This window comes from Equus caballus, chromosome 21, assembly GCF_041296265.1.
Source record: "Equus caballus isolate H_3958 breed thoroughbred chromosome 21, TB-T2T, whole genome shotgun sequence".
In the NCBI taxonomy this organism is placed as follows: domain Eukaryota; kingdom Metazoa; phylum Chordata; class Mammalia; order Perissodactyla; family Equidae; genus Equus; species Equus caballus.
Window position 1 is genome coordinate 35,581,766 of NC_091704.1, and position 288,358 is coordinate 35,870,123.

General features: G+C 37.2%; 1 protein-coding gene across 2 annotated transcripts; it reads right to left on the reverse strand.

The window, feature by feature from the left end:
* Positions 1-35,695: 35,695 nt before the first annotated feature.
* Positions 35,696-204,730, reverse strand: PARP8 (poly(ADP-ribose) polymerase family member 8). Of its 2 annotated transcripts, XM_005604281.4 has the most exons (27): positions 204,396-204,730; positions 204,207-204,308; positions 203,205-203,259; positions 120,204-120,241; positions 112,359-112,448; positions 111,711-111,781; positions 109,960-110,037; positions 108,588-108,682; positions 99,424-99,484; positions 98,898-98,988; positions 89,346-89,412; positions 83,368-83,493; positions 82,284-82,848; positions 80,644-80,694; positions 80,444-80,539; positions 71,683-71,775; positions 64,544-64,669; positions 63,252-63,317; positions 60,431-60,498; positions 58,626-58,674; positions 57,085-57,197; positions 56,777-56,849; positions 55,475-55,544; positions 52,718-52,791; positions 51,522-51,591; positions 50,578-50,662; positions 35,696-40,179 (listed from the first exon to the last, which is right to left on the reverse strand). In XM_005604281.4, the coding sequence occupies exons 1-27, from the start codon at positions 204,496-204,498 to the stop codon at positions 40,077-40,079; spliced, it is 2,679 nt and encodes an 892-aa protein (XP_005604338.1). In that variant the 5' UTR covers positions 204,499-204,730; the 3' UTR covers positions 35,696-40,076. The 2 variants fall into 2 exon arrangements, with proteins under 2 accessions (XP_005604338.1, XP_005604339.1); XM_005604282.4 differs by lacking the exon at positions 63,252-63,317 and having other exon boundaries at positions 204,396-204,712.
* Between the last annotated feature and the right edge of the window lie 83,628 nt (positions 204,731-288,358).

Sequence of the window (288,358 nt, forward strand, 5' to 3'; positions counted from 1 at the left end):
CATTGATGACTAGGTAGCTAGTAACTAAAGAGGTTTTTTTTGGAATTACTAACTATAGCTTTTAGTTGTCCACCCGCCCATTGTTAACTGTGCTGCTTAGGCAATATACTGTCCGACTCCCACTAGGTTCCTATAGAAAACATCTCCCTGGCACCTGGGTCACCATGGTAACAAATGTTTGAGCTATTTTTCAGGAGTTAGGACACCATTGTCCAGTTTAGGCCAATTGAGTTCACCAACCCATCAACTGGGCCTGCACACATGCTCAATAAGTTATCTTTTTGACATCAGGAGGCTAAAAACTCCACCCTCAGATCATGCTAATGCCACCATTTTGTGAACATGCATCCTATGAAGAGGCATGAAAGTTTGACTATGCTTGCACAGGTCATCAATTACCTCACCTCTCCTCACCTCCAATTATCTATCCCCGCACTTCAGACCACCTTGCCCCCCCACCCCATAAACATCCCTGAGTCTGCATTTTCAAAGAGGTGGATTTGAGATTCATTCTCCCGCCTCTTCACTTGGCTGCCTTATGATTAAAACCCTCTCTCTGCTGCAGTCTTGTCATTTCGGTAATTGGCTTTCTGAGTGACAGGCAAAAACAAACCTGGTTAGGTAGCAGCCTCATGGAAGTGCCTAAAGAAACAGGAGAAGAGGAAAAGAGTGCAAAGGACTTTCATGTACACAGTTGAGGACTGCTGAACTGGCACTGTTGAGTCTCAGTGATCTATATGACCCTGACATTAACCAGGCTTGTGAGGCCCCAGGTCTTTCAGATTACCTTCATCAAGCAGTGGGAGCTATAGAAAGTTTTTGAGTAGGGGAGTGGCAAGCTAAGAGAAGTCCTTTAGGAGTAATCATCTGGGCAGACCAGTGAGTGACAAATATGAACGAATGAGATCCGCCATCACAAACGACACTGTCATCACTATCCTCCAAAGAAGTTGAAGGTGCTTTTATATGTGGGTACAGTGCAGGGGATGTGGAGGTCATCTTCACAACTATCTGACGAAATGATTAGAATCAGTGTTATTCTTCCCTTTTGGCCAACGGGGAAAATGTAAAATTGACAGTGTAAGGAACTTGTCTAAAGTAATAATTCAAACTAGTGTTAGAGGAGGGAGTAAAACTCTCTTGAGTTCTTGATCTCTTTTCATTAAGTTATGATCATTGTTAGGTGTAGGCTGGGGCCTGTCAGTTTAGGGAGAGTCTCACAGGCTGCTGGTAGAGCCAGATGATCCTTGGTCACAGGGACCTTCCTTCCAGTCCTTCCTGTTGTGGAGCCCACAGTTGCCCTCTTCATTTGCAGAGACCTGAAACTTTAGTAAAGACCAGAGGTTGCACTAGCAACAAGGTCCATACACCTGTCACAATGTTAATTAAAATTAAAAATAAAAATCTTTTGTGGAGAATGGCCCCAGGGTCTCAAAGTTATAACTGAGAAAAAGATCTTATAAGCATGTAATTTCTCACACATAGCAGCCGCTTCATTTTATAGAAAAGAATGGTAAGGTCCAGAGAGGTTAAGTGACTTCTCTAAGAGTACACAGCTGCTCAGTGGTGGATCCAAGACTAAAATCTGTGTCTTGTGTTTTAAGTACAGGTTTCAATGATGGGCCTTTAAAAATTCTGCTTTTTCTATCTATCGGTTAGGAGGTTTGAAAGGCCAGAAAAGGAACTCAGAATTATTCTTTATTGATCCCTTAGATTTCATTCGGTCTAATAGCATTCTATGTGGCTGCAATATCTAATACAAACAAAAAATGGTACCATTTCCTGACAGATGTGCTCGAATCAGTCCTTTAGAGGAAGAGTTAGTTGAAAGAGAGTAAGAAGCAGACATAGATGGTTGGAAACAATCAACTTCCCCCTGACCTACTCTGACGTATGGGTACTCTTTGAAGTCCTTGAGGTCAAATCATGGTGTTTTATATTTTTCTATTACCTTAATGTTGAGTTTATAGGAAATACTCAATAAACACTAACTGATCGATTAAGGAGGTGAAAACTACCCTGAAGAACCCAGTGCAGGAGAGTTATACACAGGAGTCCAGCCTAGTCCAAAGGCCAGCTTTCCAAGGCTGTGAGCTGTAAGTTGACAACAGTAGCAGCAAACATGAGGTCAGTTAACCATTAGTCCCAGTGACTATGTGGTTTGGTGAGTAACCCTGTGTGTGGAGAATGAGGATATGTTGTGAGGATGCAAAACTTGGGAGCTTTCGAGAACTTCCAAATTTATTTTAAATCATTGTAACAGCCTGAGAAGAGGTGGGAGGGGTGGCCCTCTAATGATTACCATAAGATAGTGTCCTCAATATAAAGTCCCTCCTCAAGTTTGCCATGAGAGAAAGAATTCACTCAGGGGCTAGCTCACAGGCCAATTTAAACGGAACTGGACAAAGAAGAAGGGTCACTCAAGGACCACCAAGTCCTGATATCATACTTTCAGCTCCATGAGGACAATTGGACCTTAGACAAGATGGTGAAGAGAGGAGAGGTAGAGTGGTGGCATACCATTATTATTCTGCCTGCTTTTGCTCTGACTTCTGTGGTCAAAATCCAAGGTGAGTCAAAGTGCTCTAGACTTGGAGTCATAAAACCTGGGTTTGCTGCCACTGGCCAGCTGTGACTTTGGCAACAGACTTAACCTTCCTGCCTATCAGGTGCCTCATCTGTAAAATGGGCATAACAATGTCTACCTCAGATGTTAGTTGTAAGGATTAAATGAGATAATAGCTAAAGAATGCTTATATCTGAGACCAGCAGTACAGGAAAACTTCAACATTTACCATTACTAATCATCATTGCAATCCTTTGGGGATGGGATCAGTTTGGAGATCAACTGGCAAGTGGACATCTCAAATCCAGATCCACATCTCCCCTTCTCTTTCCTTTCTCTGTCTCTCTCCCTTCCTTCATCTACTACCTTTCTGTAGAATAAGTGGACATTGGGGCTCCAGCAAAGAGGGTATTTCAAAAATATTGAAGATCTCTTATCCTACAGTAAAGGTGCTGATTTCACAATTCGTTTTCTAGCTACATCCATGCATCCAGCATGATGCTTTAACACAAAACATTGTGTCTTGGAAAAGAAGTCCTCCAGTTTTTAGACACAATGGAGATAGTCCCAAACACACATTGCCTCAATCAAGATTTCCCCAAGGCTAATCCTAAACTATCCTACTCATTCCATGTAGGATAGCCTTTTACACCGTTTCGAATTCATTTTGTTTCTTCAGTGGAAATCTTTTGTTCTGCATCCTTATGTCTCTACTTTTTATCCCCTTTGACTCCTCCACCAAGCTAGGATTTATGATCAGCGTAACCTTGCATAGCCTAATCAAGATTTAGATGTATTTATCATCCTCTCTCTTCCACTTCTCCCATGGCCTTTCATTTCTCAGGTCTCTGTGGGGCACCTCCACCAATGGTAAGAGCTTCAGGAAGGTCTCCATTCAAGGGGCTCCTGGAATACTTCAGCAAGCACAAATCAGATTTTCAACAACAACTAAATTACGTCTTTCCAAAGTTCACTCACTGACATGTACCAGAGGCAAGTTTATAATAGCTTTTGGGTCCCATATCTCATAGAGGAAAGATTCATTTCAGCACACTACTTTTTTCTTATTTCATACTAAAAAATCTACTGTTTTGAAATCCTGTCTTAGGAAAATTGCCCATTTGCACTTCAGCTTATAAGAAACCTTGTAACAGATGTTGATTTATACGATACATACAGACAATAAATTCTAGGCATAGGGAAAAAACAAAATAAGTGAATTAACTATCACGAAAAGTTTTTTGTGAATGCTTTTGAAGAAGGGGGAGAACAAAGTAAGATATTCATAGCTTCACAGAAATACAAGGTTCAGACCCAGATGTTCAGATTCCTCAGTCTACAAACGAGCATATGAGGTCCTGAGAAGATAACTGATATGGCCAAATACTTCAAAAATCCAAGTGTCACTTTAAACACCAGGGTGTATTTACCTACAAATTCATTCTCCTGTTTGTTTACTGGGGGAACATAATAACTTGTTTCATAGTGCTGAAGAAGAGGAAATCTTTTCTTTATCTCAAAATTTGGACATCCATAGTAACCGCATATTCCACTTTTCTATTTGAGGCAGACCTTTCTCAGTCTGCTCAACCCAGAAGGTGCACACGGGGCTGTGTAGCTCCAGAACAACAGTGTTTTGCCAGGGGTGCTGGATTCTGGCTCTCAGTGTGGACTATGCAGGCCAAGTGGCCTCTCCAAGAGAAGAACAATTTGGAAAGAAATTCATCTCATTTATTGTAAAACATGAAAATGCAATTATGTAATTTGCAATTAAAATGAGGCTTTCGGTCTTTAAATTTAAATTGCTGAATCACTTCACTTGGTGCTCGCATATTGCCTTGTATATTTTGTATTTCCTGTGATTACGTCTCCTCTTCCCAGAGATGGCAAAGACCGTGCATTAAACTTTTCAAATCTTCCACAGCTATTTTTATGGTCCCTTATACACAGTAACATCTATTGCCTATTGACTCAAACTGGGCGCAAAGCACTTACGTTTTAATTGCATTTTTTAGATTAAATTGAATCTTCCAACTGAATACCGAAGGGCATAAACACAATGCTATTTACCATTCTTTATTTTGTGGCAAGTCTACTTTGAATTTTGAATGATCTTCATAAAAAGCTAAACCTTCAACTTTCTACTAAATCTGAAATATTTTAAGTAAAATAGAAGACAAAATTATGCCATGTCTAAAGTAAAAGTTACAGTGAGCAGTCTGAGGCTCTGTCTCCAGCTTCACCTGAGTTTATCCCTTCCTCTGAAACCATTTTCCCCCAATCAGAACAATCTTCTAAGAGGATAAGTGGAAGCTTCTGCCGAGAGATACTGGTCCAGAATTCTTCCGGTAAATGTTATTAAGGCAAATACTTGTTCACTACTTTGTCACTGAAACTCTCCTTATCTGCTCAGGGACATTCTCTTCTTGGGTCCTTAATCATTACAGAGCAACCTGGATTAGGCCACAAGTCTAAATCAAGAGTCAGAAGGAAGAACCAGTGTCTTCTCTACTACAACATCATTTCTAGAAAGTTGTTAAGGATGCATCTATCTACTCAACGTCTTCCTTTTTTTTCCTGAGCAGAGGAAAAAGCACCAGGGATGAGCCCGGTGGTCTTCTGCTGAATAGAGGTGGGAAAGATGAAAAAGCTACGGCTATCAGGACATATTTTGCACAGAAAGTACCCCGATAGTTGAGGTGGATGTCCGTCAAAGATAATTGCTCATTAGTTGGGTCATCCTTCAACTTAGGTTGTCAACAGAGACCTCTGAAATTTACTGCCTCTCTTCACCCATTGCTAATGCTTTACCAAGATAGCTATTTCTTGGTCCATTCCTTCTTTATAGAATACTTTTTAAAAATTCTACTTACAAAGAAATCTACCCTTCAAGGACCAGTAGGCTTTCCATCTTGTCCATGGCATTTTCATTAATAAAATAATGCAAAAGGATACAGAAACAACCTAAGTGCTTGTCAGTGGATGAATGGATAAAGAAAAAATGGTATTTCTATACAACAGAATATTATTCAGACATAAAAAAAGAAGGAAGTCCTCTATTTGTGACAACATAGATGAAGCTGGAGGGCATTATGCTAAGTGAAATAAGCTAGTCACAGAAAGACAAATTCTGCATGATCTCACTTATTTATGTGTGGACTCTAAAAAAGACAAACTTATAGAGGCGGAGAGTACAATGGTGGTTGCCAGGGGCTGGAGGTGGGGGAAACGGGAAGATGTTGGTCAAACAAACTTCCAGTCATAAGATGACTAAGCTCTAAGGATCTAATGAATAGCATGGTGACTGTTAATAATACTGTATTGTATAATTGAAATTGCTAAGAGAATAGATCTTAAGTGTTCTGATCACACACAAAAAAGCAGTTTGGGGATGGATATGTTAATTAGCTTGATTGTGGTAATCAGTTCACGATGTATATGTGTATCAAAACATCATGTGTACACCTTAAATGTATATATAATTTTTAGTTGTCAATTATACCTCAGTAAATCTGGAGAAAAAAAGAATTCAGAGAAATCATTCTTATCCCCACATTTCTATAGCACTTATCATCAGTCCTGTAAGTATGAATCTTATTACAAATGGCATCATAGTCGTGTGCAGTCAAGGCTCTGCACACGCACATCTAATCTTCTCAGCTAGAATGTAAACTCCCAGTGGGTACAGCCAATCACAGGTGGTTTTTTCCTTTTAGTGTTTACACTAGAGCTTTATCCCAAGTATTTGTGAAATAAATATTTACATACTTATAAAATATTAAAGTAGTGATGGCATACACACACACACTTTCCTAAGACTAAGAAAAATTAAAACTAATAAAACACCTTGAATACATGCAATGCAAATACATGCAATGCAAATACATGTTCTTTCATTATCCCTTTCTGACAGTGACAGTGTACCTTTGCACAAATTTCCCATTATTCTCAGACACCAAATTAAGTTTTTTCTGGGATTTTGGACCATAATGGCATTTTTAACAGTCGGAGATAGGATTAAGTTGGAGATGAGGTTTATTTTCAGAAAACTGCAATATCGGGGCTGGCCCCGTGGCCGAGTGGTTAAGTTCGCGCGCTCTGCTGCAGGCGCCCCAGTGTTTCGTTGGTTCGAATCCTGGGCGCAGACATGGCACTGCTCATCAAACCATGCTGAGGCAGCGTCCCACATGCCACAACTAGAAGGACCCACTACGAAGAATACACAACTATGTACCGGGGGTCTTTGGGAAGAAAAAGGAAAAAATGAAATCTTTAAAAAAAAAGAAAACTGCAATATCACTTTGCACAAGAAGACATCCCAAGAAATCTTGCTCTTACGTCATTCATATGAACATCATTGCTGAGACTTCTATAAATAGAAAAGCCAGGATAGAATTTTTAGCACAAAAAAAAAAAAAAATAATTGCCCAAGAAATCTCTTATGTATGGTAACTATTCAGATAATTTAAGAAATATTAGAATAGCCATGTTGTTTTTCTCTGAATACTGTCAAAATTCTTTTTCCTTAGCTTTAGTTTTCAGTAGCTTAAGTATGATGTCTCTTAGCATGGATTTTTGGGGGTTTACTCAGCTTGGGGTTCACTCAGCGTTTATGTGTATGTGCATAAAACATTATAAATGGTATTATTTGAAAAGTTGGGGAAATATTTACTTGATATTTTCGAAGAACTTGTTAGGACAGGAAAAAGAAAGAGTGATCCAGGGAAAACACTGTGAAATCTTTTCTTGTACTCATGAAGTTAGCAAATGTGAAGAGTTATTCAGGGGAAAAAAGGAACTCTACTTCCTCCTTTGTGTCCTCACATCTGCCTTCACTTTGGACACTGCAGACGATGCTAGGCCCAAGTTGACAAGGAGACCAGGCTAGAAGGAACAGTCAGCAGAGCAGGACAAATCAAGCAGACCACCCCCACATCCCAATCCACACATCTGGTAGAGTGGAGTGCATCCTCCCATTCATTCATTCATTCATTCATTTATTCCACAATTATTATTGAGTACCTATGGAACACCAGAGATACTGCTAGGTACTAGATATGCATGGATAACTACAAAGGTCCACCACTTATCCTAGTATAGCTTACTGTTTAGTGGGGCCAGTCAGGCAATAAAGAAATAAATAGGGAACTTTAAATAAAAACTGATCAGTTCAGGCCATGAGAGGGAGTCTACTTACAATTGTGGGAGGGGTTTAGCTTAAGGTAGTGCAGTCAGAGAACGTTTTGCTGAAGAGGTCACAGTTAAGTTGTGACCCGAGGATGAAAGGAGTTGGTCATGGTGGCAGTGATGGGTGGGAGCCCTCCAGGAAAAGGCAAGAAAGCCTTGAGTTGGAGAAGGGCTCAGAGTCTTTGCTAAAGAGGAAGAAACCAGTGTGCTGGAGCATGGAGTCTGAGGACACAATGTGGAGATGAGGTCAGGGAGGTAGAAGATAGACAAATGATGTAGGATTTGTTTTAAGTCATGGTAAGTAGCTTTGACTTTTTTTTAATAAAGTGGAAAGATGAAGTTACTGAAGGCTTTAAATAAGGGAATAACCTGATTCCATTTATATTTCCAAAAGATTATTGAGGCTGTTTTGCTGAGAGCAGAAAGAAGGCAAGGATAGACGTAGGAAGGCCCGTCGGAGGCTGTTGCAATCGCCAAGATCCAGGGGAGGAATGACAGTGGTTTGAGCAAGGAAGTGGCAGTGAGGCCAGAGAGAAATGGATGGACTTGAGATAGATGTTGAAGGTGGAAGCAACAAGACTCAGTGATAGACTCACTGCGGAGAGTGATAGAGAGGAAAGAATAAGACGATGCTCGGGTTTCTGATTTGATGGTGATACCGTCTTTACCAAGGTGGGGAAAACTAGGTAAGGAATGGGTGGGAGATTTTGAGGTGAGAGTAAGCATCACTACACTTTTTAAACTTAGATAGTCCTTTTTAAAAAACAGAATAAGCATAATACAGCCAATTTTGCAAAGTTTCTCAATTCATGGAGCCTTTGATGTAATTTCCTTATGACAACAACACGGCCAAAAGAATTACCTAGTGGTTTTTTAAGTAGTTTAGTCCAAACAAATTAATAAGTATTTATGCTCCAGAAATTTAGTAACCATTTAAATACACACACACACACACACACACAAACTGAAAGAAAAACTATATTTTACTTCATCCTTAAATAACCGCAATTATATTCTAATGAATTGGATGTATGTGCCTCTGGACACAGTACAGCTTCTCAAACCTTAGACTCAGATTGGACACTGCCATGTTTATTGCCTCTTTTGCATTGATTTCAGCATGATACTTGCTTTTTATTACAGCAACTTCAGAAAACTCAGCTTCTCCAATATATGACATCATTAAAAGGAATGCAGCACAATTTAATATTGCAACTGTGAATGTCCTTAAGCTAATAATTTGCCTGTGTCTGACAGATAGTAAGTATTGCTGCATTTTCCTTGAAAATTTAAAGTATCCTGTTGTGCCCTGTGAGTTCCCTGAGGTGCCCCGTGTTCCCTTGGCAAATACTGTGGGAAATGTGGCCTTCATGGGCTGCAAGAAATTTTACGTAAATCTTAACCATTGCTCTCAGAGCAAACATCGTGCAGAGCAGGCAATAGCACAGTCCAGATTTTTCTATAGATTATTATAAAATAGTCATGTAAGTAATGCATTGTTTAATCAGTATTCTTGGAGTTTTATGCAAATGAAATTTTCTCAAAACTAACTTTTCCCCATATGTATGCTGAAACTTTAAAACAAAAATATTCACCAATCTATTTGGAAGCTTTCTAAAATACTCCTCTAAAGTATTTCTGAAATACTTTTAAAAACTTCTCCAAAAAATTTTCTAAAATGCTCCTTTTCTTTCTTAGAGAGGCTACTGAATATAAATCAAACTAGTTTGAGTCATTATTATCAACATGGACATCCCTCACCATGCAGTAATTCTGTTTTGTGACCTCCCCACATTTGTCTGGTCTTTCACTTCTCTTCTCATTGTGTCTCCTTGGAACTATCCCTCCCCTTAAGTCAGAGGGAGAAGACTATCTAGGGTATACCTTCAGTTTTCAAGTAAGAGCCTTGTTCGTCAACATAATGGATTATGGCCTGAGAACGCACATAACGGGACTTAGCGAAGAATGGAATAATACATTAGGACCAATGAGGCCACATGCAATGGCTGAAACAATAAAGCTCTAGTTATAGAGCCGGGGACTTGCAATAGCTGTTTCAAGTTATCAGAGAAAAGTTGAGTTTTTCATGCTTTGGAGCTCTGTTCTGAAGATCTGAAATTGCCAGTTTGTGATCTACAGAAAACAAAGACTTTCCTTATATACATAGGGTGATGTTAAAATGGTGAGAGTGGGAGCCAGTAGTGAAAAATCCACTTGCACCCAGGCACTGCTCTTGCTCTATTTCATTATTCATTTGTTTATGCTTCTATATTTCATTTGAAGAAAGGGTTCAGAAGCCCCTGACCTCCAAAATGTGAATCCCTGCTGGAAAATGAGGATGGGGTGGAAATCATATCTTCAGTGATATTTAGTGGATTCAAGAGTCAAACTGATGACAAGAGGCCATGTTGTTTGGTTCTGTGCCTCCAAGAAGGTAAACATTCACAATGCATATCCATTCTTTGGGTGGCCTTCTTGCAAGCACTATGTAGCTGGTGCCTGTGGAAGAGATCATTATGGCACTGATCACTTCCACATTAACACGGCTTTATGACAGATCAGCATACATCACTACCTTTATTGGTTTCCTAACAGCAGTCATCTTACAGCAAGAACCTGAGCCATATTCTTGAACATAGCGTCACAACGAGTTGTCACTACTGTATTTTAAAATCCACCTATCATGTCTAATTTTATATGTCAACTTGCATAGGCTATAGTACACAGTTGTTTGGCCAAACACCAGTCTAATTGTTGCTGTGAAGGTATTTTTTTAGAGGCGATTAACGTTTAATTAAGTAGACTTTGAGAAAAGCAGATTATCCTCCATAATGTGGGTGGGCCTCATTCAATTAGTTGGAGGCCTTGAAAGAAAAGACTGAGGTCCCCAGAAGAGGAAGGAACTCTGCCTTACAATGCCTTGCATTCAAGGATGCAGCATTAATTCTTCTCTGGGTCTCCAGTCTGCTAATCGGCCCACAGATTTTAGATTTGCCATCCCTATAATCATGGAAGCCATTCCTTAAAATAAATAAAGATAGACAGATAGATGACAGATAGATAGATAGATAGATAGATGACACATTTCCCGTTGGTTCTATTTTTCTGGAGAGCTCTGACTAACACAGACTAATACACAACAAAACCTAGCTAATAGCTACTTCTAATCAGCCTTCTCCCTAGTTAAGCATAGATCTTCCTTTCCGAGTGCAGAGGCTATAAACTGGTGTGTTGGAAATAGCTAGAAGACCAATAAGTCTTTAACACCTGACCATTAGCACGCCTCCCTGCTGAGTTAACACCATTCCAAAATAGTATGGCATATTACTCAAAGTAAACCAGAACAAATCAGAACAGTACCACTGTACCCACAGTACCCTCTTGGATACATCAGGATAGTAATCTATCCTAGGACAAAGAGAAAAGCTCTTCCAGTTTCCAATGATAGTGTCACTCTTGTCACATCCCAGATATAATGAGAAGGCTAATGGGCATTTTAATGTTATGTGAGGAGAAAACCAGATCCTATAGAACAGATCTATTGTGGGTCCCTGAAGAGGGTTCGCCCAAAACACAGGTACTAGGGACTGAATTGTATCCCCCAAAATTCGTATGCTGAAGCCCTAACCCCCAGTACCTCAGAATGTGACGATATTTGGAGATAAGACCTTTAAAGAGGTGAATAAGTTAAAATGAGGCTGTTAGGGTGGGCCCTAATTTAATAGGATTCACATCCTTGTAAGGAGAGGACACACAGAAAACCATTAGGGGTGTACGCACCGAGGGAGAGACCAGGCAAGAACATGGTGAGAAGGAGGGCATCCGCAAGCCGAGGAGAGAGGCCTCAGGAGAAAGCAAACCTCCATCCCAGACTTCTCATCTCCAGAAGAGAAAAAAATAAATTTCTCTTGTTTAAGCCACCCAGTCTGTGGTATTTGGTTATGGCAGCCCTAGCAAACCAACACAACAGGAAATCAAAAGTTCTATTTAAAATTCTACTTCTACAGAGCAAGAAATTACTTCTCTTTTTTTTCCCCAGTATTATGATGTCCTTCTGATAGAGTCCTGACAATCTTTTCAGATTATGGAATATTTAGTCACACAAACTTATCTTTTCATTCTTTAGATTACATTACCTTTTCAGATGATGGAATATTTAGTCACACAAATTATCTTTTCATTCTTTAGATTACATTGCCTTAGAATAATAAGGAAAAAGAGCAATGTGGAAAGAAGCAAGTAAAGGCCTGTTCCAAAAAGTTTTGAGGTCATGCACAGAAATGTTGTAGGTGACTTATAGGAGTGGATTGACCAAAGGGAGGTGAGAATTATGTGGATGGGAAGGCAGGGCAAAAAGAGAAAATAAAATTAAGAGAAATCTGTAACAAGGAAGCAATAATTCATATCGATTCTAAATCTAGATGCCCGTAAGTATTTGAAAAACTTGTAGTTTTGTTTTGTGTCAGACCAGCAGTTGAGGCCATATTTCTTCCTCCCAAAATAGAACCATCGGTTTTGTTATAGATCTTCAAACTATTCAAGTAAATGTTTGGGTGAATTTCATTTAATCATTTAAGGGTTTATGCTGAAATTTACTTCAGGCAGATAAGTTAGAAGCACAAGGATATGTCAAATTCTCCAGCGACTTATAATGAATTCTTAGAGTGTGAAACTACTCCTCTCTGTTGTTGGTAGATAAGGACTTTTCAAAGTGGTCTGTGCATTTCAAAAATAAAGTGAATGGAAAATTTCTCTAAGTAGGACATACTCTTGATGACTAAGATTGTACATTATGGCTACTCCAAACTAAGTCAATAATGGATTGTTCCCAGATAAGAACACAAAAATCAGTTATGTGTAACTTAGAGCTGAAATAGCTGACATAAATTAACTGATTTAGCTCACTATAGAACTGGTCCAAAGAAACCAAAAATCTCCCAAATGACCCAAAAATAACTGACTATGATAGCATGACTTTCATCAAGTGATCACATTAAGGTCATTAATAATTGCAGGAAATGACTAACCATTCATAGTTTCTGTGGAATAGCAAATGGCATAGAATCTGAACTGCATAATTCAGTTTGTCGTTCAAGGTTTTTTCATGATCCAAGTGAAAAACTGAGCACTTATTACATGAGAGGAAAATCAAACTAGAGAATGCCATAAATTATATTACAGAGGGCTATATTGGAAAACACATCTTGAAAGTGACACAGCTGTGATTGATGAGAAAAAGCTCTTAAATTCATTGCAAACACTTTTTCATTAAAGATTTCTAAATCTTGTGATTTTGTTGTTAACAAAAGTGCTGCTGTTTTTAAAAAGGTCTCAGAGAAGAGGAGTTTAAACAGCAACTTCCCAAATTCCAGAGAAATGAACTTCAAACACTATTTTATCTGAAATTGAAACCAGCATAGAATGTCTCATGTTTTGCCTTCTTCCATGAGGAGCCAGAGACAGCAGGATCATGCATTTCTTTATGTTTTAAACCATAAACATTTGCAAATGCTAGAGCTTGTCAAAGTATAATTAAAACTATAAAAAGTGAAATGGCATAACATTCCTCTCATGAAAATGGCAATTATAGCTTACTTGAAACTATTTCATTTAGAATATATAAGATGCATGTTGACAAGAAAAGGGGAGACAGGATTCTTGAGGTGGAAGTTGGGCCAGAGACGAAAATAGAGATGTTCTCTCTGCCCAAGCAAATTGTTCCTCCAAGAAACATTTCATGTTGTGAACACGTATTCCTAGGCCACTTCCTAGTAGTAGTAATTAGTAACACAGAAGAAAGCCATTCTCCAGAACATAAGACAGAACTCAGGTAATGAGTCAAAATCCTGCATTACAGCTTTTATTATGCCTTTTGCTAGTGAACTCACGCAAGTTGTTCCACATCTCTATATCACAATATTTAAGTTGTCAATAGAGATTGTATCTTGTCTAAATATTTATTAAGTTGAGGAACAGAAAACTGAGAACATATAAGAAAGAGTTCTCAAAGTAAAAGAAAAAAATGCTACGTCATTGCAATATTTTATTGCTCTGATTCATCTATAAAAATTTCCTCCACTTCAATAGTTATTTAGATCTTGCAGTTTATTATTTTTTTCTCACCTCAACAGCACAGCAAATGTACCATAAACTCCAGTGGAATAAAGAAACTCAATCAAGTTCTATCAGATTAAGGTAAAATTGCTTCTCTGAAGTTAGTGGCCCCATTAAAGAGAGTGTAACCAAGTGTTGGAGTGAGATTCCAGTTGGAGGGTTGTGTTCATAAATCAAAGCAACACGGATCACCAGCAGGACACAGGAAAACTCTCTCCACAACCTCTTCACTTAGGATCTGTGCACAGCTTCATCTATTTGATATGATCTCCTCAACTCATAAAGTTTAGAACAAAAAAAATTTACAATATCTTAGTGGAGGTAGACACATTTTCTACTGGGGAGCCACTGTTCTTCTGTCAAGTTAGGGCTGGAGAGCCCTCAGAAATCATCTAGTCCAGTAGTTTCCAAACATCTTTAGTACAAAATCTCTTTTATCAAATGAAGAGTTATACCAAACTCTGATATAGAAGGTGGTCTGGAAGTGGCTCCGTCTCGTCTGAGACAAGGGAGGAGTCTACCGGCCCAGTCCCCTTACTCCCCACCTGAAACCATCGTCACATCTTCAGAACCATAAACCTCTCATGGAATGCATTTTGAAAATAACTGATCTCTTCTTTCATCTTACAGACAAGGGATATTAATTTGCTCTTTTGATGGAGGTACCAGAGACCACATCTGTTGATTAAATCTTGTACCCTTTTTATTAGACTATCCCTTTTTCTTAATTTTCTTCTGATTTCTTATTTCTGCAAAGTACAATTGAGTTTGTTACTTCTGTGGGTATGTGCTACGTATCTGGAGAGCCTGGGTGTAGGGGGAAGGATGGGGTTTGTGGACAAAATAGAAGAGAAGAATGTAATGTGTCCTTCATAAATAAGATTCAGCCACCCAAAAGTAATAGGAAGAGGAGATTAAATGAAGGTAGAAGAAACTCCGAACAACAGTTCTCGAACTTTTGATTTCACTTCAACACTTTCAAAGTTATTGAGGACTCCAAAAAACTTTAGTTCATATGGGTTTTATCTCTTGGTCTTTACTATAGTAATAAATAAAACTGAGAAATTTTAAAGTATTAATTCATTTATTCATTTTAAAATAATTTTAACAAACCATTATATATTAACATAACTACATCATTTTAAGAAAAATAACTATATCTTCCAAGTAAAAAGTAGTGAGAAGAAGGCATTGTTTTATATATTTGCAAATCTTTTTAATATTTGGCTGTATTGAAGACAGTTGGATTACATCTGCTTCTGCAGTTGAGCTGTTGTGACATCATATGTCATGCAACCTCTCAGTAGTGCCATAGTAGGCTCATAAGAGAACTATCTGAGAGCGCTGAAGGCAAATGACATCTTAGTATTATTATGAGAATAGTTTTGACCTCATGGAACCCCCAAAAGGGTCTCCAGGGCCACACTTTGAGAACTGTTGGCTTAGAAAGAGCAGATGTTGACAATACTGTTTTTCTGTGGATCTTTCACACAGTGAGATCTCTACTTGGAAACTGACAAGAAGCATGAATCAAAGCCTACAACAACAAAAACCAAAATGGTGTTTGAAACTCCATGTGGCCCAGTTGATTTGTACTGAGAAGAGAGGAAAATATGTTTGGTCTATTTACTCTCAGATTGTGTAAAGAGAGTGAAGAGTAGATATGAGAGATAAATATCATTTCTATTAAATAAACACAAACTAGGCAAAGAGATAGAGTTTATTCCACCGCTCTACCTGCAGAATACAAGAGAAGGTTGTATTCTTTCTATCACACGAAAGGAAAACCAGTGGCACAGCTTCCTGAGAGAGTTCATAGTCCTTGAACTTCCTGGTTCCCTATGTAGGGGAGGAAGACAATTCTTCTACCCTCTAGGTACCTCTGGCTTGTCCAAGAATTAAATTGACATGAGACAGAATAACAGGAGAAAATTAAACAATGTTTGATGACGTGTATACACGGGAGAAACCCAGGAAAACTAAGTAACTTGCCAGAATGGCCAAAACAGCCACTTGAAATACCATCTGCAGCTAAAGACAAAGGAGGATGTTGGGGGTAGTGGTCTGGGACTTCAAAGGGGAGGAAGGCAATTTACATAGAGATATAAATGCAATTGTTTGATAAACAAGTGTTTGCTGGGACATATATAGACAATGTGACTCGAGGGACAGAACTTCAACAAAAAAGGGCTTGCTGGCACCTTTCTGTCTATCACATCTATTTTACATTACACTATAGTTACCTTATGGTATTAGCTCCTTCCTAGAATTGGACTCCTATCTTAAATTCTTTTAGGCAATTAGGGAGAAGGTCAAAGTTTCTTTCAGAGTCTTTGTCCTCAAAAATAACCAAGGCAAAGAGACACATTTTGGAGTGGCCAATTCTGATCCCCGACACCTAGAACAGGCAAAGTTTCTATGATTCCAACATAGAAGTGCTGTGAGCAAATACAATATTGTAAGGTATCTGTTTTAGTTAGGGAGAAATTAAACTCTTTTACAGGCTTTTGTAACTTGTTATAACGTGTGGTCATTTTTATGTGCTCCACGCGAGGTATGTAAAATTCAATAGTCATCTTTAGAGTGACTTAAGAATTTGACCATAGGGACACTGGTGACTCTGACCACTAAACCTTCTACCATTCTCTTTCCTTTCAAAAATGGGTAGCATGCTGGCTGAGCCAATACACTCGCCACCATTCTCTTGATGTTTCCTTTGTATGTTCCTCACATCCAAACTCTCAAAGCTGTACAAAGACATTTACCCACATAACAACCAGGGGAGGTCTCTGCAGGGGCACAGGTTGTGAACAACTAGCCCAGGAAGGCTGGACCCATCGCTAGACAAACACACACACACACATCGGGCTTAACCTCAGGAATTTTTTATCTTTTGTGGAAAGGATGCTTTCCAAAGTCCCACTCGGCTCACGAGAACAACCATATGCATTTTTAAATCCGAATTGTAGCCATATTTTTTTCTGAGCTAATGGCTAAGAGAATGATAAATATAAGTTATGACACTGTATTAGAAATTCAACTCATGCAACCTTAGGTAAGAAAAAAATCAAGTTTATGGAACTATACATATTTTTCAACTTTTCCTTTTCAATGCACTGCAAATAATACATTTTCAATGTACTACAAATAATATCTTGTTAAGGTAAATAAAAAGAAAGGAAGAAACAAATAAAAGTAGGAGTGGGAGAAACTCCATAGATAAAAACTTCTTTAAATGCAAACATTTCTCTTGCTTCTACCCTCTCTCTTTATAAAACCCACTTCAGCCAATAAAAATGTGAATGCTTTTAAAGTTGAAAGAAGGTTATAAGAGAAGTGTCTCTATGATTACTTTTGAAGCTTCAGGCCTCCGATATTTATTTTTATGATTTGAATGTTACTGTGACAGATACAACATTAACATTTGCAGAATCTGACAGAGACCCCCACAGCAGAATAATGCGAGCACATGCAAATAGAATGTCCCCACAAGGGGAAAGTGGCAGGTGAATAGTGACATACACCAGAATACTGCTGGCATTTAAGGATTAGTGTAATATGGAAAAATAGTGAGGCAAGTAGGAAAAAAAATAGGTTAGGTAAATGTGTCCTAGAGAAATACTAGTCTGGAAAATTTACATTACCCTTTTCATTTTTCTAAACTAAAAATACATAGTGTGGTTTTACTGGAAAAATGTGTGTGCATATTTTTAATAGGAGGCACAGGTCTGCCAGGTAAATGATCCATCAGGGAACATAGAAGAAAGGAGTGGCTATTCAGTTAAAATGACCTCAGTGGAAGCTGACACAACACAGAGGTGAGAATTTGCTGTGTTCTGTCATTGGTACCCACTGATCACTACCAGAGGACCATCCCCCTCCCAGTTAGCGCCCGGAGCAATGGCACCTGAGTGGTCTTTTTTGAGGGGGTATTTAAGCAGCTAAGAAAATGTGAATTTAAATACATTAAACCTGACTGGAGCCCAAGGAGGCAGAAAGCTTGTGCCTTAATTCAAGTTCAATTGTTCCAGCCATATGACCTTGGGCAAGTCTGTGGTCCTCCTGGTCTTACCTGTGACCTGTGAGGACAATAATACACCCAGTAGCATCAAGATAAGGCACAGGATGGGAAGTTGTCTTTCTGAGCTGCCAATCTTCTGACTTCCCTTTCTTCTCTAAGGGCCATCTGGTAAGCTCTGGGCATTAATTCAGTGACATGTTTCTTTGTACTCCAATATTCACAAATTTTTATAGAACTGTATAAGAATGTTTAATCAAGACTTATAGCAAATAAAGGGATTTGCTTGATAAATATAAAACTAACATATAGCCCTCATATTTAGGATTCTCTCCAACATATACATACAAAGATTTTTCACAGGGCTACTAGAAAAGTTTGAGTTTAGATGTTTTTCAGAGAGAATTGATCGGCATTCTCAAGCCAAAGACATTGGGCAGCAGGACTGGGACCTATGATGGATCTCTTTACTTTCCATTCTGTTTTCTTTTCATAGATTGTTTGTCCTCTTCTGGCTCCAGAGGACTTTTCTCTTCTCTTTGCTAAATACCTTTAACCACACAGCCCTTGAAGGAATGTGTGTGTGCGAGTGCACATGTGTGTGTATGTGTATATTCGGGCCAGTACATGTATTCTTCTTTATTTTTCATGTATTACTTATGAAATTTCTATTTTTGGTCTTAGAGCTAATTATATAAGTTTCTGTGTCCAGCTTGCAAATAACTCTTAGGCCGTGTTAACTGTTTCTATTGTGAAGCATGAACTCATTTGTCCTTGAGTCACACACACACATTGCCTCCAGTCTGCCCCAAATCCACCCTCCAGAGAAAGGAATGCTTCTGGAGGTTTCTCCCAAGTCATTCCTGGCATGGCTGAAGGCTCTAGTTGGCCCTAAACAAATTCTGTCGCCTGGGCTTCCTGGCAAAGGGCCTCTGTGAAAAGCACACCCGAAGGAAACAAACCTGTTCTGCTGGTACTTTCTGGTTTCATTGGTTTTAAACATCCCTCTCACAGCTCAGAAAGAACAGCAAGAGGGCTACTTTGGGAAGAAGCAGACACTTTTTATCTTGCACTCTCCTCCATCTGGGCATTGCTTATAAAATAATGCTGAAATTTATAAAGTGCTATAACATTTGAGTTATTTTTATTCCACCGCTGTGTTCTGTAGCAATAAAAATACAGGCAGTGCTGAGGCAATGTGCAATAAAACAATATTTTATCACTGTAGAATTAGCCTATGCCAACCTTAATCCAAAGTCACTATGTCTGTTACTCCAGGAAATCGACAACAAAGTACACCAAGGTGCCTCTCGCTTTTATATAATTCCCTTTCCTTAATTAATAAAAACTGCAAAAACTTAATTTTAGGATATCTCACAAATATACAACATTACATAAAGTTCAGAAAAGAGAGAGGAAAAAAACCACCTAAAAGCTACTACTACCATAATTTGTGTTTATTCCCTAATATGGTGAGCATACTATTTCTCATTTTGCTTTTTTTTCACATAATGTACCCCAGAAATATCTTCCATGCTTCTATGAAGTCTTTATAATTGTCATGTTTAATAATAACACAATTTTTTTTCTCACTTCAGCAATGGGATTCACTGTTGTGACTCCATTTCTGAGTTACTTTAGTTCATACAGAAATATGAGCTCTTTCTCCCTAATCTGTTGCATTAAACAGAGAAGAATTATTGTTTTATTCAGTCTACAGCTTTGTGAAGCCTTAGAAGGACAGGCAAGGGGCCAGCCCCTTGACCAAGTGGTTAAGTTCGTGCACTCCACTTTGGCGGCCTGGGGTTTTGCTGGTTCGCATCCTGGCCATGGACATGGCACTGCTCATTCGGCCAGGATGAGGCGGCGTCCCACATGCCACAACTAGAAGGACCCACAACTAAAATATACAACTATGTACTGGAGGGACTTGGGGAGAAAAAGCAGAAAGAAAAAAAAAAGATTGGCAACAGTTGTTAGCTCAGGTGCCAATCTTTAAAAATAAAAGAAATAAAAGAGAGCTCTACAGAATTTATTTTGAGAGGTATGCCTGCTACCATAGAATCTTTTCCTGATGTCTCAAGACAGCAACACCACCCTGGCCTATTGGTACTCTGGGAGATGACTACAGAGTCCCCTGGCCTCCAAAAGAGTGGCAAGAAATGACATTGTTTCAGCCGTAGAGTTCCTAACAAAGACTGACATTTGTGAAGGAAATGTCATTTCTGAAGGAGACATAGTGCAGACTTGTTTGTCTTTCAGAAACTTACCTAAATTTGAATCAAGATGCTTGAAGTAAGTCACTTAATGAATACTTGAGCAGAGCTCATTTCTGTGGCTGAGCTTGGGATGGTATATGTTAGGAGATCTGGTAAGATGGCTCAACCAATATCTTCTGACAGTCCAGCTCAAGGCATCCTTCATCATCCACATAGGATTTCAGCATGGCCATTTTCCTGGGGGTGTCAGCTCAAGCAAGGTTTCTTTCTCTATCATCCTCAACAGGAATGGGGTGAATGCAGACAGCATTCAGAAGGACTAGTGCGGCTAGTCCATGTAGTAAATAAATGATAGAGTCAGTAGTTATTGCAGCAAGATTTTGTAGCTGAATTGAGGATATTTAGGAAGATTTTCAAGCCTTCACCACAGTCAAGAATACCTCCTGTAAAATCATAGTTCAAAGAATTTTTCCTCTAACACTATATAGAGAACGTAATTTCAGGTGGATAAAAGAGTGAAAAGTAAAAGAAAATGTTAAAGTCATTTTAAAAAACTAAAAGAAAATATGTACAAATGTTTATCTTATATTTGAAAAGAGAAGACTTTGTAAGCTTTACGTCAGGAAAAATTCATATGGAAAACTATCAATGGATTGGACTACATAAACATTAAAATTTCTGTATATCAACATTATAAACAAAATTAAACATCTATCAAAATGCTAGTAAAATATTTGCAACTAATATGACATTGTTAATAACAAACTATAAATAGGTAATGAAATAAAAATAACAGTGATAATTTAATAGTTGAATATATTAAGATCATAAACAGAAAATTTATGAAAGAATAACAACAAAAATCCCACAAGAAGTGGGAAACAACTGAACTTCTCCTTCCCAGAAGACGCAGTACATATATTTTCCCTGTTCTTCCACTAAAAACCCTGGATATTCTACATAAAACAAATATAAGAAGCCTATGAAAGAAGGAAGACTGACTAGAGCCCTGGGGACCCACGGGACGATATAGTAGTGAGTTCTCTGGGTTTTTGTCTTTTTTTCCTAATATATTCCGAACTTGGAGCTGAAGAAGCCAACAACTCAGAAATGTCAACAGACACGGACAAATGAAGCTCCAACAGAAGCCTGCTCTTTCTAGTTAAAGGACCAAGAAAGGGGAAGCCTAGCAAAAAACAAGTTTTAAATAATAATCATTCTATTCTATCCAAGCACCACAGAAAACAATAGCAACAACTGCCTCCACCCTTGCCCACAGCAGCAAAGGGCCCGTGGAGAGTCTAGACTTCCATTCCCATCTGGTAGTCACTTCCACTTGGAGGGATGATGTCAGAAGGTACCCAGTAGTCAGGACATTCATCGTTGCCCAGTGGTAATGAGGACAACCTCCTTCTGTGGTTTTAGTGAAGGTCACGTAAGGAGTAGTTACAAGGTACTCTACCTTTGCCAGCCTGGGGGACATCAGTGGAGGCCTAGTGGGGAGCCAAAGCTCCCACCTCCATCCAACAGTAAGTAGGGGTCCACATGTCAGGTGTCTATCGAGGATGAGTGGAGAACCTGGACTTCTACCTTTATCTGGAAGTAATCAGACGACAGTCCAACGTTTTCATCAGATTGTCAGGACCTAAAGATGTTGAAACCACAGCAATAGCCTCAATGATAAGATCAGTTATATCGACCCCTCATGTTGGCTTAACTTTTTCAGAAAGTTTCTTCCTCATTAGATGAGACTCGGTGGATAAGCTAGACTAAAGAGGTAATCATTTAAGAAACTAGAAATGTTATTATTAAAATTTCTTGTTAAGTATCCTGGTGAGGAAACAAATATAGTGGCACGGGTAGCTGGTGAAGAGCCATTGAAGAGACCCTAGTGACAGAGTGACTGAAAGGACTGAAGAACTTGCTAATGTTGACATAGAAATAATTTGTGTTGTAATGCAGTACCTGCCCCAAGGTGTGTGTGGAAAATCAGGAAATGGCTGAGTCCCATGTCTGAGTATTTGCATGTATGACACAGAGGTACCAAGTGTCAGGATCCAGGAGGCGGAAGTGACCTGTTCACATGAATAATCTACAGAAATCTTGAGTCAGGTTTTGGATTTTCATAAGGTGTTAACCAGGCATATAAGCCAACCTGATCAAGGAGTAAGGAGACATAAAATATCCATAAAAATCCTTTCAAAGCAAGTGGCATCACAGAATCTATGTGCTTCACAGACCCATGTCATCAGGATTTGCTTCTACTCTTTCACATGCAAAGGTAATAGCTCAGATGATGCTTTCAGCAATTGGAGCTATAAAGTATATATACCTTAGTATACTTAGCAAAGGTTCCAGATTAACACAGTTGTAAAAACACAGCTTCCTGATGCCCTGCACTATTCTTTTCCAGTTTCTACATAATTCTAGTCCGTACATGACAATTTTTGCAGAGTTTTAGGCAATTGACACATTGCAGCCATCTGGCAGCCGGTGAAGAAGCACACCTCTAACATTATAAGATGATGCATCAGTGGTTAAAAACAAAACAAAAGGTGGTTGATGTTTATTGTAATGGAGCCTCATAGACCCTGAGGTTCTTAACAAATCAGTATCCAAAAAGGCATGTTCAAACTGAAGCATTCACTACCACTGAAAATCATTTTTAACTAGACAAAATATTTCAGCAACTGTTCCTTTTTGTAACAAAAATAAACAACAAACAAAAAAGGTAGAAATTAAGAATCATAAAATGCCTGCTTCGTTTTTGGAATGAGCATGTCATGGGTATCAAAATTTTTGTGTGCTTATGTAATTTCCTTGCTTGCAATTCTTCAAAGATTCTGCAACCACGGGCCCTCTAGGACCAGCTCAACTGATCCTATCTTATTAACACAGTAATTAAGTGTTTTTTCAGGAACTGAGTAACGACCACTTGTCCAAGTCAGGCTAGATGAGACCACCAACATATCAAGTAGGCCTGCACAAATGGCTGATAAGTGACCATTTTGACATCAAGAGGGTTAAAACTGCACCCTCAGATCATGCTAACACCACCATTTTGTGAACATGCATACTATGAAGAGCCGTGAAGTCTGACTATGCTTTCACGGATCATCAGTTACCCCACTTCTCCTTACCTGCAGTCATCTACCTCCACACTTCAGACTGCCCTACCCCTCATCCCATAAATTGTGTCCCAAGTCCTGGATCAGGGGGACAGATCTCAGAGCATATGCCTCCTGTCTCCTCGCAGATTGATCTAGCAATAAAGCTGTTTTCTTCTCCCAAAAACTGATGCTGTAATAATTGGCTTTTTTACACACATCAGGTAGGAGAACCCCAGTTTTGCAGGATAAATCCAAACTCCTTAGTTTGGACATGATGCCCTTTGTAGTCTAGATCTGATTATCTTTTAGTTTTATTTTCATAATTCTCAGACAATAATCTTATATTCTACCCAAGAAGAAAAACTCAGTAGGTCCCTGAGCAGCCATACGTTTTACTTTCTTATCTCCTTATCTCTATTCATGCCATTTCTTATTCTCAGAAAGCACATTACCTACTGTTCACCTGAAAATTCCTCCTTCAAAACTCAATTTCCCTAAACTCTCAAAACACACCAGGAATTTTTTCTTTTGTGTTCCTGTAGTGTATATTCATTTTATCATTCCTATCATATATATTATAATCATCTGTATATTTGTTTCTCTTCTCCCACTAATTTGTTTGTTCATTTAACAAATATTGACCAATAAATATTCTTCAATATTTAATAAATATTGTTCAATAAATATTGTGAGGCTCTGTTCTGGGCATAGGGAATACAAGAGTTGTATTAGTCAAGGTCTAAAATAGAAAGCATTTTGAGTATTTACAACAGAGAGGATTCAGTGCGGGGTATTGGTTTCTCAGGTGATGGAGGAGATTAGAATCCAAACAGGGCATGGGGAAGCAGTCCAGAAGTTAATAATATCAGGAAGTCACCAGGATCCTGGGACTGGAGAGGCTATAAGATGAAGAGGTGCTACAAGCCCCAGGGGTTGAGGTCACCTTTCAGAAACTGGAAGCTGGCTCTGCAGGAGCTAGCTGGAGCCATGGAGGAGAAACAGCTTCTGCTGGACCTGTCTTCTCCCTTCTCCTGCTCTCCAGTCTCCTGTTAGTGCTACCCATTGTCCAAGTCCATCTGAAAACCAGCTAATGGTGGAGCATGAGAAATACAGTAGGTTCAGCTCCCCCTGCAACACAGAGCAGAGAAGTGGAAGAGTGCAGAATGGATGTGAGGGCAAAAATGTCCAGGATTGCTACGCTGGTCAACAAATTCTTTTCAAAATTTCCCTGCCTTCATGAATGTATAAGTATTTCATCGTACTTCATCTCTATATTCCTAACTCTTTGCATGATGATTGCATATGATAGGCGGCCAATATACATCTTGAATGTCTTAATTGATGAATTTTAAAAAATCATACAGAATAAATAATTTTTATGATCTCATGGTTCCCTCCACAACTCTGCCAAACTGCTTCATGAGAAAATACTTTGGATGGCAGCTTTATATCTTGGATACCAAATTAACAGCATAGCTTCCACTTCCTGCACAAGTATCTGTGAGTCCTACATACACGCTGTATTTTCTGTGGGGTTTTTGCTTCGAACCTCATAAATCTGATACCCTTCCAAGGCTTTGTAGTCCTGTGGATTATCAAGGTCACTGTATTCCATGTGATGTGAATTGTAACCACAATTTCTGGGTTTCATTCTGTTGTATTTTGCAGGATCTAGCCTGTCCTTCTTACAGATGCTGCCCTCGACATTCTGTGAGCGGAGCATTTACCTTCTGCAGCTTGGGCAGGCAGTAGGGCATTGGCATTGATCTTAAGCTCTCCTGGAGCAGACATTTCCAGGAGTCTGCTGAACTTGTTGGCAAAACTGTCTAAGGGTTGTGAGCAGCATTTATATTAGCAGCTGTTCTCCTCATTCCTATAAAGATGCTGCCACTGGCCAAGGTCTTTTTCTGGGCCATTACAAATGCCAAAATTAGTTCAAAAGGCATGGATAAAGACTCTTCACGAATATTGCATAGAAAGTGATTCAGTTCAGCAAATATTTTGGCATGTTGATTCTGTGCTTGGAATTGTGCTGATCAGAGGGTGAGGGAGACAAAAATCACAAAGCAGTTAAGAGTGTGAGCTTGAGTTCGATGGTCTTGGTCCCACCATTCACTGAATACGAGACCCTGGTCAAATCCCTGTGCCTTTCTGCCTCAGTGTCCTAATATGTAAAATGGGGATAATAATGCTATCAACCTCAAACGTTATTGAAAGTATTAAGTAAGTGAGAACAATGCCATGTACATAGTTTTAGTAATTATCATCATCATCACTCTTATTAATAAGACCTGCACAGACTGTACAATCCTGAAGGTCAAGGATTGAGGCGACTTCGTTTTTGTATCCACCCAGTGCCCAGCAGAGAGCCTGAAGCACAGTAGCTAGTTATTTTTTTATTTTTTGTTTTTGAGTTCTATTCTAATGTAGTGAAATGCCTCAAGTTGCTTACTATATCCCATTAGAAAATGCCCTAATTAACCCCGACTCATTCAATCGGCAAAAATCTGTACTATCTAGAGCATCTCAGCCTCTAGGGTGTCTTCTGGCTCTGTCACTCTCTGTCCACCCTCAGTTTCATTTCAGGATAACTGGAGTTCAAGAGGGAGAGTGGAGAAGCTAAGAGAAGCAAACCGAGATGAGACAGTAAAAGTAAATGGAGGGTGAGTCAAGGTAAGACAGAAATCCAGAAACCAAAAGGGAATAAAATTAATGGACACTATTCTCTTCTCATGCTTGCACGTTCTCAGCTTTCTCACTCTTGTGTGGGCCCTCATGTTGTTCCTCTTGCTTAGAAGGTCTGCCTCCTCCTCCCTCCAAGCACGCAAATCCTAACCATCCTTGGTGCTCCAAGGATCTGTTTCTTTGGGCCCCCAGGAGTATTTTCAACACAGGACATAATTCCCTGATAAGCTTGAGTAGGTATTGCTTAGAGGCCCAAATGTGATCTTGCTGATTTCACTCATTAATTCATTCTGCACTGTGTAACTAGCTCATTTACTAAGGTATATTAAGTATATTAAGTAGCCTCAGAAGACACAAGGAGACATCAATGTAAATGAACAGTCACATTAGTGTGATGACTTTAACAGAAGTATGGATGGGTGTTGTGGGAGCAGAGAAGTAGGAGCAAATAAACGATATTGTAGAGGATTTTTCTAGGCTACATATCCAGTCTTTCTCAAACTCTTTCTCATTCTCTTCTCTTAACATTCAATTAACTGATCAATTCAGTCTGTCTATTCAATAATTGTTTATTGAGTGCTTACTATATGCTGAACTTGGCAGAAATCTAAAGTATAAATGATATTTTCTTTGCTCCCAGGGCTTTACAAACTATTATAGAGAGACAAAACACCTCATGAGGCACCTCTAAACAATGCAGATGACAGTCTGGAAAGAGTTCATGGAGGAGGTGGAGTTTAGCTTGGGCCTGCAGTTACGATTTGGAGATTAGTACCTGGAAGACAGAAGAAAAGGACCTTCTAAGCAAGGGGAGAAACTGGGGGGCCTCAGAGAGTTCACAGACTCACGGTAGGTTGAAGGGACACGAGAAAAAAAGTATGGCTGAATTCAGCGTGTTGGGAGGTGGAGCTAAGTCTAGATTCATGGCAGAGGTCAAATTATACAAGGCCCAGAAATCTCAGGAAAAAACAGCCTAATTAATTAGAGTCTCCAGTGCATACTTTGTGCCCAGGACCCCCTTCTGCACTTTCTGGGACTACAAAAGTCTAATGAATGAATTACAGGTTTTCTTTGGCAAATTGAACACACTAGATGGTTCAGTTGTGAAGAGAAGTCGATATCTTACAGCCTGGACTTAATATTTAACTTCTAGTCTTTGCCACCTTTACTGAATGTCAGTCTCTGTCACTGCCCTTCAACCTTTTCACTTTGATCTCTCTGTTGTTGTGAAGTCTTTGATGGTTATGGGGAAAATCATGGTTACCTGGATTCCTAAATTGTGCTCATGTTGCTCGTCTTTTGTCCGCAAGTCTGAACATGATGACAGCCTGTCAACAATGTCACGACCCAATATGGGCCAACCTTTCACCTTCTCACCTTGCAGACTGACATTTTTGAAAATACGTCAACACATATGGCATAGAGGACAGTTGTGGAGATGGGGTGTGGGTAAATGTGGATTTGCAGTCAGTCTGAGGGAAATGCTGATTTATAGATAAATAAAATGAAAAACAGCAGACAAATAAACATATTTTTTGACCTGAATAGCTAGATGACTTGAAAGAAATAGAAGCAGAGCTATAGAGAAAAGCCAAGTAAGTCACTAAGCATTTAAACAAAAAGTAAATATTGTTTATAAAAAGTAGCAACAGAAATAAGTGTGGGACAGTCAGGGTTAATAGGAGGCCTCTAGCTAGGGGGCTGTGAAATAAATTTCCCTTGCTTCCCTTCTTGGTTTCAGAGGCTTCCCTGATTGTGCAAAAGGCTCCTGGCCTTCCCATCCTTCCTGTTGCTTTTGACCTGGGTTCCTTTCCTCTGTCATCTGTGTAAGGTATGAAAGGCAGCCTCCTAACTTTTCTTCTAGTGCCCACCTCCACACCGCACATCAATAAAGGACAACACATGGCTCATCTTTCCAGGGGTTCTGAGGGCTTTTCCAACTCTGTAAGAGGACTTGAGCTTACTGGGGACCCCTTCCCAGCCTCTTTGTTTTTTCACATATAGAAAAAAACTAGTCACATGGATACCCAAAGGAATACAGTAGTTTCATCTAATATGTCAAAGGAAATTTCTGTCTTCATGAGTCTCCTGGGAATTTCATTACTAAAGCTGAAACAAGGAAGTTGACACTGCTGACTGAGGATGAGGGGAGGAACCAGCAGAGACTGGAGGCTGCACAGCTCTGAGGGAAAGGAGAGAGTCTTAAGGGTTTACCTTCTCCTTTTCATTTCATTTCTGTAGTCAACAATCACACTAATCTTGACGAGGCCTGGCCATTCTTTGACATAAGAAACAGATTGTGAGGAAGGTATCATGGTAGCTGTAATTTCAAGACAAAATAATAAATATAAAGAACAACAAGGATCCCAAGTGAGGTTTGATTATTTTCTTGTTTTGCCAGAGGGGATTTCTAGTTGCTATTTGCACAAAAGTCACCATTTTGTTATAGAGAATTTGCAAAACAAGGTTTAGATAAATCATTTATCCTCAGTTTATAGTTTGGTACTATTGGGATGGAAGGGCAGAAATCACTTAAGGAAGTGCTTATAATAATGCACACAATACTACTGCTTTGCCTGCAAATTATTCAAATTATATTTTTATTGATTCAAAAATATTTGCTGCTAACTTACTCGGTGGTGGAGGATGCCAAAAAATAAATATACGCACAGTTTTTTATCTGGAGGAGCTTCCAGTCTAGTAGAAGAAATGAGGCAAGCCTGGTGCTGTTACCTACAGCAGAATGTGATGGAATCCACAAGAAATTGTCAAGTTAATGGCTATGAGACTGCACGAAGAAAGATTGTATCTGCCGACGGTCTTCAGAGAGGAGAATTTCCCTTGAGATTTTTAAGCAGAAAGGATTAATGCCAACTGCTCTGACAGTGGGAAGGAGTAGAATAATCTGACTCAAAGGGAAACAGAGTGAGGAGAGACATAGAATTAACAGAGTCCAAAGTTTGGTGGATTTAGGGATTAACAGGGATTCTGGTTTGAGTGAAAATAAAAGTTACGTGAAGACATTTTGTGATATTTACATAGAGATGGAAAACTGTGTAGCTTCTCTTTAGAGAGCTTGAATGCTATGCTAGCATGCAAGGTCCCTATGGTAATGAGAAACCACAGGATCTTCTGAGCAAGGAGTTCTTCAAGGCTCAACGAGAGGTTTCCTGCCGCGTCCCCACCTATCGCATCATCCTGGATTGTAACTGCCTCTATCTGTACTCTCTTAAAGATCGTGGACTCATTTTAAGGCAAGAACCACTTTTTGAAAGGGAAAGATGAGCATCTAGAGAACACCTGTCACAAAAACCAGTACATACCACGGGATAAAAAAAAAAAAAGATATTTTGAATAGATAAATGAAAATATTAAGAGCTGACAAATATTGTAGCAGTCCAGGGAGCAGAGATATTTTGGATGGAGTCTGGACAGTTGGTGGTGACTGAGTGGATGTAGTGGGCAAGAGAAATGGTTTTATCCTAGTGACTTCAGGAATGGAGGTGCCTTGAACAGAAATAAGATAGTCAGAAGCTCTGTTATTTGGATAAAAAATGGGCTGGAACACTTTTTAGAAGCATGCAAGCTGCATTTCTGACCCCTGGAAACAGATATCAATCAGACAACATTACAAAACAAAATTAGAATGTTTATGAAATTTAATGTTTGCTTACACATATTTTTAAAAACTTCTGTATATTAAAAAATGAATTATGCACTTAGCTGCTTTTTGAATGTCTATATGTAGCTTTAATATCCTGCCTTGCGTCCAATGGATGACCAGTCTCTTTCACTCTCAACAAATTAAGGAAACTCCTATTAAGAGGATGGAAAGAAAGTGGTGGATCTATTATTCATTAAATTGTTATACAATGTAGCTAAAATGGTAACTCTGCCCTGTTACCTCCCCCAAATCATCCTGGTTGGGCAGCAGAGTGGAGAAGGTACGAAAGAGGCGGACAGAGACTGTGGTCACCCTCAGTCCAAAGTGGTTGGACTCGCTCTTTGTCACTTTCTTCAATGATACTAATAGAAACTTAAAATGCTATTTAATTACAAGCTTTTTGTTTTTGTTTTTTTAATTTTAATTTTTTTTTTTTTTGAGGAAGATTAGTCCTGAGCTAACATCTGCTGCCAATTCTCCTCTTTTTGCTGAGGAAGACTGGCCCTGAGCTAACATCTGTGCCCATCTTCCTCTACTTTATATGTGGGACGCCTACCACAACATGGCTTGTCAAGTGGTGCCATGTCTGCAGCCGGGATCCGAACCGGCGAACCCCAGGCTGCCAAAGCAGAACGTGTGCACTTAACTGCTGCTCCACCGGGCTGGCCCTAATTAGAAGTTTTAAAAAAATTAAATGTTTGGGCCAGCCCAGTGGCATAGTGGTTAAGCTCATGTGCTCTGCCTCGGTGGCCCGGGGTTCACGGGTTCAGATTCTGGGTGCCGACCTACACACCACTCATCAAGCCATACTGTGGCAACGTCCCACACATAAAATAGAGGAAGGTTGGCACAGATGTTAGCTCAGCAACAATCTTCCTCAAGCAAAAAAAAAGAGGAAGATTGGCAACAGATGTTAGCTTGGGGCCAACCCCCTCACACACACACACACACACCCAAAATTAAATGTTTAACAGATTAAATTTGTGAAGTGTAATATTAGCGAAGAGAGATTATTGATGGTGTTGGGTAGAGCGTAATGTTCAGGAATGCCTTTTTTTTTTTATCAAACATTCCCAGAAGTAGTGGTAACTATAAGTCAATGCTCCAAGAGAACAACAAAGTATTGCAGGAATTTGGAGCAGGGAGACATTGTTTATGGCTGGGTGATCCAGAGCATTCATGTACTTGAGGGTATGTGAGCTTGGCCTTGAATTATGGATAGATTTGCAATGGGCAGAAACTTAAGGAAAAGATTCCAAGTAATAAATTGCAGAAAGCTCTATTGCTCCACGGCTGGTGCATATTAGAACTAGAAAATTGACTATGCTGTAAGCCTACAACTATTAAGAAATATGTATCCCAGAAGTTAACCAGAAACATAAAGAATAGAAAGGTTCCAAATTACACAGCTGCAAAAATTAAGTTAGATGTCACGAGTATTATGTGTAAAAAAATTCAGGTTTGTTACAATTTATACGATGTTAGAAGAATGCAATTCCTTTGGAAGAAATCTTATTTCCCCATTGACTTATAATTATAGATGTAGTTAATTCCATCACTGATTTATTTTTATTGGTAATGAATATTAGCACTTTAGCTTAAAGTATCTCTCTTCCTTGTATGTCAAGTAGTTAATGACCTATAAATGAACTCTTAAATATGCTAAGGAAGCTCATTATTTAAGGTAATTACTTAGCAAAGCAATGATCCTTTGGTTATGCAAATTACTGACATTAAATTATAAATTGGTAAGTATCCAGTTTTATGTTTCATTCTGGGCTTGCAAAATGACCTTCCACTCCAGGTATTGCTTGATTCAAAGTTGAGATAAACAACAGGAAGATGAAAATACGTACTTCAAGGGTGACAGAGATGGTCAATGTTACCAATATTCAGGGACCCCTACATGTCCTGCAGGTGATGGAGCTGTTGCTGGAGCCCAAGATGACGATGATGATGATAGCTTTGGCTTGTAATATTCCCCCTGCTCCACAGTTTAGATTCATGAATATATTATGTGTCAATTATAAATATATTCTAAAGATTTTTGGCTTTAATATCACTTTATTTGAAGATCATCTTCATCAGACATTTGTAATTTACTTTTTTGCATGCCTACTGTGTGCCCAACATTTACTAGGTCCTGGAAATAATCTATGCCTGATGGCATGGAGGGGGCCAATGGGGGAAAGAAGCAGGCAAATCAAGAAACCTTTTCCCTGTGGGCTAAGTAAGTAATTCCCAGGTGAGCAATGATCAGCTACTCTGAGATTTAGAACCATCTGGTCTAGACTGGGAGTGCAGACAAAAGTTTTAGAAGTGAAAACAGAATGAGGGCCAAGAGGAGTAAAAATTGGAGCTGGGGAGTGGGGCTGTCATAGGCAGAGAGAAAAGGCACATGAGAGGAAGTGAGCAGCGATGAGCTGTTCTCTGGACTGCAAATAATTCAGTGCGCTTCCAATGCTGAGTGTAAGGATCCCAGTGGCGGTGGTGAAAAATGAGAATGGAGAGGGCAAAAAGGGGAACAGAGGCTAGAAATTTTTATTTGACTGATTGATAAATTGGGAGACATTGAAGGATTTTAAGTAAGGGGTTTACAAAATCAGATTTGCATTTTAGAAAGATCACGTCAGCTTCAGCATTATGAAAGGGGGTCAAGCCAGTTGTGATATTAAGACCTGTAAAGCCTATTTAGCAGGGACCAAAGTGTAGGAGGGTGTTATGTGTGCTGAGCTAACCCTTTAGCTGCTGCATGTGGGCAAGTGAGACTAGAGGCAGCGTCTATTTACTTACAGAGGCGTTCAGTATCTTAACAATCACAAGGCTGTACTCCTACGTTCTAGCTGAAGATCTGTTCTGGGTAGAGGGTACCGACTCAATCAAGGAACACTATTGGAGGATATTGACATAATCCATATAAAAGTTAACAAAGGCAGTCACAGGAGATCGAGAAAATGGAGCATACTCAAGACAAAAAGAGCAATTAAAATGGCTTGATTAATGATTGGTGGGGATTGAGAGAAAGGCGGGGAATAGGGGATGACTTGTCTCCTGGCTTGAGTAAACAGACGGATGGTGTGGCCATGGAGACGAGTGCAAGAGGAGAGTAGAGCAGCGGGGGAGTGGGGACATTGGTGAAGTTTATTTGAGGTACTCTCGGAACAGTGAGGAAGAGCTCTTTGTTTGGCAGTATTTGGTCATATGAATATGAAGTTCAGGGGAGAGACAGGAACAAAAGATACAGATTTAGGAGTTGTCAGAGTACAGGTGGAAGTTGGAGCCATTCACGGTGGACAATGTCTTCCAGGGAGAGCATACGTAGGAAGATGCCACCATCCTGGGTGATGCGTTTTACGTGTTCCCCAAGCTACAGTGTATCGTACACACACACACACAATTTGACAGTTTGATGAATCTTGGAAATGATAAGTCACATAAAATAGGCATGACACTTAACTAAACTACTGTAACCATTCTCTTATAGATTTCAGTACTTAACAGGCCAGGTTTTACAGGTGGAGGGTGAGGTGCGTTTGTACATGTCCCCTTGTGGTCCAGAATATCCCTCCTCTACACTTTCCCCTCACATGGCAGAATATGTGCTTCTAGGCTTCTTGGTGTGGAGAAAGCACGGCCAGGCCACTGTCTTCAGTTAGTCCTCTCTTTCTTAGATACTAAAAGGAGTAGGAGAATCTTAATTGATCTCCAAAAGAAAGTCCAGGGGAAAATTATTCTCAATTTATATTGAGTTATCCCTAACATATAAATTGGGTCTCTTATTTCCTAATTTACTGCTTTTTTCCTAAATCCTCTTTGTCTCTTCTCGCCATTCCTTTTCTCAGTTCCTTCTCTCCAGGCCTTCATTCTTAGCAGACTTACTAAAACCAATTTCTAACGTTTCTTGCTTTCTGCCTCCCTTGGAAATCCTTCTGAATACAGTGGCCAGCATGCTTCCAAAATTCCACTTTCACGATGTCACTCACCCAAGGGCCGACAACGATTTTTCCATTGCCAATTACATCAAGTGCAGACCTCTTTCCTTCCAGGCCCTCTAGAACAAAATCACACCTAGCCCAGGCAATGGTATTTAATGATTCCCTGATAGAGCTCTTCAAGGCAATCAGACCTAACTCTTCACTGACTCTTCCCACTAGTCTGCTGTATTTCTTACATTTGCTATCAGTTCTGCCAAGCTAGGATTTCAGCAATAATAAACATGGTTTATTAGAAAGAGCACAGAGATGGGACTCAGAAACCCTGACCCTAGGTTTGGAGCCTAATGACCCCCTTTGACAACTTATTTAACTTCTCATCTATAGAGACAAGGATTTCTGCTAACATTTCATAGAGTTGTTTTGACGGGAAAAATGAGACAATCTGCCTGAAACTGCTTTCTAAATTATAAAGTGCTACATAAAGCAAATCCTATCTAGTCAAAAATTTCTCTTAGCTGAAGTTCAAGAATACATGATTTTTAAACTATGTATATAATTGACATTTTTGAAAATTTCAGTCTTCTTAGATACAAGTTATAAGTCACTACTATTTGAAGTAATTTATTAAAAAGAGGGACCCAGAAGTTGGGAACAGAAATAGAGGCCAAATAATTACTCAACAAATTCTCAGAGCTTCTCAGCATTGGCTTTCCAAAATAGCAGCCTGTGTAACTTTTAAAAAACATAGATGCTTTTATAAGATTACTCAGCAGTCACTAAAAAGGGAGGGTAGGAGGCTGGGAAAAGTAAATTAGATGTGGGTATGGGAACTACACTTTTACCAGCTATCTTCCTATGAGGAGGAATGCAGATAAGTGTCAGAGGGAATGACAGCTCCAGAAGTAAGACTGTGCCATGATGTCAAAAAGGTATCATCAAAAATTTAGTTGAGGAATCAAACAAAACATTTAAAAGATTAAGTGCTTTCTAACATGTGTGTTATCTGCAACAAAGCAAAAGCAGATATACAAGCAAATCATTGTAACTTTGCTGCAAAAAGATTATGAAAAGTGTCCAGTGAATAAATAAATGGAAATTAGTAATACACTATTTATTAGCACTAATTTAAAGATTCAAATGTCACTTGGATTGCAGTTTTTATTTCAACGAATGTAGAAGTCTTCAGGAATTTTTGTAGGTTCACTCAAGATCCTTCTATCTGTAAGCCTATTATCCTCCCTGTGCCAGTTTTCCGTCCATCTTTGCTTTAAAGACGTTGTCCTCACATCGGGGAAGGTCTATTGGATATTAAGCATCCTGCTTACGCCATGGATTCTCCACGGTATTTTCCTCATTGCCTGGATACAAATGTTCTGTTCCTTCCCTAAGCATGGCTTGCATTTTTGGTCTTTTCCGTTCAGCATTGTTGGCCTTGTGCTATTCATGAATTATTTCCAAACATGTTTGATTTCTTTTCCCAAATAGACTGAAGAACCCTTAAGGCCAATACAAAAATCTATTCCTTACATTGACTGTCAAGATGCATACTAGACTCTTAACAAGTATTTCTAGAGTAAGTGAAATCTAGTCTAATAAACAGAAGTTTGCTATCTAAGGTTTCTCAGTTGTAAATGTAACATGAGTAAAAAATTATTTTATTTATTATGAGAATATAAACTTAGCTTCTCATAAATATTTACTATTAATGTGTTTAGAGAACCATATTTACTTATGGACTAATGTCTTATTCAGTTCATTAACTCATTAGATGTATTTTATAAAAAGCGGTACTTTAAAAATCATTTTCCAAATACTAATCAAGTAAAACATGCTTAGAAAATTCAGGATAGCTCATTTGAAATGCTCCTTTGGATATTATGCCTAGGTGTTTATAAATAGAGCACACATATAAAATGTATAAAATCTTTTGTTTCAATCCTATATTTCTTGACAGAATTTAAAATCAAAATGGTGCTCTCGACCAATTAAAATCTATCACAACTATTTGGGGACTACCGGTAAGAAAAGAGTTTTTTTATTCCCTCTTATTTTAAAAGTATTTTATAAGTGAAAAGGGCAACATCATTTTTAGAGTTTGTTGAGAACTTCAAATACTTAGTCCCCAGAAGCAAGATTCATCATGAGGAGAACCTAAGGCCTAACCGAGTTTTCAAAATAGTGCCCACATATACCATACTTGTTGAACAAATTCAGATTTATTGAAAGTAAACATTTACATTGGCTACAATGTTAGAACTATTACAAAGCTGGATAAAAGAGGCTTAAGTAGCAATAGAAAGCAAGTGCAATAAAAAGTGAATAGAGAAAATATTTGGCCTTAGTGATCTCTTGGCAGTATTTACATAATGTACATATTGTTAGATATTTATAGTAACTCTAAGGCACCAAAGGCTAAATAGCAGGTTGCAATACTATTTTGTGCACAAAAGTCAAGAAATTTATTGTAAAGAAGGCTGTATAGTTAAAGAAACATAGGCATATCTTAATGTTTACATAAAGGAGTGGCTGCGTTTTTTAAAATCTCAAATGATACATTAAATATTGGGTGGGTTGAAGAAATTATTTTTAGAACATTAAATTATGTTGACTATGTAAATAAGCACTATTTTTTACTGACTAGCTGGTAAATGTGTAATGTAATCTATTCTTCAACACAGCTTTTTCACACTCATGGATATGTTTTGTCTAAAAACTACTTGAAATTCTTTTGACCTACAAAAACTTATCCTAATATATCATAGCGTATAGAAAATCCCCAAGAAAAATTTACTGAGTAATAATATACATCAAATTTATATAGAATCTGGCAAAAATTTAGCAGGCATTCAATACCAAAATACTCGAATATTCAGTCTGCCATTCTGGCATAGCAGTTGGGTATTTTAATCCTTTAACTGTTTAGAGTGGGCAACTGTTTGTGTCTTTAGGTGAAACGACATAAAATTGACCCATGTAGAAAACCAATCTTAAAAGGAACTAATTATTTTCAAATTTTGCAACTTGAAACCCTTTCACCTAACTCATTGGGTGTTAACTATGTCATTCAACACCAGTGATTGAACCATCTGTATTAACGCATTGTCAAGAGGTAACTGACAATATCTACATCCAGACTGTTGAATTATCTGATGACTTCTATGTGTGAGATTTTATTTGTTTCTTATACTGGAAACCCAATTTACCTTAACATACAGCCTATCATTTGTCTTGAGGTAGTGTTATAATGAAGAATTCAGCAGGACAATAGAAGAACATCATAATATTTTTAAAGTGTGCTTCAAGTGTCACCATGAAATCTATATATTTGGATGGTAGATGGTCCAAGGCTGAGTTGGCCCTTCATGACATGTTAAATTACTATCTGATGGAGTCATCGAGACTTTAACAAGGATGATGAGTTTTTCCTTAAAATTTTCTGAAACTCCACGCCCCAAGGCAAGTTATGGTATTATGGTACCAAGTACTGCTAAAACCCATTCAGTGATATTAAAGATTTATAGACTTGCACATTAAAGGTTTCTTTTCTTTTAGCAAAGGGGAGAATAATTGAGGGATTTCTTTTCTAAACTCTTAAATTTTTCAATGAGAAATATTCAGAGCACTAACAATGGTTTGGGTTGGTTTCTCATATCACATAATATTTGATAGCAAGTTTAAGGATGTGACACTCTTATATTTAAATTTTAAATTTAAAAACCACCTTCAAATCCAACACTTCACTGAGATCCGCTGAGCAACAAAAATAAAAATCACTTCCACATAACGCAATCTAAGACACCCAAAGTACCTTACCATAAAGTATGCTATAGCACTATGTTCTATGTATATTATTACTTTTTTCTCTGTTCAACCATTTTCTCCCCTTTTTTAATACAGTGGACAACAAAAGAGGACAAATTATTCATAGTGAAATTTTACAAAGACAGTAATGCAGGAAAAAGTAGGACTAACAAATTGGGTTTTTCTTCCTCTACTTCAAGAATGAAAATAAATGATTGCCTTTGCTCCATGGATTAATATTAAGTAGTAATGGCTACACAATTAATATAACTATTACAAAGCATCAGTGAACATACTTCAAACGATTATATAAATACATACAATATCACATGTTTGGAAGCATCAAATAAGTCAATAGATAATACCTTAATGGGGTGACTGAATCAAGGCATGATAATGATGTTTAAACTTCTAAATTTTAAGGACCTTCTTGGATTCTGGAAGCATGATATTCATTTAATAGTAGTGTCTATTGAAATTAGATTCTTTAGAAATAAAGATAAGCATCAGCATACTATCATTTTCCAATATCAAAAGCTCAATGAAAATATTTGCTTACAAAGGCTCTGACACAATTTTTTGAAACAAACTTAAAATGTCATTCTGTATTGCAATAGCATTCGAGTAGTTATCATTAGAAGACATCTTATTTTATCATAAAAGATGCCTACTGCTTGTAATATATAGTAGACATTAAAACTATCCACTACTTTCCTTGCTCTGCTAGATCAACTTCCTTGAGTCCTCCACGTTACCCTTCCAGTTCAGATTCTAATACTATACTCTTTACATCATTCAACTGTTAAGTCAAGTCGTAGTGGATTAGGTCAGTGGTTTTAAATTACGCTTGGAGGCACTACAGAGAGTCTTCAGAGGTGCCTCAGTGGTCCTAATAGCCAAACAGCTGGGGTTCCAAGCCCTCAATTTCCAAATCATGCTATTACATCTTCATATCTATGTCATATATAGAATGTTCCCCAAATTTAATTCTGTTGGTTAAACATGTTTTTAAAACACAGTCAAAGGAATCTGGGAGACTCGGCAGAAAGAAGAAAGTAGTCCTCTTGCCCACGTAAAGTCTTCAAATATCTGGTCACAGAACACTAAATAAGATACTACATCTTGGCCCTATCGTGTCAACATTATCCCTCAGTCTGCCTTTGAGTTCAGAGGCACAAGTCAAAACAGATCAATGTTTTAAGCGGATCCTATCACAATGATTAATATTCCAACCACTTCAAGTCTATTTTTGCAGAAATACGTGGCATATCAATTACTTACCACATAAGAAAACAAACTATTAGTAAATATTTCCCAAATAGCAACTCTTAACAATGTGTCTGACCTCTTTTTCTCACCTTTTATGCCAAAGGAAATAAACACAGAAGTTATAACATTATATTTGCAAATCACTATACACTTTTATATTTTTCTTTCCAAATAAATTAGAATCAGATATGAGCCTTGATTCAGGGTTTGAATAGAGTGGCAAACTCACTAATTAAACTGCTCTCATGAATGGCCTTCTTTCGAAGACATCACGTAGGAAAATAAACACTGTCAATTAAAACTTGTGATGAATAAGAACTTTAGGACCCAAAGAAACAGAAATGATTTTGATGAGCACATGACTTTTGGAAGGAGAATGCTGAGAGCTGGTGTTCTTGTTCTCTATAAACTTATTTGTGTTCTTTTAATATAAAAGAAACTTCAAAGTTTGTCTTCTTTCTCAATACGAAAAAAAATAAGCAGAGGTATTAGATGAAAAAATATAAAAATGCTGGTGTGGTATAAATAAATTTTAAAAATGTTCCATTGTAGGAAATAAAAAATATATACGGTTTGTTTAAATTCTGAGGCCTTTCTTTTCAACATATGATTACTTGAATATAGATTTAGTCCACCAGGGGTATCTATGTTCCCCAAATTTTATGACTTTTAGATAACATTATAAAAAGAGTTGAATTTTAACTGAAGGGAAAAATTCTTTAAACAAATAGGAAAACTGTCCACAAATATTTTCAGTGAGTGAATTATGGTAAATTTGGCTCATATCTTGGTTTATGTCCAGATTTACTGCTTACTGAATATTACTTTCTTTTCATTGAATAAGAATAGCATTGTGGAGCTGTGCCATCTCTGCTGTCAACATACGTATATGTGTATGTACACACATATATGCACCATCACATATTTTGATGCTTGAATCTTTAGATATGTGTATTACATACTTTTGGGCAAAGCACTGCATCTAAGACCTAACTGTTTTTGTATAAGGAAAAATAACAGAATAGGAAACATCCCTCCCCAAAATATTCAAATGTTCATACCACTAATTATATAGCACATCAGAAAGTGCAAACATTATACTTATTGCAAAGTATCTTACAGATTTAGATGCCATTATAAAATGTTCTCAATTCTATTTTGGTATCCTAAAATGTCGGTATATAATACCAAATTTCCAATTAAAGAGTTTAATATAAAAATATCAGCACAAAACTGTTTTTTCAATCTGTTTATTGTGTGAGCAACCCAAACTTCAGTTTAAGTGCTGTTGTAATTTTATTACTAGATTCCATAACCCTACAATTGATAAATTTTATACCATTTTAGGTATTTAATGAGATACTTAGAAATACTAAGAAAAAAATCAGTATTCAAAGGGTTAATTTTGTTTATAATAACAATAAATTATTTTATCATCTTCTTCAGTTCAAAATCCAGCTTTGAACGCGAGGAAGGCTTTCAAATCATGTTAATTAAACGGTGGTCCTTTAACCAGTAGCAGTTTGATTACCAATTACTCGAAGGATCTCTTTGTGAATGCCTCCTTCTTGTGTGTTAATATTTGCATCTCCCACTTGGCCATCTTCATAGCTACAACACAAAACACAGAAACATAAAACATTCAAAAATATGCAAAAACCACTTAAAACTGCTTAGAAATGCTATTTGATGCCTAAAATACAGCACAAGGGAATCAAGAGCAAAAAACAGTCATTTCTTAGTTGTATTTAATAATATGTTCACATCACTAAACATAGAATTGCTTGCATTACCAAACACATGATTATTTTATGTCATGCCCTAATTGGCCCCTTCCTTCCTTTTTAATTTTAACTTTTTCTAGCCCCACATAAAGCACTGGCTGAGTTGCAGGAAGCACCCCACTGTCTTCGGCCTTGCAAACATTTCCCACAGCAGTTGTTATATGAAGCCTACCCTGAAAGAACATACCAACTTCAACTTTATATTCCTTAGGTTCTATACTTCTTAACTCCACTCCTACTTCAATCTGATCAGTGACATTCTTCGAAATTACTTCACTTTCTGCCACTGCTCCTTTGCCATGCCTGCCTTCTCATTATTATTCTGTTGGAATCGGTGCTGCATTTTTTTTCTTATCGTTGGTTGCTCTATTTGGTCTGACTACAACATGTTCTTATTTACGCTGATACTTCACATAAGAATGCAAGTCGGCTAAGTTGAGCTAAGCAACAGAAGTGAAAATATAACATTAAAGAACAGCAATAACTAAGTCCTTTAGAAAGAAATAATTACATTTTGGATGATAATTCATTTCCTCAAATAAACTTCCTCGGGCAATAAGAATTTCCCAAGAATGAATTTTTAAACTTCCATGATAATATTCAAAGTAGAATAGGTGATGAATTAATTTTAATTCCCCAAAATGAATCAAGACAGAAGCTTTAGAGAAGTGGTAATTACTTCAAAATAGATAACCAGGGGTGTAAGCACAGTGTCTCAAAGATTAATGTGTGTCACTGTCTCTTCCTGGTCGTACTTAAATTCTCCTGAAATAGCACAGTAGAGGAAAATGAAACAGATGACATAGAGCAATGAGAATTTGGGTCCTTACATAATCGACTGCTCAAATACCTAGTGATAACTGCATCTGTATCAAGCTTAAACTCCTAAGAAATGACTCAAGGTTGCCTGTATACTTGGTTAATTCTTACCATACAAGTGTGTATACATAAATATACACACACACAAATGTGTATTGTGTATACATATATATATACACACAAATGTATTTGTATTTGTGTATGCACATATATATATATACACACACACACACAAATATACACACACATATGTATATATGACACCCAATGGTGAAACATTACTGTAAGAAAAAGAAGGGGCTATGTGGTACTTATACCAGTTATAAATATTTTCTTAAGAGATCAAACAGTAAGTGCTCTGTTAAGAACTAGAGAATGTATAAAGTGAAATGCTCTAGCACTGTCTAGATCTAATCAGGTGTTTCGTGACAAATTGTGTAAAGATATATTTTGTTGGGCAGGTAAAATATGTTAGCCTAGTTTTTGCATAAATCTTGGCTACCCATTGGACCAAAGGTAAACCCTAAGCTATCCATAATTCTGAGCCAAGGCTGGGAAGGCAACCCGGCTTGAAGGCTCAGCCCAAGGGAGATAAAAGTGTTTTACCAAGTCAATTGGGCTAGCTCCTCTAGGATTTAGATTACAAAAAACAAAAGAGACTAACAAAAAGAGAATGGAGCAGACACAAAGAAAACCATAGTGCTTGCAGAGAAGTGGGAAGAGTGGCAGGTCTTAGAACTGTTCTGGTTCTTTAGGGCTTCCCAATTTCAGACACCAGTCCATACGTATCTCTACTCTAAATTTCCTAATATGCATTTATGTTTGTTCTATTTCTATGGCAATTTTGCTATAGTCAACACACCTACTATGTCATCTATACTTTGGACATAACATTGAATAAGATATGCTCAGCTTAACTGATAGCCAGCCTACATACTATCAACTCTATTCTTTTCACTTTAAAAGAATATTAATCTTTAAGATTTCTCTATAATACTTTATAACTTTTCATTTTTTCCTCAACCCACTGCAGTCATTCTTCCAACCCTATACTCTACTGACAAGTACTGACAACAGTTGCCCATGGCCTCCTAGGTGATGAATTCAGGAGATTTTATCCACTATGTCTGCAGCATGTGATACAGCAGAAGCTACATTATCTCTTCACTCCCTAGTTAGTCCTTTGATTATGAATCCTCAGCCTCTTTCATTGCATCCTGGCCTCCCATTTCAATGCTGGTTTTATCCACAATTCACTCCTCACTGTTCTCTCTTCTTATGATTGCAAACTCTCAATTATTTCAATCTCCCCCACTGTTTTAACTATCACCCACACGCTGATTCTTAAACTCAACCTCCAATCCTTACATCTTTCCCTAACCATAATTTTCCCACAAAAACCACAAATATAATATATTCAAAACTGAGCTTAATTTTTTACCCTGACTGCTCCTTTTTACTCTATCAATATCTCATTTTGAATTACCATCATCTGCCCACTCTTCTAATAAGAAATTCAGTCATTCTTAACCCTTAGTGCTGAAATCAATAAATCATCAAGTTATCTTGCTTCTATTTTCCTAATTGTTTCCAGTTGCATCTTGTCTCCATCCAATGCCGTTACCTTCAGTTAGGCCTTCATGATCATTTATCTAAAGGAGTGATTTTCAAGTTGCAGGCTGTGTACAATTAGTGGGTTTTGAAATTAATTTAGGTTGTCCAGGTTAGCATTTTTCAATGAAATTAGAACAGAATAGGACACAGAATATTGACTGCACCACACAAAGTGAGCATTGTTTTTGGCCAAGTCACAATGTCAAACACATTTCCTTCTGCAGTGAGAAACACTGACCTAGATATTGTAACAACATTATAATTGATCTCTCTGTCTCCACACTTATCTCCATGATCCTTCCTACAAGAGTCATCTCTGCCCTGCTAGAGTGATACAAATGCCCTCTGCTTCACTTGCAGAACAAAATCCAATGTCACCGGCATGGCATGCCAGGGCCCTTCATAATTTAAATCTAAAGTTCCTGTCTAGTCATGTCCCACCACTCCCCGCCTCACTCCATTCCCAGGTCAACTGGAGGCCTGTGCTCTCCCCAAATATTACATGATCACTGACACTTAAAAAGTATTTGAAGTTAACGGAGAGGAGACTTACATTCTTTAAATAAACTACAGCAATTTAAGACAGAAAGAGCATGGGGGAGGAGAGAACAAGAGGGAAAGACTGAGATTGAAAGTATTAAGAAAAATGCATATTTTTCCCTTGTCTTTGAAACCCATAAGAAAACACAACAGCTGTAGGTTGAAGGATAAGATTGGCCAAAGGTATTCAGGTGTCTTAAACCATGAAGTATGTATTATAATAAAGGAAAAACAAACTATCATTTAATTTGGTCAAGTGGCAGGGCTTAGACACATGAATTACTAGTGGCATTAGGACACTTATTACGATATGGCATATAGAATATTTTGCAGCTATTTATTAGTATTGCAGACAAACATAGGTTGTTAATGTAACAGTGAAGTTCATTTACGTCCAGAAAGCAACAAAATTCAAACAAGAAATAGAGCAAGAATGATATCAACAGGGAAATGATACATTTGACTGGGGTTTTCTGCAGAAGGAAAAATGACACCATCTCAAAGGAGACAGAAATTACTTATGTTCCCAGGAGAATAAAAAGATTACTAAAATTTTAATAAAAAATAAACGAATTTGATTTAAAAGCTCTGAAAGAGGGGCCAGCCTGGTGGCGCAGTGGTTAAGTGTGCCTGTTCCACTTTGGCGGCCTGGGGTTCGCCAGTTCAGATCCCGGGTGCGGACATGACACCGCTTGGCAAGCCATGCTGTGGTAGCCGTCCCACATATAAAGTGGAGGAAGACGGGCATGAATGTTAGCTCAGCAAAAAGAGGAGAATTGGCAACAGACGTTAGCTCAGGGCTAATCTTTCTCAAAAAAAATTTAAAAAATAAAAAGCTCTGAAAGAGAAAATAAAGCAATAGATGAGATTTAGCTATCTGGAACTATCTTGGGTATGTTAAGTATTTTCATGGATAAAAACTTTTGAATGTACTGGCAACCTTTATTCTCAAACTGATATAGCAGCTTTGTGATAGTTTTAAGATTGGCATACATGTATTTCTTTTCTGTCTCTCCAAATCTAGAACCCAGAAATGAGGCACTGCTTTTCATTAGCAATAGAGAGGAGATATTCACTGTGAACTGAATGATATCCAGCACTTGTCCAAATTCCCTGTAAGAAATCTCATGCTGTAAGCGCAACGTCCACTTCATAGCCCTCGTATATCTCGTCATCAAGTTAGACTATTTGGTTTTTCGTCACTGCTTTCATTGAATATGTATTAAGTGTTTCTGCACAAGATGTGAAATTTCCAAAAATGCAGAGAATTTGCATTTTACTAGAGGAGAGTCATGCAAATAACTGTAGGACAACGCAGCCTGGGGTGGTGCAAAGAAAGGGCGAGGAAAACCCAGAGTAAACGCCAGACATCATGTCTGACTGGGACATCATGAAAGGTATCATGGAAAAGACCATGTAGTGAAGCCTTGAAAGATAGTCTAAAGGCTGAGCTGGTGAGAAGGCCAATCAGCTGAAATGAATGAGCAAAAGAGTGGGAGAAGCAACTCCAATTTGTTTTCAAGAAAAAGCTTGGATAATAATTTTATTCAATCAGTGGTTTGTACTGGTAATGGAAGTGAGGTAAAATGGGCTCTATGTTGCAGAATGCCATGCCTTTATTTGTTAATATCTATCAGCCTGTAGGAGCAAGGGATAATCAAAACTCTGCTTTAGGAAAGTTGACGGGGTGTAAGTAATATGATATTAAAATTTTATATGCATAGAAATATAGGCTATACATCAAAAGACTGACCGTAGTTAACTCTAAGTGGGGATATTATGGGTGATTTTCTCCTTTTTTGTTTACCTGTGATTTCAGTTTCTCTACACTGAACAGTTATCACTAGTGTAATAATGATACTGTTGAATAAATCTGGCATTGCACAAAATAGATTGGGAGCAATGAAGAAATTAGAAGCATAGAGAATAACTAGTAAGCATAGAAAATAACCAGTAATCTTTTGGTGTGCTCTGGGAGAGAGAATGATATAGGCATGGAAACAAAGGTATTGATAGGAGAAAACTGTGAAAAGATCTACTGGGGAGCTGACAATGACAATGAGTAAGGAAAAATAAATTGAAAACAACTACAGCTCAGGTTTCAAGTCTCTCCCATACGCAAAATCACTGCATAGACTGGGGAGGTTGACAAGTTGGTTAGAATTTAGCAATAATGGGCTCCACTTTGTACATATTGATTTTAAGGTATTAGCAGGCTTTTCAAGGGGATATACCCAGCATGCAGTTATAATGTGGGCAATTCATTCATTCCTACTCATCTGCCAAGCACTATGCGAGGCATGCAAAGACAAATGAGACGCATAGTCCCTGACCTCAAGAAGTATACAGAGTAATGCAGAAGACCATATATAAAAAAATATAATACAAAGATAAACACCTACCCAGGGAATTATAGAGTAACATGTAGAAGCAGCATGAAGGAGTCAAGGGAAGCTTCTGGGAGGAAGGAAAGCATGCACTAAGATTGAAAAGAGGAATGGGAATTACATGAGTAGGTATGAGGGTCTCCCCAGTTTACCGGAGAAAGGAAAGAGCAAAAGCATGAAGTGTGCAAGTGACAGCATACAGTTCAGACTGTGAAGCCCTACATCTTGAGGTGAGCAATGGTGGGCCAAGAGGCTGGGACTTGGGTCTCCTTGACCTTCCTCTGGTGGTACTCAAGGAAGAATAAAGGGCTGAGGAGCTAGCTGGTTCCCTCTGTAAAGGAGCCTGAACTTCATCTTATAAGTAGTAAGCAACAGCTGAAGAGCTTTAAGTAGGGGAGTGATGTGGCAGTTTAAACCCTGGGAAGACATCTGGGCTGGAGACAGAGAAATTGGATATACTAGACTGGGGATAAAGCAAAGTTCCCTGATCGTGTCAGCTTGATGTCACACAGCTTGATGTCACCCAGCTTCACTGAGCCATGACTGAATGTTTCGTCTTCTAACTTTATAAAGAAGTTTTCTCCTCACTACATTCCCAATTGAACATTGTTCAACTTTTGCAAAATCATGATGAAAGATACCTCTTATTTCACTTAATGGCCCCTCTACAGTTCTTCTTTCCTGAACTTTTCTTGTACCTGCCTCTATAGATATATTTTAAATTTTGACTTAAAAACCATATATAATCCAAAATATTTTCCTTTTTGCCTTTAGTGCGTTCATTAAAAATTTACCGATAAGCAACTGTGCATCAGGTACTGTGCAAGGTGATGCAAGAGAGGTAAAAACAAGAGTAGGAGGCTGCCCCTTAGGAGTTCACAGCCTTGTGGAAGAGTCAGATATGAGGAACAAACTGAATTTTAAATAGAAGTTCTGCAGTGAACTGTAGCAACACCAGGAAGAGAGATTAATTCTGATCAGGAGCTTCAGGGAAGAGGGGGTATTTGAGCAAGACCTTAAAAGATAAAATAGACTTTGGAAGGAATTCCTGAAATTTATTTAGCACTGAGCTCTGCTTGACTCAAGGACCTGAAAATAACCTGCTTCTTTTCTGCAGATGGTCTGTTTTATTTGGTCATTTCTGTTCTTAAATTTCTGAACTTCTTGAAATGTTCTGAGAAATAGAAGGCGGTATAGACCTTAAATTTATGTAATAGACAAAATATGGGAAGAATTCATCTGCAGATCAGCCCACTCTACACTAAAGCATTAAATATGGAAATCAAACAAGCAGGTTATGCAAACCTAATGCTTCTTAACCTTTCTTTGGTCCCAGACAGTAGAGGGAGAAGACATACTCCCATCTCTAAGAGTTTTCACTATGGCAGTGGTTGGGGGTGATGTACCATGGGGGAGCCCATGGCACCAGATACACACATTCTGTTAACTTGCCAAATCATCAATTACCTTATCTTGAATTTTATTATTTAATCCTATTTATGAAAAATACCAACAGTAAGTTTTCTTCTCTAGCTCTAAAATTTCCACTCACTGTGAAATAAACATTTTTGTTGTATATGACTAGAGCACAATATGTTTATTCGGTTTTCACAGGCCCTGTTTAAGCCCGGCTTCTAGCCCTTTTTAAAACAGCTGTCTTATTTCTACATATTGACGTTAATGTCTTTGCACAGACGTGTCTTAAGGTCATCAAGGAAATCAAGCTTTAGCAATAATTCCTAAACACTCAAAATTGGCTGGAATCTGTTTATAATATCTGAATTATTACATTTTGCCTAAAGCACTTATATTTGATTAAGTTTATTCATTCTTGAAATTTTACAACAAAATTTTTTCAAACATCTCATTCTCTTGTTTGTTAATTTGTTTGTTTGTTTTGGCAAGAAAGACTGTCACTGAGCAAACATCTGTGACAATCTTCCTCTATTTTGTATGTGGGACACCACCACAGCATGGCTTGAGGAGCAGTGTGTAGGTCTGCACCCAGGATCCAAATCCATGAATTGGAACATGAGAACTCAACCATTACGCCACTGGGCTGGCTCCTTCCTTTTTTTTTATAACAGAAATCTTCCTTTAAATTTTACCTTCAATTTTTTCTGAGACAGCAGTGTGTTACCTAAAATTTCCCCCCAATTTTTCTCTCATTCTGTGATGGTGTTTATTTGTTGGGAAAGAATGTGATAAGGATACTAAATGACTTTTATTATCTCCTTCACTCTGGAAATCAGATTAGCATAGAAGTTATTTTAATTTTTAACATTTTCACTTAGATAAAAAAGGAAGCCTCACTGATTTATATCCTAGTCATCAGGCCAAGCTTCTAACATAAGAGATCACATATTGTTAAAAAAAAAAATTAGAATAAAATAAGAATAGCAAATGAGTTTCCATCTGATTACGGTACATCTGGGATAACTAATTTCTTTCTTATCAATTTATTCTTTCCTAGATGTTATCACTCACTAGGGAGGCACAATACTAGTAGAAATCTTTGATTATATCTTTTATAAAGAAAGAAACTGATGGTTGTAATTAGAATGTATATTAATTAGTGAATGGATTCTCCTTTTGATGTGTTTTGAATCTTATCAATTTTCCTTAATTAGTCCTTTCTCTCTTGAGGGAGCAGAGAGAAAGGATGAAATCTCATTTGTGTTTATAGAGAGATGAAAATCATTATCTTAATAGAATTTTTTCCTTTGTATTATCTGGAAAGTCTGAGTGTACTGAAAGTACACTCTTTTCTTCAGATAGTCTTTCCTCCATTTTTTATTCTTAGAAAATGTAGAAGTCCTTCTCTCCAGTAAACACACATACACACCCAAACGTATATCCCTACAGATTTATCTCTCATGCAATTTATGTAAAATTTCAAGGAAATAATACTAGAAATGTTTACTGCCTACTTACGTATCTAAAGCTGTTCACTTTGCTCAATAAATTTGAATTTTAGAAAGATGCCAAAAAGAGGAGATTAACTGATTAATGTCAGGCTAAGGAAGGACTTTGGAGTTACTTTTCTGTCAAAATCTTAAGGTTACTCAATGGAATAACTTTGTGACTGGAGGTGTCTTTTGGAAGGTCGATCTTTGAACAGTGAATAATAGTCAAGATGGTCAAGAAAGCAGCAGGGAAAAAATATCTAATGAGTGCCTTTCCATGGAGATCTGCATTGTGTAAACTTAATCCAAATATTAACCTTCAAAAGTAGTGTGCAGCCAGCTTTCCTAGGGCCTCCAGAGTCACATGGCGCCCTTCTCTACCATGCATTCTGCCCCAGTAAGCTGACCTATATGGACTCCGTCAATATGCTTCCTTGTCTTCAAATTTCTTGTAGGGTTTGACCAATGGGGAGCCACAGAAGGACACTGGCAGAAGGGCAAGGTCAAGGTTTCCCTTGATTCCAGCCCCATAAGGGACCCTTGGGATGCCTAAGTCCCTCAACGGGAGACCATGACTCCATTCAAAGCCACTGAACTAGAAAGCTTTCTCCTACCATGTTCTGATCACTGCTTCTTGTTCTTGTCCGTTTGGACCTGGGGATGTATAACAGCTCTGGCGCCACTAGATCCACGTTACTACACTAGACCTAAGACCTGCGGTTCCCCTGTAACCACACCTTTGTAAGTAATCTACTTGTGGATGATAGAAATGATCATATTTATCAAAAGCCATCGGTTTCCTGTTGGGATTCTGACTGACACAGGTAGATATCTTATTTTATTGTATCTATAGATGATACAACATTCTACCTACTGATGAAGCTTATGGAGGTTATGCAACTTGGCTAACGTCACCTTACTAGTAACTGGTGAGCCTGGACACAAACTGTCTGATCAAAAGCGGGGCTCCTTCCACAATACTCACTGCTGCCTCGCCGTTAAGAAAGAAATCTATAGATACGTATATGTCTCAAATATGTAATTTATGTATTAATTTGTATCATAAACATAGAAGATACATAGATACATAATACATAAATCTGTATCATAAGAAAGTCACAGTTTTCATACCATCCAAAATAAAACCAGGTAGTTCACAAAATTTTCATTACAAATAACAATAAGCTAACAGATCAGATGCTGTGGGCATAGCGTGCTATGGATACAGTATATATCGAAGAGATCTTGATGTAGCTATTTTGACATGGCTTATAAAACAAGCCAGTGCATTTTTCCAGCTTCTTTTTAGAAAACTACATAAAAGTACAAAACAGATATACTCAACTGTTCCCCGAGGTCTTTTCTGTGACAGGACCATGGATGAAGAAGAAACAGGCATAGGAAAAAGGTTGGGAGTCAAGCAAGGGTGGGGAGAAAACCAGACAGACCTACTGCACTCATTCTTTAGAGATTAAAACAAATGCTTTTATATTTTAATGCAGCTCTTACGATACAGATGTGTCAAAGAATCCACATCAATATGCCCTGCATTGCCAGCCTATATTATATGGAACGTAAATCAACTTTTTATAGGGACAGGACCTTCTCATTATTGTTTTCTCCATTCCCACTTCTAGTTTTTTAAAAACCTATAAAGTGTATATATGTATAGGTGTGTACACATCTATCTTTATATATATATATACACAGATATACATATACACACAACAGATAGATGGTTAAAGAGATTTTTTTCTCCAGTTTTTCTAAGTTAACGGCATTTAAATGTCACTTTGCTTTTTATAGCTTATCGAAAATATAACAAAAACACTAAGTTGAGTAGAAATTGCCTGTCTGCTATATATTCGCCACTAAAGTAACCTAAATAACAATGTAGTGTCACTACTACCTCATTCATGGAGAAGATAGTAACAGACACATTTGAGCCTTCACACTTACACAAAAAAGAATCGTGTGCAGACATGATCAGTATTCGGGACAACCCAAATCTCTCCATGTTTGTGCAGGTCAGGTGAGGTGATCACTGCGGGTGGAAGATAACATTACAGAACTATTTTATTTTAAGCAACCATATCCCTTCTCTTAGAAATCTAAAAGCAAAAATACATGCACAAATTAATATATGGAAAATGTTTAACCTTATTAGCTATCAAGAAATGAAAATAAATACAATAAAATGCCATGTAACAATTTTATGTTTTGAACGTGATTAGTGTAACAACAGGAAGGAAATCACTTGTGTATTATCAAAAGCAAACAGGTCCTCACTTGGAAACTATGCAGAAAGCAACCTCGTGTCTTATTTAACCATCAAGTGTTGAAAACTTCAAAGATGGTTAACCATGGCTACTGAAACTCCCAACATAAGAAGAAAAAATGCATTTTTAGCTAAAATGAGATTTTAAAGCAAGAACAAAGAAAACTATATGATCTTGCAAATCGCCTATCAATTTTTCTGTCCTAAGTTTGGAATAAAAGAATGATTTCAGTGTAGGAGCAGAAAGACCTATTGGGTTATCTTCTCACTGCTTGGTTATCTTTCAGATTTTTCAAGGTATTATACATTCAAAAACCAACTCAAAGAGGAGGTGGTATATTAACAAGAGAGATAAGCAATACTTCATCAGAAAGACATAATTACAATTCTGAAAGATCTGCCAAGAATAAAATATTGCTCTATCTGAATTCTTGCCAATTCTCCTCTTTGATTTTAACCTCTATGATCTCTATCGCACCCGTTTTCCATTTGTGCCCTTAGAGATGGTCATAAAGAATAGTGCTTCCACTACTCCGTCATGAGCATTCTGTAAATACACTTGAATTCTTAAAGATAGGTAAGACAGAGAATTAATACTATGAGGTTTGTAAAACGTTCAACTTACCTTCACATAAGGCTATGCATTTTAAGTTACGGCTTTGCAGGAACTGAGATTGCTGTCCTTTTTTCTGTGACTAAGTTCCAAAAGAATTTAAAAATTAGAATAAAAATAGGGCAGTTGCTGAAAAAAAACTGATCATCATTAAAAATAACGGTTACTAAGATAGCTCCAGATTAAAAAAAAAAAAAAAAGCCTATCTAGACTAGTAGCAAATATCCTGGAATTTTCTCTCAATGTCAAGTTATATTTGTTGTATTGTCTAATTTCTGTATATAATCATTATTAAATCACTCTCAAGATAAGTGAACTGAAAAATGCTAAATTAACGTTCAACAGCCTCACAACATAGAATTAGAACCCAAATGTATTTTTACTGGAAGCCTGACATCTTTATTTCAAGGGAAACAAAATTAAAGTTGCATGATATTTTCGAACATTAAAACCAATTATTCCAGATCATCTAACTACCCAAAACCAACCCATTTTTATAGCATCATTAACTAAGCCACAGAGGTTTCAGAACCATCTCATGTAGAAAATCTGAGGTTCTGTTTTTGTTTTTAGATATTAAATTGGCTATCCTTTTTCTTTTTAATTTAAAGTCACAGTATTCATCAGATGGATTTTTAATTTGTCCAGAATATTTATTTTCTCTAAAACAACAAAGGATTTGTGCTTGCTCTTCTGTCTACCTGGAATGTTCTTTCTCCCAGAGAGCCATACGGCTCACTGCCTATAGGCCTTTATTCACATATAATCTTCTCAGAGAATCCTTTCCTGACTACCCCATTTCATTCTGGTTCCATCTTCCATCCCATAGCATTCAACATGCATTTCCCCTGATTTTTCTCCATTAATATTTACCACCACCTAGCATTCTTTCTATCTAAATATATATTTATATTCACTCAGTAGAATGTAGGCTCCAAGTGGATTTGTCTATTTTTGATCATCACTGCAGCCCAATGCCTAGGAGAGTCTCTAGCACTATAGTGGGAGCTCAATAAATACTTATTGAATATTTATTGAATAAAGGCATTCTGGTTATTGCATTTTAGGGTGAGTTTTATTACTTCATGAGTAATGACCACTTAAAATAATTTTGCAGACTTAAAAAGCCTGAGTATTTATTGAGGTCCTGCTGGCGAATGAAGCTAGAGTTCACTCATCATACATGGCCACTTGAGTCGGTACAACACCTGAGAGGCACTGCTGCTTTTACTGCTTGACGCTGGCTCATCCTTGGCTGACACCTTCTGCTTCTTGTTCATCCCTGAAAACATCAGCAAGATAACAATTTACGAACAAAGCTGTATGATGCAACTCAAAATAGAATCCATCTACACCGCAAAGTTCCACTTTAGGAAAGGTTTGATTGCATCAGGCCACAGATGGTCACAATGGGAGCAGCTGCTGTGCCCTCAGCACCTGGGGTGGAAAGTCAGTGGGTTTTGGAAGTCCTCATTGAATTAGAGAGTGGAAAATCTAGTTTGTTTTTCTTTGCATTGAAACAGGGATACGAAATTCTCTTGCATAAAACTGATATTATTAGAAAATGCTTAAAACTTGGTTTGAAAGGCTTTTAGAATCTAACTTTCATTCTTATCACCTGGTTAGCAAAGGGATGGGAAATACAAACAGTATCAGAAAAATCTATCTGCACTGCAACTTAACTTTGTGAATTGTTGATATATGCTCAGTTCTATGTAGAATTTACTATTTCTCCTAATAAACGAAAATTATATAAGTGCTTTTGTCTATCATACTCGCAAGTCTTAGTTTATACTCTGTTAATGCCATGATTTTTTACTGTGAAATAGTTTAGACAGAACAGAACTAAAACTAGTATCTGTTTCAGAATAGGTAGATTTGTAGCCATACTTTATTTGAAAATGCTCATCTACTGTCCTGAGGTTGAGAAGTATGTTGATTTTTTTGATTGCTCTTCCAAAAGAAGGCTTAAGGAGAAACGGCAAAGCCTGTGGACCAAATTGCAAATGGTGTGGCCAAGACCCTTTCTAAGTCAGACATCCACCCCAAGGGACAGAGGTGCGTGGGGTCAGGTTGAGGAGCAGGCCTAGGGTTTCAGACACACAGCTCTGAGGGAAAGACAAAGGCCATCATACACAAAGAGACTGTTCTGTTCTCTACTCTCTAGACTTGTAGTCCTCAAAACCAACTGTGAAGTTCCCTTATCATACTGCAGTGCTTCTCAAATTTATTTTCAGATCAAGGACACTTGAAGAATTTGATGAAAGCAATGGACCCTGGCCCCAGACAAATGAACATTCACATAGACAAATTTTACATCCTTCTGTATCTCCCACAATCCTTTCCATGAACCCATCTAAGGAGTCTATACACCAGTACAAAAAACAAAAAATGACAGAACTTGATGATGTTCCTTAGCCACACTAAAGATATACTTATTTCTTTAAACTGGTTTTATATTAGTTTTTTATTGTGTTCTGTTTTAATAAGATTTAGAGTCTGATTTATGCTGATTTTGTTTTCTCCACTGAACTATGTTACTCTATTTCCTACACTGTCTGATTCTTCCTGGTATTTATTTTCTTACTATTATTTTGGCATACTGTGTTTTCAAAGACCACTGCAACAATATTTCTCAACACATATGCTTTTTTACAATGTGACTTGGCCACCCTTTCAACAGGAGACGGAATCTAATTCCCTAACCCTTGAATATGGATGGGCTTGTGACTGGGTGGACCAATATTGGACGTGGGAAGTGACACCATGTGACCTCTGAGGTGGTCAGAAAAGAAACAGAGTCCACCTGGTGCTCTTAGGATGTGTGCTCTGGAAAGGGTTGGGTGGAACACTGAAAAACAACTTGCTGTGGTGAAAGAGCATGAACTTGGGCGAAGGAATTAGACAGGTAGGCCTGTTAACATTCACCTAGTTATTGGACCTCTCTGAGTATCCATTTCTATAATATGAGGATCTTGAAACTTACCACCCAGACATCATGTGAATGACATCTTCTGAAGTTATGTCATCATATAACCACATACACACATAGGAGTGCACACACATATGAGCACACAAGCAAAACCAACTACATATGCAGGAATATGAATATAAAAGCATTTAAAAGTCTGAAGGGAAATACACTAAACACTGAGATTGTGAAAAATAACAAAAAGTTCATTTGTTATTTTATACAATTCTGTATAGTTTCAATTTCTTTACAATAGGCATAATTACTTTATATTTAAACAGAATAAGTTATTGTTCTAAAGACTCACAGTGATCACTGTGGAATACTCCAAAAAATTTTAAAGTGTAAAGAAGAAATCATCCCAAATTTCACCACCTGAGGATTATCAATGCTAATAATTTGGTGATCATTCTTTCCATATTTTGAATTTACTAGGCTCCTCCTCAGCACATGGTTTCAATTTATTCCAGAATAATTTTTTTACACAATCTCACCAAAATATTAACAAGAAGTTGTCAATAAGTAAGATGGCTTTGAGGGTGCTTTTCTAATCCTAAATTTTCCATAGTGCTCAAAACTTCTTTATGGGATATAGAATAATCCAAATATTAGAAGTCGGCAGGATATAGAATTACACTCAATGATAGTGGATTAATATGTATGTATACTTTTCAGCGCTTTACTTAATGATTTGCATATACTATATTCTCTGTATTTACTTGTGGATGGAATAAATGCAGAAACTACTGAAAGAAAATTAAAATTCATTTTGAAATTGACAAAACACACATTCCATCTTATCCACTAGGACAAGTATCATAAATTCATCTTGACATGTGAGCTTAGTTTTCACTTCTGACATTTATCAAATGAATTTAATAAAAATATACCAAATAAGCTTCACTCACTTAATAGAATATTGTGCCTGGAATATACGACAATAAAAAATTAAAAACCTAATAAATTTGAGGTGAGAAGTCAAACACAAGCTTACCTGAGTAACCAAATGATATGCTTGACATTGGACTAAGATAGATTCCACTTCCATACATTGCACCGTGGAGCTAAAATGTGAAGAGGTGGGAGAGAAAGGGGTCAGTCAACGGTTTCAAATGTTAGCATTTTTACAAAAGAAGGCAATCAGTCTCATGTTGTTGCATTAACTCAGAAAATAATAAATCTCTTATTCAAAGATCTAATTTGAAAAGAGTACTTAGATCCTTGTCGTTAAAATTCAGAGTGCATTGATATGTGGAAAACGATAGCCAGAGAAAAAAATCCTTGATAAAGGTTTTCCACTCTACCAATGACAAAGAGAGTCACTTATTAGAAAACACGACAGTAGGCGTTTCCGTTAATGAATCTAAAATTCTGAAAACAAAACAGGCTGAAACATATGTGACAGAATTTTGATTAGGACTCACATCCTAGTCTATCAACAAAGTATCCTATTCAGATTGCCATTGTACAACACCCATTCTTATAGTCCTCTAAAATTTTCAAGTTACAGAGTTTCGTTAACTAAAACTCTTCGACTGGTCTAAGAAACTACTGTACTCAGAACAATTAAAATTCTCTCTTATTATCTCTATGTTCTAAGGCCCTTGTACTCTATGTAGTACGAACTGAATATTAATTCAATAAATGTGCATTTACTGACATTTATATTCAACTGAATCATCTGACCTGCCATCAGAGTGTGAGACCTAGCACAGGTGAGCATCTTATTTCCTGATCTCCTTACATCGTCAGATGAAAACCAGCTGTCGGAGAGTGAAGTGGGACGTTGGAGACGAGGGGCATAAAGGAAGGATGGGGACTATATCCAGGACGTCCTGCTAACTCCCAGTGCTGCCCTGGAGGCCGAGAAGCAGGTGGCAGATGGCCTTTTGGGGTCCATTCTCCACTTTGTTTATTCTTAGCTCTATCAGTTCTTCTCTTAAAGTATTCACACCGAGGCAGAGCTCGAGAAATGTGTGTTGAATTAGCAGTCAAAATGCTTGTATGGTTTTACTTTTTGCAATGATGATTTTTTTCTACTTAAGTTCAAAGTGATTTTATGATTTTTTTTTTACAGGGAACTCAATTTTCTTTTTCTTTTCATCCTTATACTGTGTATAGATCAATTCTGCTTTGGTTATTTCATGAAAATCATTTATGCCCATTAGAATTCCAGGTAATTATTTGAAGCTTACAGGCTTCCCCTTTTGCAAGTAAAAACATAACACCAGGATTGCTTACTGAACTCCAAGACTGAAGAAGAATGAAGGCTTGTCAAAGCATTCAGAGAATTTACCTGCAGTCTTGTATTAGAAGCAACAACCAGACCGTTCCTCAGGATGGAGTGCCAGTTTTCAATGTGTGAGCCACTAAAACACAGAGGTGGAGAAGGAAAAGGCAAAACCAAAAATCAGTGATCTTTCAATGTGGTCACAATATAATAAGTCATGGCGCCTTCTGAAAGTTCTGAGTTTCCAAGTCAAGTATTATGTAGTACACTCTTCAGTGTTAATAGCCAACTACTAAAAGAGAATGGTTTCCTCCCCACACATTATGGAAGACTGAGACGGAGACACACCCCCATCAACATTAAGCCATACTCACTGAAATGCAAAGGTGCTTCCAAAGAGTTTTTTAGCAGCTCTAAAATTGGATTCTTTGGCTGGTGGACTGCTGAGAAGAAGGAACTGATGTGGAGTATGCATAAACTTCAATTGCTGCCGTTTAAAACAACGACAAATGAAAACATGTCAAATTTAACATATAATCAGGCTGCTGACGATTTCAGATTTTACTGGATTAAGAATTATCTAGTTTCAAACCACAGTAATTTTAGGCTAATCACATTAACAGGACCATTCATTTAAAAAAAAAACCTGCATAAATGATAAATCATATGGAATTGCTGATACAAAGGGTAATTCTTTAGGCTGATGGAAAAGGAACAGGAGACAGACAATCCAAAGGCATTTATACTTAGCTTGGAATACACCATGTAATCAATCACATTCAAGCAGATCTGCTTCCTAATTACATTTCTTTTTAAGATTTTCATTATTGATTTCCCTAAGTATACACTAGCTATTCAACGGGGGAAATATTCTGAGAGTTTGCTAAGCAGAAAAGTTAATTCAAGATATTAAAATTGCAAAAATTATCATCATTATGCTTTATTTGCATATATTTATAAAATTAGAAATTGCCTACATTCAAATATAGTTTTACCCTTTGTTCATGGAAAGAAACAAAATCAGAACCTTTTGGATTAGTTGCTTGACAAACATTTTCTAAATGCTGCCGTTTCACCTAGGAATAACCTTATATAAAAATACAATACAGAGGAATCTCACAGTTTAGAGATTCCCAACAGACAGGAGAGCCGAGATTTTAGATCCTGCTCTTAGATGACGATCAGAACTGAGATCAGAGTCCATTAGCTTTTTTTTTATTTTGTAAGCGTATTAGGCTGATAAGGGAGATATCTGGAGGCAACATCTTCTTCGAAATAGAAAAGTGGAACTGTGCCAACATGAAACTGACAATGATAAAAAGCACATTACCTTCCTCTGGTCAATCTCTAGATAATATTCTTTTTTTTTTTTTCTTTTCTTAAAGACTGGCACCTGAGCTAACAACTGTTGCCAACCTTCTTTTCTTTTGTTGCTCTCTGCTTTTTTCTCCCCAAATCCCCCCCAGCACATAGTTGTGTTTTTTTAGCTGTGGGTCCTTCTAGTTGTGGCATGTGGGATGCCCCCTCAACCTGGCCTGACGAGCTGTGCCATGTCCACATCCAGGATCCAAACCAGCGAAACCCTGGGCCGCCAAAGCGGAGTGGGCAAACTTAACCACTCTGCCACGGGGCCGGCCTCTAGATAATATACTTTCTATCACTTGTAGAATAACTAAACGATTTCATATTGACTCTTATTTACTTAGAAGTTCAGGGTAGCAGCCTGAATTTGAATTTGATATCTTGGAACAGCTTGGAGCTGGTGCACATATGGCAATTTCAAATTGAAGAATTAGGCTTATGCTGAGTCTACTTCAGTTTCCTGCAGAGGCTGGCTAAAAACCACACGGGTCAGTTCTCCCAACCAATAAGAACTCCTCCCATTTCTGTTCGTATATGTGAAAAAACGACTTACCCTGTTAACTGGCAGTTTCACAATATGTGACCTATTACTTGAAATAACCCTGAAATTAATTAAAATAATCCATCAGTCACAAATATATGCCAAATATAAAGTTTCTTCCTTAGCTCGCAAGGGATTTAAATTTATTTTTGCAGTGACATGAACTAAACTGAATAATAATTTTACAAAATAATTACATTATATTATTTTGCTTTGCTTCCTCAAACAATTAAGAGCTTATGTAACAAAAAAGATAATCTGAAAAAAACAGAGAAATACTTCCTTAAAACCTAAGAAGATATAATGTTTAATAATCTCAATCTCAAATATCAGCAAAATGAACATCTCTGGATATACTTTCAAATAGGGATAATCTAAACACAAAGATCAGAAGTTGATTCATACCTCTGCTTCCTTTGCTCCTCCCTACAATGCTTATTTAGGAACGAGTTTTTATAAAGGTCCTTTTCTTTAAATATTTGAGGATCTCTTCGGGCTGATTTGTACAATAATTTATATATACAAACTGTTATTCAACACATTTAGACACCGAAGTTGAAAAAATTGAATTCAGGTATCTGAAAGAACTCATTATTTAATGCTTTTCCATATACAAAATAATAAGTTGGGAAAATTGTAAAACATTTTGTTAGACTTTCTTTTCCTTGAAAGAGTGACTAACAAGCTGAAAAAAATGATCCCAAATAATTAAAAGTTGACAGGTTAACTTCAGGGAAATAAGAAAGAGATTAGATACTTGAAATTTTTACCTTCATTTGGAATACGACAATGTGAGAATTTAAAAAGTTAAAATGAAAACTGTGTTATTTTATTTGACTAGTGAGAATTTTCATAATAGATCATAAAAGATACAAAGACCTGTAAACCTAATTTTTGTCATGGTCTCATTTGACTAAATTAAATGCGTACTGCAAAGTTTTGACTGAGTGAAAGTTGAGTACCAGAATGATGAGGTGGCCAGCTTCTTTCTCCTTCGCCCATCTTTATATACTTTTTAAAAACTTCCTTGTTGTGGTATGGAATAAGTACTCAATCAGATCCATCTCTTATAGTCTTTACATTTGTATTACTGCATGGTAATCGTGGTAAACATAGCCTTTGAGTTTTCAGTGATTTCAAAGAGAGAGGTACATAAAACCCTCAGAGGAAGGGTGAGTAGGTATGACTGTTTTCATTTTGCAAATGAGAAACCAGAGGGTAAATTACTTGAAGCACGTGTAGCAAGGGGCGCTCTCAGTCCACCTGTCCTGTTCCTGGTCTGGCCCTCCTTGCAGGACCCGTGCTGGACTAATGCTACGGCCCTCCCCAGGCTCAGTCGGAAACAGAGCATCATCTGCAGTCATCAAACAAAGAGTTCATCAAATTTATGCTGTCCTTGTTAGGGAAGGAAATTACACAAGACATACCTTTTAGAAAGATTTTCAGTACTAAGTACTGAAACAGTGAGTTTTATCACTCAGCCCTCAGTTAACGAGAAAAATAAATGAACCAAAACCGCTTCACCCTGGAATCCAGTTAATCACATTTTTTAAAACTATAGACAAACTGCCGTCAAATACATTGCCTACCCGTGTAGTGCACAGGACAGCATTTTCTTCCCCTTGTGATGTACAAGTTTTAATTAAAGTGAGAGTCATTTAAGGACTCTTGGATTATAAAATCACCAGGCCTCACAGGCTTGTAGAACTGTAGCATTGCAGGTCTTGGGAAATAGGCTTTTTTTTTTTTTTTTTCCCTTAAAGCAGGCAGTAGAAAATGATGCTGTTTTCATTAAGAGGAAAATTAAAATTTTATACCATTGCAGCAGGGGATGAGCAAGGGGGTCTTGTTTATCCATCTGCTTCTTGATTTCCAGATAGGGTGCCTGAAAAAAAGTCATTACAGTTCTTCATTTTTCTTAAAAATTCTTTTTTATTTCTTTTTTGCAAAAGGAAAATCAGATTGAACTGGTATGCCTAATCTAGTTAAACTTGAAAATCTGTGGCTGTGACATGGTGACAGCGACAATTACCCTAATTGCACCCCCCGAGCCCCCATGGTGTGAACTCTGAACTTCTGGCAACACAAAGGACTCGTCCACACATTTGCTACTAGGCTTGATCAAACTTCAGCCTGGCTCCCACGTAGGAGGCCACGTCCCTAAAGATGATCCCAGGCTCCCGGCTGAGTCTTTGTTCAAGAAAACCCAACGGTGCCAAACCACAAAAGGTATGTCATACCGATGCACACTGCTAACCTTTCAGTAACTCTCCACTTATCCCTCTTCTGTATTTTCCCTTTCCACACAGTCCCCTTTTTTTTACTTCTCCATGGCGGCTTTCTGTTCTCGCTTTAAGAACCTCAGTCACCTTTGTCCTACTTGGAGGTGAGCTCAGCTCACACTGCAGTCTCTCTCCCCTACTGCAGTCCTCAAATAAAATCTGTCTTGCCACCTTTAACAAGTGTCCCGTGCGTGTCTCTTTGACAATGACTGTTTTTCAACTAACATCAAAGCAAAACTTGTAAAGCGGTTACTCCTGCTCAGATCTGAGGATACTGACTTAGGTACAGATCTCTACAAGAGAAGCCTGAACAAAATTTACCTAAGAAGAGCTCTTTTTCTTAAAACATTTAATGGAATTTACCCAGTTAAGCTTTTCAGAGAACAAAGGGCAATCTTTCCGTGACAATTTAGGTCTATCTATAGGGGAGTACATTCTAGAATATAGGGCAGTATAGCGTTATATTTATTTGAAGAGGTTTAAAGAATGTGACACAGTAGAACTTGACAGCATCCGTATGAAATGTACGCTGACAGAGGGTGCAGCATTACCATTTACCATTTTGACAGTCAAGAAACTGAGGCATCAAGCAATTAAGCAACTTGTTCAAGGTCACAGGCCACATCATTGATGAGTGAATTATACAACATGGGCCTCTAACTTCTGAGGCTGACACTCAATCGCCTCCTATTAAAATAACTTACACATGACCCAGAATAAAGAAAGCAATTTTGGCAGAGAGCTGATCAGAGTTTTGCAGCTATTTTTAAATGCAAAATGATCTCCTTCTAGAGTATAGTATAAATACCCTATACCAAAGTCTTTGTTGACTAAAATGTTTACTTAATTTTGTGTAAAATATTGCAATAAGTTCTTTTTGTTCCCCCCAAGTGTAAACGCATTTTATTATTTTCTTTTCCTTATACAAATAATAAATATTTGTTTGAAAGGAATTTGGGTAAGACAGAAAGGTATGGGCATAGAAAAACAACTGGAAAGCATGATGGGTTTTAAGCAAATAATTTAACATGAATTAAAAGATTTCTCATTAACCAATGTCTGACACATACTATTTGTTGAATGAATGAATATTTGACCACATGAATAAATAATATCAAAAGACTCAAGAATCAGCACCAGCCCAGCGGCAGGGTGATTAAGTTCACACACTCCGCTTCAGCAGCCTGGGGTTTGCGGGTTCAGATCCTGGGCATGGATCTACATACTGCTCATCAAGCCATGCCGTGGCGGTGTCCCACATACAAAACAGAGGAAGATTGGCACAGATGTTAGCCCAGGAAGAATCTTCCTCAAGCAAAAAGAGGAAGACTGGCAACAGATGTTAGCGCAGGGCCAATCTTCCTCACCAAAAAAAAAAAAAAGACAACAATTAAATTTGGGAATGTTAAGAACATACTTTAGGAGCACATTTGCAAACAGTGTAGAGATGATGGGAGGGGAGGAGGGGGGACTGGTGCAGAAGCTCTGTGGGCCCCAAGACAGGAGGAATCCACTCTTCCTTCCCCAGAGAAAGGAAATGACCCAAGGTAATACTCATTATAAACCTGCAAGGGTCTCTAGGGCAGTACAAGCCTTGAAACCACCATATGCAAATGGAACCCATAATGCGTATTGCTGTCAATTAAAGATTATTAATTTCTACTAATAATGATGAGTTTTAAAGCTCTCTCCAAATCTTTGGCAGTGAAAAGGTCTCAATAATTCAACAGCAAGTGCTTTTCCAAGCGCTGGACCGCAGCCCAGTGATGCTACACTCCCATAATAAACCCTGATCCTTGCTCATCAAACTTTTCCATCAAAGCCTCCCTAAGGGGTAAAAACATAAACTCATACTCTCGGGAAGCTGGCGTCTACCAGAGTTGTTTTGAGATTCTGTGTTCTATCTAAAATATTCTCATGCAGTTTGCATTTGATAGAATATTTGTTTTTATTTTACCATTAACATGATGTTTTGAAATTTCTACCGTTAATTAAAATCGACTGTCTAAGAAGATGGTACAAGATTTAACCTTTGCCTTAAGATAGTCCAACATCCCTCCACGTACTCAAACTCTTGCTGAGTTTGAGAGCAGAGCATTAGGATTATAATTATGCAATTTCCCTCCAAAAGTCACAGTGGTAGCATGCCAATACACTGATGTAATTTAATTAAAACATTCTAGCAGAGCACAATTTTAATTTTTTATGATTTCAATTATACTCCCATATAATGGAAAAGTCTTCATTTCACTACATGGCCAGTACTCTTAGACATTTTTTACCTCTTGGACATTTTTAAAATATGATTTTACTCAAGCAAAATTGAACTGTACAAGACCACAGATGATATACTTACTTGTGTCATTTCTCTAATGGAAGTTATGCTATCCAGTGCTTTCATTACACGATCATAGTTCTTCTTCTGTTCGAATGGGGGAAAACATAGTGTTCACTATAAGCCTTTGCAAGTCCGCACATTACTAGAGAAACATATTGTTTCTGTATGTAAATTTTTCCATCAGGGTCAATTTGAAAGCAATGACTGTGTTGTGAATATAAAAGAGAAGATTTTAATAAGATGGCTTAAGGACATAGGAATTAGAACTGAGTCAGAAGGAAGAAAAAAAAGAAACCATTGCCAGTCCTAATATAATTACATAAAATCATGTTCACCTACAGAGGAAAAACTATAAATACAAAAAAGATATTGGGCTCCTGATTCTCACTTTCACCACTAAAAACGTAAGCCATGATGAATAAACTAGGTATAGAATCCTTGTAAAATACAAAAATCCAAAATCTTACAATTTTGTTTGGCTTTCATTTTCTTTTGATTAGAAGAGTATGACCAATAAAGGTGGAAATGACACCATACACTCAACTGATAATTCATTTTGAAGCATAATGTAAACATGTGCACTGTTGCTACTTATGAAGGAAGGAAAGTTTTTCCAAGGAAATGTTACATAGTCGTTGATTCTATAAAATGATTTCAAGATGAATAGTAATAGAGACTAAGGCAATTTTAGCTCTCAGGAAATTTGAAAACTTTGTTATTTCAGAAGGATTCTCCCTAATCTTCATCAATATTTATAAAATTTTTTTCTCAAGAAATGCTGATCAACAATATGAATTAAAGTATTACCAACCTTCAGATAACAAGGGAGGGTGAAGTAAAAATACAAAAGAAAAAGGGAAATTTGTCCTTTCACCCAGGATACTTAAGATTAAAATGACGTTACACAAGTTAGAATCTCAAAAAATATAAAATGAAATTAAAATAATCAGATAGACCACTATAAACTAATTTATTACAGCTATTTATCACCTTCCATACAGATGGGATGTGGACAGATCAGAATTTGAGGGGATTAAATGTGTCCAGTTTCAGGAAGTTCTGAAAATGACTTTAAAGCAGAAAGGATGTGGGAAGTGATAGGATACGTGGAAGACTGGAAGTGGAAGCAAATCAAGCTTGTGGAAAGAGAATCACATTTACTAATGGATACAGAGCCTATGACAGGGCATGGATATGCTGGAGGACACGGTGATTTAGACAGAAAGAGGAAAGCTAATGAGACTAAAATCTCAATTACTCTTAAAGGAAACTTATGACAGGTGTGCTCCCATCACGGGGTAACTACTCACCCTGGGGTTGAAGGCCAGCATCTGAGGATCGTTAGGATCTACCACAGAAGGATATGGCTCGAAAATGACGACTTTTCTAGGAGATTCCAACGCAGACCTACACATGGACACTAGGAGATCTACCACCTTGAAACACATACATAAGATAGTTACTATCTTTTAGGTTTTATCAAGTGCTTTGCCATTGTTTCTCCCTCTTATGGTAATTAAATTAGGAAAGATTCAGGATTGCTGTCAATCTTTCAAACCTGTAATTTGTGGCTTTAGACCAAATTGGACTAAACTTGACCAATAATTTAAAGTAACTAACTTAATGTGTTGCTTCCAATCACCCACGTCCTAACGTCTCTTTGCCATATTATGTGCTAACATTGTCCAGGCTCTATGGCAAGACAATGAACAAGAGAGACAGGTCCTTTCTCCAGTAGAATTTACATTCTAATGGAGAAGATGCATAACACAAAATCAGTTAGACAAATACATACTTAAATACATTTTCTGGTAGTGTTAAATGCTATAAAAATAAAGTAGGCATTAGAGACTAAGGCAGTAAGGGGTGCTGTTTTAGAGTGACTAGGAAAGGTGGCGACGTTTCAAGAGACACCTGAATGAAGTGAGGGAGGGTACATGTGACTATCTGGGAAGAAACCATTCCAGGTGAAGGAAACTGCAAATACAGGAAAGGAGTTTGACCTGCTCGAAGAACAGTATATTTGACATCATCCTACTTCTTCCTGCTCTCCTCTGCCAAAGGCCATTCATGCCCTTCGATTTGCTAAACGTGATTGTTTTATTCCTATGTTCTCGTAGGATTCCTTTGCACAATTTACTAAGAGGCAGGACTGTAGAGCAGTTCAGGGCACGGCTCTCCTCTCCAGTCTCCAAACAATATGCTTCTGGCAACTGAATTAAGAAAACTGATCTGTCTTAATGGAGAAAGTTCACCAGAACAGACATATCCACAGTGTGAAGACAAGGCACTTCATCAGGAAGCAGCCAACTTAATCTTTACAGGGAAACCTGTTTCTAGAAAGTATTTAAAGGGGCATTTAAAAAATGGACAATAAGAGTAGGACAATTTTTGATTCATATGGTTAACGAGAGGGGTATTGTGACCTAATCACAGTCGGGCTCGCTTTGTTGTATGTATACTCACAAAACACATCCACCCAATCACAGCATCCAGAATTTCCAGTGACCTAAAATAATTTGCAACACTCAAGCCATTGGGTATATGATCTATAAATAACACATCCCAAAGGACGCAGACTCACACACCCACAGGACTCACTCAGAAAACAGTAGAACGGAAACAGCTAATATGTTTCTACGAAAATATTCCATTTATGTGTGTGTGTGTGTGTGTACATATATGCAATAAACTGCATTCCAAGCAATAGACATAATAATAAAGACATAATAAAACCCTCCTTTTTGTTTTCCTCTCCCACACTCACACTCCTCCTACCCAGAGATACACCTTAATCAAGATATAAATTCTTTCCAGCATTATCTGGTCTCCTAATGAAAGTAAAACCCAAACTAGAATTCCTGAGAAAGAATAATTGGTTAAGATAAAATAGCCTTTTCTGAAACTTTAGGAGGGAGAATTGGTACAATCTTATAAAGATGTTTAAAAATTTTATGTCATAATAGGCAACTCAAGCTTTATAAAAGTACATGCCCTTCACATATATAGCAAGTGATCTTAGACAAGGGTGCTAAGACCATTCAATGGGGAAAGGACAGTCTTTTCTACAAATGATGGTGAGAAAACTGGATATCCACATGCAAAAGAATGTGGTTTGGACCCTTATCTTACACCATACATAAAAATCAGCTCAAACTGGACTAAAAATCTGAATACAAGACCTTAAACTATAAAATTCCTACAAGAAAACAGGGGGAAAGCTTCATGACACTGGATTTGGCAATGATTTCTTGGATCTGACACCAAAAGCACAGGCAACAAAAGCAAAAATAGACAAATGGGAATACATCAAACTTAAAAACTTCTGTGCATCAATGGACATAATCAACAGAGTGAAAAGGCAACCAATGGAATGGGAGAGAATACTTGCAAATCATTTATCTGAGAATTGGTTAATATCCAGACTATATAAAGAACTCCTACAACTCAACAACAAAAAAATCAAAAACTTGATTTAAAAATGGCCAAGGGAGCTAAATAGACCTTTTTTTTTTTTTAAAAAGAGGATATACACATGGCCAACAAGCATATGGAAAGAATCATCAGAGAAATGCAAATCAAAATCACAATGAGATACCACCTGACGGCCATTAGGATGGCTACTATCAAAAAAACCCCCAGAAAATAATAAGTGTTGGTAAGCAAACGGAGAAATTAGAACCCTGTGCACTGTTGATGGGCTTGGAAAATGGTGGAACTGCCATGGAGGTTCCTTAACAAGTTAATAATAGAAATTCCATGTGATCCTGCTGGAAGTGACAATCCCACTTCTGGGTATACATCCAAAACAATTGACAGAAGGGTCTCGAAGAGATATTTGCACCCATGTTCATAGCAGCGTTATTCACAATAGCAAAGAGGTGGATGCAATCAAAATGTCCACTGATGGATGAATGGATAAACAAAACATGGTATACACATGCAATGGAATACTATTCAGCCTAAAAAAGGAAAATTCTGTCACCTGTTACAACGTGGATGAACCTTGAGGACATCATGCAAACTGAAATAAGCCAGTCACAAAAAGACAAATACTGTATGACTGCACTTATGAAGTATATAATGTAGTCAAATTCACAGAAACAGAAAGTAGAATGGTGATTACCAGGGCTGGGGGGAGGAAAAAATGGGAGTTGTTCAATGGGTATAAAGTTGCAGTTCTGCAAGATGAAAAAGTTATGGAAATCTATTTTACAACATGAATATACTTAACATTATGGAATTATACACTTAAAAGTGATTAAGATTGTAAATTTTATGTTGTCTTTTAACCACAAGGATAAAAAAGGTACAAATGGAAACAATAATAACCTGAACAATGTTCCCTTTTCAATCAAATATTTATTAAATGCCTTGTGCCAGAAGCTTCAAAACAATCAAAAATATAATATATATATATGCATTGTTTTGCCAATAATTTCGCTAGTGGATTCAAGTAAATTATAACAAAATAATGAATGTAGGGGTAGAGAATGTAATTAGTAGAATTTTTCTGTTAATATATGTCCTAACCTAACTTCAAAGAAATAGTGTAACTGCCACAGCGAAATCACATGCTGTCCACCCCAGGCTCACACTCCTTGCTTCCAGGGTGTAGAGCTACTGACTGGAAGTGGCTTCTCTGCACAGGACATCTCCACCCCTTTTGTCTACATCAGGCCACATGACTAGTTTCAACCAATGGATCATGAGTAGAAAGGGACTAGCTAAGCTGATGAACCAACAGGTGCACCTTCTCCACTTTTCTCTCTCTCCCTCTACTATATGCCATATATTGAAGACAGAAGAGCCAATGGATGGAGTCCAGTTCCTTCAACCATCACACAGAAAGTTGCCCAACAAACATTCCAATTGGACAGTTGTATGAGTGAGAAATAAAAGTCTCTCATCTGAAGGCACTATAACTTTATAATTTATCTGTTACAGAAGTTAGCATTCAGAATTTTCCAACAATGAAAGGTTTATATAAGACTGCTGCGATTTGTATTCTATTTGCATGTGTTAATTTTTCGACGGAGTAAAACATCTATGATAAAAAATAAAAGGTAACACACAACTATGATTTCCTTTGCCCCAAATCATATATTTCTCCACTCCCAGCATTTAAAATGAAAGATTCTGAATAGGATCTTAGCACATATGGTCAGTGCCATAGCCAGCAAGTTATAGACATCTTTCTTCTTAGACTGAATAACATAATTGAAGAGGCAATTTGGAGGTTTACTAAGATACTTAAGATAGAAATGCAAAGAAATATTAAATTCAAGCAATGGGAATTAGGCCATCTGATGAGTGAAAATAAAAGGTCTGAGGGTTTATAGAATCAAGCGCCTCTAAAGGACATTACATACAATTCAACAGGTAGAGCAAGACCCTCCACCCTCCCCTGCAGGTGTGAATGGCCTTGGAGCTCTTGCAAATGAGAAAATTCAAGTTCAAGTGGGTAAGAAAGGCACATACAGGTGTGGCCTACAGATATACAATGTATTCTGGAAAAGAGGCAAACTTGAAATTGTAGACCAATGGCCTTCAAACATTTCAATAGTGACTCTTTTTTTAAAGAAAGAGAATCTTATATGACAACCCAAAACCTAAAGAAAGAAAATGGAGCTGTTCTGGTTGAAGCAGTATTCAGGGGCCTGGAATCCCAGCTGCCTGGACACTCATCCCAGCCCAGCCTCCTGCGGCATCCCTAAAGAACGTTCTTGTAACTTCCAGAGCTCCTCAGAGCACCAATTAAAATTCAGGAGTCAGTTGATGCAACAAGACTACCGAGATATAGTTTCTTTCTGTCCAGAAAAAGAATCAGTTTCCATGTAATCTTTAGAATTATAACTAGACTAATGGGGCATCTGCTTTAAAGTAGTGAAAAGAATATTCTGCTTTGGAGTAGAATGACTAAATTCTGATTTTTGGATACTGGACTTTAGAGCTGAATCACTAAATTGATCTGGTCGGGTACCTGTGCTTTGTACCTATCATTATGCAATCCAAAATTAATTCCTCTTTAAGAACTTTTTTTAAAGATGTATCTATAATAAGAGGGAAAAAGCACATACTATTCTATCAATCTAGCCTACATTTAGCATGATGTTAATCTGTCTTCTAATCAATTATTTCTTATTTCCAGGCTTTAATTCCTTCCCATTTCAAATTGTTTGAGGGACCATTTACATCCAGTAAAATGCACAAACGTTAACTGTACTACTTGAAGAATTTTTAATATATATATACACATACATACATATCCATATATATATAGATGTATGTATATTCACACACACATCTGTGTAAAGCTTAATTATTTTAACATAGCTATAAATAGAATATATTAAGGTATCTTTTTTTAAGCAATGCTAGTTCCAAGGGGTGAGAAAAACTTTCATATTAAAAAAAGAAAAAGAAAGAAAAGAAAAAGACCCACCCGGGTCAGACACGTTTGGGAAACTGCCTCAGTACAGGCCAGTCACTTGCTTAGTTTTAGGGATTCTCAGAGCCTGTAATATGCAAATATGAGCATGTTGGGTGTAGGGGGCAATATCAAGCCGTATTTCTGAAATTTATTTTAATTGTGGAATCATTTTTTCCACATCACATATGATCAATGTTCCACTGTTTGTATTATGTTTCATTTATAACTCACTATATCACAAATGTTGTCCTTCATATTTCATCAAGCAGATGCACCTGAGTCTAGCTAACAGCGACATCACTAGGTAAGGGCATGTAAATCCAGGGGCCCTGGGCTGTCTATAGGGCTGCTGCACCTCCATCCAGTGTCAAGTCTGTTATCTAGCAGGCATTGATACTTATTGAAAGAACGTCTGTTGCAAGTTGATCATTTTTCCCACCCATCTTTGCAAATTCTATAAATGAGAGATTGGTAATTCCTTTTACATTTGACTCCCTGTTGCTTTTTAGCGAAGCGGAACATTTTCTCATGTTTCTTTACTAACAATAGGTCTATATTTGTGAATCACGAATTCATTTCCTCTATTAATTTGTTATGGTCTTCGTGTTTTTCTTCTCAATTTTTACAAGCTTTTATATATAATTATGTCTGAGGCAAAACAAATTTTTTCATAGTTAGTTCTCTATGTTCACTTTTTTTCAAGTAAAAAACATGAAGTATATATGGACTCATGTCTGTTGATATTTTCCTTTATAATTTCTTAATTGCATAAATGCATAAACCTGAAGCACTTACTAGATTGTGCATGCTTAACTCTCCTCTAGTTTGTCTATCATATTTTTCACAAAACTAGTCTGTAGGCCATTGGGAATTTGTTTTTGCAAAGTGTCAAGTAAAGAGCTAAACTGATTTTCCCTCCACATCATTTGCTCCCACCTACTTACTAAATGATTTTTATTTTATGACCTGATCTGATATCTACTTTAATATATATTAAGTGTATTAACAACTTGATCTATTTTGGGGGTAATCAGCCATTCTACTCTTTGCCAACAGTATATTTTGTTAAAATATTATAGGATTACATGATATATTCTTTTATATGGTTGGTCTAGCCTCCATTAATTAATATTTGCTTTTTTTGTAAGTTTTCTCTGATTTTTTTTCTTACAGAATTAGTAATTTAGTCAGTTTCCATGAATGAAAAAAAAAACCCCTGAAATTTTAATGAAATTGCATGAAGTAAATTTTGGCATATCTATAACTTAACTTTTCCTTCCAGAAACACGGAATGCTTCTCTACTTCCAAGTTGTTCCTTTTTTTCTTTTTATATTTTTCTTCCTATGTCATAAACACTGCTACTATAAAACTGAATGTTCCCTTTTTCTTATATGTTCTGCCCAGTATCTTCTCACCTAAGTGTTAAAAATAAATTGGCTTCCATTTTATGGCACTATAACTTTACAAATAAATTTTACACAATGCATGTGCAAGGGTTTCAATATCTCAACTTCACCATCTAAGGAAGAACCACAATTATTTTTCAAACAATAGAAAGTTGGTTTAATTTCTCCCCTTGGCGATTGTAAAATGACAAAACACACATGAGATAAAGATAGCAAAATTTAGCTTCTACTTAAAAATATCAGGGGCTGGCCCCGTGGCCGAGTGGTTAAGTTCGCGCGCTCCGCTGCAGGCGGCCCAGTGTTTCGTTAGTTCGAATCCTGGGCGCGGACATGGCACTGCTCATCGGACCACGCTGAGGCAGCGTCCCACATGCCACAACTAGAAGAACCCACAACGAAGAATACACAACTATGTACCGGGGGGCTTTGGGGAGAAAAAGGAAAAAATAAAATCTTAAAAAAAAAAAAAATCAAATGTCAGCTTCCTTTTCAATCTAACAAAAAACTATCAAAAATTTGCCCAAAAGAATAGCAGAGTGAAGATAACTAGCAGATTAGATTAAATTTTTCAAACTAAAATAAGGAATAATTAGTATTATGTGTTACTACCTGAGCTCCAGTTGCTATTTCATCAGCAGCCTCATTCATTACTCCCAGGGTTTGAAAAGCAAATACACACAGCTCTCGTTCACACACAGTAGGCTACAAAAGAGAGGGGAATCAATTACAACATTTTTCCATCTCCCAATTCCTAAATCAAATTTATGACATTCCATTTAATAAGCAGAAAATGCAAAGTTTACAATGTTAAAAAGAAAGGAATCAATCACTTAATTAATAAAGATTAATTTCTCAACTCAGGTAACAGTGAATGATCATTTACTGATATAGAGTCACAAATATAAGAAATCCATTTCAGTGAGCTTTAGGCCCTTGCACTCGAAATGATTTAGCAATACATGAAAATATCCTTAAACTGGAAAATCCATCTCTCCTGATTAGTATACATTTGCAAATGAGACGTATTAAAAAAGAAGCCGATACCTAAGCTGGTGATATACTAAAAAATGAGATTAAGCCCACAAGTTGTTAAAACAAATATACAAAGGAGAATTCCACTTTTCCTAGTCATTTTCTTTGGAAGAAATAAGTATGTCTCTGCTTCCTTGCTACCCAGCTCTTAAAAGATTGGTTTTGTTGCAAAGACTTCTGACTTCAATAACCTCCTGAAGTCAACAGCACTGAAATATACACTCTGCAATTGCTTTGGAAGAGCTCTCATCTTTCAAATCTAATATAGTGTCATCTGTTTGATTTATCTTATCTCCTGAGTTACATTGCATTAGGTAGCTGATGAAGCCTAACACGATGCAATCCGTGGTGCCGCTGCCTAGCAGACAAAAGGCATTTGTTAGTGCCACTGCTCCTAGGCTCACTCAATCCAGAAGACAACTTGGTCTACTGCTTAACCAGCGGGGAAGTATGGCCTCATTCTGAACATCCTTTATGTTCGGAATGAGCCCACATGGTGGCTTTGTGGACACAAAGCATGACCAATCACAAAGATGTCTAGCTGACGTTCCCCAAAGAGAATGTAAGAAAAGAATGAACTGATATATTTCCATTGTCAGCCTTAAAAGTGCAGTTTGATTATATTTCAGAAACATCAAGAAAAACCACCTATGGGAGGAAATTAATTGGAGAAAGTTTTTCCTCCAGACTCAAGCTATACACACCGCTCTCTATATTTGGAAATATTAGGAGCAGACTGTTCAATTTCTACTACTTTTTGTTTTACTTGAGTGTTTAACCTTGTCTTAATCTTTTTCTATTTTTTTGTTTGTGTATCTATGTGCATACATTTCACTGAATTTTGTCCACTGATACTGAATTATTTCTTTTCTTCACTTTCCAGAGCATGGTATTGTCTGAAATCATAACAGTAACCATTTATTGCACCATTTATTGCAGATTTACTACAGTGTCAAACACAATATTGGTGCTTGGGTGCAGTGAAACTGTATACAAATAAGAATTCAACAAGATATACCTTGGCAATCACAAAGGGCCCTAGGAATTTACTGATGTCCCAGCTACCAAAAGTTCACTGAGGAAGTAAAGAGATGCAGAAGGTACTTTGTTTTTAATACTCTTGTCAAATAATCATATGTTTTTTTATGACTAAAACCCATCAATCCTAAAGCTGAATAATAGATAAGGCTCATATAGTGTATATGAGTAAGGACTGGTTTTTACTTTTTCATTTGGACCTTGGACAATCGATTACTCTTACTTTGTGATCATCTAAATATGTATGTATGTATGTATGTATGTGTCTATATGTGTTCACATACACATTCCAGGAAATACAATAGAAAGTACCTTTTTGGTACCAAATTGTTGCTTTAAACAATGGAAATTAAAATGAAATAAAATACCTCACTACACTAGATTAGAAGGATATTTTTTAAAATTTTAATATTGGAAAAACTTCAAAGACTTAAGGAAAAATATGATAGACACAGTTATTCTTACACATATCTCTATCAGCATACTTCGTCCCCAATTCTAGGCATTCCTGTGACACCCTGACTTTGTCTCAAATGATTTTGACCAATTTCACCCAGACCTCCTATTCTTTGCCTTGGGTAATAAATGAGCAACATTTCATGCTTTCTTCTGCATTTCTGTTTCATCCCCCTCCCAGAGCCGTTTATAATCAAACCTCTAAATCTCTAAATCACATGGACTTGCCAAGTGACCCATTATTTTAAATAATAAACCTACATTCTTAATGATAAAGCTATGGTTTGATTACTTCATGGACATTTCTTTTCTTTTTTGCATCTATTTGGTTGAAAGGTGACCTTTTCTTCCATACTCAGATGTGTAAGGCTGACTTCTAAGAATATCCTATTATGGCAACTGTTTGAAGAAGGAAATCAGATACCCTAGGAAACTTGCATTTGGGGGAAAAAAAGAAATTTTTCTATCATTCTGAAAAATCAGAAGTATAAGTACACATTACATTCTTATAAAAATAATGTTATCTTCCCTCGTTTTTAAAATAGTAACTATAGAGATAGTAATACTGTGATTAATTAATGTATCATACTAACACCATACTAAATAAATACTAGTTAATTTCTTAAATAACAATTCTATATCTATCGCTCATTTTACTAGAAAGTTCAAGAGAGTGTTTACGATGTAAATCAGTTTAGTTATGAGATAAATGTACGCAAACTGATACATTTAGCTTCATTTTATTTGAGAGAAGTTCAAAATGTGAACACAAGGTGGCGCATTAAAAGAAAGTTCTCAAATCATATTGAGTAATCAAGATTAGATGTCTTAGCGCTCACAGAGAGGACATCCATCCTATTCAAGGGAGAGAAACCAAATCATTCTTCCTTAATGAAGCATAAGTAGTTATATTATGGATTAGAATTCTCCCACCTTGAGTCAACTCCTGTCGCCAACAAATTATGTTATTAATATTCTATTTACACAGAAAGCTCTAGTGTCAATTAGAAATAGAACATAGTCAAGAGCTATTACTGGATAAGTATAATGATGTGTTTTACTACACATACTTTAACACAAAGCATGCATGCCTAAATATAATCAAATGTGTACATTATTTACTAATTCATTTTTGAGTTTGCAATAAATCTATTAGTTTCAATTTGTAAAATATTACTTATTCTTAATGTCATAATACTATATTGCCCTCAAACAATTAGTCCTATAATTTAAACTGTAAAATCATGTCAAGTCCCTCTTACCATTATATATACATAATTTTTTGCAATATAATATTCATTATGCACCATTTAAAAACATGGGTAACTTTATATGTCTCTAAGGTAACATGATTTCAGAAGTTTTTAAGCTAAAATGAATACATTTTTTTGTTTTTTGGTTTTTGTTTTTTTTTCAGAAAGATTAGCCCTGAGCTAACATCTCCCACCAATCCTCCTCTTTTTTGCTGAGGAAGACTGGCCCTGAGCTAACATCCATGCCCATCTTCTTCTACTTTATATGTGGGACGTCTGCCACAGCATGGCTTGACAAGTGGTGCCATGTCCGCACTCGGGATCCAAACTGGCGAACCCTGGGCCGCCAAAGCCGAACGTGCGAACTTAACCGCTGCACCACTGGGCCGGCCCCTAAAATGAACACATTTTCAATTTTATTTGAATCAAAGCAATTTAAATGTGAGCAGTAAAAATATGTTTCAAAAAACGGTTTTAAGCTCCAAAGAGTATTTCAGAAACTTACTGCATTTTAGAGACTTTGTGTTTTCAATGAATTTAAATTACTTCCTCCTGAAAATAGAAATGATACAACTCAGGAGAATCTAGCTCTGTATTTATATATAGCATGGTGTAGATGAATGGTGTTCAAACCTTTTTTGCCATAGCTTTTTTGTTCAAACAAAATATTTTATGTAAGCCCAATATAAAACAGATAAAAGTAGATATTGTTCCAGTTGGAGCACATGAGCAGAGTTCAGTTTTCCTATCTGTAAAACAAGGATAAAAATCACATCTAGCTCACCAGGTTGATAAGAGAATCAAGTGAGAAAGAAAACCAAGTGAGATAAGGTTTATCAACTCTCCTTGAGGTATAGAGAGCTGCTTAAATATTAACAATATTAGGTAACCTGGATAAGCTGTGTCTTCTACTTGTTTTAACCCAATGTATATGGAAAAATAAATGTTTCATAAAAATTTTCATTGAAGTGTATTATAAGTAGTATTTTTATTTTCATATCCATAGTTTATCAAAGCTCTTTAATTTATTGCTAAAATCGTTCTTGCAACAAAAGAAATGAGCGGAGTAAATACAAATTCATAATTTAAAAACTAGTGTTGAAAACATATGAGAATAATTAAGAAGATCTACGAGAAACACAAAACCTCCGAGCCTTTACTTCTCTGTATTTCTGATTTTATAGTCAATGGTCTGGGTGCTTTTCATGGTTTAGAAGAGAGACACATTCAGGGCCAGGAAAGAATTACCATCCATTTAGAAAGATGAGAATCTCAGAGATCACGACAGACCCACAATAAGATAGGGTGAGCCTCAGCACATAGGGATTCCTATTGTCTCTTACAACTAAAGCTGTTGTTTGAGCATTAAAACCAATTTCTACTCAATTTGGATGTCGAAAAACAAATCACATTTTTGAACTGAAAATTTTTTGGCATATATTTAGTTTAGCCTGTATTTCAGAACTTGAAATCTTAACTTCTGTGACTTCAGGGGCTGGAGAGGGGGAGAGAAAAGAACAGGATGTGCTCTTTCATCCGTTCTTCAGATATTAAAGTCAGAACTAAATACGAGAAGACCTACCTGTTTTGCTCTGAGAAGGTAAAATGGGACAGATCCAGGTTTCCCCACTTAAACTATGAGCAAATTATAACTGGGTATTGTTAATTTCACTCTGAAAATAACTTTTAGTTACAAACATTTGTCTAAGGTCCACAGCAAGGCTGAATACTCAAAACTATAGATTCTCAGGTTTCTCAGTTGGCTGTGCTTTAGTAGGACTGGGCATTGTTCTCAAGTGCCGATAGCAGAATCACACAGTAAGCAATCTGGGACACTTTCATATGGTAGAAGAGAATGAAATCGTAATCCTCGTAACAGATGTTGATGTGGGAAATGGGAAAGTCTATCAACCTGGGACACACAGAATGACTGCCAGTATCAATGACCAACTTCCAACTTTGTAGGAATAGTAATCCACCCAACCGTGTGGTTTTCTCCAACATTATCTATCAGCTCATATGCAGGGTTCAAAGAAGACATTTTCACTGATCCAAGATGAGGGGGTTTAAGGTGAATATAACAAAAAGACGAGGGCACTAGGAATTTAGAGGCTGATTAAAACAGTAGCAATTTTGGCAATAAATCCTTGTTTTGCAAAACCACTTGATGAAGACATCAACCTTTTAAAGCATCTCTAAAACAGTTTGCTTCACTAACACTCTAGTTGATTCCAAAATGTAGAGAAGCAATGATTTGGTTTTGGTTCGGCTTTTCTGTTGACAATCCAAACTGCACTGCCAGACTGAACAATCCTCCTGATGTTAACGTAAGTTTTATGCAGATTTAAAGCATTACATGTCAGGACTCACATCCGGTTGTGACATTTATAACCTCTGTAAACCAAAGAGAAAATTGGAGCATCATGGCATTTCTAAATAAAGTAAGCAGTTTAGTTCCCCATGTTGCAGAAAGGATAACATGCTTACCTAGACCTCTGAGTACACGTAGTGACTAAAATTCTAGAACTTTGGGGGAAGAGGGGTAAAAGGGGACTTATGTCATTTAAAAAACAATCAGCCTGGGGCCGACCCTATGGCCTAGTGGTTAAAGTTCCATGCACTCTGCTTCGGCGGCCTGGGTTCACAGGTTTGGACTCCAGATGCGGACCTACGTCACTTGTCAGCCATGATGTGGCAGTGACTCTCATACTAAATAGAGGAAGACTGGCACATATATTAGCTCAGGGCAAATCTCCCTCAGCAGAAAAACAAAAAAACAATCAGCCTAGAGAAAGAAACAGTTCAATTTTCCAAAGGGAAAGATCTAACAAATGTAATAAACATTAGGCATAGAATTCTATGGAAACCTGAGTTTTATCTAACCCATTTAATCACCAACTGGTTGTAACTTACCCTCTTTATATCTCCGGGATTTATTAGTTTGCAATGTGTCATGTGGGTTGAATAAATGGTCAATGAGTCGGTTTACTGATTTATACCCCATAAGAAATTACATCTGTAATATGTTTTTACATTACTATGAAAATAGCAGTAAAACATAATGCAGTGTAAATATAAGAGAGCTACAAAATATGAGTGTGCCCAACTGGGTGACATATATGTGTAACAGGATCAAGAGGCAGTTCTCTGTGTTTACCTCTCTTCCTTTGGACATGAGATGTGTCTTTGATTTTCATTTCCTAATCTGATTTCATATATCACTTATCTCACTATTTATGAAACCAAAGTAAGTTTTCTCATTTCCTTAGATTCCTGTCTGAATCACAGCAACATAAAAACTTCTGATAACTAGCTACATTTTTTTTTTTTTAGAAAAATGTTATTTTCTCTCATTTACAAAAGCACTTCCACTTTTAGGAAGAGACAGCAACCTTCATTTGTGCAGAAGGATACAGATAAAGTACAAGAAAATTTGGAGTGAAGCACAGAGAATACTAATAGCAAGTATGACATTTCTATCACTTACTACAGGAACCAACTGCCAGCAATTAAACCACAAAGGGTGAACTCTAAACAACCTGTGTAGTAAATTTCCAGATATAAAAGAAGTCAGTTCAAGTACGTGAGTCAAGACTACCATCAAGAATAAGAACCACGGCCCTGGTACCATTTTGCCCAGGTTCAAATCCTGTCTCTACCTCTAACTAGCAGTGGGACACTGAACAAATTACTGGTTTCCTCATTTGTAAAGCTGGGATGATAATAATAATATCCAACGCATAGGGGTATTATGAGGATTAAATTACGTAATCCATGGAAAGCACTTTGAACACATGATCCCATAAAAAGCACTCAAAAAGCACTTGCTATCAATAACATTACCATTATCTTCTGCAGTGGAAATGGCATTGCCATGGATCAAGCAATAAACCACGATCAACAGGTGGACACTGAAAAGTACAACTAGACCTCCTAAATGGGATAAACTGAGATGATGAAAGAATTCTCTCTTTTCTCATTATAACTACGCATTTCCATGTATCAAATGGAAAGATGTGCAAATGGCCAATAAGCACTTGAAAAGGTGTTCAAAATCATTAGTCATTAGGGAAGTGCAAGTCAAAACCACAAAGAGATACCACCTCACACACACTAGGATGGCTATAATTGGGGGAAAAAAATGAGAATAACAAGTGTTGGTGAAGATGTGGAGAAACTGGAACCATCAGACATTACTGGTGGGAACATAAAACAGTGCAGCCACTGTCAAAAATAGTTTAGTAGTTCCTCAAAAAGTTAAATTGAGTTAACATACGTATGTCCCAGCAGTTCCATTAACTGGTGAATGGATAAACAAATGTTGTATATCCATGTAATGTAATTATTATTTCACCATAAAAGAGAATAAAGTACTGATACATGCTACATAGATAGACCCTGAAATCCTCATACTAAGTGAAAGAAGCAAAAACTAAAGGCCACATAATCCACGATTCCACTTATATGAAATGTCCAGAATAGGCAAATTCATAGAGACAGAAAACAGATCAGTGGTTGCCAGGGGACAAGGGGAGAGGAAAATTGCGAGTGACTGCTAACAGTTGTTGGGTTTCTTTTTTGGGTAATGGAAACATTCTGAAATTACCAGTGGTAATGGTTGCACAACATTGTGAATATACTAAAAACCACTAAATTATACACTAATAGTGAATTGTATGTTATATGAATTTTATCTCAATAAAAAATTGCAGAGCAAACTTCTGAAATGGGATAATTGTACCCCAAATGCACATATACACATTGATTCTTATTTCCATACTTCCTCAATAATGCCCCGAATCTGTCAGTGAGTTGGCATTTTTTGAAATCTTTATTCTGATTCTCCGTATGCTACTGTATACCTCTTCTAACCAGAATAAGGACTACCTTCTCTTCTCTATATTAAGCATCTAAAATTGTGTGGTTTTGGAAAAACACTGTTTGTAAGTTTACATATATACATCTATGTTTATATCTATCTTTCTATCCATCTATATCGTTATCAATATTGATAAAGATATAAGTGGATAGGGAGAGATATAGATAGATGGATGGAAAGAGAGATGATAGATAGGCACACATAAGAAATACAAGAAGAAATATTTTCTGAGGCCGGTCCCGTGGCTGAGTGGTTAAGTTCTCACGCTCTGCCTTGGTGGCCCAGGGTGTCGCTGGTTTAGATCCTGGGCGCGGACATGGCACTGCTCATCAGGCCATGTTGAGGTGGCGTCCCATGTAGCACAAGCAGAGGCACTCACAACTAGAATATACAACTATGTACCAGGGGGCTTGGGGGAGAAAGAAGAAAACAAAACAAAACAAAACAAAAAGACTGACAACAGATGTTACTGCAGGTGCCAAGCTTTAAAAAAAAAAAAAAAAAAGAATTATTTTCCTAATACAAAACTGCTTGCTTTTCCTCAGACTCCTTCAGAAATAGTGATTCACTTGTCAAAATCATACCACTTCGTGTATTCCTTTGCTCACCAGAGAGTACTTACTGTAAATTCAGTTATTCGCTTATTTTTATATTCTAACACTTTTCACTTATAATGCTAAATCGCACTGACATTCCACCAAGGAGAACTCACCCTGAGCATGGGGCCGTTCTGAAACACATGCGGCTCATCACAGACCACACAGTATTCGTTCAACACAGGGATCCGCTGCTCAGCAAACTCAATTGTCTGAATAAAACAAGAAAGAGAAATAATTAAGTCAAGCTCATAAATGACGTGAAAACCCACTAAAGGCTAAAATATTCTCCGATGGATGGAGTCGTGGCTCGTACCTGCACCAGGAAGCCGCGGTCACGTATTGGGATGCATTTGGCACCATTTGGCTACAAAAAGCAAAGTGAAAGAACAAAATAATTTTTTAATTGGGAAAATATACAAATTATAGCCTTTTACTTTGTGCAACACTGAATACAGATGTGATTTTCCTAAGATCACCTGTAATATGAATTAAGACACTGACTATGACACGGAGATTTGAGAATTTCTTCATTATAATACACTGTCTGTCATTATTACTGCAAACTTTGTCTAAACTAAATAGATAGTATTCTTTGTTTCTGATCTTCTAGTAGAAATGACTGGCATCTTTATGTGATCACAAAAACTCGTTTCTTCTATTACTCATTGTCAAATGCTCCCACCTCCCCATTTAGAGGATTCCAACCTTATTTTACAATCAGATAGAATTACTCCTCCAAGGACATATTAGACAGCTATTGAAAGGGGTACAACACTAAACTATTGTACTATGTTTAACCTTACAGGAGGACATTAAGACATTTTCTTTTACAGAATATTTCAGATTATCTTTCTTAGGTGAAACTTTCTACTATGTGACTCTTTGACATTATTTTCTATATTTTCTATATATTTTCTATATGTCCTTAATGCTTAGTTTTGATAAGAAATGGGCTGTTAGGGATGTCCACCTAAAATCATCAACATACTCACATTTTCTTCATGCAAATATAATTTTACAGTAAAATTCACAATTTAATTATAGAAATAAATCTATACAAGAGAAACACAACTTTCTGAAAACAGTATCTTCGTATTTTTTCAATTTCATCTATTGCTAGGTGTACCCATATTGATAGTTAAGAGCTAAATACATCCCTCCCCCAACACACACACACACCCTCAATTACTAAAAGCAAACTTTTTATCAATTACTTTATGTAATTAACATACATAAGATAGGCCTGTTTCTTTATCTGAAACCGGCTATAAAGCTGATCACTCTAGAGATAAATTTTGTGAAAGACTATCTCCCAATAAATACCACCCAAAGGACTTAAGTTTTTACATAGTCACCTCCTGGCCCCATAGCCCCCAGAAAACAGCTTCAGAATAAAGTGACTTCCGTTCTATAAAGCAGACACTAAGAACAGCTTTAAGTGAAGCTCTGGGATACAGCTGTAAATGTTGCTTTTCGGTACAAGTAACAAAGTCCACGAGCAAAGTTTTCCTCTTACATATAACAGGAAGGATATTACTCTTAATTATTAGACAAATTTTGTCCTCCATTACTTATGTGAGATAACTACAGAATAGGTAAACTTACCTAATAAATCATTAAAATGCTATGCTTGCTTAAAAGGATAGGCTTTATGAATCCAACTGAGTTCCTTCCATTATTAGTAGCATTCATTACCATGACAGGAATTTGGACTAGACCCCAAATCAATAGCTACATTTATTTTTTCAGAATCAAAATGAACATTCTGGTACCAGCCGCAAATGTCTGGTATGCAAAATAATATCCAAAAAGAAAAAAATTAGTAAATTAAAAAAAAAACCTTGCTCCTTTCCTCTATCAGATCTTCCAAAAAAAAAAAAAAAAAAAAAAAACCCACCTCTGCTGCACCTTAGCCTAAACACTTAAGAACTCAAGATGAAAGTATATACGCACAGCAGGCTGGGAAGATGAAGATGAAGATGGTGTTAGGATTCCAATAAGCCCTGAGGTAAGAGAGAGCCTCCTGCCCTCTGCATTAGGTTCCTTGAAAGGCTCCGTTTTGGATGACTTGGGGGCACTGGAGTAAGACTTGCTGAGCAACTTGTGGTTTTTCAGTCCATACAATTCCTCCATTCTGAGATTACTGGAGTAAGACCTGCTTAACAGTTTGTGGGGCTTCAGGTTGGCGTTGTGCTCACAGCGCGGATCTCCAGAACAAGATCGAGTCAATAGTTTATGTGACTTGAGGCTGAGGCAGTCCTCTTGCTTGACAGTTGCCGAGCAGGGACGGGTCAAGAGTTTGTGTGACTTAATGGTCGTCACTGCCTGCTCAGCCCTGGGGTCGCTGGACAGGGAGCGACCAAAGGTCCTGTGTGACTTTGCGGTGCACACGTCATCGGTCTTGACCGTGCTGGAACAAGTCCTCCGCAGCAGCTTATGCGTTTTGGAGATTCCATCTTGCTCAGATTTCAGTTTGGATTTGCTTTTCCCACAACCAGGGGGAGGATAACTTGGCGACCTTCGAAATGGAACAACCATTAACACAGGGCAAATCATGAGTATAAGAGACCGTGCAGAACACTGGTCAGGTTCCGGTAACTCAACTCTGCTAGAATTACCACCTTATTCTAATGCAGCCTATCCAGCTAAAATCGAAATCAAAAGTGTGTACCTAATGGCCACAGGGGCTGAATTATCATTTTCCTGAAAAGCAAAAAAAGCTTATCAGATTTTTTCCCCTCCAACTTATCCCAGAGCCCTATATGGAACTCATTTTGCTAGGGAAAACTCGAAGTGATTTGAAAAGAAAGAAAGTAATTTTAGTAAATTTCACCCACGTTAAGGAAATAAAAACTCTAAACACAGAAATGAATATCTATGTTTTTGATGGACTGCATGTAACTTAGCCCGGTCTTTGAAGTCACAGAGAAAATAAACAGATGCCAAGGCTATAGACAGAATGCTCTGAACTAAATAACCGCGGAGCATCACACGCTCAGGATCCAGCAGGACAATGATGAAGTCGTCGGCGACCCACCTGCGCAACGTAGAAAATAGATGCAGGGGGGACTTCACCTTCTTCTCCGACAGCTTCTTACTGTGCAGGCAATTGGATTTTTCTTTGCTCTGTTTCCACTGCTGTGTAACAAATGTCTGCATGATTCTGTCAATCCAAAGGTAAGTCTGTTATCACAGTTGCAAAGTAATTTAACATAAGATTTCTGTATTTATTATGTAGAGAACGCAGTTATCAAAGGAAAACAAATGCAGAGTAATTAGTGAGATGGTAATTTAGAAATGTACCACATGTTTTCCTGTGTAGGAAAGCATCATTAAAAAACTTTTATGACTCTACTGTTATAATTAATAATTAATTACTGTGATATATTAAAAATACATTTGATAGGAAAATTGAAGGAAGAATAAGGGTATAAAGAGATCTGTAAAGATTATAGAGACAGCCTTTAGGATCAACAACTTTGGCTGAAGTGGCAAAAAAAATTCTGCCTTTATTTGTTGGTGCCAGAAACACAGTTTGAAGAGTTTTCTATTACTAATTATGACTTTATATATTAAGATACAAGCAAAGTCAATTTCTTTTTACTTGGTTTGCTTCTGTATTTTTCTTCATGAAAAGAAAAACAAAATAAAACTGTAAAATGACAAGGAAAAATAAGCCAGGCAAAAGTGATTCTAGGGAGAAATATCAAGTCAGCAAATTTTATCTTTAGCACAGCCCACTGATCTTTAAATATGACGGTTTTTTTAATTTGGATTTCTCTTAAAAATGTTTAGTTACTATCATAAGGCCAGAATTTGATAACTCGTGATCTCAGTATTTTCTAAGTCAGGATCACTGCATCATTGATTTGTGGCAAAGAATTCTGGAATGTCAATTGTGGACTCAGATACACCATTGCTTCCAATGCCTTCCCCGTATTTCATCTTTCAAGCAACAATGGAAGAGGGTTTCACAGGGCTGATTTGAAGTAGATGGGAAATTTTACCATTAAACATTGTGTGTGCAATAAATTAAATATTTGGACTTCCTTTCAAACGTCAATTCAGCATTGCCTGTTTTGCATGCTCTTCTCAGTTCTTTGTAACACAGACTGCTTTGGGGACAGGAAATTGGTACCAATATTTGTTTATCATTTACAATAGACCAGGGAATAAAAGAGGAACTTCATATACAGATTTTTTTTTTCTTTCATTCTTAGGACACCCCCAGAAGGTAGCTATTAGTCCACACATTTCACAAATAAGGTAAGGAAATGAAATCTGCCCAAGTTAGCCAAGATAATAAGTGGCAGAGCTATAATATCTATATTATCAAACACGGATTGACATGTGTTAACATATCTTATTCAAAAGGGACAAGTGCGACTCTTAGCACTAGGCCAACATTAATTTCTCAGTACCTTTCAGGTCGTCCCAAATTAACACAAATCGCCAGAAAAGTATATCACTCAGACTTACTACCCCAACCTCTGTCTGCTAGTTTAGATGAATTCAGAAGAAAGAGTCACATATAGCACTATTTTGGGTCTTTTTGGCTGTCTTAGAGGTAGTGAGGGAGAGGGGTAAAACTGCAATCAATGATGCCCGTTTCCAACTCACAGAAATTCATCTTAGAGCTCAAGACAAAGGAAAATTTTTATTATACACTCAATTTTTGAAGATTTCCTTCACCCAAGATTGCACCAAGATTTAAATGTAATAGTAATTTTAGCGTCGTCATTTTTCCCTATACCTAGCCTGAAATCCCCAGTAACACCACCGTCTGTACCAAAGAGATTCAGGTCCTTTTCTTCCTATGAAAAATTGCTATTTCTGTGTACCATTCCCTAAGAAACCCATCAAGTGCCTGCCTAATCTTGATAGGACAACTGAAACAAAAAAGTAACAAGTCAAAATGGTGAAAATTGTTCCCACTTTCATATTATATCAGCATTCTAAAATGGGACTTCAGTATCTAGAACAAGTAATTCTTAAACTTGGATACCCAGATCCCTAAATGCTGTTGGATTCAAAAGGGTAGGAGTTAACTGGTTCCTTTAAGAAATTTAATTTCTTGGGTTTAATTTCAATGGTAATCTGACATATACTTATGAGCACATTGGCGTAACAACCACGTCCTCACAACAGAGAGCCACCAAGAGAATTCAGTACTCATACTGCTGTTTGCATTTACTATTGTGCCGGCGCCAAGAACTACTACAACTGCTCTTGGCTGACGATAAAAGAAGAGGAAAAGACTTCAAGGTAAATTAGACATTCGCATCTAGTGAAGACCAGATGATGTCATCTAGTGAAGACCAGATGATGTCACAGTTACATGAACAAAGGTTCAAAGGTTGTTCAAAGAGAGAAAAGGGAGTACATGTGGGTAACATTACGATTTTCTTCAGGCTTATTTCAAAAGAACTACGACCTGGGGGAGCCAGTATTATATTCAAAATGGTGGTGAAACAGTGCCAATAAAATAATATCATCCTTCAATTTAAATTCATGTATTAACTTGGAATTTGAGTATTTTGCTTTGATTTGCACTTAAGTTGTAAATTGAACTTCGTTTCATAAACGCAAACTCTACATATGAAGAATTTAGATCTAATTTTGTCTATACGAATTTAAGGCAATACCGGAGATTTGCAATATTTTTTCCCCTTTTAAAAACAACTTAAGTTTGATCAACGCAGATTCAGCATAAAGTCATACACAGTTTCAGCTTATTTCCATGGTCTGTGATACGCTTAGCCCTTGAATGACAGATACTCGACATGAAGCTGATCACTACACTACATCTGTTTCAGGTCAGTATTTTTCTTTCTGGCTCTTTTAATGACTTCACATTTTCCCAATATTCATTCAGTGCCAAACATTTATTCCAAGTCTTATATAAGGCAAAGGGATATCTAGGACTATATGAGAGGCAGATTAGTGGATGTGTCCAAAGTATCGATCTGGAGTCAGACTCTGACTCTACCACTTGCTCACTGTGTGGCCTTAGGCCAGCTGCTTAATCGCTCTGAACCTCAGTTTCATCACTGAGGAAACGTGGATGTAACAGCACCTGCTTCATAGGGCTGTAAAGATCAAGGGAGTTAATAAATGTAAAGTGCTTAGACGACAGCTTGAGATATAATAAGCACCACATAAGCATAAGCATTTGCTGCTGCTGCTGCTAAGACTCTGTCTTGTTTCCAGAAACACATCAGATAAAGAATCACAGAAAAAGTTTAATGAGTGTTTCTTATTTGCTGAAACAAACCTGAGCAATAACAAAAGGCCTAGATTCTAAATCTGCCTTCCTGACTTGCTGTTTGTTTCTGGAAAATAATCTCTTCACATTTCAGTTTCCTCTTACGATTTATTGTGAGGATGAGATCAGATTTTTAAAATCATATAATTTTAGACCAGAAGGGACCTTAAGGATCACAGCCAAACTCAGTTATCTCTAATTAAGGAAACTTAAACATATGTCTATAATTAGACTAAAATTTATCAAGGATTATAAAAAAAATTTCAAGTCTATATCACCAAACTTTCCATATAACTAAAATTTATCCGTAGAGTAAATGACTTTTAAAAACTATTAATCATTTAGATTGAAATATTAATAAAATAACATTACTAATTCTACAAGGTGATTAAACAGTGAATGTAGTACACAGCTTTCCTTAATTTCTCAGGGTTGGAATTATACACATCATTCCTTTTTCTGAGCCCAAATGATGTACTCAGAAGCCATTAAGGGTAGGAAGCTATTTATTCCTAGACTTCTGTGCTTTTATAATTCTCGTCCTGCTTGGATCAACCTCACTTCACTTAAAAAAAACAAGTTCTTAAGTGGCTTACAAAAGTACATAAAGCAGAACTATAGACTGGGTGATTATGACGGGTCAATGCAGGTTCATTAGTTGTAACGAAGGTGCCCCTCTAGTGGGGGATGTTGATAATGGGGGAGGCTACACATGCGTGGGGGCAGGGCGGTATAGACGAAGTCTCCGTACCTTCCTCTCAATTTTACTGTAAACCGAAAACTGCTCTAAAAAAAATAAAGCCATTAAATGCAAAAATTTTAAAAAACAACAGAGAAAACTGGATGAGGGGAAAAATCACAGGAGAAAAAAAATAGACGTGGCCAAAAAAAGATACCCAACGTCGATGACATAACATAAAGGCAGGCTCCATGTGTAGCTCCAAGACCTGTAAGAAACTGGCTCAACACCAAAAACAAAATCCGACTGAAAACACAAAACCAACTGCACTGGAAAAGCACACTCAATCCTAGTACAGAAAACTGAGTAAATTTCTCTTATGCGTCCGTATAAAGAAAACACTGCATAAGATAAGGTGCTAAACATATGTTGTAAGTTGAATTTAGTTGTAGAGATACAGAATTCTAAATATTAAGGGTTTATTATCTAATTTTTATGCATACATATTTAAACCCAACACTGAGGATTTGCCAGAATTTTCTTTTCAAATGGGATCCACACATAACTCACATTTGAACAATGCTGCCTCATGTAAAGTCATAAAAACTTAAGACAGTTCTAGAGCTCTGTGGAATGTACAACCCTTGATACCACACAGGAAACTTCCTACTACATCTATAACCTCAGGCCAAATAACCACGATAAGTTCTCTATTTTGTAAATGAAATAAAAAGTTTCAAAGTATTTTCTCTTAGAGGATTGCTCAATAAAGGCTAATGTATGATGCCCAAAGAAATTTCATTAAAATAAGGGTGAACATGTGGACTGCATCCTTATGGAGGACTCAAACCATGTGTTTCAGTATATATTTATCTAATGATTTCTCTCGATAAATTTAAATTGAAGTAAAATCTGCATCTTCAGAAGAATAAACAATCCTTCATAAATTCTCCATAAATATAAATTCTTAAAGCTGATATTTTAATAAACATAGGGTTTATTACATTTATATTTTGACTCTGACTGAGGTGAAGTCAGTTCAACTGGGGTGATTTTATGTTTATAAAAGATAAATTGAATCGTGTTAGTCAAGGTCCAATCAGGAAATAAAGGGTTTATTTACAAAAGGAATGTTCCAAAGGTGTGGGTATGGGAACAAGGGGTAGTGCAGTAGCCCAGGGCCAATGGCTGCTAAACTGTTACCACCTCTAGGCCCCAAGGAACAAGCAGAGGGGAGCATTAACAGAACCCAGTAAGAGTGACAGTCACGCAAAGCCTGCAGTCTGGAGCTGAACAGAGAGCACCAGTTGAAGGACTTGTCAGCTCAAGATGACCTTACAGGGAAGAACCAAAAGCAACAAATACTCTCATCTCATACTGGTTCCTCCTCTGGTGGTCAATGTGAGAGGGAAGGTTGTGGATCTGGGGGCACAAATAGAAGGAAGCTGGCCCAGTCTGAAAGTGAGCTCTGCCAACGGAATCATGGCCGCAGCTCTCAGCATCAGATGCTAATTCCTCTCCTGAAGTGCTTGCTTGAAAAAGCTCTTATTGATAAACAAACACACGGACAAAGAGAACAGACTAGTGTTTTACCAGGGGAAAGCAGGGTAGGGGGTGGGCGCAAAGGGTGAAGTGGTGCCCCTGTAATATGACTGACAAATAATAATGTACAACCGAAATTTCACAAGGTTGTAAACTATCATAACCTCAATTTAAAAAAAAAAATCTCTTATTGGGGGCTGGCCCGGTGGCGCAGCAGTTAAGTGCACACATTCCGCTTCTTGGCGGCCCAGAGTTCCCCGGTTTGGATCCTGGGTGCGGATGTGGCACCGCTTGGCAAAAGACATCCTGTGGTAGGCATCCCACATATAAAGTAGAGGAAGATGGGCACGGATGTTAGCTCAGGGCCAGTCTTCCTCAGCAAAAAAGAGGAGGACTGGCAGTAGTTAGCTCAGGGCTAATCTTCCTCCAAAAAAAAAAAAAAAACCAACCTCTTATTGTGGAAAAAGAGCAAAATGAGAACTCAGTTCTCTTCAACAGAAGTTTCTTTTTTATCCTTCGGAAAGCTTACTTTTTCAGCTGATGTCCCAATCCAAAGCGCTCTTTTGTGGAAATCTGAAAGACATCAACAGTGGGCACTGCAAAGGAAAAAAAGAAATCAGTCAAAATGTTGAGGCGAAACTCAACCATCAGCCAGGAAAAACCTGCAAAGTAATGTATATAACTATATAACTATGTAACTCTCTGTATCATATTTATATAATATATATTACATAATATACACACACATTTAAAAATAGTGTACACATAGGGCTATACGCCACCATTTATGCTTTATATATATAGATTTTGGAGATCATTCTTGGTCATTATATATTATATACTAATGTATAATGTGTTAGTGCTGTTGAGTCGATTCTGATTCCTAGCGACCCTGTGGACAGCAGAGCGGAACCTTGCCCAGTCTTTTTGTGTCATCATCTCACTTTCTTCACTATATCCGACAATGCTCCACTGCTATTCACAGGGTCTTCATGGCCAATTTCTTTGGAAGTGAGTGGCCAGGTCCTGCTTCCTAGTCTGTCTTAGTCTGGAAGCTCTGCTGAAACCTGTCCACCATGGGTGACCCTGCCGGTATTTGAAATACTGGTGGTAGAACTTTCAGCATCACCGCCACACACAGCTGCCACAGTATGACAATTGACAGAAGAGTGGTATGGTTCCCTGACCTGGAAACTAACCTGAGCTGCAGCAGTGAAAGCACCGAATCTTAACCATTAGACCACCAAGGCTGGCTAATGTATAATATATGCAAGCGTAAAGGTATATATGTACAATGACAAAGAATGATCTCCAAAGAATATATACTGTGTAAATAGCAATGCATAAGGGAAATGCAAATCAAAACTACAATGAGATATCACCTCACTCTGGTCAGAATGGCTATAATTAACAAGACAGGAAATAACAAATGTTGGAGAGGATGTGGAGAGAAGGGAAGCCTCATATACTGCTGGTGGGAGTGTAAACTGATGCAGCCACTATGGAAAACAGTATGGAGTTTCCTCAGAAAACTAAGAATAGATCTACTATATGATCCAGCTATTTCACTGCTGGGTGGAACTTGAAAACACTAACCCAAAGAACTTGAAAACACTATTGCATAAAGATACATGCACCCCGATGTTCATTGAAGCCTTATGCACAATAGCCAAGACTTGGAAGCAACCTAGGTGCCCATCAAGGGACGAATGAATAAAGAAGATGTCATATGTATACACAACGAAATACTACTCAGCCATAAGAAACAATGAAATCTGGTCATTTGTGACAACGTGGATGGACCCTAAGGGTATTAAGTGAAATAAGTCAGAGGGAGAAAGTCCAATACCATATGCTCTCACTCATAAGTAGAAGATTAAAAACAATGACAAACAAACACATAGCAACGGAGAATGGATCAGTGGATACCATAGGGCAAGGGGGGAAGGAGGAGGGCGAAAGGGATGATTAGGCTCACACATGTAAGTGATGGATTGTAATTAGTTTCTAGGTGGTGAACATGATGTAATCTACACAGAATTTGAAATATATTACAAAATACATCTGAAAGCTATATAATGTTATAATCCAACGTTACTGCAATAAAAAATAAATAACTAAATAAATAAAAATAAATAAATAAATGGCAATGCATAGGACAGTTTGCACATTATTCTTTAGGTGAAAGAGAGACATGTTTGCACTTACATACATCTTTTTTTTTAGAACAATGCACGATGAGAGCAAGGCACAGGAGACTTACTTTTCACTGCACATCCTATCATATGCTCCATATTTTTACCATAAGCTAATAATTATGATGTTTAAGAAACTGATAATCTCTCAGAAAAGTCACTCACCATTCATTACTCACTAGTTTTAAAGAGTATGTGAGTGCCCACTGTGCCTTCACTATAGACAGAGTAGCAAAACACACAGATATCCCTGCCCCATGAAGGCTTCCGTCCAGTGCGGGGAGAGACAGACAAACAAAGATAAGAAAATAGACAGCATGTCACATGGTCATAGAGGCCCTGGAGAAAAGTAAAGAACGGAACGGTGTGGGGGCTGAAGGTTATGTGGGCATAGATTTCAACGTTAGGTAGCATGGTAGGAAGAAAAGTGTCTCAGCCAGGGGAACATCAGGGCACTGATCCTGAGGTAGAAAGTGCTGCAACATGCTAGGAACAGCAAGGAGACGCATGGAGCTGGAGAGAACAATGTACCGCGTTAAGAGACGAGATCAGAGAAGGCCCGTGGGTGTGGCAGTGTGGGATCTCTGTAACGAGTAGGGTCAAGAAGTAGGAAAATCAGGCAGGAATTTACTACAGTAATTGAGGCAAGAGTATAGCGGCTTGGATCACTGAAGGTGGTGAACATTCTGGATTCGTACTTTCTGGGAGAGCAGACAGTTTTCGCTGATGGACTGGATTTGAAGTATCAGACAAAGAGGGGAGCCAAAGATGAATCAAAGGATTCAGGCCCGAGCAACGAGAAGGTTAAAACTTACTGATTCCTGGTATGTGAAAGACGCAGGAGGAACAGGTTTGGAGCAGTGGCGAAGATGGGCAACTTGACTTTGGATACTTTAAATCTGAGATGCTTATTCGTCACTCAAGTGGGAAAGTTAAGTAGGCAACTAGATAGAGAAATCCAGCATTTCTGCATTCAGATGAGAAGAATGTGCTAAAAATATAAATTTGGAATAGCCAGAATATATGCATATTTAAAGGCATGAAGCTGGATGAGAAACCACTGAGTGCAGAGGAGGAGAGAGGTCTAAGGATTAAGCCTGAGCCCTCCAGCATCTAGAGGTTCAGCAAAAAAGGCTAAGGAAGAATGGCTAGGAGTAATGGAAGATTCCAGAATGCTGCTGATTTAGACAAACATTCACAAAAGTTTTTCAAGGAGGGTGTAACAACTGTTACTAAATGCTGCTAAGTCAATTCAGATGAGGACTCAAGATTAGTCAAGAGGTTATTAAGCAACATTGAAGTCACTGGTGACACTGAGAAGAGCAGTGTTCGTGAAACGATGTCCAAAATCTGTCTAGGGTGTATTCAAGAGATAAAAGACAAAGGAAAATGAAGTAAGAAACAATTCTAGTAGAAACAATTCTAATCAAAAAACTTAGTCACAGGAAGCAGAGTATTAAGAGTATTAGGGTACTAACTAAAGAGCAATTTGAGGTCAAGAGGGGTCTATTTTAAACATGATGGAAATATTTGTTTGCTGGTGGGAATCTTCTAGATGGTGGGAATCTTCTAGAAGACAGAGAGACATGAACAGTAGAAGAAGGAAAAGGAGAATTGCTGGAGTGGTGTCTTAATTAAGTGAAAGGGGATGGAAGCTAGTGTGCAAATGAAAGGATAACATTAAACAGGAGCACAGATAGCTCCACTCATTCAGTTGGGATAACAGATAATTACAGCAAAGACTGTCTGTTAAAAGGGCATTTTCAGACCACACATGCTGCACATTGTAAACCAAACTGGTATCCCCAACTGCCTCACTCCCTGTGTTGGCCATTACTCCAGGATAAAAACACTCCACCGATCAAAGAAAACTGGGGTTAATATCACCAATCAGTTCCTTTCCTAAAAAAATCCTAATCCTTACACAGAGAGTGAGGAATAGAGTGGCCATCACTCCAGTCCCACCTGTCCCAGACCAGGGCTATGGAAATTCAAAAGTGAATAAAAAATCCCAACTTCTTGAAAACTCAGTGGAATTATTTTTTAAAGACAAAGATGACAAAATTAGACCACACTGTGCTTTCTCTAAGAAGATTTGAGAAGAGACAATCTCTTTACAGGCAGACGGAAAAAGTGACTGGGAAGATGGAGGCAGAGAAACAAAAGGCATCTGGCTAAAAAAAAATGTAGAAAAATCCAAAAGGTACTAGAAGAACTGAAATCTCCACTAGAGGAAATGGCATAAGATACACAGAAAGAGAAAGAGAAGAGAAGAGAAGAGATATAATATACACTAATGTTTATCCAGAATATATAAATTATTCCTAGAAATTATTAACACAAAGACCAAAACTTAATCATATCATGAACAACTAGGAAATAAATGTCAATATTTTATCAAAATGATAAATTTTCTAGGAAAATATAAGTTACAAACATTGACTCAATTAGTAGTATAACATCTGAAGGACCAAAAATTTTGGATTATACTGAAAGAAATACGGTGATGCTACTTCCAAAAGTGTTGCATCATTCAAGTGATAAAACTCATACTATTATTAAAATTAATGAAATTAATTATTAGAATTAATTGTATTTAATGTATTCACATAAGACATTAAAAACCAGTGAAATTGGGTGTGGAGTGTAGAAGGACCCTGTACTACCTTTGCAATTTTTCTGTAAATCTAAAAATGCTTCAGATTCATTTTTTAACGTTTTAAAAATCAATAGCTTTCTGGCAACCAATAATAATCAGTTAGAAAATAAACTGAAGCATAAAAGTCCCATTAAGCAAACAAGTAATAAACAACTACTCAGGAATAAATTTAGCTAAAATTAGTGACCTAAGGCAAAAATGCAAAAACAAAAAACACAGAACTGCACTGAAAAATAAAAGTAAAAACTACAAACAAATGTTCCTTTATAGGAAAAGTAAATATTATAGAAATGCTTATTCTTCCTGTATTTACTTAAAAGTTTACCTCAAACAACCAAATTCCCCACAAGGTCCATTTCTGGAGGCAAGAGAATGAGACAGAACTGGACAGAATACACTCATAAAATATTTTCATGTTTTAGAAAAAGTGAAAGTTTTTCAATTTTTCCTCATTTCTCATACCATTTAGGTTGGAAAGGCAATAAGTGAGGGCTGCTCAAGATATGTGGAAATTCTTTTAACACCCTGATCATGTAAACATAGAGGTACCAATAACAAGATAATTTGCACAGAAAAATGTTTTTAGTAATGTTGTTTATCACTTTAAACTAAAAAAGGAGCCCTGTTCTTGAGATAAAAACCTAGACTTATATATCAGCAATTCTGAAAAAAATATATAGTATCATAAGAATTATGACAATGATGTCTTTTTTTTTTCCTTTTGGTGAGGAAGATCGGCCCTGAACCAACATCTGTCGCCAATCCTCCTCTTCTTGCTTGAGGAAGATGGTCCCTGAGCTAACAGCTGTGTCAATCCTCCTCTATTTTTTGTATGTGGGACACTGCCACAGCATGGCCCAACGAATGGTGTGTAGGTCCACATCCAGAATCCGAACTTGCGAACCCCGGGCTGCCAAAGCGAAGCATGCGAACCCAATCACTATGCCACCAGGCTGGCTCCATCGTGTCTTTTCATTTAAAGTATATTTCTCATGTATAAGGAAAATAATTCTTATCTTTAATTTCAAAGTGAACAAGGAGGTGTATTTCCTCAATTCTTATCATTCCTGTTCACTCACAGATATACTGTCAGATTAGCCCTAGCGAAATATTACAGTTTGAATAAGTATTATTCATACATTTCCAAAATCTAGGAATAAATGCTTTTCAAAAAGAACTGTTAACTAGGTCAGTCTAAACCTTGGATTAGTCATACATTTTTTGCAAGTTCATTTTACTATAAATGCTGATATCTTCAAAGACATATTGCAAAAGAGTCTTCGGGAAACATTTTCTCACCTTTTTGTTTGCAATGATCCAAATCATAAACTAGGATAAAACCTAATTACTTTTTCTGGAATAATAAATTATATGTTCCTTTTTAGTATCACTGTTTGTAGTTCTAATCATATATTTCACATTACTGCCCATTTTAAATTATATTTTTTCCCTCAAATTTTCTCTAAAAAAAGAATAACATTTTGGGAAGTTTATTAGGAAGATGGCAATGTGAGTAAATAGTCTCGAACAAGCCCCATCATAAACAGTGCATCACAAAAACAGGAGAGAACCAGCAAAAGGACCAGAAACTTGGAATAATGCCATCTGCATGTGCAAAACTTCCAGTGAATTTTGCTACAAATAGAACAGATGGAATCAATCTTAAGGGGCCCTAAGGGCTGGCTCAAAACTCCCCATTCTGTGAAAGAGGAGGAAGCTAAAGGCAGACCACCACTAACACATCTCCAATAAAGGGGCAGATGAACGATGATGCAGGGTGCCCCAGGGCAGTTTCCTAAATGGGTGGACTGGCAGGGCTTCCTCTCGAACAGATGCTGACCTCCTCCTTACCCCCACCCACCAACTTAGGTCAAGTTCTTAAGCAGACCCTGAGTGAAGATCTGGGGGCAAACAATTTACTATGGAAACGCTCCTCGGAGAAACAAATAAGGGACAGGAGGAGGGGAGGAAGGTGGGGTACAAATTCAGGTGGAGTCCCGGCTTCAGCTGGGTCCTGTGGGTAACACTGGAGTACAAATTACACCACAAAGTTTGTCCAGCCGGAGGCAAAGGAGCTGGGCCACCGTACTCCCACATCAGTCACATCAAAGGGGTAGGGTGGAGGTGAAGAACTCCTGAGAACCTACCTGCTCTTCCCAGGAAAGAGAAAGCTGTAATGTGCCAAATGTCTAAGCTCTAATGTCCCTGTGTGAGCCGTTAGCAGCAGAAGCTGGGGGAGGGGAGTCAGAGCCGGTGAGAGGGGTCCAAGGGGATGGGGGTGCAGCACCAACAGAGTTCACAGCCCCCTCCCCTCGGCTGTCAGATCTTAGAACTAATGTATCTAGAGTGGAGTAAATGTGGAATTCTCTTTCTTCCCTCCTAGCGGAAGAAATTATACACAAATCACACTAATTTCTGAAAGAAGTGCATTTCAACTCCTACTTAAATATAATACTGAAGAAAACAAAACTCCATATATAGAAATAAAATTACAAATCTTGGACAATTACTGATTGATGTGCTTAACAAAATTCAAAATGATACTGCAGAAATAAAATGAAAGCAATTGATGATAAGGAAGCAATGATATGGAATCCGTAAAGATTGTACTCAAGCTAAAAAAAGAGGGGAACATTAAATCAAAGACTGATCGTAAAACAAATTCACTTAATGGAGCAGAAAACAAATTGGAAAAAACTTATAAACTACTCAGAAGTGATGAATGAAAGTCTGAGAGAAATAATAAATAACATGGAGGATAAGGGTGTCTCCTCCAATCTACACATACTGGGGCAAGCAGATAAAGAAGGGACAATAAAAGAAACACATAAAACTTTCTGGAGGTGAATTAAGACTTCAGTATCCCAATCAAAAATAAACGTATAAAAGAGAATATCAAGGAGCAGTACACATAACCAAACACAAATCAAAACAGATCTCTTACAAATGAACACAATCAAAACACTTCAGACACAAACTAGCAGAAATTTCTAAAGCATTTTTGCATTTTTGGGGGGAACTACTATGACCCCACAAATTTATACTTGGTCAGGTTTGTCTTAATCACAAAACAAAAAGTCATTCTCAGATGTGAAAACATAAAGTACAACCCTCATATTTTCTTGGTTTACAAACGATTTAATATGTAAATCAACCAACAGAGATGAAAAAAATTAAATTAAAATTAAATTATGGAAGAGTTGTGATACTAAAGAAATAGTATTGAACTATAAAATCATCTAAACATGAATTAAAATACAACTGCTAGAATATTTATAAAACAATGCAAATATAACGAATCTTTAAAGAGATATCACGAAGGAAAATCTGTGCCTAAAGTTCAAGATTATATAAAAAAAACGAGTAACAGAGGCTAAAATTACATAAAAGCACACCCCATTCTCATCTCACACAGATGGAGTTGGGGTGAGTACCGATGAGCTGACCCAACCCCAATAATAAAAACAACAAAATGTCAGGCACAACGGCTTCTTTTTCCTTTAATATCATCAGAATGAAATCATGGGCACATTTCAAATCATCAAAGGAAGAATAAATTAGCTCTATAGCAGAGTATGTGGGGAAACAGCAAAACCACGTATACCTACGTACTGGAATATTGTGGAAATAATCCAAAACATGCTGTTTCAGAGTATTTAATGACTGGAGGACAGTCTCATGACAAAGCTAAGGTGCATATACTTAGAAAATTCAATGTCAACTTTACAAAAATAAACCATGTGTGCACAGAAAACAGAAACACCACCAAACTATTTACAGTTTTCTCAGTATAGAATTATTAGGAGCAATTATTTTTCTTCACTACATTTCTATATATTTGAAATAATCAAAATAAAAATATGTAATATCTACTTGTTTCTGCCTAGCATTAAATCACATCAGTTAGTACATGTTATTTATATTGAGTTGATTATTTACATAGAGTGCATTATACAAAAAATAGAAAAGTGACTTCATAGAAACATTTTCAAAATGAGAGAATTCCCTATACTTCATAAACTTGAAAGGACAGATATTTTTCTCACGTGAAAACTAACAGTAAGTGTAAGTTCCTTGATACACCTAACGAAAAACGTGCAGAGAGCACGATAACGTATGCATGGCAGATTAAAGATGGCCACTTCTCGAGGTGTCATCTATGTCCCCACCGCTTGATTGTGAGTGGGTTCTCCCACTACTTTGATCGACAGAATACAGTGGAAGATCCACTGAGCCTTCTCCCTGGTGGCATCTACAACCCGTCTCTTGGAACACTTGCTCTGTACCCCAGTCATCAGGCAACAAGAAGCCCAAACCACAGGAAGAAGCCATGTGTAAGGCAGGTACTCTACTCAAAAGCCCCAGCTGAGCTCCAAGATGACACCTGCATCAACTGCTGGCTATCTGAAAGTCCAGCATCTTGAGTATCCAACCTAGTGAAGCCTTTAAAGACATAAGCCCACCTACCCTCTGACTGCAGAGGCACAGGAGGCTCCAAGCAAGAGCTGCCCACCAAGCCCAAGGAATGGAGAGAGAGAAGTTGTTTGAAGCCACTTTGTTTTGGAGTGGTTTGCTATGGAGCAGTGGATAATTGGAACAGTATGAGTAGATACAGTTGTGTATGTGAGTGTGTCTGTGTGTGTGTGTGTATGCGTGTGTGTGTATGTGTGTGTTAGTAGGCAAGAGAAAATATTTTACTCCAGTAAATCTTGGCAAAATACACAATAGGGTCCTTTGTTGTAAACAGCTATCAGTTGTGATACAGCAAAATCATCTCTTAAGGTATTGGAAAACAAAGATATCATGATCTCCATTTTCAAAAACAGAAATACCTTACATTTAGTTAGGCTAAATTCATCAGTAATCAAAGAGAAGAGAAATAAACATTTAAGTTAAATCTCAGAATCAGAGACATAAATATTTAAACCTAAGGGGAATTCAAAATATACCTACTGAGCTTCTACTGTATGCAAAGTTCTATTTTAGGTTTCATTGTGTTTGTTTCACAGCAACTTGTCAACTTCTGGAATCTATACAACTAAACGCTATATGTTTCTATTTCCATAAATTATACTGATGATAAATCATCTTTGTTAGTATCTAAGTATATTTAAATATCATTAACAAAATAGCTGTAATTATGCTCATAAATAGAAAATGAACAGTCATTTTGCTTAATGCACAACTAATTAATATTCAAAACAATAAATACGGAAATAAAACTAACCTGGGCCATTTAAATACTGTGTAAGTGAACAGTGTAGTCGGACAATTATAGGCTCTGTTCGAATCACTTCCCAAGCCACAGCAATCTCCTCCTGTGCAAATACATTTAAAAGATGAATTAGTCATCTTTTAAAGTTCTTAACTTTTTCCAAAATAAAAAGAAAAATTTAACTTATTTTGAAGGAATGCATAAATCATTAAGGCCTACAAATTCTCTCAAAACCTACCAGTTTGTGAAAAGAAAGCCAAAGTACTCTTAATTTTTGCCTTCTACATATGAAAACTAAAGTGAAAACTTAAAGAAATAAAGTACTATAATAAGAGCCTGTAAGTTTCAAATATATTAAAAGAACCAACACAAAATATATATAAAATCTCTGCTTCTTCAACCAGTCATAGCATTTCTTCATAAATTGACAAAGTCAATGTGTTACTAGTAGCATTATAAGAGAAACAAAAATTAAATTTCTTCCAAGAATACAAATGTTTTTAAATGCACTAGTCATACTGCATAAAGTAGTACTTACATCAAGAAAGCTAACATCAATGTGCAGATCAATATCTACATCATCAATAGCTCCATATTCCCTGAAAGCAAAGATTAACATTAATTTTTTCATTTTCCTTAAAATATAGTGTGTGCTAGCTTATGTTAAATGAAAGATTCAATCACTAATTGTCATCCCTGATTTTCACAGACAGCTCAGAAATGACTGTGGACATGAATTAATGGACTCAATCTAGTTCGATTCTCGTCTTCTGTGACCTATTTATACCATATTGGCATCTTTCTATCGTTACGTACACGCATATGCATCCATAAACTCAAGAACTGTTTGGTTCATAGTTTCAAACATCCCTAGTTCTCTGAGGCAAATTAAACAATCTTCTCATTTCACTCCATTTTACGCTCTGTTTTCTTTGGGCTCTCTGAGGATGAAGAGCTGTTTCTAAGGGCAAGAAAGGGGTTTCTGACATTAGGAAAGGGTCGGGCGGGGGGGTGGATCATTTACTGCCACAATACTGCCAATAACATGTCCATGAATTTTCCTTCCATGTTAGACATCAGTGATTCTGAAACTGATCCAGGTGATTTGTCACTTAAATGTCACTGAGTTTTGACAGGCGGCTCTAAAAGTCTGATACGCCAAAACCAAAACAGTAACAACTGTACCTTCCATATGAAGACCAACTTTTCTCCAACCCAGGCAGTGCCACGAGCCAGCCTATTTTTTTTAAAGTTAACGAAAGATGATAAAAACAATAGTTTTTATAGCCTCCATAGACATACATCTCTATTTTTGATATTTCTCTAAAATTCTGAAGTTACAAATGCTATACATAGTGAGGGAGAAAGTATAGCGATAACAGAAATGATAAAAGTCAAGGGCCAATATTTATTGAGGATTTATGTGCCAGAAATTCTTCCAAGGATTTTCCATACGTATGATCGCAGTGCACTACAGGTACTACTACCATCTCCAACTTACACGTGCATTATCTGAGGTCCAGAGGAGTAAAGCCTCTCACCCATCAGGACCCTGTAGCAGGGCCGGAATTGGAACACAGCTATCCAATTTATTTATGCAAGTGCTTAATCAGTTCAATATTCCATAAACTACCACCTTGTGTTGGAAACCCAGTCAGACATTAATGGATGATCTCACTAGGTCCTCACCATAGCCTTATGACGACGATACTATAACTATCCACATTTGCAAACGAGGAAACCAAGGTTTAGGGAAGTGAAACAAGTTGCTAAAGGGCAGATAAGTCAGTGGGGAAGCCAGGCATTGAATCCACGTCCAACCTCAAATCTGTGCCAAGGACAGCATCTGGCACATAGTAAGTACTATATGGTACAAAACCGGGGCACTTTCATAGAATACAGAGAAGAAATTTTTAATGATTAAATGATTTTTGTAATTTGATGCATAAAGGAACCTAGGGGGTCTTTTTTGCTTTTTGATATCCATGACCAAAAAAAACCCAGCACATTTGAACATAAAAACTCAGCCTCTGTGCTTTCTCCATTCTCTCCTGAAAAATATATCAAAACACTGATTACATTTTCATTATTTATGCAATTGTACTTTTTAAACATTCATAGTGATATTTTTAAAGGTTATATAAAGAAGAAAAGGGATAAAAATTATTCACATAGGAATTAATTTTTTTAAATTGCATGCATCAAAACCTCTGTGTTATTCATAAAGGATAAGAACCCTTGTAACTTTATGCAAATTTAGACATGATATGCAAATTTAGATACAAAAATATGCCAATTTAGTTATGAAATTAGACAGACACTATGACAAGAATAAGGACCAAGCAAAGGAACCATTTACAGTTCCCAGAAATGAACCTCAGGGTTCAGTAAACTTTTCCTACAAAGGTCAAGATAGTAAATATTTTAGGCTTGTCAGGCTACATACAGTCTCTGTCACATATGCCTCTTTATTTCTGTTTCTTTTTACAACCCTTTACAAAGACAAACACTATTTGTTGCTCATGCGCTGTCCGAAAATAGGCCCAGGGCCCAGATGTCATAATGTGCTGACCCTGAACATGAGCAAATTATTCATAAATACAACAAGTCAAATATCTATAGTTAGGCATGTAAAAGAAAGAGCCACTAAATGCGATGATGAGGACAGATTACTAATGATGTTCAAGGGCAATTTCAGGGGGGTGAACTTGACTGCAACCATTCCCAAGAAAATTATAACAAATACATGTAAGCCTTTACCTAGAATAAATGTAAGAGCAGAAATTGAAAAAAACTGAATATTGAATGATAAGGATATACTAAAACTATAGTATGACGACATGATTTAAAAAAAATACCTTTTACTAAAGAAGCTGACATAAAAATATTTAATATCCTGAGGTAAATGTTCCAAATACACTATTTACTGAGAAAGTAGATAACCAAAAAGTACAGAAATTAAATGCTTTTTAAAAATAAAATAAAAATAGGAAAACCAAAAAAGTGAAGAGTACTTACATATTAACTATAGATCGTGAGTAAAATTTATTTTATTAAAAGTTATATATTTTTAAAAACATTTACTTTTTCTGATTACAAAGGCACTTATATAAAATGTGAGAAATAGAAAAGCGACAAAAAGCAACTTGTAATACCCGTACTCAGAGAGAATTCTTTTGGCTTATATGTCATTCCAGTCTCTTTCATAGATGTAAGGATAATACAGTATATAAAGATTTTTGTCCTGTTCTTTCATTTCTTCTATGATGAGCATTTTTTTATATTGTAAAATATTCTTCAAAATCATAAATTTAAATGGTTGTATTTGTATAAATACAATTGTAATAATAAAACATTAGGTTGCTTTTGATTTTTTTTTTTACACTATAAAAATTGACAAATAGCCCTCTAGATAAAAATCTGTCTTCTCATAGAATAATTTCTAGAATTACTGAGTGAAATAAATAATATAATTATATTTGGGAGTCTGGATATATATTGTTTGATTACTATTTTTAAAGGTTAAAACGGGCTGGCCCCATGCCCAAGTGGTTAAGTTCACATGCTCTGTTGGTGGCTCAGGGTTTGCAGGTTCAGATCCTGGGTTCGGACCTAGCACTGGGTATCAAGCCATGCTAAGGTGGTGTCCCACACAGAAGAACTCGAAGAACCTACAACTAGGATGTACAACTATGTACTGAGGCTTTGGGGAGGAAAAAAAGAAAAGAGGAAGACTGGCAACAAATGTTAGCTCCAGGTCAATCTTCCTCAAAAAAAAAAAAAAAAAAGAAGTGGTAGTAGTAGTACTTGGAATAAACACTTCCATTAAAAAAAAAAGGTTAAAACAACCTATAATCACACCAGTCAGGTTCACAGTGACCACTTCCCACATCCTCATCATCACCAGGCATTTGTTTTCTCCAATCTTTACCATTTTCATAAGGGAGAAGAAGTTTTGTTTGGATTTATGTACAATGGGAAGACTTTGGTATGTTTTGATGCCGAGAAAGAGAAATCAGTGACAACAAAAATCAGTAAGACTTTACCTACAGTTGCTTTCTTCATAAACAGATTGCCACACCATTTCAACAGACTTCATCATAAAGTTATGATCAGAATGTGCCATATATTCTTTTAAAACCTTTAATATGTGAATTTTAAAGTATTTTTGTATGATTTATTCAACACTTTTTTGACTAAAAGTTAGTATATTTCCAATATCTAACACTATCAATTTTTTTCAAAAAAAGAGGAAAGAACGGCTTACAAGTGCTCCTTCGCCACAGCAGAGCACAAATACTGAATTTTAAGAAGACAGAGGCATTAAAGGTTTGCAATTAACTGGATTCTGCAGGTGTAGATCTGTAAATAGTTACCCTTTTTGTTTTTATGTCACACTTCAAAGAATTCACAACAACCCTGTGTATATGCAAACCAATTTCCGTTGTGATGCCCTTTCTCTGTAATGCCAGTAATTTCACGTTTCCCGCTGCGAGATTACAAAGCGTGATTACAGTTGGTCCAGATGCAGCGACCCAGTCATCAGGGCCGCTTCTATCTCTGAATAACTTTCAGTAACCCCGGATCTCATGAATAGCAAACGCACAATCAAGTCGAAGGCCTGAAATATGAATGCAACTTGAATGGTGCAGCTAGATATCTGATTATGTCCTGAACGCTGGACCGGGTTTATAATAACTCAAAATAATTTCATGCACTGCCTATATTTATCCACTGTGAGAAGATCACAGCAAATTGAACTTGAATACTTTTTTAAGATAAGGGAAAAGACACAGAAATGATCCCGATGCAGGGGTTTTACTATGGAGCTGAGGGTTTGAAAGGAACTGCTCCACAAATTTCTTTCCAGACATCTAGTGACCCTTCCACATCCAGGCGAGCTACTCTTTGAATCGACATATCCTGAAATCCGGGCACTTGATTTTTGGATATTTACATGTGACCTAGTTCATTTCAGAACACACATATGAAATATTTTTTTCAATGAACATGCATTTTTGAGGGCATTATGTCTTACAATTGTGGTCATTCATTCTCCTTTTTTTAATGGAACTAATCAAGACATCTCATTAATAAGACACCACATACATACTCACAATATATTAAATGTTAGACCATATATGTTGGCCCTCCTTTCTCTATGAAACTACAGCTGATTTGTTATACTGTTGTGATGTTTTATAACACTATCTGATCAAATCAGCAGTGATGGTACTGGTTATAAAAATATATTTCATATATCCAGTCTTCCCTATTAACTGTCATCGAAATTGTAAGTATCCACACACATACATGAAACTCTACCACAGGGTCTTGAGAAACAAACCTCTATTGCTATTTAGTTATTTCCACCTGCAACAACTGGTCAGTTGTATTTCAAGAAGAAATGTATTTTGTAAAGAAACATACACCTTCGCATGACATCTGAAACTCGACAGCTTGCATGTCTATCTCTGCATGCCTACTCGATGCGTGTTTTGCTCAGCGTGGGAGAGAGATCTGTGAATGGGCCAAGAAATATGCAAACTCAGTCGGGAAGAAATCTTGACAGATTAAAGCATTTGCAAGACTGTATCCAAGGTGGCTATATATTTCTTTAAAGGACAACAGGGCTGAGAAGAATTTAAAAATTACATGCAGATAAGAAAGTAAGCCCATATACAATCATAGTACATAAGAGGTACAGTATAAACAGTTGCTACAACTCTTCCCTCAGCTTAAAAATCCCTGGTTTTGCTTGAAGAAAGTACAGGCTTTGGGTGTAGAGGTGACTGTCCAGGATCTGAGCATCGGAAGCTTACATCTAGATTATGCACCAGTGTTTTTGGAAAATATTCTCCCCTTTGTTTCTCTCTTCTATGTGCCTCCTGTCATCACTTTCCCCTGCTTTTCAGAGTCAGGCTGCTTCTTTCCTAGGTTCTAGAGGCAGAGGTGAGAGAATCAATATGCTGGAAAGCACATTCTAAACACCCAACCCAAGATCATCTTTTGATGACTGACATACTTCAGTGTAGGGTAAGTTATGTCATAGTAACAAACATCCTCAAAATGTCAGTGGTTTGACCCAAAAACGGATTTATCTCTGGCTCACATGACATGGTTACTACAGAATGAGGGGAGAGGGAGTGTTGCTCATTGTAGTCACTAAGGGGCCCAGAGTGATGGAGTCCAGGAGATACGGAAACTCACACATTAGCACCTATGCTCCCATTTCACAGGCCAAAACTAGTTGTGTGCCCATTCCTAACATTAAAAGAGGCAGAGGAATACAATCCTACCATATGCTAGAAGAGCACCAGAAGATTTGCAAGCAGTCCTACTGGCCACAAGAAAAGGAAATCCAGATATCCAAAGAAATTAAAGTGGTCCATTCCTGGTTTATGCGGCTTTTTCCTTTCCTTTCCTTTCCTTTCCTTTCTCTATTTTTCTTTTAGGAGATCCACACTTGGGTGGTAGGCCTGAATAGAGTAGCAGAGCCTCCTCAACCCTTAAAAAATCCTCAGCATATCCTGTCCTCCAAAATGTCAACTCCCAAAGGCCCTGTTTCCAACGTCCATCCACAAAAAGTGACAAATGCAGAACAGTCACAATCTTGCCATGTTCCAACCTACATTAAGCATTAGTCATAATAAAAAGGTTAGAGTATTACTCATCTGGCTTCAATTCTCAAAATGGAAGATGATATGATCATAAAGCAATGGATATTTGATATGGGATAGAAGTTTGAAGCATCACAAGCAAATTATCAGAATCATTTCATTCCTAACCAAATAAGAATTTTGCGACTTGTAATTCCCTACCTTTCTAAAAATATTAAGCTCAAATTGTGTTCAGATGGCACTGATCAATATTTTTTTTATAAATCCATGACTACAGGAGTAAAATTTATAATAAAAAACATAAAGTATCCTCATTTTGTTGCATGATTCAAGATGAGACATACTCAGACTGATGCAGGTTAATCACATTCCCCCAGAGACCTAACTCACTTCTCCTATGAGAGGCCGTGAATCAGAACTGTCATCAATGTTTACAAGTACGGTTCAACGCAGCCAGTACTGTGCTTTGGGGTGAAACAGCCACATAGAGTTAAAATTACCTCTTTAAGTCATAAATCTACCAGTCACCTTTTCTACATCCTCCTTCCACTTACTTTAGGAGGCTACTGCCTCAATCAAGGCAATCTCAGTTATTTCCATCTCTTACAGAGAACTTAGATGTGGTTATTAGCTGCCTTTCCCATTAGATGTCACATAAAAAAAATGACACCAAATAGCCTATTATGCATACTGAGGTACTTTTGCTCTTCAAACTCCATTAAGTTCTTATAAACTTCAATTAAGTAAAAGAACAGCTAATTAGAACAGTCTGTTTTCAATAGACTTAGAACTTTGCAAGGAACATGATTGCAAGATCTTATGCCTAACTACTCCTTTTCCCATGTGTCCAGGCCTCAGTATTTGAGACCAGACAGTAAATTCATTCTTATTTATTTTAAGTAAATCAAGCTAGTCCTGCCGTGATTCACCTTTATACCATGAGGCCTCCAGGAGGTTACTTATTCTGGAAACATCCTCTATAGCCAGAGAAAATCTAGAGCAGGCAAGAATGTGGCTTGCATTCATTAAGATTTAAATTGGATTGAAACTTATAAGTGAAATAGACAAGGGGGAAAAAACCAAAATCATCTATGATTTTAGATAGTTCATTTGAACGAAATTCCAAATATTTTTCTAATTTCAACAGTTGATAAATTATCAATTATTTTACTAATAATGGAAAATACTAATAGAGATGATCACAGGTGTTTAATAAATGCTTGCTGAAGAAACAAAACAAATTCATACATACGACAGTACAATTAGGGCCTACACAGCATGGAAATATGTGTTAAAATAAATCTTTAACAATAAAAGCAATCAGCATGTGCTAAGGTAATCCTTTAAATAAAAATACATATTTCAAATGAAAAGAAGGTGAATTCTATGCTGTATCGTAAGATTAAATATATCCCACAGACTTCTTTTTAGTGGAGGAGGGGGTTAAAATACCGTGATTAAAGTTTTAAGCTTTTAAGCAAAGTTTGACTAAAGTTTAAGAATTAGTCATAGTTTTAGACTTTATTGATAGTCTCTATTGCCTTCTTCATTTATTCATTCTATAACACTTACTGAATATCCATATTCCCTACCCTGGTGCCATAGCAGAGGTCAACTGTGAAATGACTGCAGCGAATTCACTAAAACTTTGAAAATTGCAAAGATTTACTTTTCCCCGTATAATCTCAATCACTCTCACTCAGCAGTAGCCTAATGTAACTCCCTGAGTGAGAGAGAGGGCGTCTGGGTACACAATTTCAGCTTCTTTAAGCTGTAGGTGGGTGTGAGTTTCTGCTTCTGCAGTTAAAACGAAACATTTGGCAATTATAAATTATAGTTGTGTTGTACTTCCCAACTAAAAGTATTTGTTTGCCCTCTCAAAATCTGAATACGTCCACTGAAAAGAATGTAACTGGATAATGTGAAAATCTTTCATGGATGTTGCCACTGAAAACAATCAAGAATCTACCAGCCTGTATTTCATATATGCCCTGTGCTATGCCAAGTACCAGAACACAAACATGATTAGAAACCAAACTAAAATAAACAACGAAAAAAAGCACGCTGCCCCAGCATGCACAGAACCCAGCCTAGCGGGGAGAAGTAAACCACTCATGACAAGACATGAGAAGTATAATAACTGAGGTGAGAGCCTAATGTGCTGGGAGTCCAGAGGGCAGAATAACTCATCTGCATGGAGATTCACAGAAGCCTCAAGAAAACCTGATCTTTGGACGGGGGCTTCAGTAAAGACAGCAATGAGGGAAACGTTCCTTGATAAGAGAGCTGCTTGTGCAAATGCCCAAAGTCAAGACGGAATATAGCCTGTCTGGAGAACGGGAACGATTCTGGTTGGGGTGGATAAGCCTGGAACTGAGGTCAGCCTGTGACGGGGTCCGGAACGCCATGGAGACTTGGAGACTCCCCTTGAGGCAAAGAGCAGGAATCTGAACTAATCAGATCTGATGTGTGGAAGGAAACTAGTAGGGTGGCAGAAAAAGGCTTTTCTTGAATTAAGGAGAGAAGAGAAAGGTAAATAAGGATGGTGGGGGTCTTCTGAAGGATTAAGAATAATAAAAAAATCATCTGGAAATTTATCACTGAATAATATATTAAGTAACTGTAAAATTAAATACATTATCATTCAAACACTGTGCAAATGTATGTCTTTTTTTTCTTTTCATTTTTTAAGGAGCCAGATGTGCTTTGGATACCAGCGGTTAGGCATTATTTACTTTTATTGTTCCCACGGATGTGTCCTTGATTTACAATCAGAGCACGGGCCCAGCCAGCCAAATCTACTATAGGATTGATTACGATGCTACTTAAGACTGACATTTTATCAAACTAACTCTCCAAAATAACTAATTTCTTTAAGGCAGTCAATGTAATCTTAAACCACACGTGCAAAAAAAACCCCTATATAGTCACAGATATGCCATTTTGTATAAAACAAACAGAATCTCTCTCGAACGCTTTCAAATACAACTAAGCCCACGAAAATTTCCACTTGACTCCCATATAAAATCCCAATGGCTTACCAAATAATTTTCATTTTTATTCACTGAAGGCATTTATTTACCTGAGAGAAACTGCATGTGGCCCGTAGATGTCCCTCACGGCCGATAAATCAGCTTCGAGCTGTGGGTGCTTATGCAGTTCCCCGTCGTAGTTTACCTGATGGAAAGGGATGCGTTAGAAACGACTCAGGGGTGAACACAAACCAAAAGAATCAAATACGGTATCTCGGACAGGTCACCCTGTATTCAGCCATGGACATTTTCTCGGTCGCCTTCATTAAAAAATACAAATAATTCAGCAGTATGTTCACTAAAGTTCTTAGGTTCACATACACCTAGCTTAACTCAATACATTCAAAAAGTAAAATCAGACTATTTCGATATGAAGAAAATGTAAATGTTAAAAGGAGCGAAATAAGTGTGTGGCAGATAATCTGAAAAAGGTCCAGACTGAAGACAAGCATTTACTCCCCTCTGTAAGAATTAGCTGTATAAACAAAAATCAAAGCGGGAAGAATTTATTTTGCATAATGCTGAAGTATTCTATTGGTTAAAGAATCATTAGGAAAAGTATCTCATTGAGAGAAAACCATTCCTGGAGAGAAGAAACTTAGTTTTATTTACATCTGTCTCTCTACTGCCTAGCATACGCTTGACTGACAAATTACTGATTTTTGATTCTGAATGAATAAATTGACTTGCATTCTTTTATATAATAACAACTTCGGCTTTAAAGCACCTCTTTAACACATTAGCTTCCCTATAATATCCCAGTTCCAAAGCATATTTGATCAAGAAGTTTAAGAAACAGAATAAGACACCTTATATAGTCATAGCCTAAAATCAATTGCTCCATTTAAAATTGTAATATTACCCTGGAAAAACAGAATGAATTCTTTTATACATATGCATATGTGGCTATGACATTTTCATGTATATAAATAATGATGTTTCTTCATAACAATTTTTCAGAAAACACTTTACATTAGTATCAGAGGAAAAGGAAGACAACGAATACAAACAATGACGATGCTCAATAATTAGGGCCCATCAATTTTTATAAAGGTTAATCACCTTCTATTTAAAACTAACAATCCATGCTTTTGTTGGAAGTGTCATCATTGCAAAACACAGCACGATGTGCTTAGGGAATGTAAAAGTCAAAAGCATAATAAAATGCTGTCTGCAAAACCTCTGTAACGAAGACAACTTCAATGTAAATGAATGATTACAGTCAAAGAATTGCAAAAGTAAACTTAATTTCTGAAAATATATAGAAAATGAGAAACATAAATATGACATGGATTTCCTAGTTAGTTCCAGAACGCTTAACACCACATAGGTGTCTCAGATCACCGGCATAGAGTTCCCCTAGGACAGGTGTGGCTATTGCTAACCTGCAGAGTGAATATTTGGGGGGTCTGGTGTGCTTACCTGTCCTCCATAATAAAATTCTTCAGAATCATTATCACCTTCAGAATCTTCTTCCACTGTACTATTTTGTCTTGACTCCTTAAAGTAGAGTAGGAAGACAATTTTAATGGTCAAACTAGTTTGCCTCCTTTTGAAAAGAAAGTAGCAAGTGGCCATATCAGGTAGGTTTGTGCATAACATGCGGATTTTATATAAAGACACTGAACAAGTCTTGGTGCAGTACAAGCCAAAAACAAAAGGTAGTAAGAGACAGTTTTGTGGGTGCATCAAGCTCCATGTAAATCTTTTCTAAAAGTTCCATTTCACTGATCTTGAGTTGTACAATTTAATATTTGATGTATATTCAAAACTATGTATAATCAATTAAACTTTGGTTTTGTTCTGACAAAACATCTTGAAAGCTCACACTGATTCAATATTTTATTAAAAAGTTCCTCAGCATTACTTATCCCAGAATGTTCTCACTTCCACTGCCAACTCTACAAAATGATACAAAAGAAAAAACACTTCGAAGCCAATAAGATAAAAATAAAATTATGAAAATAAATATGAATCACATCATGAAGAGAACTTTCAGGATACAGAAATTATTTGTTTTAGATTTAAGATCTCAAAAGGATATTTAATTATGTATGCTTGAACTTGGAGTTTGGGTTTCTAATTAACTGAACCATATCTGTTATGTGTCTCAAGTGCAAATAATGAAACTTCATCTAGAGTAACTAAAGGTAGTATTCCTACCCCTGGCCCTGTTCAATTAATCCAATGTTTGTAATCATCTCTAAATTTCTAGACCAAATTTCAAATTCTTATAAAAACCCAAAAAATCTACAAAAGGGAATTGGGGTTTTATAAAATGCTAACAGTTTTTGATTTTAGCAACAGTATTGCTAAATCAGTGATTCTCAGGGTAGATAAAGAAGACTAGAACGGGGCAACGTGAAAAGGAAGGGAGGCTTGTACTGAGCACAGTTTTTTTGGTTTTCTTTTTTGAAAGCCTCAGTCCATGTTGTATATCCCAGTTGTTAGTTTAGTTGTCTATGTGGGCCACGGCCACAGTTTGACAACTGACAGAGGGGTGGCATGGTTCCATGACAGGGAAACGAACCCAGGCTGTGGCGGTGAGAGCGCGAAATCAACCAATAGACCACCAAGGCCGGCTCCTGAGTGCATAGTTTTAAAAGCAAAGAATTGTTGTTCCCATTGCACTCATTTTGTTGTTTAATGTCCCAGTATTTATTTATAGACTCAAGCAAATTTTTTAAAGGTAAGGAAAGAAGATGAGCTTGTTTGGTGTTGGTGTTGGTGGTGTTGTTTTAACACTGGCCAAAAATAACAAGACTATACCCACGCTCTGTGCTACTTTAGCTAAGGAGATCATCTTTGACAAATGGAATTTTAAGGGTCTCATCAAAACTATGTATAGCCACATACAGTTATTATAACTATGTTACCCAAGTGCTCCTCAGTCAACTATATTATTTGATGAAAATATAAAAAATAAGTTAGGTTTTGTAGGCACTTTATTGAGATTTAAACCACGCGTTGTTCTTTCTATTATTTTAAAGGGAGCTTCTTTCTCAGAGTTAACTAGCCTTCCCTCACACGAAGTCTCTAAGCCATGAGCTTGAGCTCCATTCGCTCTATGCAATCTTAACCTAAATAACAATGATGATATTAACCATAAATACACAGTAGATTTAAAACATATGTATACTGTTTTGAAGAAAAAGAAACTTTAATTTACATACCTCCCCATTTTCCTTCTGTAATTTGGACTTTATGGATAAGCAACAGTTAATGTCATTTGTCTTTCTTAATTCTGAAAGAAAGTTATGATTAAAAAAATCACTTTAGTTTTCAGTATACTCTTTACCAAATATTCATAACTTTCAGTATAAGAACATCCCTTAGGTGATTCTCTCCTTTGCAAGAAAATTCGGGCATATTTTAAAATTATATTATGTTAGGGCGTTACATACGATACAAGCTATTCTGATTTTTAATTGTCCATAAAAATATGGTCAAACTAAAGTGCCACTCTATGGCTTGCTTCAGATCTCATTATATATTTCGTGGGACCTACATCGCCTTAAGTTTGCTTTCTAAATATTCAGTTTGTTTGGCAATGTCATTATGCATGGGAATATTTTCACAAGACCAAATATCAACATAAAACATTTAAACAAGACTTTTAAAAGTACCGTAAATTTATGCATTTTAAAAAAACTGTTGCAAAACAAACTAATGAACTTTAGATAGAAAATGTGTATGGAGAATCATATTTATAGATACTAAAGTTAAATATCTGTTATATGGGCTAAAAGAAACAAAAAATAAAGCTACCTACAATCAAGAAAATATTAACCTAGAATAAAAAAACAATGCATTCCTATTACCTGTTGCTATTCGATGAAAAATTACTGGAATTGGCTCTGTAGTAACTAATACATCTTCATCATTTTCTGAACTTGACACATATGTATTATCTGCAAAGGAATATGGACAACTAAAGGCATAGTAACTTGAAAAAATACATCCTTTATTAAAAAAAATAAAGTAATATCACATCACTTCCAACTCTCATGAAGCACACACTACTGTCTTGATTAATCTCAGGAAAAAAAGTAAATTGCAGATTTATGTGTGAATTCATTGTAAATGGCCCCTTTAAAGATGCTGGCACCTGCTAGAGAAATACCGACTTTGGATGGAGACTATCCAAATACATCTCTGATATCCCACGGGGCAATGGATCATTTGGATGCAACTGTTTGCTCCAGCTCACTGAACAGGGTCCTTCCCAATATCAATGTCAACTACAGGGAGCAGGCTTAGCGAGTGACAGAGAAGGCTTATCAACAACAGTTGATGAAACAATAAAGATTCAGTACCATGTCCTTAAGGAGTGTGAGCTAAAGCTTTTGTTGTAAATCATACCTCCCATATTACTCTGATATATATTTTTAAATCAATATGTCTCACAATTATTATTCTTTCATGAACGAATTTTATCTAAATAATATTAAACAAGTTGAATGCATAGAACATTAAATTAATCCATAGATTCTTTAAGTTTCTTATTCATTATTTGTTTCCTCTGGAAAAAAATAATATTTTTATAAATTTAGGATTTTTCCCTGATAAATACTGATCTCCAAGTATATGGTAATAGAATACAACACACAGCTGTTTATTCTACTTTGCTCATTGATAACTACAGGGCATCTGTGAGAGCACTATTAAACAAACATTTCACCAATTCATTAACAATGGTCCTAAAATATACTCGTCAATAATATATAAAATATAAATATAAAAGTGCACACTATTCTCTCCTATAAAATAATTGAAGCCTTTATCAATTTCTGCTAAGGGAAATGAGTGTTCAGATGATTGACTGAATATATGATAAAAGATCTTGAGCCAAGCTTTCATAATATTGTGTCAGTGCAGTGAGAACATGATTTTCAATTGATAGATAGCTAAGTCATTACTTTACTAACAAAGAAACATCCGTGCTGTTTTTAGACCGTGAGTAGTGAGTGAAGGATAGTGATATGTATTCACTGCATAGCCACAAAAGACTCTCAATAGACATAAGGCTTCAATATTATTCAGGAAGGTGAAAGAGATGGGAGTGGATTCGATTTGAAACAAAGCAGGTTTGCCTCATCACCTCGCTTTGTTTTAATTACTACTTTTTTCCGCATTTTGTTTTCAAGCAGCATCAAGGAAGGCATGAGAGTTTTGTGCACATCAAGTCAGACCACAGATTAAGAAAGAGATTTAATATAAATTTATTTTAATTATTGTCTCATCATATTAGTTGATATTTCGACTGCTTATCCAGCATCTCTCCTGTCAGTCCCCTCGTACGTCCAGGTAAGAATCAAAAACTCCTCTACTAAAGCCAGTTTTTACATTTCTTAAACCCTCATTCAGAGTCTCACTGATTCAAAGTTATTTGCTACTGGATCAACTTAATCAGATTTTCACCGTGCACAGTGGATTCCTTGAAGCAAACTTATGGAGGAAGAGAGAATTAAAAGGGAGCATTACAGTAACAGAAGTAATAGCTGACCACTGACTAGAAGGGGCGATCCAGAAAAATCCATAAAGCGGACACTGTATCATGCAATATCTCAGTGTTATGGAACGAGGAGATTTTACTAAAGCTTCAAGAGACAACTAAATTAGGACTTTCTGTTTAGGAAAACTGGGAAATGAATAACTCAATTTAAAGCATCACATGTTTTATGTAAAGTGTTAACACTGGAAGGCAGTGAGATTTGATTTAAGAGAATATAATTTGGTGGAATACATGTTGTATAAAACTAAAAGAAAGGATTATGCATTCAGACATATCATTTTCTAAGATATTTTCTACCAGTTTGCGTTTCGATTAGTACTTCAGCACCAGAACACTTTTAATTTCCGGTTTTGGCTTAATTTATCCAAACCTGTTTTCAGGTTTCATGACAACATCTATCAAATCACTATTACTACATAATAGGCCAGATCACAGAGGTATACCCAAGTCAAGAACAGAAATGTAGGAAAGCAGACAAAGAAAGTCAAATCTAGACCCTGCTACCAACCAGCTGTTGATCCCTTTTAACCTAAGCCACGGTCTGCTTAGTTACAAAAATGAAGAGGTTTGCTGACGATCTTTGACGATCATCCCAGCAGGATGACTGGATTCTATGTTTTCCTTTTTTTGTTGTTGTGTAAATAATTATGTCCAAATCTTCCTCAAAAAGATGTTGACATCTGTAATTATAACATCATCTTTGTTTAGACACGGGAAAATAGGACATAAAAAGCGTAAGGAATGAGTTTAAGGTAACAGACTGAGTCAGTGACAGAAAAGAATGTTTTCAAACTCCAATTCCTTCACTGAAATTCTCTCACTTGACTCTAGAGCTGCCAATTTTTTTCTTGAAACTACTGGGGACAGTTATTCTTTAACATTTATGTTTTGCAGAGGACCTACATACAGATCTTTGCTAAAGGATGTTAACAGTATGAATATTTTCTCTTCCCTTCCCTACCAGACTATGCAAGCATGACCAGAACTTCCGTGGACAATCAGGGAGAGATGAGTAGAGTGTTATGGGAAAGCATCTCTTAAACTATTGCTTTTATTCTATTTCAAATGTAAGATGATTGAAGCCAAGTCATTCCATTCCTCACTACTATGTAACTTAAGAGAAATAATTATAATTATAAATAATAATTATACTGGTTTTAAAATATAATCTGGATATCTTCCCTGATGTTATATATAACGTCCATGTCAATCCCCAAGCCTATCAATTATTATCCCTATTTTAAAGATGAGTAAGTAAACCAAGGCTCACAGAAATTTAGTAATTTGCCCAAATTATTTAAGTAATTAAAGTAATTACACACAGCTAGTAAGTGGTGAAACTGTCCGAATCCAAAAATCAATGTGTTCCTATGTTGTTTCTAATATCAAAAAATTGTCACTCAACAATTGCAATATCTTGTAAAACACATTAAAAGGGATGAGAGAATTCACACCCCCCAGGAGGTAAGCCTCCAAATTAAAGGTGGGAAGTGATGAGAAGGAACTCTGCTGTTCTGTTACAGCAGAGCCAATTATCTGCGACTTGTAACATACCTTTAAAAAACAAATAATTGTCTACAGTATATACTCCATAAAGGAGTACAAGTAAACCAGAAGGCTGCTCATTTCTTCACTTTATTTTGAAAAGCCAACATAGATTTAGTATTTCATTTATACGCATGTTATTTTGTATCCCTAAAACTCAATAAACAACCTCTAAATTTCCATTTTCACAAAAAAAAACCTATGAAATGAGTGCTAATACCTGGCACAGGTTACTTAAGAGATTAAGATTATAAAATGACAAATCTGTTCCTAAGGAAACAAACCAGGTGACATAATCCTGAATTTGGAGGATTACGCTGATACATTTCCACCCGGGCAAAGAAAATTCCTTATTTTCAAATTTATATCATGAGCTAATCATTGAACCATATAATCCAGGAAAAGCAGACAAGAAAAAAAAAAAGCCTGAGGGGGGGCTGGCCCCGTGGCCGAGTGGTTAAGTTCGCGCGCTCCGATGCAGGTGGCCCAGTGTTTCGTTGGTTCGAATCCTGGGCGCGGACATGGCACTGCTCATCAGACCACGCTGAGGCGGCATCCCACATGCCACAACTAGAAGGACCCACAACGAAGAATACACAACTATGTACCGGGGGGCTTTGGGGAGAAAAAGAAAAAAATAAAATCTTTAAAAAAAAAAAAAAAAAAAAAAAGCCTGAGGAACATTAGCAGAAGGAATTAATAAAAGTACTATCAAGATTACTGCATTTAGAAATTAAAAAGAACATAAAACAGACTTAGTGTCTGAAAGAATTTTTAAAATAGGCAATGAGGGGCCGGCCCGGTGGCGCAGCGGTTAAGTTCCCACGTTCCGCTTCTCAGTGGCCCGGGCTTTGCTGGTTCAGATCCCAGGTGCGGACATGGCACCGCTTGGCACACCATGCTGTGGTAGGCGTCCCACATATAAAGCAGAGGAAGATGGGCACGGATGTTAGCTCAGGGCCAGTCTTCCTCAGCAAAAAGAGGAGGACTGGCAGTAATTAGCTCAGGGCTAATCTTCCTAACAATAAAGAAAGAAAGAAAGAAAGAAAGAAAGAAAAATAAAATAGGCAATGATTTTGGAAGAAAAATCAAAGGGGGAAAAAGACAAGAACAAATATAAAACAATACAAAGGAGAAAAAAGAAATGACTACAGAGATGTAGAAGATTTTCAGATTTATAGCGAGTACTATAAAAAACTTTTTGCTAAAAAAATTGGGCATTTCATCAATAGAGTAGATTTTCAAGAAGAGTGCATGATACAAAATGACTAAGAAATAGAAAAACAGAACAGATCAATAATCATGGCAGAAAATACGACAGTTGCCCCAGAACCATCCCTAAAAAGATACTAGGCTCAGATAGATTTACTTGCAAGTTCTATCAAGTGCCAAAGAACAGTTTAATTCCTTTAGCAATTTCAAGTCTTGAATAACAGAGTATATGACAAAACCCATCATAATTCTTAAGAGATCAACATTAAGATATCTGCTAATGTGTCACCTTGTTGTTCAAAGGAGGAAGCATATATGATGTCCCAATAGATGTCAAATAGAATTTCATAGACTTAATACTCATGCTTTAAAAAACCCCAAAAAACCTGGTACGTGAGAAAAGGAATGATACTTCCTTTTCTGAAAGCAATCTGAAGCATGCTCACTAATTTTAAGAAAAGGGACAACACTGCTAACTTTCATATCTATCATTAAAAATTATTCTGGAAGTTCTAGCCAATGGGAAACAAGATCACAGGTATGAATACTGGAAAGGAATAGAAAATATATAATTTTTACATAAATTTGTCTATGTGAGAAGTCAAGGGTATTAACTGAACTTAATACAAACACATGTAGATTAAAATTTAATAACGGGGAAAACATTATCATAGTAATATTCACTTCAAAGAAGGCTCCATAAAAATACTACTACTACTTTTTCCCCAGAAGTGATAGGAATCAGAACTGAATTAGAGACTTGGTTTGACCACCAAATCACATGTCCTTGGGAAATATTATTTAACCTCTCTCAGGACATTTCTTCAAGTATAAAATGTCATGATAGCCCCTGTTCTGTCTATACACAGACTGCATTTAGAATCAATTCAGTTATTTATATGAAAATACTTGGCATACAGTGTACTGGTTGTATCAACCAATTCAAAATTCTACCTCAGAATGCACTAATCTCTCTCTCTCATCCTTGAATTTTATTTACACTCCCTTTCTTTTTAGAAACGAATTATGTTGGAAATTCACTACAAACTTACTCCAAGAAGGGAATTCAATTTTTAAAAGCACAAATGATAACCAATGCTTTATTTTTAAATTTCCATATTTGTACATTGTATTTGCAAGTGGGGCTCATATATGGCAAGAGAAGAACAGAGTAATACCTCTTGGCCACAAGAGGGAGCTGAACATTTGGTTCACTTGGTTTCTGAAGGCATCTTCGACCATATGCCTGTGCTACAGAATAATTCGCTTACTGTCTTCAAGTTGGGCTTTAATTGTGGCATTATTTCTATCACCTTGACTGAAAGTCCTGCACCTCTCATGGTTGACATCTCTAGGAGCTGCCTCAGATTAGAAGTACAATAATTATAGTATCTACAATAAATAGCGGTGCTTTTATTTTCCTAACACACAAAGCGAACATTCTGCATCTAAAACATACTATACCAAAATAAGGAAGAGATGATTGCAAAACCATCTACCAAAACTACTTTTCTTTATAAATATTTCTTGTCTTGGTTCTTCCAATAAAATCTGCCTAGAATCCTTTTTATACTACTATTAAAAATAAGCATATCTTGGGGCCAGCCTGGTGGCATAGTGGTTAAGTTCACGTGCTTCCACTTCAGCAGCCCAGGGTTCACAGGTCTGGATCTCCAGTGCAGACCTACACACTGCTCATCAAGCCATGCTGTGGCAGCTTCCCACATGCAAAGTGGAGACGGATTGGCAAAGATGTTGGCTCAGGGACAATCTTCCTCAAGCAAAAGGAGGAGGATTGGAACAGATATTAGCTCAGGGACATTTTTCCTCAAGCAAAAGGAAGAAGACTGGCAACAGATATTAGCTCAGGGCCAATCTTCCTTACCAAAAGAAATTTATCTTTTAATTATCTTTAATAATGAATAACTCTCCTTATTTAATTTTATAGTAGCTTCATAGAATACTATGCTTAAAATATATGGAGATCAGAGCAAAATAACTATAAGGGAGATTATGATTTACAAAATTATTTTAAAATGTACATTTGATCTTATAAAAAGACTAAATGCATAATGCAAACTACCACAGGAAATACTTAGCTTAAATGCTACATAAATAAGCTTTACAATATCCTCATACCAAATTATGAACTAACTATTTAAAAAACACTCAAAGTATATATAATCAAAGTTACTTATAGTAATCTAGTCATTTTACACAGAAAAATATCACCCCAAGCATGCAGAGCATGTGAATAAAATAGCTACATTTGAATAGGAATTGGAATTAGGATTTCAATTTCTGACCCTGATAGATCACAACAGTTAGTTTGATAACCATCTGATGTTATTAAGAATACTGGAGTAGAAAACATACATAGACGTGAAATACAGGCAGTTAAAATGTGCTATTCTTTGCCACAGAATACAATAAACAGTAGATTTTTGCATTATACTCTCTTTTCTCTGGGGTAAACTAATCAAGTCATATTTGATTTTCACTAAGTCTCCAGTGCTTATGCTCTTATTCAAGATAAAATTATAGATATCATTTGTAAGAAAAATGCCAAAAAGAAACATCTTGTTTATATCTTCAAATTATCATGACTCAAATGTTGGCATACACATCCGATGACGTTACAGTGAGTCTGGAGAGTAAGATGACGGCCTAGGAGAAAGGACTTGTGTAAGTTACAGAAAAATGGACCTGCAGCGATTTCACATTCTGTTTTCCACGGACAAGAGTGTGCGGCCCTGGTAACACGTTTCAGGACACGCACTAAGGACAGCTGCGTGTATGCAGGATGCCCAGTCCAGTCCAGTGGCACAGTCCACAGGCTCCAGACTACTGGGTTCAAGTCCCAGCTCTTCCTCTTATTAGCAGTGCCACCATTCATCTGTAAAATGGGGATATTATGGTAACAATCTCATAGGATTGTTGTGAGAGTTATTTAATTACATGTATACTGAGAGAAAGGAAGAAAGGCCTATTATTTTTAGCTATTACTATTATTTTTAGCTATTATTTTAGATGTTATTTTTACCTCTTACTGTGACATTATGAAAAGCCAAATGATATTCCAAAACCAACAACTAAACCATTTAGAGAATCTTTATTTTCATTGTAACGATGTAAACATACAGGTTGAAGCTGTCATGTTGGCTCATGTAAACGACTTTTCATTGCAAAACCATTTTGATTCTGGACTGCATCTCAGGGGAAGACATGTATCTCACAGGCAATCAACAGAATTCTTCTAGATCTTTAAGTCTTTCCCTGCCAACGCTTCGCCCCTAGATATATTTATATACATTTTACATCTCCAGAAGAAATAAATATTCATGGAATCATGAAGTCAAAATTTGTAATAAAAATCAAAAGAAGAAAAGCATACCTGGGTAATCTTCAGATACATGCACTGAATAGGATACACTGTTAAAAGAGGAAAAAAAGAGAAAAGAAAACCTCAAGTTATTGCTTGGGTAGATACCCTTTTACAAAATAAAAACCAACGCCATGTTACCCATTCATTTATAACAGATATAACTATAAACAGATAGCATCCAAAATGGATTAGAAAACCTCTTAATATTTGACATAGGAAACTTACAGATTTTTAAGATATATTTTCCATGAGTGTAAATCATTTTTGAAATATTTTTCTCCCAATAGTGATACTTTTTTTTAGTATAAAGAAGTCTTTTTATCTCAGCAATGTCTAATATTTACTAATTTATGATAATTTGTGTTTGCTCAGATATTATCAAATCATCTTTTCTCACCAAAAATAAAGTATTCCTCTTGTTTAGTATGGCAGTCAAGAATTTAAACATTTATTTTTAATATTGCTTGCCCACAATATGCTGTGATTTTGAAACACATCCTTTTCTTCAAAGAATTAACAAAATGATGACAGTGTAACTAATAGTTATTCACCAGCCAATCTTTTATCATCATCATATATAACAAATAAACTACCTCCTGTTTCAGAAGGATTGAGTTGTTTCAGAAATAATTTTTCAATTGCATTTTAAGAGTTTCACAACTCCTTTCTCAGTAACCTTACTCCCTCTACATACTTACGACATATGGGAATTTATCATACTTTTTTGTTCACTTTCTTATCTCCATCAACTACACTGCAAGTCTCTTGGGGTTAGGGTCCATGTCTACTGGTATTTTTAGCACAGTCACCTATTTTAGTGCATGACACACAGTACATATTCAATATTAACTTTTGAATGGATAAGTGGAGCTGGCACTTGTCACAGAAAAGTCAAAATTTAGTTTAAGTGTAGCCAAATTAACTCCCTGTTATGACCAAAAAATCCTTTGAAGGAACATACTAAATATAGTCTATGCAAAGTCTCATTCACAAAGTGAGTCCAATACAATCCAAATTACTTGACATATGAACAAATCGGAAAGTCTAATCTATATTCAAGAGAAAATTTGATCCAAGTGTTGGAATTAGCCCACAATGATGTTATAACAGTTACTGTAAGTATGCTTAAGGATGTAATGGAAAATCCAATGTGAAAAAGAGAGAAAAAAACAAAAACAAATTATCAGGTGTTGTGGGACACTAGCAAAAGAGCAAACATTTTATACAATTAGAGTTTTAGAAGGCGAAGAGAGAACAATGCAGAAAAAGACAAATATGAGAGGAAGATTTCCCAATTTGGGTAAAAGACATAGACGTGCAGACTGAAAAAGCTCAGAAAATTCACAAAGAAAACTACACCCAGGTACACATAGCCAAAGTGTTGAAAACCAAATATAATAAAAAATTTTAAAAGAAGTCAGAGAAAAAAATGGCACATTATGTACAGGGAAACGATAAGAATCAATGCTGAGTTTTCATAAGAAACTACGGAGGACAGAGGACAACAGAACAGTACAGAGCTGGGTGGGAAGGTGGCAGAGAGAACAACAGTGAACCCAGAATTCTATATCCAGGCCATATATGCATGAAAGATGAAAGCAAATAAAGAAACTTCCAGATGAGAGAAAACTGCGGAAATCTGTCCCTAACAGACCTGAAGTACATGAATTTCCAAAGTTCTCCAGGCTGAACTACATCAGAAAGTCAAATATCCAGAAGGAATGAAGAACACCAGAAATCATAAATATAAAAGACTATTTTTTCTCTTAATATCTTTAAAATACATGACTGTTTAAAGTAAAAAATTCTAACCCTTCATTGTGGGATTTATAACATATGTAAACGTAATACGTATGACAATTATAGCGCAATGTTAGGGAGAGGTTAAAAGATCATATATAGTTTCAAAGTCCTTACATCTTATGTGCAAGGTAGAATATTAACCCTAAATAATAACTATAAGAAAAGTTAAGGATATATATTGAATCTCTAGAGTAATCATGAAAAAAGCTAAAAAGCCACTAGATAAAGAGGAATTCTAAAATTATTTTGGAACATTTAATCCAAAAGAAGGAAGGAATACAGAAACAAAAAACAGAAGGGACAAAGAGAAAACAAATAGTAAATGGGGCTTGAATCAAAGTATATCAAGAATTACATTAAATGCTAATGGACTAAACACACTGAATAAAAGGCACAGATGGCCAGAATGAATAAAAAGCAAGATCCAATTCTATGTCATCTTTAAGAGATCCACATTAAATATACAGACACAGATAGACTGAAAGGTTGGAAAAGATACACCACACAAACAGTAAGCATAAGAAGACTGAAGTGTTTAAGTTAATAACAAAGACTTCAAAGATACGCAGAAATCATTTATAATGATAAAAGGGTCGATTCATCAGAATAAAGGCACAACAATCATAAATGTGTATGTACCTAATAACAGAGCTTCAAAATACATGAAGCAAAACCTGACAGAATTAGAAGGAGAAATAAGACAACTCTACAATCATAGTTTGAGTAATTAACAGAACAAACGAAAAAAACAAAAATCATTAAAGACATCAAAGATCTGAAGTTGATTTTCATAGAAAATTACAACTTCAGAATATCCTTTTCTTTTCGAGTACACCTGGTATATTCACCCAGAAAGATCTTATACTGGGCTATAAAACTATTATAGATCTGAATGGCTGGATGGTCAGGGTTCACCATAGTTCATACCCTGGGTTTCCTGGCTCATCTTGCCCTTAAGACACTTAGTCTTAGGTCTTCGAAAAGCCACTCCATTTAGAATTTGTGACTCTGGGCTCCTTGGCCACAAGGCAATGCAACCCTCCCAGGCAAGCCCAAGTCTCCAGAACTCCACCAGTCAAGTCCCTGGCAGGCTGCTTAGTCAATAAGACAGAGACAAGAAAGACAACACGCAGGTGGGTAGGAAATAAGGATGTTAAATACTGAAACCAAGTCTTGATACACTGTTCTTTGATAAAGCTTATTCAATTGTTCAATTAATTCAAGAAGCATTTTTGGGTAACCTGGTAAAAGCCAAACATTGTGTTAATGCCAAAGAAAATTTAGGGAGAAAAAAATCAGGAGATGACTTTGAACTATTAATTCAGAGGAAAACAAAGAATATGAAACTTAATGAATATGACAGACAAAGGAACTTCAACATTTTAAAACATAATCGTATTTTTTATGTTATTAATTTTTAAATAATTATAGATTTGTAGAAACTTGCAAAGATAGTACAGAGAGATCTCATGTATCTTTCACCCAGTTTCCTCTAATTGATTACATCTTATATACCTATATAGTACAATCTCAAAACCAGGAAATTGACATTAGTGTAAAGTTTGTGTATAGTTCTATGTCATTCTATCACAGTTGCATCAATCATGTACCCACTACCACAAATCAAGATACAGTACTATCTGAGCACTCAAAGATTTCCCTCATGCTATCCTGTTTAGACTCATACCTGTCTCCCCTCACCCCAACAACCCTAACCCCAGGCAGCCACTAATCAGTTCTCCATCTCTATAATTTTGCCATTTCAAGAATATTATATAAATGAAATCACAGAGTATGAAGCACAATAGAATTTTAGGCAGAATTAGTATTTTGAAAAAATTAGTATGACTGGCAATATTTAGGATCGACTGAAGAAGAGAGAGATCAAATGAAGAAGCTACTGTAGTAGTGAAATATGAGCAAATATCAGTGGGGAGGTACGTAATGGCAAAGAGAAGGCAGGAACAAATGGCAGATGTTGGACCCCAGCCAAGAGCCCGCTTTGAGAATCACAGTCTGAATGAAACGCCAAGAATTAGAAGATACAATAACCACGCCAGAGGTGCCTCAAACAAGCCAGGGGAAATATACACTATGACCCCACATGAGTTGATCTTCCCACAATTCACTCCTTTATACAGTGGAACTGTATTATGGAGAAATGAAATGAGTGATGATCAAGGCAACCCTTCATCTGGCAGTACTATGTGACAGAAGCCTGGGCCCTGGCCAGGGATTATACTCAGCACTATGCTGAATTAATTCCCAACAGTCAACCATCTCAACCAACAGCAGTTGGCTTCATTTTTCATCCAAATCAATGTCTAAATCCAAAATGAAGCCTTAATATATTCTCATATCTATCTCGAATGAGGGAGCCTGCTGTAGTCAGAATAAAACAAACAGGAGACAAATTCCAGCTCTGAGCCTTACGAGCTGGTTGGCATAAGAAAAGTTACTGCAACACACTAAGCTTCAATCTCTTTTCAGTAAAATGGGAGACTCCAGACCTACCTCACAAGCCTGCTGTGATGATTTAATGGCTTAACAGGTGTAAGGCCCCCAGGACAACGCCAGACACAGAGCAGCAGGTGCCAAGTTAATTTTAGTCAGCTTCCAGTACAAGCAATGAAAATTTACAGAAGTGAAATTTTACATGAATGAATGTTCTCTGGGGAACTCAATTTGCTAAAAATCACAATATATTACATTTATCAGAGACCAAAGCTAACACTGATGATTTTATTTGATGGTTGTATTATCCTCATGATATCAGGAGACAGTTCCATGTTCGCCATGATACGTGATCTTTCCAATACTAAATAGAAAGCGAAAGCCCTACAAAACGATTCATCAGCTCCATGTGCTATAGCATTTTCTTGGGAGTACACCAGAAGGAAAATCACCAAGGCTGTAAAATCTGAATCAGTTTCACTTTGTGGCTTACAGAGTTCTTAGGGAAACAATCTAGGAGAAGCAGACATGGATGATTAAGCTAAAGGATCTAATAGGTAGGGCCAAAAAAAGAGCAAAGAAACAAGGTTAAATAGATGAAAGAGTGAGGGTAGCATGTGCTGTACCTAACAAATAGCAGGCAAAAATATTATGAAGAAGTAAAAGCAAAAGAAGGTGAACATGAAAAGGAAGAATAACCTGGAGCAAGCTCTGAATTCCGATTCAAGCAAAAATGCCTTCAGAATTTTGCAATATGCTAAATTACAATTACATTGAAATCCTTTGCCAAAGAAATTCAGGTCAGTCCGTGTGTTTGATATATCATATGCACAGCCCAGACCTAGGTTCTTAACATTTCAAGTTTAAAACTAGAATCTATAAATTATTTCTATTACCACAATATTTTTATGGGTGTGTGAGGAAGATTGGTCCTGAGCTAACATCTGTTGCCAATCTTCCTCTTTTTGCTTGAGGAAGACTGTGGCTGAGCTAACGTCTGTATCAATCTTTCTCTATTTTAGGTGGGATGTTGCCACAGCGTGGCTTGATGGGCGGTGCTAGGTCTGTGCCAGGATCCGAACCTGGAAACCCCAGAGGCCGCCGAAGTACAGCACGTGAACTTAACCACTCAGTCACTGGGCCAGCCCCACCACAATATTTTTTTTAAACAAAACAGTTGCTTGGGTTAGCCCCAGCAGCCTAGTGGGTGGGTTTGCTGCAGCCCGGGTTCGGTTCCCGAGCGCAGACTTTCACTACTCGTCTGTCACTGGCCACGCTGTGGCAGCAGTTCACATGGAAAAAGAGGAAGATTGGCAGCAGATGTTAGCTCAGGGCAAATCTTCCTCAGCAAAAGATTAAAAATAAAAATTAATTAATTAATTAAATTAAATAGTTGCTTCCACCTATTATTCCTCTGAAAGCATCTGTCCCAACCACAGATGTCTCTCTATCACCTGGAGCCCCTGAAGGAGCTCCTGGGGGAGTCCCAGGATGTTCAATAGCAACCTAATCATGAATTGAGTTTATATATTTGTTCACTCCTATAATTAAAATCATTCATAAGGCCATTCTTGCATCTAAACTCACCACTCGCTATATTATCATCCTATTCCTTCTGAAATGTCTGCAAAGAACTAAGAATAGATCCAGTTTAGATGTAGTTCCCAAGATCACAGATCTAAGAAAATTCTTGAAAAACAGTAGGGAGCTAATGGAAGATGGCAGTTTTACCATAGGAGAGAAGGGAACTCAGACTTTTCACGGGTACTGAGTTCATTATCTGTATTTTTCAAGTGGGTCCCAAGCTGTAGTGACTTTCTGCCATCTCCAACTCAAAACCCCTGTATCCTGAGTTCATACTTTTTCAACTACACCCAGGGGTTTGACAGCAAACAAAAACCAATATTTTATCATGCTATACCCTTTACCCTTACTCTCTACAATCTAAAACAATTTCTCCAATGAACCAAATCCTAACACATCTTTTCTCTCCCAGATAGATCACTTTTAGAATTTACAGGAGAATAAGTAAAATGTAGAAATTAACAAAAATTGCAGCTAATGACAAGCAGTGCCCTACCCTAGCTGTCATGCTATGAGCACAGGCTTCAACTCCGTATGTCCACTTGCAAGACAACAGCTTAGACCTGAGGATATATGTACCCCACTCCCAGACCCACCGGGAGTTTAATAGAAGAATTCACTCCAGCACTGAGAATTCTGTCTTCCCCACTCTCCAGTGCTACAGGGTGAAAGACACACTGTCCAGCTACCCATCTCTACAACCAAGTTTTGCATCTCAAGCTAGAAGGTGACTTTTGGCATTCAAGAAGCTCACATTTGCTATTTTGATGCCATTTACTTCCCAAAACATTCACCATCATCTTCATTATCACTTTCATCTTCCAAAAGGTTGTTCTAAATATCCAGGTCAACCAGCTATAGCACCCTCATTCTTTACCCATTATTAGCAATCAATTGTTTTGTCATTCATCCAGGATTAGAGATTTCTAGGGCACTCTCTTTCTCTTTACTAAAGATGCTCACATCACCCACATCCACATGGACAACCTTAAGCTGCATATAGTTCCATGGCCTCCTCTTCCCTTAACTTTAGCTCACCAACCCAAGGTTACACCTTGGACCTTGAAGTGTAACTGCTCTCCTAAAATCTCAACCCAGTGTCCCACTTTCCAGCTAAAATTGTATCACTTTTCAGCCCTCACTCCTTTATTCCTACTCTCTGACAACCTCGAATCCCTGTGCTTTCACGCTTTGTGTTCTTTACCAGCCCCTCCTGGCTTCATCTCTTTCTTTATGTGACCATAGACACCTAACTGCTCTGTCCATGCCACCTTCAACTCCACCGTGCACTCCTCTCTTGCCCACGCAGACATCCTACCTGACCTACAATCACCAAACCCCAGAGTAAGTCACGTCTGGCATTCTCAACTCTTATACCTGGGCTCTGAATGCTGCTACAAAGGACAACACAACTAAGGGATCTGGTGCCACTACCAACAGATAGTGCTCAATATCTTTGCTCAGTAACCCCAGAACCCACCCCTCATATACTCCTTTGCTTTTTCTTCTCAGTTGTTTTTTCAAACCTGCACAATTTTCCAACAACCTGCCCTTTCAGTATCCACATTAAGATAAAATAGATTATCACATGATTCCTTCAAGGCATTCTCTCAACTCTTTCTCCCACCAACCACCTACAAGCTCATACTTCTCTCCTGGCACCCAGGAAGAAGGCAATGTCTGTCCTTTCATCTAAGACTAATCCATCTATACTTGATTTATAGATCTCATAAACCAACACTCTAGTTGGGACCTTGTTCTATTAACTTAACCTAACAATTCCACAATTTGAAGTTAATCAAAATTGGTAATTATGGAAGTGTGAAAAGATTTACCCACAAAGATATTAATGGTAGCATTATTTAAAATAGAAAAGTACCCAAAAAAGCAAGAGTGCCAATAATAGGATTATATAAACTACTATATACACACAATGTAATGCTAGTCAACTGTGAAAAAGTAATGGTGTAAAATAATACGAAATGAAAGACCCAAGTGTCTCTGATAGATTAAGGTACATACAAAAATTCAGACAATTTATTTTCACTAAAAAGTGTAAATATATATCTACTACAAATATACAGTGATACAAACACGGCTTGAAAAACAATGACAAATTTCGGGGCCGGCCCTGTGGCTGAATGGTTAGTTCTGCGTGCTCCTCTTTGGTGGCCCGGGTTTGTGGGTTTGGATCCCCGGGGCGGACTTAACTCCACTGATCAAGCCATGCTGTGCAGGCATCCCACATACAAAGAAGAGGAAGACTGGCACGGATGTTAGCTCAGGGAGAATCTTTCTCAAGCAATAAAAAAGAGGAAGATTGCCCAGTGGATGTTAGCTCAGGGCCAATCTTCCTCACCAAAAAGTACAAATAACTATAGTGATAAATTTTAACAGTTAGTATTTCTTGTTTATTGGATGAAAGGGAACTTTATTCCTTGTGTATCTGTATTGTTTGCATCTTTATAATATGTATGTATTGTGTTAAAAGAAAAAAAACAAAGCTAGTAATGTTTAAGCTCTCCCTTTATCCTGTAGCCTTTTCTAATTATCCTCTGCTTTACTTCTTAAAGTCCTGTTTACAAAGAGGAATCCAACCCATTCTCACCACCTACCCACTTGCACATGCTCATTACAATCTGGCTTCCACTCCCAGTACTCCACCAAAATTCTGCTTCTTCAGGTCACCATCGGCCTTTTTTTCCTAGTCCTCTTCTTACATGAATTCTCAGATGCATTTAAAAAAACGAAACCAGCACGAAACCCTCCTTCCTTGATTCCTGAACTCCACCACTCCCTGGGCCCCTCTTGCTTTTGAAGATGCTCTTGTTACTCTTTGACTTTTGATATCTCACATTTCATGTTGTTTTCCTGTTTCAATGCTTTCTAGCCAGGCTGAGTGCTCTATTTTTTCACATGCGTAATCTCAAGTACATTCATGAGAGTCCCCGACCAGCCGTAAGCAGAAGACTCAAGTATTCCATACCTCCAAATCAAGCTGCTGGTTTCTTTTTTTTCCACATTTTTAATAGGATATTCTGCAAGCAAATTAAACCCAAGACATACAAAACAGAACTCATAGCCTTCTTTACATTAATTTTCAACTCAGCAAATTAAATACCAAGAAATTCGGGGCAAATAATAGCAGCAGCTGCTGTTAGAAACGACAGATCCACCTACCACGTGACCACATCAGGGCACAAGCCCCTTGGGCACTTTCTGGAGCAGAGAAATTCTGATTTAGTAGATTTGAAATGGGATCTGGGAGTGTGCATTTCTAAAAAGTACCCCCAAGGGATTCTGATGAAGGTAAGCTCTGGACTTTGTCTCCAAAAAACATCGATACTGATTCTACGGAATAAAATTCTAACTGCTTAGCATATCTTCCAAGGCTCTTCCTGAGCTGACCCATAACTACCTGACCAGCCAATACCCACAGACCTTAACTTCTACCCATTTCAAGTTCGACCATTCCCAAAACAGGGCATTTTCTCCATACAAAGGAAAGTGGAGCCAACCAGCTTGGATTTGAAATCTGGTTCTGCCTCTATGAACTGTGTGATGGCTGGCAAGAGAACTAACCACTCTCTGCCTCAGTTTCCTTATCTGTAGTACCCATCTCAGGGTTGTTGCGAGGAGTAAACAAGTTAACACATGTAAAGCACTTAGAAGAAGAAAAAAAACCCACACCAAAGCATTCAATAAACACTGTGTACTTCATTAATAATATTATCATCATTATTATTACTCCTACGCATAGACTTACATTCCTGGAACACACTCCCCTCTTCCCTCAAGACTCCATCTCAGGGACAACTTCCTATGAAACTTCTCCAACAACCCAGGCAGACTTGGGTGTTCCTTCCCCTATGTCCCACTTCACCTTGACATGAACTGTCCTCAAGACTGAGGGTACAGACCAAACATTTCATCCTCAAATTCCCAGGGCTGTGACACAGTCACTTACCACTCAATAAATAATTTCTGAATAAATGGACAAATATATTTTTCCAAAATTGCTTGGACATATACCATGACAGTCTCAGACAGTAGGCATTCTACCTACTACTTGGGCAAGTATTTAAATATTTGATAAAAATGAGCAAATGCTGGTCCCCAAGAGTTCACCCTGTAGGTACACCCCACTGTGCAGGTGAGCGTTGGCCCTTTCAGCACCTTCTCTTCACTGGCTTTTTGTGATGTAGAGAAGAAGAATGGCTTCTGAACACCCAGGGCATATGTATTCTCTGTATTTTTCATTTTCAAATCTACATAAAGAGGGTGACACTTGCATTATTACCAGTCCTAATAGCATGAGCTGAAATTCAAGAACACAACAAAAGGGAAGATCTCTGAGATGCTCCAAAAAATGGAAGCACCAGTTATTTTCGATACACAAGAGTAGAAATGTTAGCATTTCAAACTGATTAATAGTTTACTAACTTGTCAGGAGACCACTATACATTAAAGTCTTTATGTAACCTACTCCTATCTTGAAAGTATAGGAGAAGGAATGTCAGTTCTCCTAGACAGAAGAGGGCAGTGGTATGGAACATATGTGAGCAGGAAATTGTTGCAACAGCATATATTCCATGCAAGGAATAAGCATGCTTTATTCAAGGCCTCTGGTGACAACTGCACACATATATCTGCCCACCCCTTCTCCCTACCACTCAACCTGAAGACAAGAGATCCAAGGTGTCATTCCAGATGAGAAGACACATCTTTCCCACCAATGAAATAAACTGTTGATATAGGACGACTTATATTACCCTTTACAAAGGTAAAAGGGTAAAGGTGCTTGCCCAAAAAAGCTTAACTTACTTTCTCAATAATACATACGTTCCTATTTTCAAAGTTCATTTTGATAATTTTTAAAGTTATACTTTCACCAAGTGAAGTAACAGGATCAAAAGTAATGTTCGTTTGTTTGATTTTTAGGAAAGTGGCCAAGTCAGCAACTTGTATGCTTAAATATTACCCTGTAGGTCAAATGCTTGAACTCTAAGTAAACCATCTTCTCCACAGGGATGAAGTTGAAAGACCTAAGTCCAAATCTGATTAGGAACCTGGATGCATGCTTTATTTATGGTGTTAATATACCATATGGTGTGAGCCAAATTTTTCTTTTATAGTCAAATGCAAGAGCCAACAGTATATTTAAATGAAGTTCTGCTTCTCTCTCACTCTTTAATCATAGTGAAAAATAAAAGGAGGTCACAAATGCAATTCCAACAAGACATGAATAGCGAGCAGATAGAGCACGCCAAGTCACCAACACTAAATTGATTATATATAAATATTATCTGAAATCTACATTAAATTAATTATATATTATTATATGTATTATATATATAATTTAGTATATAAATTAAGTATATATTATTTCTCCCCCAAAAGTTTAATGTCTGGACTTTTCTTCTCTGCACAGTTTGCAACTATAACTAATTCAATATTCTTTTGATAAATATTCACTAAAATGTAAATGCCTTTACCTTCACTGTTTTACAGATAAGTTCAAGTTATAAACGGTTATAAACACTTTAAAGCTGCTACAAATGATTTACACAGCACGCCAAGGCTGAAAAGTTGAATACGATGAAATAAATTCTATAACTGAAGAAAGGCTTTGTTAAGGCAAGAGAAAACATTTTAAGAAAAGACTATATATAAATATTCAGAGAGATAACTACAATGGATATTAAGATACTACCTCAGCAACTTCCTCAAATATTTAAAGTACATAAAATCAGCTCTTATCTTTCCAAGACAGTTTCTGGTGGAATATCAGGCACAATTCTTAACACCACCTGAAGACCCTGCAGGATCCAGCCCATGCACTTGTCTCATCCTCGTCTTGCGTCACTGTTTTCTCTATGCTCCAAGAGAAGGACTCCTTTGAGCTCTTAAGCACGCAATGCTCCCTCTGCCTGGTTCTCTCTCCCTTCCTCCTACTCCTTTTTGCCTTGTTAACTCACTCTCATCCTTCAGATCTCAACTCAAATGTCACCTCCCTTCCCAGGGAAAAAACTTTCTAACCACCCTTCCCAGACTTAGACAGGTCCTACGTTAGAGCAGTTACACAGTTTGTAATTACACGTTTATTTGCATGACATTAACACTTGTTTCCCCCACTAAATCCGTAAGATTAGAGGGCACCTCTGTTGTCTTCACCATAGTACCTCAGCACCCATCACATACCAAGCACACAGTAGGAACACTGTAATCATCTGTGGAATGAATGTTTATGAAAAACGTATAAATCCTTTGATCTTCCAACTCGGAACAACCTTTCTCACAAAATTACTTAGCAAATATGCTACAGTTTACAATCTGAAGAGCACAGGAGAAAGAACGTGAACTTTAGAATAGCTTTTACAAGCCATGTGAACCACAGAAAATTAAATTGGCTAACCTCCTCCTGCTCATTTGTCAAGTGAGATTACATCCACTTCCTAGTATTGTCAAGAGGATTACACGGAAGATGATATGTGGAGGAAAGCGCTTGTGTAATGAAAGAATCACTGAAAATGATTTCTCAACTCCCTCCCCTCCCCTAAAAATTCAAGAATGAGGAGAAGGAAAATAAATCTGTAATGGACAGAGAAAGCCACCTCACTATCGGTCCCACCCTTTCCCCTCCCTGTTGCATACGGAAGCCCTTGGGTTTGCAGGGGGAGACTCCTTTCTCCCAGGCTGAGAGACTGCTAAGCCCATCAGAATTGCTGGTCCTTTCCCTACAGGAGGAAAAAGAAGTCACCTAGCCTATCCAGGGGCACGCTGGCCTCAGTGATTGGTTCAGAGTGATCAGCTCCGAGTAAAGCTTGGAATTTTAATTAATGGTTTGGGGAAGACACACTCACTCCTCCCGGATGTGAAGGAGGAAGCACATAGCCCTAGTTTCTGCTGGGACCCTCAGCATGGTGAGCAGACAACAGAGAAAGAGGGAGCTCAGAAAATGTCAGAGACAGAGGCAGAGCCCTGGTCAAACTAAACCTAAATCTCACTATCAATGAACTTTTTATTACACAAATAACTTTGCTTATACTATTTTAGCCAGCATGAAATATTTGTTTTTCTTACAAGCAAAACAACACTAATTTATACAAAGACCTATTGAACTGCGTGAGATATTTTCATGTAAACATCTGCAAACTATTTAAATTAAAAATTAACAGAAATAGAGCCTTGATTTCATTTTATGATTTTTGCCTAATTATTTTAAAGTAGATAATAGACCAGTGATTTATTTAGGGTTTTAAGTAATATTCCTAAATTTTACAGAAGTTGTGGCCTAAAAACAATTGTAATAAATTACATAGCAAAAGTTGCAAGTTGACAGGTCTTATTATTTTTTCTGTTTGACAAAGATAAGGTCATTTTCTTTAGGGTATAACTTTTTTTCCTTGTGATTAAACGATTTTTCAATTCCTTCATAGGCATTTGATTTATCATTTTGTTTTAAACCTATACGTACACAAACTTCGATGTGGAAGGCCACATTCTATGCACTGCATTTCTTGTTTGTTTTTTCCTGGACTACAGCCTTTCGGGAGCTCAGCAATTGAACAGGAGAGTGGTAATACTTTTAGACCATAAAATAGTATTTCTAAATGCTTACCAAAATCAATTAGCCTTTCACTCTTCATTAAGCTTTTGAAAAATGACTTGTTCTCACAAGATGAATGTGGAATGTATAATTATTTGAAAACAAGGGTACTGTACTTAAATCTGACATATTTTGACCACAAAGTTAATTGATTACTAGATATTCAATTAGCAAATGCAACTCATGCTTAAGTCAGTGAATATGTAACTAAAAGATAGCTTTGATCTAACAAATATGTAACACAAAGAGAGCCATGGGAACGGTTTTACCAAAAGAAAGGTGGCAGTTAACAAAACAGTTAAAATTACGATATCAGTTTTGAATATATGTCTAGACTGAACACTAATATATAGATTTTTCCTGTGTAAGCAGAAGTCTTCATCAAAGCACACTGCTGACCCTAAACCCAATGAAACAAGAATTACGTAAGACTGAATTAACTGATGAGGAACATTTAATCATAGCTATTTGTTTACATGTTGCTGCTGTTTTAACATCCTATTTTCTCACGAAGATTTGAGGAAGATTTTCATCCTTTTTTCTCTTTTTGAGCTATATCTAACTTTCAGTTTTGTAGACACCGTTTTTATATAAAATAAAATGAAACATTTTAAGAGTATCTAATACTCACTGATCCCTCCCGAATTCAGAAATTCCTTATGAGTCTTCATTAGGAGCATAAAAATAGAGCATGTGTTTTATGACTGATGAAATCTGTTTTGAATATAACTTAGGCTTAAATTGTCAGCAGAAGTTTTTTGCAAATCTTTGTGGGACATAGCGGTTATAAAGTGGCAGCCGTAATGTGACGTTAATTTAACTCTTGGCAGAACTTTAGAACTTGCCTTACTTCTCATTTTGTAGATGCAAGTAAATTAGGGGTGGAAGATGGGGATGAACCTATGTCCCACTTTCCAGCTACTAGAACCATGAGACCCTTTTAAGATCATGCAGTTGATTCCCTAGTTTACTCAGAGTTCCATATATTCTGAAATTCTATTTATTATAAGTTCCATCCTTTCATAAGATCAATTATGGTGAGAAAAGTTCATCTGAATTTAAAAAGATGGCCTCGTTTTAGCCAAAGCAGCTCTGGAGTTGATAAACAAATGCCTCCTTATCTCAGAGTAATTTAGGTGCTAAACTGATTAAGTCAACGTGATAAATACAATACATTTTGCTAAAAATATTTTTGGGTTGTTGAAAAGTTAGAGATAAAAGGTTCCCAAATAGGGATTGGTTAAATAAATAATGGTATATCTATTACAAAGATGCGGCAAACACTATAAAGGATGTACAACCGTAAGCTAAGAATGCTATGACACCATTTTGTTAAAAATTTGGATTTCTGTATATTTACTAAAATACAGATTTATAGTTGTATAGGGCTTTTTTGGGGGGGAGAAGGGTAGGCTTTTGGGGAGCAAGGTTTCTTACTTAGATCATTGATTGTTGTCATTGCTGGTGATATTTGCCTTTCTTCCTAATTCTTCTGGAATAAGTTTTATAAATAGTAATCAAGCATATTTATAGGGGAAAGAAAACTACTTGAATTAATTCAAAAATTATATTCAACAATTCAAATAAGAGTATATGCACTAATAAAATAGGGCAGCTCCTCTGTGCCTCCTGGCTAGATCCTATACATCCTGGTAGAATTAGTTTACAGTTTTACTTTCTAACTCCTCACTCCCAGCTTCCACCTAACTTTGTCCAAGCTGACTGAGACGAGGTTAAATCCTCTTACTGAACACTTTCATAGGGCCTTGAACTTACTCCTCCCAAAACTTTGCATGGTTATAATTTGGGTGAATATCAGATCAATGCTTCTTTCCCCACTAGAGCAAATTTCTCTCTGCATCTGATTCACTGTTGTGTCCCAGAGGCTTAAAATACATGCTATCATATCCTAAGAGGTGCTCAAAATTTATGTGTAGCTCCCTTGCCATACACATGGAATGATCCTTAAAATGTGGTAGAATAAGAAGCATTTTATGTCTTAACAAAGATAAACACCATAAGTCCACTTAACTTATTTAAAGTCTGATTTTAGGAGATGAATAACTGTTGCCTTTCACTCATGGAAGAGATTTTTAACATAAGGGATATAATTTGGCCTATAACATGTCTGCATGAAACAAATTACTGTAATGGAACTTTACTGCACTGTAAAATGTCATCAAATGAGAATAAAGGAGTCTCATTGTCTGTGTTTACACATTTCGTGCAGAGGGTTCAAGTGCATTCATCTGGAATTCAACATGCCCCAAATCATGGAAATATTACACTTAATATTTGCAACATTGATTATAAAATCTGAACAAACAGCAAAGAGCACATGAAGGTCCTGAAATTTCAATATTTGCAGGCTATGCAAATACGTTTAAATAAATTACAGAAAATATTCTGTTCACATAGATCCCCAGGAGCCAAACAAGTGTACACTAGAAGGCTATTACAGCACTCCCACGTGAGAGAAGCAACCAGCAATCCGGCTCAGAAAAATGTTCTTCCAGTCACTACAAACCTTTTTGTTCATGATGAATTTCTATCATAGCAATACATTACAGTGATACTAATGATACTGAGCTTCTAGAATACTGGTTTGTCGAACACTTGGTTCTGCATATATAACCTTGTTATGGTTTGAATTTTTGGTGGGCATAAATACCTCACTGCCTCAGCTTCCCTTTCTAGACAATGCATGGTTAAAGAATAGATCTGTGTCTTGGCATCCTTGGTTTGGGCACTATGAATTCACTGAAGAAAATGGGAAAACCCCAGCCCCAGTGAAAAGCCACTTCTCTATTTCTAAAAATAGATAAACCTCTTAGCAGATAAGGTAAAGAAGAAATCTCTCAAGGTACAGAAGCACAGAAAAGCAGAGAGAGAGTATTAACTGTCTTTGTTCAGTCAAGCTGAGATAGAAAATGCATACTAGCCATCCTGGAGACATTTGCAATTTGGTTGAGAATTACACAGTTCTAAGGACGTGAAATAGGAAGGAGAATCAGTTTTGTATAACAGTAAATACATTACTGACAGATTGACTTGTTTAAATGATTACGTAATTTTCAGCAAACAATTCATCTACATGCTGCCTTCTGTAATCACTCGGACATACATGTATGATTATCACCAATTAATTTATCCAGTGACAGCTCTGAACAAATGAAGAACTGGATACTCCTTCACCATCACAAAGGTCATGTCTTCTCTTTTCCCCATTTCCTTTTCTTAAGAGGGCCAACGAGAAGGAAAATGATGAAATTTCCTTCATGTGATTTCCCAATCCCCATCTCTACCATCAAGAGATCCTTCACAAATTACTATGAATTTCACATATACCAAGTGAAAAGAAGATAAAAATCCATATGGGATCTGATATAAAACCTCCATTAAAAAAAAAGGAAGATAAATTCAATGTTAAAAGCCTTTGTATCACTCTTATCTATATTTTTATATTTAATATCATTATAGCATATGCTCCCTCAAGATTTTCTGAATGCTTCAGAAGTTATTTTTCAGAACAATGTCACTTAAGTTCATCTTCCTCATTAGTAAAGTTACCAGTTACTGAACAGAGTACGAGGAAAGTAAGGAAATGTTTCACATGGGACAAAGCCACTTAAGGAAGGCTTTTGGAGGTAAATGGATAATATTTGAGAAAACACTAGAAACTGATGAATACACAGATTTAAGGAAAAGATGAACAATTGTGCTAACCAGATACGTAGAGAACTGCAGGAAATCTGACTTGGTAGGAAAATAAGTAATCATATTGAAGACTAAAATGAAGCCTCACCTAATAGGAAGAGACTGAAAATGATGATAAAGACATTAGATTCTACCAGAGATATTCACAAAATGCCCCTTTTTAGGGAGAACAAACTGTGAGGCAGAGAGTCAATAATTGATGAGCCATTTTCTAAATTATTTAACAACTACTATTTCAACCTGAATATAATCCACTTGAAATCTAAACATAAATACTGCTATTACAGCTTAATAGAATCTTTCAAAAATTGACTTATAAACTAAGAATATTGGTTGAAGTCAAGAAATCAGGGAATCGTTTAAAAGCTTTTTATAAACTATTTCATCAAGAATTTTTAAACACGAAGATTTTTTTACGTAAAAGAAAATATTTTTCAAAAAGTATTGGTATTAGGAATTTGAATTTTTAGTTCTTTTTTAAAAGTCAAGTTGCCCACCAGAGAGTCCAATAGGCACCATCTGTTATGTCAGGAGCAAGTTTTTCATCCATTTTGAATCAGTCATGTATGACCATAGATAAGAAATAAAAAAGCACTGTTATGAGAAAATTATTCACAGTTTCATTCCTATAGTTACAAAAAAATAAATAAATCTGCTGAGTCAAAGCTATTGTATGTCATTTGCAATTGTCATAAAAAAAACAATTTTTACTACCTTGTTTTCAAAGCCAAATTACTCAACAAAATATTGAACGTTTCCAAAGCAGTCGGTTAATTAGCTTTTATGCAAATATCAGTCTGCATATCAACTATTTCTATTCAGAATTTCTTTTGACCATGTTTAGTAAATCTGTTCAAAACACTGTTTGTATTTATATCAAATGGAAAACTGGTTTTAAAAATTACAAGTACTCTGCACTAATTTCTATGGATAAGTACTATCATATGTTTTGTGTTTGTTATGATTCTCTCCCATATTGTATGCAGTTTATTTTTCCAGATTCTAATTCCAACCTTTCTTAGGGGCAAGCACTAAATTACTGTCTATTTATTGCACTGTATTTCCACTGCCAGCAATAATGAGTAAGAAACCAATATTCTTTTGCTCACATGCTAATCCTCTGCGAAAATTAATGATAATAAAGATCGTGATCTCTTACCTGAATCCCTAATGGCCAGATGCGTTTTGAAATTCAGAGTTTTTCATATTTTAGAAAGGTAAGAAAGGGCATATTTAACACTTTACCATTAAAAACAATAATCTATCAGGAGGGAGAGGTATGAATGTTCCTACTACAAATAATCTCATGTATGTTCCGATCGGTTTGCCACAAATATGAGCCAAATCTACAAAATAATTTTATTTCAATTTTCAGAGCTTTTTGGATTTAGAAAGTCTGGATAATGAATTGTATACAACCTACATATTTCAATTTTTAATATCTAAAAGAATGACTCATGAGGTCACATTCTGTAGTTAAGCAAATACACAACTGACGATAATAAGAAATTTATACATAAATACTTAAGCATTGAGTCCTACATCTTATGTTTTCCCAATGACTATATCCAAAAACACAAAAAATACCAGGAGAGGATAGTGAACATTTCTCATCGCAGTAAGATTAGGATGAACCCATCTCCACAATGGAAAGAGCGAAAAGCCTGTCTAATGATCCTTTATTCAAGGTTCAACAAGCACATCTTTCTTCCTTAGCATATAAATAAATTTAAGAACTCTACCAGGCTTCCCAGATTTACATAAGCCAGATCTATGCAAGCAAATGCACAACACTGTAAATTTCCTATTTTACATTTTCATTTGACTCAAGTCCAACAGACGAACATGCTCATTCTTTTAGACAGAAGAGCAAAAGAGAAATCAATTGAAAAAAGAAATTCAGAATTGTTTTGATTTCACTCTCTAAGGGCCAACCACAGGATAAAAGGCTTTGGAAATGGGAAAAAAGTGTACATAATGTGATCTTGATTTCACAGAGAGTTAGAGTGGAACGGAAGTCAGCAATCACCTAGTGCACACCTTCATTTTACAGATGAAGAAACATCAATTTACAGGGACCCGTTCAATTCCATGTGCAACCAGAAGCAGAGCAGGGTTTCCTGACATTTTCCTCTAAGCCATTTGGCTCTTGTGACTTTGCACACTGAGCTTTGCTATGGCAAGAAACTTCTGATTACTTTGTGACAAGATCTAATCTTTCTTCCTCAAAATACTTCTGAACATAAAACCAACAGACTAAAATCTACTGTCCAAAGTCAGCCAAACCCCACCAGAAACACTTTCCCTCACAGGTGACTTCCTCGTCTCCTAATTAATACACCTAGGATGATGCAGAAGAAGAAGTTTACTTCTTCATCTATTATATTTCACCTTTGATTATTATTAACAAAAGAAGCTATTCAAATTGCCAAAGTAGAAAGGTGTTTTCAAAGAAAATCACTTAAAATATCGCAAAAATATCTCAGTGATTTTGGGCACTGAATAAACATTCTATTAACTAAAGTACTGGTTAATAATCAGCACATAGACTCAATTCTGTCATATCAGCTTTTTTCAAGAAATAAAAATAGGCTTGACATTTATGAAATTACACAGACTAACAAAGAAAGAATTGATAAAACTAGGACCAAACCAAATCCGGTTAAAATTCTACAAGGTGTACTGATGACTCTAAGTTTTACGTTTTTTAAAAAATCTGTTTCAGTTTTAGCAGAGGAAACATACCCAGGTACTTGCCCGAATTAGTGGTAAACAAGCAAAAACACTTCTTAGTACCTTAATTAACACATTTCCATATGTGTTCGCTTTAAGAAGGCATTTAAAATGTTTATTTGATTATACTTGCATTCTCAAATGTGTCTAGCTCCCTTCTTCTTCTCCCATTCTACATACTAAAATAAATTCTGTTCAGGTAATGGACATTTAATAAAACAAAGAAAACATTTCAAGGCCAGACTTCATAGTACTAATATCTACCTTTCTCTCCCCTTTTAAAACCAATGAGTACTTTTATGCTTAAAGTCTGCAAGGTGACAAGAAGGATACTGAAGTTGTCATCAGTGTCAAGGAGTTCAAATTTATCGGTAAGCGAGTGAAGGAGAAACATTTGAGACAGCTAATCTGAAAGAGATGGATGGAAGATGCCTGCACAAGATATTCATACCTTACTGAAAAGAAGTAATTCGAAAAGAGTTAGCTTTCTGACCTGCAAAGAGAAATAAAATTTACTCCCATAACATTCATAGATTTATAGTCATAAAAATGGACCATCTATCTGGTCCCCTCATTTTATAGGTAATGAAATTAAGGCCCAGAGAGGTCGATCGATGTGCCCTTTGTTACACAGCACCTGGTCCAGAACTTAGGTCTCCTCAGGTCAAGATGCCTTTCATTAAATTTTACCAATTTCATGATAATTTAATTGAACTTGTACAGCATATTTATTAACATTTATATGTAGCAGAACACCAGCTTTTGCTCCAAGTCTGAAATCAATCAATTTAAACCAATCATGAAATGTATTTAGCAGCCAAATGTGAAGAAAAAGTTATTTTTCCTCTGTATAGTGTTTCCTCAGCAAAACAATTTTTGTGAAAGGAGACATATCAAACTCTCTTTGGCATCAATTTTGAAAATCCATATTAGTTATCAAAGCAGAGTTCCTAGAACAATGAGGTAACTCTGTTGAAAATTATTTTCGCTAAGTTCATGAGAAACAAGGAGAGCAAAAATTTGTCTAATTTTATTTTTTTAAATGGATGAGATTTTCACTTTAGAAGCGGAGTGGTTTTCAACAACTGCACATTCATATGTGTGCCATAAGACTGTACCATAAAATTGCCACATACCTAAGTACATTTATGAGAAAAAAATGTTTAAAATCTTCAGTCAGTTTGAATTAAAAAAAGCTATCAGTTACCTTTTCCTATACCAATGAAGCTCTTTGATTTGTCTCATCACATTGTTAAGTATTTTTCAAAGTTAACATATAGGTAACTCCAATATAAAAAGATACTCTAAAACGTTTTTTAGAGAAAAACTCTACAATATTCCATATAAAATTTCATTTTGAGTGATATCAAAATCATATACTTCAGAAATTATGCATCAGTTTAAACTTTGTTGGAAAAGCTATCAACTCAAAAATATTTAACTTCCTTGATATTAAAATATTAAAGTAGTTTTGCTTTCTCTTTTAGAAGCATATCTGTATCAGGCATTCTCAGGAAAGAAAAGGCAACTAATTCTGGAGGGGAGCAATGGAAAGTCTCCCATGGGTGCCAAAAGAAACAAAAACGGAAGAAAAAGAAAAAAACATGTCTCCATATAGTTCTTTAAGAATTGAGGAAACTGTGGGACCTTAATTTTGAAAGTGTGATTCCTACGAAAATAAAGGCCCGATATAAAAATAGATAGTTTGATAAATAGCAAAGGTGAAGCTGAGTGAACCAGCAGTTAAATTGCACTCAGAATATTAAAGAGGAAAAATGGGAGAATGATGCCAATTTTAAAAGACTGTATGAAAATATCAAAATGACAAAAGTTTCTCAGAACTCAAAATGCTAAGAAAAATAGAATCATTTTTACCACTTTTAATGAGCTGATTTGTGGATACTTCAAAATTCAGATCATTCTTTTATGTCAGTCTAATTGCAACATCACCCATATCCACTCTGACATCTAAAATTGCAAATATCGATGAAGCTTCTTCACTGGATGATGTCATTTAACAGAGGAAACAAGATAATGGCTTAGAAATATTCATTAGAATTGAAAGGAAAATATTTAAGCCTTAATTTACTTCCACCTAAAAAAATGACAGAGAACTAATGAATGCTGGCAATGTTCACGTCTGCCCGCCTCCGGTCCCAAGGCCTTCCGCCTCAAATATGCGCCCTCTTAACCTACTCCAACAATAACAAGCAGGACTCTGAGTAAGCAATTCAACGTGAGTATCCCGTTATGACTAAAAATATTACAAAACAAAAGAGAGCTTTTAAAAGCACACGAGAGGTTTTATAAATATGACAAATATTAAGCCCTTGAGAGAAATGACATTCACATTCAGAGTAACAGAAAGTAATAAGAAAAGTAACAAGAGACCGAATTCAATAATTCATTCTCATCAGTTATGAACAGTCAGAACTCTGCATTCATTCAACGAAGTACAGAGTAAAGGATTATTGAAGACCTATTCTGTGCCACCGTGGCTGGTGAATTAAAAGAGACAGGGCCCCTGAACTCAGGAAGGTTCGAATCTGGCCAATGTTGAAAATCGCTCTTCTTCTAAAGTGAAAATCTCATTCATTTAAAAAGATAAAATTAGACAAATTTTTGCTCTCAATGCTTTGGCAACTATGAACTAAGTGAAAACAGTTTTCAACAGAGTCGCCTCGTCGTTATAGGAACTCTGCTTTGACAACTGATATGGAATGCTCCGAGGGAAAACTACACCATAAACTGGAGCATAAAACAAGGGCACGTGACTTGCCAACAGTGCAGGAAAGGAACGTTCCCCAGAGAAAGCAATGATGGGGCAGAAATTTGTAGATGAGTCAAAGACAAGGATTGGAGGAGTTTAAATGCATCACCTTCATTCTTCAAAATTTTTCAGTTTTTAGCCTATAGCTTCCAAACTCAATATGGAACCCAGAGCTCCTCGTGGTCAGAGACTGCACTTTACTCCTCTGTGAGCCTGTAGTACCTGTAGCCCCTGGCACAGGGCAAGGTGCAAATCATATCAGCCTTAACACATTTTCCTGAAAAGAACTGAAAGCAAGCCTGCAAGTAAGGCAGATCACCTGAAGTGTCTTACGTTTTAAAAATATAGTCCACATCTACCAATGCCAAAAGTTTTATCAAAGCTGTAGACACAGCATCTACATGAAGAACAACAACACGAAAAGAGGGATACAGCATGAGTGGATCAGTGTACATCTTTTCCAGAGGAAGCCAAATCCAGAGGGAAGCAGGAGCAGTAGGCGTGGGGACTGGGCGAACTCCAACAGAAGGAAGTATTTGGCACGCGAGCGCCAGGGCTGACTCACAACGTGTCCAAATGTGCCTCCAGCTCTTTGTACAAGGAAGTAGCTCAAATGCTCATTAAAAGGAGTGGAGGTGGTCATAGAAATACTACAGCCCTGCCGATAGGGAGCTAAGGATAAAATGATTACCAAAACTATTCTCACTCAAACACACTACAAAGAAAGAGTCTGTGTTTTTCTCACAAACTTAAAAGGCCCTGAGGAATCTCACATGGTCTTGATTTATGACTATAAATGTCACCTTTACCATACAGTATGGCAATACCTTGTCCTTAAGCGGGAGGGTAGTTTCTAATGATACAGTCTTTCGGTTATTTCCACAAAAAGAAATTATATAGGAAACAGAGGGATGTATGATTCTAAGATGTGAATTCTCTCCCCAGTGCATCTTTACCTCTCCCCTCCAGATAAAAGGAGTCCTGCCTTTTGGGCAAGCAGAGGGGCCTGGCTCTGTCCTTTGGGAAAGGTCCAAGCTGGGGGGGACAGAGATGATCCAGGGGGACAAGCCCTGAGCAGTGCCTCCTGCACTTGCACACAACCAGCCTGCACAACCCTTGGTGGACCTGACCTTGGAGAATATTCAGGAGCCAGCAAGTCTACATCAGATGAGGATGCGAAACAGCTCCCTTGCGGGTTTTCCTGCACTGGGGAAAGGGAACTTTCTCAATCGTCGCTGTGTCCAAGCCAACTTTATTATTTGGAGCTTCATTCCCACAGGATTTGTTAATTGAGACATCGTTCGCAACATACAATACGCTTTACAGTGGTTTGTGATGCTCGTCAATGTAGTTCAATGAGAAAAAACAGCCTCCCTCTCAGATTTTGAAATCAAATTTGAGCTACTCATATCAGTAAAAATGTATTTATAAAACGGGTAAAGAAATAAAGCTTGGAAAGTAGCTAATGAAACAGCTTACACATACTTATTTTATTCATTATATATTCACTGAACACTTTTATGTACCAAGCACTTAATTAGGTCATTTAATAAAACACCTTAAATTCATTATTATCGTACAGTGAGGAAACAGAGACTCCAAGTTTAGAAACACTCCCCAAGTCACATCCTAACTAAGAAAAAAAGTGAAGCTTCAAAGCCAGATCTGTCTGGCACACAGCTAAGTAAGAGAATTTTTTAAAAAGTTCGGAGGAGACAACTCGAAGCAATATGGCATAGCTGTGGAATAACCACATATAAAGGAACCAAACTGTCAGCTTTCTAAAAAGAGGCACAGAAATACCATAGGAGTAGGTGGCATAGCCATAAACAGCTCAAGCTCTAAGAGATGCTTTTATAGCCAGGATTTGAAGGAAATCTTGCCTAGATGCACAGAATTAGAAAAACTATCTAAGCAGTTGCTTACAAACTGATGAGGCTAACATTAGCAGTGCCATTTTGAAATACAAACACTGACAGAAAAGAACATACTGATTATGTTTTAGAAAGACTGGCTTAGGACCTAACAGATCTTCTGCTGCTGCGGCTTAACTGTAAATATTTGTTTTAGCACCAGTATTATATACTGTATAAACAACGGAAAATGTCTGCCATGGAAAAACAACTAGTAAATTGATAAATTACCCTTTAATTTATGTTACTTACCCCACTAATTTTACTTTAATTGTCAGCCATTATTAGCAGTAAACTCACGAAATTATGGTTGAATTTCACAGACATGCCCCATTTGAACATGTATTCATGTTAAGGAGCAATAGTCATCCAATACTTTCCCAGATTAACAGCGATGATTCAAATATAAGATTTTTATTTGCACCTATGTATAAACATCTTTTTTTTTTTAAAAGATTTTATTTTTCCTTTTTCTCTCCAAAACCCCCCAGTACATAGTTGTATATTCTTCCTTGTGGGTCCTTCTAGTTGTGGCATGTGGGACGCTGCCTCAGCTTGGTTTGATGAACAGTACCATGTCCGCACCCAGGATTCAAACCAACGAAACACTGGGCCGCCTGCAGCGGAGCGCGCGAACTTAACCACTCGGCCATGGGGCCAGCCCCATGAACCTATGTATAAACATCTTATTAAAAGTGTAAATAATTGTCTTTTTTTTTTTTGCTTGACAAAGATTGTCCCTGAGCTAACATCTGTGCCAATCTTCCTCTTATTTGTGTGTGGGACACTGCCACAGCATGGCTTGATGAGTGCTGTGTAGGTCCACGCCCAGGATCCAAACCCATGAACCCCAGGCCGCCAAAGTGGACTGCACAAACTTAACCACTATGCCACCAGGCGGGCCACTTTAATTGCTTTTTTTTACTTTCGACATTAGCCAGCATTCACCTCTAGCTAATACACACAGACAGAAACATGCAAAATGGTTTTTGAAAAACAACTAAATTCATTTAACTGTTATTAAACTACTACTCCAACCAAAAAAGTTCAGACATTTTCACTACAATTGTAACAATAAAAATATAAAGGAATATCATATACAGCAAAAATTGTAATATGTATTGCCTTTACAAAAAAAATAATTTTAAACAACATAACTACATTATTTTCCATTAATAAAAGAATAAATTGCAGACAAGTAGAAGAGGGGAGAATTATCTAACATTTCCCCATGCATCATGAGCAGGCATTTGTGATGGACACAGTCGTGATTCTTACTCATCTACACAACAATTCGTCAATATCAATCCACGTAGCTACAAATTCACTTCTGAACCAATCAACTTCTGTTTTCAGTCAAGGATAACCAAACTGATTTCTTTTCTGTGCTGTGCTGGCACATACACCGTGTCACTTAAAAGGAAACAAAGCAACACGTTTGATTAGCTATAATTTACTTTAAATGCACCTACTGAAAAGCATGCAATTTGCATGCTTTATAAGGTAGGTAAAAGGAAAGAATCAATTTTCACACATACAATACAATTTCATCAAGCTATTTATTTGTTTGTTCATTCCAAAAGCAGAAAGGAAAGGCATGTAATCTGAATAGACAATCATATTTTAAAGAATTTTTGCAGTTGGTTCTGAAGATATTTATAGGCATGTCACTGCACAGATGGAGGTTGACCCAAAGAGAATAATTTCTCCCAGAGGATTTCATATCCTCTTCTTAAACTTTAAAAGGAAACTAAATTTCTCCTAAATAAGTTTTAAAAAAATATTTCAATGTCTCTAGGACTTAAAACTTTGTGAAGAAACTTTTTTAAAAGTCTCTGTCCCTTCTTCTTAAAAGAAGATTTTTTTTAAATCTAAGGAATAAAAATAAACCCGTTTGGGGAAATCTGAAAATGTTCCCCACTGATGTATTTTTTCTTATGTTTCCTTTATTCTTCTCACTCAGTTTTCTCTTTTGGTATTTACCTTCTTTAAGAACTTCTTCCCCCATCTAATTGTAGCACTACCAGGATAATGTACTTCCCACCACAGGGAAATCAGAAACTCAATGGATCACACTACCGTAGAGCTCTAAAGGGCTTCCTAATTCATCTTATAGGCATGAAGAAACAAGAAAACAAAGAAAGGTTAAGAGATTTATTTGATATTATATAGCAAGAAAGGGATAGAACTAGCACAAGAATATAGTATTCATGCAAAACCAAACTACCTAAACGAAATTAAACATAAATCAGCCAAGAACAACTAAGCACTTCTCTCAAAAAGAAAGGCCCCTGGACTTTGATATCCAAATACTTAATCATATCAGTGTTTTAATCATCATCATCATTGTCATCATCATCATCATCATCACCATCACCAAAGCCTTGAGAAGGCAACTGTTTGATCTCGGGACTGACAAAGAACAATCTATTCCTAGGAGAGAATATACTGAATTTAACACTTAGGCAAGAATGTAAGAAGGAGAAATGTAATATCTTTCCTTTGCTTCTTAAGACAGGAAAGAGAGGACTTCATTTCAGGACTCTGAAGTAAGTTTTTAAATCAAGTATCTGAGAACAAAATGATAACACTTAAAAAAAATTATCATCCATTAAAGGCATCTGGAAGGTGATTCCCAAGGCAAAGCAATTTTTAGCTTCTTACCAATATTTGCATGTAAAGTAAAAGCTATTACCATATATAAAAGGCAAAACTACACTTTAACATTCATCGAGTAAAAAGGCTGAGCAAGATTAATAACATCTCTAATCAGTAAATTATTTCAAATGGCATCTGATAGCTGTTGACTGTTGCCAAGCTGCACTACAGATCGTTTCCAGTAAGCTGGCTATCAAACAACACCTTAACAACGTTAATTATCTGTTGCAGAAATATTCATGCTTTAGAGTGAACTCAAAGGTGTTCTTGATGCTGGACTGCCCCAAATATTCCTAGTGACTACAGAACTCACATCACTTTGCAGGTTTAGGAAGATCTGGTGTAATATGAGATGAACAGAAACGCTTTAAGCACATAAAACATCCACGCCTGAAAATTTTGGCAAACCATCTCTGGCAGAGTCAGTGACCTCTGTTCTCTAAATCCCATCTCCTCCAGAGCACACAGCTGGATTCCATGGTCCCAACAGGGCTGAGAAGCATATACTTTTTGGTATTAATTCTTACATGAGATTTTAGTAGTTTAACACAATAGACGTTGACTTCTCATCTATATCTCCGCACGTCAGAAGAGGGGGAGATTCTGTTCCACACAGGCACTGAGGGCCCCAGGTTTACTGACTATTGTGTCCCACCATCTGCTATGGCCACATCCTCCTCTGCATTCAATCACACGCACAGGAAACAGAACATAAAAGTCATGGAGAAGAGTTTCATGGGCAAAGCCTGGAAAGGGCATACATCATTTCTATCCACACTCCATTTCCTGGAACTCAAGTGCCAGATCATACCTAATTGCCAAGGAGGGTGGAAAATGCAGTCCTGTTGTGTGCCCAGGAAGAAAGGATTTCAGGAACATGCAGAAGTCTGTGCTACAGCATATTTTAACATTATTAATACATTTGGCTTAATGAAAATTTAATTACTTTGAAACTCTTTCATTAACAACAGAACTTCAGTTTTCTAGTACCCTTTATTAGAAATTAATGGCAGAGGGGCCAGCCACATGGCCGAGTGGTTAAGTTTGCATGCTCTGCTTTGGTGGCCTAGGGTTCACTGGTTCGGATCCTGGGCACGGACCTACACACCACTTGTTAAGCCATGCTTGGCAGCGTTCCACATAGAAGAACTAGAATGACCTACAACTAGGATATACAACTATGGACGGGGGCTTTGGGAAGGAAAAAAAAAGGAAGATTGGCAACAGATGTTAGCTCAGGGCCAATCTTCCTCACCAAAAAGCATAAGGAAAAAAAAAAAAGAAATTAATGGCAGAGAAAAACAAATACAGGTAATTTTAAAGCAGATTTCCATAATCTCAAAAACTTTCACAAAAAACAACTGTTCAGTCCAGCTGTCCGTCATCCTTCAAATATTACACTGAAACATTCACTATGAAAACTGTAACATATTTTAATGGGACACAATGACAAAGGAAACAGCTTGGGCATGAAAAATAAAATCTGATCCAGCTACTTAGCCACGTTCCTTAATACTCTTACAAAGCTACAAAATTTTTAGAGCATGATATACAAAGAAAACGTAAAATACATAAAAAAGAAAAGAGCATATTACAAGAACTGTCTGGAAAAAAAGACAGAAAACTCAGGATACAGCCTTAGCAGTTTTTTTCAATCATTACCTGTTGCATACAAAGGCATGATTTCTTACCAACCAACAAGAACTTTTTTTTTCACTAAGGAGAAAACATTTCTATAAATTCATTCACTCTTTCTTGCTAAATGAGACACTGCTGTGTTCAAAAAGCATCTAAAAAGTTACAGGAGAAGGAGATAGCTGCAGCCACAGAATATTATAAATTTCATTCTCATATAAACCCAGGCTATTTTAACTATGCTCCACCCATCTGAACTAATCAACCACAGACAATGGAAGGCACAGAACAATACAACTGATTATTTAAGAAGTCAATTGACTTTTGGAATTCAGAGAAAATGGGAGGGTGGATTCAGTGAATTAAATATTCTCTCTCTCAGAATGTCAGTTCTGTATTCTGAGATAAATTACTCAATGCATGGACTACAACACAAGCCACAATTAGCTTAATGCTTTTTAAACAGTTGGCTAGTTTTCACATTCCAATAAATCATCTATCAAGGTATGACTGCATTAGAAAAGTAATACTGCCTCTGCAAAAAAAGAAAATCTTAGAGACTCCTATACCCATTGGTGTTTAAATGACATGTTTTCTGAAACAGAGGAGGCACCCACTGCCGCAGCCTGCTAACAAAAACTATGCTTAAGTGAGACAGACTTCTCCTAAGAGCACGGAGACCGCTGTGGGAAAGTTTCATACACAGGGCCATCAAAGGACTGGAAAGGTTTTATCCCAACTCAAACAGATTCCATACATAACCCCTTGCGCAAGGTAAAAGATCAATTCTTCTACCTCAGGTGAATTACTTTAATTAGATCATTAGTTTGCTCTTCTCTCCATAAATACGGAGGACACAGAAGAAGAGATATTAGAGCAAGAAAACAAGGCTGCCGCATATGGCTGTGCAAATGGTGCACTGCACAAGGGCTCCAGGCTGAGGGCTTCCAAGAGAGCTGTCATTTGCCTTCACTCTGCTCAGTAAGATTCGTACCTAGCACAGCTTGGCTAGGAGGAAGGGATGCTATTTTCTCATTCTCAAAGATCTATGTCAAATAGATATGGTGAGGGGAAAGAGGAAAGACGATCCCAAGAGCATGGTATATGTCAAGGAAATGCAGACCTCTGTAGTGTCAGGGGTTAGATGGTGTGGCAGATACTGCTCCTTGACTCCAATATTTATTTACTCTTTTCTCTATAGAAAACTCATGTTTAGCTTGGAACATGGCTGCCCCAAATCAAGATGACCCTTCCGAGCCTCCGCTGCAACAGGAATTATGATACGATCCCATGCTGGCCATTATGGTACAAACAAAAGTATCCTGCGGCAGCTTCTGGGATCCTCCTCTACGAGACAGCTGGTAAATGTCGCTTTGCCGCCTTCCCCCTCCATTCTTCCTTCTTGTTGTCGGGAACAGAGAGGGACACCACCCAGGTCCATAAAGAAGGGATGAGCTGAAAGAGCCTGGGTCCCTGAGCAGTGATCAGACTCGCTCTGAAAGAACTACATGAGAACGAAAAACCTTCTCGTTTAAGCCAGTGTTATCACTGGCTTTTTGTTAATTGCCGCCAAATTGCTATGTGAAGGCTCCAGAGCAGGAGGAGCTGGGAACACACAAGAGGGAATAAGACAAAACACACAACTTCCCCTGTTGTACGGCCTAGATCCCTGTTGAATGCAAACTGCTGCCTGAGTTAGACTCTGACAGAGAAATACGAAATATTTCCAACAATGTAAGCAATGCAAAATACACTTTTGGAGCAATAAAAGGAAGACTTCCTAAACATATTATCTGTGAAAGGTTCTCCATTAATGATCACATATTCCTGTTTTGGGGATTCATAACAAGGATAGAAATATGTCAAATATTTTCAAATAATTTTGCCTGAGGATTTTACGGTTTCTAACAGTTATACTTGACAAGACACTACAGGTTCTGTTAAGTCTCTTAAAAGTTCAATTACTGCATGAAACTCATCCAGAGTAGACTTGACTTTTCATGATGAAAATCATTTCTGAAGATGTACTGTATGCTTTCTTTCCAAGGGGTCATCTTTCTCTGGGGATGCTGTGAAAAGACTTCTTTTTATAATTTCCCTCTTTATCTTTTAAACTACTTAACTTCTGAGAAGGAAGTTTAATATTTCTTCTTCTTAAAACCTGCAACAAAGGAGCTAAATACCAACAATATTCTCTGTCTGAATTCCTGTTGGCAAACCTTCAGAGAGAAAAATATATATAAGCTTTCTCCACGGTTTTAAAAGCATTTCTGGCTTATCCAATAATATGTTTATAAATTTTTTCAAGAAGACATTATACAAGATTCCTTCTTTAAGAGAAAGAAGTTATTAAGGTCGATTTACCTGTGTATCACTTTCAAAATTTGGAATGCAAAGCTTCATTGCATTTTGTCAAAATTCCCCTCTATGGTCAAATTCTCAGATTTTAATACGAATTTCCATTGGTCCTAACTGTATAATTCCTTGATGATTAGACTCTCAATTTCTCAGCAACTTCAAACGTGAAATTAGCCTGTTTATCATCATCAAACTTTTCTTAGGTCTTGAACCATTTCCATCAGCATCCAAACATACTCTAGTATAATCCAATATAGTTTTTCCAAGCTACCATCCTATTTCTCTGTTCCACTTCTTAATGAATATTTCTTGAAAGAGATGCCCATACTCACTATTTTCATTTTCTTAGCTCTCATCTTCCCTTTAACCTAATCAAACTGGGCTTCTGTCTTGTTAACGTAATCAGCAACTTCCATGATCCCCAATCCAATAGTCACTTCTCTCTCCCTATCATAGCTGAATTCTCATTAGCACTGGATGGTTAACGTGTTCTTTTTCTTGCAACACTTTCTTTTCTTGGATTCCAAGACACCATCCTCTCAGTTTTTATGTCTATGTTCCCTCCTTAATTTCAACTGCTGAATCCATCTTCTTGCCTGGCCTCTAAATTACGGAATGTTCCAGGGCCCAGTCCTGCAACTCTTTCTCTTCTCTATCCGCATAGATGTTATACCATCTATTCCTGGGCTTTAAATGTCACCTCTAATTCAATGAACCCCAAAACCATCCTTCCTACTCTGACCTCACACTTAAACTCCAGGCTAGAACTCTAACTTCCTATTTGACTGACTGTTGATTCCCTACCCCACTCCCAAATCTGCTCTGCCCCAGACTTCTCTACCTTTACCATCTAAATATTTGCTCAGGCCCAAAACCATGGAATCATGATTCATTCCTTTTCTTTCGTTCCCACACTAACCCCCCACATCTGTCTACTGCAACCGAAGTCTCAGGACACCAGTTTCAGAAGCTGTCCACCGCTCTGTGTTTCCTCTTCTTTAACCCCAGGGCAAGCCACCATCACCCTTCCCCTGAATTTCTTAAATGCCTCCACCCAGTATCCCAACTTCTTCTTGGCTTCTCCAAATAATCCATCGTGTGCAAGCGAGAAGCAAGCGAGAGTGATCTATTTATAAATTATAACTTATTTACATATCATGTAACTTTCCTGCTTAAAATCCTCCAATCGCCTCCCTTGTAGTTAGAATAAACTTCAAATTTCTTAAAATCCCCTGAACGACCTTCCCCTTTCCTCTTTGCCTTGTTCACTGTTGTTAACACAGTACCAAGAACAGTGACTGATACGTAGTAGGTGTGCAACCACTATTTGTTGAACGAATTCATGAATGGAATAAATATAAAAAACATAGTAAACTTTACAGTATGTTTATCCAAACTCAGTTTACATTCCCTAGTAGCAAAAAAACTAAATATTTTACCAAAGTCCTTTAATCTGAGAATCTTAGTGTTATACAGGCTTTGCGCTCATTTAATCACAAACCTTTTGATGAGCAAGTATCAAAAAATATGACACTCACTGTATTGATACAACTGTTAAACCAGAACTACCCTACAACATATAATTATTGTCTCACTGTAAAGCCCTGTGCCACATCATCTAGTCATCCTCCTTTGTAGTTTAACAGAATTCTAATGTAAGGAATAACAGCTTGTTCCTTTCTTCACAGAAGGCTCCAAGTTAGCAATTCTCAGCCTCCAATGTGGAAACACAAGAGTCTAACATGATCATTTCGAAACACAGCAAAATTTTGGAAAGAATTACTCATTTTGATAAAGCATAATAAATATTCAACATTCTTGCTACAATGTCGGTTTTAGCCATTTGGATGTACTTTCACCAGTGAGAGTTGAAGAGGAATGGAATTACAGTTAGAAATCTAATAGTGTTCATCTTTAAAGAACAGGTAAAAAGAGCTTGAATTATTCTCGTATATAACATGAGAATGAGAAACAGCTCTGTACATATCTGTTCTGTAAAAACCTAATAGTTATAATTTCCAATTATATACAGGCATGGGAATTTGCTAATATAAGTTAAAAGGTAAACATACTGTGTATTATAATTTAAACATTAGCTTTTCTTCTAGTCTCTTAATTAACACTTACTTGTTCCCTTTGTTACTATTGCCTGTGATATGGTGGTCTGAATTAATTGTTTAAAAATAAACATTTTAAAATTCTGACTAATCATATTGTCTTTTCCTTGCTAAATGGCCCATTTGGGTCACCTTTATTTGCAGTATTTCATTTTTATAAAAGGCCTTTATGAATACTAGGACACTCTGACACACACATTCCCCGAAAGTATGCAGTGCAATTTCCCCTCCTCCCCCAATATGGGGAAGGCGTTCATGAAAGTATGAGTAACTTCCTAGAAAAGTCATAAAAATATAAGTGAATTCATAGAAATTTGCCACAAAATATGAAATGTATTCATTATGAACAGTTTGGCAGGGTGTGTCGGAGCATTTTGCCTCCTACCTACTGCTCTCCCATTAAGCTCGTATGGAAAGATCACTAAAGAGTGCAAACACCAGTGCTTTCAGAAAGACCATGTGAGATATTTTTTTATTATGGTAATTTTGGCTGAATTTATGCTATTGTTTGTGGTCTTTTGAGGGTAGTGAAGAGGAGGCAGTGCCATGGGTCAAAAATTAACATGCTGCTTGGGTTCAGCATGGCTGGCTGACCACTGATTTCTGTTTCATGATGAATGCTTACCAAAATGAGAGTAAAGGAAAGACAGAAAGAAGGGGAGAGCCATCAGCGGAAAGGAGCTTTCTAACACTTTTGGACAGAGAGAAGGAGCTAGAAAAGCGTTAAGTGATTTACCAGAATGGAAAAGCTAGTGATGGGCTACCTGCAAGAATGCATCTCAAGGAGAAGAGAAGCAATTTGCCACCTTAAGACACTGGAGCAGTTGAGGACTTTCAGGCATAGTGAGCTGGAGGGAGCCTAAAACCAGGAGCTGATTGCAAGCTGCGCACAGAATTGGAGGCCCAGGTCCCTCCTGGTGACCATTCACATCATGAGGCCTACCAGTCTACAAGCCCTGTTCACACACCCCAGAGCTTCCAATAACCTCGCCAGTAACTTAACTTCCCAGAGCTCATTTCCTCATTTGTAAAATGGGACTAATACCTATCTGTACTTGTTTTCTACCGCCACTGTAACAAATTACCACAAACTCAGTAGCTTAAACTTACATAAATTTATTACCTTATAGTTCTAGATGTCACAATTCCAAAATGGGTTTGACCAGGCCAGAATCAAGTTGTCAGCAGGTCCATATTCCCCTCAGACGCTCGAGGGGAAAATCCGTTTCCTACATTTCCACCTTCTAGGGGCTGCCTACACTCCTTGGCTCATGGTGCTTTCCTCCATCTTCACAGCCAGCAGCACAGCATCTTCAAATCTCTGACTCTGACCCTCTGCTGCCTTGATTATACCTCCTACTTTGTCTCTCCTGCCTCTTATAAGGATCCTTGTAATTACACCAGGCTCACTATGGTAATCCAGGATAATCTCCCCATCTCAAAATCTTAATTTGATCACATCGGCAAATTCCTGTGTGTCACGTAAGGAACACATTCACAGGTTCTGCGATTAGGATGTGGACATTGTAGTGGCCTTTATTCTGTATACCACATTACCTTGTCAAATTATTGAAAAGATAAGTGAAATTATCCAAATAATAACAGTGCAATAGCTAATGTTTACTGAGCACTCAATATATGCCAAGCACTCTTCTAAATCCCTTAGAGATTTAACTCATTGAAACCTCACCACAGCCCTATGACGCACAGACTACTCACCCCATTTTACAGACAAGGAAAATGCAGCACAATGACTATGCCAAAAGTCACACAGCAAGGATGTGACAGAAGGTGAATTAAAACTCCCATCCTCACTCTCTTAACTGCCCTGGGTAAACACTGAGTAAATTTTAGTGGTGGTGGTGATTATTACATCTCTACATTGAGTTTATTACATAAATCTCATGCCATGAACATAAAAACATGATAAAGATCAAGCCCAATGTCAGCATTAGAACTTGAAACAAAAACACTTTATGTGCCTCCTACTTTCCTATTTTCGATGTTGCTCACACCAAAGCACCTTTCTTCTTCTCCTCCTACCAGATCTGTATGTGTTTGGTTCCCACCCCAACTCCTCTCACGGCCTCCTGCACTTGTCTGTAGTGTCACTTATAACATTATTTTATATTATAATGGCTGCTTCTTTATCTGTCCCCTGACCTGTGAGTACCGTGGGGACAGGGACTTTTCTATACTCAGGGTGGCCGGTAGAGCCTGGTCTTCAGTGCTGACTGAATGAATGAGTGAAGAAATAATAAACCGTCAGAATTTAAAAACCTGGTAAGTTGTTTTGCCAAGAATCTTGAACAACTGCTACCATTTTGCACTTTTCTTAAAGTTAATTATCTCCCTATATTAACATAAAATCAATATGAAATTGAATAGATTCTGGAACATCCCTGTGTATTTGGTTCTGCAACCAACAATATAGTAATCAAAGCATGAAAAACATAACCGGTTTGTTGTTTCATAGGTGCTTTACAAAACAGTATATTTTCACTGCAGAGAAACATTAGATCTTTTCCAAAAGTTTTTTTTTTTTAAATAAAATGCCAGATATCTATTTCTAAATATATGGCTCTGGGATAAGCCTACAAAATGGTAATCCACAGCCAAAGGTCAGCACACACTGTCTGTTCTTGTTATTTTGGACATGAGATAATTTAGTTTCTGCCATTCCACTTTGTAATCTATTTCAAACCATCTTGAATAAAGTGAAGATTAATAAAACTTTAAATTGATAAAGAAGAAAATCATACTGTGCCATAAATATTTGTCAGAGATGGAAGAAACAATGACGTCCTTTGGGAAGTGGGTAAATCAATTTTGCAGAATAATCCTTTAGATTTTTGTTGCTCTGAAGGTTTACCATTATTGTAGCAATGCTAGACAAAACACCTGGCCTATCACTTACTCTACTCCTTTAACAGCAAAAATAGGATTAAAGGTATATTAACAATCACTATGGAAAATGGAAATAAAAGGTAAAGCAGCGATGTGTTTCACCAATAATGCTTTTGGCTGCAAATGTCAAAAGCCCAAACTGAGTTGACTTTTAAAATAAGACTTTGACTGTCTTATATAAGTGCAGAAATGTACGTTGGAGTATGTGGGCAGGGGGGGGGGGCGGTTTACTCCATGACTGTTTAATTGTTTAATTCAGTAGCTCAACAACGTCATCAAGGACTCAAGTGTTTCCTGTCTTTTCTTTCCGTCTCTCTTAGGATATCAGTTTCACTTTTGGGTTAACCTCCACTGTGGCCCACAAAATGGCTGCTGCAGTCCCAGCATCACATCCGGACTGAGAATGTCTAAAGCAGAAGAGGCTTCATGTGTGCTTCCTTCTTAAGAGCACGGGAGTCAGTTCCAGAAGCATCACAGCAGCAAACGCCTGCTATCTCAGAGGCCAGACGTGGGTCCCACAGCCAGCCCTGAACCCATCAGGGTGGGGAGCAAGAGGGACAAGGCACATGACTGGATTAAACTAATTCGCTTTTACCTGACCTGGAGAGCAGGTCACTCATTTTCACTAAGGGTGATTTTGTGAACAAAATAGGTTTTCTCTTTGCATGAAAAAACATAGGAATTAATGCCTGACAGACACTAATGTTTGAAACACAGGGAAAAAATGGTGTCAGAAGAGTTAGTTCTACAATAAGCCAAATTATCAAGTTCTGAAGAGGTAGGATGGGGGAGGAAAGGTTCCTAATTACATAGCTGTGTTTACCAGAGGAGGAATCATAATGTCACATTACACATGACCAGTAACAAGAAACCATTCACATTCTAAAAAGCAGTTAAACATACTAATATATGCGGAGGCTAGGAAATCATTCAAATATATATATTTGAGTGTATACCCACACACGTGTGTATGTGTATATGAATATATAATATAGAGACAGAAATACAGATACAGATAGATACGCCGAGGCTAGCTTAAATCATTCAAACGAGAACTTCTTAGATATAATAATTTTTAATCAAATATGTAGGTTGCAGACATGGAAACAAAATTATGTTCTTTTTCAAAAGTCAATAGCAGAGTTCCATTGTCAAATCTATTACACTTAAATACTGACACTTTGAAAAAGGAGAATGATGGGGCTGGCCCTGTGGTCGAGTGGTAAAGTTCGTGTGCTCCGCTTCGGTGGTCCAGGGTTTCACCAGTTAGGATCCTGAGCACGGACCCAGCACCGCTCATCAGCATGCCATCACCATGCTGTGGTGGCATCCCACATAGCAGAGCCAGAGGGACCTACAACTAGAATAAACAACTATGTACTGGAGGGCTTTGGGGAGAAGAAAAAAAAAGATTGGCAACAGACATCAGCTCAGGTGCCAGTCTTTAAAAAAAAAAAAAAAGAAAGAAAAAGGAGTATGAAATCCAAGAAAATCCATACCACAAAGGAGCACACACACAAAAAACAAGCTATTCCTTATCTTTCTCTACAAAGGTTCCTACCAGAATAAAAGAGTGGTGCAAAAACTAGAATCAGCAGGACTCAGTGAGATCCCATTGTTGAACCCATTCTAATCTCTGATTCTTCCAAATAGAAGGATTTCCTTTTTAAAAGGATATAAATAAGAAGCATGTGAGTACTTCTTTATTACTGTTGCTGATAAAGTTCTAAAGCAACAACAACCACTGCCTCATAAATTATCCCAAAATAGAGATAAAAATCAGTAGAAGATAGAATCTAAGCAAACATCCATGAAATTACAAGAAAATAATTCAATTTATACCTCAGGTTGAACCAGACATGCAAATAGATCTCCTTTTCATAACAGTAGCAGAAATGCACATATAAGTAACGAGCTGAGGGATGGTGTTCATTTTATCACCTTTAAATAATTGAGAAAGGACTATTTTAGGAGTAATGATGTAATGAAAGGAAAACGTAATAATTAACCCAAGAAAATTATTTACGTGTATTTTCCCTCACTGCCATTTTTTTCTGGCCAAAATCTGGACAAAGCTTCTCTCTATTGAAGAGTCATCAAATTCATTTTGCAAATATCCCTGAATATATATTCTCATTATCATTTATTCTCTCTCCCTCCCCACTCCTCCTGCACACACATTCATACACAGACACCTTCCTCAATCCATCCACCCACCTTTGACTCTAAATCTATCTCTCTCTCTCTCTCTCTTTTGGTCTCTTGGTATTTCTGTGTCTCTTATTTCTCCCTTTCTTTCTTCCACATTTTCCAACAGTAGTAGTGTTTAATGACACCAGCATCTTTGTAGGAGGAGCAAATTTCTGGATAAGTCCTGAGATGAAACAGTCCTCTAAACCTTGTAGCTACTGCACTGTCGAGTTTCATGGATTATTGCCTCCTACTATAATGCTTACTTACATGTGTTATCACTATTATTTTACACACTGCCTTCCTCTTAAACACAAACAGGCAGTGAAAGATCACTGGACTTTTGAGAAAAGCCTCCAACATGAACGTGGGAGACCAAAACAAACAAAAAAAGGGAACCTGGAGAAAACAGAACAAAGAAAGCAAAAGAATCATAAGTTGATAGAGACACAGAGAGCCAGAAGCGATTAAGTACATAGAACAAGAACAAAATGTTTTAAGAAAGTATTTCCAAAAGGAAAAAATAAGGAAAAAAAGAATAAAAGAATTAAGAAGGAGCCCTGGAAATAAAAAAAAATATTACACTGACTAAAAATTCAACAAAAGGGTTGGAAGATAAAATTGAGGAAATCTTGAAAAAGCAGACTAAAGAGACAGACATGAAATATACAAAAACAAAGATAAGAAACACAGAGGACCATTATAGGAAGTTCAAAAGCAGACCCCCAAAATATGTCCTGATGGAGGTAAAGAAATATTATCAGAAAGACAATACAAGAAAATTTCCTAGAAGGACAGGTGCCTCTACACTTAAAAGGCCTTGGAATGCCAAGTCAAATAGACTTTTTTTAAAATGTCTACTCCAAACCACATCACTGTGAAATTTCAGAACTTCAAGGATAAAGACGGCTCTGGAAAGCTTCCAGAGAGATACAAAGAAAGGTTACATATAAAGGAATTAGAATCAGAAAGGCACTGGATTACTCAACACTCAGCAGTGGCTATTAGAAGACTATTGAGCAATGTCTTCAAAATTATGAGGGACAGTGAGTTCCAACCCAGAATTCTGACCCTTCTCAATCTATCAATTAAAATGAGAGTCAAATCGAGATATTTTAGAAATGCTCAGACTCAAAAAATAACTTCCAACACAACTTATCTTTGGCCACTAAAAGGGTATATATGTTTCAACAAAACAAGGAAAGTATGGCATCCAGAAAACAGAGGCTACAACACAAGGCATATTAAGGGTTGCACATGTGCATCAGACCTACAGAGAATATGGGTCAGACTCAAGGAAAAAGGAGGCCTCAGGGAAGGTCTCCAAGATGGGTTAGGAGCAGTGAGAGCAGAATCTCTGATAACTTATTTGATGTGTTTGACCATTTGGGGAAACTATTGAAAGCCATGACAAATATTTTGAAATAATTTTTTAAAAAAGTAACTGACATGCAGTCAAATAAAAGCTAATGGGAAAAATTCATAGGCAATTTTTAACTCTAGGAAAATAAAAAGCTGTAGAAGGAAAAAATATATAGTTATAATATAATGGTATAGCCATTGTAAATGTAATGTTGATTATTGATGCAACCAAAAATTGTGAAATGGCTACACTGAGAGATTGTGGGGTAAGGAGGTATAAGACAGACAAATACTAATATAACAGGCACTCAATAGAAACTGTCTAAAATTGATAAGTCAATAAAGAGCAGTTTAAGCATATTATTTTAAAATACAGTAAATACAGTTGATATAAGCCCACACTGATTTTGTAATTATATATGTGTTTACTTCAATGAATATAGAATTTTAAAAAAAAGAACTCCTCATTGATAACAAGAGGAGATGAGTGCAAACAGAAGCAGGATAATACTGGCATTTGTTCAAATCCAAAAGAAACAGTCAATATAGTCAGCTTTCAAAAGACAATCTTGGCAAGTATTATGTTCTCTACACTTGGCTATTTTTCCCTAAAAAGCAGCAAATATGTCCCCTAATCAATGAATCAATCTCTCTCTCTCTCTCTGGAATTTTCCAATAATTAAGCCTTAAAATAATTCAAATATTATATTCAGACATTAGTTTTAATGACTAAATAATTTTTTTGGAGGAGGAGGACTGGCCCTGAGCTAACATCGGTGCCCATCTTCCTATGCTTTATATGTGGGACACCTGCCACGGCATGGCTTGACAAGCAGTGCAAAGGTCCGTGCCCGGGATCCAAACCAGCAAACCCCAGGTCACCAAAGCAGAGTGCGCAAACTCAACTGCTATGCCACCAGGCTGGTGCCCCAACGACTTAAATTTTAACCAAAGCTTCAGAATTTTCCATATTTTTTGAGAAAAAAACATTATGCATTCTAAGTAGCTGTCAAGCCTACTAAATTGAGTATTTAAAAAAAATCTAAATTTAAAACATCTGCAAACTACAAAAACACCCTAGGAGAATCATCAAATGAGCAACAATTGTAACTTCTATGCATCAAAGAAAGTTTCTTTCCTGCAGAATTTGGGCCATGGAGGTAAATACTGATGGATCATATATTTATGTTAATTGAATGATGAACTATGTACTCCGTCTAAAGAACTATGCTTACATTATATATAAACAACAATTTACACTGATGTATAGTTGACAAGCGACTGATTTATTAAATCAATAAATGCTTTTATAAATGTGTATAAAAAGATTTTTATATCAGTTTACAAAAAACATACTGATTTAGTGAATTACATAAATATATGCAAATTTAACACTGAGACAAGACTACCCAATAAAAAGCAGCTATATAGATTTTTGTGCAAATTATGAAACCCCTGAGCACTAATTTCGTAAGCAAGATATATGTGTTCCACTATACGAAAATTGCAGAAATCACTCTATGCTACTTGCATCACAATGAACTATTAAAATATGAATTAGGAAATTCCCAAATTAACCACGTTTTATTTAAGCAAAAGCACTCTGAAAGTATAAGGTATTTGACAAAATGAAAATTGTTGGTGCTGTTCTTTTTCTTATTATTAGCAATAATATTATTATTATTGCTTCCATTTATTGTGCGTTTAGTTTCAAGCTCTGAGTTAAATATTTGTATTTGTGTGTGTGTTTATTATATCAAGTTATCACTCCTATTTAGAAATTAGAGAGATTAAGCAACTACTCATGATCATGAAAAGCCTGGGATTCTCACTGAAACTTCTGGACGCAAAACTCTAATCTTAACCACTAAAATTATTGTTGAATAAGCTTGTTTCTGACGTGACCCATCACAAGTAGGTTACTGTCAAGAGGCTCCAGAGAGAGTCAAATGGGACTTGAAGATTGATACCAGACAAAAGTTACGCATCCCATAAACTAACTATTCAGAATATACAAAGAAGTTCTAAAAATAATTAAGAAAAATATTTAAAATATATGCAAAAGAATATGAAACTTCAGAAAACTAAAGTTCCAAACTTTCAATAAACTTAAAAAATGCTCCAACTCAGTAATAATCAGTAGATGCAAATTAAAATAACAATGGGATATGATTTAACACCGCAATATTGATAGAAATTTTTAAATGTAACATCAATTATTGGGGAGTAACAGTGGAAATGGTGACTTTCATACATTTCTGCCTGGAGTATAAACTGATACAATCAATTTAGAAGGCAATTTTTGAGCATGAGCCTATCTTACCCCAATTCCACTTTTAAAATATATCCAAGAGAGAATCAGTTCAAGTACATAGACATACAATGATGTTCACTAAAAACTGTGCCTATTCTAACTTGAAACAACTACATAATAGTGGAATATCATAATTCCACTACAGTGAAATTGATATAAGATACTCCAATGGTTTAAAAGTAGATATATACCATGCTTTATGGAAAAGATGTATTTCTGGTATGCCATACTCAAAATATGTGTTTAAACTGAATAATACAAGGTCTTCATTTTTCAATATAAAAAGATTCATTAATGATTTTCTTCAAATAGCACACTCATTCAGAACTTTGAAACATATCCAGCATTATTAAAGAACTCTTCTACCTATAAGTGGTGAAGACACTGCAACATGACTAACAATCCCAAATTTATCTGTTTTATTAAATAACGGGGGTCTTGAAGTAACAAGATTCTAAATCTAAACTAAAAATCAAGAAGTTAAAGACTAAAAATAGTTCCCTGGTCCAAATCACAAACAAGTATATCTTGAAGATTTAAAATTCAACAAATCTTAAAAATTTAAACATTCCAAAAAAATTTGTCTGACCTAAACTCCTGCCACCTCCCTCCCAATCCTTTTTTCAGAATATAACAAAATATTTAATTACTGATACGTGTAAACTCTTCAGTTCTCAGTGCCTTTGTAAATGCTCTTTACTTTTTCAAAATATTTTTATCTAATCCTCCTGATTGGGTCTATCCACTTCATCTTTCAGAATCTTTTTCCTCTGAAAACTTTCCCAAACTTCTGCCATTTTCCAATGCACACTCTTTATGCTACCTTCTCCATTCTCTATTCCACCTTCTCTTTATGCTACCTTCTCCATTGTTCAATTTCAGTAATTATTACTTTATGTTACAGCTATGTGCTTACAACTGTTTGTTTTCTTTAACCAGACTATTAATTTCTTAAAAGCAAAGATGCTGTTCTTATCTATCTTTGAATCATCCTTCTCTAGAGAGTTGTACTTAGTAGATACATATGTGTTGGCTGAATAAATGGATATGATGCTTAATGAATGTAAAAGGAAAAAAATGCATTGTGTTAGAAAATTTAAAATAGTTGCCTTACTAGATAATGTTGGAACCACAAATGCAAGTTCACCCAAACAGGTTTATAATCGAAATATAGGTTGAGTTGTTTTATTATTATTATTATTATTACCATTATATTACTATTATTATCATTATTAGTGTTATCATTATTACCTCTGGTTTGAATAATCACTCTATTTCAATTTGAAATTAATATAACACCTATATGAGCAAGCTGTTATGACTATCAGCAACCTAAAAGTTATATATAACAATAGCCTTGATTCATGAATGCTATGACTCTCATCTCTCCAAGACCAGCCATATCACTCAAGCTGATCAGCATCATCGAGAACTTCGAGCGTCAGTCACATTGTAGGAGGGTCGCTCTGGAGCCAGACTGACAGTTCAAATCTCCATCTGCCACTTACTACTTACATTACCTGAGAAAAGTCACTTTATCTATGTCCCAGTTTCCTAATCCATAAAATAGGGATAACAATGGTACTTAATTTAGCAGAATGCTCTGAGTATTAAATGAGTTAATATGTAAAAACTATTCAGAATGATGTCCAACATATAGTAAGTGCTCATCAAGTACTATGTATCATTATCACATTTATATTTTGTCTACGTAGAAAGTTTGCATTACTTATTTTACAAGTTACCAGTTATCCTTGTGCAATACACTAAAACATCTTTATAACGGGCAATGTTAATTGCCTATAGTGTCCCTTCTTCCTTCCTGAAAAGAAAATGTTTTTCAAATATTCACCCTCAAGTTTGGGATACTTTCCAATTATTCCAAGACTCACAGTAAAATGGCCCATCCCTGGTTCCAGATTGGCTCAATTAGAATGCAAGAAAGGATCTGAATTCCTAGCTTGGAGCCGGATTTCCCCTCACTCTTTTATTTTATTTTTTTGTGAGGACGATTGGCCCTGAGCTAACATCTGTTGCCAATCTTCCTCTTTTTGCTTGAGGAAGGTTGTTGCTGAGCTAACATCTGTGCCAATATTCCTCTGTTTTATGTGGGATGCCACCACAGCATGGCTTCACGAGCTGTGCTAGGTCCAAGCTGGGATCCGGGCCTGCAAACTCAGGGCCATCGAAGCAGAATGTGTGAACTTAACCACTAGGACACAGTGCCAGCCCCTCCCCTCACTCTTTCTCTTGAATCTGAATGAGGAAGCAGGCCAAGTGCCCATCGTTAATGGCAGCTATCTTGAAAACAGGAGGAAAACTAGCCTCAGAATGAAGCCTACATAACCAGTTCTTGACGACATCACTTTGTCCCTGTTTCCACCCGGACTGCAGCTTACTGTAGCTCTGGTCTGCCAGTCATTTGAGATAACAAATTTCCTTCATATTTAAGCCAGTTTGAGTCCAGGTGTTTTGTTATTTGCTGTCAAAATATCATAACCAAGGCAGAAGCAGTGCATATGTTGTTTCTTTGTAACATAGGTAACCTGGTTGAGACAAGGATATCATCCCTGAGGTGATCACAACAGACCGCCACCCCAGTAGAGACCATACTTTATTTAAGGTTAATTCCCTCCATGCTGTCCATGATATTGCAATTACAAAATACCAAAAAAAGGCTTGCTTAACCCCAAGAACTGAGCAATAGAGCACTGACATCTTACCACTGACACAGAAATTGTTGGTCCCCCCATCAGCCCTATCAAAAAGTACTTTGTAAATCCCAACATTATGCTGTTCAGGGCTGGCCAGAGTTGTATGTTATACCAATCCCAATGAATTTATAGTGCACATTCAATTTAGTTATTGCTGAAATACTTTACATGTCACGAAAACTGTCACCAAGTGTACTCTGACACCTTACAGAGGTTGTCACACTTTTAATGTTCTCAAAGAGGCCACTCGGATTCAAGGTAAAAATGCAGATTTCCAGGCATCCCACCCAGAAAAACTGATCTAGTTGTTGTGAAGTGCGACTTCGGAATCTGCATTTTGCATGCACTTCAATAATTCTAATGCAATCAAATGCTGAACCACATTTTAAGAACCACTGCCCGAGACCAAATTAAAAATATATATTAAGGAAATGCAGACAAATGGCACCAAACTAAACGGTACATGCAGCTAGCTGATGATGAAAATCCACTGCTAGCCCAGTAGCACCAATTCCTTTTAAACACGTATTTTTCGTTGCTCTGCTGCTATCTCTGTATCACTATCTTATTCATCACCTTTACATTGGTTACATCGGATCCACAGAAACTGCTATTACTTTTATTTTTTCAATTGGTTTGTACCTTGGTGCCTTGAGATAATATACCTAGATCATCATTTCTTATCCCATCAATTTTTGTCAGTAACCTGACTCCCCTCTACCCTTCATAGCTGAGCCAGATGTTACAGAAAATAGTCCCTAGACGTTTGACCAAAAGGCATCCCCGATGTTCTTTTCACCTTTACTTTCGAAATCATGCATTCTCCTGAGCCATGCTGTTCGAGACAGAACTGTCTTAATCAGCAAACTATTCCTGAAAGTAATAAAAGCCCTTGCTTTAAAAACTTCATTTTCAATAATTTATCTCATACAAGTAATTACGTTTCCAATTTTTATATCCTTTATTGCAGCCTTCAGATTTTAAAAAGAAAACGAGCCCGGTTAACTAAAAATAAGTCAGACATCTTTATCAAATTAGTATTTTTCTTTCCTCACTCGTGTGACACATTAGGAAATGGCAATTAAAGAAGAAGCAAGCTAATTAGCTGCTGTGGTTGCTCTCCCATAATCAAGTGAGGCACGTAAACTCACATGAAGAAAGCCCCCTGATTTACTCTGGTGTCTGGAAACTCATCAAAACATAACACGACTCCGAAGCAAAGCTCCACTGTAGTACTAGTCGTGTCAGCAGTCACAATTTTAAAGCAATACAGTTTTTAATTTTTAAAACAAAAACTTCCACCAAAACATCTTCCACTGTGTATATTAGTCTCAATTTACATTGAGAAGATAAACAGGATGGCAATAAAGGTACTGTTCTGGCAGCCTGTAGTCTGTCCATTTGTAAGTGTCATATCCATCCCATATGCAATATTAAAGCTTTCATTTGCTTTACAAGGAAGAAAATTATTAATCACGAAATAGCCTAAATTTAAAAATTACACTGCTTTAGAGTAATCTTGCAACTCTGCTTATAGAGCAATGAATCTAGGCTTCCAAAACCATTTTGAAGCATTCTTAATGCATTCCAGTTTTAAAGCAGCACTGTCCAAAAGAAATATATTGCAAGCTACATATACAATTTTATTTTGCCACATTAAAAAAGTACAAATAAATAGGTGAAATCAATTTCAATAATATATTTTATTTATCCCAGTAGATCAAAAATAGTATCACTCAATATGTGATCAATATGAAAATTATCAATGAGATATTTTCCATTCTTCTTATACTAAATCTTTGAAATGTGGTGTGGCAGTTTATCCTTACAGCACATCTCAATTCAGCTACATTTCAAGCGCTCAACAGCCACCTTTGGCTAGTGGCTACCATATTTATTTAAAGATTTAAAGGGAAAACTTAGAAATGGAATGTTGAAATTATTACTGCAACTCTTTAGACGTGAGAATTTAGGGAGTAAAGATTCAAATAAAGTAAATGGCCATGTGCTCACCCAGGTACTTACATCCTGGTCAGAGTAGTTTTTCAAAGACGGTAGAAAAATAAGCAACATTTTCTGATTATGAACTGAAAGCAGACAGTTAAATGGCCTTTTTGATGATCACTTGGTGATCAGGATCCATATATGCCCAGGAGAATTACTGGGATATGATACGGAAGAGCCAGACACAAGGAGTCAAGAAATAGCAGATCTCCCATCCACAACGATAAGGACTTTGCAGTACCTCAGGTCTCTAAGACTCAAGTAGGCCAGGCTCTCCAGCCTGAGGCAGATTTGGCACCTTCTCTGCAGAAAGGACACGTAAGACAACTTCTAACTACAGGAAGATTTACCGTGAGGTAAGAGGGCAAGTGAAACAAATGTTAAATACAGCTCAAAATAACAACAACAAAATTAACCAGTTCAATACGTAATCCAATAACTCTTAAATCTTGCTTTCTATAGTAGGTACTTTCTCCTATAATTCATGGCTAAATATGGAAAATTAATGTTCAAAGAATGAATGTTCAGATTGTTTTGAACTTGAGGGGGCCTAACAAAGACTTAAGTATCGAATACAGAACCTTTCATATAAGAGAAGCAGAAGTTGTGAGATAACTGGGGCATTAACCCTTGGACAGCAACAAATTTACTGCAAATCTGTTATTTGTTATTGCAAATGTACTGTAAATTTACTCTTAATCATGACTGGATTTTTGTTTTTCACCGATCCATATCCTTAGAACTATGGTAGGGCTGAAAAGCTTAAGTCTTTTTACCACGCCAACTTTTGGGTATATATTATCACAGCAAGAACTGTAATGTATCTGCTGACATCCACTCTCTCAACCAACAGGCTGAGTATCTAGAAGTGAACATACTAGCTGCTGGAGCGCATGCTTGCAAAGGCCACCCTTCTCATCTGAATATCAGTGGATATGTTATATTTTCTCCCCTCTACTTCACTACTCTCATTTTACTCAAAAACTAAACTAATTCCAATGGTTTGATCTAGATTTTTCTCAAATTTCAGCATTTTAATAGGTCTGAGTGAAATGTGGAGGAAAAAAGTAAGAATCATAATGAAATAACTAAATTATTTAAAAAACTAGGGAGCATGTGTGCAGGCAGAATCAAGACAATGCCACTGACAAGGTCATACTCTCTAAATAGACAAGAGCTGCTGAAAAACAGAGAATTCCAATGATGACGTCAATGGTAACAGGGCGTTTGACTTGAATGGTCATGGAAGAGACGCTATAAATATAAGGCTGGGGCAGTCAGCAGGCTTTGAACTTCAAGATAAAATCTGGGGAAGCTGAAGACAAGCACAATATTAACTGGGAAGAAATTTTCTGAGTTGAAATGCAAAACCAAAAAGCTTGTCCTTATTTTACTTTTCAACCAGTCTTTTGCCACTGGCAATTAAGCGAAGTCTAAGCCCTCTTTGTAATCTTGTCACAGTTACAGTTTTTCCTTCACAATGTCCACCAATATAAGAAAGTAGACTCTGATTTTATTTTACTCCCATCTTTTAATGGTTTTGAAGATGGAAGATTGATTATGAAATCTAAATCCATTTATTGGGTTGTTTTTGCAATAAGCAAATAGCTTGGTTTCAAAATTTTAAAGGGGGCAGAGGCCAGCCTGGTGGTGTAGTGGTTAAGTTCACCGGCTCTGCTTCAGAGGCCCAGGATTTGCCAGTTTGGATCCCAGGCGTGGACCTACATATCACTTATGAAGCCATGCTGTGGCGGCATCCCACATATAAAATAGAGGAAGATGGGCACAGATGTTAGCTCAGGGCTAATCTTAATCAAAAAAAAAAATTTTTAAGGGGCAAGAGGAGGGATTGTTGTTTAGATTTGTTTTCTCCACCAAGAAAAGTTGTGTGTTGTGAAAAAAGTCCTAAAGTGAGGAAGAAAGTGTGGCTTGCATGCCATGGTGGGTCCCACATGAGCACAACGGCTCTATGACCTGGGATAAGCCTTTCTCTCTCTGCATCTCAGGTTGCTCACCTAACACAGAAGACTGTGCCAGTTCAAATGCCCAATCGAGGATACCTCTGCCTTCTCTCTAGGAACAAAGACTTGAATAGAAAAGGCATCCAATGCCTTATTTCCTCAGCATTGCAAACTTTCAACTAGAAATGAAAAGTCGAAGAAGCACTTGGAACAATTAGTAATTTAGGGGTTATTTAACATGAAAAGCCAACAATATTAAAATATCTACTGAAAGCTTTTTTAAAGTTCATTCTTTTAAACTCATTTTCTCTTCACTAACTGCTATTAAATTTGAATTTCCTTATATTACACTAACTACACAAAAAGTTCCTACAATAAGACTTTGTCATGTTTATGTCATAATTTTTCCTATTATCTCATTTTCATTACGTTTCTGGTATAAATGAGGTGATAAGATAAAAGAAGAAAATATTCCTTGCAAAGGTTTAGTAGGTAAACCATACAGAATTTTTTAAAGTTAAAGCTCAAAAACTGAGGGGCTGGTACAGTGCCGCAGCAGTTAAGTTCGCACGTTCCACTTCTCGGTGGCTTGGAGTTGGCTGGTTCGTATCCCGGGTGCGGACATGGCACCACTTGCCACGCCATGCTGTGGTAGGCATCCCACATATAAAGCAGAGGAAGATGGGCACGGATGTTAGCTCAGTGCCAGGCTTCCTCAGCAAAAAAGAGGAGGACTGGCAGTAGTTAGCTCAGGGCTAATCTTCCTCAAAAAAAAAAAAGCTCAAAAACTGAAAATGTCAATTAAAAGTATTTTGAACAGTGTGTGTGTAACTGTCTGGAATATGTAAATGCCCAATAAATGTTAAACATTTTTATGTTGTAGCTGTTATCTTTCTTGATAATTTGCTGAATTATATTCACCTTTAAAAATCCAGTGCGCATCACTCAAAGAAATATGGTTTCTCCTTTCTGTGAACTACTACCGTACATGTAGTCAATATACCACTCACCTTACATCAATCAAATTTCTTCATTAAACTGAGTTGTATCAACTCTGCCCCATTACACTTTTCTTGAAAACAGGGCTCTTGCTAACAATTATTCTATCACATTTTCTACAACAGTACTGGAAATATTTCATTGAATAGCTTTTGTCTGATTGCATAATGAAATCAAGCACATTCATTGTGCTTGTCATTATATTCCCAGCAGCCGGCAAAGTGCCTACCACAGAGTAGATACTAATAAAAACTTATAGAATCAATAAATTAGAAATGCAGTCCATTATTCTTTTCTGGTAAGCTGCCTCAAATGACAAATTTTTTTTAACTAAAAAGTAAATTAAAAACAAACCTCAATCCCTACATTTCAAGAATATCTTGAAAATTCAAAGTCTTAAGGCAGAAAATAAACGAAAGAATTTTTTTAAATGAAGAAAAAAGTCTTAAGGCAAATATAAATTAAGTAGGCAAATATAAAAACATAAATTTATTAATGGCCTCCCATATTTGACATAAAATCTTCAAAAGAAAATTTCCTAAGGTCTCCAAATGAGTATCTTTTTAATGAGACAATATTGTATTAGTTGAAAAGGCCTATTGTTGAAATAGTAGCATCTGGAACACAGATAAAGGCCCTCGAAGGCCTGCAACACATAGATCCATGTTCTGCACACAAGCGGAGTCATTTGTTACCATTCCAGCATCTCACTGTGATGAGCATTGCATGAGGGGCTATGCAAACTAACCAAAAACGAAACAGATAAGACAGTTACTGTCTTAAGATACAGAAACCCTGTGATCCCAAATAAAACAGTTGACAGATGATTGGGCGCTTTCCAACTCCTTACTCTTCCCCTCCATCCAATTAAGACCAACATATAAACAATAACTCCTATCAATAATTGAGTAAACACTCATTATTTGCCACCATTAGGATAAGTTCCTACGATATATTTATTCCTCCCAACAACCTAGTAGGAAAGTTACTACTGTAATCATTTCATAGCCTAGTCATGAAACTAAAGAAGTGAAAGATTAAGTAACATGCTAAGGTCTGAAAGACAGACAAATATGAAGATAGATTGAAATTGTGAACCCAGGCATAAGTAATTCTAAAATCTTACTCTCTGACCACATCTTTGCTTCATTTTCCCAAACCTAATGAAGGGTACAAATGCAAAAGAGTTCCCTGGTGAGCTGCCCTAACATCACACTCGAGAGCATCTTCCCCATGAAGAGGAAGGGGAATTCCAGGCAACTGTCCCCAAGGCGGGTTTATCAAAGGACTAGGAAATAAATGGGAAGCTCACTGAGGTCAGGGGATTTGACGGCGTTGTCCTTCACAGCAAGAACAGAGCCTGAAATACAACAGGCACTCAATAAATATTCGTGGATTGATGAGTAAGCAGTGGCAGTGATGATACCATGGATCTTTCAAAGGACACATCAGACTTCCAAGTAGACCTCCATGAACTGCTTCTTAGAAATACTATTTCCCAGTGGTTATCATCCTGTTAATCTGCCTTTGTAACATTTTCTATCGTCTGTAATTATCTGGTCTATTTATACATATATTTGTCTGTCTGCCCACAAGGGCAGGGTCTCAGTCAGTCCTGTCACTACTACATCCACTGGGCCTGGTACAGAGGAAGCACTCATGGAACAGTTACACGGATGAAAGACACATATTTTCCTTATGGTTTCCTCTTCTGTGTAACTGATGTGTTCACCTAATCCTTGTTTTTGCACTTAGCATTATTTAGTGCTTCAATTATTTCCATAGGAGGATTAAAGACATCTGATACTATATTAATAAAAGAAACAATTCCTATTATTGCTGAATAGAGGGGGAAAAGAAACTGGGCAGAGGAAAAGAGTGTGCTGTAACAACGATATTTGAGATTCTATACATTTTTTTAACAGAGGTAAGGATGAGATGTGAAAAGCAAGGGCATCATCTATTAGATTCTCAGTTTGGAATGAATCTGGGTTTTCTGACTTAGAATGAATTTAAATACTTTTTAGAAAATGTGTTAGAAAATCGTATAACAAAATGAGAAGCCTTGAAAGTTGTCATTTTAAGATACTTTCACTTTGACAGGCAGGTGTGAATTTGAAAGGTAGTATTGTTCTAGAGGCCACCCATGAAGAAGCAATGTATTTATCTAGTTAAACGATTATTTTACTTTCATGCTTTATCAGTGACCACAGATAAAGTATTTATTGTCACACAAGACTAGGTCTAATTATGGCAACTGTATGATTAAGTGTGGTACAATATCTACCTTTTTAAAAAACTTTAATGTCCTTTCTTTGGGAAATTAAATAAGATTTAATTAGAAGTTAAGGGAAGATGCTCCTTTTATTTCTAAAAGGACCAAATTTAGGAACACTTACATAAATTGTAGAACTAAAGATGGACACATTTTCATCAGGTTTCAAATTACATATTCTGCAAATTAGTCCCCAAATGTAGGAAAACTGAATGCTTTTTTATTTAAGAGGTCAGTTGTCAAAACAAGAAAGAGTATGAGTTTGTGTTTACAAGTTAAAACAACCACAACTCTGAAATTATACCCATTATTTTCATGAGTCAGAGCTATAAGAACAAGGGCAAATTATCGAATTTTTTAAAAAGGAAAGTATGATATACAAGCTCCCAAGCTTCTAAATAAGAAAGGAGGAAGTTCTAAATGCTGTGTATAACTCTGTTACTAGACAAAAACAAAAAAAATTCTCAATATGCATCCTCCCTGTAGCCCCTTGAACAAGGCAAATCTTCCTAGGATTGGTTATTATCTATGCAGAAGAGTAATAAACAGTGTATTTTGGAGTCACTCATCAACACGCGCTTTATATGGTCTTTTCAAGCAAACTTGATTTCTTTAACCTTAAGAATTTTCCAGATTTCAAAAGAGCCAATCTTATTAATCAAAGTCACTTCAAAAATGATGACTCCAACTGTAAACGTAATTACATAATTAGAATGTCGTACGTATTATACGCCACTTATGGAAACTATGCCAAGGAAAGCGAATTAATATTTATAAAAAGGATTCAGATAAAAAGCACATTCTTTTTGTTAGAAGAATTAAAGGCATTATCCCCAGGTAACTAAATTCACTATGCTTTGAACTCTGTTTTAATGATTTCCCTCGATCCAAAGCCCACACAGTCAATCAACATCAAACCTTGCTAATTCTGCCACTAATTTCTCTGCAATTCAGCCACTTATCTGCATCCTTACAGCCACTATTATAAGAGCCTCCACTATCAAAGATAGTTATATAAAATACTTTCCACCTTATCATTCTACTAAGAAAAAAATGGGTGAGAAGGGGGACAACAACATAGGGTGTCAAACCTTCAATCTGTTAGGTTAACTGAACTCCAAAAGTTAAAATCTACAACTTGAATTCATGTCAGTCATTAAAAATAAATCACGTTTAAAATTAGAATTGGGAGTATTCAAACAATGTAACACTTAAATGTAAACTATAATGTAAAAAGTTCTCTACGGCATAATCTGGAGAATTTCAATTGTCTCACAGATAAAGAAATTCAGAAACTCTGATGCCATCAAAAAGCGTTTTAATGAGTTCACAGATGGATCTGGAGTACTACTTGGAGAATTAGCTAGAAACTACTTCAAGTATGAGAGAAGGACCACCAAGTATAATGATTATCCTGAGAGAAGGCTTTTGCCAGATTAAAAAAAGACATGGAAGTTCATGGAACAGTAGCCAAAATAGCATTACTACATTAATTTAATATTGTATTCATGGGGGAAAATATAATTTTGAGAAATGATGCCCTGACAGAAATATTCAGCTCTTAAATATGGGCAATAGTCAAGACACCACACACACAGTTAAAATAAGAGAAAACCAAACATATATTCCAATATTTACGAACTTAAATAGTTGCCTTAAAGCTTTGTCTAGTAAATTTAGGTAACACTATGTTTATTTCTTTGTAGTTGATCAAATTAGGTCTCCAATTTCACTGCATTACAGAAGAGCAAAACAAAACTTTATGTTTGGAAACCACAGGCTACTCAAGGAAAAAAGTTTTTTGTTGTTTTTTTATTTTGAGGAAGATTAGCCCTGAGCTAACTGCTGCCAATCCTCCTCTTTTTGCTGAGGAAGACTGGCCCTGAGCTCACATCCATGCCCATCTTCCTCTACTTTATATGTGGGACGCCTACCACAACATGGCTTGCCAAGCACTGCCATGTCCGCACCAGGGATCTGAACCGGAGAACCCTGGGCCATCAAAATGGAACATGCGAACTTAACCGCTGCGTCACCGGGCTGGCCCCAGGAAAGAAGTTTTTATGTGCAAACTTATTATCTTGTCTCCCAACTGTGAATGAAGTTATCTACAGAATAATCAATAGTTAGATGAAACTTGATTTTCTCTACAGAGAAGCTTTATCCTCTCACTCAAAGAATTTTGAAGAGGAAAATCATATAAAGCTAGGTGTTTTTTTCAACATAGTGGTAACAGATTAAAAATATGAGCTTTTTTTCACCCCTAAACCAGTGGAATTCTTTTTTCTGGAAGCTGATTCTGGCACATCTGACCCTTGGTAAAATAGACAGAGGACAAATGTTGATGATTTAAGACTTAAGTCCACTATTTTCTTGACCTTAAACCAGTAACAACATCTGTGAGCCGCCTTTTTCTCATCAGAATGCGTATACTGGACTTTCAGAAATGCATGTGTATTTAGTCTGGTTTAATTCACTAATTTTCAATGAGGACAGGTTCCATGAATCATGCCGTCTGTCCTTTTGTGTGTTAAGGGAACTTTCATTATTCAATGAGTGATGTTATGCTATCAAGAATATACCAGCCAGAGAAAGACAATGAGAGGATTTAGCTGCATCCAAAGACCTCTAATCTAGCAACCTGCTACTCCTCAGGATATGGTCCATGGTCCAGCAGCATCAGCTCACCTGGGAGCTTATCAAAAATATCACATCTTGGCCCATCTCAGACCTACTGAATCTGAACCTACATTTCGACAGATGCCCAGGTGATTCCTATGACATTCAAGTTTGAGATTTAATGCACAGCACACTTGTTTTTTCATCACATTGACAATACAGATGGCACTATAAATAATTTGGTTGATCTGCAAGAGTCTTTTTAGGACCCTGTTTGGGAAGAATCCTGAGCAGGTGATGACATCTTAACGAAGATGGGTAAGTAAACATGCTTCCTCTGATCTGACTACCTCTTTACACTAATGTGCTCTCAAGCTGACTGAGAAACTGAGGCAGCTATCGAAATGGGATTATATGGATTATGTATGTACAAATACTTCATAAATGGTGAAGTCTTAAATAACTATTGGTACTGTGATTTTTTTCTGAAGATTCCAATTCTGCCAAGATCCATGTTCTTTAGGTAATTAGCTAGGCAAGGAAGGAATCCAAAGGGTCAACAAACCCAGTGACCCTTTGCAGTTCCAGTGTTGTAGGCCCTTCTCAATCTTTCATCCAATGAAAGAATGAGTAAGTATGTGTTAAATGACTTACCAAGTCATTTATTCAACACCACCTGTGTCATGCCATGGTGTGGGTAACGAATCAATCAGCAGAGAGTAAGACAGAAAAGACTCTGCCCACATGGAACTGACATTATCACGGCTCTAGAACAGGTATCATATTCTTCCAAAAGGACACCCAAGATCCAGTGACACCACGGTGTCCTCATTTCCTCAAAAAAGAAATGTGGAAAAAGATCTTTTCACTATAGTTCCAAGGAGGCAAGGTTGGAATTTTTTTTCTTACTGTGAAACTAGGTAAAATCCTGCTCTAAGTCTTGAGGCGAGACGGGGAGAGGTGGCATGTTTTGCATAGATTTACTTGATACTTTTTTTTAACTTACTAGTTAGAAGCTAAAGATCATCTTGGCTAGCACATCTTACACGACACCTAGTCTTCTAACCTTTTTCCTTCCCTGAACCCTTTCAAGAAACCCCTGACCCCGTGGCCTCTTTTCACATTTTTTTATTTTCCTTTTATTTCCTCCAATGTCTTTTCCTTCCATTCAGAGAGGGGTAAAGCGACTATCTCATCAGGATAAGAGACGGAGTACTCTTTGATTGAGTCATGGTCTCTGGCCTCTTTCCTCCTCTCCAATGTGCTGTCAGGGGAAGAATCCATTAAGATTGTCCTGCATATAAAACACTCAGGTATAGTTTCTGGCTTTATATAAGGCAAAAGGTCACTTTACCACAGTGATAAGAAGTGAAAAAATTCTAAGCAATAAGAAGGGGATATGAAGAACCTGCTAGGAGGTAATTCATTTGAGAGGATTCCAATTATAATACTCAGAGATGTTCTCGAATTCTCAGAAAGTCCTAAAAACAATAGGGGAAGCTTCACATTAATATGAACACCTAGAGTGCAAGGGTCATGTTGAATTCATCCTCGTTTCCCTGGTGCCTATGTCTGCTGGAGTGGTCAATGAGTAAATCAATTAGTAAATATCTTATATATGTTGTTCTCAGAGGTTTTCTTATCTAATCCTCCAATTTAATCATGAAGCACCAAGTCACTCATTTATTTACTCATGTACTCAATTTAGAAATAGTTATTGAGCACCCATTGTGTACCAGGCATTGTGCTGGCCCTGGAGAAGAGTGAGCCACAGACATGACACCGAAAGCCCTTGTGGAGTTCATAGTCCAGAGAAAGAAATCAAACTTCGATCAAATAGTCATACATAAATGTGTAAAATTGCAGCTGCAATGCTATGAGAAATCTCCGACAGGAGGATTTAATGTGAGCGGGAGAGACAGAGAGAGAGAAGGCTTTCCTGTGTGACATTTAAGCAGTGACCTGAAGGATATAAAAGAGATAAAAAAAAAAGGAGATTGTGCCACCAGTCCAACACAGCGATTATTCTCAATAAAATTGGTTATAGTAAACAACAGTTTATAAGCCATATGTAATTTGTTTATAAGCCACATGATAAATTACATTAAGGATGACATATGAGAATATTATTTACTTAAAAGACTTAGCTTTGGGTATCCACCAACATCTGTTTATCACCACCAATACAGTTATCAAGAAAATGATACAAATAATCTTGTTTCTTTTATTTTTTCTGGAATCAATAAGCCTTTTGACCTTATTTACATCTTATTTAAGTACTAATTTTCTTCTTTCAAATACTGTTGGCCAGGATTTCAAATAAAAGAGACAGGATTTCCAGATTCTGGAAATAAGATTCTGGCATTCTGTTCAATAACTTTCCAAAAACCCTCGAGTTTGTGACTCAGAAAGATAGGACCAAGTTTTCAGACCCATTCTTTTTAGTATCCTAACTGAGTGACAGTTGTGGTGCGAGCATGGGTCTCACTGTCTAAGTGACAGTAAAAATACCCCCAAGGCCCAAGCAGTAATTCCAAGGGCACAGAGATAAGAAGGTTGAGTCCTCAGGGGCTGAGAGCCAGAAGTAACTTCGCAAAAGCACTTGAAATTCCAAAAGGTACAGAGGCAATTAAGAAAGGGGCAAAGAGATTAAGCCACAAGCAGATAAAGAAATACAAATGTAGAAATGGTGAGGCCGAGAAGTGACTCAAGGAAAAAATTTAAAAAAACAAAAAGAGGAGCGATGTTAGCAAAACCAAGGGGAAAAAGACTTTACAAAAGGAAGACACAAGTAGAAGTTGATCAGTTAGAGTAGTGAGGGCAGAGGGTGGACACCAATGGGTTAATGAGTTAATGGGAAATAAAGAGCCTGTAACATTACTACAGGGGGAGGGAAAATGGAAGTAGCTGATGGGTACAACAGGATTGCTACTTTTTTAGATAACATAGTCATCGCTGCCTTACAGTTTTCATCCTTTCAAATTGAAGATTATGGGCTGACCATTCAAGAAATTTAATGGATGTGTTCCACATACATTAAAATATGGCACAACTTGGATGACCAAATTTAATTTAAAATTTGGGACAATTTTTCAGTTACCCATGTTTAAACTAATCTTAAAATAAAACTCTCAGCTTTCATCCAGGTAAAGTTTAAAAGAATTCTGATTTAATTCTTTTTATTATTATTTCTGTACGGCACCCTGAACAGTCTAAAAAGTGACCATAGACTAATAAAAGACAGATTAACCCACAGAAGGAGCTATGGTATAGTTTGACTCTCCTCAATCTTTTGCTATATTATCTATTTGAAATTAATTCAAAGTAACATTTTTCTCATTTAACACAAAATCTTTCATCTCTCCATGTATAAGCATGAAATTATGTCCTCTAAGTACTGATGTACAGATTTAATTTATAAGATTTACATAATTCCTAACAATAGAGAGCATGTATTTCTTTCATCTAAATCATGTCTTGGTTCAAAAATAAACAGTATATTCAACTGAAACCTATCAAAATAATGCCATGGTGGAGAATGATTTTTAACTCACCCAGGTGAGAATTTTTGAAATTTATAATTCCCATACCAACTCTAAATCACGAAAACATTGCTCTGGAGCACTAAAGCTTAAATTTTACATATTCAAAAGTAAGTCAACTTGTAGTGCTTCTGGGAATAATAACTCAATATTTGCTAAGTTATTTTTAAGTCAAAATAATTTATTATTAGGAAAAAAGTTCGGAAATAATCCATTCCTGAACTATACAGTGAAGCAAGGATACAAAAATTAGAAAGAAAAAACTGAACACTAACCAAAGGAAATAACTGATCACATTCATCTTTTAAAAGAGCCATAAAAGAAAAGCTTATCAAAATATTTTGCTCTTGTATTGACAATAATAATTATTAATTAATTAGTGCACATTAATAGTGCAGATTACAGAACCTATTCATTTGCTTTCACAAAGTGTGACTAATAATACGTTCAATTAGCTAAACTGGTCAGATTCCAACAACCATTTACAACCTAGTTCATTACTTCAGGAGGTCTGAATGACTAAGCATGAACCTGGACTAGATTGTTACTTTTTTCATTTTCTAAGCACTGGGAGCACTGCGTCCCAGGACATGGTCACACCTAAAGCTCAGGCCCATCTGAGCACTGACAACTCAGTATGATTGTCAAGGCACTTGCCACACTTATTGGTCTCACTCCATTTCTATACTTGGGAGCTGACTACTCCAAAGAATCTACACAGCCAGGTACATGTGGCCCCAGTTTCTAGAAGAGAAATATCTCAAACTCTACCATCAGGCTCACAGTTAAAACCAAGGTTTTTGAAGCCACCCTAAGGAAATGCCTCAAGGACACCAAACTTATGTAAGCAGAGCTGAAACCCCTCCACAGGAAATGTGGTTCCAAGACCCTCTAAGGAGATTTTGATGGAAACTAGGAGAAGACTGGCCAACCTGATGGCCTAGTGGTTAAGTTCGGCTCACTCTGCTTTGGCAGCCTGGGTTCAGTTTCCACTCATGGACCTACACCACTTGTCTGTCAGTGGCTAGCCATACTGTGGTGGCGGCTCACATACAAAAAGAGAAAGATTGGCAGTGGATGTCAGCTCAGGGAGAATCTTCCCCAGCAAAAAAAAAAAAACCAGGAGAATAAACTAAACATGAAAACAAATTCAAACTCACTATCAATTAAATAAATACAAATTAAAAGTATAATGAGATTCAAATTTATGTGTGTAGAATTGGCAAAAATTAAAAGAATTCTAACATCTTACATCAGCTAAGTCATGAAAGTGCTGCTAAGAGTGTAAATTGGTGTCACTTTCATAAGGGCAATTTTGCAAAATGTGTCAAAGGATGCAGACTTTTCACTCTAGGAATATATTAGGAGTAAGTAGACAAGTGCAAGAAAATATAAGTACAAGGATCCTGTTCACCACAGCATACTGAAAGTGATGAAAATGTTCACAAATAGTGCTTCAAATATGAAGTATGGTGCATAAAGGGATTGTAGACAACTATTTATTGCTATTGTTATGTGAAAAAAGACTACTTGCAAAACAACATTCAGGAATTTAGGACAAATCTTCTTTATACATAATAAATAAAAATAGAGCGAGAAAAAGAAAGCAAGTGCATGCACATGTATGTGTGTGCTTGTGCGCACAGAAAAATGTTGAAAGGAGATACATCAAACTGTTAACACGGTATCTTGGGTGCTGAAATTACAAGCAATTTTACTCTCTTCTTCATTACCTTTCTGCATCATCAAGATTTTTAGAATAAGTATGCATAACTCTAAAATCATAGGCAATGGATATGTGGATATAACAAACCTAAAAAGCTTAGATTTCTATACTATTACCCTAGACTCTGAGCATGTTCTTCTCTAAATGTAGTTATGTTCTATCCTGAGATAGGTCCTGACCTTAGAAAATCAACACACTCAGCAACACATGCCAAGACTTCATTTCCTAATGGCTTCAGAACAGGGCTGAGATTCAAAATGCTGGCTAAATGTGATCCAGCCTACGCCTGGGGACACTTTCAAGTGTAGAGTTAAATGAATGAATAAAGGGTGAGAAAACATTGGGCCATGATAGCTAATCCTCATGCTTATTCAAGTTGTATTTGAGACAGGCCATTTAAAAATCAGTGGGGGAAATCTATGGTCGCTTGTAACAATTAAAAGCAAGGAGAAAAAGTCTTTAAAATACTCCTTTCATATATTATCAACTGATAATTTGATTTTACTTTGGTAATGGCAATTTAGTTTGGCCATCATCTTGAGAACTCCTGTTTAACTTATATGAAGAATTCCTAAGGGCAGTCCCCAACACCCTTCCAATTAAATTTTATGAGCTCCTCTTTTCCTGGGCCAATCATTGAGAGACACAAATAAGAACAATATAAAGTCTTGCTTCAAAGAATTTTAAGTCAAAAAGTAAGTACAGACAGGAAAACCAATAATTATAAATCATTGTTTTAAATGCTATAACAAATAAGCACAGAGGGCCGGGGAGGGCAGAGTAAGTGCCTCTAACACAGGGTCATGACTGACCAAGTGTGACTACTTAACCGAATCTTAAAAGACAGTAAGATGCAGTCAAGTGGATTAGAGAGGTAGAGGGTATTAATTTCTACCATCTCATGGAAGTAAGAAAAAGCAATCACGGGGACAAAGAGACTTTCCCATCAATAAGCCTGTCCAATTAGGACTCAACATCATTTACTCCTTCATTCCAAAGTTTTGGTTATCTACTTTAACCCAGGCACTGTGCTAAGTGAAAAAGAAACCGTTCTTGCTCTTAAGGACTGTAAAAGGCAGAGTCATAAATAGGGAAATTTAGTTATGTGATCACTATACACATGGCCAAGTATAAGAGGCTATGGTGGCACCCAGGAAAGACACATAGTCTAATCCTGAAGGTTTCCAGGAAAATATCTGAGAGGAAAGGACATCCAAACTGAAATCAAAACAGACAGGAGAAAACCACGAAAAACCAAAAATAAATAAAGCGATGGGGATTAGTGAGTTATGGCTAGGAAGATCAAGAGACATCTGATCACAAAGGAGCTTCTGAATGACATGAAGAGTTTAGATTCACTCCGTGCTCAGTGGAGAAACTAGAAAGGGCTTTAACAGGAGGAAGTAATATGATCACATTTATACTTAAGAAAAATTACTTTGCCATGAATGGAATAGAATGGAACGAAACAAGACTAGAAGAAGAGAGATTAATTTTAAAAGACTTTTAGAATAACCAAAGTAAGAAATGGTGGTGGTGCTTGGAACTAAGGTAGAGCTGGGATGGACAGCAGCCACTATTCAATATCAGCCGTTTGACTGATATTAAGGAGTTAAAAATCACTTAAAAACATGGGGATTAATTGTACGTAAGGAGTACGGGAGACAAAGGCATCTTGTATGCCACCCAAGTTTTTCACAAGGGTAAATGTGGGTGAGTAGTGGCGTCATTCAATGGCAGAGGAACTTGGGAGGGGGTAAGAGATGAGTTTCATTTTTAATGTATTTAACTTGAAGATTCTTAAATGTCCAAGTTGGGATGTCTAATAGACAGGTGGGTACACAGAACATAGATCTGAGCTGAAAAAATCAAGGGGTCAGGAATTTGAGAGATCTGGGACATTACAATATAGACATTAACTCAACATGAAGGAGTTGATGGAGATTTCCCAGAATGTTTGGAGTAGGTAAAGATAGGGGAACAGGAGGGAACATTAAGTTACACTGACATTTAAGGGATTGGAATAGGAAGCGGAGTCCATAAAAGGACGTAGCAGTCAGAGATGTGAGGCAAAACCAGGAGTCCATACCAGAGGTGAAGAGAGAAGAGTATTTCCAAAGGGAAGGCATGTTTAACCCCGTCATTGGCTACATTCAAGCAAGTCTGAGTCACGTAAAGAGCTAAGTCAACGTAGTGCTGGAGGCAACACCAGACTGCTCTTCAGCTGAAGAGAAAAGCTGAGGATGCAAAGAAAAGAATACAAACACTTCTGGCAGAAAATTCGGCTTTGGAGGGGAGGAAAGCAGGAGCAAAGGAGAATGAGGAAACAAGGGAGTTTTTATTTGTAGGCTGTTGGCTTTTTTTTTTTTTTAAGACAGAAAGCAGCTAATGAGAAGAAGGTGAATGAAAGGGGGATAAATCATGGGAGACCCAGATCTACGGATTCCAGGAGACCCTTCTACCGAGTAAGGTGGTGGGTGAGCGAAGGAATTCGTCCCCAGGAACCTCACCAAGGGGTCAGAAATTGGGACATTTGCTGGATCATAGAAAGACACAGCAGGTGTAGTACTGCTTACCTATAACCTTTGCTCCCCTACACTGAGACCCTCACAGCTGGGCAGGTCTGCATGACTAACGTGAGGCCATTAAGTGTGAGAGGAAGTGATGTGTGTCACTTCGGGGCTGAGGTAAAGAATTCTCCAGTTTCTCTCTCTCCCTGAAAGGGAGACCAAGCAGGATGTATTTCCAGATAAATACATGCAAGATGGAGGCTCTTCAGTCTGACTCTCCAGTTGATTATATGGCACCCCCACCAGCCACAAATGGATACATGGAGAGAGAAATAAACCCTAAGAGAACGATTTCAGAGGCATCTGGTTACTGCAGCAGAACTAGGCTATACTCACTAACCAAAGAAAACTTCTGTGTTGGCCAAGAAGATCAAAAGCTGTGACAGCTGACAAGAGTAGATGGGGTGGAAAAAAGAACAGAGTAGCCAATGTAAAGTTTCCAGCAGCCCAGCCTCCTGGAAAATCACACCCAAGTACCTGGTGAACTAAAGAATCTCTTCCCCAGAAGGTCAGAGGATCAAATAGCAGCTTAAGACTCCCCAGAAACAACACAGCATCCCCTGAAGAACTCATCAAGAAAAATTGTTCATATTTAAACATTTTCTCAAACCCCACCCTGTTCCTTTGGCACAAACAAGGAAGCAGTTCTGAACAATGAGGCCTGACCTAGATCAGGTGCACCACAGTAATCATTTTCTTGTCTGAGTGCCCTGGGCCACAGCTCAACCAATAATATATCACAACATTCTTAATTTTCTTAACTGACAAGGCTATATAATAAAAGCAATAAAATATATGTAACCACTCATCATATATAAGTGGTTTTCTTTCAGCCAAGAATTTAAATGCCACTTGAAAAATACTTGAAGAGTCAAGCTAGAATTAAATTCTAGGCATTATACAAATATTAATTGAGAAGTTCCATAATTACATTTTATATAGAAATGAGCATTATCTGATTTTTAATTCCTATCATTATTGGTTTAAAGTATTAATACATACTTTATGTCACATATGTGGGTTTGAAACCCACATCAATAATATAAATTCAAATGAATTGTAGAATATTATCCAAAAGAATAAAATATTTACGTATCATTATCTCCACCAACTGCACTGGAATGGGGTGGTTCATCATGACATATTCTGATCTATTGCCCAATGAATCTCTATCTCCTGTGAAGCCTCTTCTTTATGTGATACCTGCTCACCAGGGATCTTTGAGGTTTGTGGCAAAAATACTGATAGCGGTTACAGAAGTCTGCCCTGGGCAAGTCAAATCAAGGAGTATATTTAGTTTGTATTCCAGATGCTGTGTGTCAGAGTGAACTATACTCACATAGCACAGTACATTTATTTGCTTAAGATAAGTCTGACTGTTCCCCGCATTTTCCAAGGCCAAACAGAAAAATAAACCATGAAATGGAAATGGAAAAACTCTCTCTCTGGCAGACTTTGTGGCTGCCACACCACCATCTCTTCCCTTTTTCTTAGAAACGTTCTTACTGTTTACTACTATAGCATATTTTCCTCAGGGTGGCTAATTTGGGGACAGCTAATTTCACCCCTGACTCTAGCAATGGGACATAGAGTTGAGGCCTCAAATAATCCGCTTCTTAAAGCATCTCCCCTCTCTGCATATGCAAGAGGAAGAGTACTGGAGTTGTCTGGGGCTGTCTTGCAACCCCATGAGAAAGCGACACCAGCTGACACGGAAGGCAAGAGCTAACCATTGGAAAGAAATCAAGTCCCTGAAGACACTGTTAAACCCTGAACCAATCCATCTGGAAACCCAATTGACCACCAAATCTAGAGTTAGACAAACAAGAAAATCCTCTTTTACTTAAGTCAATCTGAGTTGGGTATTCTGTCATTAGCAAATGAAGGCATACTGACATACACAAATGTCAAGGCACACAGGTCTTGTGTGGTTCTCTGTGCTCGGAGAGTGATGTGAACATTTGAGAAATCCTGGCTTGCTTATCTCCATTCTCTAATCAACTACAAATAACATTTTTTAACTAAATGAAAGAAGAATGATTAGGAATATCAGAAAATCTGCACTTCTGAAAAAGAAGCTTATGGTTAACTATCCAGAGCAACTTTGCTATGAGCAGGACCACTGAAGCAACACTGTTAAGTGACTGGATCTTCACTGGATGGAACGGCACAGAACCACAAGTCCCCAGCTGCCCAGCAAGCACACCACCTACAAAGAGACCTCATCCCACACCCTGCTCCTGGGAAAGGAACAGGAGGCAGGAATAGAAATATATGCCATTTGTGACACTTACTAAGCTCCTGGCTTTCAAAGTAACCCTACTGATAAAATCATTTTTAAAAGTTCATGCTATAAATACGGAAGTCAACTGAATCCTGGAAATCACTCCTGACACTGGTTCACAAATAATATTAGGTGAGCCCTAAATATTCTCATAAGGTTTGTGATAGGCTCAAGTGATTTAAGCAGAAGGTGGATGCTGCTGCTCTGTCAAGACTACATTTGGACATTTTTTCATTTTTATGACATTATGTAAGTTGAAGAGAAACAGAATATATAGAATATGGAAAATAGAAATAGAATATGTGAATATATATATAAAACTTCAGTCGTCACATCGTTATTCTCAATCCAGCATTTTTTCAGCCCTTAGTTTTCATGTTAGTTCAGCATTCTTACATCTTCGCAGATTTTTATCTGCGACTACTGCCTAACTACTGTTTTATCCAACCAGCCCAAGACATGGACATACCAACAATTATTTGACAGTGACAATGGCTACTCATTCCAGTGCTATTATTGTCCTTTTCCAAAAACACAAACCCTAATTGAGAAATAATCAAGGAGAAAAATTCTCCTCTTTTCTGTACTAATTTAGAAAGTAGAGTCTTTGATTTCCGCTCAAACCCAAAGGAGAATCAGGCATACATTACAAATTTATCTGCCTTCACTTGCTCACACTGAAATGAAAGATTAACATTTTCAAGCTGGTAGTCAAACTTGTTCACTCCTTATTCAATGAAGTTCAAGAAGCAACCAGCTAAAAAGTTATCTAAGCTGGGAAACCTCCACCAGCCTCTTTGGAAAATAGTGTGCATTTTTCTACTAGAATAGCCTATAAATGCTTATTGGAAATGTCTAAGTTTATGTCTTTGATAATTAACATATTTTAATTCAAACTGTGGATTACTGTATGCTTCTTTAATGCTAATTAAAGAATATGAATATTAGAGACTTCCTTTTTTAAAATTTCTACTTAATATTTTCACAAATAACAATAATGAGGTTAAAATTCCTCTCAATGTGCCATCTAAAATAAGACCAATGTATTTTAATGGGAGAAATAACGTGTAGGGAATTTATTTTGGTTTGCGATTATAATTTGTGGGGTTTTTTTAGTAAGAAAAAATAGTTTATATAGCACTGATTGTAAGATAGGAAAAAATGAAGTTATGTCTCTCTTACAGTAGAAGTTAGAGTAGCTGTAAATTTAGAAAGGAAAATGAATTTACAAAATGAAAGTATGTGTCAGCGACGTTAGTCAATGGCCAACTATTGGTAAGATTGGCAACATGATGTCTGTGCACAATTATTCATACAATGGAAATTTAAAAAATAAAATATGAACACATAACATAATGAGGGCAGAAGTCACCCTAATCATTCATCCTTATATTCCCAATTAGGGCACCTGGTATACTGCCTTCATTATAATTGGTATTCAACAAATATTTGCACAATGCATGAATAAGGAATGAATGATGAGAAAATGATAAACAGCTCCTCTGTCTCCTAGGAGTTCAATGCACTACTTTCTTTTAAATTTAATTAATCCTCATTGAGCTTGTAAAATAGCCAAAGGGAAAACGTATTTACATTACATCTGAAATTGATGGAATCTATAAGAAGGGTCAAACATCTTCCTCAAAGTAAACAAAGCATTCCTACTCCAGCCAGCACCAGGGTATTTAAATCATTTCCTAGGTGGATGGCTTTCAATGTGAGCCCCTCCTGCATTAACCACAGGAACTCTCCCCAGTCTCTTCAAGATAAATCCCGGGGATTCTCGAGTTTTGCTGCTAATCCCTTCACTCTGCTATTCTGTTGCTTTTAAATTCCTTATCAGCCCCTCTCCCTCCTAATCCACAAACACTGGGACCAAGTCTTTTCCAGGTCAGCCCAGATTTGAAGCATTCTATCCTGCCTTCCCCAAATGTACTCATACTTATCAGACCATATGCTCTAAAATTAGTTCAGGAAGAAAAAAAACAGTCATCACATTTGTATATAAGAGATCACAGAAAAACAGTTTATTAACATTTGAAAATACCATTATTACTCTATGTTCCCATCTGCTGATCTACAGCTAAGCAATTAGCAGGATATAAATATATCCCATCTTCACGATGCATGAGGATACTACTTATGAATACGAAGTCTGACACAATATTTACATGACCTAATTCTGAAAATTTAAAATAGTATAATGCCTCTAGGCTTAACTTTATAAGGGAAAGATTAAAGAGACACAAGCAAACATAGATTATCTCTGTGCTGTGGTACACTAGAAATCTTTTCTTATAACTTAAAACATCTGATATTTAAAATGCCAAACTTCTACATTTCTGCAGTAACAAGGTGGTTATCACACTGAACAGCGTTTCAGTAGAATTAATATTAACACAAGAACTGAAAATGTTAAGTGCCTATAAATAAGCCCAAATGATTTCATTAAAATTTAGCTTAGCAAAACGTTACTTTCATATTCTTGGTAGAAAAACTTTATTCATATTCAAATGGAATGAACAATTTATAAGCAAAGGACGTGGCATCAAATGTTAGCCCCCGCTTTGGTGTGTTTTCAACTATGCTCAGCCCAGACAGAGGTTTCTCCACTCAGAAGTAGAGAATGCACCGACACTTGGAAAAACAAGTTTCTAATGGTACAGCCTTGATCAAACAGCAAAATTTCACTCATCTATACACCGCCATCTGTCAATACGACAAATGGCACCACATGCAACCTTTATACTGCTTGTAGCCAAAGCTCTAAGACAGAGGATATGAAATAATAATAAACATAAAATTAAGCAAAGAAGAAAATAAAACATACAAAATGGTTTTAAACCATCAAAAAATATGTCACAAGGCTATGTCCTTATGTTCCCTCAGGTCACTGAACAAAGTCTGTGCCATTTTAGACACGTTTCTAACAAGCTTGCTTATTTGGTTTCCAATCACATCATATTACAAACAAACTGGAAAAGAAGAATGGGGTGTGGAGAGAAAGAAGGACAGACGAGGCGAATTCAGGTCTGGAACGTTCCTTAACAAGGTCACATTAACCACTGAAATAGTTCCCCCTTAATGATCACACTAAATAGTTTGCGTTTTTACTTAGTGCTTCAACTCACAGAGGCTTAAAGAACTTCAGGTTGAAAGAAACTCTGTTCTGATTCTTGAGTCTCCTCCACAACTTCAAAGCAAGGACTTTAACTTTATTTTGGACCAACTGCTTCACAAGTAGTTGAAATTGGAATTAAATGTTATATGAAGCTCTTAGACAACGGAAAGTAGTTAGAATAATGAATCTGTAAACTTGCTGCTATAGATACCAAAGAGCAGTGTCTACCACCCTTCCTTTTTCAGCTTCCTAATGCGAATCCCTCTCATTTTAAGTAAACACGATCTAAAAGATGCTTAAAAGTGACTATCCACATCCAGGATGATTACACCACTTTTGCCTCATAGATGAGTGACCCCACAGACCTTTAAGAATGAACGAACTGGATTCCAAGCCAAACATACTTAATTTTAAGCCAAAAACAAGCTTGCAGATATTGGGAAAACAAATCTCAACTGCTCAACTGCATTTTACTGAAACAATTTTTTTAAATGAAATGAGAGATTTAAGTCATTAAATTCTTAAAATTTTAAGAAAAAGTAATATTTTCTAATGGGATCAGATATATTTATGATTCTTCTATTCTTATATCTATGGAATTAAAACTCACTCATGTCCTATTATTTGCACAATTATCTATGTAAATTAATTTTTAAGAAAACTAAGGCTTATCTTTTGAATTCATAAAAAAAGTTAAAACTCGGTATTTTATAAAATTTCAACCATTTGCAAAACTTTTAATACACTGAAGGTATTCACGTGCCTTTTCAAGTAGGGTATCAAAAATAATTTTTGCTTATTTGTTTGAATGACAATGCATCGCTTTTATGAAAATCGCCCTCAGGTCCTAACAAAGTATACAGAGCTGACGGATCTGTGCCAAATATATTAAGATTTTACTTTTTTATTTAAATATGATTTTATAATTTTGTTCTCTTACCACAAGGTTTCTAACATCACTTAGAAACTAACCCTTAAAAAGGAGAAGCCTGAATTACTGGCATATGGAAGGCATACGAAAGTGAAACACACAGTCCTTTCTCAGTATCCAGGGGGCATCGGTTCCAGGACCCTCACAGATACTAAACTCCACAGATGTTCAAGTCTCTTATACAAAATGGCACGGTATTTGCATATAACCTATGCACATCCTCTCATATACTTTAAATCATCTCTAGATTACTTATAATACTCAACACAAGGCAAATGCTTTGTAAATAGCTGTTATACTGTACTGTTTAGGGAATAATGACAAAAGTCTGTACATGTTCAATATACACGGAACCACCACAAGCCTTTCAACCTGTGGTTGGTTGAATCCGTGAATGCGGAACCTGGGGATACCGAAGGCCAAGTGCAGTTTACGAAACAGTAGTGTTTTTCTTTACTGAGTGCATGGGATCAATACACTTAAGCAAGGTTTGAGGGGGAAACTCAACTCATTTATTTGCCAATTGGTATTTCCTTAAAAATAACTGATCCTCCCCAGGTTTTAATTGTGATAACAGTTGCTATAAAAAAATTGTAGGTGTGTGCATGTATTTTATATATCATAAACAGACATGCACACAGAGACAGACAGACATGGAGTGAATGGAGGAGCAGTAAGAACACAGATGATTTACAAATGACCTCTACGCTCATTCACCCTGTTTCCCATCTTACTTGCTGTAGCAATTCCAACGGCCACAAGAGTCACCGTAAAAAAAGAAAAAATGCTGGAAGCTTGGAGCGTGTAGGGCATGAGAAGTAGAAGAGAGGGAGCTGTGAAAAGTAAGAATAAAGGGCACTGATCCAGGGTGATGAAGGCGGCAGAAGTGGCAAGCCTAATGATGACTATCCAGTCCCAAAATACCCTCTCCCACAGACTCTGAAGAGCTTTCCCTTTATTACACTGCTCAAAATTAATTTAAATTATCAAACAGATACTTTAATTAAAAATGTAACTGTTGAGGCAACCCAGGCTATCAGTATGTATAAAGTTGTTCCAGCCACCTTTTCCTTCCAACAGCTTCTCTAGACACCCTTTACGTGGAGTAAATGAGAAATTTCCTTGGGACAAAAACGTGAGGGTAATTTAGAAGCAGGAATTACGAATTCCCTGCCTATCCCATACTAGTTGTTCAGTAAGCCTTAGTTTGGTTAGCGGATTTTCTTGATTACAAAACTCATGTTTTTTACTTATGTCTCTAAAATACACATCAAAAGAAACTTTCTAAACACTATGCAGGCGGAAGTTGTGGCATTTATCTGCCGGTGCCAGCAAAGTGAGAACTCAACAGAATATTTCGCTTCATTTGATTGTTACCCCTGTGTCATCTGCACTGAAAGCACCACTTGCCTGCTCAGTAAAGCTATGACGGAGCCCTGAAATAAAAGGATTTTTTTCTCCTATGGAGAGGATTGGTACATGTCCGACAATGCAAGAAAAGTCAGTAGAAAGTGCCAAATCTATCAGAATATCCACAGACTTCCTAGGTGTGGGCGAGGCTGGTACCATGTGACAGACTCACCAAGAGAAGGGCTCTTGTGGTGGCCCTGAAACAGGTGTTAGCTGACTTTCCAGGGAAATTATGTAATTTTCAACGATCACAACTCAGTTAAAGCAAGGGAAAAAAATAGAAGGTTAGTCAAATTTTAAAAGGTAGACAAAAACCTACAATTTTTCAAATTAAAAAAAAAACATGCTAACTCTTCTAAAGTTATAGGTGAAGATAAGGAACACATAACACGGGGGAGGAAAAGCAGTAGCACTGAAATGCCACGGCGATCTGATAAGGGCCAAAAGGGAGTCGCAGAATCTTGAGACTCTAAAAACAACAAAGGTTTCCATTTTGACTTTGCGACACTGAAAAAAGAGTATGCAATCATATGACTGAAAGTATGCTACTGCTATTTTTTCTTTACTTTTATGTACATTGAATGTAGTTTTTCTTAGAAGTTGTTACTCAACAATAGTGCATCTTGCAAATTAACATCATTTTAAATCAAAAATATTTTATATTTCCAAATCAGTTAGGGTGGTCATTCTACAAAAAAAGGGGCACTTTTTTTTCCTTATTCTGCTTGTTCATGAGGTCCAGACTCCAGGAATTGGAACTGGGCTAGTGCTTTGAACAACAGTATTAAGTACTGCCTTCTCTGTCAGCTCCTGTGCTGGACACTGTCAGCATAGGTGCAGAAAAAGGTAAACTCAGGCTTTGATTGCTCAGACCTTACTCATTCCTAAGAAAGGTCTGTCTTCAAGATTGGGCCTTGGCCAGTTCCTAGGAAATCAGCTCTGAGCTCTTGGAATATTCTGTCTGGTAAGAGTGCTTTCATATGCTTAAGATCTTGGGCCACACACTACCAGTTTGCTCAGACAGTTTATGCTAACAAATGTGATTTATAGTGAACATCTGTTTCTGCTCTGGAGCCTGAGTGGCTGAGGTCAGTCACAGAGATGTAGCATGCCTATGTGACTGTCCCCTAATAAAAACCCTGGACACTAAGGCACACATGAGCTTTCCTGGCTGACAACACTTTGCACGTGCTGTCACACATCATTGCTGGGAAAATTAAGTGCAGCCACTTGACTTTACCGACAAGACCCCTGGACACTTGTGCCTGGTTTCTCCTGGACTATGCCCAATGGAGCTTGGGCTTTTGCTGATTTTAATCTGTATCCTTTTGCTATAATAAACTATAACCGAAAGTGTAACAGCTTTCTGAGTCCTGGATTCTGTCTAGTGAACCACTGAGCCTGAGAGTAGTCTTCAGGACCCCTTTTACCCAGCACATTGTCTAGTTCAATCCCGAAAACCCTGTGATACTACTGCCATTTCACAGATGATAAAATTAAGACTCAGGGAGGTTAAGTCTGGTCAGTTAAAAGGAATCCAAATCAATTTATACCACACTGTAATGTTAAGGGTCATAAAGAATTTTTTAAGTAGTCTTATAATTTAACCATCTGCATCATTTCCTTTGGAAAATATAAAATTCAATTTCGTAAACCCTGAACAATGTTTAAACTATTATTAATCTGTAAACACAATCCAACTTACATTCATTAAGAATTTTATGAATGTCTGTCATGCTTCTAAAAGCAGTAATGTGGTAGCAGTAGTTTTTTAAACTATCTAGTATCCCTGGGCTACCAACTCCTCTCCTCAAAAAGGCACATTTCCATGTAATTCAATTCTCAATGCTTCCCATCTTTGAGAACCCTGTGTGAATGAGTGTGTGTGAGAGAGAGAAAGAAATGGGTATGTTATTTTCTTAATGTTTGCAAATGTAGTTTAGAATGTTACCTTTGTATGTTTATGGAGAAAAAAATGCATTGTAATTTCATTATGTTTTGCATATTTGTGCATGTAAATACATGTGCACAAGCATGAGTGTGTGTGTGTGGGAGAGAGAGAGACACATACATACACATTTCAAATATGTTTTATCCTTCAGCTCGGGATTCAGACACAGAAATATCTGATAGCACCAACTCCTATTTGGTTTTATCTGAGAGGTGCACAGGCATTATTAAATCCTGTATTTCTGTGTTGACTAGAAAATTAGTAGGTAAAGAATTTTTGTAATAGTTATTAGCATTTCTTGGAATACTAAACAATTGCCTATTGTTTAATATTTTATAGATTATATATATCTGCATAAAATTGGCAGATTTCTAATTTTAAATTATGATTTTCTTCTGTGTAATTAGTTACATGCTAAAACCGTAATATGGGTTATCCATTTTAGTTTTGTGCCAAGACACTTTTATTTAATAAAAATAAATAGCTAATTTTATATTTTCCTGATTCAAATATGCCTGTGCAACGTAAAAACAAGTTTTTAAACTTTTTACAGATCAGAACGCTTATCTAGAAGTTGAAAAAGTCTTGCTAATAAGCACCTGCCTGTTTTTTTTCTGGCTTTTTTTTTTTAAGACTTTATTTTTTAGTGGTTTTAGGTTCACAGCAAAACTGAGCAGAATGTACAGAGATCTCTCATATACCCTCTACCCCTACACCTGCACAGCCTCCTCCGTTATCAACATCCCCCATCAGAGTGGTACAATTGTTGCTAATGATGAACCAACACTGATATTTCATTATCACCAAGAGTCCATAGTTGACCTAACGGTTCACCACTGGTGTCATGTATTCTCTGGACTTGGACAAATGTATAATGACATGTATCCACCATTATAGTATCATACAGAATAGTTTCAATGCCCTAAAACTCCTGTGACCTGCCTATTCATCGCTCCCTACCCTCAAACCCCTGGCAACCACTGATCTTTCCATTCTATCTATAATTTTGACTTTTCCAGAATGTCATATAGTGAGAATCACATATCTAGCCTTTCCAGACTGGCTTCTCTCCCTTAATAATATGAATTTAAGTTTCCTCCATGTCTTTTCATAGCCTGATAGCTCATTCCTTTTAGCGCTGAATAATGTTCCACTGTCTGGATGTACCACAGTTTATTTATCCCTTCACCTACTGAAGGACATCTTGTTTTCTTCCAGGTTTTGGCAATTTTAAATAAAGCTGCTATAAACATCATGTACAGGTTTTTGTGTGGACATTAAGTTTTCAACTCCTTTGGGAAAATACCAAGGAGCACATAAAAGTATGTTTCATTTTCTAAGAAAATACCCAAACTATCTTCGAAAGTGGCTGTGCCTACACTTTGCATTCCCACCAGCAATGAACAGGTGTTCCTGTTGCTCCACATCCTGGCCAGCATTTGGCATTAAGTGTTCTGGATTGTGGCCATTCTAATAGGTATAAAGTGGTAAGCACCTGCATTTTGATTTAAAAGTACATTTCAATTGTAACATTTCCCAGACTGTACCCCAAAGGCTGAAAGTTGTCAACATTTCTCTGTTTCAAAAAACCTGTTGTGAAACTACCGGCCTAAGTAAATTTTTCCCTGCCAATTACCTACAGCTGGAAAGGATTTTGTGGGTCTTGGCCATCAAAAGTTGAAGACACTGGAAATTTTAAACTAATGACACAGGAAGTCAACACAGGAAGCTCATATTAAATCAAACTAATATGATTTCAAAAAATTAAGTTAAAAATCTTTCTTGGCCCAAGTTTAATCATTTTGGGGTCAAATTCAGCCAAGGATATGCAATTCTCATTGAAATCACTTAACCGAAAAACTGAAATCAGCATTCTAGGCTAGTTTTACCATAAGGAAGGACTGCTCCAAAAAGAATCAAGAAGGAATCTGTCTCACGGCGGATTCAAACTATTTTTTTATTTAACTGAAAACGAATATGACCATTCACTAGAGAAATCCTACCAAATTCTAGGGTGATAATAAAGTAATGACTGCTTTTCAACTGTGGGGGCTTTTTTATTTATTTATTTATTTTTGCTGCATGTCTAGCTGTGGTGCATTTTAATGAGAAATGATGACTGCATCATCAGCTTTTATCCATCAAGAAGATTTTAGCATTCTGCTTAGGTCTCCCACATGCCAATATCTAAGACTTTGCTCTTAAGAAGATCAATGACATGGATACACATAGACTGACACAGGTATTATCACAATTGCAAATTCACTCAGTTAACATTTTGCATGCTGACTTCCAAATGAGAAAGACAAAGAATTTACTAGATTCTCGGGACGTGTGAGGTTCCCCTGGTTTCCCTGAATCACAAGAGCTCCAGCGCATTCATGGAGGACCACGTCTACCATCATCACGAACCATCTTTAATGTACACCTGGCTCTGTGTCCAGAGGAGTGCAGTTTACAGCAGAGGTTTCATTCTCCACACGTGGGTTACCAAAAGGAACATGTGGCTTCCTCAAGTTTAATGACTGACACTGCCTTAAAAAGGGGGAGTCTGCATCCTGACGAATGCTGACAAACTCTGAGAAATGTTTTAAAACTCTATCAGTAAATTTCTCATTTGGGCACAGGGAGGAAAACGATTTTACAAAACAGATACCCTCATTGATTTTTTAAATGTAATTTGCCAAAGAAATGAAATGTTGAGATCAAGTCCAGATTTCCCTACCATGAACTTCTCCAAAAGTGTACTCCATCAAAGACTGCTCACTAAGAAGCTCTACTGCAGTCCAGGCGACCGAATCCAAGAGGACATAATGAGTCCTTCTGTTACACAGAATCGTTATCTATGTCTAAGGCTTCCTTAGGAGACCGCCTTCTAATCACGTTCCAAAGAGGGCCCTGCTAACTTCACGGCCTTGATGAATAAGCACAGCTGAGAGCCCTTATCATAAAAGGATTCACACAACAGAGGAGAGGCTGAGAGACGCAGAGAAACATATCCTCGTGCAGAAAGGTACTGGCATGAAATGCCAAATGCCTTTAGCCGAAGCCTTCCTTAGGAAGCAAGTTCTATAAAAATTACTGAAAATAAACTCTTCAGGGCTCAATGTGAATCATCACTTTCCATTCCTATTATACTGTTGTTTACTCAAAAACTATTTTTAATGAATAAAGACTCAGAGTTTGCCAAGGTGTTTTCTACAAAACAATTCTCTCAAGACGTTCCAGATCTGTAATTAAATAAGTCTGGAAAACTGTGAATATTTCATTCACCTCTTCAATATGCATAATGTGCACTAATATATAAAGGGCTCTAAAAAGCCAACCATTAAATTTGTTTAATATTGTTTAACTAAGCATTTCCCAGACATATTTGCCCACATACCTAACATCTAATTAAATGATTTGGGAAACGCTATCATATAACATAGGAAAATATTACTGTCAGTTTAAGAAATATTAGGACATATTTACTATATTATAGGCACTCTGCTAGGGACTAGAGTCCTAGTCTTTAAACAGAATATTCATTTATTTTTTTGTGACTTTTTTTTGGACTTAGCATTCTGTCTTTTATGCAGCTCTGTCCTTAATACTTTTGTTTGCTGTTTTCCAATTTTGTCTGAACTTTTTTCTCCATAAATGCGAAAGCCTAACAAATGTAAAGTACTCATATTGGTCGCTAGCTCAATTCTATACTTCAAATACAGTAAATATAAGTGATTCTTCGATGATAACAAGCTGTACTTGTTTTTTAAACAAAACAATGAAAATCCAACTAACTACAGCATTTCAGAGTCAGCTGACAAATCCGAAGAATACTGTCAGGCCATTAGTAAGGTCTTTTCAATTTACATTTCAAAATGTTCAGAAAGAAACCGTCTTGGGAGAAGTCGGTTAGCAGCTGGCTTTCTGCTAATTTCTGTACAGGGAAAACTGATCTGACTGCACAAAGGTAAAAGCGGAAGTCTCTCTTTTAAATTTAACACTGAATGACTTGGCATCCTCCATCTAATACTGAGAGGGTGTTCGCCACAAACCAGGATGCCAGTGACATGCAAATAAACTACACAAGACTTGTTGTTGTTATTCTCTAATGGATTGAGGGTAATCTATATTCTCATCTCATCTTCCTCCGAGTTCATTTTTTCTTATTCTCACTTTGTTTTACTCATGGTCTCACTCTATTTATGCTCTTCTTGAGCATAAAGACGTCATATATTTTCAAAGAGATGCCACTTGTGGTCAAACAAAAGATTAAATGAACTGGTCTTTGTGATAACAAAAACCATAATCTTGATATCCAAGCCAAGCGTATTATGCGACACAGATGTTATCAATCAATAAACCTTGAACAGCTGTGTATGCTTAATGCACTAAATTAATACAAACAGCTGTTGAGTGGCGAGACAAGGAGGTTAATAAACAAACAGGAGTAAGTTGGTGTTTGGAAGCCTGAGAAATATATATGAATAGGTGGGGAAGGTGGCTCTTGAAAGCCAAGAATAGGGGGTTAAATTTTATATGGAGAAAACTATGGTCGCATTTGAAGACTTCTGAGCAGATCAATGCTATGATTAAATTTATGCTTAAAGAGTTCAGGAATAAATGAACTGGATGGGTGAGAAGCTGTTAATCAAGAGTTTTAAGACACTGGGTTAAAGTGATTGACCTAAGTCAAGGTGATCAGCGTGTGGACCAAGTGTTGACATCGGGAGGGATGAAGATGCCAACAATGATTTCAACAAGAGTCAGTGGAGCTTCAAAGGAAGCAAAGAAGAAGGTGGAACACATGAAATCTGAGACTGTGGTCCCTATATCTAGCTCAAATGATGTGATACTGACCAGGAAAGGGCTGGGAAGAGAAGCTTCTTTTAAAGAGGAAAGGATGGGTCATTTTGATGTGCTGGGTTCAAGTGTCCGGCATTTAAGTGAGATGACTGAACAGAAAACCTCAATTATGTCACAACAAAACAGGAAAGACAAGCCTTATTCATAAAAACATATTTCCTATTAGTCCTTCCTGGGAGTACATGGAAGATGGGATTTCAGAAATTTAGAGAATGAAGAAGAGAAAGATTACATGTCAACAATTTGACTAAAATTGCACACTAAGTCAGTGGCAGCTGTCTTAAAGAAAGGTTTATCTACTACACAGCACAATCTATCCAAAAGCAAATCTGTGCAAAGAATCACAAAATATTTTTAGGACTGATGAAATTTCACTTATATGGTTTTTTTAAAATGCTGCAGTGAGAAATGATGGGGAATTCAAATAGATCGGCCCAATATTTGCATAAGGATTCCAAGCCAATGTACATAATTTTCCGACTGTTAATGCTCAGCACTGGGCTCAGGCACTCTCCTTGCCAACCAGTAGACTTCAGTGCTGCCCCTGGCACACATCCCACCAGCAATCCGTCCCCAGCCCCAAACACTCCCAACTACTCTAGTCATGCCAGTTCAACCAGTGCCCCTTAAAACTTTACATAAACATTGACTTACACTGCAGTGTCTCTCTACTCTGCTTCTCACTAACTCTAAGTTATTTACATTACCCAAGCCTCAGTTTCTTTAGCTATAAACTGTAAAACAGCTGACAAAATACCTACCCGTCTTTATTGCAAACACAGGATGTAAGGTAGGCAAAACTCATAGAAGAGACTTTGCCCAATAAATATGATTATTAGGATTATCTTAACCCATGAAATAAATGGAGTTTAAATATGTTTTTAATATATAAGCTTCAATAAAGTTATACTTGTGTTAAATTGTTGGTTATTTTAGGTCAGTGGTTTTAAAACTCATTTAACAATGAAAGCTTTCTCAAAGAAAATTTTATGCAGAATAGAAGAGAGCTGGAGCATCTGCAATTTACAAAGGGAATGAAAGCCCCGATCTCATTTGCTCATTCAGCTTCCTTCACAGTCCCTGCTGCCTGTGACCCCAGCTTCCCAGGGAGGTTCCCATGGATGCAAGGAACACACTTTTTAAAAACTATCATTCTTTTGGATAATAATTGATGTAACGTAAAATTATGGGGAGTAAGTCCCCACTGCCAAGAGGAACACGCTAATTTTAAAAAATGATCACTTTTCATTCTGAAACCTTAAGGAGCACTTGATGCTTTCAAAATAATGGCAAATTTCAAGATTTCTAGGAGCATGTACTTCTTGCAGGATGAAAATTGATGAATCTTTTAGAGGTGATGGGATTACGTCTCCATCCTCCCAACTCCCCCGCTCCCACATACACATCCACTTCTCCTTTCTAAGAAAGTCAAAAAAACCAAAAGCACTTTAGCAATCAAGGAGATTCTTTCTCTGCATGGCATCCCATGAGTTAGGGAATTAAACATTGGGAGCCCAGGTGGATTAGGGCCCCCCCAAAATATGCTTGACCACCAGAGTGCTGTTTCTTTTTTAAACAAATACTTTTAAGAGTCCAGACTCTCCAGTGTGCCACAGTCCCCACAAATCCCTATTATCCTAACAACTGCAGTATCTGCCTGTCCCCTGAAGGCATTTGAGCGTGTGACCCAGACAACAGGGTTTATAACATGGCTAGGCAACTTCCGTCACTCTGGATTCATAAGGAATTCCACTGCAAATATCACCAGATTGGGGGCTTTTTGCAGTATCTGACTATCTCTAAACCTGGTCATTTTGGTTAGGAAATTGTTTTTTACCTGCCAGAAGACCTTTTGGCATTCATTTGGTAATTTAGTCAACATCTATTTATTGAGAAAATATATTGTACTAGAGGCTGGGGAAACTGCACTGAATAGGACAGACCCTGCCTCCAAGAGGCTCCCTTCAAATAGAGGATCAAGTAAACAAGTGTTAGCAATACAATGTAACAACATAGTTTTAGAAACACCTAGCAGAACTATACAGGGGAGGGGCTGACAGGAAAGGCTTCTTAGAGGCAATATGGTTTAGCAAAGATCTCAACAATGTAGGTTCACTAGGATTGAGAGGGGAGAGACTGGGGAGGGCAGGATGCAGGTGGGTGTTCCAGGTAGCACATGCAAAGGCCCAGGAGAAAGAGGAGGTAGCATGTGCTTTGAGGGACTGTGGAATGCTACTGTTAGTGTCACACCTGGTGCTCCAAAACTTATGTGGACAGAAACTCCTAAAACAAGGGGTGCATTTCAAAAGACACCAATCTACCCATGACCACATGAAAGAGAGTCTTTTCATACAGTAAAGGGTGGACACAGGCAGGCAATGCTGAACATTCTGCCAAATATTAAACTTCTAATTCATTAATAATTTCTAATATAAATATTAGATTTCTTATCATGCAGAGTCACACCCCTTGATTGAAAAACTCTCAATTTAACAAACATCTCTTTATTCACATATTTTTTATAAAGAAAAGGCATAATTATATTCTTAGGTGAAAAACAGTGAGGTCTCAAAAGAGTATAATACAACCCTTGGATACATATATTTACAGGCATATAGACATAAAAATTCTGAAAGAGAAAATTGTAATATATTAATAGCAGATGAGGAATCGTGTTTTTTTGGGGGGGGTGTATCTCTTTTTCTAATCTTTTTTACAAAAAAGAATAATTTCCTGTGTATTCTTAAAACCTCAGTTATATCTTCTCAATCCTCTCCTTGCTGAAAGCTCACCACCAGGGAATTCCACAGGGTCCAGGGCCGACCCACCAGGCTCCCTTGCTCTCTCCTTATGGTTCTTAACCACTGGCCCCTGAGACTCAGTCTCCTTTCCAATCCCCTCACCACCCACCTTATCCCTCCTGTTTCTTCTCCCACTAACTGCAGATCTGACTGCAAGTGAGATGAAGGACCAGAACCCCAAACCTTTGTGGTCCTAAAGAGTTTACTGCCAATCAGTGAGGGAGAAAGAACGAGGCAGATTTCAAGCATGACAAAGTAGAGGGAAGGAGTAAGTTCTCCATAAACGTATAAATTGTGTACAGTTGAGGCCCCTGGTTTATAGTTCTGGGCACACCCCTGAAATTAGGAGGCAGCCCTGGGTAGGCACGTACGGCAGGCCCTGAACCCCGGATGGCTGTGGAGCTATTCCAAGGAGTCCAGGAATCAGAGGAGTTAAAAGGACCATTGTTAGAATAAATTAATCTTGCCAAATATAAACCACAAATTTTCAAGCATATGGAGATGGTGTTAATAATCAAATTCATAATGTCTAACACTTCCTTTCTCATTATTTCTCAATCAAAAGACACGAAAACTACTACTCTCAAGTAAGTTTCTACATAATTCTTTGAAGGTAAAGTCTCTCCCTGCTCAAAGAGGCAGAGAACTCTAGTGTAGAGGAATGAGCACCAGTTTCAATGGACGGAACAGAGTTTACACAGCAGCTTCATCATTTAACTGAGTAAATCTGAGCATGTTTCTTAAACTCTCTGAGCCTCAGTACATCCAAAAGTAAGGATAATAGTAATTCCATGAACCTTCCCATTAGGGAAAACTTAGTGAATGTGGTCTTCCAGTTGACCATCTGCTCCCACTCAGTCCCCACCTAAAGCCCACCAAGGCCCAACAGCAAATGTTAGGAGGCACTGCACCCCTCTGCCGACCTCTTAATGGTTTGGATGAAACGACAGTTAAATATAATTCAAGATAATCATGTACCATCTCTCCATAAGATGCCCAGTTGTTTTAATGGTAAAGTCAGTCTAGTTTACCTGAAATGACCCTATTAACTGGATAATTTAAGTTGATAAACACATTAAATCAAAACAGAGCAAGATTATTTTCATTTCGAATGCCCAACTGACATGTCTCAATGAGAAATACATAAGAAATATCAGATTCTAACATAGTTAATGAAAACATATTTTTATTTTCAGGAAAAAACATCCTCTGTACCATTATCTACAAACCCATAAAGGGGTTATCATTAAAGGGATTATGATTACTATACTAAAACGATCCTTCATATATTGTCTGGTACAATAAGCTTTTTAGAAGACAAAGCAAACATGTCAACAGTTGTACTAGCTGCTCCACATTAGACGTACAAGTCCCAAGTATTTAAATCAGAGACAAAAGAAAATACTATCCCTAAGTAGAGTAACATAGAAAACGAAACATGTCTTACTTTAAGAGCAACCATGGTACTTGTTCCTACAGTGAAAACTGATGTTATCTTGGTTAGTTAATTATTCATCCCAAGCCGCTGGCCTTGCTCCTGGAGGCATTCAAATCTTCTCCACCTCTCGCTATGTTAATACTAGTTCACTAATTTGATGATAAAGAATCTTAGCGAAGTAGCTAACAGATCTTAGAGATTAAGTATATGGTTCACTCCCTCATTGCACAGAAAGGTAAACTGAGGCCAGAAGAATTCAAGTACCTTATTGAAAATAATAAAGCTACTTAGTTGAAAAGCCTACCCAGGGCTTTCCCAGTCCACACCTCTCACTGGAAGAACAGCAACCACTGTGAAACAGACAACTCATGTAGATTTCTACCTGACTGTATGGGGAATATTTTCAACGGGCCTCACAGCATATTTTAACTGTTAAAATAATCCAAGAGGATGTTAGTCACACACCAACGCCCTCTGCATAGTAAGTACAGGAGCAGTATGAATTTAGTTGAATCTCCTCTAATTTAATTATTCATTTTATTCATAATTACAAAGATGATGGTACTACAGTAAGTGAAGAAAGTGTAATTTTATTCTCCCCCACTAAGTACATATTATATGTTATATTTTGAACCAGTAAATCAAATCAATATACTAATCCCAAGGCTTAGGCATTCCGTACTTATGGGAAACCTCACAACTGTTTCAATTAAACCTTTTTTGAGAGGTAGATGACAACACGGATCGTAAGCATTTTAAAGGTTCACATTAATTCCAAGCTTTTTAAAAATGTATTAGAGACAAAAGCTTCTTTTGCAATTTATATGTTCATAAACGTTTCCATTAGCTAAGAGATATTTTGGAACGTGATCAAATGATATTGACTGTCAAGTCCTAACAGCAAGGCTAAATCTCTGACAGTTCTCATATGTGGCCACTGCTCTTTTAAACCACTGTGTCTCCAAAGGGCTAAAGGGAGAAAATTCTAACTTAACAAGTGAAGACAACAACGCATATTTTAAAGGCTACTTTTCATATTAATTCTACCTCCCAAATACAAAATTGGATTTGAGCTACTTTCATGCCGTTAACAATTTAATATTAATATATCCATCTCTCATTCTTCCTCCTCAAGAAAGAAGTTATACATTCCCACTACATAAAACTTCCAAATTCTTTCCTACAACTAAATGTGAAAACCAAAATCTCGCTCCTTAAAAAAAAAAAAAAGAAAGCCTGGAGAACTGGCAGACTGCTTGTTTATGTCAACCTTCAGAAAACATGCAGCCCCAATTCACCAGGAAAATCATCACATGTGATCAAACTGTTTTGTGACATCTTACGTGTTTTATGCATTTCACTTCATACCCAGTATTCCGGTTTCCCACTCGCTTTACTCTGTCAATCCCCAAATGCCTCCAGAGCAAGCTGCTACTGTAGAACAGCTTTAACAGGAGGAGTATAAGAGTTCTGCTCATTGCCTGTGGTGTGATCTTAGAAACACTTGAATCAAACCTATTTATTTCTCCTTTGCTATTTAAAACCGAGGGACTTCAGGTTTGGGATGCGGCTAAAGGAAAGCAACAAGAAAAAAAAAAAAAAAAAAAAACCCGAACACGGAACACGCTAAGAACAAAGGAAACACAAGCCTGTGAACAGGAAATGAAGCAACTCTAGACACATAAATACCTTTTGGGGCCGCCAAGGTAGGTGAAAGTAAAGGTGGAGTCTGAGTATCTGAAATCTGAAACGGAAAGTCCTGTTAAAAGCTACCCCTTGAGTGGATTTTTAACCCTGGTCAAGACTTGGGCCCCCTACTTGGTGGAGCCAAGGGGATGCCCGGCGGGGCGGGAGGCGAGGACTGGAGAGCCGAGAGGTCCCCCCTCGGCGCCCCACAGGAGGGGATGCTGCGCACCCCGGGCCAGGTGCCGCTGGAGGCCGCCCCCCGCAACAAGTGCCGGGTGCCATGGCAACGGTGGGAATTTCCCTGTCGGGGCGGCCGGAAGCGGCCCCCGCCGAGCTCGCGGCCACGAAAGCAAAATCCGATCCCTCGCCCGGGGGAGCAAAATGGACGAAAGGCGACCCCCATGCAGGAGCGCTGGGCGCCTCGGGAACCCCGGGAATCCCTTCTCTTTCCGGGGCAACGCACTGCCGGTCGGAGGGAACTGGAGGGAGCTGAAGGGGCCGGAGATCGGCCGAGCGCTGCCCCCGGGGGCCTCGGCGCCGGGCGCAGCCGGCGAGCGCAGCGCAGCGCAGCGGGCTCCATTCCCGGCCGCCGCCGCCGCTCAGCCCATTGCGCAAACCCGGCGGGTCCAACCCGCCCCTCTCGGCCGCTGCTGCTGAAACCCAGGAGGCGGGCTTGGACGCGCCGGGCATTCCCAAGGGGCTAAAGACACAGCGCAGGGCCCCTCCGCCAAGACCCCCGCTCGGGCCACCCGGGTTCTGCCCCAAAGCTGGTGGCTGCTCCAGACTTGGGGGAGGGGAGAAGGGGAGAGGCTGGCGCCCCCTCCCCCTTTTGGCTCCGGCTCTCGCTGCAGCCGCGGTTGCCAAATGAACCCCGGAATGGGGACGTGCAAGCCACCCCCCCACCCCCAGCCACACACGTCGCGGTCTGAAAACTGGGAAGGGGTACGGCGGGCGGGCCGAGGAAGCGGGCGCCGGGTCCGCGGCTCCGGAAAGGCGAGAACTCACCTGCAAACAGGCAGTCCTTCTCTGCTCTGGACTTCTGGATCACGACGTCGATATCCTTCTGAATTCGCTCTTGCCTTGAACACATCCCCATTAAATAAATCCCTGGAAAAGAAGCAGCCGCGATTTCCACCCCACCCCACCCCCCTCGCACGCTTCCAGCTTTCGTAAATATTCAGTTAAAAATGAAACCTCTGGCCGAGGCAGGGGCTGAAGACGAAGTGATTTCGGAAGTGATCCTGGGTGAGAGAGGAGGCGGCGGTGGAGGAGGAGGAGGGGGAGGTCGGCTGTGCATTCCCAGATGTGACCGCCCAGCTGCTGCTCGCCGCTGCTGGATTCCAGTTTCCTCCCCTCCTGACAATGGATGGTGATGACACCGAGTCTCACTTTCTCCCTCCCCCGCCCGGACCAACGGCCGTGCGGAGCCGAGGGTGCTGGAGACGGCTGGAGAGCGATCACCGGCGGGGCGGCGGGCGCCGGCGAGGGGCGAGCCCCGCTCCGCCCCCCGCGCGCACACCCCTCGCGGCCCGCACGTCGGCCTTCCACACCCGCGCACACTCGCGCCCGCGGGCGGCGGCGGCTGTGCCGAGGCTGCAGCAGCGCCGCGCGCCGCAGACCCTCCCGCGCCCGCCGCGCCCGCCGCCCGGTCACCCGGCCCCGGCCGCCGGGAATCTCCTAGTATCCGCCATCCCCGCGCAGGCTGGATGTCCCCGCCCGACCGCCACTCGCGCCGGGGCTGAGTGGGAATGTAGGTGGTGAAGACTCCCTGGGGCTCCCAGGCTGCCCCACCACCACCACCACCACTTTTATGAATCCGACTCCACTTCAGAAGGAATTATGAGTCATATGGAAGACCCAAACCGGAGTGGCTGGGAGGGGGAGAGGGGAAAAGAAAAATCTTTAGAAATTGAAAATAAATAAATAAAACGAACAAATCTTTCCTTGTTGCCACATGAGGCAAGATGGAAAAAGCCTTGAAATTCTCCAGACGTGCATCCTCCCGTGCCCTCACTGCCAGAGTCTTTTCTCCCAGATGGAAGTAGTTCAGCCCCTTCGGGGCGCCCTTTAGGAAATGCAGTCCCTTTTGAGGGACTTCCACTTCCAAAGACTCACCAGTTCTTCCCTCCGAGATATTTCCGTCCATAAAAAATTGGCAGAATCATCTGGCACGTGCCGAGGTCTCCCTAAAAGATGGATATTTGTTTGGCTTGTTTTAAAAAGCCACCCCTTTGCCGGACAGTCAAGGAAAAGCTCCTACAATTCTGTTGTCTTGTTGGGAAAGGAGATATTGCTCTGAGCCACACTTTCTGTTCTGCTTAAGGACACCTTTGGCTGATGTTGGTGCCCAGACTCTATGTTGCCCTATGCCTAGGTCAGACCTTCAATGGCACTTTTCTTGTTGATCTTTTCTCCAATGAGAAGGCTCCCCTGAGCAGGCCATGTCTCATCTGCTTCTGCATTCCCAGTGCCTGGTGCAGTGCCTGGAATATAGGAGGCCTAAATGTGGGCTGAATGCATAAATGGTCGTGCCTTGCAGCCTCTTTTCTTTATAGGTACCCCAGTTTCAGACAGCTGCTTTATCAGCATAAGTACCCAAGAATTGTCAGACTGGCTCAGACCCTTAATCAATCCAGTTCTGGTTCTGAAAGTAGTAACATGTGTAGGAGAATTAGGAAGGATCACCATCTCTGATGGATTAAAGTTCTAGAGAGACAAAAGCAATGAGAGATCAAATGCTCCAACTCCTTCATCTTGCAGAAAAGAAAATATGAAATGATTTGTTGTACAGCCTGGAACACACCACATTCGTTGTGAATCATAAGAGGACACGTCCCCCTGCATCACCTGGACCACTGCAGTTTTTGATGTAGTAAAGCCACAGTCACGATACAGGGCATGTCCTGCTCACACCTCTCCTGAAACGCTTCCTGACTAGGGCAGGGCAGGTTCAAGGCCCTCCTGGGTACCCTGCTTTGTGTAGGACCCTTATCACTTTCTTCTCTTCCACATAGCCTTGAGTATCACACATACTTCCTTCTTCCATTCTGTGCCCTGACTTCTCCAAAAAGCTCAAAATCTTTCAAGTCACAAAAATTCGTTTTAGAGTTGTGTATCCACAGAGTTTGCATTCTCAAAGAAAAACCCTTACTACAAAGAAATTTGAAATCGTTTTAAAGCTACCAAGTGTTTTTGTCTGGATCACCTCTTGGTCTACTACTTATTCCATAAAATAGGCCTTCTTGTGATTTGTCCTATATTTGTTATTTTTGGTCATGCTTCGCAGGCTGCCCTGTCTTTATTAAACAAAGCTAACCTCACTCTATTCATGCGCTTAAGGTGTGATATATTTAAATATTTTTAAATTTTAAGGGAGAAGACAAAAAATAAAAACTACCCTTTCTATCTTCAATGCATTTCTGCAAGATAAGTTTCTCTAATAAAAAGTATACCAAGGCATCAGTGTTCCATGCTAGATCTTTATGTCCCGATTCTTTCTAACTGTGCTCATAGCCGGTATCCTATTTACTCTGTCTCACTTCAGACTCTTATTTAAACATTTAGATTATTTGTGCTCTTATTAAAAACTATATGCACCTGTGAGATGAAGGGGTTATATGTCTACCTTAAACACTCGTGTGCACCACACACAGTCACACTCACATGCATTCAGGATCATAGTACATAGAAGGCCCTCAAGCAGTTTGTTAAATCAATAGAAATCATCGTTCACCATGAGAAACAACTCTGAGGTATGTCATAGTAAATTGAAGATAATAATCTATATGTCGGATGATTAAGTCTAGTCAATTTAAAAGTCCCACCAGTTTAGAAAAACGATCCCAAGCCAACAGGTAGAATTTATTAGAGGAAAAATGTAAATTCCTCGCCTATGCTGAAAGACCCAACTGTAGAAGTGTAAGGTAATAGAAATGTGACATGAAATTCAACAGTGTGATGTAGGTATTAACTCACTTATCCAGAACTTATTAGAGCAGCCTGATATTACTCTAAATGCTTACATATATTAATTATTTAGTTCTCACAATAACTCTATATAGTAGCTGTTATTAGTCTTCACGTTTTACAAAAGAGGAAACTGAGGCACAGTGGGGATAATTAATTTGTCTAAGGTGGGACATAGACTGCAATGAACTTTTTCCTCTTTCCAAAACTTTGAGCAGTTGAACTGAACTTTAAGGAAAATAAATATTCAAATATCTCACTGGGGAGTAAACTGGCCCCCCCAACAGCAGCAGGCCGGGAGTGAAGCCAACAAGGGGCCCTGTAACGGATTCTGAGAGGGGCCTGGAGCCTGTGGGCTCTCAAAATAGCCTCTTTTAGTGGCAGTTATGTTTCCCTTTCTTACATTGAACTTCCTTTCCCAAATGAATCCCAGCCCTTGGTAAATCTTCAGAAAGCTAGAAGCCTGAACCTCTGCCTTATTCCGTGGGGATTAAGAAAAGAGGATGGGAGGCAGGATCAGCAAAGAGGAGAACAGCCCCCTTTCCCAAATGCTTGATGATGGTGTATCAGCCGCAAATGCCCAGGGGAAAGCCCAGCAGCCTTGGTCGGCAGTGGACACAGCACTGTAATAGTTGGCCCTTGTGGTAGAATCAGAGTGAAAGAGAGAGAGAGAGAGAGGGTCCAAGGAGTCGCTATGGGAAGAAATCACTGAGGGGCTTTATGCCAGAGTGAGGAAGTAGGATTTTATTTGAGAGAAATGGGAAGCCGCTGGAAGGAAGGCGATCTCAAAATTCTTTTCAGTTATTAGATTTATCTGACTTCTTGCAAGGGTTCTGTAATGGAAAGAAGTCCATAAAATTCAAAATGCCAGGTAGGCCTAATTGGCCTCTTGTAAATAGAGTGGACTCGGGCAATTCTTTCTTTATAAAACTGCCAGTAGTTTTGCTTTGGGAGAAACTAACTCTGCTCTCCTGACCTCATCTGAGGGGGCTAGCAATCAAAGTATGACCAAACCAAAGCCAACTTTGAATAAACTTGACAACACGCAGGAGAATTTTAGGTGGTTTGATGTGAGATTTGTCCCAGTTTGGTCTTTTTCGTACCCCCTAAGCCAAAGTCAAATAGGGTAGCACAGGTCTCATGTTGAGGTTTTATGTCCCTTTCTAGCAACCTTAATGAATTTAACTGTCACCAGAGTTATAGCGTGAAACCTGAACTCCTCTTTCTAGTTCCAAGGTTCTCTTTAATTTAGTCCATTTATGTCTCATTAAACTTTAATTCCCATTTCTATCATAGACGCATACTCGGTCTCGTTAGATCAGATGCTGCACCATCCCACACAATCTCATTCTTCTCGGCTTGCTCTCACTCGTATTAATTCTACTTTGTTTTAAACATCTCTTCTTTTGTTTATTCTTAAAAGTGCATAAATACGGCATGAATATATTCTCAGTGCAAGCTATTTAAGACATACATTAGTATGGAGAGTAAAATGTGAAAATTCCCACCCATCCTAACCCCAAATTCCACTCCTCACGCTGAAGGTAACTAGTATCAAGAGCTATGAGGGACTCCTTCCATTCTTGTGTTCAGATGTCCACACGCAAATGCACATTCATTCATAGATTTATACATATACATTTTAACTTAAAAGGAATCACATAATACATGTCGTTTTACAACTTGATTTTTCCACTCTCTTGGAGAATTGTCTATGTGAATGCAAAGAGATCTAGCTCATTCCTTTTAGCCACTGCAGAGAATTTTACTGAATGGCTCCGCCATGATATTGTTTTAACCATGCCTCTGCAGCCATGATGGGTTTTTCAAAATGTTTTTTGATGAAAACTATTTGCAATAAATGCACATTTTAAGCAGTTTCTCTGGGATAGATTGCTAGAAGTGGAGTGACTGGATCACAAGGAACTGGCAATTTAAAAATTTGATAGGGGCAAGTAAATTGCTCGCAAAATTGCCTCATCACTTTATACTCCACCAGCTCTTTTCGAGAGTACCTAATTCTCTGCAACATTCCCAACAAGTGATACTATCATTCTACAAGTTTTTTTCTAATTGGTTGGATGAGAACTATTCATCTTGTTTTTACTGGTATTTCCCTGATTATTAGTGAGGCTGGGCATTTTTTCAAGTGTTTATTGGCAATTTGTTTAGTCTCTTGAGTACACAAGAATAATTGAGTGTGATTGCCTGTCATATCCTTTCTCTATTTTCTGTTGGGTTGCTAGCTTTTTATTATTTATTTATAGGCAAGATCTTTATATATTCTGGATAGCAAACCCTTTTCTATTATATATACTCTTTAGTCAGGCAGAAGTTCTAATTTTTTATTTATTGAAAATAATAAAAATTTAAAATTTAAAGCTCTCTCCGTCAGACTAAATACTACCTTCTTCAAAAGGTCTCCTGATTTCTCCAACTCACTAATATTCCCTCTTCCCTAAACTCCTCATTTCTAGACTGTAATTTCCTTGAAGGCAGGAACTGGTCTTACTCATCTTAGTAACTACCACAGAGCTTACAAGAGAGACTATTTTAACATCATGCACAGTATTTAAATGGATAATTATTGGACTGACTTCATCTTAATTATTGTCTTTTATTGCCATTTTAAATTCCTTGAAATTCAGGTTGCCCCTGTCACCTCTTCTTTGTTCCCACTGCCCCTAAGTAGCTCTTGGCCTAGTGCTATGTCTGTTGGAGGTATTCAGTACATACGCATTGATCAATTTCATTTTGTTATGACCTTCGACATTTCTTGCTTTCTTCATGACAGAGAAACGTTTCTCCAAGAATGTTTCGTGGGACATTTATTTTATATTATGTAATGAGATTTCCCCCAAAATGTTTCCAGATTCAAGTAAATTTGGGGGAAATTGGATTAAATAAGGCTAAGTTGGTTTATCTCTACTTAATTTGCGCCTATAACATGCCAAACAAAGACGGATATTTGGCGTTTCCAAAAAGTTTTAGATGACTTAACACTTGGGATTTTTTGTTTGTTGGTTAGTTTTTTGTCAGTGAACTGTGTTCCATGTAATTTCAATAATATATACATATTTTTTTTAATTCAGATCAAAACTTCTGTTATATGTTCTTTCCCTTCTTTGGATATCAGTTGTGAAATGATTTTCACACTCATCCCAAGAAAGGCTTGTGATGACTGGGCTTTGGGGTAAAACAGTTAGCATCAAATGCTGCTGACTCTCTAACTTAGTAGAGATCTAAACAAGCAAAGTACACAATCACAATTTGCTATTATGTAAAATCTCAGTTTTCTTATCCGAAAAATGGGGAGAGCAATGGCCCTATCCCTCAGCGGTTGAAGAAGAGGGTTAAATGAGATAAACACATGCCAAGAGAAACACAAAAGCTGCTTAGTGAAAATTAGTTATTATTAAGGAGCCACTTTTTCAAAATTCTCTCCCTCACCCCTATATACAATGGACTGATTCCTCCTTGGTTTCCCCAACTTCTCCTGTAGTTTTCTTTCACGTTGCTTGGATGCATTTGTTAAAAGTAAATTGGAAATCCATGCATTCGGACTTCCTCTTATTCACATTTGTAAGCCCCCTATGCTTGGTGCCTTCTGGGAATCCATACAGATTTGAGGTAAAGGAGGGAGCTGAAGGAATCGTGGAACAAGTGCCTCCCTGGAGGCACATTTCTTATAATCCACTTTTGCCTCTTTGAGCTCACATCCAGGGTCACTATATTTATCTGGAAACATTTGGTCGTATGACAGAACCCTAAGTCAAACCAGTAAAGACAAGATTCGATTTGTTGGCTTGAATAACTGGGAAGGATTCTTGGTTGGCTCAGCAGACCAAAGCAAGAGCTGGAGGAACTAGGGGTTCAGACCATTGAACTGGGGACTCAACTCAACCAGAATTTTCTCTCTCTTCCCATTTCCATTTCTGTTTGGCATTTTCTTACGTTCAGATAACAGGGAAAATCACCCTCTGTTAATCCCAAACCTATAGCATTCCAGTTTAGTAAACTCAATGGGAGGATAGCTTCTTTTCCCCAGGAAATATATACCAATCCCGTGATAAAAATAGTATCATTAGCTTCCCACGCTAGCTCAAGAGTCTATCTTTTGGACAACCACTGCTGCCGAGTGGATAAAGTACTATGATTTGTTAGGCCCAGGTCAAATACCCATTCCATGTTCAGGGGCAGCCCATGGGAAAGGGTGAAGGCAATATTTCTTGTTGGTCTCTTCCTATTCTAATAAATCATTTACTGCACTAGTTCACTGCATTTCTCTAGGCTGGATCTGGGGTGTTCACTTGTCTTTTGGGGGGCAAATTGTATCAAGAAATGGATTATTTGATTCCTCACAGTTTGGATTTCTTCTGATTTTCTTCTCACAGTGTGATAATTACAGTTGCAGGCCATGTTCCGTCTGGGTGCCCCTCCTCTGTGGTTAGCCCAGTAGTAGCACTTACCACACTCGCTGTTTGCCTTCCTTTCTTAAGACACTGAGCAGCTGTGCTCAGAGCCTGAGTAATTTGTTCGGTTCAAAAGTATTTCTCTTATAAATAAGCTGATGTGTGAAACACAGAAAATACTCAATAAATGCGTGTTAAATGAAAGAAAGTGAGTACCCTTCCACGGTGCAAAATAGGAACACAGATGTGGGATATGTAACTCAGATTGAGCTGGGGATGTCGATTTGCGGGTATCAGTGATGCTGAGTATTGAAGGTGAGTAGGTGTGAAGAAAATGAAGAAGGACATTCCGGGCAGTGGGAAGGCCTGGAGGCAGTGGTGTGTCTGAGCTGGCTCGCATACACTTGCAAGACCAACTGTACACATCTCTTCCCCACTCCGCATTCAGTGATTTCACATTGGCAGCTTGAAATCAGCTATAGCGGGAGTATTTACACCACAGAAATCAGAATCACTACAAAGCAGGGCTTCACTCCTTTTCCCAGAGAGCTGATTGTTAAACATTTACCATGCCACTGCATGAAAGAATGAGGGGGACAGGAATAGTTCTATCGATGAGGCTAGAAAAGTACTCAGAAATCAAATCGTGAAGGAACTCGTGTGTTAAGTACAGACATTCAAATTTCTTAACCACTGAAAGATTTTGAAAGGGAAAGCACATGACAGGACTTGCTCAATATGTGCTGGCTGGAATTCTCCAACAATAGTTTTTCATGGCAAACTTGGCAGAAGGTGGCACTCTATATTAAATGCTTGCAGTTCTAGGGGAGTTACTGCCTGTCCCAGCAAATCAATCTTAGTCTACAGCTTAGCCTGGAATGTGCCAGACCCAACCTAAGCTTGATTCCATCAGGACCATGTGTGACCTCAATAGCAGCACCACTTTAAATCAGTGCCAGTAGCTCATATATCCCATATAATACAAGTCTATTTCCTCCTGCCACCTGGCACACCAGCCTCCTGAACTGTTGACACTAGCAAGCTTCCAACAAAATGGTTGCCAACTCTAGCCATATTTTGTCTTTTCTGTCTAGGTTATTTTAGGTGTGCTCCCGTCTAATGGTGGAAGTATGAACTGAATGGATTTTCACATTGCTTCCAACATAGAGAAGAGTAGAAAGAAAGAAAGGAGGAAGGAAGGAATTTTAATGCTTTTGAACAGGAAGTTATCCTACCTGGGTTAGGGAACAGCATTCTTTCCAGGGTTGCTGAGATGGAAACTTATGATATAGTGAAAGCAGACGGAGCACATGCAAGTTGGGTGGAAGGAGGAACCACATGGGAGCACCTTGTTGTTTTTCATTTGGGGTTTTGCTTTTATGAAACCATGAGATGTTATCAGTGGACAGGTTCTTGCAAATTTCTTACTTGACATCACAGCAGTCAAAGAGCCTTCTTCCTTTTCCCCTAGTTTCTGATCCCTAAGAGCAGTCCACAGAGTTTTAGTTCCCTGAAATCTGACCCTCTGTTCTTTTGGAGTCTTTTGGCCTTTCTACTGCCCTGTGTAAGGAATACTTTATATTTAAAATGATTGTTCTACCTGGTTAAACTTTTATAGTTTACAAAGAAAATTTATAATAGAACCAAGAATTAGAATTAATATTGCTGTCACTAGTTACTGTTACGGAAAAGTGGTTATGGAACAGCCTAGTGAGAATAAATTCATTAAAAATGTACTTTTCTTCTCCCATTTTATGATGGTGAGTCATCCATGAAAAAGTTGTCTTAGGGCAAATTTTCGTAAATCAAAATGTAAGTACCATTGACGTTAACAGTACACAATTACTTCAAGAATTAACAAAGCAAATTTATGATACTCAATGTTTATATTGAAATTTAATGGAATAGATTCTATTATTACTCAAAAGATCCTCCCAATCTGCATGGGAAAAATCCACTTCTTATTGTTGTTAGATATGTGGCTCTCTTTGTCTTCCTGCCAAGAGGAGTGTACCTTGCTGCCCTTGCCTTTAGGCTTGTCCATTGACTAGTTTGGGCCAATAGGTTGTTTGCAGTAATGAAATAAGCAGAAGCTTGAAATGTGCAAGTGTGGTTGGACTTACTTTCTTGTATTTCTGCCATCACCATGAGAAGAACATAACCTAGGTAACTGCTAGAAGGATGAGACACATGTAGGGCAGACTTGGATTCAACTTGCCACTTGGAGCCAAGCTCAGTCAACCACAGGCTACATCAGGCACAGACACATGAATGAGAATAAATGATTTTTGTTTTAAGCCACAGAGTTTGGAGTGAATTTGTTACTCAGCATTACTGTGGGAATTGTTGACTGATACAAACAGTAAAAACAAAGTAAATCAATAAAAATGATACAAACAGTCTACAAGACCATTGCTGGTACAGTCTAAAAAATGGTAGTTTCTTGAAGAGAAAACCTAATATAGCAATCACCAGCTTTAAACCTACAAAGATGCCTTCATGCCTTCATGGTGGCTCCCATTTTGTCATGCTCAGCCCATGCCTTCTAAATTGAAGCGAGTCTGAAATCAAATTTTTGTAAAGTCAAATTCTTTAATCTGAATGGTTATGTCCCATAGTGTGCCTGGAAATCATACCAAAATGTTAAGAGTATTTATCTCTGAATAGTGGTATTTTGAATGTTTTAATTTCGTTTCCTTTATTTAAAAATTTTCAATAATAATGTGGATTATTGGGATAATTTTAAGAACTTTTTAGTTTACTTTAAAAAGAATAAATTTAGCCTGATTATCAATTATAGATTTTGAAATGATCACTTGTTTCCTGGTGGGAATTTCAGAACTAATAACAACAAAAGACTGGGGCTGGCCCCGTGGCCATGTGGTTAAGTTCGAGCGCTCTGCTGTGGCAGCCCAGGGTTTCGCCGGTTCGAATCCTGGGTGCTGACATTGTACCGCTCGTCAGGCCACATTGAGGCGGCGTCCCACATGGCACAACTAGAAGGACCCGCAACTAGGATATACAACTATGTACTGGGGGGATTTGGGGAGATAAAGCAGAAAGAAAAGAAAAAAGATTGGCAACACTTGTTAGCTCAGGTGCCAATCTTTAAAGAAAAAAAAGATGGAAAGCTAACATTGCTACACTCCACAAGTGAGGTATTTATTTAATTTTTGCTCTATTTTTCTCAACTCTAAAAGAAAAGATTCCTTTTTATTTATTTATTTATTTTATTTCTTTGAGGAAGATTAGCCCTGAGCTAACTGCTGCTAATCCTCCTCTTTTTGCTGAGGAGGACTGGCCCTGAGCTAACATCCATGCCCATCTTCCTCTACTTTATACATGGGACTCCTACCACAGCATGGCTTTTGCCAAGCGGTGCCATGTCTGCACTGGGATCCAAACCTGTGAACCCCAGGCCACTGCAGCGGAACATGCCCACTTAACTGCTGCGCCACAGGGCTGGCCACAAAAGGATTCCTTTTTAAAATGAACTTCTTCAGTAAAACCCAGCTTCTAGAGGTGCATTTAGATATTGCTTATCTGAGGTCTGTGGAAGGCTCTGTAATCGGGGTATGTCTTACCAGGGCTCAGGAGCGGGGACTTCCCCTTCCATATGAAACCTTCCTCATACCCTTTCATCCAGTAGCATTTTAGGAGCGTCATTATCCACCCGGATGGGCACTGATCAGACTCACTTGTGATGGTCAGGCACAATGCCAGCGAGGGGCAATCTGCACATGTCACAGAGGGGAGATTCAGCCAGCATGCCCCGCTGTGGTTAGGCAACACAGTCTGCTTAAGCAAGTGAAGGCTGAGTCAGCTCAGCCACATGCAGCTCCCTCGGCCCCCAGCTATACCTCTGGTGAGAAGTCTTTGTTGCAACATTCCTCCTTCCTATCAGGGTGAATCTTTGGGAGTGGCTTTCTTTTTCTAGGTCCTACACTTCTTTCCAGTTTCATTATCTTCCCTTCTCTCTTTTCCAATTTGAACCCAAAGTATTTTGGATTTTGTTTTGTTTTAATGAGAAGGTAGGGGAAGTTTTGCTCTTCCTCTACGTACCTTGTGAAGTCTAGAATCCTCTCTATTTCTCTAAGTCTTAAAACTTGAGAAACCAAAGCTAGAAAAATGTTTTTCTCTGCTTTATCTTTTCACATCCCTCCCCAGAGGCAATGAGCACTCAATGATCTAAAAAGTACTTGAAACGGGTGGGTGGGAAACAGAGAGCAAAAAAGTAAAATAAATTAATGGTGCTCTAGATAAAAAGGTAGATTATCAGGTAGAGATATATGTTTAATAAGTTAATGGGCATATTATCTTTTCATAGTTATTACTTTTGCTCTTAAAAGACAGCATTTAGCTTTCTTCTAGAAAGGTCTAACCTTCCATCCACTATTTCCTCAGCTGGAAAGGGCCACAGGACTGCTGGAATTAACTGTTTTGGAAAATGTGCAGCCAAGTTCCGTCAAGCCTCTCATCCTTGCCTTTTGCTATAGCCTTCACTGATCAAAGCATCCACCCTCTTGTGTACTATCATTTCTTCATGACTCACTGGTTTTCTTCCCACATCCTTCCTCTCACACTTCTCACATCTCTGTCATGAAGAAACCATGAAATGTCGAAGGTCATAACAAAATGAAATTGATCAATGTGTATGGTTTCCCAGTGGCCTCTCTGTCCCCTTTCTATGATAAAGAATTGCCCTGTTTCAGTTTCTTCACTGGCATTCCCTTCTTCTTCCTTGTCTTAACCAAAATCAAGCTTTCCTGGAAAGACATCACAAGTCTTTCTGCAGCATCTAAGATTTCCCCACTCTCCAAGCCCAGATCCTTTTCTTTTCCCTGTTGCTTTCAGATCCACATTGCTTAACGTGCATCTAGAAAAGTCCAATTTCTTTGACTCGTTCTCTCTTTTCATATAATGTAACTTTTACTTTTATTTAATAAATTATTTCAATTGGGTCAGACACTGAGAAAAAGAGTATGTTATGTTACCCATTATCCAACCAGGAATTCTTAGCAGACAGACTTTAGTACAAGACATATCTATGCTCAAGCTTTTCTCACATACTTCCTCATAATTCACACATGTCTCTTTCTCGGCATGAATTTTTAAGAAACAATTGTTTTTTTCCCTGCATATTGTTTGCCTTTCATGGGCTACCTCATATACTATCTGAAAGCATGATCAAAATAGTTACATTTATGAATACTTTTATTTCGGCTTCTTCGTTTGCTGAAGAAGGAGTTAATAGTAACTTTTAAGTGTTCCAAAATTGCCAAGGAAAATATTCACCTAGTTGAATTTATCTAGAGTTCTCTATCTAAGCATAAACTATTTTATGAAGAAATGTGCCAACCAAATAACAGCCGTGCAGTCAATACAGCTAACCAAGTTGACTTAGCACAATTTTATATGGTTGGTGTGACTATAATGGGTTTTGAAAGAGATGGTCTCTGGAATTAAATAACTGAAAGAGAAGCACTGTGTCATGCAAATATGCATAAGCCGGGGATAGAGACCAAGAACAGAACTGAAAGAGAGCTTCCTACATTTGGGGTAGTAAAGTTACAGCAATTTCTTTGGAGCAGAAGCAGAGGTCCTTCCACATCAAGTACAAAGCTCCATGTGTGAAATGACCTAAGCTTTGAAGAGCTTTTAACCAACACTCAATAAGCTCATCAGATGTCCATTTGCCACATCTCAACAATCAGATTTATAGTGACATCTGTGAATTAAATCTTTCTGTGTATATCTGGTAATATCTTGAATCCCTGCCCATTCAGTGATGGTTTATTTGGTTGCAGAATTCCAGGTTGCTGGTTATGTTCCCTCATAACTTGGAAGATATTATTCCTCTATTGCTTGCTCTTATTACAGATGAAGAGAATTTTGCAATAATCTAGTTGTCCTTCATGGCAGGTAATCTGCCTTTCCTTTCTGGTGGACTCCAAAATATTCTTTTTGCCTTTAGTGTCTTGCAATTTCACTGTAGTGTATCTAGGTCTGTATTTATTCTTATTGAGTTTACTGAGAGTTTAGAGTGCGTCCTCTGTTTGAAAGGCCTAGGTGTGAAAATGGTACTCCAAAATGTCTTTCTTTTTTTTTTAACTTAAAAAAATTTTTTTCATTTGGAAGTAATTTCAAACTTACCTGTAAGTTTGAAAAATGGAAAAAACAATAGCACAAATAATACACACACACTCTTTACCCTGATTGTTATTATCGTTATTATTTTACCAAATTTGTGTTATCACTTGTTCTCTTTTTCTCTTAATGTGTATTCCAATTTTTAGTTTTTAGACTCAGGTTTTATAGCAACCTGCAACATTAGGTTTGGCTTTGTGCCTGGTGGGGGCAGAGAATTATTTTCTATTCTAATTCGGCTATATATTTAAAAAGAATCCTCTATCATGTTTTATCTATTATTTCTACAGGTTTTGGGATAGGGGTAGGTTTTTCCATGTTAAAAAAACTTCCAAACATCAACTGCTCAATGTAAATAAAAAGCTACATTGCAGTAATTTTGTAAAACACCCCAAAGAGGTCAAAACAGTATTATTTTCCTTTCTATTTACTTTGTTAACATTTTTACTTTTTTTATTTGCGAGAGAAGAGGCTGCAATCCAAAAAGAGCAGAAAGGAAGAGGGATTTGAGATTTTTTTCCTCGTGCTCTCTACATACCAGGAAAATAAGTTGCTTATATACAACATATATATCCTGTATTAGTCTGCTAGGGTTGTTCTAACAAATCCCACAGGCTGGGGGGCTTCAACAACAGAATTTATTTCCTCACAGTTCTGCTGTCTAGAAGTCCGAGATCAAGGCGTCAGCAGGGTTGTTTCATTCCGAGGCCTCTCACTTCGACGTGTGAATGGCCGTCTTCTCCCCTGGTTCTCACACGGTCTTTTCTCTGTGTGCATGCTTGTGTATGCCCAACTTTCCCCTTCTGATAAGGACCCCAGTCCTGGCAGATTAGGGACCACCCATATGACCTCATTTTCCTTGATTACATCTTTAAAGTCCTATCTCCCAGTACAGTCATATTTTGAGGTACTGAGAGTTAGGATTTCAACATACGAATTTTGAGAGGGACATAATTCAGCCTATAACATATCCTATATATCCTATAACATATCTGTATATATACATATGTGTGTGTGTGTGTGTGTATAAAATACCCTTTGATTAACTTTCTCACTCTAGTGATAATTAAAGGACAGCTTCAGGTGACTACCCCTTTTGAATGAGTAAGAATTCTGTCTGCTCTTCACAGAAGAATGAAGTAGAGAGAAATCGATCTAGGGAACAATGTGAAAAAATTCTAAGGCAAGATTTCAGTGTGATGTCATTATTTTTTCCAGTGGTCGAATGTTAGACCATGTGGCATGCCCATATTGAGATGGTCATAAATATATTTCAAAGCCAATTACACTGGCTCACCTTCCCATACTGCCAGGCTTCACCTAGCACTCAGTTGGAGAACTGAGCTAAAAATTTGACTTTTCTCTATCAAAGTAGTTGCACAGAATCTGACCTCAATCCTGAATTTCCTCCCCGTAATACCTTGTTTCCAAATCTGAGGCTCACTCAGTTTTTTCTTGTTAGAAAGTCAATTTGAAACTTTTTAAAAGATAATGAAACATGAGTTGAAATCTCAGAAAAAATAACTGGCAAGGCAAAGCAAAACCATTCATTTGGTCAGTCAGCCATTTGTTTACGAACACACTTGATTTGCTTCTTTGTTAATACAGCCTCTTGGGGGCTAAGTAGATATTCTTTTCAATGTCTCTTGGTCTCTCATACGTATATATAGCTTACCTCTCCAAGTAAACTATAAGTTCCCAGAGGAAAGGTCTATAATTTCCATTTCTTTTGACTCCCTTATAGTAATTGGTAAGCACTCAGAACTAGTTGAATGTTTACCACTATCATAGAAAAATAATTCTCTTAGTAAATATTTTCCATCTTTTTCTAATTTCCAGGCCCTGTGCTATGCTATGCTCTGGGGAATGCAGAGTTTAATACATTTTCTACCCTACAGCAGATTTCCTGGAGAGAGACATGAAAAAATAAGTGTTGTAAAATGCTGCAGACATTGTAAAATAAATCTCAACAGGAAATAGTTATTATAGAGACAAGCTACATGCTCAGGCTCAGATTCAAGATGCCCAGAGCTGAATTCTCGACTTACTTCTTTTATGACTTTGAGCAAATTCCTTAAGCTCTTTAACCTACAGTTTCCTCATCCTTAGGACAGGGATAATAATTAATACTTATCTCATAGGATTGGTATGAGTGTTAAAAGCAATCATACACTGATTAAATTTCCCCAGTGCCTTGCCTTGCCAATGATGTTAGTCCTTGCTCAACAATCATATGGGGAAAAAGCAATTTATCTTTGAAGAAAATTTCCCATAGGCAGTCTGCAGGAAGGTCCAGAAGATTCCAAACCTGGAAGTATTAATAGTAAAGAATAAAAGTTTGCTTACATAATATATTTTTAAAAAATCTTTCTAAATAGTAAGAAATTTCACAATCATTGTTAAAAGATAAACAAATTGAGGCAAAATGTATTAGAATCATATGCAGCAGAATAGACGTCATTTTTCTTTTAAAAGATTTTATTTTTTTCATTTTTCTCTCCAAAGCCCCCTGGTACATAGTTGTATGTTCTTCGTTGTGGGTCCTTCTAGTTGTGGCATGTGGGACGCTGCCTCAGCGTGGTCTGATGAGCAGTGCCATGTCCGCACCCAGGATTCAAACCAATGAAACACTGGACCACCTGCAGCAGAGCGCACGAACTCAACCACTCAGCCACGGGGCCAACCCCTAGAGGTCATTTTTTAAACTTACAAACTATTAAGAAAACAATGAGGAACCCAATATACAAAAGGGTAGATGACATGGACAAGTATTACACAGAAAAAGAGAAACAACAGATGAAGAGAAACAAATTACCAATGAACATGTGAAAAGATGCTCAATTTCATTAATAGTTCAATGCGTTCGAATCCAGATAGCTTTGGACTACCATTTTTTAACTGATACACTGGCAAAACTTATATTTGATAAAATCTAGTGTTGTTGATAGCTTGAGAACAACGGCTATGATCACACACTCATAGAGAGTGTATATTGATTATATCTTTTTGGTGTGTAATTTCATGACATCTATCAAAATTAGCAACGCATATTCTCTTTGATGGAGCGAACCTTATGATATATTTGTGTAAGGATGTTCATTGCAGTGTTATTTGCAAGGACAAATTGGAAACAATCTAGATAGCCATTAACAAGAGACTCAGTAAATAAGCAATGGTACACCTGTACAATTGTGCAGTAACTAAAAGCATGGTATAGAGATATATGCTGTTATGAAAAGAGCTCTAAGATGTATTATTAAATGATAAAATCAAGGTTCATGAGTAAATAGTATGTATACTAGTATAGTACACTACTTTTTAAAAAAGGAAATGTAGCACTACAAGGATGAACAAGAAATTATTAACAGCAACTGTCTCTGGGTAATAAAACTGTAGGTAGGAGAGAGGAAAACATTTATTTTTCATTTTAAACCCAATGAGTTATTTGAATCTAACACCATTGAATTTATTAATTATTATAATTAAATGAGCAATGATATACTTTTTTTTTTTTTTTGGTGAGGAAGATTGGCCCTGTGCTAACATCTGTAGCCAATCTTCCTCTTTTTGCTTGTGGAAAATCTTTGCTGAGCTTAATTTTCAATGATGTTAATCTGTGCCAATCCTCCTGTATTTTGTATGTGAGATGCTGCCACAGCATGGCTTGATGAGCAGTATGTAGGTCCATGCCCAAGATCTGAACTCATGAACCCCAGGCCATTGAAGTAGAGTGTGTAAAACCAACAACTACACCATTGGGCTGGCCCCTAAAGTACGTTTTTAAGTACTTTGGATATAAATTAAACATTATTATAATACAACTCTAAAAAGTTAGAAATCATTAAGTTGAGATTAGATTATAGGAACCTCATATGCCACCACTTTTAACTAAACTATATCCTTTAGCATCCCAATTCTTTTTGAGAATATTTAAAGCTTCATCTTCTAGACTTTAAATAATTCTTTGGTATTTTATTGGGTTCTTTTCCTGCCCAAACTGCTACTCTTTTGTCTGGAAAGTTAAACCTTTCTTCTTAAAGAAGTAAATTATTTTTCTTGGTGCATTGTATAGGGTTTTTTTTTTATTATATCTGGTTCTTTTTTATCTGATTAGTGTTTATCTTTTTAGAATGATTATTCCTGATAGACCTCTTTCTTCAAAATTTGTCTCAGTTCTTTGGCTGTTTGCCTTTCGGCTTATAATCAAATTTGATTTGTTTTGTCCCAGAGAAGCTCAATGGAAGTTATAGCAAGCTGGATAGGATGTTAATTAAAAATATAAACCCTGCAAAACCCTAATATAGACGCTCTAACCCAAAGACACTTCCAATAGTTGATGTGGCCATTCATTCCTTAAAACCAGCTATTTTTCTTTTGAATTGCACTACCTTTAATTCTGTAAATTGAATGTTATATAGCACCAGGCAAACTGCTGTGAGTGATTATAATACTCATCGCTGAGTGATGTGACTTCTTTCTCAAACCAAGGCTTTTTAGGGAAATTGCATGATTAGGTCCCTAGGTATCTTGGCTTGTTCAAGGAATCATGTTGGCCCTCCAGGGGGCTGACGCATCTTTAATTATTTACAGGTTCACATGAGACCCCTTTAGATATAAGCACATTAGCTCAGTAGCTAAATAACAGTAACGCGAATCGTGTCAGACACAGAGGAAACAACCAGTAGAAGCTAATGCAAACACAAGAGCTGCCATCTCTCTGTAGCACCCTGTAGCTGTCTCTGTCAGTATTGGGTTGACAACTGTAGACCATTGGGCCTGTGGGCAATTACAAATGTTAGGCCCATTCTGAAATGGTAGGGGCCTTCTCAATTTCTATGTAGGAGCCTGCCAAACAAATTACACCTAGAACGTGCTTTTGCATCTTTTGGTTGAGAACCAAATTTGTCTAAGAGAAATTGTCTCCTTGTTTAAGATCATGAAAATATTAATACCTCCATAATATAAAATATTTTGATTCACATACTACAAATGTAAATAAAGTAAAAGTTTTTCTTTTCAACTCCTGCATCCGCCTTTTCTCTTCACTCTTGAAAGGAAACAGTTTAGTGGGAAAGCCTCCAAACTATATGTAGTGGTGTATATGTGTGTGTGTATGTTAAAAATATACATATTAATGTATATCTTATACACAACACACAATATACACATGTGTAAATAAAGAAATAGAATATCCTAAACATATGGATCTGAAAATTGCTTAAAATAAATCTGGCCTGGGACGCATAGGCACATGTGAGATTCAAAACTATCCAGTTGAGAGGGCTGGCCCAGTCGTGCAGTGGTTAAGTTCGCATGTTCCACTTTGGCAGCCCCGGGCTCACTGGTTCAGATCCCAGGTACAGACCTACGCCCCACTTATCAAGCCCTATTGTGGCAGATGTCCCACATACACTAGAGGAAGATGAGTGTGTATGTTAGCTTAGGGCCAGTCTTGCTCAGCAAAAGAGGAGGATTGGTGGCAGATGTTAGCTCAGGGCTAATCTTCCTCGAAAATAGAAAAAACAAAACTATCCAGTTGAAAGCAACCTCATTTTGTCAGATCAACAAAAGTTGGGAACTCCAGGCTCTTCTCCTCTGATTTCTGTCTTAACAGTATCTTAAAGGCAAAGTTCACTGAAATGGAAATACACGTAATATACTTTGTTGGAAATACACATACAGTCATGCATCACTTAACAATGGGGATACATTCTGAGAAATGCGTCATTAGGTGTCATTGATTTTGTCATTGTGTAAACATCATAGAGCGTACTTACATAAACCTAGGTGGTATAGCCTACTACACACCTAGGCTACTGGCACTAACCTTATATGACCACTATGGTATATGCTGTCCATCATTGATGGAAACGTCGTTATGTGGCACATGACATGTAGTGGCCTCCCAAGCATTCAATGTTCGTTGCCCCCATACACTCCTAACCAGACAATGCATTTTTCAGCCACGACAACATTTGAGTGGGGCGACCCCCATGCTGAATTCTTGGTCATGGTAATTGTAGTGAGAAGGAACACATGCTTTCAGCTAATCGAATCAAAAGGGAGCATAGATTTTCATTCAATGATTGAGGGGAAAATAGCCTCTCTGCGAACATGGCAGAGGAAGCATGAGGGAGTTATCTTGTGATGACACAAAATTTCAAGCCATAGACTAAAATTGAGACGTTATGGTAGAGTGGAGATACAGAGAGGACAAGAAGCATTTATTTCATCTCATCGCCAAACCTCTGCATTAAGCTGTCCTCGAGTCTTTATCCAAAATCTCTTTATTATGTGAGCCAGTTTGAGCTACGCTTTTTGCTACTTGCAACCAAAATTATCTGAATAGATTAGTGCTAAAATGTTAGATCATAATTGATCTAAATACTAGTGTTTGCCAGTGTTTAGGGAAATGCTTGCTAACTTCTTAGTAAGTAAAACAGTCCATGTTCAAATACATTTGGAAAATACCAAGATTTATATTTACACTGTCAGAGATTCACAAAGCAAAGACTACATTAAATATTTCAACAAGTAAAAAAAAATATCTAATTATGATTATACTCACACTTTTCATATTTATTAACCATATATTTCTTTTGTTTCGTGTAATACCTATTGAAAACCTGTAAAAGAGTCGTTTCCTAGAATTGAAAAATACTGTTCCATGTTTTCAGTATATTTTCATGTTCCACTTTTCCCACAAGGTTAGAATCAACACTTTTAGCCAGAACATTTCAACCCAAACACCCCAGACCCTTTATTTATTTATTTAATTTTATTTTTGCTGAGGAAGATTTGCCCTGAGCTAACATCCACGCCAATCTTATTTTTTAGTATGTGGGCTGCCAGCACAGCATGGCCGCAAGAGTAGCATAGGGTTGCACCTGGGAACTGAACCCAGGCTGCCAAAGCTGAGCATGCCAAACTTAATGACTAGGCCACCAGGCTGACCCCACTCCAGACCTTTTAGAATCTTAGTTTACTATTTGCTTTTACCTAAAATATTTTCTACTTAGTCAAAAACCTAATGGTTTATCCAGTTACATTTTTAAGACCAGATAGACTTAAGATTTCTTTGGTCTTTACCTCAACTCAATTTGTTGAATGTTTTTCATTCTACCTGACATGACATAGATTATGTCTTAAAAAGACAAATATTTGCTGAGCATCTGTTTCATTTGTGTACCTTGGATTTTTAAAAATATAAACCACACAAGGCTAATATGTCTGACTTTGACAATAAGTAAGTTTATCACAGAAATATGAAAGCTTGTGGAACTGTAGAAAAAGTTGGAAAACTAGACTCAAAGCTAAGCAGCCAGGAAACATGCCCCAAACCGTGCTGCAGAACTTTCCAGAGAGGAAACCACTGCCACCACCGCTAAGAACTAGCGCTACAGCTTGCAGGCAGCAGCAATTGTACCTGTTGCTCAATCAGAGGCCAACTGGTAAACCACCATCACCACTCCCACTGGCGCACTCGACAACAGACACGTTAGCAGCTGCTGCACTGCCTCCACTAGAAACAGAGAAAGCTTAACTGGATCTGTTTCTTTTTTATGAATCCCTAAGTTAAAATTCAGCACAGGCAAACAGATTGGCAGAACATAAATCATATGCTTGTGCCCTAGCTGCACAGGAGGCTGAGAAAGCAAGCATTTGGCATTTTAGTAGGAGGTGGTTTCTTGCTCCCATCAAGACTGATAGGCTGGGGAATTCCTCAAATATAGAAACAAACTTGAAATGCTTTGATTTGCTCAACATCAACATAAACTTTTTTTTCCAATTAAACAAAAAAGACCCATGCTTCCTCCTAACAGAATGCAGCTATTTCTCCAATAGGTGAACACTTACCTACGCTCTCTTCAACAGGGGAACAATTCAAAAATATCATCAGTCCCAGCATCTACTTCAAGTCCAAGAATTCTGAGTGATGTCCATTCCTCTTCTAAGTCCCTCACTATTCTCTCTTGATATTTTGTCATGTATGGTTTCAAAATTAAGTTAACCAGTCCCAATATACCCTATATGAAAAAGAGGGAGAAATGGAGAAGATTGGCTGAACTATCCTCTTTTGACTGGTGCTGATACATTGTGCAGTGACTTCTGTAAATCAGGCTCAGATTTCCCCATATTGATCAACTTCCCATGAAGACATAGGTGAGGATTAAGGAGGGGCAGAAGTGCAGAGCTCAGTGTAAGCTCAGGCAGCTTACAGTGGCTTCGGGATCTGTTTTGGCTCAAGTCCGTATATATTATTCCCACCTGCTGATAGAGTAGACTAGTTAATTGGGTAGCACTCATTTCATCATAAGCCGTTCATGTTGCCATATTTGTTCCATTGATAGGACTTCAGTCTCTATGGCCCAGGATCAAATCAAGAGTTTTTTTTTAAAGAAGAAAATATTATTTTTGCCAAAAAAAGAAGCATTCTGCTCTAAGCTCTGAACTTCCGAGGGGCATTCTAGACCACTAATATAAAGAAAATATTGATTTCTAATAATATATGTTAGAAGATTGCATTATGCAAGCAAAGGCAACCAGAGGATATTAAATCAATGAGAATGTCAACAGAAAATATCATAATAGAAATTAACATAGTGCAATTATAATGCAAGAAAAGACAGGTTACTCAGTATGAAGCTAACATAACAAGGAAGAATACTGAAAAATAAAGACATATCCATACATTATAATACATAATTAATCATTAGATTATCCAATTAGGTTGTGCTTGGTTGAAAGCAGTAGAAAACCTCATTAATGTAGCAACATTTGACTTTTACTTAACAAGAAGTCTTAAGATGGTCCTGTGGTTGGTGTGGTGGCTCAGCAGTATCTTAAAAGACGTTTCTTTCCATCCTTTAACTCTGCCTTCCTTAAGGGTATTGAATTTCATCACCTGGCTTGTCTCCTCATAGTTGTAAATAGCTGCTGCAGCTCTAGATAGCCCATACTTATTTGAAAGTTTCCAGAGTAGGAAGGTAGAGGAAAAGGGCAAAAAAGTCCTTGTCTTTTTTTATTAGAGGTGAAATCCTTCCCAGAAGTCCTCAAGATATTTCTTCTTATATCTGAGAGGTCAGAAATCGATGACAGACCTGCGTCTGAAACAATCACAAGCACAGGAAAAATACGGCATTATTGACTCAGACTCCTTTGTGATTCACCAATTGAGACCAGAATCTGAAGCAATAACAAGGATCTGCTGTCAAGGAGGAATAGAAAATAGCTGTTGGATATGCAGCAAGAGTTTCTGCTTCAATTATATTTTTTGTGGATACAATTTTCCACATAACCATCTGAGAATAGAGAGGGTCAACTCTGTTCTCTAGCTCTATAAACCATTTGATGATTTTGAAATTATAATCTGAAATAATTTCACCAGCGTCTTTTATAAAAATTGGACTGATTGAAGATAATGAGCTGATCTATTACTTGTCTCCCAATCTTGCAGAGATGGGCAAAAGGAAAGCATGAACTGGTCAGGAAATTGAATATACAGGAAAAAGTTAAAAGGTCGTGACAAATACCTCTGATCACCTCTGATCCTATAATAATAACCACACACACAAACCAGAACACCACACGTAGAGGAAACAGCAGGAGATTAAAGAACAGTGTAAGAATTACATTTTCACTATTATTTCCTAGTTGAAATTCTGAAATTGTGTGAAGGATCATGTATTAGTCAAGGTTCTCCAAAGAAAGAGAACTAATAGGGTATATCCTATAATATATATTGTAGGGAATTGGTCCCATGATTGTGGAGGCTGGGAAGTCCCAAGTACTGCAGGTTGAGTCCACAAGCTGGAGACCCGGGAGAGCCAAGGGTGTAGTTTCAGTTCCAAGGCTGGCAGGCTTGAGAACCAGGAAGAGCTGATGTTTCCGTTCAAGTTCGCAAGCAGAAAAATGCTGATGGCTGAGTTCAGAATCAGTCAAGCAGGAAGAATACTCTTCCTCAGGGGAGGGTCTGCTCTTTTGTTCCATTTGGGCCTCCAACTGATTGAATGAGGCCCACTCACATTAGGGAGGGCAACCTGTTTCACTTAGCCTACCGATTTAAACTCAATCGCATCCAAAAACACCCTCCAAGAGTCACCAGAGCGATGTTTGACCAGATATTTGGGCACCCTGTGGTCCAGCGAAGTTGACATAAAATTAGCCATGGCAGACCTGGTGAATGTTCAAAAACTATTGATTCCTGAAAACTTTGGAATAACCAGTGTCATTGCATTGAAGCCTATTGAACACATTCTTAAATTTTTTACTGTGTTATGGTGTCTAGTTTGTGAAAAGAACAAAATTTAAACACAGTTCTTGGGCAATTTTTCCATCTTCCACACTACTCATTGGCCTATGTGTTATGTATGTTTACTGTAAAATAGAAATAAGATTCAGAGGTGAAGAAATCAAAATGGATAAGATTAGGTAAAACGAGAGGATAGGTACTCCTTCAACAATGTGGACTGGAAAGATAGAGCCTGTCAAACACCGTGATTATGGAGTAAGTCCAAGCACAAGTGGAAGTGGTTCAAAGTTAAGAGAATCCTTATCATTCAGAAATAGCAAGATGGTGTTCATGCAAGTGGCAGACTAAATTCTACTGGTGTGTTCTTCTCTTTGTCTGCAATTTACATCTCCCATAATACCTCACAGGTCCCAAGAGCAGTGACTTTTTAAATCTAAATCATATCATATTGTCATTGTGTAGTGATAACCCTGACTCATCAAGAAAAGTATTCATCATGTTCAGTGCACTCTGCTTATTTTATCACTGAAGTTTAATACCAAATTGTTGAAATAAAAAAGACTATTGCTTACAGTACTCAGCTAGCTATTCAGGCAACTTGGGTTTCTAGATCTATCCATTCTTTTGTTATTATACACACACACACACAATTTATTTACTTGTGAATTATTTTATTTCTAAGTAAAAGAGAAGCCCCGGAACTTGTATACGTAATAAAATATGTATGTTTTTAATTTGTGCAATACTGAAGCAGGAATACTAGATAGAATGATCATCTTTTTCCATTTCATTTAATTTGGTGTGGAAAAACACATGGTTTGTATAATAATTGGCTTCAGTCACCGAGTACATTTCATCCAAGAACATTTAAATGTAATCTTAACCATCTTAAGCATCTTTTTTGTGATGCAAGAGGATGTAACTCCCATTTGAAGACGTAAAATGTCAGGATCACAAAGTTGAAGTATACTTTCCAGAATCTCATTTTCTAAAGTAATAGAAAAAAATAAAGCTGATCAGAAGAAGAGAGGCTACTGATTGACAATAAAGTGGAAGTTTTTGCATATTGCTAATCAGATTTTAATGAAGCAAGAAGAAAAAAATTGTAAGTGGTATTCTACAAAACTTCCGAAATGAAATTACGGTGTGTCTCTTTATTTTTCTAGAATTAGGAGAGTTGACTCTCTGAATGCTAACTGGCTCTGTGCAATGTTTTCGAGAAAGCAATATGGTGAAATGGAGAAATTGGATGCATGTTTTTGCTAGCTGACTTCTAATTCTTTGAGTTCTGTAAGCCTATTGTTTCCTCCCTGTCTCAAAGAAGAGAAACAAGAAACCTGCATCTAGTTGTTCAAGCAGTTTCATTCAGCAGATATAACTGCATCTCAGGCATAGCTTAAATTAAAAACCTTGGTCATCATCTCTGTTTTCTCTATTTTTAATTGGGACTGAATAACCCATTTTGCCACTCAAAATATAGCCAGTGTCTGCTCCTTTTCATTAAGAAATGTGATCTTTTGGGGCTGGCCCAGTGGTGTAGTAGTTAAGTTTGTGCGCCCCGCTTCAGCGGCCTAGGGTTCTCAGGTTCAGATCCCGGGTGTGGACCTACACACTGCTCATCAAGCCATGTTCTGGTGGCATCCCATTTACAAAAAGTAGAGGAAGATTGGCGCAGATGTTAGCTCAGGGCCAATCATCCTCACCAAAAAAAAAAAAAGAAAGAAGAAGAAAGAAAGAAGGAAACTAATTATGTCGCCTTCAGTTTATAAGGCAGGTAGAAGAGTCTTCCAGTCTGCTAGAGCAGTGCTTCCAAACTGAACTGCACACATGAATTATCTGGGGATCCTGATAAATTGCAGATTCTGATTCAATGGCTCTGGGAGGGGCCTGAAATTCTGCCTTCTTAGCAAGCCCTCAAATGAAGCTGATGCTACTGGTCCCTGGACCCCTCCATGAGCAGTATGGTCTAGAGAATTAAAAATAGGACAAATAAAGACATGGAAAAATGTGAGCAAATATTAGAGAATTGTAGAAAAACTTAATTTTTAAAAAATTGATGTTTAGTCTGTTCAGAATAAAACCCAGGAGGGTCTCAAGAATCCCCAACTCTGCTCCACTTGTAAGGAACTTGACCTTAAGGTCCTCATTTGTTCATCAGCACATCAATTTTCTTGTTCTCAAATTGCTATAATGATATGCTTCCAAGAAGTTTGTTGTATTCTATTTTTTTGCTGAAAGAGGGCAAGGAAGGGTTATGGTTGCTATTTGGAGAAATGCATTAGAGAATAAAAAGCTTGAAGAAGTTATTTTACTAAAAAAAAAACAGAATTGAATGAGAATAGGGAAGATCAAATGGAAATAAAGAATGAGTCAGTTGGGTATGGGCTGTTAAACCCTTGATGAGATTTCCCAGGTATTGACATACGGTGACTTGAATAAGAAGAATGGGAGAAAAGGTCAATTTGAATCCTTAAAATGTTGTGGGAGTCTGGGAGTAAGAAACAATATATCATAGAGTCTGGTACTAACAGTTTTATTTATCTTTTGGAAGAAAAAAGAGAGAGCAACAAACCAGAAGCAATAGGAAATGGAAAAGAGAGGTTTACCTGCAATTATGAAAACCAAAGGAAATTCTATAGGGCTATTTAAAGAAAGATTTATGAAATTTAGATTTACAGAAAAAATATCCTAATAAAGACATTATGTATGATCAATGGTTCATAATTAATATATAATGCTGACAGATTTTACAGTATCTAAATATAAGGGAGAATAATTTCATATAAAATGTACGAATAGAGCAACATATACTTTTGCTTAACAATTTTGGATGAAGAAAGTAGAGATTTAGAGTTTGTATTAATATAAGAACAATACAAAAAATGGTTTATGTTGTTTTTGAGAATAGATAATAAAGTGCTGAGTAACTTAGTACTCTGGTGATCAAGTGAACACAAATTGAAATAATAAGATGCCTTCTAAATCTTTGCCAGATTTGTAGATATAAAGACAGTGATAGTTTGTCTGGGTAAGAGTGTAGACAAATGGGTCCTTCCATATACAGCTGCTCAGAGTATAAACTGATACTGTCATTTCTGGAATGCAGTTTGAAAATGTGCATCTCGAGCTTCAAAAATGTGCATGTACCGTGATTTGCTAATTATTCCCTAGGAAATAATCATTAATGCATGTATGGATTGAGGTTTATTGCATGTTATTTAAAACAGACTTGAGTACAACCCTCACTTCCAGAAAACAAAGCGAGGGAGCAGATTAGTTAGATATATGGTAACAAAGAACTATAACAAAATGTTGTGCAGTTATCAAGAGCACATTTATGAAAATATTAATGGCAATAAAAATGATTTCATATAATGTTTTCGAAAAGCAGAGAATTTTTTTTCTACCAGCAATCTGGTAGACTAGATTTGCTGAATCCCCGTCTCCCTATATAACCTCTACAAGTGCCAGATAACAGGTACATGTCATTTTTTAGAGAGTATTGCCGATCTGCAAAGGAATTAAGGTGAACCCCATAGGCTAAACGTGAGGAGAATGCATGAATCCAGAGAGGTATGCAAGCACCATAACCAGAGACTTCCATAAGACAGGAGGGCCCTGAATCCCTGAACTTCTATTTTTCTGCTTCTCTGGGCTCTGAATAGTGGGAGACAAAGCCTAGAGCCTGCGCAGTGTAGCCGTCTTGTAGAGAAACCTGTTTAAAACCAGAATTCCAAAGGTCTAAAATGCCAGTGAAAAGATAAATGAGGAAAAAACCCTGCCCCTAGAGGGGGACAATCAGGAAAATTTTCTGCCCCAAGCTTGGTGCTGGAGGAAAAAAATTACAAGTCCGTCTTCACATGAATTTGTAGTTTAAGTTCTTACTGTCCATATAATTTTTAAAAAACTCAACTAAAAATTTATTTTATAGTTGTTCCTGGCTGGTGTCCTCTTCACAAACCTAGCCAAAACAAAAGCAAAGCATCTTTGGCGAAATCCATATGTATCCCAGGTCTCAGAGAATTACCACAAACAAAATCCCATTAAATATGAGATTAAGGGGCAGGCCTGGTGGCACAGCGGTTGCGTGCGCACCTTCCACTTTGGTGGCCTGGGGTTCGCTGGTTCAGATCCTGGGTGCAGACATGGCACTGCTTGGCAAGTCATGCTCTGGTAGGTGTCCTACATATAAAGTAGAGGATGATGGGCAGGGATGTTAGCTCAGGGCCAGTCTTCCTCAGCAAAAAGAGGAGGATTGGCCGCAGATGTTAGCTGAGAACTAATCTTCCTCAAAAAAAAAAAGAGATTAAAAATAAGACTGTCACAAAACTCATAAAGAAATAGGCATCATGGGCAGAAAGAGAATAGAAACATATTCATAAAGATTTCAGATATTAGGATTATTATGTCACCATTAAAATTATGTTTAAAGAAATCAACGAAGTTTGCTAGGAATATAAATTCAAAACAGTATAAAATACCATCTAGCAAGCAGATTTGGAACTCAATTTAAGAGAACTTTTAGAAATAAAAATACAATAGGAAGCAAAAACTCAACGGACAGGTTAAATACTAAATTAGATAGAGCCAAAGACATAATAAGTGAATTGTAAGTTAGATATGAAGAAATTATACTGAATACAGCACAGGGAGAAAAGGAAAATGGATATGTCAACGATTTAGAGTCAATATCTAATAAAACCTAAAAAGAATTAGATAAAATAAAATTAGGAAAATAGAATTAGGAAAAGGTTATATTTAAGGAAATAATATCTGAGGACTTTTCGTAATTTAAATTTATTAATGTTCAAGATGAAATAAAACACTTGAAAATTGTCCTAACCTATTAAATATATTTAACTAGAAGTTAAAAATTCTTCCACAAAAAGAGAAGCAGCAGGCCTAGACATTTTACTGGTGAATTCTACCAAATATTGTCAAGGAATGTATTATTTTCATTGTACAAAAACTATTCCAGAATGGAAAAAGAAAGAGCACTTGTTAGTTCATTTTATGAGGCCACTAAAATCTTGATACTGACATTACATAAGAAATGTACAATAAAGGAAAATTATAACCAACCTACCTCATGAATCTAAATGGCAAAAATTCTAAATTAGAAATTAGCAAATGATGTCTAGCAATTTATAAAAAAACGATAATATATTATGAAAACTGGGTTTATTCCATGAATGCAAAGATTTCTAACAATAGAAAAAAAATCTATAAATGTAATTCGTCACATTAACAAATTAAAGGGGGAAAAGCAAATCATCAACTCAGGAGACGCAGAAAGTGAATTCAATAAAATTAAATAATTAAGCTTGATAAATCTTTTTAGCAAACTAGAAATAGAAGAGCTTTTAGTGTCCACTTATAAATCAGAAACTATTCTTGGTTTTTCAAGTAGAGATGATTTAATACAGGTAATTGATTACACAGATGATGGAAGCCAAACCAGGCATGGTGAGTCGGCTACTTAACAGCAGGAAACCAGTAATGCCCCTAGGGCTAGAAGGATAGTGGTAGGAGGGGTTGTTACCAGAATCAAGAGACCAGAATCTCAGGCAGGTGCTAGATCAGCATTGTCTAGTGGAGCTGGCTTCCTGGAAGGAGGGCCATCTATCAGGAGTTGGACCCTCTGGAAAGAGACAGGCTTTGCTGGAGATAGCGTAAGAGAAAGTGAGCTGGCTCCACCCAGTGCCTCCCACTGGCTATCCTAGTGAGAAATTGGAGGCCAAAGATGCCTGGAAATGTATTTTCCTCAAATACACAACAGAGTAAGGGAGCAGATAGGAAGGGATCTAAGAACAAACTAATTTTGGATCAACGTGAATGATGGAGTACAGCAGGGGAGGTGGGGGCTAGCCAAAGCAGGGGGGCTTCAAAGGTATTTCAATGTTCTGCTTTTAAAACTTGGAGGTGGGTATGTTATTGTTTTATTATTAATGTGTATCTTGTCCACATTTTATAAACATTTCATATGTATTTAGTATTTAATTACTTTTCAAAACAACAGTATACAAGTTTGTATGTATACAAAGTGTTTTACCTCCTTTTATATACAGTATTCAAATTCGTAAGTATGGAACATACATAAATATACATGAACTTTGGGAGACAGAGAATATGAATTTGAGACAAAAAAGTACTCCCTAATTATAGTTATAAGAATTGAATTTAGAAAGGAAGAAGCAAATTACAAAGACAAAGAGGATTAATCTGCATGGAGTCTGTAAATGGAAAGCTTAGATAAGATTGGCCTATATGTTTGTCCAATATTGTCCAGAGGCAAAGGACAGCTGGTTCACAGGAGAGAATGTCTGATTCTTTCTTTTGACATTAATAAGCATCAGTATAGATCAGAGAAAAAATATTGAGAGGAGGTATGTTAAGATTTTAGTACTATTTTTGTCAATGATTTTTGTTTTATTCTTTACTATGTTCTATATATTTCTAATGTTTCTTAATAAGTATATATTACATTAAAAAAAATACAAAAACAGCCATGAGTAATGCACTGAAATAAAATTTTTTTAAAACCCAAAACCATGACCTTTACCATTGTCTCGGTCTGTTTGGGCTGCTATAACAGATTACCAGAGACTGAGTGGCTTATATACGACAGAAATTTATTTCTCACAGTTCTGGAAGCTGGGAAGTCCAAGATCAAGACAGCGGTAAATTCAGAGTCTGGTGAGAGCCTACTTCCTGGTTCTTAGACTGCTGTTTTTTCACTGTGTTCTTACATGGCAGGAGATCTCCTTGGGGTCTCCTTCATAAGGACCCTGATCCCATTCCTGAGGGCACTGCCCTCATGACCTAATTACCTCCCAAAGTTCCACCTCCTTATACCATTCCCTTGGGAGTTAGGATTTGAACATATGAAATTTGAGGCATATAAACATTCAGACCAAGCAGCCATGGTTATGAGCCACTTACGAAAGGGAGAGACAAAGGCAGAAAGAGGGGGATCAGTTTCTCAAATTGCCCAGGAATTTGGGATTATCTGGTTACGGAACTTTCATTGCTAAAATCAAGACATTACTGGACACCAAGACCGTCGAAAAGTCATATTGGAACTTACTTTCTAACTGTGAATTTCTGTCTTAGACTAGAGACCTGACTGTTCTGATGAGAAGGGTGAAAAGATGCAGTTTTGTTGGAAAGGGAATTAAGATCTTTCCATAACCTGCCCTATTAAATATAGATACACTCCATCTTTGTGAGGAAATATCTTATACTTTTGAAAGCTAATGTCTTAACTAATTACCTGAAAGCAAAGCCGTTGGAGATTGTGACATAAGACAGGTTCCTGGGTGGAGAAAGAAAAGGGAAAATTGATAAAAAGAAGTTGAGAGTAAGACCTGGAAAAATTTTCTGATCTCATTATTTTTCCTAGGACTGGCCCTGTATTGCAGAATGAAAATATGTTTTCTAGAGATAAAGTTCTAGAAATGAACTTTTAACTCAGATATTTTCAAATCAAAGTTCAAGAAACAAAAGAATATGTGTACACGTAGTTGTTGTGCTTTATTTCCCTTTGTCATTATCTTGTGGTCAGATGTACCCTGAGACTTCTTTGGATAAGAGGGGCACTGTATTTGACAAGGCAGGACTTGGATTTTCTTAAGTATCTTGGTCCTATAAGGTGATTCTCAACCTTGGCTGCACATTAGTATCGCTTGGGAAAATTTTAAAATGTCCCAATGCCCAGGTCACACTTTAGACTTTGAGAATGAGATGAACGTTGTTATTTTTTAAAGCTCTCAGACCTAAGAACCATTAATCTTATAACACTGTAATTCTTATAAAGAACATTGATGTTATGAGTAGATTTGTTACAGCCATGTTATCACTCAGGGCAGACCAGTCTACAGAAATCTATCCGTTGTAAGGACTTAGATTAAATTTAGGAGAGATATCATTAACATAGAGTAATGTTTGATCCTGCTGGAGGGCCAGAATATATGGGCAAAATAGAATATGCTTGGAGCTTTAAAAAAAAAATGCCCTTGGCCCCTCTTTGTCCCACTTAAATCTGAATCTCTACCTGATTGTGCCCAGAGTATTAATATAAAGAAATAGTGATGCTGATGCACAGCCAGAGTTAAGAACCAGCATCCAAAAGAATTATTATATGAAACAGCTGTTTCAGAAGGGGAACTCTCCAGACCTAGAATTCAGAAGAAAAAATAAGGAAAAGCAACAAAACAATCAAGCCAAAGGTCTCCAAGAGCTGGCAGATAACAGATAAATTAATTCATTTATTTGGTTGAGATTGACTGGGGTAAAAATTTCACTTAAATTAATTCCAGTTAGCCGAAAAGAATGAAAATATTGAGCATCTTTTTATAGAAACCACATTGTTTTTTGTGAGTAATCTGAGAGAGGCTGGAAGAGTTAGATATGAAGTACATCCATTTGTTCAATGGGCAAAGGTTTTGTTTTATTTTATTTATGTAATGTGAAATGTTTGGCCACCTGGAGTAGTGCCTGAAAGTGGATGTAAAATGGAAAATGTAGTCAGCGAGACTGATTAATAACCATGGGCAGAAAAATAGGCCAAGTGGAAAAACTTATTCATATAATTGCTTCGTTTTGCTGACTTCAAAAGGATTTGTTTTGGAAGCGATTTCAGCTGTTTAACTTGGTAGGTTGATAGATCAGAGAAAGGTCTTAAAAATGACATTACACAATTTTGTTCATAACATGAAATGGGTTTGACCCAAAAGATATATGCCACTTTTTGTATCTACCTTATAAGACATTTGTCTTGAGCAAATAATCACTGTATTACATAAATGGTCTTTGTGAAAAGAAATAGAAAGATATCAGAAGACTTTCCTAAAAATCCTAGACTTAGAATTATCAAATTTAGTGCCAGCCCTGATGGCCTAGTGTTTAGAGTTCAGTGCTCCCACTGCTTCGGCAGCCTGGGTTTGTTTTCTGCTTGCTGAACCACACCATCCTTCTGTTGGTTGCCATGCTGTTGTGGTGGCCCACGCTGAAGAACTAGAAGGACTTACAGCTAGGATATCCAACCATGCACTGGGGCTTTGGGGAGGGGAACAAAAAAAAAAAGAGGAAGATTGGCAATAGATATTAGCTCAGGGCAAATCTTCCCCTGCAAAAAAATACTCCCCCCGAAAACAACCAACTATTAACTGCTGTACGTTTAAAAATAAATAAATAAATAAGTAAAAAGTATCAAATTTAAGAAAGATGAGCCTTATTTTTTTATTTATACACAAAAGTAAATGGGAGAAGACAGAAATGGCTCATAATTTCAATTATCTAATAACTCATGCTGACAAACATATAATTCATGTGTGTGATTTAAAAAATCCAAGAATTAAATAAAGACAAAAATAAAATATAGAATTTTCCTCTAGCTTTCCACCACCAGACATCTAGAATTTCCCCTGAAGGTAATCACTGCTGACAGTTTCTTGAGTGTCTTTCTAAAAATGATTTTAATACATATCCCCCTGTATAGAATATGTATCTGAAACAAGTTCTAGAAAACATAGCTTTATCTTTTAGAATTACACAGAAGGATGTTCAGAACCTAGGCTTTGAGTATTTTCCCCAGCTTTATTGAGATATAATGGACAAATAACATCATGTAAGTTGAAGGTGTACAATGTGATGATACCTAGGCTTGTGTTTTTGTTTAATAATTTATCTTCAAGATATTCTTACTTTTAACAACTGCATGCTATGAGTAGGTCATACTTTAAACAATCTGCTACCGATAACATTAATAACATCTTGTCTTACAGACTTTTGCAATATAATCTGTGTGATAAATTCCTATCAGTGAAATTGTTGCAGAATATGCAAATCTAACATTTTTCGTTGCTGTGACCAAATATATACCCAAAACATGGCCCGAGTTTATATTCCTAACAACATCGTACAGCAATGCCTAACACTCACAGCCTTGTTAACGTTGAATATTGCTGCATTTTTTAAAGTTTCACTAATCTGATTGTATTAACATTAAACATCCCTGATACTCTTGGCCATTTGTGTTTCTTTTTCGACCTGTTTATCTCCTTTGTGTATTATTGTATTGGATTTTTTGTTTTCTTTACTTCAGAGATTGGCAAGGATTAAAATGATTGACTGTAATGGAAATGGAGAAAAAGAAACTCAAATCCTACATGGTACAATATTTTGGAGGATAGTTAGGCCCAATACCTTGAAATTTAAATTATTATAAATCTTTGATCTAGCAATTCTCTTTCTAATAATTTTCCTATACAAATAATACAGGAGAAAAATGTCTTTACATAGATTATTATAATATTATTATAATATTTGTAATACATTATTTGTAATAGGAAAATTATGAGCACCTAAATTCCCATCCAGAGACCTCAGTAAATATTTTATAGTATATTACATTGTGCATGTTATACAATGAAATATCCCTTGCTGTTTAAAACAATGGATTAGTTTATACTGTCATGTGAAGACATTTATTTTATGGTACATATAATTAGAAAAACATAAGTTATTCAAAATAACATGTCTAGTATTTTTTTTTGTAAAAAAGTAATTTTATCCATAGGAAAATTGTTTGGATATTTTACATCGAAATGTTAACAGTGGTTATCTCTGGGATGTAGGACTGCTGGTAATTTTTTCCCTTTTTCTTTCATACATTTCAATACTTTTTTATGATATGTACATGTTACTTTTTTTTGTGAGGAAGATAAGCCCTGAGCTAACATCCGTGCCCATCTTCCTCTACTTTATATGTAGGATGCCTGCCACAGCATGCCTTGATAAGCGACGTGTAGGTCTGCACCCAGGATCCAAACCAGTGAACCTTGGGCTGCAGTAGCGAAGCGTGCAAACTTAACTGTTGCCCCACCAGGCCGGCCCCATGCACATGTTACTTTTATAGTAAAAAATAACAATCAAGTTATTTCCGTTTTGAAAAATTAATTCCAATTGAAATATGTTATATCATTGTTTCTGATACAATAGTGCTTTATTATTCTTGGCGCCTGTGTAAGGTACTAGTGAAACCACGTATTGTCAGATGTGTTTGGTTTCTGCCTTATGACTGAAGACAAGCTTAGAGAGTACTACAGCCTAAATTATGGGTTTTTAGTCTGACTCTTGGTGTACAAGAAGAATTGCATCAACTTCAAGGAGAATATTCTGGCCTCCTTCTCTACTTTTCATTATATTATTTATTAGCATCAGTACTATTTCCCAAAGAATAAGAGAGAGAAAGATCAAGGAAAGCGAGAAGTAATGAAACTAGATTCAGTTAATTCTCTGGGTTGTCAGCAGCTTTCATGAAAGATTTGTTTGTTGAATAAGTTGAACCCATTAGCTTAAACAGGGATTAACTCAAACAGGGATTAACTCTGTTAGCTCCAAAAGAGCACGGACAATTAAGAGTTTATTGGGAATTAATTGAAAATAATGCAGTATTGTGAGATGGGAGAAAGATGATTTGAAGGAAATTATACCAAGTGCTTTGAATCAGCCAAGGATAAACAAATGCAAACTACTATTTGATAAAGGTTATTATCAACTGATAAAAGATTCAAAGTATAGGAACAGAAGATTGGGAAGAATGAGTGAATTTACAGAGACAAATAGCAAAGATGTGAAAACACTGGAAAGAGGAACACAGAGTGAACGGGTGAGCGGATGATATGGTTTCACAGGGGATATCTATTCATTCATGAAGAAATTCAGACCACAAAACATTACCATCTCACCAGTAAGAATTTCACGAACTCACAATTAGGGTTTACGTTTATTTTTTTGTGTTTTGCTTCATTTTGGTTTTGGGTTTTTTTGGTGCTGATGTTCTCACTTTATACTATTTGCCTATATTGTTTAAAGAAAGTGTCAGTGCCCAATTAAGACAGTAGGCGTCTTTTGTTTTGCTAGCAAAATATTTTAAGATATTTCACATGTGAATACATCGAGATCAAGTTGACATCATTCTGCTCTTGTTCTGCATCCACATGTTTCACTAAAGATCCTAGAAAGAAAGAAGGAGAAGCGTATGAAAGGTGGTAAGCATCTTTGTAATACTAGCCAACGTTTGTTGCTGCTTTCTATGTGCCGCTTTAACAGATGTTGCTCCTCAACGTTATCACAACAGCCCAAGAAGTAAGTATGATGATTTAGTCCAATTTAGAGATATTATAGGAACTGAAATTTAGAAAAGTTAAGCAACTTTTCCACATTTACAAAACTAGTAGGTGGAAGAGCTAGGATTTATAGAGGACTTTCCAGCTCCACAGTCAGAGCTCTATTCCCTTAGGAATTCTGATATTTAGTTTACCAGGACTCTTGGCTTATAGACTCTTGACGTGTATTACAGTTATACATATTTTCAGGATTTGTGTTTTAAAGGAATAATGTTGATGCTTAATCTCATTAGTGATCAGGGAATTTCAAACTGAAGAAGAAACTTTTTTTTCATTCATCAGATTATATTTAAAAAATTCAGTGTTGGTGAGGATTCAGGGATACCAACATTATGTATTGTTGGTGGAAACATGAGTTTGAAAGTTTTTGTAAAGTAATTTGGCAATAATTTTTTTTTAAAAAAGACAAAATACCTTTTGACCTTGCAGTTCCACTTTGGGGATTTGAGCCTGTAAAAATTAAAGCACCAGTGTGAGAGAATACTTAAGTCCAGAAACTTAGAATATCTATTGCTGCTTTGTTTATTGTAGCAAAATAAATGGGACCATGGTGAATCTCCATCAATAGGAGAATGATCAAATAACTTGCAGAATTTAGTTCTATGTACACACATATATACACACACACATACACATTATTTATATGTATGTGTGAAAATTATGCAGTTATTTAAGGTAACAGTTTTGATTTTTGTTAATTAACCTGAGGGTATGTTCACATTGTATGATAAGTAAGAAAATCAATTTTGTTTATATGAGTTGAAGTGGCAAAGTCAAATTATATTTATAAAGTTTATTATGCATTTTATAAAGGGCCAAAATTTAAATACCAATCCCTTAAAAATTCTTAACAAAGCATGGGAAACGATTTTGCACATCTTGTTTTTGATGGCCCTGGGGATGTTGGCTCCAATTTATCCTCCTTTATATCACTAAAAGGGGTTAGCCTGAGTTGAGGCAATGAAGAACTCATGACCACTCATCCTTTTTTTTGCTCCACTAGGGAAAAAAATTGGAAAGGGATGGATTCTTTTACTCTGGAATTCTTAATAAAATTTCAAGGAAATAGAAGGAAAAATTTTGCTGTACCAATGTATTTATGTCTTCCTGGGAAGAATGGAAGAAAGCCCAAAGTTTTAGAATTCTTGAATAGCAAAGACTGAGAAAAAGTAAAAATACCCCTGAGACTGGCATGGCCTGGGGCTTGTGGACTGAGCTGTAGAGAACCACGTGTGGTGTTCCTTAAGCCTGAATAAGCCAGATGTTCTGATTTGGGGCCTCTCTCCGAGACTCTTGCTGGAAATTTGTTGTCAGGCCACAGCTCTTTGATTTTGTTATGTAACATCAGGGAGCCATTCTCTTGAGTGAAAGTGTTGGGGAATCTATCAGATAGTCTTTTAAACTTTTTTTTTGGTCTATTTGTATTGAAGATTTTGATACCCTCTAGCATCCTCTGTGTTGTTTTCTATTTTTGCACAATATGAGCTCAAAACTTTTATGCTCATTGCGATGGAGAGCCGCTCTTTGAGATCTGAGTCAGTGAGTCTCATGTTCTATGCTTCCTTCTGACATATGAATGGAATTGTAAAGCTTTTTGTGGGTGTGAAATGAAATCAAAATTTTTCCCCATTCTTATGAAAAAAGGTTAATTAGCCTTTACAGTGGTCTGTTTTCAAGTGTTACTACTCTTTCACTTTTTTCTTTTTCTCAGGAAACTTTGGCAGGTTAATTGGTACAAAAATCAGTCATTTTATGAACATTCTAGAACAACGGTTCTCAAAGTCATCCCAGTCCAGTGTGGATGTGTTAGAATTGCAAATTCTTGCACCTTCCCTACTGAATCACATACTGCCAAGTGAGGGCCAAGGAATCTGTATTTTAATAAGCCTTAAAAGTGATCCTTATGCACACACAAGTTCAATCACTGCTGTAGCAATAACTAGTGAAGACGGCTTCGCATGGTTTGGAAAACGGAAAGTTCTAACTTTTGAGAAGGTTTCACTTGGCTTGCCTAAACCAGGCATTACTGAGTCTGAACATGTTTTGCAGTGGAAATTGCTTTTGAGTTGTCTGGAGTTGCATGCCCTTCTGAAAATGCTAAAGAGTTTCAAGTATATAAATTTCTCTCTCCTTTCTCTCAAAAGAAAACAGGAAAATCTTACAAAATGAGTCAAAATAAGATGCGAGGAATGTTCTGTATGACAACAATAAGGTATTACTAGACCTCAACTGGACCCATAATCCAACTGGATGAGGACTGCAAATAAACAGCACATAAAAGTCCATAATAAAGGGCCAGCCCCAGGGGCCTCGTGGTTAGGTTTGGCATGCTCCACTTCATTGGCCATGGTTCCGCTCTGGGCACAGATCTAAACCACTGTCTGTCAGTGGCCATGCTGTGGCAGTAGCTCACATACAAAAAGAGATTGGCAACAGATGTTAGCTCAGGGCAAATCTTTCTCAGCCAAAAAAAAAAAAAAGTGCATAATAAAATAGAGAGGAAAGTATTCACTTGCCCAGAATTTGATAATGACCTCCTGCTGTAGGATGTAAATATCTTTTGAACAAATTTGTATATATTTTATCATCTCTGGAGAAAATTAATCTATTAGGTTAGACAACTCTTAAATTTAAGGGAGCTGTTTTCGTTTGCTTATCTATATAAACCCAGGTGACTTGCTGATCTGTAACTCAGAGTGAAAAATATAGAATTTTAGTTCTGAGTTGAATTAATGGACTTGGTTGCTAAGTGAGCAGGTAAGAAGCAAAGGAAAGCAGATGGGTAAGAAGTGCCACATAATGCTAAGGACTTTGGTACTTTAAATCAAAGTTTGAAGGGTTTTCTATTTAATTAAAATGAAGTTCACTAATATTTTCATTTTTTTTTTGCTTTTTCTCCCCAAATCCCCCCAGTACGTGGTTGTATATTTTAGTTGTGGGTCCTTATAGTTGTGGCATTTGGGATGCCGCCTCAACATGGCCTGACAACAGGTGCCATGTCAGCGCCCAGGATCTGAACCGGCAAATCCCTGGGCTGCCAAAGCATGGCACTTGAACTTAACCACTCAGCCCCAGGGCAGGCCCCTCACTAATATTTCTTTCTTTCTTTTTTTTAATATATATATATATATATATATTTTTTTTTTTTTCTGCTTTATCTCCCCAAACCCCCCCTGTACACAGTTGTATATCTTAGTTGCAGGTCCTTCTAGTTGTGGGATGTGGGACGCTGCCTCAACGTGGCCTGATGAGCGGTACCATGTCCCCGCCCAGGATCCGAACCTTGGGCCGCTGCATCGGAGCACGCGAACTTAACCACTCAGCCACGGAGCTGGCCCCACTAATATTTCTAATCATGGGAAATTCTTAGATAAATACATATGTCTTGGTAGTCTTGATTTAAATAAATTACGTGTTTTCTTCCTAATTTTATCACAATGTTAGAATTAATGTTGGCATGTCTTTTCTAATTTATAAAATACCCTGATTAATCAGAGCTCTCTAAATGTCCCACGCTGGTTTTATGGTTCAGCTAAACTGAATTATAGTAACTACTGTCTTTTAAAAAGTTTTGTTCCCGGAACTTGAGATAGGGCTACAAATCATTACACTGTGTAGGTAAAATTATACTTACTCTGGGAAAAACTTTTCAGATTTCATATCGAACAAAATTTTAAAACAAATCTTTGTCTGTAATGTGTCAACTTAAATTGAATGTTGATGTACGAGTAAACTTTAAGAACTTGGACTAATATTACGTTGAAATAATTAATAAATAATCTCTAGATATTCAAGCAAAGTTTTAACATATTCTGTCCCTTATTTTTATACATGATAAGGTGGCTATCAGAAAAGAGAATGAAGAGTATGTGCAAACACCTTTAGCATCTATTAGTGTGCATGTTCATTTTTACTACTTTAAGAATTTAAATCAGTGTGAATGTAGGGAGAGTGCATGTAAGATAACTAATGTGTTTTTGTTTATCAAGGCAAAAAGGGAGTAACTTTTTCTAAAAGTAAAATTGTTATGGTTGTGCCAGAACATAAAATTAGACTTTAAAGTACAAATTTGAGGGTGTATAATTATTGTAGAATATCTGAGGGAATTAAACTTTATTCACTACGTTTCATAATTCTTGCAAATAATAAATTTAAATGAGCAATAAAATGTTTACAGTTGTTTGACTAAGTTGACTCAATGTTGATGAGTTTACGATTTCTTGTGTTTTTTACAGTGTCCTACCAGATTGGGAATAGCCTTGTCAGAATCAATTCATTCACACCCACAACAATATTGTTACCTGGGGAATTGGGGTTTGTAGCAATTTACCTTTGTACTCCTACAAATCCTTTCAGGAAGAAAAAAATGAATACAGATATTTTAATGTTAAACATATGTTTTGGTGGTAAAAGAGTCCAGTTCTATGTATGAGTGAGGTGCAGAGTGGTGAACCAACTTTAATTGTGAACATGACCATTTTCCTCTGATGTTGTTTTGGTCATTCTAAAAAGGAGTTTAGAAAACCTTAATTATGTCCTATTTGAAGAGAATTAAGCAGATGAATGGAGTGTTGTATTCAACATAGATACAGGAAATTTTTCTTCTTCCACTATAATTAACTACTAATTTTGGCCTATTATAGATTATTTTTTGCCACTAACTAGAAAATAAAAAATTTAAAAGTCTGAAAATTATATTCTCGTTCCTGAAAGACACCAACAACGGGTATCTTTGAGTTGATTATTTGTTATTGTTGATTTGGAAATTAACTTCTTTTAAAAAAGTTTCATCAGTTAATTTTTTTTAGTTTTCTTGAAATATTATTGACACACAGCCCTGTATAAATTTAAGATGTACAGCATAATGACTTGACATACATATATTGTAAAATGATTACCACAATAAATTTAGTTAACATGCATCACCTCATATAGCTACAAAAATTTGTGTTTTCCTTGTGATGAGAACTTTTAGGATCTACTCTTTTAGGAACTTTGAAATATACCATACAGCGGTGTTAACTATAGTCATCATGTTGTACATTACATCCCTGGTACTTATTTATCTTATAACTGGAAGTTTGTACCTTTCAACCACCTTCACTCAATTTCCCCATCCTCAGAAAGGAGCTTGTTAAAAACTTTAAGATTTAACATACCAAGGCTATGTGAATTCTGTCTGATACTTCTGCAGTATGACTTGCTATGTATTGAAAATTCATTAGTCATAAGAAACAGTTTTCAGAAGTCTTCTTGTCTTCCTGCTCTCAGCAAGAAGCTACATAATTTGGTCACATTGAGGAATCGAGGTCTAACGTGATTCTTACACATAGAATAGAGAACACCTAGAATCACAGCTCCCACAACTAATTCTTGGACAATTCTCAGGTGAATGTAATGAATGGATATTTTCTGACTTCTTCTATACTTTAGCTTGTAACTTGTAAAGGCCAGAGGACGCTATAGTCATAAAGCCTGCTAACCTTACAAGGCCAAAGGGAGAAGCTCTAGACTTCCTGATCAGTTGGAACAATTGGCTTTCATCCTCATCTACTCACCACTGGTTGTGTGAAGACTTCTTTTTCTCTTTGGCATGCCCATCACCTGCTGTCTGTCTCCTGGTGTCCCTTGATCAGAAGACGCGTACATCAGAACAGGATAAGGCAAGGACACATTTAGGTGGAATTTCCAATCAACTGATAGCAGGAAAGCTCAGGCCTACAAACCCTGGGGGAGTGGCCAGCTGTTATTGGCCAAGGTTTCTACTTCCCCTACTGGAAACTCACTGGTAGCGCAACTGGGCCACAAACAAATTTAATAAGCGTTGGAAGAAGAGATATTTACTTAATTCTATCCAGCCTTCACAAGGGAGCTCCCAACTTAAGCCCTAGTACGGACCCCAGGACAGACATTCAAGGGGAAAGTGGACAGAGGGGTATAGTAACAGGCAGGAACTGTGGCATGGGTGAGGGGTGGAATTGTGTGTGGGGTGGAGATTCGTGTCCTTTTGGAAGATGAGCTTTCCCAGAGGGATGCCACCGTGGCTGATACCTTGAACCTAATGTGCAGAGCTGGGAACCCAGTGGGGATGCCTGATGGTGGGGCCCTGGAACATAAGGCTGCTATTGTTGACACTCCTTTTTGATACTATTTTTTCTAAATTTAACCCTCAAACTCAAAATAATGAAATTATTAAGATGCCTTTTATGAATACAATATCTCTGCGTTTCCCAGGTGACCATTGGGCAACTCCAAAGATCTTCTTTCCAGCAATATACAAAAAGAAATAAGAAATAAAGGTGATGCTTTGCATTCTCCAGATTCTTAATTAGCTCAACACTATAGTGCGAACTGTTCTTCTTTTCAAGCCCACCATATAAGAAAAGCTAACAAGTTAAAATAGTCCTGGATTAAGTAAATGCAATCATTACCTATGATTACTCTGTCTGTGTTGTAACAATTATGAACTTTTCAGGTTGAATTAAGGCATATTTTTGTTTTTATTTATTTTAATTTTAATTTTTCCTTCTTCTCCCCAAAACCAACAGTACATAGCTGTATATTCTAGTTGTGAGTGCCTCTGGTTGTGCTATGTGGGACACCACCTCAGCATGGCCCTACAAGCAGTGCCGTGTCTGCACCCAGGATCCAAACTGGTGAAACCCTGGGCCGCCGAAGCGAATTTGAAGACTTAACCACTCAGCCACGGGGCTGGCCCCAGATTAAAGCATCTTTATGTTCGTGTACAAAGACTGGTCTAATAACTGTCAACCAATTAATTTTTTAAAATTAACCTATCAATTGGTGACAATAATAATGTATACTTTATGGGGTAAATGAAAGGCCCTAGAGATGCATCAGAATGCTGTCATTGTCCTTAATATGTTCTTTCTGTCATGGTATTCATTGATGAAAGTTTTATTAAATGAGTGTGTATTATACCTCAAAAGAGAATTCCATTCTCCTCCATTGTGATATTGTTTGCTGTGACAAAAAATAAACTAGACTTTTCAGTCTTGTTATCAACAACATCTCCTTTCCCTTTACATATGCCTAAAGGCCTCTCTACAAGGTACCAATCAGAAATTGAATCACTGGAAGAAATGTCAAAAGAGAGTCAGTAAGAACTGCGCCAGACACTGTTGATACTCTTGATACCACAGGAAATTGACTCATGGATGGAGGCAACCCGAATGAGCTGAGCTTGTCTCCACAAACGATATTCTAACTACACCAAGTGAATGAGTCAGGATTTCCAAGACTCTAGCAATGCAGAAACAAATGAATTCACGAAGGTAGACTGCACAGCTCGAGACCAGCAGAACGAGAATGCTTAGGACTAAGGGCACTTAATAGAGGGATTTAATTGAGGTTAATTTAATTTTCTAATTTAATGAACATGAGAGAAGCCCCTTTTCTTTTTTCTGAATCACTCTCTAACCCTCAGTTTAAGAGATTAAATGTGTAAAAACTAATGGGAGCACTCTGATTCTGAATCCTCAGTGTTGAGAAAAAAATACCCTATAAAAATTCTTAATATAGAGTGAAAGTTAATATGTTGTCCAGATATAAATATTAATGATTCTATAAAAAATTATGACATGTAATATTTGGTTTTGTCTATGAAAACACTCATAAAATTAATTATAATGGTTAAGCATTATACAAAGTTACTTTTAATAAAGGCCTTTACTTTTCATGACAATGTAGTTATTGTATTGGTTCACTAAGAATCTGCCCTTTTTTCTACCAGAAGATAATTGGAAAAATCAAAATTTTAACATTACCATGCTACCAATTTCATTTAATTAGATAAGACAAATCCAGTGATACAAACAAGTTCTATGTTTTGCAGGCAGAAGTGACACCTACAACATCCTTCAGGGACCTGATCTGGTACCTGCTCTATGGACAGGAAATCTCCTTCCTGGAGGTAGGAAAGAATGTCACTTCTTGGCAGGGCAGGGACACTGAGAAATTTGGGTATCTTTTAGAAGGATACCCTTAAAATTATAAGTACATACTGCAGACGAAGTCAGGTGGAGGTGAATTGGATGGTTCTATCTGCTCTCAACTGAGCTAATGAACACATAGAAATAAATTAAAACCATAAGGACTTTACAAACCTATAGACAGAAGCAAACTCTTGAATCTTAGTATCATATTGTGCTATTTAAACAGAACAAACAAGGAGGTAATTATATATTAATCAACATTTCTTGTTACATCTATGCAAATAAAATGAGTCAAAGTAAAATGTAAAATCAATAATACTCTTTGAGAAAATTGTTAAGCAAATGTAAGTAGACAAATGTGCCCTATAGAGGAGGAAACACGACCACAAGAATTGACACCTGGCACTGCCGCCATTGTAAGCTCGTACCTCAGATCCCACCGCTGAAGAAAGAAAAAAAACCCATGCATTTCATTACATTACCTTCCTTTCTGATATAAAAAAACCCAAAAGGGTCTCTCTGTCTTGTTTTAGTCCTCCAAGTAAATAAAACCTTGAATATTTCCTGTAAGTTGCTAACTCCTAAATGAAAATGACTTTTTCCTCAAGTTTTGCAATACTATTGTCTAAAGATATGTCATGAACTTTGTGCATAGAATAATCATGACAAAATTGCTGTTTTACACCATGAACAGACTAATGTAAACTAGATAGTCCTCATAATTTTAAAAAACTTATCCTATCTTTTAATTTGTTGGGCCAGTTCTTCTGAAGTCTGACCTCCTCACATTTCCTTGCAAGTAAATGCCACTTCCTTTTCTTATATGCTTTTGTTTCTGAGCTTTCCTTTCATGCTCCAAACACACGAATCAGCAGGTGATGGAACCTGCAGCTATATTTGGGGTTTTATGCTTCAGTGTTCACTTTCAGTGGAAGAGAATATTTTTGTTCTAGCCTTCTTAATCAAAGACCTGAAATTCACCCTGAGTCAATAAGTGTCCTCTATATTCACCGTTGGCAAGAAGGATTTAAATATTTCTAGCTCAGTATTTCGAGTCAATATTATTTCACCCTTCTCCTAATCTTGACCTAATCTATGTTTTGTGTTGTCTGTAACTGATTCAGTGACTCAGTAACAGGCTTAATTTCTTAACAACTTAAGCCATGTCTTGCTATTTCTTAGCCGTTTTTCCTCAATAGTTTTGCACTGCTCCCCTGCCTATCCTCCCTCTGTTTACTAACACCATTCCCTAAGTTGATTTATCCACTTGTTGAAATACCTAGTTTTAGGTCCTACACTGACAGCTTGCTGTGGCTCACACTGGTTTTTGGTTGTTACCATCTTCAGATTCTGAAAACACCATCTAGACCATATATCACCTCCAGCCAGGCCTATTTCCCCAGGGCCTGCCTTAAAAGAGCAGATTTCTTTTCAAGTTCCATCTTCTCCCCATCTATCCCATTTCATGACAGTTAGAAAAGCCTTGCACTAATATATGACAAATGGAAACTTAGCAGAGAAAAATGTTATTTCAGTGTGAGTTCAGGGAAAGCTTTTTGATGGAGAGTCAGCTAAGATCAGTTCTGATGACAGATAGTCTATAGTGCATATGGATGATGAAGTGGAAAATGAAGTAGATACATATAGACTTTCCAGGCAGAAACAGTGTGAGCAGAAGCATAAAGACAGAAAATGAGACAGCTTTGATAAAGCCAGGCAAATAATTCAGATTATTTGGATCATCAGTGTTGGGAGGAGCTGGGCTTACAGGAATCGATGGTTAGTGTATCAGAGCGTGAGGGCTGTTGGGAAATGTGACACAAAGCTGGATGACTAGCGTACAAGGCTTTCACTCAACAGGGGAGCTGCTTTTTGGTTATACACATGACTGAAGATCACTGTACCTTAAGGCTATCATTCACTTAAAACCTATTGAAATTATGTTGACCTCTGATGACCTTCAGAGAGCTCCAGCTAGATGGATTGATGGTAAAAGAAATTAGAGAGGGCAATAGAGCAAATCAGTGCGCGAATCCCTACTATGTCATTTATCTATGGCTTCAGCTAGATCTAGTGATTTGTTTGTTGTGACTGTGGGCAAAACTCTACCTACAACCTTACTGGAAAAATAAACCCAGTCATAATAAATGACAGAGGGCGTTCAAGCAGAGGCAAGAAGCAAAACATTTTACAAGTGTAAAGATAATCTATACTAGGTCTTGCCCTTCCAACAAGCTTCTGCAATATTTTCATGCTGCCCTGCCCAACTTCCCTCTGCTGGGCAAGCCTCTTCTATTTGTTAATTCCCCTCATGGTGATTACCTGATTCTCTATTCTCCAAGCTGACTCAGCCCATTCATTGAGAAATGGCATTTTTAGACTACTAATAATACTTACATATAAAATTGTTTTTATCAAATAAAAGATTAAAATCAGGGAATAATAAATAATAGAGAGATTAGATAGAACTTCTTCACCTGGGAATCAGTTAAATACAATATTATAGAGGCCTGAAGAAATAGCAACCATGTTACAAAAGAATATAAAAATAGTTGGAGACTAGGAATCATAAGTCCACCAACTAATTTGGTGATTTGGCTGTTTTTTTCTCAACCGAACGGTAATGGTCTTTTGTAAAAAGCCTTTCAATTTACATCCCAAGGGGATAAGAGCTGAGTACACATTAGAGAAAGCTGATGGCAATCATTTCAAGTTTCAGTTTCTATTTTCTGTAAATTAACTGTCGTTTTGGTAAACAACTTTTTCATGTCTTTGCAAAAGCAGTTTTAATCCTACTGGTTTAGCTATTGTATCAAATAAATAGCCAATTCTGCTGGGGAAGGATTAGGGGCTCATAAGTGAGAATCAATATTTCATTTGGATAATGGCTAAAAAACTCAACTGTCAAAATAAAGGAGAGATTAAAGCCATGATAATAACTTAGAAGATAGTGTGAGGCAAAAGTGTGAACTCAGGAAATGACTCAACACATTCGGTAACATAAAACTGTGGCCTCAATTCACTCTGACAGTTGTTGTGCTACCTGCCTGCTGCCCAAGTAAAGTAAGTTTATAAATAAAACACACAGGACGACATATGGTCAGATGCTTTCTGTGCGATGAGTGTGTTTCCTTACTGTCCTATCAGTCACACTGCACTATGGAAATTTTTATTATTCCTGCTCATCTACTTTCATGTGGTTTAAATGAAAAGAGCACTAAACTTTCAGCCAGAGACTTGAGTTCTATCTAGTTCAGGATTTGTCACCAACTTGTTACGTGATTTTGAACAAATGGCTTAATTTCTCTCTTTTTAAACCTCTTCTTTTGTAAAGTTCCCTGCTTTCTCTGAGGGGATGTATTGAGGATCAATGCATGGCGAGATGAAGGCAACATGGGTTAAAAGGTAAACATGTTTAACAGCAACTGGTGAATTACTTAAACAGGCACAACAACAAATTCGAGAGGAAGCTGGGCTGCGTGAGAAAGTTTGGCAAGCAGGTATGCCACGGAAAGCCTATCAAGATCTCCCATTTCTTCCTTGATCTACACGCCCTGAGCACCTGCATGCGGCTCGGGCAGTGCAAGGTGCTCAGGATATCCAAGTGAAAAACACTTTGCAGCCCTGAGAAGCAGACCTGAAGAGGTTTATTTTCCTCCAGTCCCTTTTGATATATGCTATCAGGGAAAAAACAAAACCAAAAAGGACGGCATGTTTGAAAAAAAACGACATACTGAGCTTCTAGAGAAAAGAATTCTGTGTAGACTAGAATGGGGCAGCCCAGAGAAGGAAAAAAGAGGTAAGAGTGTGTGAAAAGGTTTAGAAAACGCCGAAGAACTACAGAAAGGTAACGTGAGATTACACCTAAGAGAATCTGGGTCATTTTGCTTTTGTTGTGGAGTTGAACTTGCTTCATCTGGGTTATTGTCATTGTTCTTTTCAGGACTGTTTTTTGTGGGTTTGTTTAGGAGGAAGTATACATTGCTTTTATTTATCTACCTCCCCTCTACCCTGAGTGATGTTTATTAAGATAATATTTTAGAAAGATATATATTATTCACATTTTTAATGCTTCTATACAGGACCAAAAGCAAATATTATCATGATAATGGAGCATCTAACAAAATTGTTCTCCAGAGAGGGAGAAAGCATTAGAGAAAACACAGTGAAGGATTCTGCACTGTTCCCCAAGGACCCCAAACAGGCAAGTGCTATTACAGGGCGGGAGCATCCCAAGGTTGTGGCTGAGGAGTTAGTGGTGAGGAATGGCTTTTAAACTATAAGCAAATGAGAAGATAGAAGTGAAAGCCCTTTGCAAAGACAAGAGTATAGTGCAAATATAAAATATAACTATTAAAATGCATGATGAGTTGAGTTGTCATGAATAGGGTTCCAGTACTGAACCAGAAATCAGGAAACATGGGCCTCCATTTTCTCATCATTAAAATGGAGGAGCAGGATTTACAATCCCCAAGGGCCCCTTGTGGGGTCCATGGGTTGTTAGTAACTGGTCAGAACAAAATTGAGAGGGACACAATTGGGCCAGTTTCAAACCAATCAATAACATGGGAAACTAAAGAAATGAATTGACTACTTCTGCTCAAATGACTTTTGAGGAAAAAAGCCACATGACACTGCGTGGTGCGGTGAGTAGAGGCTCCAGAAATGAGACAGAAAACAAAGAAAATGGATTTCTGGTGATAGAGGTGGTATGAAAGAAGACAGGCTAGCATGGCTGCAAATGGAACAATATACACAAGGAAAAGAACGACTAAATGATAGGTCTTTTTTAGGAAAGAAGTTTCGTCTAAGTCCAGCAGTGGAAAGGTAGAAAGAGGAAAAGAGTATATGGATAAATCAATAGAGAAAAAGGACCAAAGAAATAAGGTCACGAGGCCCAGAGGAATGGACCATAAGGCTTGGAAGAACTAGGAGCACAGGCGCAGGGCGGCGATGATAGGACCTGAGCCAAGGGGAAGAAGCAGAAAGAGGGAAATTGAAGGGAGTGGAGGGGAAAAAATTACTATTATTATTATTGTTCTTACCTCCATATTTTACATGCACCAAGATATTTTACATTTACTCCTTTAGAATGTAGCGCTTTCATTTGAGAGAAGAACATGAGAATTTCTGATGGACATACTCTTAAAAGAAACACAAAGTTATCTGAGGATAATTTCCCTGCACAGAGCAGTTATGCGAAGGAGACTTATTGCATCTCAGGGAAAAGACACTAGAACTAGAACTGAGTAAAGCAACTTTGGAGGCCAAACAGTAGTAATCAATATGAAAGAATCCAAGATGAAAGTCCACATTTTTGTATATTTATGCAAGCAATCTGGATTGTAATAACAAAAAAGAAAAGAAAAAATACAGAAAAGCAAGAAGCAAGTCAATAACAAATAATAGTGCATTTGAATAATACTGTGATGGCCATCCTGTATTTTCAGAAATGTGATCAAAACTGAGCTTCAAAACCGCCTTATGATGGAGAATGGCACCTTGCCTGATAATGTCAAAATTCGTTTCTCAAAACTTGAAAAACTGGCAGTAGCATATAAAGGATGAACAAATTCCATTGGTAATGGGAATATATTTAAAATATAGGACATACTTTTAAAAATATTTTAAAATGCTCTTATTGTACAACTAATATTTATTATAGTAAAAATTAGAAAATACTGAAAAAGAAAGATAAATCACCTATAAACTCACTACCTTTACTATGGAAATTTTCAAACACTTACAAAAGTAAAGAGAGCGTATGATGGATCCCCATGTACTTTCACCCATGTTCAACAATTATCAACTTTCTGCAAACCTTGTCACCTATTGTCCCGTCCCATCCCAGCACACACAGTTTTGGCAAAGTGGTACTGGAGTATTTTAAATCAAATTTTACCCATCATAACATTTTGCCAGAAAATGCTTCAGAGTTCATCTCTAAGAGATAGGCTTTAAAAACATAGCCACAATGCCATTATCACACATGATAACGTTAACAAGTATTCCTTAATATAATTTCCTTGATTTTCTCAAAAATGTGTTTTTAACAGGTTTTTTTTCTGAATGAAGATATCAACAAGGATTTTGTGACAAACCAAATTTTGAAGTCTATAATCACCTCTCCCTCCATCTATTTTTACAACATTTATTGTTGAAGAAATTATATCCATGATTCTGAAGAATGTCTCACATTCTGGGTTTGGTTAATGGCTTCCTTGTGGTGTCCTTTGACTTATTCTGTTCCTCATTCCTTTACATTTTTGGAAAACTGGTAGTTAGATACAGACTTTGGTGTATAAATGTGCTGTATATACATTATTTTTATATAAGTAAGATATATTCACCCTAGTTTTTGTAACTTGCTTTTATACCTCATGTAGCTCCAGAGAGGAAACCATAGATCCTTTTTAACTTTAAAAATTCTGAAGAGGGGCTGGCCTCGTGGCACATGTTCTGTTTCGGCAGCCTGGAGTTTGCTGGTTCGGATCCTGGGTGCAGACATGGCACTGCTTGGCAAGCCATGCTGTGGCAGGCATCCCACATATAAAGTAGAGGAAGATGGGCAAGGATGTTAGCTCAGGGCCAGTCTTCCTCAACGAAAAGAGGAGGCTTGGCGGCGGATGTTAGCTCAGGGCTAATCTTCCTCAAACAAATCAATTAACTTGAAAAATTTTGAAGAACAATGAAATAACTTAAATTTGCAAAATTACAGAACGCAATTGAATGATCTAATAGAGAAAAACAAAAGACAGAAAGAGTGAAAATCAAAGAGTAAGGAGCTTACTGGAGAAAAAAGGAAATACAAGGAAGGACAGAAGCACTACCTGGAAACAAGAAAATGCTATAGCTGTGATGGTCCTGTGGCAGGATTTGTTGCTCTGGCTGCCTAGCACACTGTTGATTGTTGTTCTAAAGCCTTTTCACATCCATTCCTGACATATGTCACTCCCGTTTTGTGAATTAAGTTAAATTCATAGCAGAACTGCAGAAGGAAGGTACATGAGATCCTGCTGCTCAGTTTCTCTGAGCTGTCCTGTTTTCAGACATTCTTGTGGCTAGGTATTCCGAATTTTCTTTAGCTTCTCAGGGATGCCTGAGTAACTTTTCAAAAACTTCTGTTTTCCCTTAAAGATAAATGGAGTTATGTGTGCATTTGTTTTTTGGCTCTGAAATTTTCCTCCTATGGATTGATCTCGCTAAAAGGGATGGGGCAGCTCAGATTTGTGTGTCCATTTTTGTGGGATAGTGGGTGCACTAATGGTTGGGAGAAGGGTTCTTCTGTCCAAAAGAATTCAAGCGAACAGATCCACTGTTAAATTGTACTTATTTCCTTATGGCTATCATGTAGCATGTCTGATGCCAACATGTCATTCTGGCTTCTCCCCCAAGGGCTGTCCTCATTGTCACTCATTTCCTTGCCATTGGATGTCTTGCCGTTGCTTGCCATGTAGACCATTAAGCCACATTATGTGGAGGTCATCCTTATTGATGTGTCACCATTCAGTAGTTGAGGGCTAGAGTGAGTTGACACAGACACATGGCTGCTAGAGCCTTTTACTTAAATTGAGAGTTGCATAACACTGACTTGGGAAAGCAGTTTGCTGACATCCTTACTGCAAGATAGGAAGCAAAAGCCCTACCACTCCATTAATCTCACTCCAGTCTCCATTGTGCAGACTCTTACTTGGGGAAAAAACAGTAGTTAATTGGAAAGAACATTTGGCAACGCTGGAGTCACCGGGAATGTCCTACTAGAATTTGCCTTTATTCTAATGCCTTTTTATCCTTATTTGACATATTTTCTTTCTTTTTGCTATCTCCAGTCTTACACTAGAAACAAAAGATTCTTTACTAAAATAGCATACAAAGAAACACTTTTGCATGAGGCTACAGAATCAGGTGAGAATATTAGGTATGATCTTGACCACTCTCCCCTTTGTATCAGACAGAGGCTTTTGGTTGAAGACATTAGATACTGCCTCTGGTTAAATTAAGTAAATGTAGATATTTAAAAGGAAGGCATTGCTTCACTCACACAATAAGAGGAAACACAGGACAACCAAGCCCAGAAAAAAATAGAACTACGACAACTTCTGTTATCTCAGTCAGAATTCAGAGGCCAGTTTCTTTTGAGTGCCAATAACTCAACTTCAAGAGCACCATAGCATTCTATCAAGATTCAGATTCCCAAGAGAGATAGAATCTTGGTTTATTTACTACCCGTTAGTTAGGAAGGGGTGGGCCACCCTGATTTACAGTCTAAGAGTGGTGTGCCATTACTAAAAGGGAGAGGAAGGGCACCCGGGACTGCAGCAACTGATATCACCCTTCCTGTGACTAGAGCAGCCATAGAGAGAGAAGCTGAGCAGAATGAGGCAAGGGCATGAACTATATACACTGTTTATGGATTCTGTCTTTACACCTACAGCTTAACTGTGAGAAAAGGTAAATGATGAAAATAAGAATATGTACATAAAACCTGAGTCTTGTCATAGCAACTATAAAGACACATGAATAATAAAAGTACAAGAAGGGCTCAATATTTTAAGGGGATTATGTATTTTAAATAAAAATCCATAAGAGAAGATGCCAACAAAAAGTTGCTTAAAAAATGGATGAAGCGAAATCTTGCATTATCCTTTGAAAATGGTACTTCAAGAAATTAATAACCAGAAACCAGAAAAATGAAATATGAAGCATTAAAATGTATCATCAGAAAGCAGATCAATAAAACTAGAGTAGAAAGTTAGTTAAATTTAATGAAGTAGAGGAGAATTCTTATGTCATTTGTTGCTGAGAGAGGGCAGCCTCATTTGTTTTTTAACCTAAATGTCTTTCTCCACCCCAGATCTGACTTTATTATTTAACGTTGTTCAGGTCATTGTAAGAAGACATGTGTATTAGTTTTCTATTGCTTCTGGAACAAATGATCACAAACTCAGGGGCATGAAACATGTAAATTTATTATCTTACAGTTCTGTAGATCAGAAGTCTGATAAGGATCTTCCTGGACTAAAATCAAGGCGTTAGCAGTGCTGCATTCCTTTTCTGTGGGCTGGAAAGGAGGAGCCTTTTCCAGCTTGTAGAGGCCACATCCATTCCTTGGCTCATGGCTCCCTCCCTCCATCTTCAAAGCTAGTCAAGTCCTTCTAATGATTCATCTCTCTGACCTTCTTCTATTATCACATCCTTCTCAGACTGAAGCGGAGAAAGGTTCTCTGCTTTTAAGGACTCATTTGATCAGACTAGGGCATCAGGATAATTTTATTATTTTAAGGTCAGCTCATTAGCAACCTTAATTCCATTTGCAACCTTAATCTCCTTTTGCCATGTACATGACATATTCACAGGTCCCAGAGACTAGGTGTGGACATCTTTGGGAGGCCATTATTCTGCATACCACAACATAGGACAGGAATAGAAAGTACAACTTTTTAAGAAGCTGGTGTATATCATCGTTAATATTTTTAGATAATAATATGATCACCTAGAAAACTTAGGGAAATTTGTAAACACTAATAAAATTAATAATAATTGAATAAAGTGGTCAAAAACTAACAATACAAATGTGAAAATATATGTGAATTAAAAAAACAGGAAATATTGATACTTTGACCTAATAGGAGTATGAAGAATATGATGGTAGTATATAAAAGTTTTACACTTTCCAAATTTTTCTATCATGAGTATTATCTTTATTAAAGAAAAATAATGAACTTTGTATTTAAAATAATAAAAATATTAGGTACATATCTTTTAGAAAGGAACTTTACTGAGGAACAAAATAATAGTTGGAAAAGAAAACAAGCTACTAAGTCCTGAGACTAAAAATTCAATCATCTCAAAATTAATTTAGAACTTTAATGTCATTTTTGATAGTTTTGATAGGAAACATTTGTAATGTAATTTTCTTTTGTAACTGAACCAAGTTTTAACAAAATGTATTTGGTATGATAAATAGTCTAAACAATTTAGACCATTTTGGAAAAAGAAGAGGATGATGGGAGTGATTTTTCTATCAGATATACAACCTATTTTGAAGCTGCAATGCATAAATCTGAAATAGAAGTATATACAAGCAAACTGTGGAACAGCATAGTAGCTATGTCAGAAATAGGCCATACCTGAAACACCCATCTGAATCAAATGATATTGGTATATATAGAATTTGAGACCTATTTGAAAAGTGAAGGCAAATAAATATTTGTATTGAGTACTTGCCAAAGAGATCCAAGGTTTGATAAAGAAGAGAAGCCCCAGAGTTCATTCAACTTGCTAAAAAATTAAACACAGGATGGAAATTTATTTCTTCTTAGCCAACCTGTCATGCCTTTCAGAAAAGTTATGTCTCCATTATTGAAAGAAATTTTTATTATCGAAAGTTGTCAGCTTTGGATGAAGTCGTGAAGCCTCAGATCCTGACTTCATTATGTCTCAAAGGATTTTGATTTTTTAAAAGACATTTTCTCTTGTAATTTATATACTACCATAAAAAAACTTCTGGCACTTGAGAAATCTTATTTAAAAACTCCAAATATCCAAGGAATCATTCAAACTCTCCAACTTCTATTTGACATCTGTTAAAACTCAACCAGCCAAAGTCGACCAAGCTCAAGCCTGTAGTCTGACAAAAATCAATATTTATCGACTTGCAAGCAAGGGAGCACACTCCAGGGGAACTGTGGATGGTGTGATCCGTATGGGGAGAGGTCCCCATGTTTGGTGATGTTGGGTTCCTGCTGAAGGATTCTGAGGAAGCTCTGAGGGAAGGGGGACCAGTGCCGGTTGGATGCTGTTTCTGCAGCGGGATTAGGAGAGGCAGGGATTAACTAGGGACTGGGCTCTGTCATGAGGCAAGAGTGTTTTAGTAATTGGGTATCCCCAGTAATAAATGGGTGGAGATGGCAAAGTGACTCTGGGGGCCTTATTGGTAACGATGCTGTGGTCGCACAAAGAGGGGAGATGCTGCTGCATGGCCTTGGAAGAAACAACGTTTCCTGTTAACTTCGCAGGTGGCCTTGTCTGTGCCTGTCCTCCCAGGCTGATTAACAGCAGGGCTGCTCTTTTCTTTTTCAGTCCAAGCTGATTTTCAGTCCCAGATGGTTTGACTCTTTCACATCTACAGAACCAACTCCAGTTTAATTCTCTTGTTTGTTACAGCTTCTGAAAATAGCTGTATTTGTTGATAACCAACTGTATTTTAACAGTTCAATGGAAAAATAGTGTGAATTTGCTTGGTTGTTATTCAAAATTATGAAGACATGGATTAACGACTAAGAAAATTCAGTGTCAGGCTGCTTTAGAGTTTGGTTTTGAGCTTCAACATAAAGGAGAGAGAAAATGAAAACGTTGGGGACAAATTCTAACAGTTGATCAGATATGCAGCCAGGGTATTTGCCTGAGTCAGAGCTGGGCCATGGGTGGGAGTGGGAGAGGAGGAACCCTCAACAAGGGTGAGAATTGAGCAACTAATATCATGTCCTTCCTTCATTTCCTTCTTTGAACAGCTCTTTGTTGGACCAACACTAAGATTTGTCACCCTTTTCCAAATGCTTCCTCTAATGTCTTTCCTTTCTTTAGTCTTAAGAACTTTTGGAAAGGGGGCACTCCAAGTGAGTAGTAGGCTCAGAGGAAGTGATTAATTCTCCAGTTTCATTCTGCGTCCTCTCCCATCTTTTCAACCTGGCGCCCCTCCCAACCCTCCATCCCTCCCTCTTATCTGCTCCGAGCTTCATTTCTGCTTATTCCTCCATCCCCTCACCCCACATGAGGGAAAGACTGATTGGAAAATAAATGCACACTAAGAAATTCCAAGGGGCCGGCCCCATGGCTGAGTGGTTAAGTTCAGGCGCTCTGCTTGGGTGGCCCAGGGTTCGGATCCTGGGCGCGGACATGGCACCGCTCATTAGGCCATGTTGAGGCTGCATCCCACATGCCTTAACTAGAAGGACCCACAACTAAAATATACAACTATGTACTAGGGGGCTTTGGGAAGAAAAAAGCAGGAAAAAAAAAAAAAAGATTGGCAAGAGTTGTTAGCTCTGGTGCCAATCTTTCTTTTTTTTAAAAAAAAGAAATTTCAAGCATGATTCTACCATATAAGACAGTAATGGTTGGATTTGTGGATGAGAATCTTTAAGGGGCTGCTGAAATTGGAACTAGGACAATGCAGAATCGGCATGTGAAAGTATTTACAATACTATTAGAGGAAGTCAACATAAAACTCCTAGGTAAGGGGAAAAGTATTTGCCCAAGAAGGGGGTATAGAGAAAAGGAAAGCAATCTCTAAATGAGCCTAAACTAAAATTAAGGGAAAGAAAATTGGGATGGAAAAGAGTGGACTCGCTATATTGACAAAGAATCTTACTAAATGTAAAGGGAAAGAACTAGAATTGCCCTCTGGGAAATATGGGCTTTCTGGGATATCAGCTGTGTACAAGGTCTGGTAGGCAAATGATGCTGAAATGTGAACTACACGCTAGAAAATAGAATGGAAAAGGCAGTGAAGGGAGAACAATGACAATTTGAGTATACAGTCTTCAAAACTTTTTGTTATATAATATTTGTGGAGGTTCTGTTGGTTGGGTGATGAGAAGAAAATAATGAAAGTTGAATTAAATCAGTGATGAAAGATGTGCAATCATGTTGTGTGTCTTTGTTAGACGTTATTAATATTTGTGATTTTAAAAGGGAAATCCTTATTTCTTACTGTGAAATAAACATTTACAAGTTTTGTTTTTCTGTTGTGGGGAGGGGCAGGAAAAGAGTAGGATTGACTGACTGAAGTGGTAAAAAACCTTGACCAAGCATCTGTTGCAGTGGGGATCCAGGGACCTCGCCTTTTCAAGTTTGGATAAACACAATTTGACAACGATGTTAAAGAAATAAGAAGGGTGTTAACTAATTTGTGACTTATATGCCTATAGATAACATACTGAATCCAAGAAAAAATAAAGCTGAAACATTCTGGTTCAATTTACCCATCTACAAGATATTTTTCTTTAACATCAAAGGAATGTAATTAAAATCAAGGAATTATAGAGAAGAGTGTTAAGACATGAAAAAGAAAATATTTTTTAAGTACTTGAAATAGAGTATGAAGAAATATTATTTAATTGTCATAAAGTACAAATGTCTACACTAAACAGAAGGGAAAAATTTAACTAAACTTTTCTGACATAAATGGGAAAAACCTTTTTTTCTTTAGAGATTTGAAAATTAAATACAAACAACCTGATATTTGAAAAAGTGATTGACAAGAGTTAGTCTGTATAAAATTAGGCATTTGAGATTGCTAATATTGAATTACATTTGACTCATGAAAATGGTAATTTCATGTGATTCAAATTATACGTAATTTATAAGTATTGAGTGCTAACTGCATACAGAATAATGTGCAATTTTGCCTTTAAGGAGGAAAAGTTTTCATTGATTTTTATAGTCACTCTTCCAAAGTTAATCGTGAGTAAAATAATATAGCATCTACTAGTTTCATAAATGTTGAAGGAAAACAGAACAAAGGAGTAAGCAGGGCAGGAATTAAATGGAACACAATTCTTCTGGATGGCTTTGGCACAGATTTTCCCTTGTGTATTACCATTTTCTTATTTGCGACAGAAGCCTTAGGTATTCATAAGATGTTTTACAACCTTCCTGGTTTGTTATAAGATTAACCTCTTTGTTAGTAAGTAGTTTCCTATATGAAATTTTAATATTAATAACCTCTTTGGAAAACATGTCTCTGAAAAATTATTTTGAGAATAAAGACATTCTGTATATAAATATCTGAAATGAGCAGTTATAGTGGCATCTCGGGGGAAGTTTGAGATCTTTTTCTCTAGAGCAGCCGAACAGCCTTTCAGCAGCCTGTCCCAGGGGCTGTACTGAGGAGCTGAAATTTCCCTGGAGGATGTAATAAGGATAAAGACTGACTTTTTATGTTGGCTCAAGGAGCAACCAAAGTTCCTCCTGGAGTTTTGAGAACTCAACTTAAATGAAAAGTCAGCCATTTCTGCCCTGAACAATGCTTGAGCTGCGAAGGGGAGAATAAGTAGGTTTCAGCAGGACGAAAACATTGTAAATGAAACAAAATGAAAAATGCTTTCTCCTCCTCTGCCCCCCAAATTTTCATTGTCATCACAAATGTCTTTCTTTCCATTTCTTTTAAAAAAAAATTTCTTTCTTGTTTTCATTGTGTTCATATCATTAAATGTGCCGCAATGAGAATATTTTTCCTCATTTTTAGTTTCCAAACTCCATTCTTTCGCATAAGTTGGCAAAAAATAGAAGAACATGGGCCAGTTTATCATTCATAAATAATCACAGTGATAAAAATCATTTTTTGCTTGAATCGTACTTTGTAGTTTTTCCCACACTTAGGCTGTATGCTTGTCTCACTTCACGAAATCCTTAGAGGCATGTATTGCACTTAATCTTATATCCTTTTCACCTGTGAGGAAACTGAGCCACAGGTTGGTGAACAATGTGTTCAAAATAAAGAGCACTGTTATAATGGGTAAGTCTCCTGGTGCCTAGTCTTGAGTTTGGAACCACAGGAGGTCCCATGATGCGCCTTCTGTGCCTGGGACCCGTGTGGAAGGGATTCAGCTAGAAATTCTGGACCCTTTATTAATAAATCTGAAAAGACTATCTTTACCCTGCAAAATTCAGGAGCCATACGAGTGACAGAGTGAGAAGATGCACAATTAACATGTGCCGACTTTGCTCTTCTCCCCACAGCCTTCTGGGCAAACCAGAGAAACACAAGTCATCCATCTTCAATCAATGAAAAAATTGATTTTGAGCAAGAGGTACTTCCTACAGGCTTAGGGGATTTAGCTGAAATGGGGACTATAAATGCAGTGTCTGGTATCCGAGGAAATACCCTTGGTTGAATTATGTCTTCCAATTCTGTGAATTCCAAATTTGTCTCTTGGGAGTCCTCTGGCTTCCAGGCCTCCAAACCTTGCTAGGGCTTCCTCTGGCTAAACTGATGCCCTAGGGTTGTTTTGCTGCTGCTGTTTTTCCAAGGAAAAGAGAAGCGACATTTTCAAAGCCATATGTGATCTAAAGTAGCAATTCTCAATCTTGACATTTAAAAATAAACGCGTAGCATGGTCCCATCCCAGAGATCCTGATTTAATTGAGCCTAAGCAACAACATTTTGTAAAGCCCTCAAGAGGTTCTAATGTGTAGCTAGGGCTGAGAATCACTGTCCCCAGGAAAATATAATAGACGTATTTTAGCAAAACTCCAAAGAAAAGATTGGAGGGTAATACAATATCATATGCGTTTAAAACTTTAAAAGAACACAGATTAAGAAAACATACACATTGAGGAAATGCCAATTTTGAAAAGGGATTCAGAGTTCTGATGCGATTATTAATGCACAGGGGTTTTTAACTGGGTGGACTCAACTCTTTTCTTCAGGGAAGCCAGAAAGAGACAACCTTTATAAATTGTGCTCTGATAGAAGGGAGAAGCTTTGACCCAGTCAAGATAGGTAAGAGGCATAAAGGAACCTTCGAAGGGGCAGAAGTGGGAGAGAAAAATCTACGAGAAAAGGTAAAGTTCAGGTTTTGAAAATCTGCATTAGACCAAAAATATGAACTAAGGGGTTGGAGATGTGAGATGGAAATGGGACCTGTGGTGAGAGCCTCGTAGCTCAAGATAAAGGTATTGTTATAATTACTGCACCATATTTCTTAATATTTCAGGGTACAGTTTTCACAAGATGAAATAGTGACTCTTACCTCTTTCCTGTCTTAGAAAAGGAAAAGCAGAAGTCATTATTAATTTAATTGCTTTTTCCTAGACAGCTTGCAATACTTGGCAGCAGGGTTTAGTATGAATAACACTGGGACTCAGACTTGGAATTATACCCTGACTCAGGCCATTTATTGTAATGAGAAAGATCTTGAAATATTGAACTGCGTACATCTCTTTCTTGCGTCCACCTCCTGAGCATACCCTTGGTAAGTAGAAGCATCTACATGGCCTTAGAACAGTAAGAGAGCAGAGAGGTAAAGAGAAAAAACATCTAACTTAAAAATATTTTTTGCTTTCAATCTAGACTTTTGAGAATAAAAAGAGAAGGCTGTCAGAGGAGTATAGCACAAGATACCTGCCATAACTGTTTCTCTCTACCCCAGGGGATGTCACATGAAGGTGGCCAGGCTTGAGGAGGACAAGTAGGGAAGGGAAAGAGTGGAGATCTCCCTGTGGGAGTTCTGGGGAGAGGAAGTCTTATGGACAGACAGTGGTTCACCTGCCATGAAAGAGAGAGGCTTGGAAGAGCTTTTAAGAAGATTTGCTTGGACCCTCCACAGAGATTCTGGTGGGAATTGCCAGTGAGGCCTGGGTGTGTGTGCATACATTTTGAAAGCCCTCCAGATGGTTTGGACATGCAATCAGTGTCATGTAAAACAGGTTGGCTGGCTGAGAGTAGACACTCAATAAACGTTGGCTCCTTGCTTTCCACCTTTTCATGACTTCCATCGTTAGCCTCATGCTCTCATCAAGTCAAATCTACATTGCTGCAAAAACGTCCACACTGGTTTCCAAAATTTTAATTTAATGTAAAGCCCCACATCTCTCAAGTTTAATATTTTCAACAAACTCATACCAACATGCCCATTCTACCATCACACCTTCTTCAACTTCTCTGCGTTAGGTCAATTTAGCTACATGAAATTGACCATAATAGACAATGTCTCTTGTTTATTCAATTAATAGGTTTCATCACTTTAGAACTATCTTGTGCCAGCTGCTTTGCATATGTAATCTCATCAATCCTCAAAGCACCCACAGGGAGTAGGCTAGTAATGTTATTTTATCAGTTTATGTTTGTAAGTTTTTAAAAGACGTGAGTGAGCCTTGGGCCTTTTGGAGCCGTGTTTCTCAAAGTGTGGACTGGGGCCGCAACATCAGTACCATTCCTAGAACTGCAGAATTTCAGGCTCCACCCCAGCCCGGCTGGGTTTGAAAGTCAGAAGGGGCAGTTTAACAATATCCCGGGGAGCTTCATTCACATATCACAGTTTAAGAAGTATTGCAAGTTTCAGTGCTTAGCTAGTTTAGCAAACACTGTATGCTCAGCTGTCTGTTGATTGAAGACAAGTAGTATTCATGCTGGAAGGAAGGGGCCAGTGGTCCCCTGTAGTATGTAAATGAAAAATATTCATAATGTATATTTACTTTCTGTGATGAAAAACCACAGTGTATTCTATTTATTGTATCATCCCATTAAACAGTAACAACAACAACAACAAAACCACTAGCTTACTTCACTGACCTGTGGTCTGGACAAACTACTTGAAGATCCATTAGATGAAGTGTGAGGAAATTTCCAGGCAAAGGATCGCTACACTGGATTAGTTTCACAACTGCTGTATTAAGGACAGTCATTGAAATCTACCATTATAACCTTTTAAAGGAAACCCAAGGGGAAAGCTTCCTAGCAATCAAGCCCCAGTCTTATTTGGAGACTGTACTGAAAAACACATTTGATTAGTGAATTTTGCTCTTTCATTCACCTCATTAAGCACTAATTTCAATCTCACACCAAAAATGCTTAGTATAGCTTTAAATTTGACCTTGAGAGCCATATGTGTTTGATAATAATAAAGGTTCTTTCTTCACTTACTTATGTCTATAGCATTTAAAAAATATATAATAAAAGCCAAAATCTTTGATTCCAAAAATTAACTGCAGGCTATAGTGTTTTGATATCCTGTTTTAAGATATCCAAAGAATAGATGCCTTTTCCGAGTTTGACTACAAATAGGCACTCAACCAAATACCACTAAAATAAATATCTCAGAAGAATTTCTATGCACATTATTATCTAACATAATAATTAACTACTGTTCTTAAATTAACTATAAAAATTATTATTATTATTTAGATTAACCATCTATTATGGCTTAAATATTTGTGTCATGCCATCCCACCCCCTCATTCAAATGCCCTAACCCCCAGTGTGGCGGTATTGGAGATGAGACCTCTAAGGAAGTAATTAAGGTGATGAGGTCATAAAAGCGGGGCCCTTATAAGATAGGATTAGTGTCCTTCTAAGAAGAGACACCAGAGAGCTTGTTCTCTCTCTCTCTGCCGTGTGAGGACACAGTGAGAAAGTGGCCGTCTGCAAACCAAGAGGAGAGTTTTCACCAGAAACTGACCCTGCCAAACCTTGATCTGGGACTTCCAGCATCCAAAACTGTGAAAAAGCAAATTTCTCTTGTTTAAGCCCCTCAGTCTACGGTCTTTTGTTATGGCAGTCTAAGTAGACCCGTTACCAATTTTCCCTTCTGCTAACATCATAAAGAGAATGGAGTTAACTGTGGGTAATGTCACTTATGGGGAGCTCTAACTTTAAGCAAATATGTGAATCCAAACTGCTCTTCAGATTGTTGAAGAAATTTCCCAGAGTTCCCACGAGTGGCCAGGTACTTGAGAGGAACATATTTCAGAGTCGCGATTATTGAGCATACAATTTTTAACATTTACTTATCTAGTTTCACGTCTTACGGAAGACTAAAAACTAAAACTATGAAAAATACTAGAATTTTGGTAAATTTGGGCACCTCAGTGCTGTAGAAGTTGGCAGACTTCTATTTAGGAGGAAGAGACATAAAGTTTAAAACATAGTCCAAGTATGTTACTTCAATAGTGGATGTTTGTCAAAAGACGTCAAGGCTATTTGAGTGCACATAGATCACCTTTGGTTTAAAGAGGCAAAAATGAGATGTCTTTAGTAACGATCCCATCTAACATTACAAAAACTCCGTAAGGGCAGGGACCATATTCTCTGTGGTATCACAGGGTTAGCCCAGTGCCTGCCAAACACAGTAGGCTTCTGTAGAATTTATACTCATGGAATGAATAATGAAATAAACACAGTGATGCCTCTTGGAGCTGTAAGCCTTAGTTATCTAGAAAATTTACTTACGCACCATGAAAATCTCAGTTCCTGTCTCTTTAATTGTATTTCTAAAGGAGCAGTTTATTTTTGGAATATCAACACTGAAACACTTTGTCAATGGTTTGTATGCTATTATCTCTTTGTATTTTCTTTATTGAGTGCACACAGTACAAAAGCACACAGAAGAAAATTCTAAAGTGTTCTTTCCATAAAGTTCTCTAACTATCCAGTGCTTTCTCTTGTGGCAAACACAAGTCCTTGTTTCTTTTTCATCCCTTCCTAACTACTATTAAATGCAAGCAAAATTTAATTTTATTCAATTCAGTATTGTTTAAGGGATGTTGCCTGAAAAAGCAGGTGTTCTTTTTTATAAGGTAAATTTGCTGTAATTAGAATAATTTGCATCCCACGGATGAAATGCTGTCCAAAATTCAATGATCCAGAAGTGTTCTTTGAACATTAAAGTAAAAATGGGTATTGTTGTTCTTTGTTACTCCCTGATAAGATTGAACTTGGCAGGGGCAGAGTCTGGGATAATGCCAAGTTTATTCCCAGAGTTTGCAATCAGAGAGCAGACTGCAATAGAAACCATGGAGGCAGCATCGTGACTGATTATCGGCCCACTGTTGGGCATTTACCAGGGACTGGAGAAAAGGAAGGGCACTAACGTTTATTAATCAGTAACAATCAATATAATGTGATAAAAGGACTCCCAGACCCTCACTCAACACACCTGAGATAGTTCCCTAACTTTCTTTCTAAAGAGTTGCTTTCCCTTGGAAAATTGCCTTAGCTTCTCTGGGAAATATGTCCTTACCCATAAAATAAACTTTCAAAGATCTTTTGCAAAACTAATAGTCAATAATCCTCAGAAGGTTAGCCATAGTTTGTCTTAACTATTACAAAGTCTCTTCATTGACTTTAATGTATCATAGAACATGACATCTTACTCTTGTGGTTGGACAAAGGAGCAAGGAGGTTTTGAACTGATGTTGAATATGAGCACAATTACGAACTTACAGCCGGCTTGAGCTGGAGGATGTCGTCGGCATCCCCTGCCTCCGGTTAACTCCAAAGAATTTAGGATTTCTGGTTTTAAACTTTTAAGATTTCTGAATCTAGGTTTTCACCAGATCAGCCTGATTTGATGTGTGCATACTATTTTTTTTGGCCTGAAAAAGTTTGTTATACTTTGTGTGACTCTGAGTGTGTATCTGCATGCGTAGACTTTTTGCCACGGTCAACAGCAATGAAATCTTCTTGGATGTGATGCTCTAATGTTGGGAAGCAATGGATTCAAAACAATTACATCAGACAAACCTGGGATTTGAGCCCTGGCTCTTTCAGTTCCTCGCTTTGATCTAAATATCAGTTTTCTCATCTACAAACAAATGTAATAAATAATAGTAACTCTCTAGAGTTATTATAAAGATTAAATGAGATAATTCATTTAAAATGTTTAGATCACTGCCTGACATCAAACAAAAATTCAGAACACTCTTGTTATATCTATTATAATAATGTTCTAGTAGATCAGATAAGTTTCTTTCTTTTTCAGTGTGCTTGGATGTTGCCCCATAAAACTGATTTTGGTTTGCAGTTGAGTGAGAATTCAGTTGTTGGACACATATCATAGAAGCTTCATTGACATTCATATTTCCTTCCCTTATTTCATTATTTAAATAACAGCTTTATTGTGATAACATTCACATATCATATAATTCATTCATTTAAAGTGTACAATTCAATGATTTTTATTATATTCAGAGTTGTGTAACCATCATCACAATCAATTTTATAGAAAATTTTAATCACTCCAAAAAGAAACTCCATACCCATTAGCAGTTACTCTCATTTGCTTCATTTTCTCTGTAAAATAAAGGAAAGGTCATTCTTTTACTAAGAGTGTTCTTGGAATAAATGAATGTCAAATAAATGAGCAGTGGATGAGGGGAGAGTATATCACACAAATAAATTTGAGAACAATATACAAATATTTTAAGAAAACGAATGCAATAAAATTCAATGAGTCCTGTTTCACATCTGTAAAGTAATAATCTCTGTAGAAAAGGGAGAATAGTATTCCTCTTTTGATAAATAATACTCATCATACTATCATTCTTTTCAGCAATTATAGCAAAAACATTTATTATTTTGACTTAATAATGTTCTTCTGGGAATACGCCCTTAGGAAATCATTCAAATTAGCAAAAACAAAAATTTTGTAAGAGCTCTGCTAGTGGTTTGGATGGAAAACAACATGAAAGACCTTCACTCCCACTGATACAAGTTACCCAATAAACCAAAAATTGATACTTTTATTTAAAACTGTCACTTTTTGAAAATCCTGGTTCACTGGTACAGATAAATCTGGAACTAAACTATCCAGGGAGACAAACGCTTCATAGGTGAGCAAGAGATGGAGGACACTTTTAGCTGGTGCAGTTCTGAGGTTGGGGACAAGACGTGTGGAGGAGCAAGCTGCCAGAACAAGGACAGTCTTTGCTTGGAGTAAGAGAAGACTGCCAAACGTTTTTGAACCTTTGAGCTGATGTGAGGGCTTCGAGTCTGAGGAAGGCTCAAATGCAAAGAAAATGCTCTTCCCCAGTAAATTCTCTTACTTGAGTATTTTAGTGAGTAATCGAGTCGTAGGTCAGGAAATCGAAGGAGACTGAATTACCTTGCAGTCTCACAGTTTAAAAGTCTCTTATTTTCATTGTCTCCTGATCTCAGAAATCCCGTGGTCTCCAACACGTGAAGTCGTGTGGTGTCCCTGTCCTATAGGCGTACAATGACTAGAAAGAGTCATAAGTGTGGGCAAGAATGTGAAGCAACTGGAATACTCGTACTTTGCTGGTTGGGAAGTAAAATGGTAAAATTACTTTGGAAAATGGTCAAGCAGTTTCTTGTAAAATTAAACATACATCTACCCTTTGACCCCAAAATTTCACTCTTAAGTATTTATCCAAGAGAAATGAAAACCTATGTCTACAAAAAGACTTGTACAAGAATGTTGATAACAGTTTTATTCCTAATTTCCCCAAACTGGAAACAATCCGAATGTCCTTCAACAATGAATGGATGAACAAATTCACACAATGGACTGCTACTCGGCGAAAGAGGAACAAACTACGGATACAGATGACAACACAGATAAATCTTGAAAATATTGTGCTGAACCAAAAAAGCTGGACACAAGAATGAATTATACAGTAGTATAATTAATTTGTATCTCATTCTAGAACAAGCCAAACTAATATACAATGATAGGAAGTGGATAAGTGGCCTTGGGATGGGGAGTTGGGGGGACAATGGGATTAACTGCAAAGGGGCTCAAGGGAACTCTCTGAGGTGATAGAAATTTCCTATATCTGTATTGGCGGTAATATGGAAGTGTGTATTTGTCAAAACTCATTGATCTTTATAATTAAAATCTGTGGATTTTATTATATATAAATTACTCAGTAAAGTTGATTTTTAAAAAGAAAAATGTGTTACATTCAAATAAATCTTTTAAACAGTAATTTTCTGGAAAATATTCATTTTAGTGTTTTCTAATACAGAAAAACAAAGAAAGAAATGGGAGAAAATAATATAACTAGCAGTTGGGCAATGGCATAGTCAAATTAAGTTTCCTCAGTGCTGAGTAATATTATTCAGGGCAGTTAAATTTCTAATTTTATTAGAATATTTATTAGAATTTCATTAGAATATTTAATGATATTTCTAATATTATTATTCAGAATAACATTATTCAGGGCAGTTAAATTTCTAGTTATTGTTTTAAAGATTGATCCTGAGCTAACATCTGTTGCCAATCTTTTTGTTTCTTTCTTCTTCTTCTCCCCAAAGTCCCCCAGTACATAGTTGTGTATTCCAGTTGTAGGTCCTTCTAGTTGTGCTATGTGGGACACCGTGTCAGCATGGCCTGACGAGCTGTGTTGGGTCTGCGCCCTGGATCTGAACTGGCGAAACCCTGGGCCACAGCTGAATGTGTGAACTTAACCACTCGGCCACAACTTAACCACTTGGCCAGGGGCCTGGCCCCTAAATTTCTAGCTGTTAAGATCGTGTAGCCGAATAGCAAATGTTTAAGATATATATGTAAACGTTTAATTAGAAAATTTAGACTAGAAACCTGGAATGTTATGGATTGCTGACATTGAGATTAATGAGACTCATAAATCTAAGCTTTACAATTTTGAAAAAAATCGTAGTTATTATTTTTAGCTGATTCTACACTTTACTGATAATGTGCAAACAAAACAATCAAATAATAAGAAATATTACTGTCAGCAAAACTAAGTTAGAGGAACAGATTAAGAATGTCTAGCTTAAATGATTACATTTGTGAAAGTTTATCATCATTCTGTCGCCATAAGAATGATAAAAGCCTTTGTGAAAATTTGGCATACTAAAATTTTTCATTTCTGGCCAAAGTATAGATATCAATATTTGTTAAATATTTTCCTAGTTCATTATATTGCTAAGTAAAGCAAACAGCATAAAGTTTATATCTCTGGGCATTATTCTTTGTATAAATAATAATGTTGTTAAAGTTTTACAAACTCTTTAAATCCTGCATTTTATTATCAGTTTGTTTTCAAGTTTAGCACCAGCCAATACTTGTGAAGAAATTACTTAATATATTACCATTCCTCAAGTTCTATAAATATCTAATATTATAATTAAACATTAGTAAGAATGAACCAGCATCCTACAACTTAGAATAAATTTGTATCTCAATTATGGACTATTTCTAGGTAGAAAATTCCAAAAATCCAAAACATTTTTAAGGAACATGTAGAAAATACAAGTCAGATTAAAGTTCCTAGAAACCATTGCTTTAATGTCATAAAACCTGCACTTCTTTGTACAAAAATATAAAGAAAAGAATAATAACCTGCATTTCAAGCTTATTTGGTATGGAATAAAACGATAGGAAAGACAACAGTAGTATTTACATACATTTTAGCATAGAAAAATACTCCCAGCAGCAATTCACCTGTTCAGTGCTCTGAGGATCTTCAGAAAAATAATCAATACTGATTTCAGTTGTATTTGCACCTGTAAACTGTACTGTACCAGGAGTCTATGCTGTGCTTGTAGCAGCTGGTGAGACAGGTAATATGCATGAGTTTGATTTACATTTTGCAGTTCAAGGGCACAGGATAAAGAACAAGTGAGATTTGAGCTGTTGAGGGAAGTCTCCAGAGTAGTCAGCAATCAAATAAAGTGAGGCTCAAGATGATTCTTTTATGCACGGTGAGCGGTGCAGCTGCATTTTGTCATTGCAGCAGCAGTTAACAGGTAAAAGCAGTCATTCGGTGAAATGTAGGATGTCAGACTGCATCTAATATGGCCACTCCCAAGAAGAGAGAGAGAAAGATCATATTTCTTCTCACAACTAGAGCTTTCTTAAATCTGCGATTGTTTTCTAAATGTAGCCGTTGATAGATTTAGGATGGTTTACACTACGGTTTTCTTCTACAAAACTCAGACACATTGGACGTCCTTACAATGTCACATATTTAGTGTCTTTGTAACTGAAGAATCACTATTGTCTGAATTACTTAAACGTCTATCCTTAGTTCCAAGTTCCCCGGACACAATCTTCTACTTTGCTTTGATAAAATAGATATTTCCCAGGGTATATTTACTTTGAAAGTGAAAGAAAGTGGTCAATAATAAGATGTATGCAATAAAGCACCTAGATTTTTTTCTTGGTATGGCAGATCTTCATAAAGAGTTCAGGTTTTAAAATTATATTTTCAAAGAGGGTGGAGGCCTATTTTTATTGTTATATGTGATTGCTAATTCACAGTATGTTTACAGGAATGCAGGTGGATCTTTTAAATATGATGGGTTTGTCTACAGTGGCAAAGTTTCTATATGTGGTAGAGTATTTCACACTAAAGTCAAGGCTGAGGTATGACTATTCATATATTTAACAAATAGTGACTATTGGAATTTGACTATATTCCGAGGAATGTAGTCTATATTGACTATATTGTCTATACAGTCTATATTGACTATATTCCAGGGAATAGCAAATGGAATTAGTCATGTTTTCCTGTTTTTACTATAGTTTAATGGGAGAAAACAAACATTAATAGAATAATTATAGAAATAAGCATCTAACTATCTTGCTAAGAGCCATAAAAGAAAGCTGAATATTGTTCTAAGAATGAAGGAGCAGATTCGGATGGTCAGGTAAGGGTTTTCTGGGAACTAGTCACTTGAATCGAGATCTAAAGAATGAGTATGAGGACCTAGACAAGGAGAGGTGTTCACAGAAAAGGTAAATGCCAGTGCAAAGGACCTGGGGCAGCAGAATATAGAGTACTCAAGAAACTGAAAACCTAGAGTGGCTTGGGCTTCAAGGGAAAGAGAAAGTGAAACCAGATGAGGCTAATGAATTAGACAAGGAGAAGAACTTGAGGGTCTTGTTAGCCCATATCAAGGGTTTTGGATTTTCTCCTAAGACAAGTGGGGAAACATTAAAGGCTTTTAAACAAGAGAGAGGCAGGCTAGTTGTCACAAGATGCATTTTGGTTTTTGTGTGCAGAATAGAAGGGAAAAGGAAAACCAGAGGTGACCAGTTAGGAAGCAATTACAGTTGTCAGGGTGGAAAACGGAGTAGCTTTAACTAGGTTGATGGCATTGGAAATGGAGTAAAGGAGAAGGTTGAAATCCAGTTAGGAAATATAGTTAATTGCATATGAGGGCTGAAGGAGAGAGAGGGGAATGAATGAAAGCAGACTCTTAGATTTCTGGCCTTTAAAACTGGGTGAATGATAGTGCCCTTTACAGAGCTAGCAAATCCTGAAATATCACAAGATCTCGAGTTTAGTCTTAGTTTTTTTCTTCTTCTTCTTCTTCTTCTTCTTCTTTTTTTTTTTTTTGAGTAAAGGATGACTTTGAGGCGGGTAAGTGAAGATGTCTAGATGAAAAAAGGATATGCTTGTCTAAAGCAAAAAGTGATGTCGACACTGAAGGTGTAAATTTGGGAGTCAATACATAAAGACAGGAACTGAAGGCTCTGGCATGAGTGAAATTACTAAGAGAAAGGATATAGAGGAGAAAGAAAGTCCTAGCCTTGAGGTATTTAATGTGTGGGTAAAGGAGGATAAACTTGACAAAGAAATTGAATAGTTGCAGCCAGAATATGAGAAGAAAACTGAGAGTAAATAGTACCAAAGAAGCCAAGGGAAGGAAGACGTGGTCAATAGGGACAAAAGTTACAAGTGGATTAAATATAATGGGGTTGAAAAAATATATTGGGTTAATAATTTAATGAGGGAGAGAATGGGGATAGAGGAGTGAGTGGGTGGGAAGGAAATGAAGATGGTGAATGCGGACCACTTATTCAAGGAGCTTGGCTGTGAAAGGATAGGTGGAGAAGGATTTAGGGGGAGGGTTTTCTGTTTTGTCTGTGTTGGTTTTGATTGGTTTTAAATATGGAAAAGACATGAAGATATTTAAAAGCTAATGTGAGTGAGAGAACGAAGAAGGATAATCGGTAGCGTCAGTTTTCTGAGAAGGAAAACGAAAGATCGAATTAGAGCACCAGTGAAGGGGCTGACCTTCAATGGGAAAAGGGTCAGTTCCTTTGTTCTATTTTGAAGAGAAAGAAGATGAATGGAGAAGTAGACCAGATTGACACATTTATTGGGGAAAAATTGAGGTTGATCCCAGCCAATGGCTTTTTTGAGTGTGTAAAGGTGGCAGACAAGATCATAACTAGATATTTAGTGTTGGATTTAGTTTCTTACCTTTAAGAGAGAATGTTTTGAGGATTAGTTGAATCAATGAATGTGAAAGCACTGTGATAATTGAAAGGCTTGTTTACAGTGGTAATTCTTTTCATTTCAGAAATACCCCATAAATTTGGATACTCTTACATTCTTTTTAACAATCAGAGAGGTTTGTTTTTTGCTTTGTGGCATTGTTTCCAAATCCTTTATGAGATACATAACAGTATTCATCATCTAAAGATATTACGAAAATAATAAATTTGTATAAAATATTTTATTTTGTTGAAAATCTCAACAGAAGTTCAATATTTTATTTTAGTGATTATAATATTCATTCATAGGCATTAAGTCAATCTCTTAGGGCAGTTTATTTTCAGGGCAGAAACTTAATGGTATCATGTACAGTGTCTAAGAGTAATTCCAATACAACAATTTCAAGTTCTATAAGACATCCATCACAGTTATGTGAAAACACCACAAGATGACCAATATCTTTATTTTGATGTTCTTCCACTTCAGCTCGTTTTATCTCCTTAGGACCTATATGCTTGTTTGCTTTTCTGTATTTGTTCCACTGAGAGAGCAGGTTTGGTCAGTTTCAACATGTGAGGGACAAAAGAAAAGAAAAGAAAAAGAAACGGTCTAAAGTTTACCAAATTATTTTTCAAATTGTATTCATATGTCTGGAAACATTTTTATAAACCATGTTTCAGATTAACCCTTAAAATACTGTGCTAATTCCTTTCCCAAAATATTTTTAAGGGCTATCTGCTTCTGTCCAGGTTTATCAATGCTACCCATCCATAAATCTATAGCAATCTGCTTCTATTATTTTTTTATTATTATATTTAAAATGCACTGCCAACAATATTAATACTTTGTTTGGGATTATCACTATTAAAACAAGATTATACACCATCTCAGTTTGGGGTCATCAAATATAGGATAGTGTACTGAGAAATATTTATGAAGCCTCTTGTAAGCTGACTTTGCGCCCTGCCATATCCGTAGGTTCTTAGCATTGTAGTGCAAGCCAGTAGACCTCCAAGGCTAGCGAGTACATCTCTTTGAGAGTTTTCTCCCGCAGTCCAAGGCTGCTCTGCTCATGCATAATAGTAGGCTGGAAGTCCTAGGAAATTTACACCCCTCAGGAGCAGCCTTCAATGACAACTGACGGGAGACAATGTTTAAATACCCCAGCTCCCTTGCCCCTCAGTTAGAATAAGACTGAGGTGCATGTTCTAGATTGGCTCCCAAAGCCCAAAGTGGTGACTTGCTTAATAGCACACCCCTGTTACAGTGGAAAGTTATTATGCTATTGTGTCATTAAATGTGCCTCCATTCCCTATTTTTCTTCCTCCTTCTGCTGCCAGTGTTTCCTGGAGTCATCTCCCATCTAAACTGTTTATACTTGAATCCTTTTTTCAGAGTTTACTTCTGGGGAACTCAAGTTAAAATACTAGTATGTTTTCTCATATATATATTTTCTAATATAACTTAAAAATTTTAAATATGGTGGCTTGAAAAGACCACAGAAAGGCACATGCAGCCACTATCTTTAGAAAAATTAATCTTATGTCTACAGTGCATATGATAGGACTTTTGGAAATATTTGAATTCACCTACGTAAATTACAAAGCAACGAAAGTTCTATTTATTTGTGATTTTAAAACATTTTTCATCAATATAAACAAGAAAAAGCTATAACTACCATACCGTGTATTCCTTTATTCTGTCAAAAATATTTCTTGAGGACCAGCTAGATTCTAAGTACAGCGCTGGGTTGTGAGGATAAAATGGTGAGTAAAATTGATATGGTGACTGTACTCATGGATCTTATAGGGTAATATATAACAGTGGTTATTAATTTATCCTCACTCAATGTCAAGCTGTGATAAGTGATATGAAAGGAACTATGGGGACCTACATGTGCACGTGACAAAGAGAAGTTATCTAATCTGGGGGTCCAGGGAGTAAAGTTTGAGTTCACACATAAAGTGGAATTTAGCTAGAAGGGTAGTGGGTACATTTCAGCAAAAAGCAGACACTACAAAGATGCTGAGGACCTGCGGATTATGGAACTTTAGAAGAACTGGAAGATAGTCACTGTGGCTGGCACATGGGGAGCAAGGGAGAAACATTTGTCTGGACCTTTCTTTCAAGCTCTATTAAGGTTTTGCTAAGGAATTTGGTCTTGGGAAAACATTAGAGGATTTAAATTGAGAAGTGAAATAAAATTTGTATTTTTAAACAATCACTCTAGACACTGTATTGTAAGACAAGCATAGATTACTTCAATGTCCAAGTAATTTGTGCTAAAGCCTAAAGCTCACGTCCAAATCGTTGGACTTAAAAATATGTTGCATCAACCTGACTGTTTAATAATTTGTTGAGATTGCAAAGTGTTTCAAATGCTTACTTGAGAGTAGTTATAAAAACATAAAATGAGTAGTCTGTCACGATGTCAGGACTATTCTTTGCTTCAAATTCAAAGGCATCCTCATTTGCATTCAAGCATAAATATATATATCCTGAAGCATATATATATATATATGTATATATGCATATATATTTAGAGTGCTAGCCAGCAACTTCTCTATTAACAAAAATTAAAGCAAAGTAAAAGCTCAATGGCAAAGCCGTATTGAATGCACAATGGTTTCCACATTTGCCACAGTCTCTGTGCTACCTGTTCTTAATGTGGAAAACAATTCGGAATAGGTGACATATGATGTCTTTCCCTTTACTTGTGAATTACAAAGCTATTGTTTCATCAAAGTTAACAATTACATTCATTCTGAGACAGAGCCTGAGCAACAGAAAGAAGTTCTGTAATACAATTTAAAAAGTTCATATGGAATCACCAATTACCTTTCTATTTTCCCCTTCTTCCTCTTTCTCCTCCTTCTTTTTATTCTTCTCTGCCTCCCTCTTCATTCTTTAGGCATTTTCCTTGTGTAATTTTCCCACTGGGCCCAAAAATGCAGATGTAGCTAGACTTTCTGAGCTGTTCTATGGAATTCTATGTTTAAAGATAACTATGTGGGGGCTGGCCCCGTGGCTGAGTGGTTAAGCTCAGGCGCTCCACTGCAGGTGGCCCAGTGTTTCATTGGTTTGAATCCTGGGCGCGGACATGGGACTGCTCATCAAGCCATGCTGAGGCAACATCCCACATGCCACAACTAGAAGGACTCACGATGAAGAATATACAACTATGTACTGGGGGGCTTCGGGGAGAAAAAGGAAAAAAATAAAGTCTTAAAAAAATAAAAAGGTAACTATTTGCTCACTTTCTTCTCTTCAACCTTGACCCACTGTCTCCCTTTGACTCTTCGTACTCACTGGACAATTACATCCTGTTATGGAGGGTGCTACATGAGATATTGCTCTCAGAAATGTCAAGAGAAAACCATTTGGAAGTTGATAAATCCAGTAAATAACACCATGATATTTTCAAGGAGTTATGAATACATTGTTATAAAGAAAAATGATTACTGATAAAAACAAGTAATGCATTCGGAAATTTTACTAATCTGGGAGGAAATCCACATTTTTGATGAACCAAAAGTGAAACTGCTTTACCATCAAATCTTTTCATCTGAAGCTTTTAAGGTATTTAATAAATAGGAAAGTAATTTCAGTAAGTACATTTTATAGTGAAAAAATAAAGATGGAAATTGTTAAAATTTTAAGACCAGAGAGATTCCATGATACAATTGGAGGAGACTAATACATTCCAATATATAACCAAAGCAATTATTTTTACTGCACATTGCAAATGATAACTATTTTCACTGAAAGTGAAAACAGGGACATAAACTAAAGCTATATTAGAAATTTTAAAAATTATGAGAGCATAATGAATAAATACATGCCAGGAAATTTGAAAGCATACAAGAACTAACAATTTTCTCAAGACAATAAATTAAAATAATCAAGAAAAGTCAAAAAAATAAAAAGCAGATAAAAAAATTAGAAAACCTATATAGACTAATAACCACTTCATCAGATAGTTTAATGGTGATGCCATTTAACCACACTGCTTTGCTGAAGAAAAGATTAGATAGACTTCAAGGTCAAGTGTCATAAGGGACACATGCTAAGATTTTTCTAATCTATAACCCAAATTATCTAATATATTGAATTACAAAACCTTTAACTGTGTGTAAATCTGATTTGAAAATACAATGAAAGGAAGCTACGCCTTTTCAATAACTCTTTAATGTAAACTTCAAAAAATTATTTCATTTTACCTCTTTTTTTAAAATTTTTCCTTTTTCTCCTCAAAGCCCTCTGATACATAGTTGTGTATTTTTAGTTGTGGGTCCTTCTAGTTGTGGCATGTGGGATGCCGCCTCAGCATGGCTTGATGAGTGGTGCCATGTCTGTGCCCAGGATCGGAACCGGTGAAACCCTGGGCTGCTGAAGCAGAATGCGCAAACTTAACCACTTGGCCACGGGGCCAGCCCCTCATTTTACCTCTTTAAAAATCTTAACTTCAGTCATATTTGGGATAACAATTCTAATCTTGATGAGAAAAGGAAACATATCTTCTTTATAATTTGCAGTCATTAACAACCAATTAATAGAATATAGCATTTTTTGGCCTATACATGAAAGATCTATTTATCTTTAATTCAGATTATATTATGTAAAAGGGATAATGTTATGTAAGGAAATGCATTTGAACAAATATGCTTTAGAAGGCTTTGTTTAAGTTCTATGGTCACAATGGCATTGCAAAATGTGCTTTATTTCATTACTTTTGCTTAGTTAGCTCCGTTTTCTAAACTACACAGATAAAAGTCTTGGTACCACACACTACATAGACATAGGAATGTTTTATGAGAAATGCAGTTGGATAGATTCCTAAAAATTTTCTAAATGATTCATGTATGACAGTATAAAGGTAACTAGATAATGGTAACTTTTTTCTCTTCCTGAAAATAACTATAATATTTAACTTCTACGAAACAAAACCATACATTATAATCTACATGGCAAAGAAAGAAAGAAAATCTGTCAAAACACATTCAAAATTTTTAAAGATATACGTGGATGTGTCTGGCTAAAAGAGATTTAGAACTTCTTAATTAAGACTTTCTTAATTTTAGAAAGGAAAAAGACCTTGAATTTTTAAGTCTAAATAGGATGATAAAAGAAAACAAATAAAGCACTTAACTTAACCAGTCTCTCTGCCATTAGTTACTTTGACCATCCATCCATATCCTTTATCCAATAAAATTATATAAAATTTTAATAGAAAGAAAAAATTTTACTGAGAGAGGAAAATATATTTTAACCAAGAGAGGAAACTCTAAATTGAAAAGACTTAATAAATAAATGCTTTATTGCGATACTGTAATTAGCAATGATAACAGCAATACATAAGGCAAATTATGAGACTAAAGCGATTTTTCTTTCTGCTAGGCTATAAAAGATGTTTTTTTAAGGGCATATTAATATCACTCCCTTCTTAATGTAAGCTTGGGCATCAGCCCAGGTATCGTTTCTAAAAGCAGTAAGCATTTAACAAAGCATTCTATGGAAATACATCAGCTATTGCTGGAGGGGAGCTGTGCATTTCCAGTGAAAGGAATAAGTGGTCATTAGCAACTTTGATAGAAATCTTTCTGGTAACTTTCACAAGAAAGCAATAAGGATCTTCCCTACATTGCTCAGGAAAATTAATTCCGAGTGAAAGAAATACAGTTGCAATTCAAGAAATTGAATTAATTAATCAATTAATCACATTTTCTATTTAAGGAAAGATTAGGTAAACTTTCAGGTCAAGATGGCAGAAGGAATACATGTGAAAACACCCCTTCTTATGTACATTCTTTCTTTCTATTTCTGTATATATTACACATACAAATACGTATCTCTTTCTGCTATGTGTACATACATATGCACATGTGTATGTATATTATATATATGTATATGTGTCTATGTGTATATATATATACAACAGGAAGATGGATAGTTAACAATATAGATATAGATATAGATATAGATATAGATATAGAATCTCCAATGTCAGGAGAAGGAAGTAGATTGTCTAGATGTCTAGCTGCCAGAAATAGAGAAGGAACATATAGCAACTGAACCAGATTTGAAGTCATAAGGCCCATGCAGTGACTGTCACTTAGAAAATCCATGATACTGAGTCCTCAGCACCTGCATAGAGAGCGAAGCCAAGACTCCAAGTCCCAGATATAGTGGGGAATCAGAACTGGGAGCCATCTGTGAGGCCAGAAGATAGAATGCATTAAAAGTGACAAAGAGAAATATTTCATAATGATAAAATGAGCAACCAAAATATGATACTTAAAACTTGTGTCCACTGAACCAGAACTTTGCAGTATGTAAAGCAAGACTGACAGAATTACAGAGGAAAAATCTCAAATCTAGAATTCTTGTGGGATATTTTAATTAACCAATTAAGAAATTGATAGATTAAGCATACAAACAGTAGATCTCAAAGTACCCAAATTTTATTAATATTTTTAGCCAATAAATATTTTAGAAAACTATTCACTCAATAGAGATGTATGTTTTTAAGTATGTATTTTGGACCTGCATAAAAATGAATCATTAATTTAGACAAAAGTTTTAAGAAATTCAAAAGAATAACATTGAACAGTCCCCAATTCTCTAGTCAAAATAAAGTTAGAACTTAGCAACCAAAGATATCTAATAAAGCACAATAACTTTGAAAATAAAATATGACATTGCTAAATGAATAGCAATAGAGATTTAAAAATATTTCAAACTAATAAACAGAAAGACACTCTACGTCCCAACTGATGGTCTTAAATCAATATTTGGATGGAAATGTATAATTTCATATATATTAATTGAGAGATGAAAAAATTAAGAATAAATAAATTTTATTTATTATATTTTTTATATTTTATATAATATATTTTATATTATTTTTTATATTATTATTTATTATATTATTTTTATTTATAAAGAATAAATAAATTTAGCACTTGTCTCAAAAAGTTAGAAACACAGTAAACTGAGAGAACATAGAGGAAGAAATATCAAAAGTAAAAATAGAAATTAATAAAATAGAAAATGACAAGAGTAACAGAAGCAACAATAACCAAAAATCAGAAATGACAGTCGACAGATCTAAGAGATAAAATTCATTGAAAACACACATAAAATAGATGTTCTTCTAAGCATGGTAAATACACTAGGGAAGAAAGACAAAAACAGGAATGAAAATAAAAACTTAAGCTGAACCTATATTAGAAATGTTTTAATTTATAAGAGAACAGAATGCATAAATATATATCAAAAATCCGAAAGCATAAATGAAATTCTAATTTTCTCAAAAGATTAAATTATGTAAATCAAACCAAGGCAGAAGAGAAAAGATAAAATAACAAACAAAATATGTAGAAAACCTATAAAGTTTCCCCAGAAGCAGACTCCAAGACAAGTTTTTGGGTACAAGCAGTTTATATAGGAGTTGAGGCCCCAAAGCACTGACAGGGATGTGGAGAAGCAAGACTGGGAGGAAAGTGAAGGCCATACAGGGAGCATTCTTGCGTAGGTTAGCAGCGGGGACAGCTGAGGCTCAACCCCACGGGAGACCTCTGGAAGGCTGTGTGGAACACGCCTCAGAATTATCCTACCTGAGGAGCAAGGAAGCTAGGGGGTTTATCCACAAACTCTCATCTTTCTTTTGTTGAAGATTTCTCCTGGGGCGGTTAGATCCCTAGAACATGTGGCCAGTTCTGCACAGAAGCCAGAGAGAGTCCTCAGCCAGAGAATTCCAGGTGCTCCAGTAAGCAGTTGTTGGCATGCACAGTACAGAAGAGTTACAGGCAGGGCACCAACAGCCTATGCTGGAGTACCTATTGATTGTTCTTTGTTTAAAAAGAAAAAATCAGCAGGATGGCTGAGGGAGAACAGTGAGGGGGATCCCCCTCCACAAGGCAACCAACTTGGGAAGCCCCTTGACCTCTGAGGGGCTGAGAGCCCCCTCTCCCACCCAACCTATTAACACTCAAGTCTTCTCATTCCATGTGAGTTCAGGTGCAAGACAAATCATTTTGGTTTGGGGATGTGAAATATGAGCAGGGCAAAATTTCAGTGGGTAGCAAGAAATGAAGAGGACATTTCCAAGTACAGAAGACTGGTATACATAAAGCGGGCAAAGAGTAGAAATGAGAAAACTCAGTGCTTGTTTTTATACTAACGAGTGATCCAGCTTGACTGAATAGAAAGATTGATTATGTAGGTGGCTTGTATGGCAAAAAATTTCAGTGGCAGGTAATTTGGAAAGATCTGGACTATAAATTTACCTGATCAACATTACTAGCCATTTTAGGTAACGAAATAACCAAAAAATGGTGTTCTGGGAAGTTAAATCTTTTAGTAAGGTCAAAGGTGGATTTTAGGGTAAAGAGTTGCAGTGACTTTTGAAGTAAGTAAACATTTACAAACAAATTGATTAATGCCTGTATTTGGATTGGCCACAGTCGGGGTGGAAAGAAAGGGACAAATATGAAAAGAATGGAAAGGTATTTTAGAATAGCACCCACTTTCCCACCATTTTCAAGATCAGGTGACCGAAGCAGATAGGTGAAGTGTCTTATCTGACGTCACAGAGGCTGAGACAAGAATAGATTTTGATCACTGGACTCTAGGCAAGGGCTATTTTTAAATTCAGAGGCTCCTTCTTCCCATGATAAGCAAATGGTTGAACTGTGGTTGTTATATTTAGAATTTCCTTCCCTCTTTCTGGTTTCAGGCTTAAGAAAGGAAGTGAGAAATAAATGTCAATCTTTTTTCTTATCTCACCAGAAAAAGTTTTAGAACTTGGTAACTGGGTAGACATGAGGGTGGAAATCAGTTAAGAACTGAAAGACAAATGGATACCTTTAAGCTTTAATGATTGAGAAAACAAGACGAATTTTGTTTGAGAAAATGAAATTGTTGTTGTAGAGGTGAAGACGTTGCCTCTAGGCTTGCTGAGATTGGGGTGACGACAGGATATACAGGCCAGTGGTCCCCACGAAGATGGAGCATGTGGTCAGAGATTTGAGGTTCAACTGCATAGAGGTGCTGACTTTAGTCAAATATCCATTGATTTCAGATATGCTTTTCGAAGTTATTTTATTTAGTCAAATCTCTCTTCCTCTCTATCCTGAAAGACCTAGGATTGCATAGGAACTTCCTGGTTTAACTCCGGACAGTTTGATTAATCTCTGATATCCGCTTGCACATAATAATATCTGCATCACATTTATAATTTTACAGTTAGACAAAGTTAATTTTAAAGGAAATTTCACAGGGTAAGATTAAAATGTCTGGAAAATATATGTAGATATAATATCTAATTCCAGGATATTGCTAAATAAATGACATACAATCTTTTTTTAGCCCAGCACAAATTATTCTTTGGGAATGTTTAATAAGAATGTCTTGAAATTATTATTTTTCAAGTTTGTCTGAATCTCTGCTCTATTAAATTTATTATGGAAAGTATTTTGTCTTTTGAATTATTGTATATCTCATTTCTTTCTTCTTTCGTTCTTTCTCTTTCTCCCTCTCTTTCTTTTTTTAAAAGTCTTTTTTTTTAGAGCAGTTTTAGGTTTACAATAAAATTGAGGGAGAAGAACAGAGATTTCCCGTATGCTCCCCGCCCCGACACATTCGTAACCTCCCCCATTATCAAGATCACTGACCAGAATGGCACATTTTTTACCAAGGATGAACCCACGTTGACACATCATAGCCCCCCAAAATCCATAATTTACCTGGGGTTCACTCTTAGTGCTGTGCGTTCTGTGTGTTTGGACAAATGTGTAACGACATATATCCTTCATTATAGTATCATACAGAGTATTTTCACTGCCCTAAGGATCCTCTGTGCTCTGCCTACTCACCTCTCCTCCCCTCATCCTAATCCTGGCAACCACTGGCCTTTTTTTCTTTTTTTAACCACTGATCTTTTTATTGTCTCCATACTTTTGCCTTTTCCAGAATGTCAAATAATTGGATTCATACAGTATGTAGCCTTTTCAGATTGGCTTCTTACACTTAGTAATACACATTTAAGGTTTTTCTTTTTTAATAATTAAATTTTTCTTCTGTTTGCTGCTGCAGCCTCTAAGTTATATAATTGCTACCTCTTTGTTCCTAGGCACATTAAAGTCTCATTACTGTGAATATTTATTAAGTAGCACTTTGAATAGAGAATTGAATACAGTATGTATTCGGAAAATGCTAATACATGTAAACTGAAGTGATTAAAAGTGGAAAACAAATAAACAACCACAAAAATAAAACTTCTGATATATGCCAGGCACTCTACTAGCATTCCACTTAATCCAGAAAACAATTACAAATTAGATATTATTATCCTCCCTTTAAAGATAAGGAAACTAAGATACATAGAGATTGAGTAACTTGTCAGTATTTACATAATTACTAAGTGACAGAGCCCACATGTGAACCCAGGTCTCATTCACTTATTCATTCATAAATTGGGAGATTGGGAAAAACTGACCCTGCAGTTTAGCAGGGCAACACTTGGCGCTCACCAAGCTACCCATCTCTCCCTGTTGTCTTCTACGGGCAGGCTTTACTCATTGTGACATTTGCTTACTTTCTCAATGAGCCCAGAAATAGCCCAATAAAACTTGGAAAATCCTGCTTATTTTGAGAATCCTTCTAGGGTAGTTCCTAGGGGTATAATCTTCTGTAAAATTTCAACACTGATATGGAGACCCCCAGAAGCCAAAGACTTTGTGGCTCCTTGGAATTCCTGTTTGCACACAGTTGTCTAGGGAACCTGATAAAGTCTCTTCTATCTTAGGAATCTCCTGATGAATAGGCAAGTAGGAAGAGACCCCCGTGATATCCCCCATTTGTGGGTTACTGTTAGTTGTGTGAATCTTCAAAAGGAAATATAGGGAATGATGTCTCCAAATATGTTGACCCTACAGCTTAACAACTCATGGAGAGCTGAAGCATTAATTCACTCAGCAGCAAATACTTCTTCAACTCCTAATGTGAACTTGTACTGTGCAATGTGCTGGAGGGTCCCTGGAAAATAGGTTGGGTATGGTCTCTGCTCTAATGGAGCACATGTCAATAGTGAAGAAAACAAGAAACAAGTAAGCAAATAAAAATATACAACTGCAGATTATGAGAAGTGGTGGAACAGGGTGCTGTGAAAGGAAACGGTATAAAAAGCTTTATTTTAGATCAGTTGATCAGGGAAGGTATCTCTGAGGATATGACATTTGAGCTGAGACCTGAAAGATGAGAAGGATCCAGTTGCATGAGGGGACAGGGAAGTGGAATTTCAAGCAGAGCCAGCTGCAACAGCACCATGGGAGGTGGGGATAAAAACTGGGCCTGTTCTAAGAACTGATAATAGGCTAGAATAGCTGGAGCTGATAAAAGTACAAAGTGAAGTAATTGATTGTTCTTATTTCATGAATTTAATTAAAATGTTCTGGTATATTTGCATACCACAATACCCCCCAGTGGATTCTGAAGGCTTTTCACTGTTTGAAAGTGAATAAGAAGACAAACAAAAATGAACAAAAGTTTTAAACAGATGCTTAACAAGAAAACATGGTTAATGAGCACATGAAAAGATGCTCAACATCATTACTCAGTAGGGAAATGCAAATTAAAACAACCAGGAGATAATATTAACCCCTAAAATGGCTACAGTTATAAAGACTGATAGTGTCACTGTTGGCAAGGATATGAACCAACTGGAACTCTTGCACAATGCTGGTTGGTACAACTACTTCAGAAAATGATTTTGGCAGTTTCATATAAAGTTAAACGTACACTTACCATATGGTACAGCAATTCCACTACTATATATTTACCCAAAAGAAATGAAAATATATATCTACAGAAAAGCTTGCAACAAACGTCCGTAACCGCTGTATTGATAATTGCCCCAAATTAGAAACAATGCAAAGGTCCATTAACACGTGTTATATGGATAGAATGCATATTCCTCAGCAAGAAAAAGGAACAAACTACTTATACACTCAACTGTATGGATGAATCTCAAAGACGTTATGCTGAGAGAAAGAAGCTACACATACACATACACACAAACACACGTATGTGTGTGTGTTGACTCTATTTATATGAAATTCTAGAACAGACAAAATTACTCTATAGTGACAGAAAACAAAAGCCGATGAGACCAATGGTTGCCTAAGGTGGGAAAATATTACTGCAAAGGGTCATGAGGGAACTATTTGGGGTAATGCAAATATTCTAAATCTCGATTGTGATGATGGTAATGTGGGTATAGATATTTGTCAGAACTCATTGAACTGTACACTTAAAATGGGTGCATTTTCTTGCATGTAAATTATATCTGAATAAAGTTCATTGGAAAGAAAAAATAGTGAATGGATTTGTTTTTGTTAATGTTCATCATTCTTGTTCATAAGATGTCTTTTCCTTAGTAAAAAACATCATGTTTCTTGTATTTCTTTAAAAATACTCACTATTTATTATTTTATTATCCTTTACCAGTCCTGACTGAAGTTTTATGAAAAAATTATTAGTATTTTACATTACATGGCACAGAATTATGAGAAAAATAGGATCTTCTCTTGAACTGGGTTAATTTACCAGCATTAAGGATGCCTTTGCTGTATGTTTGTTTTTTAAAAATTTGAGTTGTTTTTAAAGAGTGACAACTATGAATAGTTGAAGGAAATTTTACAGAGAGATCTTAATTATTATCATAATATTTTAGATTTCTTACAGGTTTAAGGTTAGATGTGCCCCAAAGTGGATGTCTTAAAGCTCCCTGAAAAACAGAGGCTGAGTTTTGACTTAGGTCCTAAGACTTTATTCAGGACAGTCCCAGAGCAGCAAGAGTGAGAGAGAGAGGTGGCCCATCGTCCATCAGGCCACAGCTTCAGAAGAAAGCAGAATGTATTTCTTGAAATCAGTAAGGAAGTCTTCGAAGAAGGTCTTAAGGAACCCTAGCTGCTCAGAACAGTCTGAGAGAGAAGGAAATGAGCAGAATTTATCTATTGGTTCTTTCTATTTTCCTGACTGTAATTAGTCTGAGTTAGTCCATGGGGCATCGAAGCCCCCACACTTCTGAGTTGTGTTATTAGGTGCTGGGGAAGCTCTGTCCCAGATCCCAAGGCGCAATACTTTATCTGAGTCTTGACATCATGGGAAGAACCGGAGCCACCGTGGGTCCTATGCAGTTGAGCCTGGGAGCATTGGCTGCTGGGGTTCTCCTTGCGGATAGTGCATGAAGGCTGTGCTGGACCACTGACACCTGGGAGGCCTGAGACAGCCAGCAGTGTTAGCAGGTGAAGCAGCGGTGGTGATGGTGGCAGCATTCCAACGAGCAACCTGCTGAAGCCTAGAAGGGCAGCTCTGAACGCAGGAATCTGGGCAGGCACATGAAGTGGGTTCTATATTTCAGAGTAGAAGACTCTGGAAGCCAATTGAGCATTTGTAATTATAGGATAACTTGTCCTTTCAAGATGTGGGGAAATTCGGTGGTGTAGGGGAGGAA

Bases quoted from the DNA above. Each gene is read 5' to 3' on its own strand.
- PARP8 (XM_005604281.4), bottom strand. From the start codon at position 204,498: ATGCACAGCCGACCTCCCCCTCCTCCTCCTCCACCGCCGCCTCCTCTC. The intron at 80,695-82,283 runs GTGCGTATATAC...TGCTTTTTGTAG, and splicing joins CTTCATCTTCCCAGCCTGCT to CCAAATGGTGCCAAATGCAT. The intron at 51,592-52,717 runs GTGTTGTACCGA...TTTGGAACTTAG, and splicing joins AAAGCAGCAGTGCCTCTCAG to TCACAGAAAAAAGGACAGCA.